Source organism: Oncorhynchus tshawytscha, linkage group LG11 (genome assembly GCF_018296145.1).
Source record: "Oncorhynchus tshawytscha isolate Ot180627B linkage group LG11, Otsh_v2.0, whole genome shotgun sequence".
Classification (NCBI taxonomy): domain Eukaryota; kingdom Metazoa; phylum Chordata; class Actinopteri; order Salmoniformes; family Salmonidae; genus Oncorhynchus; species Oncorhynchus tshawytscha.
In genome coordinates this window covers 29,927,457-30,191,276 of record NC_056439.1, presented here as the reverse complement: position 1 = coordinate 30,191,276, position 263,820 = coordinate 29,927,457, and the positions used below count along the sequence as shown (strand labels likewise).

At 43.2% G+C, this 263,820-nt stretch overlaps 6 protein-coding genes and 3 long non-coding RNA genes across 13 annotated transcripts; all 9 read left to right on the top strand.

Annotated features, from left to right (window-relative positions):
• Nucleotides 1-5,078: 5,078 nt before the first annotated feature.
• Nucleotides 5,079-29,275, top strand: LOC112261708 (hypoxia inducible factor 1 subunit alpha). The gene is made up of 14 exons (XM_024437278.1): nt 5,079-5,455; nt 18,198-18,391; nt 21,005-21,156; nt 21,290-21,374; nt 21,683-21,998; nt 22,270-22,376; nt 22,548-22,695; nt 22,855-23,141; nt 23,283-23,479; nt 23,611-23,733; nt 27,315-27,577; nt 27,686-27,782; nt 27,907-28,012; nt 28,129-29,275. The coding sequence occupies exons 1-14, from the start codon at nt 5,424-5,426 to the stop codon at nt 28,290-28,292; spliced, it is 2,271 nt and encodes a 756-aa protein (XP_024293046.1). The 5' UTR covers nt 5,079-5,423; the 3' UTR covers nt 28,293-29,275.
• Nucleotides 29,276-31,616: 2,341 nt separating this feature from the next.
• snapc1b (small nuclear RNA activating complex, polypeptide 1b) lies at nt 31,617-40,987 on the top strand. Its single transcript, XM_024437277.2, has 10 exons — nt 31,617-31,894; nt 32,074-32,233; nt 32,454-32,594; nt 32,845-32,952; nt 33,155-33,310; nt 33,416-33,472; nt 33,674-33,736; nt 34,153-34,270; nt 34,382-34,447; nt 40,214-40,987. Exons 1-10 carry the CDS (start codon nt 31,764-31,766, stop codon nt 40,252-40,254), a joined length of 1,041 nt encoding a protein of 346 aa, XP_024293045.1. The 5' UTR covers nt 31,617-31,763; the 3' UTR covers nt 40,255-40,987.
• Nucleotides 40,988-41,783: 796 nt separating this feature from the next.
• On the top strand, nt 41,784-66,436 carry syt16 (synaptotagmin XVI). Of its 3 annotated transcripts, none has more exons than XM_024437275.2 (7): nt 41,784-42,269; nt 50,212-50,448; nt 55,400-55,615; nt 57,124-57,386; nt 60,279-60,740; nt 60,854-61,043; nt 61,978-66,436. In XM_024437275.2, the coding sequence occupies exons 1-7, from the start codon at nt 42,257-42,259 to the stop codon at nt 62,289-62,291; spliced, it is 1,695 nt and encodes a 564-aa protein (XP_024293043.1). In that variant the 5' UTR covers nt 41,784-42,256; the 3' UTR covers nt 62,292-66,436. The 3 variants fall into 3 exon arrangements, with proteins under 3 accessions (XP_024293043.1, XP_024293044.1, XP_024293042.1); XM_024437276.2 differs by having other exon boundaries at nt 41,786-42,269; nt 50,269-50,448; XM_024437274.2 differs by lacking the exons at nt 41,784-42,269; nt 50,212-50,448 and adding an exon at nt 50,662-51,499.
• A 594-nt stretch (nt 66,437-67,030) lies between these two features.
• Nucleotides 67,031-70,783, top strand: LOC112261703. Its single transcript, XR_002955191.2, has 4 exons — nt 67,031-67,363; nt 68,149-68,243; nt 68,402-68,517; nt 68,625-70,783. It is a non-coding gene; the product is annotated as an uncharacterized LOC112261703 (long non-coding RNA).
• Nucleotides 70,784-71,171: 388 nt separating this feature from the next.
• On the top strand, nt 71,172-84,942 carry LOC112261702 (sphingosine-1-phosphate phosphatase 1). Of its 2 annotated transcripts, XM_024437272.2 has the most exons (3): nt 71,181-72,476; nt 75,204-75,293; nt 82,539-84,942. In XM_024437272.2, exons 1-3 carry the CDS (start codon nt 71,610-71,612, stop codon nt 83,088-83,090), a joined length of 1,509 nt encoding a protein of 502 aa, XP_024293040.1. In that variant the 5' UTR covers nt 71,181-71,609; the 3' UTR covers nt 83,091-84,942. The 2 variants fall into 2 exon arrangements, with proteins under 2 accessions (XP_024293041.1, XP_024293040.1); XM_024437273.2 differs by lacking the exon at nt 75,204-75,293 and having other exon boundaries at nt 71,172-72,476.
• Nucleotides 84,943-128,247: 43,305 nt separating this feature from the next.
• On the top strand, nt 128,248-167,741 carry LOC112261700 (serine/threonine-protein phosphatase 2A 56 kDa regulatory subunit epsilon isoform). 2 transcript variants are annotated; one of them, XM_024437269.2, is made up of 14 exons: nt 128,248-128,658; nt 134,406-134,569; nt 153,337-153,533; nt 153,786-153,887; nt 154,617-154,709; nt 154,841-154,971; nt 155,068-155,127; nt 155,453-155,561; nt 155,760-155,813; nt 155,932-155,982; nt 156,270-156,389; nt 164,106-164,233; nt 164,823-164,924; nt 165,251-167,741. In XM_024437269.2, exons 2-14 carry the CDS (start codon nt 134,413-134,415, stop codon nt 165,348-165,350), a joined length of 1,404 nt encoding a protein of 467 aa, XP_024293037.1. In that variant the 5' UTR covers nt 128,248-128,658; nt 134,406-134,412; the 3' UTR covers nt 165,351-167,741. The 2 variants fall into 2 exon arrangements, with proteins under 2 accessions (XP_024293037.1, XP_024293038.1); XM_024437270.2 differs by lacking the exons at nt 128,248-128,658; nt 134,406-134,569 and adding an exon at nt 140,621-140,766.
• LOC112261701 lies at nt 134,581-137,277 on the top strand. Its single transcript, XR_006084557.1, has 2 exons — nt 134,581-136,799; nt 136,901-137,277. It is a non-coding gene; the product is annotated as an uncharacterized LOC112261701 (long non-coding RNA).
• An 830-nt stretch (nt 167,742-168,571) lies between the features above and the next one.
• Nucleotides 168,572-171,307, top strand: LOC112262303. The gene is made up of 3 exons (XR_002955325.2): nt 168,572-169,324; nt 169,982-170,078; nt 170,869-171,307. It is a non-coding gene; the product is annotated as an uncharacterized LOC112262303 (long non-coding RNA).
• Nucleotides 171,308-174,344: 3,037 nt separating this feature from the next.
• On the top strand, nt 174,345-260,405 carry kcnh5b (potassium voltage-gated channel, subfamily H (eag-related), member 5b). Its single transcript, XM_024437268.2, has 11 exons — nt 174,345-174,779; nt 176,063-176,186; nt 193,672-193,778; nt 193,909-194,058; nt 196,150-196,286; nt 201,679-202,071; nt 220,622-221,051; nt 230,061-230,260; nt 230,629-230,881; nt 236,289-236,485; nt 258,281-260,405. The coding sequence occupies exons 1-11, from the start codon at nt 174,707-174,709 to the stop codon at nt 259,250-259,252; spliced, it is 3,036 nt and encodes a 1,011-aa protein (XP_024293036.1). The 5' UTR covers nt 174,345-174,706; the 3' UTR covers nt 259,253-260,405.
• Nucleotides 260,406-263,820: the final 3,415 nt, after the last annotated feature.

The window sequence follows — 263,820 nt, the reverse complement described above, 5'->3', positions numbered from 1 at the left end:
CGCAGGAGAGCAGAACTGGGTGATAACCGGAGCAGTTTAATATACAAAACCACCGGCATCCAGAATAACAACGTATGGGTACAAAACCCGTTGCGCACCAGACAACAATGTGCACAAGCACTTAAAACAAACAATTCCACACAAAGACATGGGGGGGAACAGAGGGTTAAATACACAACACGTAATGAGGGAATGAAAACCATGTGTGTGGGGAAAACAAGACCAAACAAATGAAAAATTGATTGGCGATGGCTAGAAGACCGGTGACGTCGAACACCGCCCGAACAAGGAGAGGAACCGACTTCAGCAGAAGTCGTGACACAGTGTCTGGGGGAAAGGAGAATGAACCAGGTTTTTCTCTAGGATTTTGCCTTTGCTTAGCTCCTTCCCATTTTATTTTTTATCCAAAAAAACTCTCCAGTCCTCAAGCATACCCATAACATGATGCAGCCACCACTATGCTTGAAAATATGGAGAGGTACTCAGTAATGTGTTTTATTGGATTTAAGTATGAATTGCTTTGCTGCATTTTTTTGCAGTATTACTTTAGTGTGTTGTTGCAAACAGGATGCATGTTTTGGAAAAGAAGTTTCCTTCTTTTCACTCTGTCAATTAGGTTAGTATTGTGGAGTAACTACAATATTGCTGACCCATCCTCAGTTTTCTCTTATCACAGCCATTAAACTCTGTAACTGTTTTAAAGTCCCCTTTGGCCTCATGGTGAAATTCCTGAGTGGTTTCCTTCCTCTTCGGCCACTGAGTTAGAAATGACGCCTGTATCTTTGTAGTGACAGGGTGTATTGGTACACCATCCAAAGTGTAATGAATAACTACACCATGCTGAAAGGGATATTCAATGTCTGCTTTTTTATTTTTACCCATCTACCAATAAAGTGCCCTTCTTTGCGAGGCATTGAGGGACCTTTTAAACCTTCTACACCATGCTCAACTGAGGGACCTTTTGAGGGACCTTTTAAACAATTATCTGTGTGTGGGGTACAGAGATGAGGTTGGCATTCAACATTCATGTTAAACACTATTATTGCATACAGAGTGAGTCCATGCAACTTATTATGTGACTTGTTAAGCAAACTTTTATTCCTGAACTTTTTTAGGCTACCATAACAAAGGGGTTGAATATTTATTGACTCAAGAAAGTCATGTGTAATTAAATTGTTGTTTTTTAATTGAAAAACATAAATCTACTTTGACATTATGGGGTGTTGTGTGTAGTCCAGTCACACAAAAATCAACATTTTATCCATTTTAAATTCAGGCTGTAACACAACAAAATGTGGAAAAAGTAAAAGGGTGTGAATACCACCTGCCTAGAGCTAACACTATACATGACCTATTCAAATATATCGACTTTATCCGATTATACTGTCTATGTTGCTTCATGGCTCTCCTGAGAGAGGGAGAACAAAAATGCAACCCTAACCATAACAGACATCCATCTGTTTGAGTCATCATGTAATGAATATCTTACATTCTTACTGTCGTCACAGACGATAAATGCATAAACGGGAAACCACAGAGTGTCACGAATGTCACATCTGATAGCTACAGGAAGGTGAGGTTTCTGTTCGTTGAAAGAGACTTCGATGTTGGCCAAGCATTGTGCTAATAAGCAGCTGGTCCAGGAGATGGAAGATGGGTTTGAAAACAGCACTTCTCTGGCCTTGAAGGAAATTACATTAGTCAGTAGAAACAATGTGCTGTGTTGAACCTGCTCAGATCTGGATGTTCTTGACCCTATGTTCAGATAGTATGGGAACTTCCTGACATTTTAGCACTGAGAAAGTCTTCAGACTCCTTACTGGAGTCACTGATCTTTCCTGTGGGTGTTGTGCTGGAAGAAATTATTACAGTAAGTATAAAAATACCATTGTCTGAAAACAATGCCAGAAAATGTCCCTCCCCTAAACAGCATAGCCCACTTGGCAAAAACTGTTAGAATCAAGGTTCTTTCCACATTTGCAAAAGTAATGAATTTAAGGGATTAAGGGAATGTCGTATTTTTTTAAACCTAATTCCAATGACGTGACCATTTTTGTTGATTTCAGGTTTTATTTGTTAGTTGACAACTAACCAAATGTAAATCAAAACTAGATGTTGAAATCACGTCTGTGCCCAGTGAGAAGTAATGGACAAGATGGTACAATGAACATTTTGTACATTGTTGTTCCACTAGCATGTGCTACAAAGACACATAGGCATTAGTTGGAAAAGAATGCCTTGCACGGCTCTAAATGTAAAGTTGCAGAAAGATTTGTATGAATGAAACTTTCTATCCCATAATATTTCAGTAAAACTCTGCCAGCACTAAACTCACATAATCCCACCTCTATCTTCTTTATTCAATGATTTACTGGAGCATCAATTTAGCTCAAGGTTTAAGTTCAAATACATTGACCTCTAGAGTCACCAGTGCAGCCTACTCATCTGCTTTATTCAGTCCTTGCCAAAGATTGAACCCCTGTGCAATGTGAGTACTGGTGTGGGCATTGAGCTAAACCACTTGCCTCTTTGCCTCCATTTGTTTACCTCCCTATGCCTCTGTCTGGCAGCTTTTCCTGAGGCCTGTTATGGGTGGATAGACATACTGTCCAAACTGCCATTATACACCAGCTCTGGTTGCTGCTCGCAGTGACTCTGCAGTGGCTGATTGGATCTCAGTTTACCTCCTCTGTCCTGGCTGATTGATGACCTGGAGGGGACTATTCAAACTGTCTAAAAGCATTATGTCACAGGCCTCGATTTGACATCTACCCCACACAGAAAATGACTTGGTTGAAACAGGACGATGTTTATGTTTGGAGCCACTGACAGTATTTGAGCATCAGTATTGCTGAATGTCTCTTGCTAGCAGACTTGTCTGTCATTCTGGTCTTGCGTCACCCAGTTGAGCCAACGTATTCCAGGAAACACATCTGCAGCTTTGCAGGCAGGTCCCACATCCTCCCCCCCAGCAGGTGAGCACTGACAGCCTACAGCAGGGGTGTCAAAACTCATTCCATGGGGGCCTAGCGTCGACAGGTTTTAGTTTTTTCCTTTCAATTAAGACCTAGACAACCAGGTGAATTCATCAATCAATTACAAGGGAGGAGCGAAAACCCGCAGACACTCTGCCCTCGTGGAATAAGTTTGGCACTTGCCTACAAGGAGGTGAGAGTTCTGGCGAAGTGGTGCCAGGAAAAAAAACTCTCCCTCACCGTCAACAAAACAAAGGAGCTGATCGTGGACTACAGGACACAGCAGAGAGAGCACTCCCCCATCCACATTGACAGGGCCACAGTGGAGAGGGTCAAAAGCTTAAACTTTCTCTGATGTTATTTGTCACGTGCTCTGAATACAACAGTAGACTTCACTGTGAAATAATTTCTTTTAAAGCCCTTTCCCAATGATGCAGAGTTAAAAAGTAAGAACATTTGCAAATAATTTGTAAATGATAACACAATAAATAATATTGAGGCTACATACAAGGAGTACCGATAACTAGTCAATGTGCATGGGTACAATGTATTGTAGTTGAGGTAATATGTACATGTAGGTAGGTGTAAAAGTGACTAGGGAATCAGGATAGTATGTAGAGTGTGAAAGTGGTGTGTGTGTGTGTGTGTGTGTTGGAGTGTCAGTGTAAGTACAGTGCATTCGGAATGTACCCCTCGACTTTTTCCACATTCCATAAAAAAAGGTCTCTGCAGAGATGCTCAATTGGGTTCAAGTCTGGGATCTGGCTGGGCCACTCAAGGACATTCAGAGACTTGTCCCAAAGCCGTTCCTGCATTGTCTTGGCTGTGTGCTTAGGGTCATTGTTCTGTTGGAAGGTGAACCTTCTCCCCAGTCTGAGGTCATGAGTGCACTGGAGCAGGTTTCCATCAAGGACCTGTCTGTACTTTGCTCCATTCATCTTTCCCTTGATCCTGACTAGTCGCCCAGTCCCTGCCGTTAAAAAACATCCCGCATGATGGCCAGAGTTCAATCTTGGTTTCATCAGATCACAGAATTTTGTTTCTCATGGTCTGAGAGTCCAAGTGGGCTGTCATGTGCCTTTTACTGAGTGGCTTCCGTCTGGCCACTCTACAATAAAGGCCTGATTGATGGAGTGCTGCAGAGATGGTTGTCCTTCTGGAAGGTTCTCCCATCTCCACAGAGGAACTCTGGAGCTCTGTCAGAATGACCATAGGGTTCTTGGTCACCTCCATGACCAAGGCACTTCTCCCCCGATTGCCTTTCCAAATCATGTCCAATCAATTGAATTTACCACAGGTGGACTTCAATCAAGTTGTAGAAACATCTCAAGGATGATCAATGGAAACAGGATGCACCTGAGCTCAATTTCGAGTCACATAGCAAAGGGTATGAATACTTAAATAAGTTATTTCTGTTTTTTATTTTTATAAATGTGCAGACATGTAATCCATTTCAGAGTAAGGCTGTATCTGATAACTTTCTGAATGCACTGTATGCGTGAGTGTGTGGGTAGAGTCCAGTGAGTGTGCAGAGTCGGTATAAGAGAGTCAGTGTAATAAAGCGTCAATGCAATAGTCCAGGTAGATATCCAATATACATACTGTTGCAGGCTACACACCTGTTCTATTAATATACACACCATTTATATATATTTATACCCCAGACTTCTGGCATTGCTTGTTCTGTCTTAATGTCTTGTTATTATTTTTTACACGTTTGAATCATGTGTTTATTGTTATTGTATTACTATAAATCACTGCACTGTTGGAGATAGAAACATAAGCATTTCGCTGCGATAACATCTGAAATCTGTGTATGCGATTCTATATGTATAGGCTAGTACTGAACGTATTTTTACATAACGTTTGCAGAGCTAGACTAATGGGACTTTGAATTGAATGATCATGGGCTTCAAAGATGTCATATTCATCGTCTCCTCAAGCACAGGTAGAGAGAGGTTCACTCTAAACCCTTACCCCTACCCATTTTTATATGTCAACTTCAATTTGATCGGGACGTCCCAAGGACCCCGGATAGCAGGGGCGGGTGGCGATAGCGCGCGCTCCCGAAAAGGCCAAGAAGAAGTGGGAGGGGATAAGCAGCTGATCAGCTAGCTGCTATGCTAACTAGCTACAACATTGTTCCAAGCAACCTCTCCAGCGTGGCACCTCATGCCATTTCGAAGGAATTAAAACACATTCTTCTGCACTCATGTTTTGACTTTCCGCGATGGAGGCTTGACCTCTCCGAACTGCATTGATCAACGACACTTAAGGAAAACATAATTTACGGGTTTAATTGTTTTAATAGCTACGTGGATTTTTTTCGCTCATTTCCGTACGGGCCCGACAAACACAGTTTGATAGCTAACGTTAGCTAACGTCACAGTACAGTAGCTACTGATTGTTCGAGTTTGTGCTCAGAAAGTCGGTTGTCCTCATCCTGAAATGGACACAGGAGTTGTCCCCGAAAAGAAAAGGTACGTTAACCTCTAGTTTACTAGCTCGCCAATGTTTAAAAAAAAAAATCTAAATAAATAGATAGCTAGCTTCTGTTATATTTTTTTAACGTTATATTTTGATGCGTTTGCGTAGCTAACGTTACTACAGTAGCTAACTATATAGATAACAAGCTAAAGCTAGCCTAGCCAACTAGCTAGATAGACAACTATACTTTAAAAAAAATATATATTATATATATATATATATATATATATATATATATATATATATATATATATATATATATATATATATACACACACACACAACGTTAGTTAGCTAGTAACTACCAGCTAGCTTGTTAGCTGTCTGATAGCTAACTAAGCTTCATGATGTTTTAATAAGCGATCGTTAATTTGCTAGGTTCTTCTCTCCCGTAAGGGACAGTGTACAGCCAAGAGGTCGCAAGATGTGGGTATGTGATTCAATATGTATCGCTGAAGTTCAGCGTTACAGCGCGATTAAAACGTCCAGGTCATTTTTGTTTGAGCTGACATACTGTCGTCCATGTAGTATATGTGGACACTCCTTCAAATTAATGGATTCGGCTATTTCAGCCACATCCGTTGCTGAAAGCTGTATAAAATCGAGCACACAGCCATGCAATCTCCATAGACAAACATTGTCAGTAGAATGGCCCGTACAGAAGTCTTTCAACGTGGCATACTATCATTGTAATCCACCTTTCCACAAGTCAGTTCGTCAAATGTCTGCCCTGCTAGAGCTTCCCTGTTAAACAGTATGTGCGGTTATTGTGAAGTGGAAATGTCTAAGAGCAACAACGGTTCAGCTGCAAGGTCATAGGCTACACAAGCTCACAAAATGGGACCGCAGAGCGCATAAAAATGGTCTGTCCTCGATTGCAGCACTCACTACCGATTTCCAAACTGCCTCTGGAGGCAACGTCAGCACAATAACTTTGTCGGGAGCTTCATGAAATGGGTTTCCATGGCCGAGCAGCCTCACACAAACCTAACATCACCATTCGCAATGCCAAGCGTCTGCTGGAGTGGTGTACTCTGGAGCTGTGGAAACGCGTAATATGGAGTGATGAATCACGCTTCATCATCTGGCAGCCCGACGGACCAATCAGGGTTTGGCGGATGCCAGGAGAATGCTACCTGACCCAATGCTTCGTGCCAACTGTAAAGTTTGATGGAGGAACAATGGTCTGGGGTTATTTTTTGTGGTTCGGGCTATGCCCCTTAGTTCCAGTGAAGGGAAAATGTAACACTACAGCATACAATAACATTCTAGACAATTCTGTTCTTCCAACTTCGTGTCAACAGTTTAGGGAAGGCCCTTTCCTGTTTCAGCATGACAATGCCCCTGTGCACAAAGTGAGGTCCATACAGAAATGTTTTGTTGATCGGTGTGGAAGAACTAGACTGGCCTGCACAGAGCCCTGACCTCAACGCCATCGAACACGTTTGGGATGAATTGTAACGCCGACTGCGAGTCAGGCCTTATCGCCCAACATCAGTGTCCGACCTCACTAATGCTCTTGTCGCTGAATGGAAGCAAGTCCCTGCAGCAGTGTAACAACATCTAGTGTAAAGCCTTCCGAGAAACGTGGAGGCTGTTATAGCAGCAAAGGGAGGGCCCAACTCCATGATTTTGGAATGGGATGCGAGTACTTTTTGCCATGTAGTGCATGCAGCGTTTACAGTGAATGCAGTCTCTGAACGCGGCAACATTGCCTTTAAATTTCTGTCGCACTATAGCGCTGAACTTCAGCGATACGGATTGAATCGAGCCCTTACCCTGTTGGCTACCTTGACCTTCTTGGTCCTGAGAAGACAAATGTGACATGTTCGACCAAGGTATACACAGGAATGTTGATATGCCACACCTATCAGGTGGATGAATTATATATGCAAAGGAGGAATGCTCACCAATAGGGGTGTAAACAAATTTGTGCACAACAGTTGAGAGGAATAAGCTTTTTGTGAGTATGGAACACTTCTGGGGTTTATTTCAGCTCATGAAACATGGGACCAACGCATTACATGTTGCGTTTTATGTTTGTTCAGTGTAATTTGGTGTAGTCCTACAATGACGAGATGGCGCCGGAGAACGTGTTTTGAACGATGTTTTGCGTATTCCTAACCAATTGTTTTTTTGTTTTTTTTTTGTCTTTGTAACGTTTTTTTATACTTACTTTGTACATAATGTTGCTGCTACCATCTCTTATGACCAAAAATATATTTTGGGCATCAGAACTGCTATTACTCACGGCTGACTGTCAGAATCCTTTTTTTCCTTTTAACAAGTCTGACGTGCCCGACGTGAATCGTATACTGCTCTCTCGGGAACAGGCCCAGATCCCCGTCATTTGCGTGAAGAGAAGGCAGAGCAAGGGGCCAGAGGGCGGTCGTAGGCGATCGAATAGACTAGAGGTCGGCCGATTAATCGTAATGGCCGAATAATTAGGGCCGATTTCAAGTTTTCATAACAATCGGAAATCGGTGTTTTTGGGACAACGATTTGGCCAAATAAAATAAAAATGTAAAACCTTATTTGAACCTTTTATTTAACTAGGCAAGTCAGTTACCTTCTTGATGCTACCCATCCCTGTCGTGGGATCATTTTCGTCAGTAACCGCTGAATAGCATAGCGCAACAGTCAAATAATATTACAAAAAAATATTAATGAAATCACAAGTGCAATATTTCAAAACACAGCTTAGCCTTTTGTTAATCCACCTGTCGTCTCAGATTTTGAAATTATGCTTTACAGCGGAAGCAATCCAAGCGTTTGTGTGAGTTTATCGATAGCCTAGCATAGCATTATGTATACTTAGCATCAGGAAGCTTGGTCACGAAAATCAGAAAAGCAATCAAATTAACCATTTACCTTTGATCTTCGGATGTTTTCACTCACGAGACTCCCAGTTACACAACAAATGTTCCTTTTGTTCCATAAAGATTATTTTTATACCCCAAAATACCTCCGTTTGTTTGTCGCATTATGTTCAGAAATCCACAGGTAAGAGTGGTCACGACAACGCAGACGGAAATTCCAAATAGTCTCCATAATGTCCACAAACATGTCAAAAGTTTTTTAAATCATTTCTCAGGTAGTTTTTAAAATATATATTTGATAATATATCAACCGAGTGTGTAGCTTTTTCCATAACAGCGGGAGGAACAATGGCGGCTTTACTCAGTTGCGCAAAAACTCACTCTGAGGGCCCCCACCTATCCACTTACGCAATGTGATCTTTCATGCTCATTTTTCAAAATAAAGGCCTGAATCTATGTCTAAAGACTGTTGACACCTTAGGGAAGGTGGTTGATATCCCTTTAAATGGAGGATAGGCGTGCATAGGAACAGAAGGGTTTCAAAATAAGAGACACTTCCTGATTGGATTATCCTCAGGCTTTCGCCTGCAATATCAGTTCTGTTATACTCACAGACAATATTTTGACAGTTTTGGAAACTTTAAGCACCAGCTTTCATATGTTCTCATGTTCTGAGCAAGGAATTTTAAACGTTAGCTTTTTTACACATATTTCACTTTTACTTCTCCAACACTTTGTTTTTGCATTATTTAAACCAAATTGAACATGTTTCATTATTTATTTGAGGCTAAATTATATTAAGTTAAAATAAGTGTTAATTCAGTATTGTTGTAATAGTCATTATTACAAATAAAAAACATTAAAAATTGGCTGATTTTTAATCGGGATAACATTTTTTGGTCCTCCAATCGGTATCGGCGTTAAAAAAATCGTAATCGGTCAACCTCTAGAGTAAACACCCACTTCCCTCCTTTCTGCTAGCAAATGTGCAATCCTTGGAGAATAAAATCTACAAGTTACGCGGATGATTAAACTACCAACTGGACATTAAAAACTGTAACATCTTATGCTTCACGGAGTCGTGGCTGAACGACAACAAGATCAACATACAACTGGCTGGTTATGCGATATACCGGCAGGATAGAACAGCGGCGTCTGGTAAGACATGGGGCGGCAGACCTATGTATTTTTGTAAATAACAGCTGATGCACGATATCTAAGGAAGTCTCAAGCTATTGCTAGCCTGAGGTAGAGTATCTCATGATAAGCTGTAGACCACACTACCTACAGAGAAAGTTTATCTGTATTCTTCGTAGCTGTTAACATACCACCACAGTCAGAGGCTGGCACTAAGACAGCATTGAATGAGCTGTATTTCTCCATAAGCAAACAAGAAAATGCTCAGCCAGAGGTGGAGCTCCTAGTAGCCGGGAACTTTAATGCAGGGAAACTTAAATTAGTTTTACCAAATTTCTCTCAGCCCTTAAATGTGCAACCAGAGGAAAAATAACTCTGGACCACCTATACTCCACACACAGAGATGCATACAAAGCACTCCCTCGCCCTCCATTTGGCAAATCTGACCATAATTTTATCCTCCTATTCCTGCTAACAATCAAAAATTAAAGCAGGAAGCACCAGTGACAAGATAAAAAATAAATGTAAAAAAAGTGGTGAGATGAAGCAGATGCTACGCTACAGGACTGTTTTGCTAGCCCAGACTGGAATATGTTTTGTGATTCCTCCGATGGCATTGAGGAGTACACCACATCGGTCACTGACTTTATCAATAAGTGCATCGAGGACGTCGTCCCCACAGTGACTGTACGTACATACCCCAGGACTCTAACCTGGAAGCTAAAAAGAAATCCCGCTATGTCCTCCAACGAACCATTAAACAGGCAAAGCATCAATACAAGGCTAAGATCGAATCGTACTACACCAGCTCTGATGCTCGTCGGATTTAGCCGGGCTTGCAAACAATTCCAGACTACAAAGGGAAGCACAGCCGAGAGCTGCCCATTGACACGAGCCTACCAGACGAGATAACTTCTATGCTCACTTGAGGCAAATAACACTGAAACATGCATAAGGGCACCAGCTGTTCCGGAAGACTGTGGTCACGCTCTCTGCAGCCGATGTAAGACCTTTTTAAACAGGTCAACATTCACTAGGTGGGCCAGACACATTACCAGGATGTGTACTGCGAGCATGCGCTGACTAACTGGACAGTGTCTTCACTGACGTTTTCAACCTCTCCCTTTCCGAGTCTGTAATACCAATATAGTGCCTTTGCCCAAGAACACTAAGGTAACCTGCCTAAATGACTACCGGCCCGTTGCACTCACGTCTGTAGCCATGAAGTGCTTTGAAAGGCTGGTCATGGCTCACATCAACACCATCATCCCAGAAACCCTAGACCCACTCCAATTTGCATACTGCCCTAACAGATCCACAGATGATGCAATCTCTATTGTACTCCACACTGCCCTTTCCCACATGGACAAAATGATCACCTATGTGAGAATGCTATTCATTGACTACAGCTCAGCGTTCAACACCATAGTACCCTCAAAGCTCATCACTCAGCTAAGGAACCTGGGACTGAACACCTCCTTCTGCAACTCCAACACCATCATTAAATTTGCCAATGACAACCGTGGTAGGCCAGATCAACGACGAGACAGCCTATAGGGAGGAGGTCAGAGACCTGGCCGTGTGGTGCCAGGACAACAACTCCCTCAATTTGATCAAGACAAAGATGATTGTGGACTACAGGAAAAGGACGGCGCACGCCCCCATTCTCATCGACGGGCTGTAGTGGAGGAGGTTGAGAGCTTCAAGTTTCTTGTTGTCCAATTCACCAACAAACTAACGTGGTCCAAGCACACCAAGACAGTCGTGAAGAGAGCACCACAAAACCTATTCCCCCTCAGGAGACTGAAAAGATTTGTCATGTGTCCTCAGATCCTCAAAAGGTTCTACAGCTGCTCGGCCTCCGACCACAAAACACTACAGAGGGTAGTGTGAACGGACCAGTACATCACTAGGGCCAAGCTTCCTGCCATCCAGGACCTCTATACCAGGCAGTGTTAGACCATTTTTAGGGTTTTCCTCTGACTCCAGCCACCATAGTCATAGACTGTTCTCTCTGCTACTGCATGGTATGCGGTACCAGAGCACCAAGTCTCTAGGTCCAAGAGGCATCTAAACAGCTTCTACCCCCAAGTCATAAGGCTCCTGAACATCCAATCAAATGGCTACCCAGACTATTTGCATTGCCCCCTCTTTTACCCTGCTGCTACTCTATCATCTATCCATAGTCACTTCAATAACTCTACCTGCATGTACATATTACCTCAACTAACCGGTGCCCCCCCCTCCGTTTAGTCTTGCTATTGTTATTTTACTGTTGCTCTTTAGTTACTTGTTACTTCTCTTTCTTATTCTTACTCATATTTTTTTTAAACTGCATTGTTGGTTAGGGGCTCGTAAGTAAGCACGTGACTACTAATATTTGGTATTTCAACTCTGTTATCTTGTCTGAAATAATATGAACAATGTCATTGTGAAGAGGTTAATCTATTGGAAGATACTGCTGTTAGTGATTTTTCTTTAAAATATTCCAAATTCAATTTGAAGTTGTTTTTTGGCCCATCTATAATTTCAGTGGTTTAGTTGCCATTGGCCCACTTCGAGTGAACCGAGGTAGGCTGGAAAATGGTTTTGTTTGTGTTGAGTATAACATTCTCTGGGTGTAGGTGGGCAGAATATATTTATGTATGTTGTGAGGTTTGACTCATACAGGGGGCTAAACGTGTTACCTTTTTATTGACCATGTAGTTCTTATTTTACTTAGAACTGCTAAAATGAATTCAGGAACATCCGCTCTACTTTCACAACACTGCTTTGCCCACAGGTTTTATATAAATGGAAAGCAAAACCATTGTAAAAAGTAGCAAGGTTATTTAAATGTTATGGTACACTGATTTTGTGTGTGGCAGTCTACACAGGTTGTTGTGATCTGATTTCTTAATCACTGAGAGCCTGACGTCAATGGGAGTTCCTGGCACGAAGTGTGTGTGACAATTCACTTGGTGAATTTAATTGGAACTTTCTGTGTACATTGGCCAAATGAAGGGAAAGGCCATTACGCTGAACATAACATCTGTTTTAATATTTTATATATATAAGTGTGTGTGTATATATATTACACACACACAAGTAGGCCTATCGGTATTTCAAGATCTGTGGTCTTAAATATATTTATCATAGGCATAGGGCTAGCCTACTTCCTGTTCTGTACTAAACCTGTAGCTACAGGATGGACCTATCATGAGCTTCATTTTATACAAGAGCATCAACCCATAGCCTGGAGCGATTGTGTCTGAGATTGATCAATTTGGTTTTGTGAGATACATGCAGGCTGTAATACAATTTGTAGAAATCAGAAATGAGTAATTTATCACTGGTCAATTGAAAAGAGGTTAGAACAGCTTGTGAACAGTGTTTTGCACAGTGCTCTACTGTCCTCTCGGGCACTTTACAGCCTGAAAGAGGTTATGTAACACAACAGACGAGGCTATGTTTTCCTTCACACTGGACGCTAGTAACAGATCACCCCAAACAGTTCCAAGTAAAAGCAGGTCAGTCCATTTTATTAATTCAGTCAGGGAATGGGGTTACAATAAAATTGATGATGCCTTTCTACAGCACTGAATGTGAGACTTGTCTTTTGACCCATGTCCACCTGTTTGCATGACTGAGCTTTATCCTCAAGTCTTACATAATATATTTGTTATTATAAAACAGGGCAATTAAGACTAACATTATACAACAGATGTGATGGTTAGGCCTATGCTATATCTGTGAGACAATGCATGTGCGTAGAGATGTTTTGTAATGGTGGCCTCTCTCTTTAGATTTTCATGTGGCTGATTTCCACAGGTGAAGACCTAGATACTCAGATTTGTTTTATTTTGATCTGCCTCTTAGCAGCAGTGGTTGGTTAGTTGAAAGATATTGCTCTGGGCTGTGGCCAGGCCTCTGTAACAGGGGCCCGGAGGGTGAGAAGTGTGTTTATGCTATGCAGAACTGGTTGCGTAACACACCGGATCATCTTTCAAACTCGGACCCCAGAGAGGCAGACAGTCAGGTCCTGATGTAGTCTGGCAGAGCTGACGTAGGCGAGTTCCCCAACTGGCGGCCTGCGGGAAGAATTGGGCCCATGGGTGGTTTTATTTGTCCCCCTCAAGCTTTCTGAGCAAAAAAATAATATATACATTTGTAATTGTTGGAAATGTAAAAACACCAGGAAATCAGCCCCAAATCATTTTAATTTAAGAAATATGTTCCCAAGTATTCTTACACAAGAGGGACACTTGATCGTATACAAATGTAGGCACAGGTTTGAAATTGTTTTAGTCAAACATAACTGTTTGTGCATCTTGTGATCAATGTGCAGTCCACTAATTATTTGTAATTATGTTCCGGCCCCCCGACCATCCGCTCAACAAACAAATCGTCCAGCGGCTGAATCTTGTTGATTTTATCCCTGGTATAAATATTTGGCCTCCGCTGACTGAGCTCCTGACTTGCACAGTCAGCTTGAGGCACAGACTGACTGACTGCCAGCCTGTCTGTTTGACTTCAGGCTGAGGGAATGCATGAGTTAGTCTCATCCAAGGTTTCCATTAGCCAGTAATAGCCAGCTTTTGTCCTATTTATTAATGAATTAATATTAAATTGGCGCCTACCAATTGTCTGGGAGAAGGAAAAAATGGCATTGTGAAATAATGCTTTTTAGCTTATTCATTGATGGAAATATCAGTCGAGGGGAAATACATTTGACTGGTCATGCTTATCGGTCTATAGGTTAATTAACTTAGTGGAATTAAATTGGTTTGTGTGTACAGTATATTCGTTGTGTATCTTATCACATTGTGCAGCATACCGATACAGAGCCTTTGAGTGGAGACTCTGTCAGGGAGTGTGAGAGCTGCTGCCATAGCATCTCAACAGCCAATGCATAGGCAATGGCAGGCAGGCTTCGTCAGCACATCACACCACTTTGCAATGAGCTGGAGGCAGTATGCATTTTGAAGGCATATACTTAATTGTTTGAAACTTGAATGTTTTCTTACATATTATGAGGCATGTCTTACCTTGCTTCAAACTAGCCGAGACAAAATTAGACCATATCCATGGAGGCAATTATTTGATCAACTAACTTTCATTTTCCGGTAAGTAGCCAAATGGCACAATCATAGTCATATTAGTAACCCATGCTAGTTTGTTGCATATTAGATCCCCCCCCCTCTTTCTAAATTTCAAACAGATATTTTCATCATGTCTGTTAAAATGCTGCTGGTCAAATTGTCCTTTGTCTCATCATGCACATTATGCAAAACCTGCAGACATTCAGTGAGAACAGGGCTCTACAGTGCAACCATTATATTCACATATGCGCCTAACTATTTTGCTGTGTGACCTAGACTTTCAATTTAAGAATCTAGCTTTAATTAGCTGACATTTTTTTCATTGCTCCTACATTTTTCAACTTGAAGAATTCCAAATATTTTGGTCACAAAGCAGATCTTCATCTAGGCTACTCATGTAGGACAACATGTAGACCTCTACACACAGGTGGATCAGCTTCTGTCAACTGTTTAGTAGGGACGTGTTTCTGCACTCTAAAAATGTTGGGAAATGTGCAGGCTAGTAGTGCATTTTTATATAAAAACAATGTCAATTCAATTATCTGATGCATTTTCTTCATTTACAGACAGCCTCTAAACATAATTATGTTACTGTAACTTTGTAACAGATCAATTACATTTCAAGTTTCGGAGGGCTTTTACATTGTCTTTATTTTTGTGGGGAATGCTGCACACTTTGTTTGATTTACGCTCCTTAATGTAGGGTTATGAGTCCAACTCAGCAGAATCCCCTGGTATGCATTGGTGTCTACAATCTCTACATGCCTCTATACATCCGGACCAGACCGACAATAAGCAAAGCATGTGATCACATTTGGGAGATAAAAATGCAAACTCTGAAGGGGATTGAAAGATGTTTTATTGTCTTTGTTTTCAGCAGGTCTTTTTTCAGCATCAATAAAACCTCCTTTCAATTCCTTTTGAGCTTTTCTAAAGTACAGTGTGTTCAGAAAGTATTCAGACCCTTGACTTTTTTCACATTTTGTTGCGTTACAGCCTTATTCTAAAATTATTTTGTTTTTTTCACCTCATCACTCTACACACTACCCCATAATGACAAAGCCAAAACAGTTTTTTATACTTTTTTGCAAATGTATTAATTAACTTGCATATATATACATATGCATTCAGACCCTTTACTCAGTTGAAGCACCTTTGGCAGTGATTACAGCCTCGTCTTCTTGGGAATGACGCTACGAGCTTGGCACACCTGTATTTGGGGAGTTTCTCCCATTCGTCTCTGCAGATGTCAAGTTGGATGGGGAGTGTCGCTGCACAGCTATTTTCAGGTTTCGCTGAGCGCTCTGGAGTAGGTTTTCATCAAGGATCTGTTCATCTCTCCCTCGATCCTGTCTATTTTCCCAGTCCCTGCCGCTGAATAACACCCCCACAGCATGATGCTGCCACCACCATGCTTCACTGTATGGATGGTGCCAGGTTTCCTCCAGGCGTGAAGCTTGGGTTTCTGGCTAAGAGTTCAATCTTGGCTTCATCAGACCAGAGAATCTTGTTTCTCGTGGTCTGAGCGTCCTTTAAGTGCCTTTTGGCACACACCAAGCGTGCCTTCATGCCTTTTACTGAGGATTGGCTTCAGTCTGGCCACTACCATTACTGCCTGATTGGTGGAGTGCTGCAGAGATGGTTGTCCTTCTGGAAGGTTCTTCCATCTCCACAGAGGAGCTCTGTCAGACTAACCATCAGGTTCTTGGTCACCTCCTTGACCATGGCCCTTCTCCCCCGGTTGCTCAGTTGAGCTGGGCGGCCAGCTTTAGAAAGTCATGGTGGTTCCAAACTTCTTCCATTTACGAATGATGGAGGCTAGAGGCTACTGTGATCTTGGGGCCCTTCAATGTTGTAGACATTTTTTGATACCCTTCCCCAGATCTCTGCCTCAACACAATCCTGTCTCGGAGCTCTGCGGACAATTCCTTCGACGTAATGGCTTGATTTTTGCTCTGACGTGCACTGTCAACTGTGGGACCTTGTATAGATAGGAGTGTGCTTTTTACAAAATCATGTCCAATCAATTGAATTTACCACAGGTGGACTTATATCAAAAGGTCTGAATACTTATGTGAAGGTATTTCTGTTTTAAGAAATTTGCTCAAATTTCCTAACCTGTTTTTGCTTTGTCGTTCAAATTAAATTGTATTGGTCACATACACATGGTTAGCAGATGTTTTTGTGAGTGTAGCGAAATGCTTGTGCTTCTAGTTACGACAGTGCAGTAATATCTAACAATTCCACAACAAGTACCAACTACACACATCTAAGTAACGAATGGAATAAGAATATAGACAAATATATGGATGAGCAATGTCAGAGCGGCATAGGCTAAGACGCAATAATATAGAATACAGTATATACATATGAGTTGAGTAATGCAACATATGTAAACATTTATTAGTGGCGTTATTAAAGTGACTAGTGTTCCATTTATTAAAATGGCCAATGATTTTAAGTCTGTTGGCAGCAGCTTGTATGTGCTAGTGGTGGCTGTTTAACAGTCTGATGGCCTTGAGATAGAAGCTGTTTTTCAGTCTCTCGGTCCCTGCTTTGATGCACCTGTACTGACCTCGCCTTCTGGATGATAGCGGGGTGAACAGGCAGTGGCTCGGGTGGTTGTTGTCCTTGATGATCTTTATGGCCTTCCTGAGACCGGGTGGTGTAGGTGTCCTGGAGGGCAGGTAGTTTGCCCCCGGTGATGCGTTGTGCAGACTGCTCCACCCTCTTGGGAGCCCTGCGGTTGTGGGCGGTGCGGCTAAAGTTCCATTATGGGGTATTGTGTGTAGATGTTTTTTTGTTTTGTAATAAAATGTGTTAGGGGTCTGAATATTTTTGAATGCACTGTATGAAGCCTGTAATTGAGCTCTATTACACCAGCCTATATGTTTTAACATCCCCTCCCTTAATGGAGAATCACTCTGGCCTATTTTTGTATTCGGACCTCTGAGGGACCGATCTTAGAGAATCCGAGGTCTAGCCTGCATTCTTAGGTTTTTTTCGCGTTTCAGAAGAGGCTCCTTTGTTCCTGCAATGGTCATTGTTGCAAGCGGTGTACACTTTTAGGAGGCAATCTGCCCAGTAGTATGTCGTTTATTTTATTTTTTTAAAATCCAAGTAGACTGGTGAATGGCGCTATAGGAGTAGGGCTCATTGTAATGGCTGGAATGGTATTAAAGGAATGGAGTCAAACACTTTTTTGTTTTCATGCGTTTGTTTGTTACCGTTCCATTGATTCCATTCCAGCCCTTACAATGAGCCTGTCCTCCTATAGCTCCTCCCACCTGCTTCCTCTAAGTGTATGTGTTCCAAAAGAGCTCTGTCTGTCCCTCTTTGCTGTCTCAGTAGTGGAAGATGGGACTGCTGGCAGCAAATGTTAGGATGATAGGCGGTGCACCAAGCAGGCAGAGTGGAGGGAGTACTGCACATCACACACAACCAAGCCCTGTCTCCTTGGCAATCACTCCATGGGTTATCGCTGCGCTTCCAATAAGACGTCAGACTGAGCCAGCGTATGTAAATGAGCCTGCTGTGGTGAGATTGTTGCTGACCCTGCATCCTTCCCCACTGTGTCTGGCCAGTGGCTGAGTGAGCAGCACAGAGTAGAGCAGACACAACAACAATGCAAGCCCTGGTGGTGTGTGTTTGGTCTGGACCCAGACTCTAACTTGCCTTGATTGTCCTGTCTCCAACAGCAGGGTGAGCTCGGACCGGAGGAAGGAGAAGTCCCGGGATGCGGCGCGATGCAGGAGGGGGAAGGAATCTGAGGTGTTCTACGAGCTGGCCCAGGAGCTTCCCCTGCCCCACAGCGTCACCTCCAACCTGGACAAGGCCTCCATCATGAGACTGGCCATCAGTTACTTGCACATGAGGAATCTGCTGAGCACAGGTCAGTACCCCAGGGGATGGAGGGGGAGGATATTTATGTTTGTAGTGTCCAAAGTACCTTGGAGGTTAAGTGGTGGGTGTAAGAGAGAGAGAGCTGGTGAAGAGATGAGCAGCCTTTGTTAGCCAGGGCAGCTCTGGGAGATCTATAAACTTGCAGACAGGAGGATATAGATCCTTTTGTCCTCCTGCCTCTGTGCACTATTTCTGTGTATGTCCTAGTGCCTTGCCCCACAAGCATGTGCGTTGGCTTGTAATCATATATCCCAGTCACCACGCGGTCCCTTCTGCTACCTCCTCCTATGTCGTTCCCATAGCAACGATTAAAACATTCCCTAACCAGAAACCGTGGATTGATGGCAGCATTCGTGTGAAACTGAAGGCGCGAACCACTGCTTTTAATCAGGGCAAGGTGTCTGGTAACATGACTGAATACAAACAGTGCAGCTATTCCCTCCGCAAGGCTATCAAACAAGCTAAGCGCCAGTACAGAGACAAAGTAGAATCTCAATTCAACGGCTCAGACACAAGAGGCATGTGGCAGGGTCTACAGTCAATCACGGACTACAGGAAGAAACCCAGCCCAGTCACGGACCAGGATGTCTTGCTCCCAGGCAGACTAAATAACTTTTTGCCCGCTTTGAGGACAATACAGTGCCACTGACACGGCCTGCAACGAAAACATGCGGTCTCTCCTTCACTGCAGCCGAAGTGAGTAAGACATTTAAACGTGTTAACCCTCGCAAGGCTGCAGGCCCAGACGGCATCCCCAGCCGCGCCCTCAGAGCATGCGCAGACCAGCTGGCCGGTGTGTTTACGGACATATTCAATCAATCCCTATACCAGTCTGCTGTTCCCCCATGCTTCAAGAGGGCCACCATTGTTCCTGTTCCCAAGAAAGCTAAGGTAACTGAGCTAAACGACTACCGCCCCGTAGCACTCACATCCGTCATCATGAAGTGCTTTGAGAGACTAGTCAAGGACCATATCACCTCCACCCTACCTGACACCCTAGACCCACTCCAATTTGCTTACCGCCCAAATAGGTCCACAGACGATGCAATCTCAACCACACTGCACACTGCCCTAACCCATCTGGACAAGAGGAATACCTATGTGAGAATGCTGTTCATCGACTACAGCTCGGCATTCAACACCATAGTACCCTCCAAGCTCGTCATCAAGCTCGAGACCCTGGGTCTCGACCCCGCCCTGTGCAACTGGGTACTGGACTTCCTGACAGGCCGCCCCCAGGTGGTGAGGGTAGGCAACATCTCCTCCCCGCTGATCCTCAACAGTGGGGCCCCACAAGGGTGCGTTCTGAGCCCTCTCCTGTACTCCCTGTTCACCCACGACTGCGTGGCCACGCACGCCTCCAACTCAATCATCAAGTTTGCGGACGACACAACAGTGGTAGGCTTGATTACCAACAACGACGAGACGGCCTACAGGGAGGAGGTGAGGGCCCTCGGAGTGTGGTGTCAGGAAAATAACCTCACACTCAACGTCAACAAAACTAAGGAGATGATTGTGGACTTCAGGAAACAGCAGAGGGAACACCCCCCCATCCACATCGATGGAACAGTAGTGGAGAGGGTAGCAAGTTTTAAGTTCCTCGGCATACACATCACAGACAAACTGAATTGGTCCACTCACACAGACAGCATCGTGAGGAAGGCGCAGCTGCGCCTCTTCAACCTCAGGAGGCTGAAGAAATTCGGCTTGTCACCAAAAGCACTCACAAACTTCTACAGATGCACAATCGAGAGCATCCTGGCGGGCTGTATCACCGCCTGGTATGGCAACTGCACCGCCCTCAACCGTAAGGCTCTCCAGAGGGTAGTGAGGTCTGCACAACGCATCACCGGGGGCAAACTACCTGCCCTCCAGGACACCTACACCACCCGATGCTACAGGAAGGCCATAAAGATCATCAAGGACATAACCACCCGAGCCACTGCCTGTTCACCCCGCTGTCATCCAGAAGGCGAGGTCAGTACAGGTGCATCAAAGCTGGGACCGAGAGACTGAAAAACAGCTTCTATCTCAAGGCCATCAGACTGTTAAACAGCCACCATTAACATTGAGTGGCTACTGCCAACACACTGTCAATGACACTGACTCTACTCCAGCCACTTTAATAATGGGAATTGATGGGAAATGATGTAAATATATCACTAGCCACTTTAAACAATGCTACCTTATATAATGTTACTTACCCTACATTATTCATCTCATATGCATACGTAGATACTGTACTCTATATCATCGACTGCATCCTTATGTAATACATGTATCACTAGCCACTTTAACTATGCCACTTGGTTTACATACTCATCTCATATGTATATACTGTACTCGATATCATCTACTGTATCTTGCCTATGCTGCTCTGTACCATCACTCATTCATATATCCTTATGTACATATTCTTTATCCCCTTACACTGTGTATAAGACAGTAGTTTTTTGGAATTGTTAGTTAGATTACTTGTTCGTTATTACTGCATTGTCGGAACTAGAAGCACAAGCATTTCGCTACACTCGCATTAACATCTGCTAACCATGTGTATGTGACAAATAAAATTTGATTTGATTTCCTTATTCTTTCTCTCTAGACGATGAGGAGGAGCAGGAGGAGAGTGAAATGGACTCCCAGCTGAATGGCTCCTACCTGAAGGCTATAGAGGGCTTCCTCATGGTGCTGTCTGAGGACGGGGACATGATCTATCTCTCTGAGAATGTCAACAAGTGCTTGGGTCTGGCACAGGTAGGTTTTCTGCTCCATTAGTCAGAGACCACTGACTAGGACAGACCGATAAAGAATGCAGATCTTTTTGCTATTCTTCCCTTGGCTTGAACATGTTTGTTTCTAAATGTCTTTCCTCTCTGTCCATGGGCAGATTGACCTGACAGGACTTAGTGTGTTTGAGTACACACACCCCTGTGACCATGAGGAGCTGAGGGAGATGCTGGTACACAGAACAGGTGAGATGCCCCTATGAAAACACAAACTAAGGTTTCTCCTGAAACAACTGTGTTACACACAGCACTCTGGGATATCAGAGTAACAAATAGTGCAGCGCTGACGTTTAGCAGCAAAACCGAATCGGAACCGGTTATCATTTCCCCCCACCATCCCTGAGGTCAGTGATTAGTGGGCTACAGTCTTCCCATGACATTCACTCTGCTTCACTGGTAAACTGCTACATTCCTTTTTGCACATCACACCAACACTAAATGTAATTTTTTATTTCTTCACCTCAGTCTCATCTCTCTCTCCTCTGTCTGTTCAGGGACCTCTAAAAAGTCCAAGGAACCAAACACAGAACGCAGCTTCTTCTTGCGGATGAAGTGTACCCTCACCAACAGGGGGCGCACTGTCAATGTCAAATCAGCCACCTGGAAGGTTCTCCACTGCTCAGGCCATGTGCGGGTCCATGAATCCCCAGCTGAGCAGAGCCCCGGTGGGCACAAGGAGCCGTCCGTCCCCTACCTGGTGCTGGTCTGTGACCCCATCCCCCACCCCTCCAACATCGAGGCGCCGCTGGACACCAAGACTTTCCTCAGCCGCCACACACTGGACATGAAGTTCACCTACTGTGATGAGAGGTGAGACTGAGACCTACCACTCCACTGACTGCAGCACCAACATAATGTAGTAGAATAATACTGAATCTTGCACAAATCTTTTCCATATCAGGGATATTGCTGTAAGAATATATGTTACATAAAAATGTTTTCCCTGAAAAGTAAAATGACTTGTATTCGCACACAAATATGTGAGGAAAAGAATAAGTAGCTCCTGAATATAGTGCCACAGAGCCACCTGGTGTCCAATAAACAGTAGGATTAACCTGTCCCCTATGTCTGTGTTGTCAAGGATCACTGAGCTGATGGGCTATGATCCAGAAGACCTGTTAAATCGCTCTGTGTATGAGTACTACCACGCCCTGGACTCAGACCACCTCATGAAGACCCATCACAACTGTAAGCACCCCTACCAAAACATGACCATGCAAAGATATTCCCCCGGAAAGCAGACAGGCTGGAAATGTCCAATGTTGGCAATAGGCTTCGGTACATAATACAATGTTCAAGCTACTTGCTGTCTCTTTTCTCATAGTTTTTTCTCACCCTCTTCTTTCTTCGTCTCTCCAGTGTTTGCGAAGGGCCAGGTGAGCACAGGCCAGTACCGCATGCTGGCTAAGAGAGGAGGCTTTGTGTGGGTGGAGACTCAGGCCACTGTTATCTACAACAACAAGAACTCCCAGCCCCAGTGTGTTGTGTGTGTCAACTATGTGCTCAGGTATAGTTATGGACCCCAGGGTGTGTTTTAAATAGGATAGTTTGAAGGGGGGTTTAAACTGTCTGGGGGACTGACTCCACTAGGTTTTGACTCAACCTATCAGATGTTCACTTTGTAAGGGGGAGTAATACATTGATATGTAACTGTTTTTGGCTACAGTGGCATTGAGGAGGAGAAGATGATGCTGTCTCTGGAGCAGACGGAGGATATGAGGCCTGTGAAGAAGGAGCTGGAGGAGGAGGAGAGCTCTGAGCCAGAGGTGTCCCCTGTGCTCCTGAAGGAGGAGAAGAGCCCAGAGCTGGATGTGATCAAGCTGTTCACCCGGGCGGTGGAGACCCAGCCCCTGTCCAGCCTGTATGACCGACTGAAGGAGGAACCAGAGGCCCTCACCCTTCTGGCCCCGGCCGCTGGAGACACCATCATCTCCCTGGACTTCAGCAGCCCCGGTCAGTACCCTGCCCTGCCTGAAGCTCTGTGTGATGGTTACTTTTGAATGGAAAAATGAACAAGATAATTAGTGATAGGACTCACACTTTACTGGTCCCAACACAGACTCTCTGACCCCCCCCCCTTTCCTGTCCCTGCAGACTCTGACATCCTGCAGAAGGAGGTGCCTCTCTACAAGGATGTGATGCTGCCCTCCACCAGTGACAAGCTGGCCCTGCCACTCTCTCTGCTGCCCCCCAGTGATCAGCACCTGGTCCCCAACACCTCAGTGGACACCACTGAGGTGTCCACTGGTCCAGACTCCTCCAGCACCCCAGGCAGCCACAGCTTCACTGAGGTGAGCAGGGATATCACATCCAGACAGAGACCCTTTGAAACTGCCTATCAGGAAATCAATGGAAAGTTTATATGTCAAAAATACTTCTGTTCTCAAATACTAGTCTTTAACCAATGTAATGTCATCTGCAGCCTGACAGCCCATTGGACTTCTGTTTCCCAATGGAGTCTGACATCAGTGCTGAGTTTAAACTGGACATGGTGGAAAGACTGTTTGCCATCGACCCAGAGCCAAAGACTCCTTTCACCTTACAGGTACAGTACCTATCTATGGTGAGACATTGTGGGTAGACTAGCTGTATTAATATAAATGTAAAAAATCCTCACTATTTGTAAGTTTGCTACAATATCCACGTGTGACGATCAGGAACATTTCACAAGTTTGAGTTACACACTCAGCATTGGAGTCAATATGGGCCAGCATCCCTGTGGAATGCTTTCGACACCTTGTGGAGTCCATGCCCTGATGAATTGAGCCTATAAAGGGAGGGGGGTTCAACTCAGTATAAGGAAGGTGTTCTTAATGTCTTGTACACTCATTGTATGACTTGAATGTGAGTTTGAATTCTTTGGTCAATCGTATGCATATGGTCACTTACGGACCATAATGGACTTCACCATCATCTCAGTACAATGGTAGACCCGAGTGAAACACAATCACACCACTCTCACTTGAGTATCTTACCTAGTTATTTTCAGACCTAATTTTGCTCTTTTGTAGCTTTGTCAACTATGTGTGTGTGTTTTCTATACCAGTTTACGCCACTCCCTGTAGGCTTTACAGACACTCCCCACCCCTTGGCTACAACCCTTTTAATTTAGTTTACTCTGTGGGCACAACCCATGTGGATTCCTGGTCTCTGGCAGCGTTTGGAACTGCCGATCTGCGGTCAAGAACGCAGAGTTCATCTCAGCCTCTGCTGACCTTCGGTCCCTTGACTTTTTGGCCCTGACAGAGACATGGATCACCCCTGAGAACACTGTTACTCCAGCTGCTCTCCATCTGACTACGTTTTCTCTCCTAGTCCGAGAGCATCTGGTTGTCGTGGTGGTGGAACAGGGCTACTCATTTCTCCTGAAGTGGAGATTTTCTAAATCTCTCTAGATTTTCTCTACTCACCTGTCCATCTCCTCATTTGAATTCCATGCTGTCACTCACTTGTCTGTTCAAGCTTAACATTGTCATCTATTGCCCACCAGGTGCTCTTAGAGTTCCTCAATGAGCTTGACACCTTAATAAACTAATTTCCTGACAATGGCTCAACTCTCTTCATACTTACCGACTTCAACCTCTCGACGTCTGCCTTAATTTATTTCCAACCTTGCCTCTTTTGACCTCACCCTTTCCCAGTCCCCCTCCCACTTTCCCAGTCCCCCTCCCACTCACAAGGCAGGTAATACGCTTGACCTCACCCTTTCCCAGTCCCCTCCCACTCACAAGGAGGTCAAGCGTATTACCTGCATCTTAACTAGAGGCTATTCACCTACTAATTACACTGCAACCCCCCTCCAGGTCTCTGATCACTACTTTGTTTCATTTTCTGTCTCCCTCTCCTCCAACCCTAACCACTCAGCCCCTACCCAGATGGTCATGCGCAGCCGAAATCTTCGCTACTTTCTCCTCTTCTATCCTATCATCTCCCTTCTGCTAAATAATTCTCTCTCCTGATTCTGCCTCTTCGACCCTACTATTCTCCCTTTCCGCAGCCCGTGACTCATACTGTCTCCTTTCCTCCTGTCCGGCTCAGCCCTCCCCACCTGCTCCCTGGCTGAGTGACTCTTTGTGAGCTTACAGAACAGGGCTGCGGGCAGGAAAACTAAACTTCTGGAGGACCTATCATCCTGTCACTCCCTACTCTACCTGCTCTTGCTCTGTATCTGCTGCTAAAGCCACTTTCTATGACTGTACATTTCAAGCTTCTGCCTCTAACCCTTCTCCTCCCTCCCTAATCCTCCACCCCCTTCCTCCTCCTCTGCAGAGGACTTTGTCAGCCACTTTGAAAAGAATGTTGATGACATCCGCTCCTCATTCACTCAGCCTAATGAGTCCACTGGTCCCACTCACTCAGAACCACCCTACGCCTTGACCCCTTTCTCCCCTCTCTCTCCAGATGAAGTCATGTGACTAATGAGGTCCAGCCGCCCAACAACCTGCCCGCTCAACCCAGCCCCTCCTGCCTTCCCCAGAGCATCTCTGGGAACTTCTGTTCCCTCATCAACTCATCCATGACCACTGGCTGCGTCCCCTCTGACTTCAAAATGGCCAGAGTCACTCCCCTCCTCAAGAAACCAACACTAAACCCTTCTGACGTCAAAAACTATGGACCGGTGTCCCTGTCTTTTATTTCCATAACACTAGAGTGTGGTGTCTCTGACCAACTCTCTCGCTATCTCAGAACAATCTTCTTGACCCTAACCAAGACTGCTCTTCTCTGTGTCAGTCTCTCCTCACTGCCAAAGCTGACTCTCTCCTCTGTTCTCATCCTCCTAAATCTATCCTCAGACTTCGACACCGTAAACCATCAGATCCTCCTCTCCACCCTCAGGGCTGGGCGTCTCAGGCTCTGCACATTCTTGGATTGCATCCTACCTGGCAGGCCGCTCCTACCACTGACATGGAGAGGATCTGTGTCTGCTCCACGTACTCTCACTACTGGTGTCCCCCAGGGCTTGGTTCTTGGCCCTCTTCTCTCTATACACCAAGCCACTCTGCTCTGTCATATCCTCACATGGTCTCTCCTATCGTTGCTATTCTAATGACTTTCAACTACTTTTTTCTTTCACCCCTTCTGACACCCAGGTGGCGACACGCATCTCTGCATGTCAGGCCGATATCTCCGCTTGGATGTGGTCCTACCACCTCAAGCTCAACCTCGACAAGACGGAGCTGCTTTTCCTCCCGGGTAAGGCCAAGACCTCGCCATCGCGTTTGAAAACTCCACGGTGTACCCCTTTGAGAGTGCAAGAATGTTCGTGTGACTCTGGACAACACCCTGTCGTTTTCAGCAAACATCAAAGCAGTGGCTCACTCCTGCAGGTTCATGCTCTATAATATCCGTGGAGTACGACCCTACCTCTCACCGGAAGCGGCGCGTGTCCAAATCCAGCTACTTGTTATCTCCAGTCTGGACAACTGCATCTTACTGTTGGCTGAGCTCCCCGCTTGTGCCGTCAAACCCCTGCAACTTATCCAGAATGCTGCAGCCCGACTGGTGTTCAACCTTCCCAGGTTCTCCCATACTCCTCCAGTCGAAGCTCGCATCCACTACAAGATCATGGTACTTGCCTACGGAGCAGCAAGAGGAACTGTCTCTCCATACCTTCAGGCTATGCTGAAACCCTACACCAGTGTTCCCTGACTGGCAGTCCGTGGGCCGAAGTTTTCTGAGCAAAAATACGTAATTTTTTCAAATTTTCATTGTCGGACATGAAATACTTTAAAAACACCTGGAAATCAGCTTCAATTGATTTTTCATTTTGGGAATCTATTCCCAAGTATTCCCACGCAGAGTAGAGACACGTGATCGTATACAAATGTATTGAAATGATTATGTTTTAGACAAATTGTATATCTGTTTGGGATTCTAGCATTCTGTTCTGCCACCTCTGGTCTCTTGGGCCTCCCGTCCCCCTACTAGTGCTGACTTTGCTGATAGCTACTTTATTGAGGAACATCTTACTTAGTATGACTGATATGTGGTCCCACCTAGTTATCTTAAGATGAATGCACTAACTGTAAGTCGCTCTGGATAAGAGCGTCCGCTAAGTGACTAAAATGTCAATATCAGCTGGTTTGAGGAAGAGATGATCTGATATGTGCTTGTTTCCACCTGTAGGCCATGGAGGACCTGGACCTGGAGATGTTGGCTCCGTACATCCCCATGGATGATGACTTCCAGCTGCGCACCCTGTCCCCAGAGGATCCTCTGTCTTGTGGCCCAGCCCAACCCCTAGAGTGCTCTTCTGTGCACCTCACCCAGGAGGTCCACCGCTACCCTGGCTCCCCCTTCAATGCCCCAGGCAGCCTGGCAGCTTCCCCAGCCCTGGCAGCCCCGGAGCCAGCAGATAGCCCTTGCCCTGCTTCCTTACTCACCAAGACGTAAGCCCCCCTACACACACACAAACAGACACACTCCCTCAAACTGAGCCTCTCCTCAAAACAAAACACTGTGCTGACATGGTGTGTGACTGACTTTTTGTGCTCCAGGGTGCCTCAGATGGACAGGGAGATCTCCCTTAGGTCACTGGCCTCCCAGAATGCACAGCGCAAGAGGAAGATGTCTCTGTCTCAGGCTGTCGGAATAGTAAGTGTGTAGGAAAGTTCTTATCAATTCATTATGTGTAAAATGTTTTTCATTTTAGTTGAGATATTGTGTTCAAAAACATTTTGGCTCATATTGAGTGCTTATCTGAATCTGTTTTTCCCAGGGGGGATTGCTCCAGGACCGTCCTGGTCCAGGTAAAAAGCTCAAAGTGTCTGAGCTGAGCCATGCTGATGCTCCCTCCAACAGGACCATACTGCTCCTGCCTACAGGTAGTTTGTCCTCGAACACCAAATAGCCAAGGCCTGGTATTATGCCTCTGCATGTTTTACACATTGTTTACATGAAACAATGACACCAATGACCCATATTCTCTTGTTTCTCTTAGACCTGGCAAGCCGTCTGCTTGGCATCTCATCGGAGGGCAGCGGCTCACCCTTCACCCTTCCTCAGCTGACCCGATATGATTGTGAGGTCAACGCCCCCGTGGGGGGTCGCCAGCTCCTGCTGCAGGGCGAGGAGCTCCTGAGTGCCCTGGACCAAGTCAACTGAGTCAACGCTTAGCCTGCCCCCTGCTGGACCAGACCAGACACTACAACTTCTCCTCATTCACTCTGTCCCCACCCCCTGCCCCTTTATTTGTCTCTCTCTGTATCAGTGATCTTATAGTTTGGCTGCTGTCTGCATCCACCAAGTGATATCTGCAGCGTTAGAGTTAGTGTTGGGGATGTTGTAGTGTTTGCAGGTAGAGGCACCTAATTGTTTCTTTCTCGGGAGTCTCTGACAGCAAACATATGGCACCTCCATGGATGGCTCTGTTGTATCAGGTCTCCATGAAAACCGGCGGTGCTACTGCCAGCAGTGTATTGTAAGCTTCAGTCGCACAATTTATATTTTCTTAAAAAGAAAAAAAGATTACCAGCAATCTATATTAAGCCTTTTAAAAGTTAGTTTTAATGGAATTTCAACCATTTTATTTTCCTTTTTCCTTCTCATTCTTATGTCGTGTATAACAATACTATTTGGTCCAGAAGGTATTTTTGAATGTTATATCCCCATAACTGGTTACCAGTATTTTAGGCAAATGCATTAAATGTGTAGTCATTCAGTACTTGTCACTTTATTACTTTACTACTGTATGTGTGTGTTTGTTACTGTGCATAGACCAGGGGAACATTCAGAGATTGCTTAAATGCCTTGTCATGAATAATAAATACATGTGCGCGGTATAATTCGATCTAAATCCGTTTGTTTTTAAGATTGGAGGATTGGCCCCTCAGTTTGATCATGTAATCAATACATTTTTAGTTGTCAGACCCAAATGGTTTATTTAGATTGAAGTAACATGTACTTCTTTAGCACCGTCATATGATCATATTTTACCAGTATAATTCTCATTTATTAGTAGCAAGTGTTACTCTTGCATACCTGTTTTCTCAGTTGTCTGTTTTATGGTATTGGTCCACATACTGCAGTTTTGGGTTTCTTCCATGCTTCCTGTTGCTGTCTAACATAAAATTACTCCCAAAAAATGATCATAGCCTTGGTTGTTTTTCTTCTTAAATATTTAAACTCTTTAATGTGAACATGGAATATTGTGATACACAAGCAATGAAAAATATATATTATACTGAGCCTAACAAACCTCTTAATAGTTTATTAGGTGCTTTACATTTGTCCTATTTCACACATGTAAGTGTGAATTGGAAATGACACCCTCAAAGTGGGGTCAGAACCAGGGATCAGCCATTATTGACAGCAGCTCTAGAGCAATTAGGGTTAAGTGTCTTCCTCAAAGGCACATCAACAGATTTTTCACATAATCTTGTCAGGGATTTGAACCGGCAACCTTCCTGCCCCAACACTCCTATCAGCTAGGCTACCTGCCACCCTGATAAACACTTGAAATATATACTGAACTGTGCCAAGTGGCACATCGGTCTAAGGCACTGCATCTCAGTGCAAGAGGCGTCACTACAGTCCCTGGTTCGATTCAAGGCTGTATCATCTCTGGACATGATTGAGAGTCCCATTGGGCAGCGTACAATTGGCCCAGCGTTGGTGTTATTTTATTTAATTTTTTTACCTTTATTTTACTAGGCAAGTCAGTTAAGAACAAATTCTTATTTTCAAAGACGGCCTAGGAACAGTGGGTTAACTGCCTGTTCAGGGGCAGAACGACAGATTTGTACCTTGTCAGCTCGGGGATTCGAACTTGCAACCTTTCGGTTATTAGTCCAACGCTCTAACCACTAGGCTACCCTGCCGCCCCTAAATAAGAATATGCCTAGTTAAATCAAATTTAAAAATGCAACATGTAAAGTGTTAGTGCCATGTTTCATGAGCTGAAATAAAAGATCCCAGATCTGACATGTGGCATATCAAGAAGCTGATTAAAAAGCATGCTTTAAAATGTGCAGATGTCTCAATGCCACAGATGTCTCAAGTTTTGAGGGAGTGTCTCTGAATGTCTTAACACTTTTTTGGTTACTACATGATTCCATGTGTTATTTCATAGTTTTGATGTCTTCACTATTATTCTACAATGTAGAAAATAGTAAAAATAAAGAAAAACCCTTGAATATGTAGGTGTGTCCAAACTTTTGACTGCTACCGTATACAAAGTATGTGGATACCCCTTCAAATTAGTGGATTCAGCTACACCCGCAACGGGTGTATAAAGTTGAGCAGACAACCATGCAATCTCCATAGACAAACATTGGCAGTAGAATGGCTTTACTGAAGAGCTCAGTGACTTTCAACGTAGCACTGTCACGATGCCACCTTTCCAACAAGTCAGTTTGACAAATTTCTGCCAAGCTTGAGCTCCCCCAGTCAACTGTAAGTGCTGTTATTGTGAAGTGGAAAAATCATCTGTCCTTGGTTGCAGCATTCACTACAGAGTTCCAAACTGCCTCTGGAAGCAACATCAGCACAATAACTGTCAGGTGCTTCATGAAATGGGTTTCCATGGCTGAGCAGCCACACACAAGCTTTAGATCCCTCATGCACAATGCCAACCCAGCTGGAGTGGTGTTAAGCTTGCCACCATTGGACTCTGGAGCAGTGGAAAGGCATTCTCTGTAGTGATGAATTACGCTTCACCATCTGGCAGTCCGATGGATGAATCTGGGTTTGGCAGATGCCAGGAGAACGCTACTGGCCCGGATGCATAGTGCCAACTGTAAAGTTGGAGGAATAATGGTTTGGGGCTGTTTTTCATGGTTCGGGCTAGAGGATTCTGTGCTTGCAACTTTGTGGCAACAGTTTGGGGAAGGCCCTTTATTGTTTCAGCATGACAATGCCACTGTGCACAAAGTGAGGTCCATACAGAAATGGTTTGTTGAGATTGGTGTGGAAGAACTGGACTGGCCAGCACAGAGCCCTGACCTCAACCCCATCAAACACCAGGCCAAATCGCCCAACATCAGTGCCCGACCTCACTAATACTCTTGTGGCTGAATGGAAGCAAGTCCCTGCAGCAATGTAACAACATCTCATGGAAAGCCTTCCCGAGAAGAGTGGGGGCTGTTATTTTTATTTTTTACCTTTATTTAACTAGGCAAGTCAGTTAAGAATAAATTCTTATTTTCAATGACGGCCTAGGAACAGTGGGTTAACTGTCTGTTCAGGGGCAGAACGACAGATTTGTACCTTGTCAGCTCGGGGATATGAACTTGCAACCTTCCAACGCTCTAACCACTAGGCTACCCTGCCGCAGCAAAGGGGGGACCAATTCCTTATTAATGCCCATGATTTTGGAATTAGATGTTCAACAAGCAGGTGTCCACATACTTTTGGTCATGTAGTATATCTTCCAATGCGTTGTGCTCATACGGCTTAGTGGTTGCGCTCAGACTATTTTGTCCTGACACCCGCACTGTAGCAAAACACATGACGTCATCAGCAATGCGCTTGTAGTCGTTGATGAGTCGAACTAGCTGGTTAATTGCGATGTGTTGGGACAATTTTCCTTGCTTTATTTAACCAAGCAGCCAACACATTGCGGAAAAGTTGTTGATAATGGATTACTGCAAAGACCGTCTTAAAGCAGACTGTGAGATGTTGCTGAGTAGATTTCAGCAGACAGAATCGGTGCGATACGAGCTATTCTTGACCATATGGAAAGAGATGAAGTTCCAAAGTATTTTCTAGTAAGATTCTCTTTTTTTGTTAGACTAAAATCTACTGCTCTGTCACCTGTAAAATATAGTATATCGTCTGTCTCAGTGAATTTCATTAGCATCACGTGTTCCAATCCAGAGTGTTGCGATGAGTGTAACGTTGTCATGTAAACGGTTTCATATTTGCGTCTGTCTTGTGTCTTTTACAGTGGAAAAATGGAAAACAATCTAAAGAGGCTGTTCAGTCGTGAAGTCCTGGCTACAGCGTACACATACTTTCTGCCACCATACACCTTTCAGATCAGAGTTGGGGCCTTGTACCTGCTCTATGGGCTATACCACTGCCAACTGTCCACACCAAAGGAAAAGGTTCGATACTCTGGTTTCACTGAAATACAGATTCCACCACCCACTATATAGCAGAACTACCATTGAACGTTTGAGATACAATTAAAGTCAGTCTTGGACAACATATTCATACACAAACGCATTCAATTATTATCTGTATACACTTGCATTTGTGTTCATTCATTATTCACATATAATACAGGCTTTTTAACATAAGCTGTTATTTTTCTCTTGTCTACAGACAAGGCTAGCCCTAAAGGACTGGGAGGAAGTGAATAAGTTCCAGCAGGATGCAGTTAGTGCCCAGCACTTTGATGTGGTCTACATCATCAGACAGCTCATCTCACAAAAAGCCTTCTACTTCACTGTCATGCCCACGCCAGTAAGATCTCCAGTCTTCTTTAGCTTGCTGTCCACATCAACAAATGGATAGACCCTGTAGAGTTAATACAGAATCATCCTTAGTTGAATGATTGCACATGAGTAAAGGGTTAGATGTGTTAAAAATACTAACAAATGTTTGTGCTATAGCCTCAACAACATTGTTTTATAAGAAGGCTGTGAGGAACATTAACATTTGTTTGCAACATTGATTTATTTGAATCCATCTACAATCCATCTACACGATTCAGCTGATTTTCAATGTGAAGAAGAGCAACAAGAACTCAAGATCCGTGTGTGAGGATTTCCTTGAGCGAGCGGCCCGGCCACAGGAGCTGGTCAGCATGGACATGCTTGAGGTGAGCTAGTAGAATGACCATGTATTCCTACACACGCACACAAGCAGCAGGTTGGAATGGTAGACAAATGCCTGAAGGATACTTTTGTCTTTACTTTCTCAGAGATTATAAACCGGGGTACGTGTAGTTTAAGAGGCATTACTAGTGTCGATGCTGTACTCGGGCCTACATGTTACTGTGTGTATTCTATGGATGAACACAGGAGCTGGCGAACGTCCATGAGCACTATGAGCAGGTGAAGGCATCAATTTCAGCCAAGCCAGGCCAGCCAGACCCATCCATCAATCTGATCCACAAGAACTTGGTGCCACGGCTACACAATACTGTCGTGGGATTCTACAACTGGCAGAAGGCTCAGGTTAGAGATCTGTTCATCGTGTGTGTGTGTGTGGGAGAGAGAGAAAGTGTGTGATACACCTACCGTTATGCTAAAATTGTGTGCTTTATGTTAAATTATGTTTAGGGTTCGGAAGATAGAGTAGATGGAGATAGCGGCGAGGGAACTTCAAATAAGCAAGAGGTGAGTTTTAATATACCAAAATAAACAACTATCAGAAGATTTCTTTGTTCTAAATTCACCCCTATGTTGAATTAAGACTGATTATTATTTGTGTCGTGTCCACAGATTTTCTCCACTGCCCTCAATACACATGTCTTGCAGTAATGACTTTGGCCAGAGGGTGGCACTGTCAACATGTTTTCTCTTTTATTCTCTTCCCAGAGTTCCCAGCGAGCTCAGCTTCTTGCGTCCATCAAGTCTAAATCATATGGTCAGATAGTGGAGGTTTGTAAAGTTTTTCTTATGTTCAAACTTACACATACCGCTTTTGGTCCCGCTTTATTTGAAGTGCATCTTATGAAAGCGTCATAAAGGCTTCATAAAGGCTTCATAAGCACTACATAAATGCTTCACAAATCATCTATAACCGTATATCATGCTCTATAAAGATTCATAATGTGGCATAACCATCCATTTATTTGTTCACATTTATTAATCCTTTATAGCACATATACGGTTATAGATGATTAGTGACCCATTTATGTAGTGCTTATGAAGCCTATATGAATGCTTTATGAAGCCTTCATAAGATGCACTTCAAATAAAGTGGGGCCCAGTTTTTGTCTCATCTCAAGTTAATTGGTTCCGGTTAATTATAATCTCTGTAATGACTGGAATGGTGGTGACGTTTCTCCCCAAAGGCCTCCAAGGCCCGGCGACACCGGCAGGTTGAGAGGGATGAGGTGGTGCTTGCTAAGGAGACGTCGCACCATAAGAGACTCAAGTCACTCAAACAAAGGACCAGTCATCTGACCCAAGGCAAGTCCCTATGTACCCGCCTGCCAGTAGGCCTGTTCCTCACATCACCTTAAAATGGTCTTGATCAACTGTCAGTCTGTGTGTCCAACTAACAATTTGTATGTCCAATAGGCGCTGCAAGGGAAGAAGCTCTGAAAACCACCAGCCTGTGGTGCATGAGTCAACTTGAAGCTCAAGGTATGTAAGGGCTGTGGCACACGGGGTGAATGGATGTGGCAAGGGCACCACACTCAAGTATCTGCTCAGACCATTTTGAATCAGATAGTGGTAGTTCTAGAGATGAATGTCATTGGATAATACAATTATGCTGTAATGTATTTGATATGAATGATTAGGACTGGGAATTGCCACGGACCTCACTATACAATATTATTATGATACTTACACTACCGGTCAAAAGTTTTAGAACACTTACTCATTCAAGGACTTTTCTTTATTTTTACCATTTTCTACATTGTAGAATAATATTGAAGACATCAAAACTATGAAATAACACATATGGAATAATGTAGTAACCAAAAAAGTGTTCAACAAATCAAAATATATTTGAGATTCTTCAAAGTAGCCATCCTTTGCATTGATGACAGCTTTGCACACTCTTGGCATTTTCTCAATCAGCTTCACTTAGAATGCTTTTCCAACAGTCTTCAAGAAGTTCCCACATATGATGAGCACTTGTTGGCTGCTTTTCCTTCACTCTGTGGTCAGACTCATCTCAATTGGGTAGAAGTCGGTGACTGTGGAGGCCAGGTCATCTGATGCAGCACTACTTCTTGGTCAAATAACGCTTCCACAGCCTGGAGGTGTGTGTTGGGTCATTGTCCTGTTGAAAAATAAATGATAGTCCCACTAAGCCCAAACCAGATGGGATGGTGTATCGCTGCAGAATGCTATCAAATCAAAATCAAATCAAATGTATTTATATAGCCCTTCGTACATCAGCTGATATCTCAAAGTGCTGTACAGAAACCCAGCCTAAAACCCCAAACAGCAAGCAATGCAGGTGTAGAAGCACGGTGGCTAGGAAAAACTCCCTAGAAAGGCCAAAACCTAGGAAGAAACCTATAGAGAGGAACCAGGCTATGTGGGGTGGCCAGTCCTCTTCTGGCTGTGCCGGGTGGAGATTATATCAGAACATGGCCAAGATGTTCAAATGTTCATAAATGACCAGCATGGTCGAATAATAATAAGGCAGAACAGTTGAAACTGGAGCAGCAGCTTGGCCAGGTGGACTGGGGACAGCAAGGAGTCATCATGTCAGGTAGTCCTGGGGCATGGTCCTAGGGCTCAGGTCCTCCGAGAGAGAGAAAGAAAGAGAGAAGGAGAGAATTAGAGAACGCACACTTAGATTCACACAGGACACCGAATAGGACAGGAAAAGTATTCCAGATATAACAAACTGACCCTAGCCCCCCGACACATAAACTACTGCAGCATAAATACTGGAGGCTGAGACAGGAGGGGTCAGGAGACACTGTGGCCCCATCCGAGAACACCCCCGGACAGGGCCAAACAGGAAGGATATAACCCCACCCACTTTGCCAAAGCACAGCCCCCACACCACTAGAGGGATATCCTCAAACCACCAACTTACCATCCTGAGACAAGGCTGAGTATAGCCCACAAAGATCTCCGCCATGGCACAACCCAAGGGGTGGCGCCAACCCAGACAGGATGACCACATCAGTGAATCAACCCACTCAGGTGACGCACCCCTTCCAGGGACGGCACGAGAGAGCCCCAGTAAGCCAGTGACTCAGTCCCTGTAATAGGGTTAGAGGCAGAGAATCCCAGTGGAAAGAGGGGAACCGGCCAGGCAGAGACAGCAAGGGCGGTTCGTTGCTCCAGAGCCTTTCCGTTCACCTTCCCACTCCTGGGCCAGACTACACTCAATCATATGACCCACTGAAGAGATAAGTCTTCAGTAAGGACTTAAAGGTTGAGACCGAGTTTGCGTCTCTGACATGGGTAGGCAGACCGTTCCTTAAAAATGGAGCTCTATAGGAGAAAGCCCTGCCTCCAGCTGTTTGCTTAGAAATTAGGAGGCCTGCGTCTTGTGACCGTAGCGTACGTGTAGGTATGTACGGCAGGACCAAATCAGAGAGATAGGTAGGAGCAAGCCCATGTAATGCTTTGTAGGTTAGCAGTAAAACCTTGAAATCAGCCCTTGCTTTGACAGGAAGCCAGTGTAGGGAGGCTAGCACTGGAGTAATATGATAAAAAATTTTGGTTCTAGTCAGGATTCTAGCAGCCGTATTTAGCACTAACTGAAGTTTATTTAGTGCTTTATCCGGGTAGCCGGAAAGTAGAGCATTGCAGTAGTCTAACCTAGAAGTGACAAAAGCATGGATTAATTTTTCTGCATCATTTTTGGACAGAAAGTTTCTGATTTTTGCAATGTTACGTAGATGGAAAAAAGCTGTCCTTGAAATGGTCTTGATATGTTCTTCAAAAGAGAGATCAGGGTCCAGAGTAACGCCGAGGTCCTTCACAGTTTTATTTGAGACGACTGTACAACCATTAAGATTAATTGTCAGATTCAACAGAAGATCTTTGTTTCTTGGGACCTAGAACAAGCATCTCTGTTTTGTATGGTAGCCATGCTGGTTAAGTGTGCCTTAAATTCTAAATAAATCACAGACAGGGTCACTGGCAAAGCACCATAACACCACCTCCATGCTTTACGGTGGGAAATACACATGTATAGATCCACGCCCCAACGAACTGAGGCTGTTCTGAGGGCAAAAGAGGGTGCAACTCCATATTAGGAAGTTGTTCATAATTTTTGTACGCTGTATGTTCACCGACACCGCGTCTCACAAAGACACCGCAGTTGGAACCAAAAATCTCCAATTTGGACTCCAGACCAAAGGACAAATTTCCACCAGTCTAATGTCCATTGGTCGTGTTTCTTGGCCCAAGCAAGTCTCTTCCTATTGGTGTCCATTAGCAGTGGTTTCTTTGCAGCAATTCGACCACGAAGGCCTGATTCACAGTCTCCTGTGAACAGTTGATGTTGAGATGTCTGCTACTTGAACTCTGTGAAGCATTTACAGTGGGGAGAACAAGTATTTGATACACTGCTGATTTTGCAGGTTTTCCTACTTACAAAGCATGTAGAGGTCTGTCATTTTTATCACAGGTACACTTCAACTGTGAGAGATGGAATCTAAAACAAAAATCCAGAAAATCATATTGTATGATTAAGTAATTATTTGCATTTTATTGCATGACATAAGTATTTGATACATCAGAAAAGCAGAACTTTATATTTGGTACAGAAACCTTTGTTTGCAATTACAGAGATCATACGTTTCCTGTAGTTCTTGACCAGGTTTGCACACACTGCAGCAGGGATTTTGGCCCACTCCTCCATACAGACCTTCTCCAGGCCCTTCAGGTTTCGGGGCTGTCGCTGGGCAATACGGACTTTCAGCTCCCTCCAAAGATGTTCTATTGGGTTCAGGTCTGGAGACTGGCTAGGCCACTCCAGGAACTTGAGATGCTTCTTCCGGAGCCACTCCTTAGTTGCCCTGGCTGTGTTTTTCGAGTCGTTGTCATGCTGGAAGACCCAGCCATGACCCATCTTCAATGCTCTTACTGAGGGAAGGAGGTTGTTGGCCAAGATCTCGCGATACATGGCCCCATCCATCCTCCCCTCAATATGGTGCAGTCGTCCTGTCACCTTTGCAGAAAAGCTTCCCCAGAGAATGATGTTTCCACCTCCATGCTTCACGGTTGGGATGGTGTTCTTGGGGTTGTACTCATCCTTCTTCTTCCTCCAAACACGGCGAGTGGCGTTTAGACCAAAAAGCTGTATTTGTGGTCTATTTAGACCACATGACCTTCTCCCATTCCTCCTCTGGATCATCCAGATGGTCATTGGCAAACTTCAGACGGGCCTGGACATGCGCTGGCTTAAGCAGGGGGACCTTGCGTGTGCTGCAGGATTTTAATCCATGACGGCATAGTGTGTTACTAATGGTTTTCTTTGAGACTGTGGTCCCAGCTCTCTTCAGGTCATTGACCAGGTCCTGCCGTGTAGTTCTGGGCTGATCCCTCACCTTCCTCATGATCATTGATGCCCCACAAGGTGAGATCTTGCATGGAGCCCCAGACCGAGGGTGATTGACCGTCATCTTGAACTTCTTCCATTTTCTAATAATTGCGCCAACAGTTATTGCCTTCTCACCAAGCTGCTTGCCTATTGTCCTGTAGCCCATCCCAGCCTTGTGCAGGTCTACAATTCTATCCCTGATGTCCTTACACAGCTCTCTGGTCTTGGCCATTTTGGAGAGGTTGGAGTCTGTTTGATTGAGTGTGTGGACAGGTGTCTTTTATACAGGTAACGAGTTCAAACAGGTGCAGTTAATACAGGTAATGAGTGGAGAACAGGAGGGCTTCTTAAAGAAACTAACAAGTCTGTGAGAGCCGAAATGCTTACTGGTTGGTAGGTGATCAAATACTTATGTCATGCAATAAAATGCAAATGAATTACTTAAAAATCATACAAATGTGATTTTCTGGATTTTTGTTTTAGATTCCGTCTCTCACAGTTGAAGTGTACCTATGATAAAAATTACAGACCTCTACATGCTTTGTAAGTAGGAAACACTGCAGATTTTGCAGGTTATCAAATACTTGTTATCCCCACTGTATTTGGGCTGCAATTTCTGAGGCTTGAAACTCTAATGAACGTATCCTCTGCAGCAGAGGTAACTCTAGGTCTTCCATTCCTGTGGTGGTCCTCATGAGAGCCAGTTTCATAGCACTTGATGGCTTTTGCGACTGCTGTTGAAGAAACTTTCAAAGTTCTTGAAATGTTCCGTATTGACTGACATTCATGTCTTAAAGTAATGATGGACTGTAATTTCTCTTTGCTTATTTGAGCTGTTCTTGCTATAATATGGACTTGGTGTTTTACCAAATAGGGTTATCTTCTGTATACCACCCCTACCTTGTTATTTAATAGCACAATTGTTTGAGCCAATCAGCACAACTGATTGGCTCAAACACATTAAGAAGGAAATAAATTCCACAAATTAACTTTTAAGAAGGCACACCTGTTAATTGAAATGCATTCCAGGTGACTACCTCATGAAGCTGGTTGAGAGAATTCCAAGAGTGCAAAGCTTTCATCAAGGCAAAGGGTGGCTATTTGAAGAATCTCAAATATAAAATCTATTTTGATTTGTTTAACCCTTTTTTTTCATGATTCCATATGTGTTATTTAATAGTCTTGATTTCTTTACTATTATTCTATAATGTAGAAAATAGTAAAAGTAAAGAAAAACCCTTGAATGATTAGGTGTTCTAAAACTTTTGACCGGTAGTGTAGGTTCCGATACGATATGTATTGAAATTCGATGTTCAAAACATATTGGTCACTTGTCTGCTGCAGAGGGACAAGAGACCCATGAGAAAACGAGTTTAATCAGTCATGGAATTAAGTGCTGAAAACAAATTGGCTCCCTATTTAAATATAACATGGAGAACAGGCTATGAAGGAAAAATACTGGAGTTTTGGTGCAGGTACAGCCAACTAGTGCAAAAATAATATTGTGATATTGTCCAAACGATATATTGTGAAAAATAATGAAGTTCGGAATATTTTATTTATTATTTAAATGTAACCTTTTATTTAACTAGGCAAGTCAGTTAAGAACAAATTCTTGTTTACAATGACTGCCTACCGGGGAACAGTGGGCTAACTGCCTTGTTCAGGGGCAGGATGACAGATTTTTACCTTGTCAGCTCAGGTACTCAATCCAGCAATTCCCGATTACTGGCCCAACGCCCGATTACTGGCCCAACGCCCGATTACTGGCCCAACGCCCGATTACTGGCCCAACGCCCGATTACTGGCCCAACGCCCGATTACTGCTGCCCCAGGAATAGAAGTGTAATTCCATGAATTTTGCTCTCTGCTTGTCCCATTTTTAGAAACAACGAAAAAGAAAAAGAAAAGGAAATTCAAATGGTGACATCACAGAAGAGGAAAAAGTTGCCGACGAGTTGGGTTGGTTTAGAGTCAGTCAGACATCAATCCCTGTGTACAACCACCATCATCATATTTGGTACAACTGATTTTATCCAGCATACATCTGGTTTCACCATAGGTGTTGTTTAATCACTCAAAATACAATGCTTTTAAAGCCTGGCACATAAGGAAGTTAGTCTCTAGGTGTTACCCTTCATTTATGAAGTCTTCGAAGACATGCAAAGATTTTGTTCATGTCGCAGTAAAACATTTTAATTGTATTGTGCTGGTATCAGTCAATGATATGGATAATTTGTTTCCATCACTGACAATTTTATTAACTACTTGATTCTTGGAAATATTGAGAAAAAAGTTAAATTACATCGAAAACCAAGTTCCCTTTCAAATGCCTATGATGTTTTTGATGCTGTTGTTGGAACATCAAATGTTATTACTGTTATGGAGTTATGAGTTCAGAGAACATAATGTTGTCACATATGTATGTCTCTTTATCAAAATGTATTGTTCACGTGCCGAATACAACAGGTGTGGACTTTACAGTGAAATGCTTACTTACAAGCCCATTCCCAACATTGCAGTTAAAAAGTAAGACAAATATTTGAAATAAGGAAATAGTAACACAATAAGAAACAGTAACAAGGCTAGGTACAAGCAGTATGAGTTCTGAGGTCTCTTATGATGTCACTTTAAAAAAATTAAAATTCATTTTTACAGAATGTTTGTGGTTTCTCCTTTTTATGCTGTCCTGGTTCCTGCATTCCAGTCTTTATTGTCTTGCCCACCATCTTACTTTGCGTTTTTGTATGTTTCTGTGTGCGTGGGTGTGTTTGTGTATCTTTGATTGAATGGGCATCCAGGCAATTTAGCTGGATGGCACTGGCTGTATATGACCTCTGAGGTCCGTATGGACTGCTCTCCTCTCTGTTAGTGTGTTTGCACATGATTAACTTCTACTCATGGGTGACTCTGTCAAGCGGCTGTGTGTGCGGGGTTTTTAGTACTATATTATGTCACAATGAGAATACGAACTACTAATCTAATCCCCAGATCAGATTTACATTCAGTCGTTTTATCAATCTCTGCATTACATGCTGATGCGTGTCACCACCACAATGCCTGACCTGGATAACCAATGTGCTACCAACCTCAGGGCAGCCTACCAAACACACTCACTACATGCTTATTTTTTTCAATCCCAATATTTATTTCAGATGAATTGGAAATAAAGTTTGACTAAAATGTGCAATTATGCAAATATTTCCATTAATTGGAGTTAACTGGGTTGTAGGATGCTGTAACATACTAGTCTTGCAGTAAATTGCTAACTGAAGATGGAGAACTAGTCTGGCATTGGAGGTGCAGAGGCGGGAGAAGAGGACAGGCAGCACACACCATGAGTATCAGCCAATAACTGTGGGTTTTGTACACTTAAATAAAGAATTCGATCATTACTATAGTCACTCCCAGTCGCGGTAAGTAGTAGCCTATCGTTTTTGAATTATGGTGAATTGTTTCGAGTCATTTATTTATCCTATAATCTATCTAGGTCACTCACTTGGCCAACGTGTCTTTAACAAGACCGACCTGGTCCAAGTACATCGGTGTCACGAAAGTGTTTATTTAATTTGAAAGAAAATCATTTGTGCTCTGTTGGTCAAAGCCAGGTAGGTGAACTTAAGGTCACTCGTGAGAAGATGAGAGAGAGAGACGGGAGGCAGAGGTATGGGGGCGAGCACGTCATTGTTTTGATGCTAGGAGGGACGGTGTGTTGGCGAAACGTCAGGGTGGTAGGAAGAGTCTAAACCGTGAATGCGGCTAGAGAGCTGGGCAACTGCGGAAGGAAGCGAGGAAACGGCCCACGGCAGCCAGTGTACCCCTACCCGCCGCTATCCGTGCGGCAATCTATGGACAATATGAGCCACCGGGGATGCCACTGCAACGTTAATACTATTCACATCTAAATCGGACCTTTAACAGACTCAACCATGGCCACAGATAGTAAGTATCCCAATAGAGAAAATGAACAAATGTATTTTTTTTTTTATAGTAGAGGAAAGGCGAGCGATAGGCTAGTACAATTATTTAATTCCACGATCTGCTGTTGCATATGCTATACGGTTGAGATTGAAGCTATATTTTTTCTTGGTGCGTCTGGCTACAATGTTTCCATTTTACACTGCTTGATACAGTGATACAATATATAATTGTGTTGGCTGCGTCGGCTGACATAATAGGCTATAATTCCGCTATTTCAGCTACGACTTTAACACGAATGTTGTGCTCTGCAATTGTATGTTGGCATATGTGAGAATTCCCCTTTGCCATATTTCCTGTGACGACCTGCCATTGCAGTCATTATTGTTGACTTTTCTGAGGGCTATGTGTTAAATTATGACGCAAATGATTAGAACTCGATTCAGTGTTGGAATTAAGGATAGGCCTGCGCCCAGATGAGTACTTGCATTTTATGTAGGCTATGGCACACATAAGTTATATTTTTGATATAGCCTGCCATCTCCAATGGAATGGTTCATCTAGGTCAACATTTGACAAGGTACAACATTAGTATATACAAATCAGGCCATAAATAGGCTACCACTTGTGAGGTTGAATAATAGCTGACAGGAGCCTGTATGGACATCAATGAATGGTAGAATCCCCTAACTGACTCCACACACACACACACACACACTATAAGCGCCTTATTAAATGTGTAAAGTTATCTAACAACTGACCTATCTTTATTATTCTGTCACATTATTTCAATAGCCTGTTGTACCAAAGCTGAATGGCCCTGCATTGTAGTGATAAAGTAACAGAGACTAACTCACCAGCAGTTGGACTCGCCCTCACTTGCCAAACATAGACATTGAGAAACACATAGTCATTTCTAGTTGCCAGCATGGACATTCATGAGGGGTGTGCCTGATTTTTCACTCATAGTATATTCATTAAGAATGCCTAATCGTGTTTATATAAACTCATGGAAAGGTGTGGGTGGAGTCGAGACACCCTTTAAGGTAAATATGCGGATTTACTGTGAGACTAGAAAGTCTGTACATGCATCCATACTTTCAGATCCCTTTTCTGGGTCATATCCCTAGAGGTGGCCACTCTCTCCAGTGGACATTCTATCCCTGAACAACTGGTCTGGAACCATATCTCACCAAACTGCAAAACAAAGCCTGGGGGAAACCTAGACATACTGTACTGTAGACTAACTCAACCGTAACCAACCTCCTCTCTCAGTTCCCACAATGGAGAGACTGAAGAGATGCTCTCTGATCTCTTATCTCTGTATGTTTCAGAGCTTTGTGTTGTGCAGAAGCTCCTCTGAGCTGGAGAATATGGTTGAATAAGTACAGAGCACTCTGTTGTGTCTGCTGCTGCTGCTAATGGTGGCCTAGTTACAGGGCCATGCGTAATTCATACATTTCTCTCCATGTTGGGCAGACAGGGCTGGCCTGGAACTGACCGTGTGTGTGTGTGCGCGCATGTGTTATTCATGTACAGTATTTCCTGTTTACTGTAGTCTGTAAACTCTGTTCAGAATATAGCATATTAATCTATATAGTTTCATGAAACGTCAGATGTTCAGACACGACTTGTTTAATTATTTTGGTAATCATCAAAAAACAATTTGGGCCAACACTTTATCTTAGCTGTGTTTGAACCTTACACCAGTGGAAAGGCAGTCTAGACTTTTTGATTGATGTCATCACCTCGCTCCATGTTATTGCATCTGAGAGCATTATTCAGGAAGGGTGTTTGGCCTAGCCCAGTTGGACAGGAAGAACATTAGGAGAGATTGAGGGAGCTAGTTCTTGTAGAGTCAGACAGAACACAGGGAGGGAGAAGGAAGTAGGTTGAGAACAGAACGAAGGTTACGTATGTAACCACAGTTATGTGAGCTACATAATTACTTCATTCCAATATCGTATCCTTCCTCGCAGCAGGATACATTCAGATTAGTCCAGTGTATCATGTAGTGCTGAGGCTGTGGCTGACCCCCTTAAACAGCTTCCGCCGCTCTACTTCCACCTTGTCCTTTTTCGAGGTGCCGTAGATCACAGACAAAGAGGATTGAAGTGATCCAATAGCTCACATAGCCATGGTTACATACATAACCTTTGTTATGTAGCACTATATTGGATCACTCCATTATGGTATCACAATACCAGATTAATCGGCGAACTAGGTAAGGGCCAGGCAGAGAGCAAAGTCCTGTAGGACTGAGCTCAGGGCAGTCATAGTTGCGGTGTTCCTCCATCCCGACTTCCTCCGCCAGACTCAGGGAACCTCCAGCACAGCCGCCCGGACCTCATTGGTGGGGGCAACATTGACTCGATAGTACCTCTTCGCCGTCATAATGGCATGCCTATATTGCGGCTAGATACACTCTCAATGTGGATGCCGCATCGAGCTGTGACTGTGAAAACCGTAAAACCGCTTGCACATATGAGTCTCTCACCAGGTACAGAATATGCCCCGCCACATTTGATATGATGCATTGGTGGAAGAAGCCATGGCGCTCCGCAAAGTGTTCACCACATTGTCCTGAAGGCCTAGACTGGTCCACTAATGCCTCTCAGAGGCCAAGCCCGAAGCTGGAAACGGTGCGGGTCGGGCCTCAGGGGCAGCTGTCATGGAGTCCATGAGAGGAGGGACAACAGGAGGCTGAATCATGGTGGTCTCGGGCCAGCATGAAGCTATCAAGAGCAGCTGGTGGCCCATCAAGATGACCCTGTCTAGTATATGGGAAATGCTGGGAACACGTAAAGTGTTGTTGCCGGCCAATCATGAGCTAGGGCATCCAGCTCTCACGAACCTGTACCAAAGCAGTAGCACCACCTGAGGGTGTAGACTCTAGTCCCCCTCCGACAGGCTGAGAGAGCATGTCCCCTGCATTTTTCAGGACCCAGGGGATACTGTATGTTCTGCTTGCAGCGATGCCAAGCGGGTTTGGGCCCATGGCAAGCGCTCCCGAGTCATTGGACCAGGAAATGCTGTCCTACCAGGTAGGGCTGGAACTGTTGGAGAGCTAGGCGAACCAACCTGAGCTCCAGCACATTGAGGCACCATGGGGGCTCCAGCGGCCGCTGGCTGCCATGCCACTGAACACGGCTCCCCAACACATCAGAGAGGCGTCAGCGCACACCAGCACTCTGCGGTGGACTCTGATCAGGCCCACCCTCTTTTACAGGAAGGAGCAGGATAGCCACTTCGATAGGGTCCTCAAACATGCACTCATCACCAGCAGTTGATGGTGTCTGTGTTGTTTTGGGTAACGGCCGTGGGAGTTGAACCATTGCTGGAGTGGCCTGATGGAACCAACAGGGTAGCCACCATCAGTAGGTCGAGTAACTGTTGGCACTCTAACACCGACAGGGCTCGTCCGAGACAGAAGCGGTTGAGGTTGTATAGGATTTTTTACTCTCACATTTGGGAGGTGTCCTCATGAGAGTCGAGTCTATGGACATCCCGAGGAAGATCGCCTTCTGTGGGACTTAAGGGAAAGTGTGTTTATTACTGTGCTTAGTCCTGCAATGGTCACCTCTTGTTAAGCTAGCTACTTTGCAAGCTTGTTCACCGTGGAACACAGAAAAGTCTAGGCAAGATGGCTGCACCCTGTGAGAGATGAAAACATGGTGCGCCTTGCGAAACCTAGCTTACTCTTAGGGGAGAACTGCAAGAAACATACATAGTCTCTTGATCTTGCGGGGTAGGCGCGGTCCCCGAACCCCAATACTAAAACCGTGAGGGTTCCGGTGTACGGACAAGTCACACAGACAACTAAGACAAACTCTCAGCGCCGCTATACTGGTTGACCAAACCGAGTATCGACTAGGTTGGTACGCTGTCACAAGTAATAAAAACAAAGACAAAACCAAACAATATGGCACAAGCCAAACCGAGTGGGGGGACAGCAGAGCACCCAGATGGAGAGGCTAGCTAGCTAGCTGCTCCAAGCTATTGAATAGCTGCGGGTATACTTCTGCGCTAATACATGCTAACGTAGAGCTCTTACCAAGCAAATCCTCTCTGGAATGAACCAAGAAAAGGAAGAGCTGGAAGTAGTGTGGCGGCAGCTATTTAAGGGGCTCAGCAGTAGCATCAACACTAACCGGTACACAACTCTAATCTGAAATCCTATCTTGCCACGCTGAAGGATACCATATTGGAGTGATGCAATATAGTGCTACATAACTCAACTGAGACTGGGGGCAGGAGTGCTCTAACTCTAACTCTAACTGGAAGCTCAGTGTGAGACATGAAGGGTGAGAGAGGACCTACAGACTCACAGTTCCCCTCTACAGGGACAGAACCTGCTCTACTCCACTCAGCCAGGACATTTGAGCTGCTTTCATTTCATCAGTATATCCTCAGTCTAGTTTGTGCCGGCTGATAGATAGATGTATGAACATGATATCGGCTGATTAGGGAAAAAAATCTTGATTGATTTTAAAATGTTTGAAGATGAGAGAACTTTACATTTACACTTTCTTTGGACCTCTATACAGTTTGTATCAGAGGAAACAGCAGATATTTTTCTTATGTTGGTAGTAATGTAATAAAATGAAAGGTTCCCGTTGTAGAAGGTTAATTTCCGCAGACCTCTGGGAGTCATTTGATAAATTGGTTGTTCTATTGAATGCCACGACTAAAATGTCCAGCAGATGGCGCTATGCTCTTTAGTCTCATGGGTTTAGGACGTTCTCTTTCTAAATCATCAAAGACAGAGAGGTTTGGGGAAGACAGATATTTCCTCTATTTGAATTCACGTAGATTGTGACCTCATTCCAGTGTGTGGGTCTGTGTAATTTTGTATTGTATTGTCTTTCATGATGTTGCATATGCTACATGAAATTGCTCAGTCTGCAGAATATTCATGCACAACCTCATGGAACCAGCAGAGGGCATCTGCACATCAACATTGTGACAGTGCTCCGATATTGGTTATTGAAACAGGACTGAAGGCCTTGATCATTCATGTGAATGTTCAGTCTTACTTATTTTCCCTGCGTCAAGCTTATTCTATGTTGACGTTAGTATTACCTTCTTCTCATATGCATGGTTAGACAGGTGAACACATGCCCCAGCACATACAATACATTAGCTATAGCCCACATGCTCATGATTGTTATCAATCACGACCCCCTGACTATTGTTGTGCTTCCTGGTCCCCACTCTCTCTGGGCCCTGCCCTTTGTCTCTGATCCCTACTAACACACTCACCTCATCACTGAAGAGCTCTTGTCCTCCTGACCAATCATGGCAAGACTGACTGGCAGTGCCATGGTAACATGGGTCCTTTCTCTACGTGTGGGCAAAGACACTCATTACATTATCCTCAACAGAGCCATTGGGCTGTTTCCAAGGAAACCAACTACTGCTGTGATGCTCAGGTGTTTCTGAGCTGTGAGATAGGCGTTGTGGTCATAGGGTTTGAACTAAGGAGAAAACAACATAGTGGATATGAAGAAAACATAATGTGGTATATAAGGGTTGGGTTCTTCAACCCCCTGCCCAGAAACGGATTCTCTCTCTCCCAGGCACAGTGTGTACCACAAACACATGTTGGTGTCCTCACCTCAACATCAATGCGCCAATCTACATAGTCAGCAGTACATTTTATAATAAAGATCATGCTTGGAGACTGGACACACACACACAGTCCTTGGCACAACTACAGCTGCTACCCCAAACAATAGGACCACTCACACAATCACACAGCCAATAGACAGCATACAGTACCAGTGTTTGTTCACTGCCCTGCCCCTCTCTCTATTACACACCTGTCTACTCCAAGTCACACTCTCCTGAAACAAGTTAATTAGCAGAGAATACATCCATATCTTCAAGACTTTTCCTTTGTAGCGAGACGATCTGATTCTACTATAGTCGTCTAGTTGAGTGATGTTGCTTTGGCTCATTCTGTTCATTCTGCTGGAGGGCTGTGAACTAGCTGGGTATGTGAGATTTATTTTGATGTGAGTGGAGAGATGCGTTTGAATGTTAATGCCTGTCTGTGCATGATCCTGTTTGATTATTCAGTAAGAGCATGCCTGCTGGAGTGTCAATGTGGTTCTGCGTGAATATTAAAACATTAGCTTGATTATTATGCTGCTGACTTTCCCACCCAGCGTTGAGATGAAACCAGGAAGAGGAGAGAACACTTTGAAGTCAGGGTTAGATTCAACGGATGACTGAAAGCATGGTAAAATTGCACCTCAACTACCTGATGATGAGATCAGTCCATAGAGCTTCTTATTAGTGTGAGAATTATCACAGTGGTGTTTAGATTACCTTATAGTGGAGCTGAACAAAGGGACTTCACACTTTCTTTCAGTCTGGTGTAAAGTCAAACAGGGATAATTAGGTTTCCTCTCTGCTTGGCTCGGCACTACTCTAGGTATCCTTCATCTCCCTGCTGTTTCAAATGCAGCTTTTGAATTGGTATTGGTTTGTTTTCCTAGTCAAGACTCAGATGATATTGTCAGTAGTGTTGGCTCTGATGTGTGTGTGTGTGTGTGTGTGTGTGTGTGTGTGTGTGTGTGTGTGTGTGTGTGTGTGTGTGTGTGTGTGTGTGTGTGGTAGAGGCAGATTGCCCTGCTGAGGGCTCTGTGGGAGGAGCAGGTGTCGCCCCAACCCCTGACCCTGGTCCATTTCCTGTCCATCTGTATGGGGACACAGGGGGCTCTCAGAGAGACATAGTGGACCCTTTGTGTGCAGCAGAGAAGGAAACCCCAGTTATCTTGTTTTGGGTCTCACCACAAATTTCCTCTGGTTGTTGTATGTGGATGTGTAACAGACCACAGTGAGAGACCTTGGGGAAATAGCAGATCCAGAGGCTTAGTGCGAGAAGAGTAGTACAACAGAACAGAGAATAACGAGAGGCATCATGGAATAATGGAGAAATGAAATGGATGAAGGAATTGTATTACATGCTTCAGCGTCTTGTAGACACACTCACCCACGCACACCTACAGTAATCCTCCCAGTAGTGTTGACTTCATACCATCTGTAAAGGGTGTTTCTCCAGGGCATAGAGTCATGGCAAAGCTCTACTTCTCCTTTTATTGATTCCGTTGCACTTTGGAGGTTGTCGTGGAAACCACAAAGAAAGACATGGCTCTCTCTTGTACTGTACTTGTATTAATTGGTTGGAGGAGTCATTGAGAGTGGAGTGGAGTACTCTATTTTTCTGTCTTTCTCTTAGGGGCCATTTACATCAGTAAAATATGTCTACTGAGATCTACCTATCTTCAACATCCGATTTGCAACTTTTCTGTTCACACTAGCCTTGGATGTCGTGTGGCCAAAGCCACATTCCTGCTTCATGTGTGACTCAGAAGGAGGTAGTGTGGGAAAAATCTCTTAACGAGAGATTTGAATCTAGATCTGTCTCTTTACACTTCACAGGTATCTCTCCTGGACCGGGTTTTGTGTTGTCAAAGTAGTGTAGTGTAAAGGGGCTGTTAGTACACAAGTCCTCCTCGTGGCCTTCACAAGACAGCTCACTAAACATGTCCATAGAAGGACAGGATTCTGAACTTGAGCTCAAGCAGAGGGGGATGTTTATCTACTCCTTCTGTTTTACTATTCATTAGAATGGTTTCAAAAGAGTTGTGTAATACATGGCAAGTTACGTAACACTTACAACCCTGAATCAGAATCAGAATGTTCAATATGCAATGCTAAATCCCAAGAAAGTTTCATAAGCTTATGTATTGCAAACAAATGTATTATTATTTGAAACATGTACAATTGTATGTATATTTGCTCTAAAATTCAATAGGCAGATACCACACCCAGAATATGTAACTTCTGCCCTGTTAGCTTAATTAAACTGAAACTCTTACTAAAGTGTTGCCCATTCTGTCTGTGTGTGTATCCTGTGTGTATGACTGTATGTGTGTGTTTGTGTGTGTGTGTTCAGGCTGTCTGTTTATGTGGTCTGATCAGTGTGTCTTTGTGTGTCCTCTCTCCTTCACAGTCACCCCAGAGGCCATCGGCTTCCTGTCTGCGGTGGGTGTCTTTGTGGTGTTTCTGGCCGTCCTCTTCCTCTTCATCAATAAGAAGCTGTGTTTCTCCCGCGTTGGGGGTCTGCCCTGTCTGGAGCAGCACGGCCGCGGGAAACGCTCCCGCAGCAGGCCCGGAGTCCGCCAGGGGCTGGGTGAGTGGACTGGCATGGTGCCTGACTGGGGCCTAGGGGTTATGAGCCTGGGGCTGGGGAATACGGGAGGCAGAGGGGTGGGGTCTGTCTGCTCTCTGGGTCCTGAGGTAGGGTTTCTGGTATTGGGTGACCAGTTAGAGGGGTGGGCCCTGGGATGGAGACTGGAGGTGAGAGACTGTCAGTGGGGAGGGAGCAGGCCTAATGCAGGGAGACAGGTAGGAGGCCAGAGAGTGGCTGGCTGGGGAAAATATGTTATATCCATGTAATTCACTCTCTTCCTTTCTTCTCACAAATTGTAGAAATGCTGTCACTTTATCTTGAAACATACGGTAGTAGAACAATGGCACCCTTTAATGCTAATCATTCAGTCAGGGAGGAGGCTGTGCTTTGTTCTTCATTAGTCAAACACTGCAAACATTTCCCATAATCCCCAAGTAAACGTTTGGCTCTCTGTGGTTGGAGAGGGCGGTGTTCTTGGCTCCGGTATTTCCTGGTCGTTCAGTCCCTTGAGCAAACATCTCCTGCTTGGATAGGCAGAGTTTCGGCTGATACTGTACTCAAGTCAACAGTTGCAGTCATGTCACTCTGAAGTAACAGTCGTTTACAGTGCGCTGCTACGAGATGAAGCGAGATGATCCTGTATCGGAGATCCTTTCTTTGAAAGGATGGTTCGTCCAGGTATCGGAGTCTTTGTCTGCGGCCCTCCTACCCTCGGGCCAGGGACCAGGCCAGGCTAGGGAGTCTCAGACAGTGTCTGCTGACCCAACACCCTCACCAGGAGACACCCAGGAGGTGTCTGATCCCTCAGAGCTCCAGGAGGACTTAGGGTCCCAGACCTCCAGGGCTGTTGTGTCCTCAATGGACCCCCAGCAGAGGCTACAGGCTCTCCAGGCTCAGCTGGCTCTACGGGGCATGAGTAGGCCTAGCAGCTCCTGTTCTGGGGCTGCCCCATCTGCAGAGTGTCTGTCTATCATACCCGAGGAGAGTGAGGTGGTGGGGAGCAGGGTGAGCTGGGCAGCCTCACGGTACTCCAGTAAGGCTGGCACAGCAGGTAAAGCGTTTATCTTTCATCACACTGGGTGGGTCAATATCAGAAGTAGATTCAGTCTGTTATACTGTGACATACTGAGATGTCAGACATCACCTTGAAGATTGTGAATAGAGAGACTCTTATGTGAATCCTCACTGTACTGTACTGATGTGTGTTTTACAGGAAGGGTGGTTAGAATACGTGTGTAAGTGCGTGGGTGACAGATAGACCTCTCAGGGATGCACACACACACACCCACACCATGTTGAGTGAGAGTTGTATGGATCTCTGCTATACTGTAGGCACTTGAGAGTGGCCTACTTTTAGATGTGGGCTCTGAGAGTGAGCTCTCCAACATGTGCTACGGCTGTCACATGGAGACTGAAAGGACTGACAAATACTCTCAAGGTCATTCACTTCAGGAGTGGCCCTCCGCCATATTAATTTGCATACCTTGATGGATGTGTTTGTGCAGCTCTCTGTGCCTGCACCTACAGTTCTCTGTGCCTGCACCTACAGTTCTCTGTGCCTGCACCTACAGCTCTCTGTGCCTGCACCTACAGCTCTCTGTGCCTGCACCTACAGCTCTCTGTGCCTGCACCTACAGCTCTCTGTGCCTGCACCTACAGCTCTCTGTGCCTGCACATACAGCTCTCTGTGCCTGCACCTACAGGTCTTCTCAGCATTGTGCAGATGAACCTTCTCACTTTATTTTCTCGATCATCTTTTAGTGCGGTCAAATGAGCATGAATCAAATTTTGTTGTTTTTAATGGAAACCTGCTTTGAGGATTCTTCTGTGCACTCACTAGGCTTTAGTGAAGTGATGGGGGCTCTGCAAGAATAACTATTAGGATGTGGTGAAGGTCCTGGGCGCAGGAATGATAAGCCTTGGCGTGATTGATGAAATGGTGGAGTACTGAGGTTGGAGTGGCAGGGAGCTGTGGTCAGTATGTTCCAGTAGTGATGACTGTGTGATAGGGTTGAATATTTTTCCGGTATTTTACAAACGTTCCACCCAGAGAATAAATCACTTTTCTCCCTGGTAACCCGGTATTTCCCGGCAAAACCGGAAGTGTCATTCAAAAGCATTATAAAGCATTTGATTTGATAAGAGCTTTGATCAGCATGAAAATTCAAACCTGATGCTACACGAGTCTGTTGAGGCATACATTAAATACATTTTATGAGCCCTACATTAAATACATTTTATGACCCAAGCCCAAATGATTGTGCCATTATCCCATACATATACGATATAGGCTACTGCACGTTACACACGACAGAAAAATATAAATGCCGATAGTATCATGACACTAGGCTAGCCCCAAATGCAGACACAGGGGGCAGATGGTTGGAGTTTAAGATTTTTCATAAATCCACAGGGAATAGGAAAGAGAATGGGCGTGGACAGGCAAAAGGTCATAATCAGGTCAGAGTCCAGGAGGTACAGAGTGGCAGGCAGGCTCGGGGTCAGGGCAGGCAGAATGGTCAGGCAGGCTCGGGGTCAGGGCAGGCAGAATGGTCAGGCAGACGGCTACAGAGTCCAGAAACAGGCAAGGGTCAAAACCGGGAGGACTAGAAAAAGGAGAAAAGGCAAAGCAGGAAAATGGGGGAAAAACGCTCGTAGGCTTGGACATACAAGACGAACTGGCACAGAGAGACAGTTCTGGGACACACTGGGAAAACAAGTGACACCTGGAGGTGGTGGAGACAATAACGAGGACAGGTGAAACAGATCAGGATGTGACAGATAGATGTAACTCGCTATATGCTCTCTTGGGTAAATAAATTAAACTAGCTCCATTAGGCTAATCTTTTTTAGTGTGAACTGTATTACTGTACTGTATTGTACATTATTATATGGACTGGAATTAGGCCTACTCACATCGTTCAAACCAGGATAAAGCAGAAGAGAACGTGATTCGGGTGCAGCACTTGCGGCCAGCAAAGTTACAAGTGTAGGCTAGCTAATTAGATTTTAAATGTTGAATATAATAGGTCCTATTTGTATAATTAGTGGTAGGCTGACTCACATGTACCTTTTATAATATTTCCCCTAATGTTGTTATATGTAGCCTACCCCCACTTTCTCTCTATTGTTTCTTCATTCCTTCCTCGCTTACAACAGTTAAATGAAATAAGTTTGTCCTCATCTTCATCATTTTAATGACATGCTTAACATAATATATAGTACTAGAATTAGATGCAGAAGGCTTTCACTTCTCTTCATGAAGATTGAATGGTTATGGGTCTGAATAAATAAATGCTACAGCCTACCGCCATCGTGCGTTCGCTCTTCTTTTAAACTACCCGTGAGTTCTATTGGCTGCTGTATTTAACATTCAGCAAACAAGAGCTTGCATCCCTCTTAGAATAGTCTATTGGCATAAGAAATGCAAAGAAATAATGTCCAGCAAGCTATTCTAGTCTAGCTTTTCCTGCATGGGACTCCAAGAGCTAAGGAGCAGTTTTTAAGGAGAGGCCAGAGGAGCACAGGTGTTTGTGTATTGCGCAAGAGACAGAGGCTATAAATTATAAGCTTGTTATGCATAATCCATCATTAGTTAGCTAAGAAATTAGGCTAAAACTGCATTGAATTTATTACTTGGAAGAGGTAGGCTAGGAAATCTATATATAGAGGGCTGTATATATCAATCTAGAACAGGATTATCTATTTTGGATGCAATTTGAATAGAGTTGATGGAGAGAGAGAAAGGCTGCGAGAGAGTGCTCGCGTGTACACTGATTTAAAGCAACGATATTCGAGTGATAGGCTATTTTAAAACTCTGCAGCTGCAATAAGAAAAAAATAAAAAAAATCTTTACAATTAAAAAAACAAGGTGACTCCCGAAAGCCAGATGGAGATGGGTAAATTAGATGCACATTCGGTCTACATATTATTGTAGCATAGGCTACGCTGCAGCAAGTGTAACAAAAAGTTACCATGATGAGATAGATGATAACGCAGTTCACAATGCATGTAGACCTGTCTGTGGTTTTGGCCAGTAAATCCCGGTAAATCACGGTAACCGGGTTTCCGCCATTCAACCCTACTGTGTGATGATATTAAGGCTAAGGGTTAGATGGCTCTCGGTACTGCAGCCCTGGAGACGCATTGAACACGAGGTGGGCAGGGCCACAGCAAATCAATCAGCAGCCTCTCGCCCACTCACTAGAGCCATCCAAGGGTTACCATGGTGATGTATGGTTCAGGTAAAGAGGGTGGTATTGTACTGGGTGACCTACACTGACGAGGGAGACAGGGCCAGAGACATGTGATACATCTCCATTACAGCCTCAATCAATATGTCAACAGACACTTACATAACCAAGTTACTCACTGTCTTTCTGTCCATCACTGGTGGAACTAATGGTGTTCAGATTAAATGTTTTGTTGAGAGAGAGCGAGAGAGAGAGAGAGAGAGTGAGAGAGAGAGAGAGTGAGAGAGAGAGAGTGTATGAAAGGATAACAGGTAACAGCTAATTTGTTTTGTAATGCTTTGGGGATGTACAGCTGGCACTTCTCTCCTGCTCTCCTTGTTCTGGTTTCATAGCATGTTAGATCACTAGTTGACACTAAAGTCCCAGTGATCCAACACTCATCTGCCAGGCACAATCCAATTTGGATATGCGGGTTGTGCTTGTGATCGTTTTATCAAATGGTCTTTGAATTCATTCCTGTGTTTGTCTTGCCTTCAGCAGTAGTTTTAACAAGCACACGTATTGATGTGATCATATTCACATTGTTTTTATTGATTTGTTTCTCTATCCTCCTCTCCTCTCTTATCCTCTCCTCTCCTACTATAATCCCACTATAATCATTTGGTTCTATAGTAGCTCTCCTGCCTGCACCTTCTCTCCTTCTCTTTGTGAATTCTGCATTCCGTGTGTGTGTTTGTGTGATCTCTGGTCCACCCAGTGAACAGTTACGGGGATGGTGAGGATCAGTCCAGCTCATCGGATAGTGAGGACGAGGTAGTGAAGCAGTTTGAGATCTCAGTGTCTCGCTCTCAGAGCTTCCGCTCTACAGGGACCACCGAGGTTGTAGCCCAGGCTGCACCGGGAAAACGCCACAAGTTCACCCGCCTACTCTCTGACCAGGAGGAGGGCAGCACAGAGCCCTCAGACTGCGAAGGTACACGTGCACACACACATAACGCACACAGAGACACGCATACATAACGCACACAGAGACACACATTCTGACACGGTACAGAGTACAGATTAATTGGAGGATCTTAATTGGATCACCCTGTTGCAGGAGAGCTTTCTTGCAATGTAGGACATTTGAAACTTGTAGTGTATTTGAGGTTTAGAAAGGCTTCTGAAGTTTGTAATTTCCACATTTCAGACTTGATTTTCTCTTACGGAAATGTAATTCACATTTCCTGTAGCTGCAGGATTATCTTCCTGCTGTAGCAAACTGGCTCAAAATTAGATTTTACATCTGTACACACACTCAAAACATGTCCTCTAATCTGATCCAATGGGATGTAAATGAATCAACCCACCGCTCCAGAGACCCAAAATAACATTTCATCACAGACTGCTGTCTGTAAAGATCTCAGGCTGAGCTTGGTTGGCCCACTCTGTGAGGGATCAACACAGAGATAGTGAGAGAGCGCTCTGGGTCTTTAGATTAATTAGTGACTTGTTTGGACTCAAATGGTGGCTGTTGTCTACGACAGGCTATCAGAATGATCAGTTTAAGTGGTGACAGCAGACCCAGGCATTATACAGATGTCATGGCCCTGGATGATAAGGGGGGATTTACCCACCCAACCCCCTCTTCCACCACTAGTTACTGGTACATAAAGAGTACAGTTCAAGTCTAAGTGTTCATCAAAGCCCCTGTTAGATGCATTGGAGGCCCCTGGCATTATGAATTCCCTGACTATGCCTAAATATTTTTTCATTGAATTCAATTATTTTATTGAACAAAGAATCCATTTGTTTGTATGACTGACATTCTGTCATGGGGGTTCAACATGCCTCAGTGACTCACAATAACTACCTGTGACTCACAAAAACTACCTGTGAATCATAATAACTACCTGTGACTCATAATAACTACCTATGATTCATAATAACTACCACATTTCCTTCCTCCAGCGAGCATGTGACTGGTGGTGTTATGATATAACTAGTGGTCTGATCGACCCTGGGAACACACAACACACACTGATGAGTCACACTGTGCCCTGTTGCCATGGTGATCACTCTCTGTAGTCGTTGATATAACTGTCGGTCTGCCCTTAATGATACGGAATTGGAGGTAATTGCCATTGATCAGCTCATGGTGCAGCCCCATACCAGCCACACTAATTGAAGGAACAGGTTTCTGAAAAGTTATGCAATTTCTGTTCAAATAGGAGGCTTTATATTGCTTATGTTTATAAAATGCACTCAATTACTACGTCATACACACAGGGCTGGCTTGTATTTCATATCCCAAGGATGTTTCATGACAATGTTTAATTACAGAAGTCTGTTCTGTCTGATATGTTTATTAAGGGAAGCCTGTTCCATTTCAGACTGCATACCATACAACATATCTCAGTTGTATGATACAGTTGTATGAGTGTGCTGTATGTTTCCATGTGATATTGTGTCTTTATGAAGCCCTGCTGTGATCGTCCCCAGACGTGGACGGAGACCTGAGCAGGCTGAGTTACCAGAACCCCCTGTCATACGGGGATGAGAAGCGGGGCTCCCTGGGGTCCCAGGAAATGGCTGAGGTGCTGGACGGCCCACCACGGGAGGGCTCGCTGGACACAGGGGGCAGCCCGGCCCCCAACATGAGTCGCCAGGCCCCCGAGGGGAGCCTTGAGATGGAGACAGCCGTGGACAACCAGGGTGACGACAACAACGACCCTACAGACAGCTCCTCCACATGGAGCCCAGAGGTACTGCAGCCAACGAGCCCTCGCTGTCACCTTGGGCCTGGTGAACCAAGGTTTCCTGATCAGGGTTCAGGAAACAGTCCTAGCCCTACTAATAACATACAGTAGCTTTGCAATACAGAGAAACAGTTTTTTTCTCAAGGGAAATGTTGGTTAGCAATAAGAGGCAACTATGTCCATCATGCCACACTGATGAGGAACCTGACAAGGAGAAGATGTTTTGTATTAGTCCCACAGTCTTTTCCTGTCAGATAAATTTTGGGCATACCAAGAAAAGGCTGACATGAGGCCCAGGGGCACATTGGAAACAGTACATAACTCCTTCCTTATGCCTCATAAATATTGATGAAATGTGGCACAACCTGTTGCTGTAAAGCGTTACTGAGTATTGCTAATGCTTACATAAGCGTTGTGTTTGTGTGCTACTGTGCTAAAGCACTAATGTGTCATGTTTGATTTAGGCGCCCAGTTGGAGTGAGGTGAGAGCGAGTGGGCAAGTGATGCTGGCTAGCACTGCAGGCCTCCATTTCACTGTCTGCCCAGACCCAGACGTGGTTTTGCAACAGCTTGTCGCTGTGTGTGTGTGTGAAATGGGGAGCAATCTGTGCATGAGTATCCCACTAACTTTTTTTCACCTTTTATCCAACTCACTTTGTCGAATAGAACATGGTATGTAGATGGTAGCTAATAGATACCTTCAACATGTATTGATATTTATATATATATATATATATATACACAGTGCCTTGCAAAAGTATTCGGCCCCCTTGAACTTTGCGACCTTTTGCCACATTTCAGGCTTCAAACATAAAGATATAAAACTGTATTTTTTTGTGAAGAATCAACAACAAGTGGGACACAATCATGAAGTGGAACGACATTTATTGGATATTTCAAACTTTTTTAACAAATCAAAAACTGAAAAATTGGGCGTGCAAAATTATTCAGCCCCCTTAAGTTAATACTTTTTAGCGCCACTTTTTGCTGCGATTACAGCTGTAAGTGGCTTGGGGTATGTCTCTATCAGTTTTGCACATCGAGAGACTGACATTTTTTCCCATTCCTCCTTGCAAAACAGCTCGAGCTCAGTGAGGTTGGATGGAGAGCATTTGTGAACAGCAGTTTTCAGTTCTTTCCACAGATTCTCGATTGGATTCAGGTCTGGACTTTGACTTGGCCATTCTAACACCTGGATATGTTTATTTTTGAACCATTCCATTGTAGATTTTGCTTTATGTTTTGGATCATTGTCTTGTTGGAAGACAAATCTCCGTCCCAGTCTCAGGTCTTTTGCAGACTCCATCAGGTTTTCTTCCAGAATGGTCCTGTATTTGGCTCCATCCATCTTCCCATCAATTTTAACCATCTTCCCTGTCCCTGCTGAAGAAAAGCAGGCCCAAACCATGATGCTGCCACCACCATGTTTGACAGTGGGGATGGTGTGTTCAGGGCGACGAGCTGTGTTGCTTTTACGCCAAACATAACGTTTTGCATTGTTGCCAAAAAGTTCCATTTTGGTTTCATCTGACCAGAGCACCTTCTTCCACATGTTTGGTGTGTCTCCCAGGTGGCTTGTGGCAAACTTTAAACGACACTTTTTATGGATATCTTTAAGAAATGGCTTTCTTCTTGCCACTCTTCCATAAAGGCCAGATTTGTGCAATATACGACTGATTGTTGTCCTATGGACAGAGTCTCCCACCTCAGCTGTAGATCTCTGCAGTTCATCCAGAGTGATCATGGGCCTCTTGGCTGCATCTCTGATCAGTCTTCTCCTTGTATGAGCTGAAAGTTTAGAGGGACGGCCAGGTCTTGGTAGATTTGCAGTGGTCTGATACTCCTTCCATTTCAATATTATCGCTTGCACAGTGCTCCTTGGGATGTTTAAAGCTTGGGAAATCTTTTTGTATCCAAATCCGGCTTTAAACTTCTTCACAACAGTATCTCGGACCTGCCTGGTGTGTTCCTTGTTCTTCATGATGCTCTCTGCGCTTTTAACGGACCTCTGAGACTATCACAGTGCAGGTGCATTTATACGGAGACTTGATTACACACAGGTGGATTGTATTTATCATCATTAGTCATTTAGGTCAACATTGGATCATTCAGAGATCCTCACTGAACTTCTGGAGAGAGTTTGCTGCACTGAAAGTAAAGGGGCTGAATAATTTTGCACGCCCAATTTTTCAGTTTTTGATTTGTTAAAAAAGTTTGAAATATCCAATAAATGTCGTTCCACTTCATGATTGTGTCCCACTTGTTGTTGATTCTTCACAAAAAAATACAGTTTTATATCTTTATGTTTGAAGCCTGAAATGTGGCAAAAGGTCGCAAAGTTCAAGGGGGCCGAATACTTTCGCAAGGCACTGTATATACATATATATATGTGGATATATAGTGGATATATATATATATATATGGATGTGAATGGAACAACACATACAGATACACTTGAATGAAAGCAAATTGTTAGCATCATTGTATATTGTTTGTTTTGAATCATTTGAGTCGTGGCTAACCTTGAGCGTCAGGTTGTTGTGTCAGGAAATTAAGGGTGGGTTGGGGAGGGATATAGCTTGAAGAAGCGCATGTCGCCTGATCTGTGCAGTATATTGTAGCTGCCACTATGATTATCTTAGCTGTGGTTGCCGTGCCAACACCAACACTCCGCCTGCTCTGTCAACATGATGACCCAATCGATGCTGTGTTTACTGACCGCATGAAGCGCTGCTTGGCTGGCGTCAATTTTCTCTTTAACACCATCCTCTATCTTTGCCTGATGCAAAATACAGTATGTGATTAGAATTGTGACATTGATGACTATTTCATATGTTGGCTTCTCGCAGGGAGCATATATCAGCAACTGTCTGTGTTTTCTGTTTCCCCTCCTCTCAGCAGGAGCATCTTCCTGTAGAGGAGGTCCTCCCTTGCCCCCCCAGCTCCACCTCACGCCCCCCTATCACCAAATGTGGTGACCTCGAGGTCACCCTGGACTACAAGGCCGCCTCTCAGAAGCTATTTGTTACCGTTGTGACCGCACGGGACATCCCAGACAAAGGGCGCAGTGGGATGGACTCGTGGCAGGTGCATGTGGTCCTGCTCCCGGCAAAGAAGCAGCGCCATAAGACCTCCGTCCAAAAGGGGTCCGTGCCCGAATTCAACGAGACCTTCCGCTTTTCACACCTGGAGCCTTCTGAGCTGGGTACCTCTGCCCTGCGCTTCCGGCTCTACGCCCTGGGGGGCCGGATGTCCCGCGAGCGCATGATGGGGGAGAAGGTGGTCCGCCTTGAGGGGCTGAGCCCAGAGGGGGGAGATATGGACACCACGCTGGTGCTGGAGCCCCGCAGCAACATGAAGGTGAGAGAATAAACCCTTAACATCACCCAAAGACACAGCAAAACACTGCTAACATGTTACTGTATACTATGCAAACTTATACTGTATGTGTGTAACTTTCTCCTGTGCTCCAGAGTGTTGACTCTCAGGTCAGTCTAGCTGGGGTGTCCCAGAGTGACAGTGCGTCCTCCACCCAGTCTCTAACCCATGGGGGCGTCCCTGAGCTGCTGGTGGGCCTGTCCTACAACGCCACCACCGGGCGCCTCTCTGTGGAGCTCATCAAGGGAAGCCACTTCCGCAACCTTGCCATTAACAGGCCGCCCGGTGAGCAAACACCCTCACACACACCCATGTTTACCATCATACGTACAGACTATCAGATTGTAAGGGCTATTGCAAAGTTCCAATTCGCCACTTGATGCATGAGTGATGTTTCTGATGCCCTAAACAGAAGAGACTGGTGGGAGGAGCTATAGGAGGACGGGCTCATTGTAATGGCTGGAATGGAGTTAATGGAATGGAGTCAAAAATGGTTTCCATATACCATTCTATTTACTCCATTCCAGCCATGACAAGGAGCCCGTCCTCCTATAGCTCCCCTCACCAGCCTCCTCTGGCGCTAATGATTTTATTTTATTTGGACTAAATGATGTAATGTCCAGACGTAGATATATTGTTGGGTGATGTAATGAATAAAAGAGTATGATGACACATTATACTTGATGATTCACCGTGATGGTTTGTGGTTCAGTAATCTGTGTTAAAGGCAATCTTGTGAATAGCGGTAAAAGAAACAGCTGAATCTCCTGTTCACCCATGCATGACCACTACCTGGTTACCGGTGACCTTATACACCTGACCCACCACATGACCCATAACCTCAGTGAGACTGCTCTCTAGTGGTGAGAAATGACAGTCCAAAACTGACAAAACTATACAAACATACACCAGAGGAGGCTGCTGAGGGGAGGACGGATCATAATAATGGCTGGAACATAGCCAATGGAATGGCCTCAAACCATTTGTTTGCTGTATTTGATACCAGTCCACTCATACTGCTCCAGCCATTACCACAAGCCTGTCCTCCCAAATGAAGGAGCCACCAACCTCCTGTGACATACACCCTATCAAAATGGCTCTTAAACAGAATGCACCCCCATGCAATCATGACTTAGTCAATCATACTTTTTTTGTTTATCCCTCTTGACTTCATTACCTCTATCTTAGCCTCTCCTTTCTTTCTGTCTCTCTCCCTCAGACACCTATGGGAAGCTGACTCTGCTCAACTCAGTGGGCCAGGAGATCTCCAGGTGTAAGACATCAGTGCGGCGGGGGCAGCCCAACCCCGTCTACAAGGAGACCTTTGTGTTCCAGGTTGCCCTGTTCCAGCTGTGTGACGTCACCCTCATGGTGTCCATCTACAACCGCCGCAGCATGAAGCGTAAGGAGATGGTGGGCTGGCTTGCCCTGGGCCAGAACAGCAGCGGGGAGGAGGAGCAGCTGCACTGGCTGGACATGAAGGAGTGTAAAGGCCAGCAGGTCTGTCGCTGGCACGTCCTCCTGGAAGCCTAGAAGCCAGGATGGAGAGGAGAGGATGGGAAGCAAATCCCCACCACTTACCCAGTCACTTAGGGCCCAATTCCGACTTCTTATGCCTTTCTTACTCACCGCTTTCCTACGCCCAGTAGTTGGTATTCAGCCTTACCTTATGAAGGTGGGATCAGGGATTTGCAGGTGTGGTTCCCTTGCACGTGCTGAATGAATGTAATTCAACCACTGAAACCTACGCACTTCCTGGCCAACAGATTTTCTTGTGGAGTTTTCATTCAATAGGGTTTTCTGTACATTTATGTTGAACCATCCTTTTAAATACGGTGTACCTTTAAGTTTGAATTTTGTCCACAGACTCACTAGAATATATAGTGAGAACAGTTTCAGAATATTAGGGATCAATGAAAGAAAGCCATCTAAATATGCACCATCTAAATATATGCATATTCGTCTCTGTTTCAGCACCAAATGGTAGATTTAAAAATACTCTGATCTTGTAGATTATTTAGTGCTAGGAAAGTATTTATGAATCATAAAAAACAGGTTTGGAGAGGCTTTATGCACGAAAGAAAGAAAACGGTGGTTTGATTCATTTTTAAAATTGTTAACCAGTGGTAATGTTGGAAGATTAGTGTACATAGAATTATAATAGGGAGAATAGTGTACAATAGTAGGCTATACCCATGTTTATTGCCTGCACTAACCATGGAACTGTGTGATGACACGGCCAGGTATTGCGCCATGCGATTTACGGCTTGGTCTGCGCCCTGCTCCGTAATGATTTAATTAGCCTACATATATATTTTTATATTATCAACTGTTACTAATGATCCTCAGCAACAACCACATGGCCGTGGCAGCGTTTACAGAGGAAGCAAATGAAAGTAAACGAAACAATGTATTTAAATGGAATGATAATGTAGGCTATAGCAATTGAGGGAACTAACAGTAAATTGGCAGGAGAATGTGTGTTATTAGGATTACTGACAGTCAATGCTGATAGTGTCTAATATTTAACATGATAGAAATAGGAGACAGAGAAAGTTGAGGTAGCCTATAATTAAGACATTCGAGAGTGCCCATCCCTGCAAGTTAAAAGGCAGTACAATTAAAAGTCTGCATAATGGCCCAGCATTTCATAAACTTTACAGTGGGAAAGTTGATATGTTGATATGCTTCAGTTTGCTACCATATGACTGGTTTCACATTTTTTCCCCAGTGACTATAAGATAGAATATATCTAAAACAAGTGTAGTTTAGTTTATATTTACAATTTCCTTATCCAAACAGTTTGCTCATATACCTAGCTCTTATCAATAGCTCTTATCAAGTTGTAAATTAAAGTGCATGGAAAATGGTGTTATTTATTTTGGAAAAAATGAAGTAGATGCTTTTTCCACTTGGAACCGGCAGGTTCGCTAGACCTTATACATAGTTTCCTTGCGCGCAAAGTTGATTAAATTATTATAGGGAATTAAGTCAAGGTCAGAATATCGCTTATCAGTAGACACACAGAATATTGCGTATCAGTAGACACACCTCAGCCACACCTTACTTTAGTCAATCTCCACCCTGAACGAATAGCAGGTGAATAGCATGCTATTCTCATGCTTAATTTCAAGGTCAGAATACGCTAAGAGAGAAAAGTGCATAAAAAGGGAATTCCGTTCCATTTACACTCTTCACTCGGGTTGGAATCGGGCCCCTAGTTACTAAGCTGGTTGTTCCTGGTAAGTGGAGGGAGTTATCCTGTCTCCAGTCCCCAGACAGACACCTGCTCTGTGTAGGCAGGAGAGCCTCAACACAACTACTGCGGCCCCATCATGACTACAATCTGCAACCTACAGCTCCACACACCTGTTTACACCATTGATGAGCAAAAAAGGATATCACATAGTAAAAAAAGAAAGAAAAGTGCTTCAATTATGCCGATATGGATGTACAGAAAAGATCAATTGTTGCATTTATTCTATGGGTTTTTATAAGTTTAAATTCAGAAAAGGTTATTGAGTATTGGTTTCAACTATAGTTACATTGTGTTGTCACAGACAGCTAGAAGTTTGGTTGGTCTTTTCTGTATATCCGCTATGAAGATGTCAAACATTGTATCATACAAAAATGAGTATACTGTTATGATTGTCCAAGGACAATGGTTTTTGATGAATTACTATCGTACTTTATTCAGCCACACTTCAAGGTGAAGAAAACAAATATTTTAGAATGATTTCTTCCTTTATGAGGGAAAGGGAGACTGAAATCTTTGTTCTTTTGTATCATTCCAAACATACATTTAATCATTTGAATTTCAAAACTGTTTTGATAGATTTCTTCCTGCTTTCTACTTTTCTAGGTTTTGAAACTGTATAGTTCAGGGTAATTTCACATTGAATGAGCATGCTTTCTGTCCTTTATCACACGTGTTTGTATCTTCATCTACAACTTTTACTCCTCCTCTCCTACTGTAAGACATGACCTGCTCTCAGACAAGCAACTGAAGGACTCTTTATTACTCTTTATATTACTCTATTTGATGAGAACATCTGTCCACTCTGTCTGACAGATTCAATCTCTTCATTTAGTGGCCCTTTCATAGTGACTTCCCAGGGTAAAGTTCATTTCAACTGCCATCCATGCTGAGCTGAAAAGAGGCTTTAAATATCCCAGTGCATCTGTTAATAATATCATGCCATGAATGACCCTCCCAAGCAGTGTATTATTTGTCTCTGCTCATTGGTAGTTTCAGTCCTTGGACCGTACAGTGTGATGATGAAGATGATGCTGATGCTCATGGCCAAGTCTGCCTCAGCTTCATTAGATCCTATGGCAGTAGCTGCTTTTGAGTGATTACACTTATTACACACCCTAGGTCAAGGACTTCTCACACCAAGGAGGATATTTTAGAGCAACTGTATTCCTACTAAGCATATTTTGCAAAGCACCTCTGGACAGCAGAACTGTACCTACAGTTCAGTCAGTATCTGGCTTGTGGACTCCTATGGGGCCTGTCTGATTAACTCTATCTAAGCAGTCATTGATTGTTCAATGAAGTACTGAGGTGGAATGTAAATCAGTATTATTCTCTGCCATTTGAGTTCATTATCCATGGTCCATGACCTGTGGGGTGTTATGGAGCATTGAACATGCAACCTTCACAACCACTCTGTTTTCCTGGATAGACAACAGATGTAATTAGGTCCCTTGGGTTGCATAGGGGAATCATACTCTTAGTCAAAACACCAGGGTTTGACTCAATTAGAGAGCTGTGCTACATATGAAAATGGCAATTTCCTCCAATCAAACTAATCACCCCTACATCACATATGGAATTATTCCAATGAGAAGAATGGATGGAGAAATATATTTGAGCTTCCTTGGAACTGAGTGGCTGTCTTAGAATTGCCCAGGTTGGTCAAACGTTTACATTTGAATCAAAGGTTAAAACCACTTTTTTTTAAACTTTTAGCGAGAACATTGACTTAGTAAGTAACTGATTCAGGGAAGAGTATAGCACTACGTTTGATGATGATCTTTTCATTACAAGATGACAAACTATGGATGCCACATTTGGAGAGACTTTCCTCTGCTCTGGATGAACTAACCTGATATGACTGGTAGGTGCAGTTCATGTCATGTTTATAACACGGGTTTGTATGGTTAATGATTTGACCAATGATTCCAGAATGACCATTACATTGATAAGATGTTATTTACTGTACCGGCTGAACCAATTATGATGTATTGTATGCATGTCAAGAGTTGCTGTACATGATCCCTCTATATTTTTGACATTTTAAATGTTCAAGATGCCCTCTGAAGTATATGTTACTACTACAGCATGTTAGCTTTCAGCTTCCACACAGTGAGATTCTAATGAAGTGCCTGTATCGTAAGAGGGTAAGAGTTGATGCCTGTATGGGGTGAAATTGATAGATGCATAAAATAGAAATACATGCATAAAAATGAGCATGAGTGTATAGTCAACCATGTTTAATGTTCCTGTGAGATGCAGCTGTATGCACGGACTGTTGATTTGTTCTCATGCCTATATACACAGTGCCTGCACCATGCATGCAAAGAATGACAATGACATAGATAGTACTTTTGCACATACTGGTCGTAGTAGTTTTGTTCTTGCTAATAAAATAAAGATCCATGTTGTAGTAAAACTGGCTGCCATCTGGTTTTTAAGTCTTCTGAGCGTGTTAAGATGCCTTAATTCTCAGAATGGCTGTGTCTTAATGATGGTCATCAGCAGGACATAGTTGGTCCCATAGTGTGAAAGGTTTTCAGTTGTAATACCTCCTTGCCCAAAACACTAAGGAAATCATCAGGCTCATAGGCAGGATTATGAAAGATTAGGAATAAAATCTTGTGGTTTCTACGTGTTTTTGGATGAGATAAATGAAATCCAGCAGATGCTTGATTTAGTTAATAATTCCAGTTTTAAGAGGGGGAAACAAGAACTCTATGTTTTGTACCTAAACCAAGTTGAATAGGGCACTATTGTTTATTTGTCATATCTGGGCTATCATAGCAGCTGTAAAATAAAAAGGTTTACATTTAAATCAGACATCAAATAATTACTCATCCAGTCAATAGGTTGCCCATACACCCAAGTAGAGCGAGAGACACCTAGGTATAGATAGAGAGAGAGGGAGGGAGGGGGGGGATTGGAAACCAAGGAGCACATTTAGAGGATGTGAGAATAATGGAGCCTGATGATGAAGCGTCATCATTGCCTAGTGACTCTCCTAGCAACAGGAAACATCTGCTTCGGCGAAGACCAATGAGGTTGTAGAGAGAATGGTGTTGTTGCTTGTTGCACAGAAAGGGATATTTTAAGACTCTAGGAGTGTTTCGTACACTGAAGGGATTATTAAAACGAAGATACGGTGACTGGGTGTGAAGCGCAAACTTAAGGCAGAGCTTGGAGCGGGATAATTGGCACAGACGGTAAATGTCGCAGCAACGGACGGTCACACATTGGACAGACACATCCAGAAGAACGCATTACCTTCAAAGGCTGCCTACATATAAAAGGACTGCTGATTTGCTGAAGTGCTTTATGAACTGTTGGAGATCGCCATCATAAGGTAATTTTCCTTCTTGATGTGATTATATTAGATCAAATGTGTGGGTGATTCTTACAAATAGGTGACATTCCAAACTGATAGAGATAGCTAAGTAATATTAAGATATCATCATTGCATGGTATCATCATCATCAACATAATCATGAAGATCAATCAGTTGCATGATATTTTTTGTCCAAGCAGGTGAATGCCTTATTTATGTTACAGGTATTTTGTTTGATCCCCTGAATAGGAATATTACAGTTCCACTGTGCCTAACTGCAGTGGGAGTGAAACGATGTGTTATAGCAGGTGTCATTCTGTTGAAAATTCACTAATAAGTGCAATATCAGAAAGTCTCTGTCTCTCTGTTCTCTCTGTTCGCTCTCTCTCTGTGTCACGCACGCACGCACGCGCGCGCGCACACACACACACACACACAGATACACACAGACTACCCACGCATGTACTCAACCCAATTTCTTTGTAAATAGCCTTGTGTGGGGAAATGGCAATGGCTGTAAAGATTTCAGCTTCGCCTACAAAGCACATGCTGCAGAAAGAAGACCAAAATCTGCTTTTATATTTAAAAAAGAATCTGTTTAATCTGGCCATGGTAAATAGCCTATGCAGTGAGATGACATCTGAGAAAACATAACCCACATTTTCAAATTGTGCAGAATAATTTTTTAATGGTTGTTTTGAGATACAGATGAAAACATATTGTGTGTGATTTACAACTTTAATAAAACAGGTGTCTTTCCAATCTGTTATTTTCTCTTTATATCTCATTCTCCTCCACTATAGGCCCCTGAAGGCAATGTGTGAGGCTCAGAGAACATCCCAAGCAATCAGGACCCCAGTCAGACAACTCATTTGTGGCTCTGGGCTGTCATCATCAGGTAATGTACCGTGGCGTGGATATGACTCCACTACTGCTGGGGCTGTTATATAAATCTGTGTCACTCCTCTAACCACATAATCTCTCCTCACTAATGTGTTCAAAGGGAGAGCTTTATCAAGGTTGTAATTGCATTTTTCCTGATTGTGCTTCAAGCAGTCGATTCCCTTGAATAGAGATCAAACCATTCAACAACGTCGAAAGTTGCCTACTTCAAGAGGAAATATGCGGAAGAGGAGGATTTACATGGCGACCTACATGGATATTTTCAAAAAGTACGAACTGCTTTGTTTGTGTTGACATGTTCAGACATCAATCTGTTGTCCTATGACATGACACTTTAGATGTGTCTGTCTCATAATCACAACCTCTTTTTCTTCAGCACCTGATACGTCAGGAGGACCGCAGCTGCATCCTCAAGCTCTCCTTGGAGAAGCTGAGATTCCTGGAGGACCCTGAAGCCTACCTGCGACGCTCTGTGCTCATCAACAACCTGCTGAGGAAGATCCACCATGAGGAGAAGGAGGTGGAGGGGGAGGTGGAGGAGGACGAGGAGAGGCAGGGGACCTGTGACAGGGGCTCAGGCGGGCAGCGGCTGCTCTACCCAGACAGGAAACGTGTGAAGGTGGTGGTGGCAGACTGCTGCTCTCAGTCCTTTGGGTTGGAGGAGATACCACACTACCACCTGGTTCCCTACCCCTCCCCCACATGCCTCTATGGCCTGGGCACATGTCCCAGCATCTCCCCTGGCCACGGGGCTCAAGTCCTGCTCTACAAACTGGATGATAACGGGTGACTGTGACTTGCTGCCAAAGTACGGGAAGAAATTTGATATGGACCATGCACATCGAAGTAATTGGCAGGGAGTGGTTCGGTGACAGAACACCCTATTCACTCAGAGCTGCATTCTGTATCCTGCAGTCTGACGTTATCTACATCCAAAAGGGAGGCTACGGCTTCTCCTGTGTGATTTTTGACTAGGTCAACAGAGCAAGAGTCCAAATCAGGGTCTGTCTTCTAAGGACATCTTTGTTACAGCGTCACTGCCTTTACAAGCTGATGTGAGAGACGGAGATTCCTTGCAGGAATTTGTTTTAATGGTCTTTGCACATGTGAACCTTAAGGGATACATATAGTACAAGTCATGCACCCTGCCACTACACTACTCTCTAAGAAAAAAAGTTGCTATCTAGAACCTTAAATGGTTCTTCAGCTGTCCCCATAGGAGAACCCTTTGAAATATTTTTGGGGATTCCAAGTAGAACACTTTTCGGTTCCAGGTAAAACCCGAGGGTTCTACCTGGAACCAGAAAGGGTTATCCTATGGGGACAGCCGAAGAACCCTTTTGGAATCCTTTTTTCTAAGAGTGTAGAGAAACAGACAAGGTTTGTGTTTGGAGGTTTGGATGTCTGCTAGTATGCTTGTGTGACCACAATCAAACTACTCTGTTGTGTATTTGAAAAATATTACATTTCACTAAACATATCCCTAATGTTAAATGATAGACTACTTATCAGAAGCTTGCAAAAGATGATTGAAATGCATATTGGAAAAACTCATTCAAATGAAACACATGATGGCATATTTGTTGAAAAATTAAGCATTATGCATTTGATATAGAGGTTTTGGTGTAAGTCAACTCTCTGGGCGAATCAATTGTTACACATTTCTGTCATAGTGATGCATGTAATTTCCCCCCCTCCTGTTTCTGTGTTCTTTCCTACAACATTTTGCTGCCCTCCAGTGGTCAAGTTGAGTGTGTGAATTTTGGGGCTGGCTATTCAGTACTGTGCATCATTCTGACATCAATATTTATATTTTCTTGTCTGTTTAAATTAGCTCTCTGTAGCTCAAGCATCCCGTTTTGAGGTGGAATCTATTCAGGCCAAGAAAAATAAAGCAGAACAGTAGGCCGTTTCACAGCCTCGTCTTGAATGTGCCAGTTTTAATGTATTAAATCATTTTCATTCTCAAAGAGACATAACCTTGTTTAGTGCTTGTTACTCATGCTCCAAGAATACACTAACTTGATTCAGCAAGAGCACATTGGCACATTGCTTTCTTTGATGTCAAACAATTCCCTGTATTTTCTAGCTAATTTTGATATTTTTCTGCAGATTTCTCAGTTTTATGTGTCAGGCAAACAATGTTAAGGTAAATAACATATTTATGAATAGATTGACTGTTCATTATCTTGTTTTTATTTTATTTTAAAATTTGTGCAACAATGTGAATATCGTTTGCTATTGTCCATTTTTTTCTGTAATTGAGTATCGGTAGTTGAGTGTGTTCAGTGTAAGGATTGTTTTTCCATTATTGTTAAACATCTTACAAACTACAGACTAAAATAGAATTTTAAATGCTACTTTTCAACACAATATTTTACTGTATGAAATGTATATTTGGAAGACAATTTACATAGGCCTATTCCTTATTAAAGATAAGCTATTTTGCCAAAAGACTTAAGTAGCACCATGAATCTTTCTTTTTTCAGGTGATTGCTAATGCTATAAAATAAAGTGTTTAAGATGACACTGCCATTACGTGTTGGAGTGATTATTTGTAACGTTACTCTGATGAGCTACAGAGCATCCACTGGTCAGACTATGATAGAAGAGAGACTCTGACAATTCAGGGATATTATGATGTTTCATTCATCCATAGGTATATCTTCTACTCTATGGAAGCAAATGTATTTAAAGGCACAAGCTAAAACGAATAGTTAAAAGCTTGGGTCAATACCCATGATTTGCCCTATTTAAAATGTGAAGCGCGTCCACATCACCGCGAAATCGCGACCACAAGAGTCCTTGGAATTGACAATCTTAGGGACGTCCCTTAGGGACGGTCCCTACCGCATTGAAGTTTACGTTTTAAATGGTTAAATGGCTGTATGGGTTATGGTTACGTACGCGTTATGGGTAGGGATTCGTGTTAGGGTTTAGAGTAGGGACGTCCAAAGGAATCGATAACCTGAATACAAGCACAGTCCCGTTGAAATCGTGAGTGCGTCACCCATGCGTGCGCGTTCGCGAGCACTTCATAGATCTATCATTAACCGGATACTACTTGAGATAGCGGAGGTTCCAGGACGACTAGCTACGAGAAAAAGGCTCTGTCATCTAAAACGTGTTTGCCGAACATTGTAAAGTATCACCTGATCTTTTAACCGGCCTTGTTGCTTCCTTCGACAGGAAAACGTGATACACGTGTTTATTTTATGGGAATAAGCTATATGGAATGAGCAATAACTCATGATGCACGAGCTGCTGCTTGAAAGCATAGGAAACTTGCTATATGGCTAACGTTAGCTAGCTAGGAACGGTTAATTTATAGTAAATACACAGTGCTCTATATTGAATCAACATGGCACACAATATTATAACGCAAATTGGACAACTCTGTAATTATCTCCAAGACCCGATTCATGTAGCACGGTTTCAGCAGATTTGCGGTGTGAGCGGGACGTTTTCAAGGAACCCAGCAGAGACCAAAGAAGTGGAACGAGCTCGCTTGCACAACAACAGCATTAGCGATCTCCAGGGTGAAAATGAGAAATGTACTGTCAACGGAGGAGAAGGGGAGAAAACCAAGAGTCTCCGGCAGAGAAAAGTCACCTCGCCGGGGAACAGTTTGAAACAGGAAGGAGTAGTCAATGATTCTCAGAACGGGTCAGTGGTAACTCCTGCGGGGAAAACGGCCGGGCACATCGGGAGCGGTTGCCGCCTCGCAAGATCCAGTGATGTCGGGGTACGGGACCTCAAAGAAAACGGCTCAAGTGGCGTCAACGGGTCCAGGGTAGAATGCACCTCTGAGACACCTGATGAACGGCTTAGTGAGGACCCCGGTCCTAAGACTACTGTCAAGCCGCTGCGCAAAAATTCCCTGACAGGCGATGTGGGCCAGGAGTTTTTAATCGAGAACAAGTTTTTGTACTACCTGTTCACCTTAGGAACTGAGCTGGGCAACGAGCTGTTTTACATCACCTTCTTCCCGTTCATCATATGGAACGTGGACGCTTATGTAAGCCGGCGTCTGATCGCCATCTGGGTTTGGGTCATGTACCTTGGCCAGAGCACTAAGGATGTCATTCGATCGTCCAGGCCAGCCTCACCGCCCGTGGTCAAGGTGGAGATGTTCTACAACTCTGAGTACAGTATGCCCTCTACACACGCCATGTCAGGCACGGCCATTCCCTTCTCACTGTTACTGCTGACCTATGGCCGTTGGGAGGTAAAGTTTTGCTGTGTTGTTTTCAGTTAGGAGGAAGTATCAATGCACAGTTTGATCAAATTGCTTCCCCACTTGGCAGTGTTTTCATGGAACTGGCAGCTATTGAGGAAAACATCAAGTTTCAACATCAAGTTCCTCTTAGTAACCCCACTGTAAGTGGCGTCATCAACTTGTTACAGTTGTAAGGGTCCAATGTCCTCAAGGCTGCTTCAGCTGACAGACATGCAAATATGAAGCCCTTGTTCTATGGATTTATTTATTGATGTTACTGTCACTTGTGAAGTGTAATTTTTTGGGGGGGACAAAACATTGAACTTCAATCTCCCCCAAGCAGCCTAGCTAGACTAAGGGTTAATTTTTTCAATTATATCAGAGTTCTACAGTGTCTCAGACATGATTCCTTTCAGTGTGCAGTTGCAGAAGATATTGCATTACTCCCACAGTCAGTGCTCATTTTTATAGTCTTTTGTTAGCCCCTGGCCTTATTACTCGTTGTCTCATACCAAATCATCACGAAGCATGAAAGAGCCAAAGAAAAGAAAGGAGTGCTTCATGGCTCCACTGTCATTACCTTGACTGCACTGCCTTCTTCCCCTACGCTGCCTGTAGGCTACATCCCTCCCATACATTCCCTGTTTCCTCATACAGTATGCAAATGTTGACATATAATAGTCTGTAAGGTCTACATATACACCTGGCCATATGGTCTCTACTCTTATTATTACTCATTAACTTTTAATATACCAGGTTAGCTGATAGAGAACTCTTACTTACAGCAACGTTGGGAAAAGAGTTGCCGAGTTTGACCTACTCCTTCTGGCAGCCGAGTTCTAAAGCGCTCTGCTGGAGAATCATTTCAGAGGCGACAATGATGCTGTTTGAATCATACCATGAGTGCAGGGGAGGGATTGATGTATGTGCACTGCTCACTATATGTTTGCCTGGAGATAAGAGAGGAACCAAGCCTCCTGCAGGTCATCAGATAAGCCATTCACATATTTTGCCTCAGTACTAGAGTTACGCCACGGGCCCAGCCATTGTGTTTCAGATTTGACTCAAAAAGACAGTCCTCTCAACATGATAGGCCTATCATGCTCTTTCATTAGGCTGTTTTTGTATCGTCCTTACAGTTCTCTCTCTGACTTGCTCTGGCATGCCGTAGTCTTCATGTGGAATGCCTGCCGCTGACTTGCCTGAGCAGTTGAAGTATTTGGGATGTGCTGCAGACCCCCTCCCATCACAGTCTTTCCGGCCCTGCACGAGCAATTAGAGCCAGATGTCTCTCTGTATGAAGATGCTGGCAGTAAGAGGACAGCCAGAGGGAGAGGCAAACAAGGTCCTCTGTGGGACAGATCTAATACATGGAGAAAAACATTTCCCTGGCAATAGGCTGCTACAGGCCTGGTCGGGAGGACAACCATTCAAACCATGTTTACAGATGTGACCTTTTATTTTGGCTCTGTTGATATAACACAGAAAGCTGCGTTAGACTTTGCACTGAAAATCCAGTCCCGTCTCTGTCAGCATCTCAACTGAGTAATGTAGGGATCCACCACCACCAAGTGATCACAGAGCTACAAGCCCAGCAGAGATCCTTCTCAATAACAAGCGGCCAGTGAACCACAAGCTGCACATAGCATAGTGCTGTACACACACCACCTCCATAAATGTTTGCCTGACTTAGCTACAGTATGACCACACACCAGAGCATAAGAGGTCTGTCAGTGGGCTTCCAAACCAAACGAGCATGTTAACATGGATGGGGCCCCTCAACAGATAGTTCATGTGTTGACAGGGCTGTTTGGACAGTCTTCCACCACAAGGCTTGTGATTTCATCAACCCCCTGCTCTCTGCTCCCACAGAAACACTGACCTCAGGACAGTTTAGGAGGGCAGGCAGTAGGGCAGCAGGCTATGTGTGTGGCCTGGCTTTGTGTCTACAACACACACACATGAGCTTTTTCTCTCCCTCTTTCGCTCTCTGTTCCCCTAGTGTTTCTCAGTCTCTTGTGTGTAAAGCCTTCAGAGAGGCATTGTTCACTGGATGGACTAATTACTTTTCATTTGACACTGAAATCTCCAACCATATGCGTGTTCAGTTCTGCAGAGGAACCAGTAGTGTGCTGTGAATCCAGTATGATGATGTGTGTGTTGCGGCAAGTTTAGGCTCCACTCTCGTTAATTAAATCATCTTGATTTCCCCTCAAGGTTTCAGTCCCAGATGAGTGGGAGTAAGGACAACCGGGGGAGGTTACAGGGATTCTGTGCAAACCTCAGCAGTCCTCACCCTTTATCTCTCTCTTTTTATGGACCAAGTGCACTCCATCTGATAAGAAAATAACTCAAGTGGCAGGCTGTGTAGAAAAATGCATAATCCTTGTGTGACTGAACGATGTGTGTTTAGCCCCCCTTCTTTTGAGTACTATCCCAAAGGTCTGTCAAATCAATTTCAATGAGCATTGCTGAGAAGTGTATATATGCCTATATATCACGTTTTAAACTCATTCCACAGAGGGCTGAGTGAATGGGTTTTTGCTTCTCCCTTGTACTTACTCACTAATTAGTAATGAACTCCCCTCACTTGGTTGTCTAGGTTTTAATTCAAAGGGAAAAACAAAAACCATGCGTTTGACACCCCTGCTATAGATCAGGGGTTGACGTATTCTATTGAAGTATAATTTCATCTACGCTTTCTCGATCCTCATCGCTCTCTTACTCTCTCTACAGTACCCCTTCATGTTTGGGTTCACTCTGGCAATGTGCTGGTGTGTGCTGGTCTGCATAAGCCGCATCTACATGGGTATGCACTCCATCCTGGTAAGTCTACCTTACTTCACATATTTGTGCTGGTACCTGCCATTCACACTAATATCAACCAGGCTGTCAACTAGAGGTCGACCGATTTTAATCGGCATGTCCGATTTTAATCGGCATGTCCGATTTCAAGTTTACAATCGGTAATCAGCCTTTTGGATGCCGATTACATGGCCGATTACATTGCAATCCACGAGGAAACTGCGCAGCAGGCTGACCACCTGTTACGTGAGTGCAGTGTCGAAAGGACCTTGTGGCTGTAAGTTGCTAGCTAGCGTTAAACTTATCTTATTAAAACACAATCAATCTTCACATAATCACTAGTTAACTACACATGGTTGATGATATTACTAGGTTAACTAGCTTAATCTGCGTTGCATATAATCAATGCGGTGCCTGTTAATTTATCATTGAATCACAGCCTACTTCAACTTCGCCAAACGGGTGATGATTTCACAAAAGGGCATTCGTGAAAAAAGCACAATCATTGCGCAAATGTACCTAACCACAAACATCAATGCCTTTTTTAAAATCGTTACACAGAAGTATATTTTTTTAAACCTACATATTTAGTTAAAAGAAATTCATCTTAGCAGGCGATATTAACTAGGGAAATTGTCACTTCTCTTGCGTTCAGTGCAAACAGTCAGGGTATATGCAACAGTTTGGGCCGCCTGGCTCGAACTGTGAACCCATTTGCCAGTATTTTACATAATTTTGACATAACATTGAAGGTTGTGCAATGCAACAGCAATAGTTAGACTTAGGGTTGTGCCCCGTTCGATAAAATAGGTAACGGTTCCGAATTTCACTGAAAGAATAAACGTTTTGTTTTCAAAATTATAGTTTCCGGATTTGACCATATTAATGACCAATTATATTTCTGTGTTTATTATATTATGATTAAGTCTATGGTTTGATATTTGATAGAGCAGTCTGACTGAGCGATGGTAGGCAGCAGCATGCTCGTATACATTCATTCAAACAGCACTTTACTGCGTTTGCCAGCAGCTCTTAGCAATGCTTGAAGCACAGCGCTGTTTATGACTTCAAGCCTATCAACTCCCGAAATTAGACTGGCAATACTAAAGTGCCTATAAGAACATCCAATAGTCAAAGGTATATGAAATACAAATGGTATAGAGATAAATAGACGACGCGTCTTAATTCCTATAATAACTAAAACCTAAAACTTCTTAACTGAGAATATTGAAGAACTGGGAATATTGAACCACCAGCTTTCATATCTTCTTAGCAAGGAACTTAAACGTCAGCTTTTTTACACTGTGGTTTTTACACTGTTTTTGCATTATTTAATTCAGACAAAATACATTTTATTTATGTATTATATTAAGTTACAATAAGTGTTCAGTATTGTTGTAATTGTCATTATTACAAATATCTATATAAAAAATTGTCCGATTTAATCGGTATCAGCTTTTTTTGGTCCTCCAATAATCAGTATCGGTGTTGAAAAATCAGAATCGGTCGACCTCTACTGTCAACCACTCAGCTAGTTGATTCAGGACTGTTCACTGCTGGCATGTCTTGAAAGCACTTGAATTTGATACCTAACCTATGTGAAACAGTATCTAAACCGTAATGTCACCTTGTCCTGAGCTTTGTGTCAGACGCTGGCTCTACTCTAGTGTCTTCTCCCGGACTGCCTGTAGGTTATAGACACCTCAGTAGAGGCCTGTATTGGACAGTTACAACACTGCAAAAAAATGATTTCTTTGGGAGGGGAGAGCATAGTTATTCTACAGTTGATAAAATGATTATAGGCATTTTAGGGAAGAGAGGGCTTATCAGATACAAAGCTGGTGGTCTGGTAAGCCGGAAGAGGGGTTCTGATCTCCACATGGCAGGCAACATGTTGGTCTATGGAGGTGGTCTCTCTATACCACATACCCACAAAGGCTGGTGCTGGTGGCCCTCAACTACTTCCAGCTAGAAGTTGGGACAACATGAGAGAGGTTGTTGTTGGTAATTTAACAAATTCTAGGTTACTCCTCTATGATCATAGGGACTATCACCAATCTCCCATAACAGGAACCAGTGGAGAAATAACTAGTCCCAGCACCAGAAAGATACTAAAATAAATGCATTGGATTGAAACAGTGGCTTACTATGGGATGCATTCAGGCACAGTTTATAAACACTACTCCACTGTGTGTCGTCTACCACACAACTCCATGGGCATGTTTAGTCTCAGTCTGCCACTGGGCTTTAGGGAAATGAGGGAAACATTACAGATTTATATTTGCCTTTGTGTAGTGCCTTAAGGTCTACAGTGCAGACCCATCTGTCCTATAAGCGGCAATGCTGTCGTCAGGGTATGAGTATTTATCCTGAAACTTTCTTTGAAGAAGAAAGTAAAGGCCATTTTTAGTATTTTTTTTTTATCCCAAAATGTTTTTTTCTCTTATGTAATAGAACACACAGCTCAGATGTGGCAGGCAGGCAGTAGGCCCATCTGGAGAGTGAGACTAGTAGCGATGAGGCATGCTGTCTGTCCTAATATGGACCTGCCTCTTGGCCTCCATTTCTACATCTAAGCACCAGAGAGACAGAACTGTGCATTTTTGACTCGCTGGCTGTTTGTGAGTGACAGTGTCTGTGTTTTTCAGAACGTGTGCGTTTGTTTCCACAGCTCCAATTAAGTCCCAAGGGGTGATGTTGTTGTCGCTTACTGGTATGATGTCATTGACCTGGTTGGCTGCAATGTTGCGTTTGACTGCCGGTCGCACGGGCAACTGTTGCTTTGGTGATGCCTGTATCATGTCTCAGGGAGTTGACTGATGCAGTGCAGTCAACTAGGCACAGGCAAGGGAGTTAGTAGTTACCCAGCCCCAGGCAGTAACCCTGTGTAGCCTCTCCTCCTTCTCTATAGCTTCACTGACCCCCTCATGTACACTGTTGATCTGTGTCTCTCTGTACAGGACATGGGGGGGCTTGTTTCCAGCTCATATAAGCCTTTAATGGCAGAGCTAATGCTGTTAATGGGGCTAAATGTTCTGTCTGGGGGACATTATATCAGAAACTGTTTTCTGGGGTCTGTTGGAGTGTAGAACATCCATTTGTGGTCTCTGACCGCTGCCAGGCTTCACTGCTTAATGGGTTCTGTATCAACTTAAAATATTATCTTGCTCAATGAATACGCTTCCCCCTCTTTTTCTACACAGGAATGGTTTGAAATGTAGCTAAAGGAATTACCGTAGATATGCCAGCACTATCTTCTCCACCATCTGAGAGGCTAACAAAGGTTGGTCCTCCAGGCCTGTCTCTCATTAAGCTGGGAATATACGGTCATTGGAACTAATGAGGCTTGATAGCTGATCCTATTAAGTCATTTAGGATCTAAGAGGTAATACAAGAGACCAAGAGTTGTCTATTCTCTATCCTCCTCCCAGGCTTTCTGTAATGGTAGGCAAGGTAGGACCTATGTCATAAATGATTCTGTGGGTTGTATGCCACAGTTCATGGTATTTCTCTCTATAGGCTTTATGAGTGCTGGTTTGGCTGGGGTTAGAGAGAGCACTGAGTAGCACTAGATTAATGCTAGTGTAGTATCAGCACAAGCTACATTTTCAGGGTTTCTGAGTTTAGCCTAGTTGGACCAATCGAGACAACGGTTGGGACAGACTAGTGATGGCATTCACAATGAGAGACTAATTCTTAATGATTAAAAGACAGAAGGTGATAAATCATTACAAGGGCATTGATAAGGATATAAACTCTAGTGACCCCATCTACGGAATATTTCCTGCTACTTTTCTTTTTGTTGACTTCACAGTTAACAGTCAAACTTTGGACCAGAGACCATTTTCTCCTGGTACTGAGGCATGCCTGGTAAAGCCTACATTGACATTGAAGGATATTGTGATTTATTTTTTAAGTCCCTGCATTTGAAATTAAATATTGAACTTATATGGACAAGTATTGATACTTATTATGGGTACATAGGTTACTGTGAGAGGCTGTAACAGGTTTTCAGTTTGCCGGGACAAAAAACGAACAAAAGAAAAGCCGAGAAATAAAACTGTTGCCGGCCAAAATGACCGGGAGGAAAAAAATCCCATTCCAAAATAATGCTTTTTATTCATTAATGGAAATCAATTTCACTGTCATGTTTATCGGACTATAGGTTAATTTGCAATTTGTGGAATTAAATTGGTCTGTGTGTATTTTCGTTAGTCATCATGTTTCTTATTTATCCAACACAACTATCACACATACAGAGCCTATTTTGAGCTGGAATTCTCCTGCATCTCCTCAGCTGGTTGCTGCTGGAGTAAAACATGTGCTTTTATAAGACCATTAATTGCACAACACTTCTAAATGTAATAGTGTGTTAAAAACGGTTGGTGCACAATTAAAAAGAGCTATTTTTTCCCCCTTCTCAACTTGTAATTGAAGTCATCTCCCATTCAAGTGTAGGCAACAGGCTATTAGCACATCACCCACTCCTTTACAATGTAGGCTGGAGGCAGTATACATTTTTAGGCTACTTAATGGTTTGAAACCTGAATGTTCTATTTCATGTTATGAGGCATGTCTTACCTCACTTCAAAGTAACCTATAGGCAAAATCCGACAATGGAAACATGGAGTCAATTATTTTATAAAGACTTCATAGGCGGCACTTGAGTTTAAAGTTTGGGGAAACAAACAATGTATCCTACCTATTAGTATGTTCTGCATGCCAGTTATGATTTTCATATGCACATTTTCGTGGAACAATTTAACTTCATTAATAACGCTTTTGTTTCTCAATCATTGTCAACTGGTTACTCTAAAAATCTGAATGAAAATGATAATAACCTAAAAGTAAACTAATGAGAGATCACCAGCATCTGCCATATGGACACATTGATACACGGTAATTAATGATTGGCGGCTAAAGAAATGAGCGCATGGAACTCATAGCCCACAGGCCAATGCAGCAGTAGGCCGATAACTTCCATTGCTCTTTCACACCGAGGATTGGTGAATTATGGAAGAGTAGATTGTTGGAAAGATTTTTTTTATATTAAGACGCATTAGATGTTAAGATGCATTACCATTATCTAAATGTGATTTATAATTCTGGGCACCGCTGGTGGACCCTACTGGGTTTTGCAGCCAATGCATATGGTCTGGTAAATTTCTCAAATGGCGGTAAATTAAAATCTTCCCAGTCATGTTGTCCGGCGCCACATTTGAAAGTGTTTGAAAGTGCTTCTTAGGCCAGAGGCACACAGTGAAATAGCTCTATCTCGCCTCTGGAGCTCTGAAAGTCCCTTTGATTGTAACATGTGGCCTTGCAGTGATTTTACCACTTGAGGTCACACAGAGAAGCTGCCAAGTGCGAACACGTGAATGTGGAATGACTTTGACATGACTGTGGTAGACACGTGTAGGCCAGGGTGGGTTAATGACTGACAGCATGAAGAGTGGGGTAGAGGTAGGATGATCTATGCCCACTGGGCACAGACGACATTTCGACATCTATTTTTGATTTCATTTTGGTTGAGTTGTCAGCAAATGTGAAATCAACAACAAAAATGTTGCCATGTCATTGGATTTAGGTTCGAAGTGGTGTGAAAAGATGAAAAATCTTGGAATTGAAAACTTTTATTTTTAGGTTGTAGGGAGGTTCTGAGAATGTTTTACTCTGGTTCCTGAAGTTTTCCTGGGAGGTTTTATTAATGCTCTGAAAACAGAAATGGTTATTTTGAGGTTTTTTAATAACTTCCTTTTTTGTTTGTTTGTTTATTTATTTGTATTTTTTTAATTTGACCCCTTTTTCTCCCCAATTTCGTGGTATCCAATTGTTTTAATAACTACTATCTTGTCTCATCGCTACAACTCCCGTACAGGCTCGGGAGAGACAAAGGTTGAAGGTCATGCGTCCTCCGATACACAACCCAACCAAGCCGCACTGCTTCTTAACACAGCGCGCATCCAACCCGGAAGCCAGCCGAACCAATGTGTCGGAGGAAACACTTGTGCACCTGGCCACCTTGATTAGCACGCACTGCTCCCGGCCCGCCACAGGAGTCGCTGGTGCGCGATGAGACAAGTATAACCGGCCAAACCCTCCCTAACCCGGACGATGCTAGGCCAATTGTGCGTCGCCCCACGGACCTCCCGGTCACAGCCGGTTACGACAGAGCCTGGTCGCGAACCCAGGGTCTCTGGTGGCACAGCTGGCGCTGCAGTACAGCGCCCTTAATCACTGCGCCACCCGGGAGGCCAACTTCCTTAACTTTCAATATTTTGTTATTGTGACACGGCATCAGTGATATTCAAACCTATTCTCTGTTAAACAGAATAGCCTGCTTCATGACCCCTGGCCTGATTCTTTTCAGATTGGTGGGTTATTCTCCCTAGCCAGTCCTTCTTCTGCACAACATGTCACACCACCACTTTATGGTCCCATCCACCCCCCTTCAATTAAAATAAAAGGTTTTTATAGATATTTTGTTACATATACATTATTCAAAGACTTCACATATATGGTACTTTTATACACACATGGTAGGAATACAGTTTGATATACACATTCAGTGAGAACATGGGATCTTTAGTGCCCACAGAGTTGGGACACCCGTTTTAAGGTCCCACCTTCCTCAATTTTATTGAGTATTGTCAATTAGTACTTCAACATTATTAAAATGAAATTAATGTTGTAAAAGTGTATCATATAAAGTGAAGGTCAAGAATATGATATTACTATTAGAATGAAACACTAGTAGGGAAACTAAGAAGGTTGCCCTGTCAAATAGAATTACTCTGTGCTTGGAATGGATCCCCTTATGCTAGCTAGCTAGCTCATTTTAGATAAGAATAGGGAAATTTACCCTTTTGCGAAAACGTTTGTGATTTCTTGATGTTATATGTTATACATTTTAATGATGTTTGCAATTCTTGTTCCTGTATGTATTTATATTGTTATTTTGTCCTCAAACTTGAACTCGAGATATGCCATTTAGAAAATGAGGCATTTCCCACAAACCGACATCATCACACTCCCTCAACTGATCTGGTCGGATAGGCAGACCTTCTGACTTTGTTGCTGTGACAACCCCATGTCTTCCTCTATTGTGTCATTTTCAAATAAAAAAACTCGGGTTAAGCAAGACTTGAAAATCTGTCATACATTACTCACATGATTTAAAGCATTGTTAAGATGATATGCATTTATTAAGGAGTGCTGTCTGTATAGTGTATACTTTGCTAAGTTGTTCATGTTGTTTTTTTCTAGGATGTCATTGCTGGCTTCCTGTACAGCCTCCTGATCCTGGTGGTATTCCGGCCAGCACTGGACCTGATTGACAACTTCAACCTGACATACCGCTACGCCCCCCTCATCATCATCTCCCTGCACCTGGGCATGGGCCTCTTCTCCTTCACCCTGGACACCTGGAGCACCTCACGGGGCGATACCGCTCAAATCCTGGGCACTGGTGCTGGCGTGGCCCTAGCCTCCCACCTTAACCACCACCTTGGCCTGATGCCCGACCCCCCGCTGGACCAGCTGCCCCTAACCCCCCCGGCTCTCAGTGCCGCCCTGCTGGCCGTAGCCATGCTGAGGATGTGTCTGGGCGTCCTGGTGCTGCTGGCCATCAGGGCCCTCATGAAGGCCATCACCATCCCTCTGGCCTGCCGTATCTTTGGCATCCCCAGTGGAGACGTAAGAAAGGCCCGGCAGCACATGGAGGTGGAGCTGCCCTACAGGTACATTGTGTACAGCATGGTGGGCTTCAGCACCCTCTTCCTGGTGCCCCAGCTCTTCACCTACCTGCAGCTGTCCTGATGAGAGAGCCCTGTGGATCCCCCAGTCCCCTGTCCTCACCCCTGCTCATCTAAAACCAAGCCCATAGGAACATGGGAAATTCACACCTTACATATCCTGTACATCCACCTCCTATACCACTAACCTTTGTCCCTGCCAGTTCTAATGACAGAAACCTCTTATCAGGGAACTCCTATAGACAGATTTGACAGGATGTCAGCACTGATTACTAAATCCTATTTGCTTTATCTTACTTCAATTGTTTTTTGTCAATCAGAATTTGACCTCTGTTTATCTTAATTTCCCATTTTATGGTCTCAATTTGAAAGGAAACGCACTAATGATTTTGGGCATCAGAGCAAGTTATGGATCAACTAGACTAATAATTCTCTCTATTATTAGTCACCCCTTCCCCAACCGTATATACATAGTCTATCCTGAGTATTTATTTAAAATACTTTCCCTGCTTTTTTGTACTTGGGAGAAAATGAGGATTCAATTCTAATCTGATCATTTCAGTCTGCGTCCTGGTTGTGTTCTCTTATCTATTTTTCTAAAGGGCTCTTTTTATCTATTATTATTGAAGATGATCTGTTGAGGTTTGAATAAATAGATTTTTACTCTGTACTGATGAGAGAAAAGCCATGACTGGGGCTAGGCACATGATGCAGTGGTGTCACTGTGGGATATATAGAGGACAGGACATTAGCCCTATAAGTCAGAGGGTTAAAAGTGGGATTGTTTTGAGCGTCAGGAGGACTTGGCTCAGACACACAGTGAGGAACTTCCTGTTTTATAGGAGGGGATGCACCTGACTGCACGGAATCACTTCCTGCGGGTCTCGTGTTTGGAGGGGCCAAGGGAGGATTAGAGGAGATAACACCAACCCCAAGGGTAAATAACTATAGGAGCTAAGTTCTGCTTAAATGCAGGTTCTGGAAGTCTTTCGTTCAGAAACATTACTTGCATTCACAGAGGGATTTCACATGGAAAGCCCCTCAACAGTAACTAAGCTAGTCAGTTTATCTTCCAGTTGTACTTTAATGAACACTGGCAACTCTTTTCTCTCACTGTATGTTTCATCCCCTTGTTTCTTTGACTAGCACAATGAAGATTCTCTCTTCGTCATGTCCCCCCAACCGTACTCCCTCTCTACCTTCCTTTGCATCCTTCCTTTGTTCCAAGTCCATAGTGACTGGACTAGATCCACAGGCACTGAAGAGTGTAAAGTTACTCTTAACTCAGTGTTCTTACTATATCTCTTTCCAGAAGTGACCAAGGCTTTCACTGCTTTAATGAGGTACATAATATAGTATAGGTATACTATCATAGCATTGTTATTTTGTCTGGCTAATTGATTTGTTTTTTATTGTTTTTAACAAAAGAATAGTGCTGACTGGAAGAATGCCAGCAGTTTCCCACTAGCAGAGAAAAGACTGAAAGGACTGGAGCCCGTTGCTGTGCTGATCACACTGATATAGGTATACTGTAGGTATATCTATTATTGGAAAAACAATATTGTTCCTGGACCAACTGTCATAACAACTATCTTGGCCCACAGGGGCAGAGGCTTGATAAGAAAGCTATACTGTACATCCTAGTGTGATTATGGAATACATATGATATATAGATGTCTATAGTACTGTCCTAATAGAAACCCAGCTAGCACATATTGTTCCTTGTAAGTGGTGGGAACGTATGTTTTTGGGAACGAAGCTATGTGTTTCCTGACTGTTAAAACGGACGCTTTTTTTAAAACATTCTGAGAACAGAAGTGAAAGTTTTGCCTGTTCTGGGAACTTTTATTTTTAGGTTGCATGGAGGTTCTGAAAACATTTTACTCTGGTTCCTTAAGTTTTCCTGGGAGGTTTTATTAATGCTCTGAGAACAGAAATGATATGCTATTTAGATTTTTTTTAATAACTTCCTTAACAATGCTAGCTTGTAGTGGGTAAACTTTTTTTTTAAACTTCAAGCATGGATAGGACACATGGAAAGGAATATCCTGAGGCATTAATCATGTAAAAAACGTTTTATTTTGACCACATTAGTGAGATTCAAACCCATAAAATTCTGATCTCTATCCATGGACTTAGTCCACTGTGCCACCAGGATGGAGCTAGTATGCCTTTTTCTTTTGTATATAAAGCTATTCATTTTAGTCTATTCAAACAGACCCCATTTCAAAGGAAACAAGCATTAAGATCAGGTGTGGCCAACACCTGAACAAACTTAACAAGGTGGAGGATAGAGGCAGTTTTGTTGATGCTGAAAATGGAATGTATGTTTTTTTTAATAACATTCTTAGAACCTTTTCTTGTGGTTTTTATGTAAAGTTTTCTTAATGTTCTCGGAACAATTTGAGAACGTGACTTTAAATAGAACCATGAGGAAACTTGTAGAAAAGGTTATGCTGAAGTACTGAAATTCCCACTGAAGAACGTTGTTTCTTAATGTTCTCTGAACTATTTCAGAACATTCCCCATGTCAAACCAGTTGGAGAACATTCCTAGAACATTAAATGAAATGCAACCATGTTTGATCTCTTAGGAAACGTTTAGTTAAAGTAAAGAAATACCAAGAGAATGACTTTTTTGTCAACTTATTTAAATGTGATGTGAATGTTCCTAAGCCAAGCAACTATGAAGCACCATTCTCAGAAAGTTGTGGGATGGTTGTATGCAAAATAACCATAGGACAACCACGCTCTCACCAAACTCTAAGAAACGTAGGGGTTCTCAGAATTTTATGAGCTAGCTGGGAATGCACTGTTTCCACAATGCACTGTTGTTGTTGCCCTGTCCATTTGCTGGTCTGTCTGTTTTTTACTGGCCACTGTTGACCGGAAGAGCTCAGGAGACAGCTGTGTTGTGGCCTTGTCTTACGTGTGAGAGTTTGTGTTTTATTTGTGCTTGTCTCCTTCCATTTCAGTGAGAAGGAAGGTCATTTTTGTGGTTATTGTGAACAGACAGTACAGGGCTCTGATATGATAATAAACTTGGACTAAAATAGAGCACATCATTCTGATCCTCTAATAAACAGTGTGGTTGGACCTAGACAGTCAGTTAATTTAGCACTAATGTTTTATCTTGGCCAGGAAGCCTCCCTGCAGATTGAGGAACGATAAGTTCATTAGATCGATGCAGATAACTCAAGTGTTATTAGTTGTATGTGCGGGATACGCATGGTATTCGTCGTCTAACAAAATGCTTACTTGCATGTGTGTTCCTTCTCGACAATGCAACAACAATAAGAAAAGATAAGATTACGAACATAAAGTTAACAGCAGTAGAGTATGTATATTTTTTTAGCATAAGTATCCTATAGGAAGGCATCATTTATAGTCCAATATTTACGTGTGTATTGGGGGGGCATCTTCCTGATGCTGATTACAGTAGTTATTTCTATACTGAAGGCCTCAGAATTCTGAAGTGAATCTTAATAATCAGAAACTATTTTAAATAAATGTAAGAAATATGGTTAATTGTTGGGTTGTGTTATCTATGTCTTATTTCAAAGCATTTAGTTTCAACATGAAGATGTGACGTTTTCCAAGATATTCTTAATGACTTTCCATTCAAATGGTGATGTGATCACCGTTTCTTTTAAACTTTTCTACCAAATGAAAAGGGTTCAGTAATGTAGCTGTACTGTGGCTTAAGTAGAACTCTGTTCTTACTACCCTAGTGCCTTTACTGTGTTTCAGGAAGGAGTTGTAACCTTTCATGTTTTTTGTAGCCATTGAATTGGAGAGTGGTGAGAGACATGTAAAAGTGTTGTTGGGTTCAACCTATTTCAATTCCATTTTAATTATATTAAAAACTGTGCGTTTGCCTTTGCACTTGTAACTGCAGATTAGGTTGATTGTCATTAATACTTTAGTACTTTGTTCAAACAGCAGATGTTTGAAACAGTTATCCATGTTTTTCACTGTTACTTGTTTCCCTTTCGCTTCTCATTTTAATTTGAAGCATTTGGTCCTTAGTTCTTAATTTGTCAAACTGCATTTTATAAGATATTTGCATGAACAAATCTTACAGATGCAGTATTTGTGATGATTTTTGACATGGCTACAACAAATGTCCATGTCAAATTGCTTGTTTTACAGAATCATCTTTTTATAGACCAAATAAATATTTATATTGAACTGTATTTAATATTAGAAATGTTTGTGAAACTGATTTCTTTGTGTCCACCTGAAAATCTCTTGATTCAGTTATTTGTTTGATCAAATGTTATTTGAAACAACCATTTTTATGCAGTTTTGACATGGTAGGTAATTTTTTTTACAACCTAAAAAAATGTATGTCCATTTTAATGGTTGGGTTCAATCTATGATGAGGATGTTCATTCTATGAGGCTCGGATCTGTATGAGTGAATTAATCAAAATAATCTAGTGAGCTAATTAAAACAATCAAATTGACTGTCCACTCCAGTCCATTTTTAACAATTTCAATAAAGAGATGTAATTTTTGGTCACTTAGTGTCTGTGTGGTTTCACTTTGAAATGGCTCTAGTTTTTACCATGTTGAAGGGACTCTCTTTTGTGTCCTTTCTCTGCATTACCTCAGCCCTGTTGGTTCTGTATATTATGCAGACGTGGTGAGGTGTGTGTTTCCAAGCACTGAAGACATTCAGCAAAGTTTCCAATCTGTGCTGCCAAGGTTGTCAGGAACAGTGAAAACATGCAACCACTGGCCCAAGATAAAATATATTTTCTTCTGCAGTGAGGCATGTTGATGCAAGCAAAGCATTGGTCAACCTTGCTGAATGTTTTGGAACACATGCTGTACCTTGCCTGCAGTGCTTACACACTCAAACTGCACTAGCAGCCAGCTAGGCCACCTGCTACTAGCCAGACTCACAGCAGTCCACAGTTCACCAGCAGTATGCGATCACGCAACCAAGGGAGGGAGGGCAGGGGTCACAAAACAGATTGACAGTAGGATAGCACCTAGGTTATATAATTTGTCCCCCACATTGGGAAACACTCATCTGATATCCAGAACTGCACATTACTTAGACTTGTAGTGAGGGGAGGATGGCTCATAATGAATGGAATGGTATCAAACACATGGACAATCAGGTGTTTAATGTGTTTGAGACCAATCCATTAATTCTCTTCCAACCATTACTATAAAGTGACACCAGCCACCACTGACACACACCACCTCTGTTTGTATTTCACCAGGCAGCTAGAGGAATGACACTTAAAAGTGCCTCACAATGGCCTTTCTTATTTGGCTGGTTCAACTACTGCATCCTCTCCTCTGCACTTCTCACCTATCGAAACTCTTCTGCAAAGGACTCTGGTAGGATACACCTGACTATCCTCAATGAAAGGTGGCTATCGAGAAGGGGATTCCACTCTTCTGTTTGCCTACTCACAAATGGACACTCTCCTCGACCACTTATCTGTTTCCGAGTCACAGAGGAGAGAGGACGAAGGATGTACATTTGCCTAAAAAAGGAAAAAGACAATAACAGCCATGTCACTATCCACAGCCTCCTCTTTCTACCATCTGGGCATCCAATACAATAATGTTGTCTCTGTCTCTGTGGGAGAGATGAGGGCTCTCAAAGAACAACCATGCAGATAAAAGGCTCTCTAATTTTCTCTCCCACACACAAACATTAACTTACTCACCAAATGACTTCTTACAATTGTGTTGTGTGCGTGTGTGTATGTGTGCCTGTATGACTCACTTTATGACTCTCACACTTGCTTGTCCCTTAAAGATTTGTAGGGCACTCCACCCATGTGGCAGCTCTTAATTCATTCAGCCTTCCATTTTTCCTGTCTAGATTTTTGTAACATTTTATTGGAACATTTGTTGGGGGGGGTCTGTGAACAGTTTAAAAGTATTGTTAAATGTATATAAACGTGTACAAAGAAGATGTATAGCAGAAATAGTATTCATTGTATTCGTTGGTTGAGTTTATTGCATCAAAACTGGTAAACAGCAGAGGCAACCAGATTGCAGGGGTCTACTCCCACCTGGTGGCCAAGTCCATGAAGATCACACCTAAGCCTGTCACTAGATCGCCACACCAGAAATGTCAGTGGGAGAAGATGGAGCGAATGGACTGCGTTTTGTAGACTTTACCTTTCGCCAAAATGGTAAAAAACGACATTGTTTAGATGGAGTGCAAGAGCGAATTTAGTTATTGCACACGCGCACTTCACACAGTAGGCGTTCCCTAACATATTTTTATAACTAACCCAAGATAGACCAGAGCCTGTCGTTTCCAATGGTAGCAAATTAATCATAATGTGCAGACCAAATAACGAGAAGGGCAGAGCCAAGCACGAGCTAGTGAGATCCTATTTGCGTGTTCTAGCATTTATTTGCATATTTTCGCTACTCAGTGAGGTGCGCGTGTGTAATAACAAAATGTGCCCTTGCGCTCCTAAACATCACCATATCATCACCATATTTTGAAACTTGGCAAAGGGTAAAGTTTACAAAACGCCGTCCACTCTGTTTGTTACAGATTCTAGTTTTATAAACAGAAAACTGTATGGAGATCAAATGTTCAATCGATGAGACAATTTGCAGAATGTCTGATAAAACACCATCGTCTCCCACTGCCAGCCGCTGGGTTTCCCCTCCTCTCGAAGGTTCTGTGTTAGTACTGATCGCACTACACGTTTTTGTGGGTGTAGATGTGATTGTCCTTGTTCGATAGAGCCATTTAAAATAATCATGGCCTCTAAACCTTCAAGCTGCATACTGGACCCTATTCCAACTAAACTACTGAAAGAGCTGCTTCCTGTGCTTGGCCCTCCTATGTTGAACATAATAAACGGCTCTCTATCCACTGGATGTGTACCAAACTCACTAAAAGTGGCAGTAATAAAGCCTCTCTTGAAAAAGCCAAACTATGGCCTATATTGAATCTTCCATTCCTCTCAAAAATTTTAGAGAAGGCTGTTGCTCAGCAACTCACTGCCTTCCTGAAGACAAACAATGTATACGAAATGCTTCAGTCTGGTTTTAGACCCCATCATAGCACTGAGACGGCACTTGTGAAGGTGGTAAATGACATTTTAATGGCATCGGACCGAGGCTCTGCATCTGTCCTCGTGCTCCTAGACCTTAGTGCTGCTTTTGATACCATCGATCACCACATTCTTTTGGAGAGATTGGAAACCCAAATTGGTCTACACGGACATGTTCTGGCCTGGTTTAGATCTTATCTGTCGGAAAGATATCAGTTTGTCTCTGTGAATGGTTTGTCCTCTGACAAATCAACTGTAAATTTCGGTGTTCCTCAAGGTTCCGTTTTAGGACCACTATTGTTTTCACTATATATTTTACCTCTTGGGGATGTTATTCGAAAACATAATGTAAACTTTCACTGCTATGCGGATGACACACAGCTGTACATTTCAATGAAACATGGTGAAGCCCCAAAATTGCCCTCGCTAGAAGCATGTGTTTCAGACATAAGGAAGTGGATGGCTGCAAACTTTCTACTATTAAACTCGGACAAAACAGAGATGCTTGTTCTAGGTCCCAAGAAACAAAGAGATCTTCTGTTGAATCTGACAATTAATCTTAATGGTTGTACAGTCGTCTCAAATAAAACTGTGAAGGACCTCGGCGTTACTCTGGACCCTGATCTCTCTTTTGAAGAACATATCAAGACCATTTCGAGGACAGCTTTTTTCCATCTACGTAACATTGCAAAAATCAGAAACTTTCTGTCCAAAAATGATGCAGAAAAATTAATCCATGCTTTTGTCACTTCTAGGTTAGACTACTGCAATGCTCTATTTTCCGGCTACCCGGATAAAGCACTAAATAAACTTCAGTTAGTGCTAAATACGGCTGCTAGAATCCTGACTAGAACCAAAAAATGTGATCATATTACTCCAGTGCTAGCCTCTCTACAACTGGCTTCCTGTCAAAGCAAGGGCTGATTTCAAGGTTTTACTGCTAACCTACAAAGCATTACATGGGCTTGCTCCTACCTATCTCTCTGATTTGGTCCTGCCGTACATACCTACACGTACGCTACGGTCACAAGACGCAGGCCTCCTAATTGTCCCTAGAATTTCTAAGCAAACAGCTGGAGGCAGGGCTTTCTCCTATAGAGCTCCATTTTTATGGAACGGTCTGCCTACCCATGTCAGAGACGCAAACTCGGTCTCAACCTTTAAGTCTTTACTGAAGACTCATCTCTTCAGTGGGTCATATGATTGAGTGTAGTCTGGCCCAGGAGTGGGAAGGTGAACGGAAAGGCTCTGGAGCAACGAACCGCCCTTGCTGTCTCTGCCTGGCCGGTTCCCCTCTTTCCACTGGGATTCTCTGCCTCTAACCCTATTACAGGGGCTGAGTCACTGGCTTACTGGGGCTCTCTCATGCCGTCCCTGGAGGGGTTGCGTCACCTGAGTGTGTTGATTCACTGTTGTGGTCATCCTGTCTGGGTTGGCGCCCCCCCCTTGGGTTGTGCCGTGGCGGAGATCTTTGTGGGCTATACTCAGCCTTGTCTCAGGATGGTAAGTTGGTGGTTGAAGATATCCCTCTAGTGGTGTGGGGGCTGTGCTTTGGCAAAGTGGGTGGGGTTATATCCTTCCTGTTTGGCCCTGTCCGGGGGTGTCCTCAGATGGGGCCACAGTGTCTCCTGACCCCTCCTGTCTCAGCCTCCAGTATTTATGCTGCAGTAGTTTATGTGTCGGGGGCTGGGGTCAGTTTGTTATATCTGGAGTACTTCTCCTGTCCTATTCGGTGTCCTGTGTGAATCTAAGTGTGCGTTCTCTAATTCTCTCCTTCTCTCTTTCTTTCTCTCTCTCGGAGGACCTGAGCCCTAGGACCATGCCCCAGGACTACCTGACATGATGACTCCTTGCTGTCCCCAGTCCACCTGGCCATGCTGCTGTTCCAGTTTCAACTGACCTGAGCCCTAGGACCATGCCCCAGGACTACCTGACATGATGACTCCTTGCTGTCCCCAGTCCACCTGGCCATGCTGCTGCTCCAGTTTCAACTTCCACCTGACTGTGCTGCTGCTCCAGTTTCAACTGTTCTGCCTTATTATTATTCGACCATGCTGGTCATTTATGAACATTTGAACATCTTGGCCATGTTCTGTTATAATCTCCACCCGGCACAGCCAGAAGAGGACTGGCCACCCCACATAGCCTGGTTCCTCTCTAGGTTTCTTCCTAGGTTTTGGCCTTTCTAGGGAGTTTTTCCTAGCCACCGTGCTTCTACACCTGCATTGCTTGCTGTTTGGGGTTTTAGGCTGGGTTTCTGTACAGCACTTTGAGATATCAGCTGATGTACGAAGGGCTATATAAATAAATTTGATTTGATTTGATTTGACGTCTTTCAGCGATGTTCCTATTGGCGGATTCATTGCTAAATGTACAAGGAAACACAGTTTTTCCAGTCTCTGAAAGACTACAACTTGTGTTGGGCTTTCCTTCCTGCTCTAGTATCTGTCCATCCCCTAAATCAGACTTTTTTGAAACGGAGGTGGACACTAACAACAATCCTTTGGGCAAAACTGAAATAACTGACCAGACGCGATGGCTTCAAGTGATTCCTCTTATCAACACAAATTCGATGATGGAGCATCTATTAGCTACATGGTGACATTCAACCATACATGTTTCAACCAGAATATAGTGAAGAGGATTTGAAACAAAGAGTTGGATTTAGTTAATGTTAGAAGCTCAGCTGTAGCTGATGCCAGCACCAAGAGAGCAGATGATAAATACTGTGCCTAGCTAAGTAAGTTATAGAACATGATGATGCCGGTGGGTAGGGCTGCCGTCTTATCGTCCCTCAACCAATAGTGCTATTTTGTTCGTTTTTTCGCGTTGTTCGTAACTTGTTTTGTACATAATGTTGCTGCTACTGTCTCCTATGACCGAAAAGAGCTTCTAAACCGCAGAATTGGGATTGCTCACCTCAAACTGGATGAAGAGTTTTTCTTCAATGAGTCGGACGCGAGGGATATACTGTTGACACCTGATCAGGCCCCGATCCCCATGATTCGCTGGAGAAGGAAACTGAGATTCCGAGGCAAAGGATCAGGGTGCCTTGTGAGGAACCAGGCAATGAGTGGCTAATCTACCTTTGCCCTCCATTCTGCTAGCTAACGTTAAATCACTAGAAAATAAATGGGACGAACTGAAAGCACGTAAATCCTACCAACGGGACATTAAAAACTGTAATATTTTATGCTTCATCGAGTCGTAGATGAACGACGATATTAAGAACATATAGCTGATGTGTTATATACTCTATCGGCAAGACAGAACAGCAGCCTCTGGTAAGACATGGGCATTTACTTAAACAAGTTGGTGCACGATATCTAAGGAAGTCTCAAAGTTTTGCTCGCCTAAGGTGGAGTATCTTATGATAAGCTGCAGACCTCACTATTTACCCAGAGAGTTTATCAGTTTTTTTCAAAGCTGTCTATCTACCACCACAGAGCAAGGTTGGAACTAAAACCGCACTAAATGAGCTGTATTCCGCCATAAGCAATCAGGAAGATGCTCTTCCAGTGGCGGTGTTCCTAGTGGACAGTGTCTTTAATGCAGGGAAACTCAAATCAGTTTTACCTAATTTCTATCAACATGTTAAATGTGCAACTAGAGGTAAAAAATATTCTAGACCGCCTCTACTCCACAGACAGAGATGTGTACAAAGCTCTCCCTCACCCTCCATTTGGGAAATCTGACCATTTTTGTTACTTTTTTTCCCACCTTTATTTAAATAGGCCATGGTGGCAAAGTAATTACAATATAGCAATTAAACACTGGAATGGTAGATGTGCAGAAGATGAATGTGCAAGTAGAGATAATGGGGTGCAAAGGAGCAAGATTAATAAATAAATACAGTATGAGGATGAGGTAGTTGGATGGGCAATTTACAGATGGGCTATGTATAGGTGCAGTCATCTGTGAGCTGCTCTGATAGCTGGTGCTTAAAGCTAGTGAGGTAGATATGAGTCTCCAGCTTCAGTGATTTTTGCAGTTCGTTCCAGTCATAGGCAGCAGAAAACTGGAAGGAAAGGCGGCCAAAGTAAGAATTGGCTTTGGGGGTGACCAGTGAGATATACCTGCTGGCGCGCATGCTACGGGTGGGTACTGCTATGGTGACCAGTGAGCTGAGATAAGGCAGGGCTTTACCTAGCAGAGACTTGTAGATTACCTGGAGCCAGTGGGTTTGGCGGTGAGTATGAAGCGAGGGCCAGCCAATGAGAGCATACAGGTTGCAGTGGTGGGTAGTATATGGGGCTTTGATGACAAAACGGATGGCACTGTGAAAGTGCATCCAATTTGTTGAGTAGAGTGTTGGAGGCTATTTTGTAAATGACATCGCCGAAGTCGAGGATCGGTAGGATGGTCAGTTTTACGAGGGTATGTTTGGCAGCATGAAAGAAGCATGGTTTTGTTGTGAAATAGGAAGCCGATTATAGATTTAATTTACATTTTTAACCATAACTCTATCCTCCTGATTCCTGCTTACAAGCGAAAATTAAAGCAGGAAGCACCAGTGACTCAGTCTATAAAAAGTGGTCAGAGGAAGCAGATGCTAAACTACAGGACTGTTTTGCTATCACAGACTGGAACATGTTCCGGGATTCTTCCGATCACATTAAAGAAGATATCCCTCTAGTGGTGTGGGGGCTGTGCTTTGGCAAAGTGGGTGGGGTTATATCCTTCCTGTTTGGCCCTGTCCGGGGGTGTCCTCGGATGGGGCCACAGTGTCTCCTGACCCCTCCTGTCTCAGCCTCCAGTATTTATGCTGCAGTAGTTTGTGTCGGGGGGCTAGGGTCAGTTTGTTATATCTGGAGTACTTCTCCTGTCCTATTCGGTGTCCTGTGTGAATCTAAGTGTGCGTTCTCTAATTCTCTCCTTCTCTCTTTCTTTCTCTCTCTCGGAGGACCTGAGCCCTAGGACCATGCCCCAGGACTACCTGACATGATGACTCCTTGCTGTCCCCAGTCCACCTGGTCGTGCTGCTGCTCCAGTTTCAACTGTTCTGCCTTATTATTATTCGACCATGCTGGTCATTTATGAACATTTGAACATCTTGGCCATGTTCTGATATAATCTCCACCCGGCACAGCCAGAAGAGGACTGGCCACCCCACATATGCTCTCTCTAATTCTCTCTTTCTTTCTCTCTCTCGGAGGACCTGAGCCCTAGGACCATGCCCCAGGACTACCTGACATGATGACTCCTTGCTGTCCCTAGTCCATCTGACCGTGCTGCTGCTTCAGTTTCAACTGTTCTGCCTTATTATTATACTACCATGCTGGTCATTTATGAACATTTGAACATCTTGGCCATGTTCTGTTATATTCTCCACCCGGCACAGCCAGAAGAGGACTGGCCACCCCACATAGCCTGGTTCCTCTCTAGGTTTCTTCCTAGGTTTTGGCCTTTCCTTTATGCAAATTGGAGTGGGTCTAGGGTTTCTGGGATGAGGGTGTTGATGTGAGCCATGACAAGCTTTTCAAAGCATTTCATGGCTACAGACGTGAGTGCTATGGGTCGTTGGTCATTTAGGCAGGTTACCTTGGTATTCTCAGGCACAGGGACTATGGTGGTCTGCTTTAAACATGTAGGTATTACAGACTCCATCAGGGACAGGTTGAAAATGTCAGTGAAGACACTTGCCAGTTGTCAGCATATGCTCGAAGTACACGTCCTGGTAATATGTCTGGCCCTGCAGCCTTGTGAATGTTGACCTGTTTAAAGGTCTTACTCACATTGGCTACGGAGAGTGTGATCACAGAGTCGTCCAGAACAGCTGGTGCTCTCATGGATGCTTCAGTGTTGCTTGCCTGGAAGTGCGTATAGAAGTCATTTAGCTCATCGTGTCACTGGGCAGTTCACGGCTGGGCTTCCCTTTGTAGTCTGTAATAGTTTGCAAGCCCTGCCACATCCAATGAGTGTCGGAGCCGGTGTAGTAGGATTCAATCTTAGTCCTGTATTGAGGCGTCGCCTGTTTGATGGTTCGTCCGAGGGCATAGCAGGATTTCTTGTAAGTGTCCGGGTTAGAGTCCCGCTCCTTGAAAGCGGCAGCTCTAACCTTTAGCTCGGCGCAGATGTTCCCTGTAATCCATGGCTTCTGGTTGGGGTATGTACGTATTGTCAATGTAGGGACGACACCATTGATGCACTTATTGATGAAGACGGTGACTGATGCATCTGCGTCATCTGACCACTTCCGTATTGAGCGAGTCACTGGTACTTTCTGCTTTAGTTTTTGCTTGTCAGCAGGAATCAGGAGGATATAATTATGGTCAGATTTGCCAAATAGAGGGTGAGCTTAGTACCCGTCTTTGTGTGTGGAGTAAAGGTAGTCTAGAGTTTTTTTTCCCCTCTGGCTGCACATAGAATGAGGTCAAACGGAAGTAAGTTTCCATGCATTAAAGTCCCCAGCCACTAGGAGCGCCACCTCTGGATGAGCATTTTCTTATTTGTTTATGGCCTTATACAGCTCGTTGAGTGCTATTTTAGTGCCAGCATCGATTTGTGGTGGTAAATAGGCAGCTACGAAAATATAGATGAAAACTCTCTTGGTAAATAGTGTGGTCTACAGCTTATCATGAGATATTCTACCTCAGGCGAGCAAAAACCTTGAGACTTCCTTAATATTAGAATATTGACAAATAGACACTGACCCCTTGTATTAGACACACAAATAGACACACACACCCCTTGTATTACCGGAGGTAGCAGTTCTGTCTTGCCGATGCACGAAAACCCAGCCAACAGTAACCAACCATAGACGATTTATACACATTCATCATTGCTACCAACACACAGAGTGAGTTTGCTATATCAACAATTCAATTTTTAGTAATGGAGTGTTTTGCAAACAAGGGTGGAATAGATGGCTACCAAATTGAGATACCAAATAAGAGTAACATTAGCTAGCTTACTTTAGCTAATGATGGCTTTCAGAGTTCAATATACAGGACTGTAATGTTAGCTAGTTAGCTAACTTACCCAGTTTGTCCAGCTAGGCTAGCAAGCTAGCTAACGTTAAGTTACCTATAATTGAGAATATTCTGTTCTGTTGTGAAGGAAAAAATAAATAAATAAATCGATGGTCACTTCTCAGCTGTTGTCGAAATGGATTCCCCTTCAGTTCAGTCTGAAAATAATCCCTCTGATAATCTTTGATCATTGCATAATTTTTGATAGCCATGAGGCACTGGCAGAATCGAGGGGATTCTCTGGTACGTATAACTTTTTTTTCATGCTTGTTTGTAATTAGCACAGCCAGGCACAGAACACCACACTGGCATGATGACGAACATTAGTGAAAAAGATTCCATGAGACTTTTTTTTAAAAACATGCAGGGGTTGATATTAACCTGTTTATCCACTTGTCCTCCAGGCAAGGAGGTGACTGAAAATGTTGTGTTAAATGCAAGAAACCACTTTACAAAATAGAATGTATTATTATTTCCATACCATTATTACAGAGAATCAGACAAATTATGCTACGCTCTGCCTATTGGCTACTTATATGCCTATTGATTGCTTATTCGAGACCATCTCAAAATACACTACCCCTTTAAGACATAAATTAGCTCTTTACCTGACTCGCTTCTCAAAGATGGCTAGAAAGGCAAACATTTTGGGCTCTTGTTGGAGGAAACCACTCCCCCAGTGTTGCTATAACTGGGCTAATAACTCACTAACTAGCAAAGAATATGAACAATTGTGCACACGTGGCTACATGCAGCTCTCACTTTGATCTCAAAACAAGCACATCTACTCATGACCACTCATACTGTAGCCTAAAACACAGTTCAGTTCAAAGTGAATGGCACAGATCCATATATGGCAATGGTTATTTGCATATGGGCCTGCTGCAGCTCTGATTGGTTATGGCACACCGGTTTGTGTAGAGTATGGGCCTGAGTGTGTCTGTCAATGCAATAGAATCCTATTCCAATGCACTCTGCCTTCGTTTTGCTTAATAAATGTTGCATAGTTTGTTTTGTTTTTAGTATATTACATTGAAAGTGGATAGTGTTGCATTGATTCGGTCACAATTCCCACAGTAGTGAGAAATGTTGATAGTGTTAACTGAAGGGGAAAACTGTAGAAAGTTCAGTGAAGTTCAATCTCATGGTTCTCTGCACGGGCTCATATTTCTGTGCATGTAGAGGGAACATTGTTAATGACTATATGCCGATGCAGAGCCATGGTGAAATTCCCCTTTAACTTAGTCCAGATGAGTCCCTGGGACGTCCTCTTATCCACCACAGGATTGTCGTGTCTTTGGCATCATTAAAAGTGAAGACTGTTATTTTATCAAATCAATTCTCTGTAATTATTATTACATAATTAAACTAATCATGTAAATGTATTTAACTAGGAAGTCGGGACACCAAGGAAAATCTTCAGATTACAAAGTTATAATTTTCCTAATATAACTCTTCAGATATTTTAATATTCAAATTAACTAATTATTATTTAGCTCACGTCAGTCTCATTCCAAACGTTGTGAATTATTGGTTATCTGCACGAACCCAACCTTTACTATGAATCAACCATACACCAATTGGCTTAATCATTTATTTACTAACTAACTAAATAATCACAGAAATACATAAACAAACAGTAGATATGGTTACAAGGAAATGGAAATGATAGGGAAGGTTCCCTAGTGGGCTAAGCCAATATGACGGCTTGGTGGACAAAGTTTAGTGGGTGTGGACTGAGAACATGCGGGAAAGACAAAAGGGATCACTACACAGTTGATAATTATATGAATTGAAATGGTATCCTTTGCACATGAACGCTCACCCATTCGGGAATAATTGAAATCAATATATATTCACGCCCAGTGTGTAGTCATGATCTCTGTTGGAATCGTCAGTCCGTCTGTTGGAGAGTTCATCCGAGTCTCTTTTTCTCTCTCTGCTTCTCTCTCTCTCTGCTTCCCCTTTTGTGGTTACAATAGACACTTCAGAGTACCATTCAGAAATGTTCACATAGAATAGATGTTTCGGCGGTTGTCGGTAATCGCATTCCCAGGTTTACATCATTTCTAGCTGCAGACTAGTAATTAATATCTAAGGTTTGCTCTTATTCTGTAGGGATCGATAGTCTCAGAGTTTAACCATTCCCAGCTGTGTAGCCAATGCTCCACGCTGTATGGTTAGGAAATCAATAACTATTCGCAATCACAGCTCATGCTGTGGGTTTGCTTAGTCTAAACTCAAACCTGTGCCCCCTCAGTGTCCACTGAGGTATGTGTGGTCTGAAGAGGATTTCCTCAGGAGTGAGTTTTATTCATAACAATAGAAAAGGCGGTTCTATGATGCCAGATCATGTCTGTGCTCACGGGGGCGGGCCAATGACTTAGTTAAACTTTAAAGGGAATACAATTCTCTCACATTAAAGGTTTAACATCACATTACATCATTTCACAAATAGTTTAATCTTCACTCATTCATTTTATACCTGAATTAGATGCAAACCTCATAATTGAGAAATGTACACATTCAGAGATATAAACTCAGCAAAAAATGAAACAGGACAATGTCTTTCAAAGATCATTTGTAAAAATCCAAATAACTTCACAGATCTTCATTGTGAATGGTTTAAACACTGTTTCCCATGCTTGTTCAATGAACCACAAACAATTAATGAACCTGTGGAATGGTTGTTAAGACACTAACAGCTTACAGGCGATAGGCAATTAAGGTCACAGTTATGAAAACTTAGGACACTAAAGAGGCCTTTCTACTGACTCTGAAAAACACCAAAAGAAAGACAGCTGAATGTCCTCGCAGTGGCAGACCACGTGTAACAACACCTGCACAGGATCGGTACATCCGAACATCACACCTGCGGGACAGTTACAGGATGGCAATAACTACTGCCCGAGTTACACCAGGAATGCACAATCCCTCCATCAGTGCTCAGACTGTCCGCAATAGGCTGAGAGAGGCTGGACTGAGGGCTTGTAGGCCTATTGTAAGGCAGGTCCTCACCAGACATCATCGGCAACAACGTCGCCTATGGGCACAAACCCACTGTCGCTGGACCAGACAGAACTGGCAAAAAGTGCTCTTCACTGACGAGTCGCTGTTTGGTCTCACCAGAGGTGATGGTCGGATTTGCGTTTATCATTGAAGGAATGAGCATTACACCGAGGCCTGTACTCTGGAGCGGGAACGATTTGGAGGTGGATGGTCCTTTCATGTTCTGGGGCGGTGTGTCACAGCATCATAGGACTGGGCTTGTTGTCATTGCAGGCAATCTCAATGCTGTGCATTACAGGGAAGACATCCTCCTCCCTCATGTGGTACCCTTCCTGCAGGCTCATCCTGACATGACTCTCCAGCATGACATTTCCACCAGCCATACTGCTCGTTCTGTGCGTGATTTCCTGCAAGACAGGAATGTCAGTGTTCTGCCATGGCCAGCGAAGAGCCCGGATCTCAATCCCATTGAGCATGTCTGGGACCTATTGGATCAGAGGGTGATGGCTAGGGCCATTCCCCCCAGAAATGTCCGGAGTACTTAGTGCAGCTGGTGGCCGCACCAGACACTGACTGTTACTTATGATTTTGACCCCCCCCCCTTTGTTCAGGGACACATTATTCAATTTCTGTTAGTCACATGTCTGTGGAACTTGTTCAGTTTATTTCTCAGTTGTTGAATCTTATGTTCAAACAAATATTTACACATGTTAAGTTTGCTGAAAATAAACGCAGTTGACTGTGAGAGGACGTTTCTTTTTTTGCTGAGTTTAGTTGTGTGTTTCCTGTCCTCTCTGAGCTCACTAAATGAAACACACTCATCATACCCGTCCCTTAAGTGTCCACGGACCATTCCCACCTTCTCACAGTGACCATTTCCCCTGCACATCCCGCAAAGATGGAGGTGTTGCTGACATTTACAATGTCAACCTCTTCAGTACCTGCAAACTGAGACGAGGATATCGGTCTGTGATATACTTTAACTTATAATAGCCACTGCCGCTGTTGCGGCTGAACAGTTTGTTTGTGTGCTTAACACGCTGGATGATTCAGAATCCATTGAAGAACTTGAACGATTCATTGGCGAGAGATACTTACGAACTCAAAGAAACATGTCGCTGGTTTCGGAGGATTCAAGCATTGTTAAGGACAACCTACCAAATCAACGAAACAAAACCAGGTTGGCCAATAGGTATCAACGATGGAACCAACCCCTAGTAAGAGGGCGTGTGTGTTGAGTGGGGAGAGGTTTACTGATATGGATGTTGACTTGTTAAAATCCTTCAATGAAAGGCTTGCCAAACTTGATATCTTGTATATATTACGAGAGGACATCAATGCATTATGTGCCAGTCTCGAATTCACCCAATGTCAGATTGATGATCTAAGGAAAGAGAACACAGAGCTGAAAGGTACTGTAGACTCTATTCATAGCAAGGTGGAGGTGGTGCAAAGGGAGAACAAACAACTTAAAGAAACATTGCTTGATGTAAAGTGTCGATCAATGCGGAACAATCTAATATTCTCAGGGATACCTGACAGTGACAACAGCAGAGGCTGTGAGGTCATAGTCCGAGACTTTATGTCAACTCAACTAAAACTGCCCACCGATGTTGTGCGTAATGCCACTTTCTCCAGAGCCCATAGAATAGGTAAGGCCTCTGGAAATAGGCCACGGGCTATTATTGCATGTTTTGATAAATTTAAGCAAAAGGAAATGACGAAGAACATGGGCAGAGAACTCAGAAACACTGATTTTGGAATGAATGATCACTTCCCCACCGAGATCAATGAAAGGAGAAAAAAACTCTATCCCATCATGAAGGAAAAGCGTTGCCTGAATCAACGAGTCTCCATGGTGATGGATAAACTTTATGTCAATGGGCAATTGTATCAGGACTCTAGAGTAACTCCCTGGTTATTTGAATATAATGTTTAAAACTGAGTTTGTGTGTTGTACTGTATCATGACAACTTCAACTATAACGAATACATGCTATATTGATCTCCACTTTATAAGGAAAGGGCTGCATATAGCTCAGGTTAACGTATGTAGCCTTCCTAACAAAATACATGAGGTTTTTAACTTGGTCAACATAAATAATATTCATATTTTGGCTTTGACCGAAACGCATTTAGATGCATCTGTAAATGATGGGCAAATGAACATTCAAGGATATAGTCTACTGAGAAGGGACAGGAATAGGAATGGTGGGGGTGTTGCACTGTATATTCAGAATCATATACCTTTTAAGAGGAGGGATGACCTTAATGTAGGTCAAATAGAGGCACTATGTGCTCAAGTACATCTGCCTCACCAGGCACCCATATGTGTGTATAGACCTCCTAGCTCTACGGTGTCCTATCTGGATGACTTATGTACTGGGTTTGACCAGGCCACAGATAGCAACAGAAATGTATTTATCTTGGGTGATTTTAATATAAATTGGAGGGTCACAATAATTTGAATAGAACAAAATTGATGAGATATGCTAAGAACTATGGTTTGAAACAAATGGTTAATGATACTACTAGATCTTCAATTAAGTTGGATCATCGTTCAGACACATGCATTGATCTGATTTTCTGTAATATACCATTGCAATGCTTAAAAGCCAGATCAATGCCAGTGGGCTGTAACAATAACATTGTGACCATAACCATGAACACCAAGGTTCCTAAGAACCCCCTAGGATTGTGGTCAAAAGACATTTTAAAACATTTAATCATGAGTTATTTCTAAATGATTTGGCTGCTGTACCCTGGGAGCTGATTTATCTAGAGGACGATTTAAATCACGCTACAGAATGTTTTATTGATTTGCTCATGGAGGTAATGGACCATCATGCCCCAATAAGAAAGAGTACAGTTGATGCCCGCCCATCTCCATGTATTGATGATGAACTGGGTGAGGCTTTTTTTTTTCAAAGAAATATGGCAAAAGTCTTAGCAGCCAAGTCAAATTTAGAAATTGATGAAGAGAATTATAGAACATTAAATTGAATCGAAAGAAAAAAATGTCATTTTACAACAATGCTTTTATTGATTGTAAAAATGATTCTAAAAAGGTAGGGAACACAGTTAAGGGCTTACTTGGTACGTCAGTGTGGAGGTTGACGGGAGAATAATAACAAAACCAGTTGATGTTGCCAATCATTTAGCAGATTTTTTTACACCGAAAATTAAATTACTGAGCAACAATGTAGACATACATTCTTCCAAACAAGCTATTGTCCAATGGATTGATGATCATATTATGAGCAATAAGATCTTTGCTTTTAGTCTACAAACGGTGTCAGTGGAGGAGGTGTTAAACCTATTGAAGTCATTACCTGATGGTAAATCTACAGGTTATGGTCTTATGGACAATTTTTTGCTTCGCTGTGCTGCTCCCCAGATTGCAGTTCTACTGAGATACATATGTAATTGGTCACTGGAAAAGGGGATGTTTGCAAATGTATGGAAGCATGCGAAACTATGTCCTATTCCGAAAGACAGCAAAGAACTCATTACTCCTGTCAATAGTCGACCAATTAGTCTACTCCCTTCACTCAGTAAGATATTGGAGGGTATTGTGAGTAGACAAATGTGGGAGTACATGGAAAATACTAGGAATACTAGGAATAGATTGTCCACCATCTATGCGTTATCCAGACAGAAAGGAGAAAAAGGCAAAAGAACATTTCGATTTAGAGCAATAAAGAAATGGAATAAATTAACTGAGCAAACTAGAAACCTGTCAAAATATACATTTAAACATTATTTTAAAACAATTTAAATATAGTATATAGAAAATGTTGTGGGACTATAGTAGATGAAGAATCAATATTTTTTAGATTGGGTATTTATTGGGTCGTTATGCTAGTATATTATGTATGTTTGTAATAGTGTGTTATATGTGAAAGTGTGTTTGTATTATAAATTGTATTTTAATGTTTAAGGACTCTTGGAAGATTAGTCCAAATGGGGACTAAAAGAGATCCAAATAAAAAAAATCAACTAAAACACACAAAAAAATCACAAGTGGACATTTTGTTCGCCATGTGAAATCCATTGTTCTCTCTGTGTCTCCCTTTCTGCATGGCCACGGGGAGAGATTCTCCGCCAGGAATGTATGGCCTGAGATAACAGAACCTGGGTGTAGGACAGAGTGAGAGAGAAGGGGAAGCCACTATCTATACCCAGAAAGGGCCACGTCATGACAGGATGCAACAGAATATATCTACCCAGCAGGGTGACACAGAGTTTCAACTGTGGTATACAACTGTATACACAAGCAAGCTGAATGCTAAAACTTATAACATGAGGCTTCAATTAGGTGCAACAGCACTAAGAGTGGAAGGCCTCTGTATAGAATATCCATCTCACTAATGGTTGATGTGTAAGTATTTACAAGGTTCACTGTATGCTCACTTATCTCGATTGAGACAGTGTGCCGTGTCCAGAACCACAAACCCCACTGATGGTGTAGACATAACATTGAGTCTGTAGTACCTCATGAAAATCATGGGTGATGCCCAACTTGCAGCAGCACAGATAGAGTCCAGGGGGGCCCCTCTGAACAGGGCCCATGAAGTGGCCATACCTTGGCGTCTGGAGTTGGTCCACCTGCTGCAGCATATGATTTTGACACTGCATTGGTATTCCAATGTGCCAGTCTCTGCTTTTTGGCAACGCGGCCTTTGGTGTTCTCCCCATAACACACAAAAGGCTGTTCTGTTTGATGAACAGTTCTTGTTGCAGCAAGATAAGCAAAATGTTTGCAACTCATGACTTCCTGTGAGGAGTGGGGTGGTGGGTGAAATGCCACTATGATTAAGGGCTGGTTAGCATGTGATTATGAAAGCAATGCCTTAGTTCCATCTTCTGCTAAAATGAGGCATGAAGGATGTGTAGAAAGCGCATGTAATTCTTCAAAACACTTGGCTGAAACAATAGCCAATAGAAAGGCAGTCTTGACTGAGAGTTCACATAGCTCAAGTGAAGACGGGATCAAACGGTGAACTCATAAGTGATCGTAGGATAACATTTACTTTTCATGAATTGCGATACTAGAGGGTGGGCCCCTGATGATGCACCCGCAATCTGGTCATGACCCATAGAGATGGCTACCATATACACTTTCAATGTAGATGGGGACTTCCCTGCAGCCATAAGCTCCTGGTGGAAAGTCAAAATGACAGAAATTGGGCAGGAAGATGGCGATTCTGCATGGTTGACACACCACTTCCTGAACACATTCCACTTGTAGGAACATAGGTTTTGCATATTGGATGCCCTTGCTGCCTGAATTGTATCAATTACCAAGGAGGGCAACCCTGCTGCTACAAGGCGGTCACGTTCAGGGACCACATCCACAACTTTTGTCAAGGTTCCTCCTGGCACCAGAGGGCGGCAGAGACTGCGCTAGAGACTTTTATTGGACTCAGGTGTGTCTTATTATTTCACGATTGTGTCCCTGTTAATTAAAAGAGGTGTGTTTTCTGTGGTCCTTTGCAGAAGCTTGAATTGTTTACTGTGTGCAGTCGTTTCCTGAGTGACTTAGTGTTTGTTTTATCAAGTGTACTGTGATCCTGTGGCTACCGTTTCTCAGTAAAGTATTATGTTTATTCTAAACCACTGATTCCTCGTCTGGTCTCTTCTCTGCACCTGGGTCCAAATTTAACACGTCACAACTTCAGCATGCTGGTGTCGTGATGTTGTATTATTTAATGTGACGACTGTTGCTCATCGAATGATTACAAGTTTCTAATTACGTGATTAACTGAATCAAGCAATTATTAACTCATTAACCCTGGGGCACCATGGGGAAACTAGTTTGTATTGAGTTTCTATTTCCCAAATTAACTCAAAGAATATCAGAATATCGATTTTACAACAGCCGCTAATTAACCAGTTGCCTCTAACAATCTCGTTCTGAACGTCGTATAGCCCGTGAATCTGCACAGACCCGGGTCTCACTAATGAATTCGTACCACACCAATCTTAGTTGAATATTTATTTACTAAAAGCTAAAATGATGATAAAAGATACACATAGACAAACACATTATAGGCTATTGATTAGAACTTAGTATAACGGGACAACACACTATGGTGCGTGTTACCCACAATGAGGATTTCAAAAGAGAGAGAAAAAGAAAGTACACGAGAAATATACAGTTGGGTGAATTTGTCAGCTATGCTATTCTAACCCTAGCCTTGCCCCAAACTGCCGCTCTTATGGGTCAGAATATAATGATGTAATTACATGGGGATGATCTCTGAGGATTCTCTGCGTGGACCGTTCCGCTGTTCGATGACGCACTTCTCCTGCGCACCTCCCTGCTCGTCCTCCCAATGTCCTTTTTGGCTTAGGAGTCAGTTCCCTCACCCTTTTCTCTGGAAGGGGTCTTCTGAGGACAGACAGCTCTGTAGCTCAGAGCTCACAGCATAGGAATGAAACCCTTTAGATACCACGATTCGATGGGAGATGGAGGCTAGGTGGTTCGACTTGAATTCACCCGCTTAGACACAACTACTCATCCGTAGCTTGGGTAGAAAAGGATTTCTTTGTCTTCAAACTTGAGTTGCGTTCTGGGTTCGTTTACTTTTTTAGACCTTGCTGCAGCTAGGGTCACATAGTCCTCCTGTAAATTGTATACTCACAGGTTTTATACCCTTGGGTCAGAAGTGGGCGTAGCCACCTCTAGGGCAATTCTCTGGGCGTACCAAGTTAATGAGGCAAGGTCCAGATTTGACTCAAATCCAATTTTAGACAACTAACTTAACATTTAATCTTCCCCAAAACATTCTCTTTGATTTGGATATTTTCCATACAACGTACAATATATAAACATCAAACATATACTCGAAAAAGCCTTCACATTACAATGTTTTCGTAATAACGTAATCTATTAACCTTTAATAACAGAACAAAAATGACATACATTTTCACATTCCATCTATCGTCATGATTCCACCATTGTGGCTGACGAAAACCATTGTTCCAAAGTCCCTTTAGTTCATGTTTAATGTTCTGAGGCTGGTTCTCCATAGTAACAGGACAAAGGAATTTGTCTGTGGCCTGAGATTTACCAGGGGCGTGAGGGGCCATAAAAAACCCCACATCTCCAGATCCCTAGATCTCTCCTCCTCTGTTGGGGTTGAGAGATAATCTGTAGGGTTGTGGTCTCCTGTAACCTGACCTGATCAGGACAGTCATAACACTGGGCTTAGGGTGCCAAAGCTTGTCGTTCGCCTGTGATCGCCAATACTCTCAAACAGAGAATTGACCATTGCTGGGAAGGTTGTTAGCTGTACAAGGTCTGAAAACCAGTCATGCTGTGGCAAATGTGGAGAAGCAAGTGAAACTGACACACTCATGGGAGTTATCTTCCTCAAGTCCTGAAGCAGCAAGGGAATTGGTGGCAATGCATACAGCAGCCCCCTTGGCCATCTGTGTGATAGGGCATTGACCCTGAGTGGGCCTGCGTGTCGCTTTATGGAGAACTTTGCTTTTAGTGGAGAGCTTTATGGCTTCGGGGTTGACACTCCCGCCTAAACATGTATCAAGGTCCAGGCTCAAAACTCTCCCCTATATGAAGCTACATGGAAACCATGTGTTTGATGTTGTTGATACCTTTCCACCTATTCCGCTCCAGCCATTACCACGTGCCTGCCTTCCCCAATTAAGGTGCCTCCAACTTCCAACTTCCAGGCCAGGTAGTCCTGAGGCATGGTCCTAGGGCTCAGGTCTTCCGAGAGAAAGAGAGAGAAAGAGAGCGAGAGAAAAAGAGAGAGAGGGAATTAGAGAGAGCATACTTAAATTCACACATGACACCGGATAAGACGGGAGAAATACTCCAGATATAACAGACAGACCCTAGCCCCCGACACATAAACTATTGCAGCATAAATACTGGAGGCTAAGGCAGGAGGGGTTGGGAGACTCTGTGGCCCCGTCCGATGATACCCCAAGACAGGGCCAAACAGGCAGGATATAACCCCACCCACTTTTCCAAAGCACAGCCCCCACACCACTAGAGGGATATCTTCAACCACCAACTTACTATCCTGAGACAAGGTCAAGTACAGCCCACAAAGATCTCCCCCACAGCACAAACCCGAGGGGGGGCACCAACCTGGACAGCAAGATCACATCAGTGACGCACCCCTCCTAGTGATGGCATGGAAGAGGACCAGTAAGCCAGTGACTCAGCCATAATAAGGTTTGAGGCAGAGAATCCCAGTGGAGAGAGGGGAACTGGCCAGGCAGAGACAGCAAGGGCGGTTCGTTGCTCCAGTGCCTTTCCGTTCACCTTCACACTCCTGGGCCAGATTACACTCATTCATAGGACCTACTGAAGAAATGAGTCTTCAATAAAGACTTAAAAGGTTGAGACCGAGTCTGCGTCTCTCTCATGGGTAGGCAGACCATTCCATAAAAATGGAGCTCTATAGGAGAAACCCCTGCCTCCAGCTGTTTGCTTAGAAATTATAGGGACAGTAAGGAGGCATGCGTCTTGGGGTACGTATACCGTAGGGTACGTGTAGGTATGTACGGCAGGAACAAATCAGAAAGATAGGTAGGAGCAAGCCCATGTAATACTTTATAGGTTAGCAGTAAAACCTTGAAATCAGCCCTAGCCTTAATAGGAAGCCAATGTAGAGAGGCTAGCACTGGAGTAATATGATCAAATTTTGGGGTTCTAGTCAAGATGATAGCAGCAGTGTTTAGCACTTCGGGTAGCCGGAAAGTAGAGCATTGGAGTAATCAAATCTGGAAGTGACAAAAGCATGGATCAGTTTTTCAGCATAATTTTTGGGCAGAATGTTTCTGATTTTTGCAATGTTACATAGATGGAAAAAAGCTGTCCTTGAAACAGTCTTGATATGTTCGTCAAAAAAGAGATCAGGGTCCAGAGTAACGCAGAGGTCCGTCAGTTTTTTTTGAGACGACTGTGCAACCATCAAGACTCAACAGAATATCTCTTTGTTTCTTGGACCTAGAACTAGCATCTCTGTTTTGTTCAAGTTTAAAAGTAGAACATTTTCCGCCATCCACTTCCTTATGTCTGAAACACAGGCTTCAAGGGAAGGCAATTTTGGGGCTTCACCATGTTTTGTCAAAATGTACAGCTGTGTGTCATCCATATAGCAGTGAAAGTTAAAATTATGTTTCCGAATTACATCACCAAGAGGAAAAATATATAGTGAAAACAAAAGTGGTCCTAAAACGAAGCCTTGAGGAACACCAACATTTACAGTTGATTTGTCAGAGGACAAACTGATATATTTTCCACAGATAAGATCTAAACCAGGCTAGAACTTGTCAATGCAGACCAATTTGGGTTTCCAATCTCCCAAAATGAATGTGGTGATCGATGGTATCAAAAGCAGCACTAAGGTCTATGAGCACGAGGACAGATGCAGAGCCTTGGTCTGACGCCATTAAAAGGTCATTTACCACCTTCACAAGTGCAGTCTCAGTGCTATGATGGGGTCTAAAACCAGACTGAAGCGTTTCGTATACATTGTTTGTCTTCATGAAGGCAGTGAGTTGCTGAGCAACAGCTTTTTCTAAAATGGGAGATTCGATATAGGCTGAATAGTTTTTTATATTTTCTGGGTCACGGTTCGGATTTTTCAAGAGAGACTTTACTACTGCCACTTTTAGTGAGTTTGGTACACATCTGGTGAATAGGGAGTTGTTTATTATGTTAAACTATACTCAAAACTATACTGTACAAAGATATAAATGCAATATGCAACCATTGCTAGGATTTTATTGAGTAATAGTTCATATAAGGAAATCAGTCAATTTAAATAAATTCATTAGGCCCTAATCTATTGAGTTGGCCTGCAGGGATGCCACCATTACCTTCGAACAAATGGTGAACCTGTCCATTCGGTTGTATAACTTGTTGGTCACCCACGGACGTCCAGAGGGGGCTCTGTCAGTTCCATCTTCCAGCCCCCCCCGCTCCGGTACCCAAGGAGCTGGGAGGGGCTGCGCGTAGGGAGGGAGGATGGGGGAGGGGACTTCACGTGCACCATCTGTGGCCGCAGAGGGCACACTGCAGGTCGGTGCCGGGTTGGTTCCTCTGGGAGTCGAGGCAGCAGGCAGGGCACTCTGGCGTCACCCCAGGTGAGTTTGCACCACTCTCATCCAGAGCCCTCTGTTGTTCACTTGCTTGTACATGTTTGTTTTCCCGAGTTTCCCCGCATTCCCAGCATAAGGCACTCGTCGATTCAGGCGCAGTGGGGAATTTTATAGACAGAGCGTTCGCCTTTAGTTTAGGGATACCCATTATTCCTGTGGTTAGACCTTTCCCGGTACACGCTCTGGATAGTCGACCATTAGGGTCCTAGCTAATCAGGGAAGCCACCATCTCCCTGGCTATGGTGACGCAGGGGGGTCACGAGGAGAGAATCAGTCTCTTTCTCATTGATTCTCCTGCGTTTCCCGTAGTACTAGGCATTCCCTGGTTGGCCCGTCATAACCCCACCATTTCATGGCAACAGAGGACTCTCAAGGGGTGGTTGCGAGAGTGCATACAACCTGGTGCGTACAACCTGGTGCGTATCCGGGAGGGAGATGAGTGGAAGACGGTGTTTAGTACCACCTCAGGGCATTATGAGTACCTCGTCATGCCGTACGGGTTGATGAATGCTCCATCAGTCTTCCAATCCTTTGTAGACGAGATTTTCAGGGACCTGCACGGGCAGGGTGTAGTGGTGTATATCGATGACATTCTGAAATACTCCGCTACACGCGCTGAGCGTGTGTCCCTGGTGCGCAGGGAACTTGGACGACTGTTGGAGCATGACCTGTACGTCAAGGCTGAATAATGCCTGTTCTTTCAGCAGGTCGTCTCCTTCCTAGGGTATCGCATTTCCATATCAGGGGTGGAGATGGAGAGTGACCGTGTTTCAGCCGTGAGTAATTGGCCGACTCCCACCACGGTAAAGGAGGTGCAGCGGTTTTTAGGGTTTGCCAATTACTACCGGAGATTTATTTGGGGTTTTGGCCAGGTGGCTGCTCCCATTACCTCACTGCTGAAGGGGGTCCTGTACGGTTGCAGTGGTCGGCTGAGGCGGACAGGGATTTTGGGCAGCTAAGAGCTCTGTTTACCTCGGCTCCCGTGCTGACCCATCTGGATCCCTCTTTGGCGTTCATAGTGGAGGTGGAAGCGTCCGAGGCTGGGATAGGAGCCGTGCTCTCTCAGCGCTCGGGCACGCCACCGAAGCTCCGCCTTTGAGCGGAGCGGAACTATGATGTGGTGGACCGGGAACTGTTGGCTGTGGTTAAGGCCTTGAAGGCGTGGAGACATTGGCTTGAGGGGGCTAAACACCCTTTCTTCATCTGGACTGACCACCGCAACCTGGAGTACATCCGGGCAGCGAGGAGACTGAACCCTCATCAGGCAAGGTGGGCCATGTTTTTACCCGTTTTGTGTTGACCCTGTCATACAAACCAGGTTCCCAAAATGTGAAGGCAGACGCACTGTTCCAGCTGTATGACAGAGGAGCGGTCCATGGATCAGACTCCCATACTCCCGGCCTCCTGCCTTGTAGCGCCGGTTGTGTGGGAGCTGGACGCGGACATTGAGTAGGGGGAGCCCGTGCCCAGTGTCCCGTCGGGCGTATGTAAGTTCCGTCTGCTGTCCGTGACCAGTTGATCTATTGGGCCCATACGTCACCCTCCTCTGGTCATCCAGGGATCGGTCGGACGGTGCGCTGTCTGATTGGGAAGTACTGGTGGCCTACCTTGGCCAAGGACGTGAGGGTTTACGTTTCCTCCTGCTCGGTGTGCGCCCAGTGTAAGGCTCCTAGACACCTGCCCAGAGGTAAACTACATCCCTTACCCGTTCCACAACGACCTTGGTCACACCTGTCGGTGGATTTTCCAACGGATCTTCCTCCCTCACAGGGAAACACCATGATCCTGGTCGTTGTGGATCGTTTCTCTAAGTCCTGTCGTCTCCTCCCTCTGCCCGGTCTCCCTACGGCCATACAAACTGCGGAGGCCCTGTTTACACACTTCTTCTGGCACTACGGGGTGCCTGAGGATATAGTCTCCAGCTCTGGAGTATAAAACAACAAGAGTATAAAACAGCAAATTAAAAACATTGACAGGTCAGGGAATCAGCCTCAAAATCCTTCATCAGTGATTTAAAAACACCAATCGGGCATTAACACAATGACTGGAAGTCTATGGTATCTACTTTTTCCCCCTTTTTTCTATGGTATCTACTAACATGCTAGCAGTTTACATAGTTTCCAGTCATTGTGCTAACACTAATTAGCAATTGCGCGAATGCTAGTTAGTGACTTCCTTCAAACTGCAAACAGACACCAAAATGGTATCCACAAGTTCATCTGATGCTGGGTAAGTAGATAAAGGACTTCATTGACAAAATCCTGAAATTTCCCGGCCTTTAAAGTAGTTAAAGTAGTCAACAGGGTGTGGATTCCTATGGGTTGTACTGGTGGAGGGAAAAGTACTCAATTGTCATACTTGAGTAAAAGTAAATATACCTTAATAGAAAATGACTGAAGTAAAAGGGAAAGTCACCCATTAAAATACTACTTGAGTAAAAGTCTAAAAGTATTTGGTTTTAAATATACTTAATTAAGTATCAAACGTAAATGTCATTGCAAAAATATACTGAAGTATCAAAAGTAAAAGTAGAAATCATTTCAAATGACTTATATTAAGTGAACCAGGGGCAGAGCCAGGGGCACATTCCAACACAGACATAATTTAAAAACAAAGCATTTGTGTTTAGTGAGTTGGCCAGATCAGAGGCAGTAGGGATGACCAGGGTTGTTCTCTTGATGAGTGTGTGAATTGGACCATTTTCCTGTCCTGCTCAGGATTCCAAATATAATGAGTACTTTTGGGTGTCAGGAAAAATGTATGCATTAACAAGTACATTACTTTCTTAAGGAATGTAGTGAAGTAAAATTGAAAGTAATCAAAAATATAAATAATAAAGTACAGATACCCCAAAAAACGACTTAAGTACTTTAAAGTAGTACTTTAAAGTATGTTTACTTAAAACTGTGAGTCTTTCTAGGTAAGTCTCTAAGAGCTTTGCACACCTGGATTGTACAATATTTGCCTATTATTATTATTTTTAATTATTCAGGCTGTGTCAAGTTGGTGGTTGATCATTGCTAGACACCCATTGCTAGACAGTTAATTTCTTTGCCACATTTTTTGCAGTTTTACTTTAGTACCTTATTGCAAACAGGATGCATGATTTTGAATATTTTTATTCAAATATTTTATTATTCTTTTCACTCTGTCAGGTTAGTATTGTGGAGTAACTACAATGTTGTTGATCCATACTGTTTTCTGCTATCACAGCTATTAAACTCTAACTTTTTTAGAGTCACCATTGGCCTCATGGTGAAATCCCTAAGCAGTTTCGTAACTCTCCGGCAACTAAGTTAGGAAGGACACTTGTATCTTTGTAGCAACTGAGTGTATTGATACACCATTCAATGTGTAATTAATAACTTGCACAAAGGAATATTCATGCTCAAAGGAATATTCAATGTCAATATTTTTACCCATAGGTGCCCTTCTTTGCGAGTCATTGGGAAAAACCTCCCCGTTTGAATCTGTGTTTGAACTTCACTGCTCAACTGAGGGACCTTACATATAATTGTATGTGTGGGATACAGAGATGAGGTAGTTATCCAAAAAATCCTGTTAAACACTGTTACTGCACACAGAGTGAGCCCATGCAACTTGCTATGTGACTTGTCAAGCACATTTTTACTCCTGAACTTATTTAGGCTTGCCATAACAAACATAATTAGTGGCACATGTACTAGTGGCACATGTGACAAAATGTTTACCATTCCTTTTTACTGTGCTAAAATCCAATTAGCTTTCCTAAACGTTCACTGTAATATACAGTAAACAAGTATTTTTACCATCTTGGAACTGATATATTATGGGCATCTTATGGTTTGTATAGAAATTCCAATATATAGAATTACAAATAATTTTCCCCCATCCTTTACGCTAGCATAATATGGGCATTAGTGCTTAGCAATTAGTTCTTTTTGAGGTCGGTTCGGCTTCATCTTCAAAAAAAATGTGGTTTTCCAATTTTTTTTACATAAAATGCACTATGCATTATGCATTATTATGGTTGACTGCTGTAACAACACATAATAAAATAATTAATAAAAGTCCCATGATGGTAGTGACTGCATATTTACTGCTTATCACTTATTAATTTTACTTTACCTTAATAAAATAGTTCAGTTAGGACTGTTACGGTTTTCACGTTTATTGTTTTGTAGTTTGTTCATGTTTGAGTTTTCTGATTAAAGAACCATGAACTATAACCACGCTGCATTTGGTCCGCCTCTCCTTCCCAGGAAGAATGCCGTGACAATATTACATATTACATTTGTTTTAGGCCTATTTGATGACTTTATTATTTCATTCCAAGTCACCACCTGTCACGGCCGTCGAATGAAGTAGACCAAAGCGCAGCGTTGTGAGCGTACATATTCTTTTTTTTTAGGATGACGCCGACAAAAACAATAAACAATACAAAACAACCGTGAAGCTTAAGGGCTATGTGCGACAAACAAAGTTTTAACTACCCACAAAGACAGGTGGGGAAAAAGGGCTGCCTAATTATGGTTCCCAATCAGAGACAACAACAGACAGCTGTCCCTGATTGAGAAACATACCTGGCCAAAACAAAGAAATACAAAACATAGAAAATAGAACATAGAATGCCCACCCCACATCACACCCTGACCTAACCAAATAGAGAAATAAAACTGCTCTCTAAGGTCAGGGTGTGACACCATCTCATCTCCATAGAGCTGCTGCCTATGTTGTCTGACAAAATCATTATTTCAGTACTTCTTCAAAGTAAAGAAGGCATACTTTTATGACTCCTGAATACCAGCTATCAATCCCTTAGAGAGAAGTTGCTTTGTGAAAATACACAATCTATCTCTCTTGATGTCACATATCAGTCATACAACTAAATATAGTGCATATAGTGCCTAACACATATCCCCAAAGTGCAGTGAGAGTCTCAAAGGTATGTTAACCATCATTATAACATAACGCACCACTAGTGTATGGTTTATTACTTTATCACACACCCAGTGCACTTGACTTGGGTAATAAAAGATATGACCAGTTCCAAACCCTGGTATAGATACAGTCACCTCCAAAATTATTGGCACCCTTGAAATAGATGAGCAAAAAATGCTACCAAATAAATAATACAAATACTGAGCTATATTGTATGCCCCCCTAAAAATTGGGAAATTCTATTTTACACCTAATACAACTTCTCATAGAAATAGGTTTTGTATAAAAAGTAAATACTATTTTCTCTATGAAAAAGAGGGTTCAAAATTATTGGCACCCGTTTTCAATATTCCGGCACTCTCCCCTTGAGATGATAACAGCACAGCCTTTTTCTGAAATATTTTATGAGGTTGGAGAACACATTGGGAGTGATCTTAGATTATTCTTCTGTACAGTATCTTTCCAGATTCTTGATATCCTTCATCTGCACTCATGGACTCCCCTATTCAATTCAAACCATAGGTTTTAAGTGGGGATAAAGTCAGGAGACTGAGATGGCAATTGCAAAATGTTGATTTGGTGGTCAATTAACCATTGCTTTATGAAGGGTGCCAATAATTTCAAGGTTGACTATATGAATGGACTAGAGAAGATCTACTTGAAGTGCCTAGAGGGTAGGTCCCACCCCTCCCTCCCTGCCCTAAAATATGCAAACGCTATTTTTTGTTGTACAAATATACACATAAGAACACCAGAAGCCTTTTGAAATCCCCTATATTAATTTCTGGTGGAAAAACAGATATTTCGTTTTTACCTCCACCACTCCTACTCTACACCACCACAGGGTTTCTTTATTTTTCAAGCTATAACATGAAATTACCTGAAATGAATTACAATTCTTAAACAATATTGTAATTAAGTCAGGCATAAAAATCTATAATATGATATAATATTCAAGCACAGTATATCTTATTTCTTATATGATACTGTATTTGGATAGAAAGCAAGCATTTAACGTCAAAGGAAGGGTATAGCTGGCTCAAATGTGTGTGTGTGTGTGTGTGTGTGTGTGTGTGTGTGTGTGTGTGTGTGTGTGTGTGTGTGTGTGTGTGCTCAGCCAGGATTGGGGGCTGGTTTTGTCTTTTGTCTTCCCTCCACCCCCATTCCCTGAGCAACACCTCTTCTGTTTGTCCTCCCCTCCATTCCTCTTTTATCTCCTGTCATCTGCCTCATTCCTCTCTCATGTGGTCGCGCCCCATAGTTCCCCTCTAAACCCTGTAAGGAAGAGGGAGACAGGAGAAGATACAGAGACAGGAGAAGTTAATGTTAGGGACAGTTTCAAGAGGCAAGTATTGAAATGAACACCATGCAAGAGGCTGCAGAGAATTGGTGTGTGTGTCATATTCATATAAATTCATTTTTATCAGCTTTTTGCTTTAGCGGACCTTTGTTTTTTACAGTGCATTTGTAAAGTATAAAGACCCTTTGACTTTTTCCACATTTTCTTACATTACAGCCTTATTCTAAATTGGATTAAATATAAATGCACAAACCTGTCTATATAAGGTCACACAGGCCAGCATCCCGGAGTCGCCTCTTCACTATTGATATTGAGACTGGTGTTTTGCAGGTACTATTTAATGAAGCTGCCAGTTGAGGACTTGTGAGGTGTCTGTTTCTCAAACTAGACACTCTAATGTACTTGTCCTCTTGCTCAGTTGTGCACCGGGGCCTCCCACTCCTCTTTCTATTCTGGTTAGAGACAGTTTGCACTGTTCTGTGAAGGGAGTACTACACAGTATTGTACAAGATTTTCAGTTTCTTGGCGATTTCTTGCATGGAATAGCCTTCATTTCTCAGAACAAAAATAGACTGACGAATTTCAGAAGAAAATTATTTGTTTCCGCTCATTTTGAGCCTGTAATCGAACCCACAATTGGTGATGCTCCATATACTCAACTAGTCTAAAGAAGGCCAGTTGTATTGCTTCTTTAATCTGCACAACAGTTTTCAGCTGTGCTAACATAATTGCAAAAGGGTTTTCTAATGATCAATTCGCCTTCTAAAATTATAAACTTGGATTAGCTAACACAACGTGCCATTGGAACACAGGAGTGATGGTTGCTGATAATGGGCCTCTGTACGCCTATGTAGATATTCCATAAAAAAATCAGCCATTTCCAGCTATAACAGTAATTTACAACATTAGCAATGTCTACACTGTATTTCTGATCAATTTGATGTTATTTGAATGGTCAAAAAATGTGCTTTTCTTTCAAAACAGGGACATTTCTAATTTGAACAGTAGTGTATATTACATTTGTTTTAGGCCTATTTGAGCTGCTGCCTATAGTGTCTTACAAAATCACAATTTTAGTAGTTCTTCAATTATCAATCACTTAGATCATGTATTTTCAGGTAGAGATGCTGCTCTCTAGATACTGCAACTGCTCTCTATCTCTCTCTCTCTCTCTCTCTCTCTCTCTCGAGAGAGAGAGAGAGCACGCATTCTTCTGTCTTCTCTCAATCTCTGTGTCTGCACCATAGAGATAGATGTAGGACTCATCTTTATATCTATGCAATTATAGCATCTGTGATTGCATGGGCAGCGCCATTGAGGCTACACACCATAGGAATCCCCACCCAGTTGATGACTTTGACTACTTTAAAATGGTGGAAACATGGTGGAAGCCCTCTATGGCGCCGCCCATGCTAAAACAGCCTTTAGGCCACGAGAGACCTCTATCATTGACCATGGTCTGCACCACACAGAACGGACAAGTATGCACGCAGTGGAGGATAGTCAAATCAAATCAAATCAAATCAAATTTTATTTGTCACATACACATGGTTAGCAGATGTTAATGCGAGTGTAGCGAAATGCTTGTGCTTCTAGTTCCGACAATGCAGTAATAACGAGCAAGTAATCTAACTAACAATTCCAAAAAAAACTACTGTCATACACGGTGTAAGGGGATAAAGAATATGTACATAAGGATATATGAATGAGTGATGGTACAGAGCAGCATAGGCAAGATACAGTAGATGATATCGAGTACAGTATATACATATGAGATAAGTATGTAAACCAAGTGGCATAGTTAAATAGTTACAGTATCAACGTATGCATATGAGATGAACAATGTAGGGTAAGTAACATTATATAAGGTAGCATTGTTTAAAGTGGCTAGTGATATATTTACATCATTTCCCATCAATTCCCATGATTAAAGTGGCTGGAGTAGAGTCAGTGTCATTGACAGTGTGTTGGCAGTAGCCACTCAATGTTAGTGGTGGCTGTTTAACAGTCTGATGAACTTGAGATAGAAGCTGTTTTTCAGTCTCTCGGTCCCAGCTTTGATGCACCTGTACTGACCTCGCCTTCTGGATGGCAGCGGGGTGAACAGGCAGTGGCTCGGGTGGTTGATGTCCTTGATGATCTTTATGGCCTTCCTGTAGCATCGGGTGGTGTAGGTGTCCTGGAGGGCAGGTAGTTTGCCCCCGGTGATGCGTTGTGCAGACCTCACTACCCTCTGGAGAGCCTTACGGTTGAGGGCGGAGCAGTTGCCGTACCAGGCGGTGATACAGCCCGCCAGGATGCTCTCGATTGTGCATCTGTAGAAGTTTGTGAGTGCTTTCGGTGACAAGCCAAATTTCTTCAGCCTCCTGAGGTTGAAGAGGCACTGCTGCGCCTTCCGCACGATGCTGTCTGTGTGAGTGGACCAATTCAGTTTGTCTGTGATGTGTATGCCGAGGAACTTAAAACTTGCTACCCTCTCCACTACTGTTCCATCGATGTGGATGGGGGGGGTGTTCCCTCTGCTGTTTCCTGAAGTCCACAATCATCTCCTTAGTTTTGTTGACGTTGAGTGTGAGGTTATTTTCCTGACACCACACTCCGAGGGCCCTCACCTCCTCCCTGTAGGCCGTCTCGTCGTTGTTGGTAATCAAGCCTACCACTGTTGTGTCGTCCGCAAACTTGATGATTGAGTTGGAGGCGTGCATGGCCACGCAGTCGTGGGTGAACAGGGAGTACAGGAGAGGGCTCAGAACGCACCCTTGTGGGGCCCCAGTGTTGAGGATCAGCGGGGAGGAGATGTTGTTGCCTACCCTCACCACCTGGGGTGGCCCGTCAGGAAGTCCAGTACCCAGTTGCACAGGGCGGGGTCGAGACCCAGGGTCTCGAGCTTGATGACGAGCTTGGAGGGTACTATGGTGTTGAATGCCGAGCTGTAGTCGATGAACAGCATTCTCACATAGGTATTCCTCTTGTCCAGATGGGTTAGGGCAGTGTGCAGTGTGGTTGAGATTGCATCGTCTGTGGACCTATTTGGGCGGTAAGCAAATTGGAGTGGGTCAAGGGTGTCAGGTAGGGTGGAGGTGATAAGGTCCTTGACTAGTCTCTCAAAGCACTTCATGATGACGGATGTGAGTGCTACGGGGCGGTAGTCGTTTAGCTCAGTTACCTTAGCTTTCTTGGGAACAGGAACAATGGTGGCCCTCTTGAAGCATGTGGGAACAGCAGACTGGTATAGGGATTGATTGAATATGTCCGTAAACACACCGGCCAGCTGGTCTGCGCATGCTCTGAGGGCGCGGCTGGGGATGCCGTCTGGGCCTGCAGCCTTGCGAGGGTTAACACGTTTAAATGTCTTACTCACTTCGGCTGCAGTGAAGGAGAGACCTGGTACTTTACTTTGGCTTTGTAGTTAATTACCACATTTTCTGTTCTAAACTATGTAGAATATTGGCTAATTGGAAACTACAACTCCGTACTACATCGTTCAGTTCGGGCCTGATCTGAGTTATCTGAGTGATGCCGAAACGTTGGTAAATACCCATTAAATTGCTGGAAGTTTTTACATGGAGTACGCGACTTTCTTTATTTTGATAGTTTATAGTTTATTCGCCATTAGTCAGCACACCACACAAACTCATTTTTCTGGGTTTGCCCCAGCTCATGTTAATTTGTATCTATTATGTGTCATAACGGTAACACATCTTGCTTTCACAACTTAACATTTGCTAAACAACACCCCCGGGTAGGCTACTGCCTCTCCTTCCTCACTCTATCCATGATATCAGACTCAGGAGTGAAAATGAAAGAAACAATTTGGTAGATTTTTTATTGTGAAAGATTGAATAAGTGTGCTTCAAACTGTTTGCTTGGAATGATTTGTAGCTATATCTCTCTGTGCATGAATGCATCCAACTCAGGGTGCTTTCGTAAATTCATCAGTTATTCTGCGCTGTGGCTCAATCAGTGCTCGGAAATCGGAGTAGTTAGCCAAAGTAAATTTACAAACGGTCACCCTCAGTTTCCCTACCAGAAAACACGTGATACCATCAAGTTTTGTGTATTTGCCCACTCAAATTCAGGAGACATAAGCGAGGATGGCTTGAGTGCGTTTTGCAAGTGTTGGCTCACTTAACCGCAGTCTAAAAGAACTCAGTCTTCTTTAAAGTGAATGCTAGGGTAGAAAAAAAGCTGAACAACCCAGTTCTCTTTGTATTCACACTGCTCTTGCCTTTGAATGAGGACTCAATTCTTTTGCCAGTTCACTTCACCTATTTTGTGGTCCAAGTCCTCTTTGTATTCACATTGCTATGTTTAGAAAGGAACCCAGATCTTTTTCCAACATTCATTCACTTTTATTTAACTAGGCAAGTCAGTTAAGAACAAATTCTTATTTACATTGACGCCCAACCAGGGAATAGTGGGTTAACTGCCTTGTTCAGGGGCAGAAGGACTGATTTTTACCTTGTTTGCTCGGGGATTCAATCCAGCATCCTTTTGGTAACTGACCCATGCTCTAACCACTAGGCTACCTGCCACCCAAATGCACTCTGGGTTTTTACAAAGTGCAGGACAAATCAAATCAATCTTTATTTATACAGCACATTTCAGACAATGTGTTTCACAGGGAATAACGAATAAAACGATGAAAATAAAAACATAAATATTTACTAAACAACAAACATAAGAGGATAAAAAAAGAATAACAATACAAAATTAATGACTAAAAAGCACCCTAAGGAAAAGCAAAGCTAAGAAGTTGTGTTTTAAGATCTCTTTTAAATATGTCCACAGTTTCGGCCCCCTCAGGTTCTCTGGCAGGCTATTCCAGAGGCTGGGGGCATAGTAACTAAAGGCTGCATCTCCATGCCTCTTGGTCCTAGGCTTTGGGATAGTTAAAAGGCCAGTGCCAGAGGACCTGAGAGACTTACAGGGTACAAAACTTAAAAGCATGTCTGACATGTATTGGGGTGCACAATCGTGGATTGATTTAAAACCAATAGAAGAATCTTTAAATTAATTGTAAAACTCACAGGCAGCCAATACAGAGACCTTAAAACCAGTGTAATATGTGTTCTCCGTCAGTTTAAGCCATTGCATCAAAACGTGTTATTGGACAGCTATACAGCTACATACTGTACAGTGTCAGTCAAAGTTTGGACACACCTACTCAGTCAAGGGTTTTCTTTATTTAAACTATTTTCTACATTGTAAAATAATAGTGAAGACATAAACTATGAAATAACACATATGGAATCATGTAGTAACAAAAAAGTTTCAAACAAATCAAAATATATTTTATATTTTCCATTCTTCAAAGTAGCCACCCTTTGCCTTGATGACAGCTTTGCATACTCCTGGCATACTCTTAATCAGCTTCATGAGGAATGCTTATCCAACTGAGAAATTGTTGGCTGCTTTTCCTTCACTCGGCGGTCCAACTCATCCCAAACCATCTCAAATGGGTTGAGGTAGGGTGATTGTGGAGGCCAGGTCATCTGATGCAGTACTCCATCCCTTTCCTTCTTGGTCAAATAGTCCTTACACAGCCTGGAGGTGTGTTGGGTCATTGTCCTGTTGAAAAACAAATGACAGTCCCACTATATGCAAACCAGATGGGATGGCATATCGCTGCAAAATGCTGTGGTAGCCATGCTGGTTAAGTGTGCCTTGAACTCTAAATAAATCACAGACAGTGTCACCAGCAAAGCACCCCCACAGCATCACACCTCCTCCTCCATGCTTCACAGTAGGAACCACACATGCGGAGATCACCTGTTCACCTACTCTGCATCTCACAAAGACGGTTGGAAGCAAACATTTCTAATTTGGACTCATCAGACCAAAGGACAGATTTCCACTGGTCTAATGTCCATTGCTCGTGTTTCTTGGCCCATTGGTTTCTTTTCAGCAATTCGACCATGAAGGCCTGATTCACGCAGTCTCCTCTGAACAGTTAATGTTGAGAGGTGTCTGTTACTTGAACTCTGTGAAGCATTTACTTGGGCTGCAGTCTGAAAGGGACCTAGTGTGAAAACACCCTTGTAGTACAAGAATCGTACATGTTCTGTTCAGAGGCAAATTGACAAATACTAAATCTAAATGTGAATTGATTTTCAATTGCAGCCCTCTACTTTCATATCTAAAGGTAGTTAGCATCTATGAATGGGTTACTCACATAGTGGATAGTATTGCCACAGTTAGTTAGCTAGTGTTTTAACCATAAGGTAACAGGTAACATTGGTGAGCAAGTGAGCTCAAACACTCACAAGCATAAAAACAGCTGTCAAAATATAATTAATCAACAGCTTCCTTCACAGGGTGGCAAGCTACTAACTTTAGAGATACTATAGCTATCATCGCTATGGGTGTAAGTTGTCTAATACTGTAGCTTAGGCTTTGTTATTTTCGGGGTCTTTTTTTTGTACACAGAGTATGTGCAACAAGCCTCACGAATCACAGTGAACTCTATGGAAACAGTAATGTCCCGTGGCTCCTTATTGTGTTAATTTCACCATCATCAGACCAGTGTTTCTCATATTAACTTGCCACCGCTGCAAAAAATATTATGTCCATTTTTAGGTGGGACATTTTTTAAAGTATATTTCTGCCGAGATGTGATTTTAAATGCATAGTCGGTGGCTCAACGACTGGAAATCTATGGGAACAGCTAGCATATCATTGAGCTAACATTATCCCTGGGTCAGAGGCAACACAGATGTTGAAAAGTGACGCCTCCAACCACTTCTGCATCTTTGATGTGAGCTGTAGCTCTGTGGTCCTGTTTGCAGGCATTGAGCAGCTGGACGAAGAGGACAGCTTCTTGGGTTTTCTGGGACACCTGCATGGCCAAGGAGAAGGAAAGAGGGGATCTTGGAATGTACTCTGAGTCCCACAGTGATGACATCACATAGGTGCACTTTCACCGACGGAGTGTGGACCACCTGGCTCCACTGATGGCCTGGTGAATGTGTTTGACCTGAGCCTGGTTGCAGAGGAGTACGCCCAGCTAGCCACCTGCAACTGGGGCTCCTCAGCCAGTCCAATATGCGGGGCAGGAAAGGACTTTGAAGAGGGCCTCCATCTGTGGGAAATGGGTCTGCTGGATGCAGACGAGCCCTTCACACCCTTCAGTGTGAGTCGGCCGCAATAAAGGGTCATCAAAGTCAGGACTGCAGTCTGAATTCCTTCAATCAATATTCGTCTTGCACTAAAGGAGAACTCGTTTGGATTCATGTAATCAAATAAACAGAGTTAAAAAAAAAACATTGTGTCAAACATAGGACTTTCTTGCTTGTTGGGCAGAAAGTAATATTATAATTATCCCAGGAACGGATTCATCATATTTTTAACCGCTTGGTCTAAAAATGAGATTGAATCGCCATATACATTTTTTTTACTGTGTTTCTCCCAACTTGTTTTGTAATTTGTTTAGCTAAAACCAACTGGTATTTCTTAGATATAGAATACTAATACTAGCTGATCTAAAGCATACCTTCCTGTCACCTAATTAACATACTCCGTGGTCACAAAGGCCAGGGTTCAGAACCAGAGCACTCGGCACTTCTTCATATTCAGAGGAGTAGTTTTCATTCCACTCATATGGCACAAAGTGGAATAACATGGCAGTTGCTGTGCAGTGACTCTGCTGTGTATGTACTGTATGTTCCCTCACATGCAGTCCTGAGACAAGTTGAGTGTTTAGTGCGTTTAATTTCAAAGTCTTCAGGGCAGAGATGAGCTTTCCATTCATTAGGTTTACTGTGCCTGTTGCTTCCTGTGGTGTGCAAATGTCTCTTTTTCATTAATTGTATATTGTACATGAGTTGGAAAATCAAGGTAATACATTTTTTTGTTATATGCTAATATATTTGTAGCATTGTATTTATCAGTCAGTCAGCTAATATCAGTTTCATCATAAGCATCCTATTTTAATTAGATTAGTAGTCAAGTATGATCGACCTGACACACCACCCACCCCCCCACACACACTTTATTTAACAACGATTAAATTATGCTGGATCTTGTCTATATTGATTATTTCACTACAAAAAAAAAATCATTTTGGGGCTGAACAGTTTCAAGATGACCAAAGCTGAAAGAAAAAATGGTGCAACTTCTGGTCTAACGATAAGCACTTTTTAAAAATATTCCCATTAGAATACCATGAGTCATAATACCCATAAAACATAGCAGTCAAACAGGGAGTTTGTTCCAATCGTTTTTCTACCATTAACTTTAGAAACTCTTAAAATAAAGGTTGAGTGTCGTGTACGCTTACTCTGGAGTGACGTTTTGATAACTGTGTAAATATCTCTAGGACAAGGTAACATATCAATATATTTGCCTGTATTTACCCGCAGAAAATGAAATGCTATATAGCTGCTAATGTGGCTATCATAAAGAACTACAAATACCATTGTGTTCTGGACGAAACTGCCGAATCGAGGCAAAGGTAAGGATCTCTGGATTTATTTATGTATTTGTTTTATTAGGATCCCCATAAGCCAACACCAGTGGCGAAAGCTAGTCTAACTGGGATCTCACACAACGAAAAAGACATTACAGACAAAAGACTTTACAATTTACATACTGTACATTGAAAAACATTAACATGTAGTGTGTGTGGGTGTGTGTCCATCTATCAGTTACACAGACATGTCAGTACATACACACAAGAAGTAGGTCATTTGGGGGAGAGACGTTATGCCATAAGGTGTTGCTTTATTTGTTTTTTTAAACCAGGTTTTTCTGTTCACTTACGCTATAAAAGATGAAAGGGAGTTCCACGCACTCATGGCTCTGTAAAATACTGTACGTTTCTTTGAATTTGTTCTGGACCTGGGGACTGTGAAAAGACCCTTGGAGGCCACTGTGTTCTTGGGGACTTTCAATGCTGCAGACATTTTTTGGTACCCATCCCCAGAGCTGTGCCTTGACACAATCCTGTTTCGGAGCTCTACGGGCAATTCCTTCAACCTCATGGCTTGGTTTTTGCTCTGACATGCACTGTCAACTATGGGACCTTATATAGACAGGTCTGTGCCTTTCCAAATCATGTCCAATCAATTGAATTTACCACAGGGGGACTCCAATCAAGTTGTAAAAACATCTCAAGGATGATCAATGGAAACAGGATGCATCTTATCTTAATTTCGAGTCTCATAACAAAAGGTCTGAATACTTATGTAAATAAGGTATTTCTGTTTTTCATTTTTAATACATTTGCACAAAAAGTTTTAAACCTGTTTTTGCTTTGTCATTATGGGGTATTATTATGTGTTGATGAGGATTTAAAAAAAACATGTAATCAATTTTAGAACAAGGCTGTAACGTAACAAAATGTGGAAAAAGGGAAGTGGCCTGAAGACCTTCTGAATGCACTGTATATAGTTTAATGAAATACTATAGCTACTGCACATTGTCACTGTTGAAAATCAACCCCGATAACAAATGCTTGTATATTTTACATTTCAGAGTTGTAATTCTTAAAAATATTTTCACTAATTGCCATTCTGTTTTTCAGGTATTATTCTTATCAGTACTATTTCTGTATTTATTATGTAACAGTTGATGTGGTGCATTTCCTGAAAAAAATATAATTTAATCTCAGTGGATAAATAGAGCAAACTGTTATTTTAAATCCTCACCTTCTATCCATAATGTGTGTGTGTGCTATTTAAATAATGTAATTAATGGGAAACCGAAAGGAGTGTTTACGGACATATTCAATCTCTCCCTATCCCAGTCTGCTGTCCCCACTCGCTTCAAGATGTCCACAATTGTTCCTGTACTCAAGAAAGCAAAGGTAACTGAACTAAATGAATGCCCCGTAACACTCACATCTGTCATCATGAAGTGCTTTGAGAGGCTAGTTAAGGATCATATCACCTCTACCTTAACTGACACTCTAGACCCACTTCAATTTGCATACCGCCCCAATAGATCCACAGATGATGCAATCGCCATCGCACTGCACACTGCATGCTCAGCCCACTCCTGTACTCCCTGTTCACCAATGACTGCGTGGCCACGCACGCCTCCAACCCAATCATCAAGTTTACAGATGACACAACAGTAGTACTGGACTGAGTGCTTGTAGGCCTATTGTAAGGCAGGTCCTCACCAGATATCACCGGCAACAACGTCGCCTATGGGCACAAACCAACTGTCGCTGGACCAGACAGAGCTGGCAGAAAGTGCTCTTCACTGACGAGCCACGGTTTTGTCTCACCAGGGGTGATGATCAGATTTGCGTTTATTGTCGAAGAAATGAGCGTTACACCGAGGCCTGTACTCTGGAGCGGGATTGATTTGGAGGTGGAGGGTCTGTCATGGTCTGGGGCAGTGTGTCATAGCATCATCGGACTGATCTTGTTGTCATTGCAGGTGTAACAGTATAACTTTCATCCATCCCCTCTCCCCGACCTGAGCTCGAACCAGGGACCCTCTGCACACATCAACAACTAACACCCACGAAGCATCGTTACCCATCGCTCCACAAAAGCCGTGGACCTTGCAAAGCAAGGGGAACCACTACTTCAAGGTCTCAGAGCGAGTGACGTCACTGAGTGAAACGCTATTAGCGCGCACCACCGCTAACTAGCTAGCCATTTCCCATCGGTGACACAGGCAATCTCAACGCTGTGCATTACAGGGAAGACATCTTCCTCCCTCATGTGGTACCCTTCCTTCAGGCTCATCCTGACATGACCCTCTAGCATGACAATGCCACCAGCCATACTGCTCGTTCTGTGTATGATTTCCTGCAAGACAGGAATGTCAGTGTTCTGCCATGGCCAGCGAAGAGCCCGGATCTCAATCCCATTGAGCATGTCTGGGACCTGTTGGATCGGAGGGTGAGGGCTAGGGCCATTCCCCCCAGAAATGTCTGGGAACGTGCAGGTGCCTTGGTGGAAGAGTGGGGTAACACCTCACAGCAAGAACTGTCAAATCTGGTGCAGTCCATGAGGAGGAGATGCACTGCAGTACTTAATGCAGCTGGTGGCCACACCAGATACTGACTGTTACATTTAGACCCCCTCTTTGTTCAGAGACACATTATTCAATTTCTGTTAGTCACATGTGTCTGGAACTTGTTCATTATATTTCTCAGTTGTTGAATCTTGTTATGTTCATACAAATATTTACACATGTTAAGTTTGCTGAAAATTAACACAGTTGACAGTTAGGGGACGTTTATTTTTTTTTGCTGAATTTACATAGACATGGAATCACTAATCACTTTAATAATGGAACGTTAAGTCACTTTAACATACTGCTTTACCCGTTTAATATACTGCTTTCTATTCTACTGTGTTTTAGTCAATGCCACTCCGACATTGCTCGTCCTAATATTTACGTATTTCTTAATTCCATTATTTTACGTTTATATTTGTGTGTATTGTTGTGAATTGTTAGATACCACTGCACTGTTGGATCTAGGAGCGCAAGCATTTCGCTACACTCGCAATAACATCTGCAAAATATGTGTATGTGGCCAATACAATTGTATTTGATTTGAGAGAAGTAGCTAGTGTTCGCCTGTTCAAAACCATCCTTCAGTGCGGATGATACGGTAAATCAGGGTTGGTTGGGCCTTGGACAGGTTTAACTTCATTCCATATGGGGAGGATTCGAGATTCCCATCTCGTTTTCTGCCCAATCTCTTTCCTAGTCCCATGCTCTTCAACCTACCTGTTTTTATTCATCTCTATGAGCGTCTCAACTCGCGCAATGATGGACGTTGTCGAACATCCAACCCCATCCATTACGTCTTTCAAACCGACCAATCACCATCGTCTTTAGAGCCAAACCGAGCATCACGGTTAGTTGTATCTCTGTTTTGTGTGCCATGGACTCAGCCCAGTAATATTGACAATAGGGTGAAAAGAGATTACCCCAAATAAAACACTGTTTAAAGAAAATTAACCTAAAGTACAGAGGTGTGGTGTAAACAAGTGATTTCCTTCATAACTAGGGAATGTGATTGACTCAGCTTAATATTTTTATACATCTGTATTTTGTTATTAATGGGACTCGGAGGATTATTTCGTTAGAAGGTAAAAGGTGCTCGTGGGTTTGGCTGTCTAATAAAGGCCAAGATAGCCTTTTCTGGTGATTTTTCCGCTACTTGCGAGAGGCTACTCGTACGGGATTGGAAGCATTTTAGTTTAATATCGTCTAATACAGGATAACTACTTGCCACCGTCTTCGTTTCGAACCACAGAGCCTCAGAGGATCAAGGTAATGTACGATACGACTCATTATCGTTCGTCTGCAGCTATCTTGTTTCGGGTACGTGTGGTTCTAGTTAGCATTAGAAGCTAGCTAGTTTCCATATCGAGAGATGTGTGGGATTAATGTTCAGCTCGTTTTCACAATTTGATGTCAGTAGGACACATATTAGAATACATCTTTTTGTTAAATTAAATCGTTTTAAAAAGGCTAGATAGCTATACAACGTTATGTAACACACACAGTACTCATTCCTACAACGTTCATGTAACTCGCTAACATTAGTTAGCTACCTAGCTATGACTGGCTGACGAATTTAGCTAGCTAGATAGGTAACGTTAGCAAGCGAACGACCCAACATCACAGCTGGCTAACCGTTAGCTAACTTTCTGTCGTTACTAGTCATTAAATAACGATAATCTTATATTTTGCTCATATTACTACCAATATTACCAGTATTAAATTATATTGTGTTAAGACCAAAACAGTATATTGTAAGTACACCTAGCTAACGACAAACACTGAAGAAGACGCTTGTTTTTGGTGGAAATGTCGGATGGCTAGGTTGCTAACTAGCTAACGTTAGCACCAATTACTGTGATCTTGACTTCGCTAACTACTATACGTGTTTGTTCAAGATAAGTAGAGAGTTGATGCTGAGCCTATGCTATCCACTAGTTATTATTATAGCAATACAACCGTCAACACTTGCATTGCGTTACGTTACATTGGTGTTGACGGAATGTCTCAACAAAGGTCGTTAGCTAGGTATATTTGAGATGGCTATGGATTAGCATATGTTTTCACGCTCTCACTAGAGATAGAGAATTTACACTCGGTTTCCAGCTGACAGGCGAATGCAGTCATTATGTTGTGGTCAGGGTGTGCTTCATCGAATTTGTTATCAAACCATTTTTATTTCATGTTCCACCAAAGAAAGCATGGGGCAATTGGCAGGTCCATGTGAACAAATAAATGTTCTTAACTAGATTGGTTTTTAATATGTATTTGTTTTATAGCTAGTTCGTGTAATTTTACCCCTGCGTATTTTAATATTTATCGGTGCATTTGAATAAAAAATCGTGGTTAACCCGGTTTTAATAGAAGTTTGTAGTAGGTTAACTAACCAAGGGTTTCCTAGATGTGCATAATGTTAACATTAATCCATTTGTTCTTGTGGAGGCTTGCCCAGAAGGTCAGGTTCAGAGGAAATGTAATCATCATACATACATTGTCCCTGTTTGGTTGAGGAATACTGTCACATTTCTGAGCCTTGCCGTTTGGAATGAAGATTTTGACAACCAGTCTGTCCTTGGACAGATGTTCTCCAGTGGCATATTTGGTGTGGTCTTTATTTTGTTTATGAAAGCATACAGATAAGGGTGGCTTGATTGAGATTTCATTTGAAGGGTGTTTTTTTTGTTATTTCTGCAAACCATGTTTTTCTTAGAAAATGCTTAAACCCAGTGAATCATGTTGAACAATTTACTCACACTGTAGGTGTACATGATTGTGATTTAAGCATCCACAGGTGTGTGCCAGTGTTTGTGTCTCGTGTGTGTGTGTACACACAATTTTCGTTTGTCCCACGGGGTCATTCTGAAGGGTTTTGAATGTCACATTGAGGAAGATAAACATCATGTCCCAGCCAAGATAACTTAGCATCCAAAGTCCCCTGTATTTATGATGGGAGTAAGTGCCTATGCCATGTGCCTGACTGTAATATAGCCCAAGTCTTAGTCACTGTTCCCCCACCTTATCAGCCTTCTCTGGGCGCCTGTCAGTTTGGGCTTGTTGCATTATGGGATTGCCTTGTTTTATGATGTGCCTGAGCTCTGTGCAATCATTATAGACTATCAGGAACTGACCGGGTCATCATTTTATGTCATCTGTCAGTTCTCATGATTCAGTATACATTCGTAACTAGGAAAAGTCCGGACTACTGTCTAACGCCTATCCTCAGTTTAAATGCAGAATTAGGATTAAACTATTGTGATTATGATACCACTTCCCTTTCCCAGAAAACTTTCTAGATTTTAGTTTTATTTAGCCATAGTAAGCAGGTCCTATTTTCAGGTCCTTTGCGCACCGGTTTACATGTACACTGAACAAAAATGTAAACGCATCATGCAACAATTTCAAAGCTTTTACTGAGTTACAGTTCATATAAGGAAATCAGTCTCATTAGGCCCTAATCTATGGATTGCACATGACTGGGCATAGGCCCACTGGGGAGCCAGGCCCAGCCAATCAGAATGAGTTTTTCCACACAAAAGGGCTTTATTACAGACAGAAATACTCCTCAGTTTCATCAGCTGTCCCGGTGGCTGGTCTCATACGATTCCGCAGGTGAAGCAGCCGGATGTGGAGTTCCTAGGCTTGGTATGGTTACACACGGTCTGCGGGTGTGAGGCCGGTTTGACATACTGCCAAATTCTCTAAAATGACATTGGAGGTGGCTTATGGTAGAGAAATTAACATTAAATTCTCTGGCAACAGCTCTGGTGAACATTCCTGCAGTCAGCATGCCAATTGCATGCTCCCTCAAAGCGTGAGACATTGTGGCATTGTTGTGACAAAACTGCACACTTTAGAGTGGCCTTTTATTGTGATCGTGCTGTTTAATCAGGTTCTTGATATGCCATGCTTGTCAGGTGGATCGATTTTCTTAGAAAAGGAGAAATGCTCACTAACGGATGTAATCAAATTTGTGCACCACATTTGAGAGAAATAAGCTTTTCTTTTTGTGCTTCTGGAAAATGTCTGGGATATTTTATTTCAGCTCATGAATCATGAGACCATGTTGTGTTTATATTTCTGTTCAATATATATCCACCTATCACACTGACACTTTTGCACACACACTTGAACACACACTCACATACATGCACCACCCACCACTTATGTTGCTGCCATACTGTTAATTTTTTATCCTGCAACCAATCACTTTCTCCCAATCCCTGCCTACATGTACATATCTACCTCAACTACTCCAGTATCAGATTCCCTGTACATTGTAAATGTGGTACTGCCACTGACCCTATATATTGCTTACATTCCCCATTTTTTTCTTCTGCTTATGTGTTATTTCTTGTGTTTTTGTTATACTATTTTGTTTTGGAATACTGCACTGTTGAGAAGGGCTGGCACTGTACTTGTGCATGTGACAAATAAAACCTGAAGCTATGCTGGGGAGGAGGTTGATAGGGATTTTGCAGTATGGCACATCTGCTTGATCCCCTCATCAATTCTGTCCATCCTTTCGCTCCTGTGTTAAGTGTTTCGCTCCTTCAGTTTCTTTTCTGTGTTTGTGATTTGTTCTTCTGCAGCTCCCTGGCTGGTAATAAGAGGAGCTTTCTTGGGCCTGCTGATATTTGTTAACTTCCTGTAGTGTTGCTCTCTTCTTCCCCATTCTCCCTGCTCCCTCTCTCTCTGTTGCTCTCTCTCCCTCTGTTGCTCTCTGTGTGTTCTCCCTCTGTCTTTAATCCCCCCCAGCCTGTGTGGATGTCATCTGGTCACTTATGTAAGAAGCATGGGGGGGGGCTTTGTGCTGTGAAGCAGCAGCGGCAACCATGCCTCAACCATTAGGGCTTGTTGTTTGGTCAGTGAATGAGCACTAAGGACTGATGGTGATATGTGTGGACTCTATTGCCACTGTGCACAGGTGATTGTAATGTGGAATAGCATGCACCGCTGTGTGCTTGGGTTTACATTTTCTGTAGCCCAAGTCTCCACTGCATGGTGGCAGGTGGTGTTTGCATGACTTTTTGTAGGCTTTTGTGGCATGTTCTCTGGCTCCAGGGACTCACTTTGTATAATATTTGAATAGGCCTGTCCAGTTTTCAATGGCAAACTATCACAATTATTTTTCTGCGGAAAAGGACTTTTGTGCTTTCTAGATTTTGTTTTTCTGTGGTAACAGACCTGCGTGGCTATGCAGGTAAGCAGTAGGAACGAGAGTTACGACCATCTGATTAACTATTTCACCCTTGGGTCAGTAAACAGGCTAAAAAAGCCATAGCTAACAATGCCACCCATATTCTCAGGGCAGGCTACATGACATGATTGTGTGTCTAGTTTCAGGGCTGAGTGTCTTTAGTTTGCTTGCTATTCTCTGCCTCCCTGCCTGTCCCTTGACCGGTAATGTGTTAGACGTTGGATGAATTTGACCCGATGGATGGATTCTTGTTAACCCTGCTGCACCCCGTCTCTGTCAATGCTGTCCCTTACTCCGCTACGCTGTGGGTTTCTTCTTATTACACACACAGAGTCTGAGACCCGTAGTAATCCAATTATGAATTGCCTAAATTGGTGGATTAAAGGTGGCGCATATGCACCATTTTGATTTAGGCTGTATCACAATCTGCCGTGATTGGGAGTCTCATAGGCGGGCGCACAGTTTGGCCCAGCGTCGTCCGGGGTTGGCTGGTGTAGTCCGTCATTGTAAATGAGAATTTGTTCTTAACTGACTTGCCTAGTTAAATAAAGGTTAAATAAAGGTTAAATAATAAAACAAATTGTTGTAGTGCAGTAAAGGCTGTTGGTTGTGGTTGTGTACAGTGTCTTTCTGGCTTCCCTTCCTGGTGCTCCTAATCAATGGCTATGAGGCATAATCAGCAACACACACAACACTGGACATTTCCTTAGCTTCCTCTCAGCACAAGAGTGTCTGCACTCAAATGACAGCTTTCAACCTCACTAGCAACATTGTTGCATTGGCAGTAGAATGGCCTTACTGAAGAGCTCAGTGACTTTCAACATGGCACCTTCATAGGATGCCACCTTTCCAACAAGTCAGTTCGTCAAATTTCTGCCCTGCTAGAGATGACCCGGTCAACTGGAAGTGATGTTATTGTGAAGTGGAAATGTCTAGGAGCAACAGCGGCTCAGCTGTGAAGGGTGCAACGTCAGCACAATAACTGTTTGTCGGGAGCTTCATAAAATGGGTTTCCGTGGCCAAGCAGCCGCACACAAGCCTAAGATCACCATGCGCAATACCAAGCATCAGTTGGAGTCGTGTAAAGTTTGCCTCCATTGGACTCTGGAGCAGTGGAAATGCATTCTCTGGAGTGATGAATCACGCTTCACCATCTGGCAGTCTTACATATTAATCTGGGTTTGGTGGATGCCAGGAGAACATGACCTGCTCCAATGCAAAGTGCCAACTGTAAAGTTAGGTGGAGGAGGAATAATGGTCTGGGCTGTTTTTCATGGTTCAGGCTAGGCCCCTTAGTTCCAGTGAAGGGAAATCTTTACGCTATAGCTTACAATGACATTCTAGACAATTCGGTGCTTTCCTGTTTCAGCATGACAATACTCCCGTGCACAAAGCGAGGTCCATACAGAAATGGTTTGTTGAAATCTGTGTGGAAGAACTTGACTGGCCTGCACGGAGCCCTGACCTCAACCCCAAACACCTTTGGGGTGAATTGGAAGGCCGACTGCGAGCCAGGCATAATCGCCCAACATCAGTGCCCGTCTTCACTAATGCTCTTGTGGCTGAATGGAAGCAAGTCCCCGCAGCAATGTTCCAACATCTAGTGGAAAGCCTTCCCAGAAGATTGGATGCTGTTACAGCAGTAAAGGGGGGGACCAACTCCATATTAATGCCCATGATTTTGGAATGAGATGTTCGACGAGCATGTGTCCACATACTTTTGGTCGTGTAGTGTATTTGCACATGAACACTGTCTTGTTTTTTATGTGTTGCTACATGTTAAGCAGAGACTTACAACTTGTTATCTCCCCTCCTACAGCAGGGCTATGTCCTCGGCAGCCACCACACCTCCATCTGTGGACAAAGTGGACGGATTTTCACGGAAGTCTGTCAGGAAGGCCAAGCAAAAGCGGTCGCAGAGTTCGTCCCAATTCCGGTCTCAGGGCAAACCCATCGAGCTCACGCCCCTGCCTCTGCTCAAGGGTAAGTGTTTAATTTCGAATACCTCAAATCTTCCCACATAGTCTCTTTCCATAACCCTCCAACTAACCTTCATGCTAACTTGTGAGTGATGTGGGAGTGTGTTTAGTAGTGAATGCTGATACCAGCATGGTCGGAAGAGAGCAGAGAGATGTCATTGATTCTTGTTCATCCCTTCTCTCTGCAACTCTTTTCATGAGCCAATGGGAGCGAGTGTATGTTTATCACAGTCCCTGTGTCAGGGATGCAAACTCGTCACTTTTGACGATATTTGCCGTTTTGAGCTCAAAATAGGTAATCCACGTGAATCGTGTAAATCCATAAAAATAACTTTTGTGGTGGCTGAACTACAAAAGAGAGGCACGAACTGATCTTCTCCCTGTGTGATCACCACCAGAGATACTGGATATAGTGATGGGATGCTTGTGTCTCCGCCCTTAACAATGGGATTCGTTGTCCACAGAGCGGAACGGCGGGCTGTCAAGCTCCCGCCTGTTCCGTTCTTTTTAGGGAGGGATAATTCACGGGCTGCTGCGTTGTCACAATGGGAACTCTTTCTAGAGCACCTGGTTAAATTGTGCATAACAGTAGGGTGTTAGGTGACACGACAAACAATGAACGCTATACTATAATAATACATTTAAAAAACACAGGCTAATCAAATCCATTTAAACTAAATGTCAATAATGTGATCATCAAAATGCATAGTAAATCATTTCAGAACACGAACATGTTTTCAGTCTAAATGGTTAATGGAGTGAGAAATATGTGATTATTGTAAAAGTTTGCGAGTGCATAATTTACAATCATCCTGAATTAAAATATGGAATCATTTTTGCTATATGCTATGCTATTGCTATTTTCCTTGATGTCTGTTACTACATTACACAAGCTCATGTTCTGAACACGTCAAATTGGGGGAATTACTCATCCCTTTTTACATCAGACTGGTGGTGATTAAAACAACTCAATCTATTTGTGGGCGGCAGGGTAGCCTAGTGGTTAGAGCGTTGGACTAGTAACCGAAAGGCTGCAAGTTCAAATCACCGAGCTGACAAGGTACAAATCTGTCATTCTGCCCCTGAACATCCACTGGAAAATAGCATATAGAAAATAATTTAATATGTCAAAAATTATTCCAGCCAGGCCGTCATTGAAAATAAGAATTTGTTCTTAACTGACTTGCCTAGTTAAATAAAGGTTTATAAAAAAATAAAATGTTGTGTGCTCTTGTATGATTGTGTGTGGGAGGGGGTACACTGTATGCTACTGATTTTATATTGACCTTAATCCCCCAAAACCCAAATAACTGCCAGGTGTGTGTTTGAAGAGGGTGGTGGGGTGTCTGTGTTTACTTCTGTATCTATGCCACTGATATGTCTGTATTTTATTTTGTGGTGCGCAATGTGCCCCACTAAACTAATGCACTGCCAGGGATAGCTGTCACTTTGGTGTGTGGGAAGAAGGAGATGACACACTGCAGCAGTGCTAGTATGGAGGTAGATAGTATGGTGTGTAGGGGAAGTCAGGATTTTGCTAGTGTGTTTTGATTTATCTATTGAAAGGCCATGTAAGGTTAGTGTTGACTAATGGCATAATGCTGGTGAGCCGGGCACTATCAGGTGATTGTCCCATGGTCCTGAGTTTACATATCAGCAAAGGTACTGTATCATGTTGTTTTTGAGAAACTTGGTGGATCACAGGTTGACAGGCTACCAGGTCCAACGCTCTGTAAGTGGGCTTACGTGGTTTTGTAGGCACATGTTTCATTGCAACGTGGTGAAGATCTGGTTGGAGAGCTGCACTGCTCTCTGCTTCCCATGTTGAAGGAGTACGTTATGGTTTCCCAGGTGCGTATCTTCACATTTTAAGTGAATTCTAAATTCTTATTGGATAAGAAAAATGATATACTATGCCTACTCTCTGGGTCTCATCAGTTGGATGGACATATAAACAGAGTATTTGCCCTTAACTGCAAACCATCTCTCTGTGTGGTCATAAAATAGTAAAATTTTCCTTTAACATGCCATAATTAATTCACAGGGCAGCCAAACCATTGTCCACAAGCAGCTTGAAGTGATCACCATCTTCATGGCATGCTTTCTCAAGGCTGAGCATCACCACACCCAAGAAGCTCATGGAGATGAACTTCATTGACAAGATGCTGCCTTCCAGAGAATTGTATGATGGATCAGTGTCTGAGAAACCTAAGGCAGAACATCCAGGACACCCTGTTAGTAAATGTATAATAATAATGAGAAATTAAACTTAAAACACTTTTTTTTGCTGGGTAAGATGTTTTCATTTACAATCTATTTTGTCAATGTTTTCCAGATTGTGCAAAAGTTTCTTAACGTGGTGAAGACTGTTATGACAACTGCAGCCTACATGCAGAAGAAAATGCCCCTGGACAGCATGACCCTGCAATTGCTCTCTGCACACGACCCAGTGGTGAGAGGCCATTCACAGACTGGCATCCTGTTGAAGCGGCTTGCTAGGATGATGGACCACCCAGTTCCACCCGATTTTCAGCTTCCACTGGAAGTCGTGAAGTTTAATGTGGATTCTACCCTTCCCCCTTACAAGGATGGTGAGGACAACATGGTCAAGTGGTGGGGCCTGAACCAGATTTTACTAGTGTCTCCCTCAATCTTCCATGGTCCTATTGTGGAGTCTTCGTTTAATGTGATGGGAGACATCACAGCTCAAAAGAGCATGAACATGGCTACCTTCAATGCAATTCAGACCACCAAATATATCCACAGGTCCAGGAGTCTGACTGCCTTACAGATGTTCCAGAGACATGTCAAGTTGAGCAAGGGACTCGAAGTATATCCGCACTGCAGGAAGGAAGGATAAAGCTCAGAGACAGGAGAACCTGATGAAGAGGGAGGGATATGGTTGCCAGCCAACATCCAGTGCCCAGCAGACCAGGAAGTCTGCAGTGGAGGAGGAGAAGCAGGCCAGACTGAGGACACAGCTAAACAAAGAAAAATAGCAAAATCATTTTTAGTCGAAGCTAAAAGGAAGGAAGCTAAAATGTGGACTGTAGGTGGGTGTAGGCTAGATGTCAGTGATAACCTGTTACTGTTTATTTTGAGCTTCAAAATAAAATAATTTTCTTAAAAATGAGTTGTGTGTGTGAGTTATACTGACAGGTCAAATTCTACTAAGAGGAGACTGAGTTGTGCTTAATGTTGGCTAAGAATTAATTTAGCAGATGGGTCTAGTCCTTGACCTTCACCTTGCAGTGCTTCATTAAACCCACTGGAAAATGTATGTCCCCAAGAAAATAATCCTGTCTGGGGAGACTGAGATTTATCATGACATGTTAACCCATAAACCAAGACCAAAGAACCCAACCCCCTTTTCTACCCCAGGACACTATTTTCTCTGTCTATTGTGGTTTGAAAGGTTAGGAGTATTGACAGTATTCCACTATGTATTATGCACTTGATACTCTCTGAGAATATGCAAATTGTATGCAAAAAAATTGCCTTTTTGGACCGTCACCAGTTTGCACCTCTGCTCCATGCTCGTGTGTCATATACGCCAGTGTGTGTGTGCATTCTGCTGGTGGTACGTGAACTGCATGCCCAGACAGGGAGGCAGCCAGCCTGCTGCTGATTCACAGGTGGGGTCAGTCCTCTCCTGCCTGCCTGGCTCTATACAGAGAGGTTGAGACTAGAGTGACGGACGGAATGCAGCCTGACAGGAACCAGAGCCTCAGCCAGGGTGTGTCCCTCCCTCCTGGAGGTCTGTCTGCCACGCCAGTGACCTTTTGGGCGTGGGTGGCATCACTTCACTGTCCTCTCTCTTCTCCACTCAGGGCCACTCTTTAGTTTGTTTGCCTGGCCGTGAGTGAGTCACACTTTCACCATTACCAGCCAGTGCCGCTGCAGAGCAGAACACAGCAGAGCTCTGGGCGAGTAGGGTGCAGTAGTTGCTCTGCATTCAGGCCCATGTGAGGATGATGTGGTCGGGCAGCACTACTGTGCACTGTATACCATCCGTGTTCTTATATAAACACCTGCATAATAAAAGGTGCAAATCTGATCTGACGTACTATGATTTTCTCATCATATTGGACACCATCATTTAAAATGGTTAAACCTAAGTATTGTTGTCTTTGTAAGTGCCTTTTTAAAATGTGATTCCATTTTCGTGATAGCTTGTTCCCTGTAATCTCCTCTTTAATTCAGGGGACGAGCACTTGAGCTCTGCTCCCCTCCCTGAGCCTGACAGACCCCGACATCATGCTAGGGCCAGGCAGGGCCTGTTTTCTTTCATCAATAACAACAGTACGGGCAGGGCACAGGTACACTAACATTTTGAAGCTCAGCCATTAGCGTGTGATGTGCTGCGCAGTACAGTCATATCTGTTTAAGATCATAACATGGTGTCAGAAGTGATTCAACCTCACGACCAGAGAGATTATTTCACAAAAAAATAAGAATGTTCCTTGAGTTTTTTCAGAGTCTAGCGTGACGAAAAGTAGCTAACAGCTAACTGCTCTCTCATGTCTCTTCATTGAGCAGAGCAGCCCAAGCGGAGCCGTTGCTATGGATACTCAGAACCGCCATGAGCAGAGCACAGGGAGCGAGTGACCGAGGAGCAACAGCAAATAGATTTACTAACAGAGGAAGTTATTTCTGGTTTCGAGCAGGGCGGGGCCTTAAATTTGGCAGGAGCAATCAGGCCTTAACATTGTGGACATGGGTAGGTGTTCGGGCTTAAATTCATGCCCGTTCATTGCTCTAACGAGCACATCACCACAGTGAAACGCAGAACCTTAATACATTGAAATGGTATCTACCATCCTGTGACGTGATCACAGATCTGACATGACTGGATTGATGAAAGCTTTGTGAAACCCTCTGATTTCACCTCTCAATTTGTGTTGGATCTTTGCACACTTGGGAATACTTACAAGGAGTAGAGGAAGGATGCATTTTCAAACGATTGTAGTCGGGTCTGGGACCATGTAGACGTGTGTAGTTGCCTGGTGTTAGGTGAGCTGCACTTATTCTATCCAACCATGTGGTGGCGACTGGCGATGCCTCAACCCTCCGTGCGGCACCAACACACGCCCTCATCTATCATCGACTGACTGACCTTTGACCTCTAAGGAGGAGCACTCTATGTACGCAGTCAGTGAGAGTGAAGAGACTGTGAGGGTGGCCTTTCAGACTTCACCTGCTAGTCACAGCCAGGGAAATATGGTTTTCCTGTAACTAGATCTGAGCCTCCTATGTTGATTCAGTTTGTTTAAATTCTTTTGCTATTTCTTGAAGGTGGAAAGGGGACAGATTTTTACCCCATGTCAACAAAGACAGTAGAAATAAGCATTCATAGTTTGCTAGGCTGCAGAGCCCATGGTCCCAACAAGGGATACTTTTTATTCCTAAATGTTGTTTCGGGTAGTTGTTCCAGGCCTGCGTGGATGTCTCCCCCAGTGTGCAAGTCAAGAGTTGTTGTGGTAGCTCTTTAAGAGCCTTCACAGGAAGTTAGAGGGATGGTGAGAGTGACCGAGAGAACGAGAGAGTGGTGATGAGTCTGGCATGGAGCCTGAAGAAAGAATTAGTGTCCTAATGCTTCATGGCAGAGGGAGGGAGGAAGAGGAGGATGAAGAGGATTTTCCAATGCTTGGCCAGGTCATGGCAAACCCTTTCCCCTCCTTCCACATCTACGAGGTGGAGTGGAGACTCCCTCTGTTTACAAGAATCTTCGAGGTGGAGCGATGCCTACGTTAAGGATGTGCGCTGGCGAGATGCCTGTTTTTTAGGACCACCTCTCTGTGTAGTACGGAAGACAGATCGCTCTCTGACCTCGTGAGCCGAATTTAAAAAAATAAGGGGAGTAGAAATAGAATGAAGACGGTGAAAGGGGAGTTAGGGGAACAGCACTGGCCGTAGAGCTTCCACCAGCCCATCTGTCTGGTGGTTCCTGGTCTCTGTTTGGTCAGTGCGGCCCCCCAACGCTCCCTTTCCCCCCTACGCCCTCCCCTCAGGGGTAACCAGATCCACCAGTTGTCTCGTTATAGATTTCCAGTCCCACTCGCTCCTAACAAGCAGCATAGGGGGGAGTGTGTGCCCACTACAACAAACTACTATTTTTCACACCATCAGTATTTGAATAATTTTGCCCCAACAGATAATATTTTGGGCTGGTGGACTCTACAGAGGAACGGAAACCTGAGAGTGAGTGTCCGTGATTCTGCTGGGGGTGGAGGAGTGTTCTAGTTAACCTACTAAGGGCCCTCTCGAAGGCTTGGCAGGCTGTGTTGGTATGTCTGTCTGTGGGGCTGAGTGGAGAGTATATAAATGGAGTGGTAATGGCAGGGGGACATGGAAAGAGGGTATGACTGAGCTTTTGAAGTCAGATGTAGGATAAGGGTGGAGCGGCCTGTGCAGCAATCATCTCTAAGGAGTGCTGCTGTGTAGTACTGTGGATGAGCATTGCAGTAGCTTCGCCATACAGCAGCCTTCGTTCTGTTGGCTTTCTGTCTGCCAGAGGATGTTGTGGTAGCCAGGCAGGTGTTACAGCAGGTAGCATATTGACTGTGTTGTCATGGTCAGTGCCACTGATTGCAGGGGTTTTCAGAGTTGTGCTTGTTAAGGGTGTGGCGGCTATGGCTGGTGGAATGCTTGCTATGTGATTCACCTGCGCACGCTGCTGCTGGCCCTCTCACCTGACCTTGTGTGTGAAGAAAGAGTGCCTTTGTGTTGACAGCCCCAGATTACCCACACTGCCTTTGAAAGGAGGCACACAGAGAGAGACTCTGTTCTCTGCTACCAAGAGGTGACCGTAGCTGTACAATGCCTAGGAGGCTTTCGATGTTCAAAGTTAAAATGACTTGTATATGAACTCCGTCGGCCTTGTTACTATAGTGGAGAGCAAAGTTAGCACAGTGTGATTACATCCGTCAATGATTGACAGTACATGGCAGTGTAGTTCATAATGAGGCTTCTTGAAGCTGCCGTATGAGAACACATAGAGAACAGAAAATAATGTCTCAACTTATTTCATGGTGTCATTCCATTGTATAGCATACTGGTTGACTAAATTAAGTAGTAGTAGTAGTAGGAACTTGTTTTTAAAGGAATTAAATATTTTCATTATAGAAACGTCTGAATGATGAGATGAGATGGATACAAAGATGGGCACACAAACAGGAAGGGCTCAGGTGGGAATTGAATCCCTATGGTCCAGAGTTGGTTGCGTTTCTGTCAGACCATACTCCGACCAACCATTACCTGGTTTGTTGTCTAATCTTCAGCTCAGAGACGATGCAAACGGTGTGTGTGGTTCTCCATCTCTGACACAGTGTTGATGTGATGGTCTGCCTCCCTGTGTATACATACAGTACATATCATACATATTGACCTTCAGTCTCTGACAGTGTTGGCCCGGTCACCTGCTGAGCCCATCTGTTGGAACCGCTCACTCTCTCCTGCAACCGTAACCCAAGCCCGCCAGAGTGTATAGTGTGGCCGGGGTTTTCCCCTTAGACAAGCAAGCAGGCAGGCTTTCTGTGTGTGTGTGTGTGTGTGTGTGTGTGTCGGCTGCTCTGAGGGACGTAATTGTTACTCTATACCTACACTCACTTCCTGGATTTGTGTTTCCATCTAAAAACGGTGACCACTAAGAATAGCCTTCTACGTTCTGAGTAAACTCCATGGATGATGGGTTTTTATTAAGTCCTGAAGCAAAGTACTAGTCTTAAGACCTGGCAAAGTGTCCATATGCGTTACTTCCATGTGAATTTCAACTCATAGTGTCCGTTAGCTTTAGCATCACACGACTAACACTGCTGGTCGTTCATTTACAGGGAAGGCCTCCCAGTTACAGTACTACGGAGTACTTTGGACAGTATTACCGTGTGCTCTGTACGGTTACAGTACTACCGTGTGCTCTGTACGGTTACAGTACTACCGTGTGCTCTGTACGGTTACAGTACTACCGTGTGCTCTGTACGGTTACAGTACTACCGTGTGCGCTGTACGGTTACAGTACTACCGTGTGCGCTGTACGGTTACAGTACTATCGCGTGCGCTGTACGGTTACAGTACTACCGTGTGCTCTGTACGGTTACAGTACTACCGTGTGCTCTGTACGGTTACAGTACTACTGTGTGCTCTGTACGGTTACAGTACTACCGTGTGCTCTGCACGGTTACAGTACTACCGTGTGCTCTGTACGGTTACAGTACTACCGTGTGCTCTGTACGGTTACAGTACTACCGTGTGCTCTGTACGGTTACAGTACTACCGTGTGCTCTGTACGGTTACAGTACTACCGTGTGCTCTGTACGGTTACAGTACTACCGTGTGCTCTGTACGGTTACAGTACTACCGTGTGCTCTGTACGGTTACAGTACTACCGTGTGCTCTGTACGGTTACAGTACTACCGTGTGCTCTGTACGGTTACAGTACTATCGCGTGCGCTGTACGGTTACAGTACTATCGCGTGCTCTGTACGGTTACAGTACTACCGCGTGCTCTGCACGGTTACAGTACTACCGCGTGCTCTGCACGGTTACAGTACTACCGCGTGCTCTGCACGGTTACAGTACTACCGCGTGCTCTGCACGGTTACAGTACTACCGCGTGCTCTGCACGGTTACAGTACTACCGCGTGCTCTGTACGGTTACAGTACTACCGCGTGCTCTGTACGGTTACAGTACTATCGCGTGCTCTGTACGGTTACAGTACTACCGTGTGCGCTGTACGGTTACAGTACTACCGCGTGTACTCTGTCTGTACGGTTACAGTACTACCGCGTGCTCTGTACGGTTACAGTACTACCGCGTGCTCTGTACGGTTACAGTACTACCGCGTGCTCTGTACGGTTACAGTACTACCGCGTGCGCTGCACGGTTACAGTACTTCCGCGTGCGCTGCACGGTTACAGTACTACCGCGTGCGCTGCACGGTTACAGTACTACCGCGTGCGCTGCACGGTTACAGTACTACCGCGTGCTCTGCACGTTACTTAGAAATGTTGCTACTGCCGTTGCTATTGGATTTTCTCTGCCTGCAGGTGTCGTTGTTTAACCCATCTTTTTCAGTCAGGTGAAAAAGGTGACTGTTGGGCAGGACAAGGGGACTGCGACACATTGGGCTGAGGTGGGTGTGTCAATCATGACGGATGTCATGTTACCATGTGGTAGAGCAGCATTGCACAGCAAGTCCAAGTCTCCACATAGGGCTCAGAGACACCAGCAGCGTTTGCTGGTCGAGAGTACTTGGCACATCTGGATGTCATTTGTGAACCGAGTGCGCACCGATTTTACATTTAGAATCATGGGAAAATGTCGGCAGTCAGACGTCTTCCTCGGGTGGTCCTTAAAATACAGCGTGCTGAACGATCTGCAGACGACCGCTGGATCCACATTGGGTGAAATGTGTGCGAGCTTTTAGAGTACGTGATGTTCCTGAGGCTCCAGTCTCTCATCAGTAGATGTCCTATGAGAGGACCCTGGTTATGTGGATATGACGAAAGGCTTGCTTGCACCCTGCTCAACAGCTTTAAGTGATTATGAAATTTACTTTGAACATTTCCTGTGGTGAGCCATTAAACTACTCTCTCTCTCTCTCTCTCTCTCTCTCTCTCTGAGAAGCTCAGCTTTCTCCACATTAATTAAGCAGCAGTCTTTATTTAGTCTGCCAGGGGAGCTATGATGATGCTCCCATCCCTGAGCTGAGGCTTGTCAGAGTGTGCTAGACTGAACTATTCTGTGCAGAGTGCTGACCTAGTCTGGGGCTGGGAAGGGTGATGTGGTTTGCTGTGCTCAGTTCTGCTGGTATGGGCTTAGCATCTGAATTTTAGATGTCATTATTTTAGATTTTAAGGTAACTGTTGGTGAATCAGGCTAGATTACATGGTGCTGAATGCTGATCTTTCCTATGTTGTTTATTTGGGACAATTGGGATTGAGACCTGCTGAATGCTTCTTCAATGGTGTGAGTCTGGACCCAGCAGCCCAGGGTTGTGCTAGGGTAGTCTGACAGGGATGGGTTGGACTCTCACCTATTTTCTAAACTATGCATACTTTATTGCACATTGGAATTGTGGACTTTACTGTGTTGGTGTGTGCCAGGGGCTGGGCAGAGAAATGTACTCGGTATTGTGATGAACTGGTATCTCAATTGTGTTGTCCAAGACTGGGTGTTCCATGCCGTTCTAGGACATGCTCCCTGTCATGGTCTGTTGTGGTCAACTGAGCCGTGTGCTCACTCCTGGTTGGTTACTGTATGCTGTATTGTTATGGATAGGGCTGTCGTGTTCACTACTGTTTTAAACAGAAAAAAATATTTATTAGGATTAATATTATTTTCACCCTACCACCCCTTCCCTGATTGGAGTAAACTGATGACAACACTTCTGCTACTTACAGCTATTTTCGCTCATATTTACGGTACATGTAGATAAATAATTATACATATATTCCTCATTTCCTCTTTCTGCAAGTCTTCGATTTTCACCGACTGACCAATCCACCATTTATTTTGATCTTAACCCCAACCCTCAGATGTCCACAGACAGGTTCATCTTTCCCAGTACACTACCATTTTGCTATTTCCTTTCACAATACATCCCTCCATTTTACTGTGATGTCTTACGAGGGTCCTGAACCTTCCTATTTGTAACATTTCTACTGATATTGCCCCAAAGATAAGTACTTTACCCTAGGAGCATATTGATATTTCCTATTGACTGATCATGGTTTTTCAGATCCCCTAACAATACAGTTTGCAGGTCCATCTAAACCGTAATATTATGACATAAAAACCATTCCTGGACCTGACTGCAAAAGCGAGCTATTAGATAAAAATGTTGCTACAAAAATAATGCTCAACATATGGGGAATTGAACAGTCAGCCTTGTGCAGACTCTGCCACGAAGAGCATCCTTTCCGCTACTGTCCATCGGTGGCTCGCTTTTGCAGTCAGATCCAGGAATGGTGGTTATATGTCATATCAGGGTTCAAACTGAGTACCAGAAAAGATGCTCTAGTGAGTCTGTTTCTTCATAGCAGAATCTGCACAAGGCTGACTGTTTAATTCCCCATATGTTGAGCATTGCTTTTTTGTGGCAAGTTTATCTAATAGCTTAAATTTAAATGAACGGATTGATGTCAATTGTTGTTTTACATGTCAGTTCATAGACCCGATGCCAAGGTATTGGTACATCAGAGGCCTGTTTCCCAACGGACTTGAACTTTATGCGGCACCTTTTGACTTCGATTTATACTAATAAGTATAAGCCATTTCTGTTTTTAATGAGTGGTAATGTGTAGTAGACAGACAACTGACTAATGACATTTACATATGTATTCAGACCCTTTACTCTGATGAAGCACCTTTGGCAGCGATTACAGCCTTGAATCTTCTTGGGTATAATGCCACAAACTTGGAACACCTGTATTTTGAGAGTTTTTCCCATTCTCTGCATATCCTCTCAAGCTCTGTCAGGTTGGATGGGGAGTCGCTGCACAGCTTTTTTCAGGTCTCTCCAGAGATGCTAGATCGGGTTCAAGTCCGTGCTCTGGCTGGGCCACTCAAGGACACTCAGAGACCCGAAGCCACTCCTGCGTTGTCTTGACTGTGTGCTTAGCTTTGTTGTCCTGTTGGAAGGTGAACCTTTGCCCCCAGTCTGAGGTCCTGAGTGCTCTGGAGCAGGTTTTCATCAAGGATGTCTCTGTACTTTGCTCCGTTCATCTTCTCTTCGATCCTGACTAGTCTCCCAGTCCCTGCTGCTGAAAAATATCCCCACAGCATGATGCTGCCAGCACCATGTTTCACCATAGGGATGGTGCAAGGTTTCCTCCAGATGTGATGCTTGGCATTCAGGCCAAAGAGTACAATCTTTGTTTCATAATACCAGAGAATCTTGTTTCTCATGGCCTGAGAGTCCTTTTTGATGCCGTTTGGCACACACCAAGCGTGTTGTCATATGCCTTTTACTGAGGAGTGGCTTCCATCTAGCCACTCTATCATAAAGGCCTGATTGGTTTAGTGCTGCAGAGAGGGTTGTCCTTCTGGAATGTTCTTCCATCTCCACAGAGGAACTCTGGAGCTCTGTCAGAGTGACAAAGGGTTCTTGGTCACCTTCCTGACCATGGCCCTTCTCCACCGATTGCTCCGTTTGGCAGGCGGCCAGCTCTATAAAGAGTCTTGGTGGTTCCAAACTTCTTCCATTTAAGAATGATGGAGGCCACAGTGTTCTTGGGGACCTTCAATGCTGCAGACATTATTTGGCACCCTTCCCAAGATCTGTGCCTCGACACAATCCCGTCTCCGAGCTCAACGGACAACTCCTTCGACCTCATAGCTTGGTTTTTGCTCTGACATGCACTTTCAATTGTGGGACCTTATATAGACAGGTCTGTGCCTTTCCAAATGATGTCCAATCAATTGAATTTACCACAGGTGGATATACCAAGGATGATCAATGGAAACAGAATGCACCGGGTATTTAGGTAAATAAGGTATTTCTGTTATTTTTAATGCATTTGCAAAAATTCTAAAAACGTATTTTCACTTTGTCGTTATGGGTTATTGTGTGTACATGGATGATGAAAAAAATATTTGATCCATTTTAGAATAAGGATGTAATGTTACAAAATGTGGATAAAGGGAAGGGTTCTGAGTACTCTCCAATTGCATCTAAATGTGCCCATAGCTTTATCTGGTTTGCCATTCCAAATATTATTTTCTCACATTTCAAAAAGGATTCTCCTGGATTTGGTAGAGCAATGAATAATTATCTAGAAATATCGCAGTTGACATATTTAATCAGGGTACATTTCTTGTAGCTGGACAGGTTTTACTCTCCATAGTTTCAAGATCCTATATATTTTGCTGAGTTTTATATCAAAGTTAATAGTTGCAAGATCGCTCTTCCAGGAGACTTTCTCACATCAACTGATGAACAACACCTGGAATAATGGCACCACGAGCGGTTGTGTGCTGGGCCCAGCCGGGCGCTCCTTCTCCCTGGAGGGATTTCTCTCTCCTGTGTGACTCTCTGCGCTATTAATAGCTTCCTTTTAAGGCCATTCACATGCTACTCCTCTCCTATATACCCAGGGGTTGGATGGAAGACCAACACTGACTGTACTGGTGCACTAATTATATGAACCAACCAGGAACGGGACAGGCACCAGCAGCAGCCACAGACCCTTACACAGACCCTGACACACACACACACACACACGGTGGGGCAGGCCTAACAGGAGAGGCATTGTACTAGACTAACCATGCACTCACCCTGATGGTCCTAGCTATCTGTGATTTAAACATGGATAGGTATAGGAACAAGAGCACTAGGCCAGGGGGTAATGTCGGATTCTCTTGGAAATTTTGAAAGAGGACAAAATATTGTTCCAGGGAGGGTCGCCATCTGACCAACTTTCCCAGCAAATCCAGATTTTGGGTAGGCAGGAATACAGGCAGACATTCTGCTCATGTTTATCTCGGGCAACAAGCCCGCAACAAGCCCGACTGCGTGTGTGTGGAACGGCGCCGACAGAGATGGCCGCCTCGCTTCGCGTTCCTAGGAAACTATGCAGTTTTTTGTTTTTTTACGTGTTATTTCTTACACTAGTACCCCAGGTCATTTTAGGTTTCATTACATACAGCCGAGAAGAACTACTGAATATAAGATCAGCGTCAACTCACCATCAGTACGACCAAGAATATGTTTTTCGCGATGTGGATCCTGTGTTCTGCCTTACAACCAGTGTAACGGAGTGGATCACATGCAGCGACCAAAAAAAAAAAAAACGACTCAGAAAAAGAGGGAAACGAAGCGGTCTTCTGGTCAGACTCCGGAGACGGGCACATCGTGCACCACTCCTAGCATTCTTCTTGCCAATGTCCAGTCTCTTGACAACAAGGTTGATGAAATCCGAGCAAGGGTAGCATTCCAGAGGGACATCAGAGACTGTAACGTTCTCTGCTTCACGGAAACATGGCTAACTGGAGAGACGCAATCCGAAGCGGTGCAGCCAGCGGGTTTCTCCACGCATCGCGCCGACAGAAACAAACATCTTTCTGGTAAGAAGACGGGCGGGGGCGTATGCCTTATGGCCAACGTGACATGGTGTGATGAAAGAAACATACAGGAACTCAAATCCTTCTGTTCACCTGATTTAGAATTCCTCACAATCAAATGTAGACCGCATTATCTACCAAGAGAATTCTCTTCGATTATAATCACAGCCGTATATATCCCCCCCAAGCAGACACATCGATGGCTCTGAACGAACTTTATTTAACTCTCTGCAAACTGGAAACGATTTATCCGGAGGCTGCATTCATTGTAGCTGGGGATTTTAACAAGGCTAATCTGAAAACAAGACTCCCTAAATTTTATCAGCATATTGATTGCGCAACCAGGGGTGGAAAGACCCTGGATCATTGTTACTCTAACTTCCGCGACGCATATAAGGCCCTGCCCCGCCCCCTTTCGGAAAAGCTGACCACGACTCCATTTTGTTGATCCCTGCCTACAGACAGAAACTAAAACAAGAAGCTCCCACGCTGAGGTCTGTCCAACGCTGGTCCGACCAAGCTGACTCCACACTCCAAGACTGCTTCCATCACGTGGACTGGGAGATGTTTCGTATTGCGTCAGACAACAACATTGACGAATACGCTGATACGGTGTGCGAGTTCATTAGAACGTGCGTTGAAGATGTCGTTCCCATAGCAACGATTAAAACATTCCCTAACCAGAAACCGTGGATTGATGGCAGCATTCGTGTGAAACTGAAGGCACAAACCACTGCTTTTAATCAGGGCAAGGTGTCTGGTAACATGGCTGAATACAAACAGTGCAGCTATTCCCTCCGCAAGGCTATCAAACAAGCTAAGCGCCAGTACAGAGACAAAGTAGAATCTCAATTCAACGGCTCAGACACAAGAGGCATGTGGCAGGGTCTACAGTCAATCACGGACTACAGGAAGAAACCCAGCCCAGTCACGGACCAGGATGTCTTGCTCCCAGGCAGACTAAATAACTTTTTTGCCCGCTTTGAGGACAATACAGTGCCACTGACACGGCCTGCAACGGAAACATGCGGTCTCTCCTTCACTGCAGCCGAAGTGAGTAAGACATTTAAACGTGTTAACCCTCGCAAGGCTGCAGGCCCAGACGGCATCCCCAGCCGCGCCCTCAGAGCATGCGCAGACCAGCTGGCCGGTGTGTTTACGGACATATTCAATCAATCCCTATACCAGTCTGCTGTTCCCACATGCTTCAAGAGGGCCACCATTGTTCCTGTTCCCAAGAAAGCTAAGGTAACTGAGCTAAACAACTACCGCCCGTAGCACTCACATCCGCCATCATGAAGTGCTTTGAGAGACTAGTCAAGGACCATATCACCTCCACCCTACCTGACACCCTTGACCCACTCCAATTTGCTTACCGCCCAAATAGGTCCACAGACGATGCAATCTCAACCACACTGCACACTGCCCTAACCCATCTGGACAAGAGGAATACCTATGTGAGAATGCTGTTCATCGACTACAGCTCGGCATTCAACACCATAGTACCCTCCAAGCTCGTCATCAAGCTCGAGACCCTGGGTCTCGACCCCGCCCTGTGCAACTGGGTACTGGACTTCCTGACGGGCCGCCCCCAGGTGGTGAGGGTAGGCAACAACATCTCCTCCCCGCTGATCCTCAACACTGGGGCCCCACAAGGGTGCGTTCTGAGCCCTCTCCTGTACTCCCTGTTCACCCACGACTGCGTGGCCACGCACGCCTCCAACTCAATCATCAAGTTTGCGGACGACACAACAGTGGTAGGCTTGATTACCAACAACGACGAGACGGCCTACAGGGAGGAGGTGAGGGCCCTCGGAGTGTGGTGTCAGGAAAATAACCTCACACTCAACGTCAACAAAACTAAGGAGATGATTGTGGACTTCAGGAAACAGCAGAGGGAACACCCCCATCCACATCGATGGAACAGTAGTGGAGAGGGTAGCAAGTTTTAAGTTCCTCGGCATACACATCACAGACACACTGAATTGGTCCACTCACACAGACAGCATCGTGAGGAAGGCGCAGCAGCGCCTCTTCAACCTCAGGAGGCTGAAGAAATTCGGCTTGTCACCAAAAGCACTCACAAACTTCTACAGATGCACAATCGAGAGCATCCTGGCGGGCTGTATCACCGCCTGGTATGGCAACTGCACCGCCCTCAACCGTAAGGCTCTCCAGAGGGTAGTGAGGTCTGCACAACACATCACCGGGGGCAAACTACCTGCCCTCCAGGACACCTACACCACCCGATGCTACAGGAAGGCCATAAAGATCATCAAGGACATCAACCACCCGAGCCACTGCCTGTTCACCCCGCTGTCATCCAGAAGGCGAGGTCAGTACAGGTGCATCAAAGCTGGGACCGAGAGACTGAAAAACAGCTTCTATCTCAAGGCCATCAGACTGTTAAACAGCCACCACTAACATTGAGTGGCTACTGCCAACACACTGACAATGACACTGACTCTACTCCAGCCACTTTAATCATGGGAATTGATGGGAAATGATGTAAATATATCACTAGCCACTTTAAACAATGCTACCTTATATAATGTTACTTACCCTACATTGTTCATCTCATATGCATACATTGATACTGTACTCTATATCATCGACTGCATCCTTATGCAATACATGTATCACTAGCCACTTTAACTATGCCACTTGGTTTACATACTTATCTCATATGTATATACTGTACTCGATATCATCTACTGTATCTTGCCTATGCTGCTCTGTACCATCACTCATTCATATATCCTTATGTACATATTCTTTATCCCCTTACACTGTGTATAAGACAGTAGTTTTTTTGGAATTGTTAGTTAGATTACTTGTTCGTTATTACTGCATTGTCGGAACTAGAAGCACAAGCATTTCGCTACACTCGCATTAACATCTGCTAACCATGTGTATGTGACAAATAAAATTTGATTTGATTTTATATGGCAGTAACGTCACCGGTGACACGCGTCCCATTTTCCACTTGTACTCTATCCCAACTGATGCCGGAACTTCTACAGACATGTAAGCTGGTGCATTGTCAGAGGCAACCTGTCTATCAAGAGAGACTAGAGTCCAAGTCAGACACCTGTTTGGATATGTAACGCTGGGCGATATGGACAAATATCCATTTCGAGATAAATTGCCTGAATTGATGCCCTAACGATAAGTTTATAACATTAATGTGCATAGTTTTTTTTGTCCTTTTTAAATGGGCTCCTTAGTAGAACAGCGGTCTAAGGCACTGCATCTCAGTGCAAGAGGCGTCACTATAGTACCTGGTTCGAATCCAGGCTGTATCACATCCTACCGAGATTGGGAGTCACAGAGCGGCACACGTTTCCCCAGCGTCGTCCAGGTTTGCCGGAGTAAGCCGTCATTGTAAATATAAGAATTGTTCTTAACTGACTTGCCTAGTTAAATAAAGGTTACAAATGCTCAATGCAGCCATTTTTATATCAATGTCAAATAATATCTGGGTAACAGTTAAGTACCTTAATGTAATAGATTTCCATTCAAATGGGCAAGACTAGCTTTTTACCACAATTATTTCTCAAGCAAGGATTTTGCTCGGGCTGTCAAGGGAGTGGTAAAGGAAAACTGAAAACTAGCTGTTATTGGCAGAGCAGTTTGGAACTATTTTGTTATTGGTCTATTAACCATTTTACCGTATGGTTAAGTCACCGTTGAAAGCCGACACTCCCACCCATGCAAAACTGCTGATTTTTTTAGAAGGTCCTGTGTAGATTTTATATTTTCAGCTATCAGGAAATAACATTTTTTTTTTTTAAATCACACTTTTACAGTGTTAGTTTCATCAGCTGTTGTACAATATGATACAAAACACAAACTGAATTTGGACTCCTCTGGGAATTTAGCAATTTTACTTTTACTGTTGGAAACGATATCCCAAATATAAATACAGTAAACACACTGAAGGATTACAAGGCTACTATTCTTTTACAGGCCTGGTAGACTTGTTCTGTAACCCTGGCCTCCTGTGCTCTGTCTAACCCATGCCTCTTTGTCTAGCTGAGATATTGCCCTGTGTAATGTCATGTTGACAGATGCTTGGCTGAGGAATACTGGGTAGATAGTTGGTGTCTTAGCGATGGTCCATGATAAGGTCACTTTTAACAGTACTGTCTGTGTGTTTTATACCGCCTGTTTGAACTACAGGAACAGACTAATGTACTATGTAGGAGACTCAGAAGACTAGACTACCTAGATATAAGTACTAGTACATATAGCCTCGGTTGAAGCTCTTGGGCAAACTGGTCCCTGATGGAAACCTCTTTACATTATTACATTTTTATTGATCAGTTTCCCAATCTCTGGGATAGATGCCCATTCCTCTGGTCTGTATGGTCTTTGTTCTTCTACCTGTGCTACACTGTCTTCTGTGGATGCTACTCGCATACTTGTTGACTAGAGCCACATTCTGCAGTGATGAGTGACCTGTATGGTCAAGTGGTGTGTGCATGCGTGTGGGCACAGAGATGATCAAATGTTATTTGTCACATGCTTCATTAAAGGTCTCCATCTCTCCTCCAGCTTTCTTTTATTATTGGTTTCAGGGCTCTGTTCAGATATCCTGTCATGTGATTGCTCTGTTTCTGCCATGTTGTCCTCTTCCTCTCTGCTAGAAGTCTCCCTATACTAGTAGGCCTCTCACTCCTGACATCTCTTTCTCTCCCTGCGTGTAGACGTGCCGGCACCGGAGCAGCCGGAGCTGTTCCTGAAGAAGCTGCAGCAGTGCTGTACTGTGTTTGATTTCATGGACACGCTGTCTGACCTGAAGATGAAGGAGTACAAGCGCTCCACGCTCAACGAGCTGGTGGACTATGTCACCGTCAGCAGGGGCTACCTGACAGAACAGGCTTACCCGGAGGTGGTCAAAATGGTGAGGCTACAACACACTAAACAGAACACGCATTCATGCCATAAATATACTTGCTTCCAGACAATTTAAGTTTGTTGATAAAAATGATAAATACAATGAACCTTAATCAACGTTTCTGTTTCACATCCATGTTGAAGTGCCTGAGTTGCCTATAAAACTGATTTTCATATTACTCATTCCACTCACATGTCCACTGCCTTAATCTCCAGGGAAGTCAGTTGATTGTGTATTGTTCTCTGTCCTGTCTCTCAGGTGTCTTACAACATATTCCGGACCCTTCCACCCAGTGACAGTAATGAGTTTGACCCAGAGGAGGATGAACCCACACTGGAGGCCTCATGGCCACACTTACAGGTAACACTGAGGCTACAATTGATTGGTGTGTGTGTACTGCCTTCTATTGGAGACTGAGTGTCGTTCCCCTCTGTAAAAACCTACCTGGAATCCTTGGTATCTTGATGTTTATCTTTAATGCATGATGATGTGGCCGGTGACACTTTGCTTCTTGAAAGTCCAATATCTTGATAACTTGACTGCTGACATGCCATAAAATTTTGGGACTGTATCAACAGTGGACTAATAAAAAATGTAAAAATATATAGTTTTTGAGTTGAGTTCCCATTTAAGTCCTGGCTCTGACAGTCCCTTATATGGCTACAGGTCTAGTGTCAGGTGCTCTGTCTCTCACCCCCTTTTCTGTGTACCTGCTGCTGTGCCTCCCAGGACTCCTTTAGAAATTAGATGAAGATCTCAAGGAGATTCTTCCTGGTAAAACTTTTGAATTGTATTAATCTTTTATAACATTTCCAAAAACAGCCAAATTCATTTGACCAATTAAAAAAAATATATATATATATTAACCCTCCCAAACATAAGCCCTCCTTCCCCTGGCCATCTTGTAACCCTGGTTACACTAAAGGTAATAAGGACCCTACCCAAGGTGAGCCTCTGACCTTTGACCTCCTGCGACCTATTGACCTCCCAGTCTGTCCTGCTCCAGTCTCTCCATAGCCTTACCTTTGCACTATGAAGACTCCGTCCCTTAACCTCTTCCACCGCTCTCTCGCTTTCTCTGTGTCATAGCTGGTGTATGAGTTCTTCATACGATTCTTGGAGAGTCAGGAATTCCAGCCCAGCATTGCCAAAAAGTACATAGACCAGAAATTTGTTCTACAGGTGAGTGATGTTTTTTGTTTTTTTTACATTGGAGATGCTGTAGAGATGCACTTCAAAAATGTAGACTAGTGTTGTACAAGTTTGAGTAGTTTGTAGTTGTTTAATCTCTCGTTCTCTCTCGCTCTCTGTAGCTCTTGGAACTCTTTGACAGTGAGGACCCTCGGGAGAGAGACTACCTGAAAACAGTCTTACACAGAATCTATGGGAAATTCCTGGGGCTGAGGGCTTTTATACGAAAACAGATCAATAATATTTTTCTACGGTAAGACGGCGCTCCTCATTCTCACTATATTCATATTGACATGATACTTTCACGGATGTTTCACTAAGGTTTATTCTCGCTTTCTCTCTCGTAAAGTTTTGTTTATGAGACTGAGCATTTCAACGGGGTTGCTGAGTTGCTGGAGATCTTGGGAAGGTATGTGACACTGGTTTGACCTGTGGTTAGTTCTGACGCCTTTGTTCTCTGGCGCTGTCTTAATGGAGTAAAACATGTTTTACTTCTTCATCCTTCCTGGGCACTGTAGTACTGTAGTCAAGCCTAAGGCTGGTTGGTTACCTTGCATAAAGTAGCTACAGTACCTGTGTAATTTGTTGGCCCATGTAAAGCGATTGATCGTTAATATATGATGTCCTCTGTCTTGTTAACATTTGATTCTCCAGTCGACTCAATAGTATATTCTGGCCTCTTTGTATGGACATGTATAGCACTTAGCTCTGCCTTTCTCCTCTCTCTCTTGCAGCATAATCAATGGTTTTGCCCTGCCGCTCAAAGCAGAGCATAAACAGTTCCTGGTCAAGGTGTTGATCCCCCTCCACACTGTCAGGAGTCTGTCCCTCTTCCACGCACAGGTAGTGTGTGTGTGTGTTTATGTGTGTGTGTATGTCCAGGTGTGAAATCATGATTGAAAATGATAATGTTCTACATGATTGAGTCTGTCTCCCAAATACTGTACTTCTCTGTCCAGTGAGTTGATCCCAATTAGTATTTTCCAACCATAACATTGACAATGTGTTCACATTCTTTTCTTTATTGTGACCTATTTCCAGTTGGCGTATTGCATTGTACAGTTTCTAGAGAAAGACCCAGCGTTAACAGAACCAGTAAGTGCCCCCCCCATGGTCACACCAACCCTCTAATCAGAAGGAACTTTGAATTATCAGGATTTCTCACTGTCTCCATTCATTCATCTACTTCCCCCATCTCTCGCTCTCATCACAGGTCATCAGGGGATTACTGAAGTTCTGGCCAAAAACCTGCAGTCAAAAAGAGGTAAGAGCCCTGGCTGTTGCCCTAACTGGGGCTGGAGCAGTGACCTGCTGCTGCTGGAAGTGTTAATGAGAGTTTAGATGTGGTACCTGGATAGTAAGGATATTAAGGATGTGTGTGTGTGTTGTCCTACTCATGTGTGTATGTAACTGGGTGTGTTCTCAGGTGATGTACCTGGGTTAGGGTGTGTTTGTAACTGGGTATGTTCTCAGGTGATGTACCTGGGTTAGGGTATGTTCTCAGGTGATGTACCTGGGTTAGGGTGTGTTTGTAACTGGGTATGTTCTCAGGTGATGTACCTGGGGGAGCTAGAGGAGATCCTAGACGTGATCGAGCCGACACAGTTCGTCAAGATCCAGGAGCCGCTCTTCAAACAGATATCCAGATGTGTGTCCAGCCCACACTTCCAGGTCAGTCAGTCTACACAGAAGAACACACCTTGTCAGTTTTTTAGGGTTAATCTCAGTATATCTATGACTGTTTGCTGTGTAGTCTACTCCTATGATCGTTATCTTGTCATGACAATAGGAGTTTGCTCTATAGCACAACACTGATGATGGTGAAGACATCAAAACGATTAAATAACACATATGGAATCTTGTAGTAACCAAAAAAGTGTTTAAAACATCTAAATATATTTAGATTCTTCAAAGTAGCCACCCTTTGCCTTGATGACAGCTTTTCACACTTGGCATTCTCTCAACAAGCTTCATGAGGAATGCTTTTCCAACCGCCTTGAAGGAGTTCCCACATATGCTGAGCACTTATTGGCTGCTTTTCCTTCACTCTGCGGTCCATCTCAATTGGGTTGAGGGTCGGGTGATTTTGGAGGCCAGGTCGTCTGATGCAGCACTCCATCACTCTCCTTCTTTGTCAAATAGCCCTTACACAGTCTGTAGGTGTGTTTTGGGTCATTGTCCTGTTGAAAAACAAATGATAGTCCCACTAAGCTCAAACCAGATGGGATGGCGTATAATTGCAGAATGCTGTGGTAGCCATGCTGGTTAAGTGTGCCTTGAATTCTAAATAAATCACTGACAGTGTCACCAGCAAAGCACCCCAACACCATCACACACCACCTCCATGCTATACGGTGGGAACCACACATGCAGAGATTATCTGTTCACCTACTCTGCATCTCACAAAAACACCAAAAACCTAAAATTTGGACTCATCAGACCAAAGGGCAGATTTCCACCGGTCTAATGTCCATTGCTCGTGTTTCTTGGTCCATTTTATTTGGGCTTTAATCTGAGGTGCAGTTAACTCTAATGAACTTATCCTCTGCAGCAGAGGTATCTCTGGGTCTTGCGGCCCTCATGAGAGCCAGTTTCATCATGGCGCTTGATGGCTTTTGCGACTGCACTTGAAGAAACTTTCAAAGTTCTTGAAATGTTCCCTATTGACTGACCTTCATGTCTTAAAGTAATGATGGACTGTTGTTTTTCTTTGCTTATTTGAGCTGTTCTTGCCATAATATGGACTTGGTCTTTTACCAAATAGGGCTATCTTCTGTATACCACTCCTACCTTGTTAATGCACAACTGATTGGCTCAAACGCATTAAGAAGGAAAGAAATTCCACAAATTAACTTTTGAGAAGGCACATCTGTTAATTGAAATGCATACGAGGGGACTACATCATGAAGCTGGTTGAGAGAATGCCAAGTGTGTGCAAAGCTGTCATCAAAGCAAAGGGTGGCTACTTTGAAGAATCTCTAATATAAAATATATATAATATATTTATAATACACTACTCAAAAAAATGAAGGGAACACTAAAATAACACATCCTAGATCTGAATGAATTAATGAATATTCTTATTAAATACTTTTTTCTTTACATAGTTGAATGTGCTGACAACAAAATCACACAAAAATGATCAATGGAAATCAAATTTATCAACCCATGGAGGTCTGGATTTGGAGTCACACTCAAAATTAAAGTGGAAAACCACACTACAGGCTGATCCAATGTTGATGTAATGTCCTTAAAACAAGTCAAAATGAGGCTCAGTAGTGTGTGTGGCCTCCACGTGCCTGTATGACCTCCCTACAACGCCTGGGCATGCTCCTGATGAGGTGGCGGATGGTCTCCTGGGGGATCTCCTTCCAGACCTGGACTAAAGCATCCGCCAACTCCTGGACAGTCTGTGGTGCAACGTGGCGTTGGTGGATGGAGCGAGACATGATGTCCCAGATGTGCACAATTGGATTCAGGTTTGGGGGGGGGGGCAAGTCCATAGCATCAATGCCTTCCTCTTGCAGGAACTGCTGACACACTCCAGCCACATGAGGTCTAGCATTGTCTTGCATTAGGAGGAACCCAGGGCCAACCGCACCAGCATATGGTCTCACAAGGGGTCTGAGGATCTCATCTCGGTACCCTAATGGCAGTCAGGCTACCTCTGGCGAGCACATGGAGGGCTGTGCGGCCCCCCAAAGAAATGCCACCCCACACCATGACTGACCCACCGCCAAACCATTTATGCTGGAGGATGTTGCAGGCAGCAGAACGTTCTCCACGGCGTCTCCAGACTCTGTCACGTCTGTCACGTGTTCAGTGTGAACCTGCTTTCATCTGTGACGAGCACAGGGCGCCAGTGGTTAATTTGCCAATCTTGGTGTTCTCTGGCAAATGCCAAACGTCCTGCACGGTGTTGGGCTGTAAAGCCCAACCCCCACCTGTGGACGGCGGGCCCTCATACCACCCTCATGGAGTCTGTTTCTGACCGCTTGAGTAGGCACATGCACATTTGTGGCCTGCTGGAGGTCATTTTGCAGGGCTCTGGAAGTGCTCCTCCTGCTCCTCATTGCACAAAGGCGGAGGTAACGGTCCTGCTGCTAGGTTGTTGCCCTCCTACGGCCTCCTCCATGTCTACTGATGTACTGGACTGTCTCCTGGTAGCGCCTCCATGCTCTGGACACTACGCTGACAGACACAGCAAACCTTCTTGCCACAGCTCGCATTGATGTGCCATCCTGGATGAACTGCAGTACCTGAGCCACTTGTGTGGGTTGTAGACTCCGTCTCATGCTACCACTAGAGTGAAAGCACCGCCAGCATTCAAAAGTGACCAAAACATCAGCCAGGAAGCATAGGAACTGAGAAGTGGTCTGTGGTCACCACCTGCAGAACCACTCCTTTATTGGGGGTGTCTTGCTAATTGCCTATAATTTCCACCTGTTGTCTATTCCATTTGCACAACAGCATGTGAAATTTATTGTCAATCAGTGTTGCTTCCTAAGTGGACAGTTTGATTTCACAGAAGTGTGATAGACTTGGAGTTACATTGTGTTGTTTAAGTGTTCCCTTTATTTTTTTGAGCAGTGTATAATTTATTTTTTTGTTTATTACATGATTCCATATGTCATTTCATAGTGTTGATGTCTTCACTATTATTCTACAATTCAGACAATACTAAAAATAAACCTGGAATGAGTAGGTGTGTCCAAACTAATGACGGGTACTGTACACACCACACACACACACACACACAAACACTACCGTTCAAAAGTTTGGGGTCACTTAGAAATGTCCTTGTTTGAAAGAAAATCACATTTTTTGGCCATTAACACAACATTTATCAGAAATACAGTGTAGACATTAATGTTGTGAATGACTTTTGTAGCTTGAAACAGCTGATTTCTTAAAAAAAAAATAATAATATCTGCATAGGCATACAGAGGCAAATTATCAGCAACCATCACACCTGTGTTCCAATGGCACGTTGTGTTAGCTAATCCAAGTTTATAATTTCAAAAGGCTAATTGATCATAAGAAAACCCTTTTGCAATTATGTTAGCACAGCTGTAAACTGTTGTCCTGATTTAAATAAGCAATACAACTGGCCTTTAGACTAGCTGTGTATCTGGAGCATCAACATTTGTGGATTCGATTACAGGCGCAAGGCGGAAACAAGGAACTTTCTTCTATAATTCATCAATCTATTTTTGTTCTGAGAAATGAAGGCTATTCCATGCGAGAAATCGCCAAGAGACTGAAGATCTCGTACAACACTGTGTACTACTCCCTTCACAGAACAGCGCAAACTGGATCTAACCAGAATAGAAAGAGGAATGGGAGGCCCCGGTGCACAATTGAGCAAGATGACGTGTACATCAGAATGTCTAGTTTGAGAAAGACGCCTCACAAGTCATCAACTGGCAGCTTCATTAAATAGTACCCGCAAAACACCCGTCTCAACGTCAACAGTGAAGAGGTGACTTCGGGAGGAGTTTTTCCCCTTCAATCTACACACAATACCCCATAAAACAGATTTTTTGACATTTTTGCAAATGCATAAATATTTTTTTACCTTATTTTACATAGTCAGGTCCATAAATATTTGGACATTGACCAAGTTATTATTATTTTAGCTGTCTACCACAGCATATTGGACTTGAAATGAAATAATGAATATGAGCTGGAAGTGCAGACTTACAGCTTTAATTTGAGGGTATTTACATCCAAATCGGGTGAACGGTGTAGGAATTACATTTTTTATTTGTGGTCCCCCTCTTTTTAAGGGACCAAAAGTAATTGGACAATTGGCTACTCAGCTGTTCCATGGCCAGGTGTGTTATTCCCTCATTAGCTCATTTATAAGTAAGCAGATACAAGGTCTAGAGTTGATTTCAAGTGCAGCATTTGCATTTGGAATCTGTTGCTGTTAACCCTCAATATGAAGTCCAAAGATCTGTCACTGCCAGTGAAGCAAGCGATCATTAGGCTGAAAAATCCAAACAAACCTATCAGAGATAGCAAAAACATTTGGTGTGGCCAAATCAACTATTTGGTACATTCTTAAAAAGAAAAAACACACTGGTGAGCTCAGGAACACCAAAAGGCCCAGAAGACCACGGAAAACATCTGTCGTGGACAGTATTCTTTCCCTGGTGAAGAAAAACCCCTTCAACAGTTGGCCAGATGTAAACCATTGGTATGCCTCAAAAACAGGAAGACCAGATTAGAGGTTCCAAATAACATCTAAAAAAGCCTGTGCAGTTCTGGAACAACATCCTATGATCATGATCCGAAGAATACCACCTCACCTGTGAAGAGTGGGAATGTATGGCTGCCAGTGGAACTGGTTCCCTTGTATTTATTGATGATGTGACTGCTGACAAAAGCAGCAGGATGAATTCTGAAGTGTTTTTATAGCTATATTTTCTGCTCCGACTCAGCCAAATGCTTCAAAACTCAATGGATGGCGCTTCACAATGCAGATGAACAATGACCCGGAGCGTACTGCGAAAGCAACCCAATACTTTTAAGGCAAAGGAGTGGAATGTTCTGTAATGGCCAAGTCAGTCACCTGACCTGAATCCAGTTAAGCATGCATTTCACTTGCTGAAGGCAAAATGCCCCATGAACAAGCAGGAATTGAAGACAGCTGCAGTAAAGGCCTGGCAGAGCATCACCAGGGAAGAAACGCAGCATCTGTTGATGTCTATGGGTTCCAGACTTCAGACAGTCATTGACTGCAAAGGATTTGCAGCCAAGTATTAAAACTCACCATTTTAATTTATGAATATGTTAGTTTGTCCAATTACTTTTGAACCCCTTAAATTGGGGGGCTATGTATAAAAATGGTTTTAATTTCTACACGGTTCATATAATAATTGACAAAACCCATAAATTAAAGATCAAAGTCGACGCTTAAAGCACATCTTGATTGTTTCCTTTCAAATCCATTGTGGTGGCGTACAGAACCAAAATGATGCAAATTGTGTCACTGTCCAAATACTTATGTACTTGACTAAGTATTCATACCCTTTGCTATGAGACTCTAAATGTATCTCAGGTGCATCGTGTTTCCATCGATCATCCTTGATATGTTTCTACAACTTGATTGGGGTCAACCTGTGGTAAATTCAATTGATTGGACATGATTTGGAAAGGCACACACCTGTCTATATAAGGTCCCACACTTGACAGTGCATGTCAGAGCAAATACCAAGTCATGAGGTCAAAGGAGTTGTTCGTAGAGTTCCGAGACAGAATTGTGTCGAGGCACAGATCTGGGGAAGGGTACCAAAAAATGTCTGCATTAGTAGCGCTATCTGCAGAGTTTGCTCGAGGTACATGTTGTAATTCTTCAGCCATTCCTGGAACTGTGACCAAAAATAAGCTACATATGGACAGTACCAAAACAAATGATATAATGATTCTGTCTCTTCGCAGCAAATTCTGCAGAGCTGGGATGGTTGTATCCCACATATACAATGCATTGGGAAATATTCAGACCACTTCCCTTTTCCACATTTTGTTACGTTAGACTTATTCTAAAATGTATTAAGTAGTTTTTTCCACCTAAATCTACACACAATACCCCACAATGACAAAGCAAAAACACATTTAGAAACATTTTTACCAAATTCTTTAAAAATTAAAAAACTATCACATTTACATAAGTATTCAGGCCCTTTACTCAGTACTTTTTTGAAGCACCTTTGGCAGCGATTACAGCCTCGAGTCTCTTTGGGTATGATGCTACAAGTTTGGCACACCTGTATTTGGAGTTTTTCCCCGTTCTTTTCTGCAGATCCTCTCAAGCTCTGTCAGGTTGGATTGGGAGCCATGCTGCACAGCTATTTTCAGGTCTCTCCAGAGATGTTAGATCAGGTTCAAGTCCGGGCTCTGGCACTCAAGGACATTCAGAGACGTGTCCCCAAGTCACTCCCGCGTTGTCTTGGCTGTGTGCTTAGGGTCGTTGTCCTATTGGAAGGCGAACCTTCAACCCAGTCTGGGGTCCTGAGCAGGTTTTCATCAAGGATCTCTATACTTTGACCGTTCATCTTTCCCTCGATCCTGTCTAGTCTCCCAGTCCCTGCCGCTGAAAAACATCCCTACAGCATGATCCTACCACCATTATCTTTCACCGTAGGGATGATGCCAGGTTTTCTCCAGATGTGACACTTGGCTTTCAGGCCAATCTTGGTGTCATCAGACCAGGGAGTCTTGTTTCTCATGGTCAGAGTCCTTTAGGTGACTTTTGGCAAACTCCAAGAGGGCGGTCCTGTGCCTTTTACTGGGGGGCTTCCGTCTGACCACTCTAACTTAAGGGCCTAATTGGTGGAGTGCTGCAGAGATGGTTGTCCTTCTGGAAGGTTTTCCCATCTCTAGAGCGCTGTCAGAGTGACCATTGGGTTCTTGGTCACCTCTAACCAAGGCCCTTCTCCCCCGATTGCTCAGTTTGGCTGGGCGGCCAGCTTTAGGAAGAGTCTTGTTGGTTTTAAACTTCTTCCATTTAAGAATGATGGAGGCCACAGTGTTCTTAGGGACCTTCAATGCTGCAGAAATGTTTTGTTACCCTTCCCAGATCTGTGCCTTGACACAACCATGTCTCGGAGCTCTACGGACAATTCCTTCGACCTCATGGCTTCTTTTTGGTCTGACATGCACTGTCAACTATGGGATCTTTATATAGACGTGTGTGCCTTTCCAAATCATGTCCAATAAATTTGAATTTACCACAGTTGGACTACAATCAACTTGTAGAAACATCTCAAGGATGATCGATGGAAACAGGATGCACCTGAGCTCAATTTTGAGTCTTATAGAAAAGGGTCTGAATACCTATATAAATAAATGATTTGTCTTTTTTAAATGATGAATGTACAAATATTTCTAAAAAACAGTTTTTGCATTGTCATTATGCGGTATTGTCTGGATTGATATCCAGACACACGGTATAATTTAAATGGAAAAATTCCATTGTTGAATCCAGTGTTGTTTTGCATATCAGTTCATAAACCATGTGCCATGGAAATGGTACATCGAAAATCTCTTCCCAACTATTTTTCAATCTATAATACACAGGTACGTTTTTTGGTAACTGGTATACTTTTTTATTTATCCCAATTTTCTTTAACCAATTTTGGTCTTTAGCTGCATATGTGACAACCCCACCAGTCCTATTCATTAGATCATTTACAAAGATTATACTTTAAAAATATGTATTTTATTTTATATAATGTTTATCATTTAGTATATTTGAGTTGAACCACAATATTTGTTTGTATTATTTGATCTGTCTTTTCTGATGGATTAAACTGAAATTGCAACCATCTTTCAATGGCTGTTTGTATTCAATCTCTGTGTGTGTGTTTCTGTCCCTGGCAGGTGGCGGAGAGGGCCCTGTACTACTGGAACAATGAGTACATAATGAGTCTGATCGAGGAGAACTCCAGCGTCATCCTGCCCATCATGTTCGCCAGCCTCTACCGGATCTCCAAAGAGCACTGGAACCCGTGAGTCCACCTCAGCACACCCCTCACACAGATTTATCCAATCAGAAAACTTGATTTATCTTCTTGTATTTGGTTGTATATTCTATTGTATTTGTTTAGACTCTTGGCTCAATATAGAAAAAAATAAAGTGTAAAAGAGTTAATGTTTGTCACGCCCTGGTCTTAGTATTTTGTGTTTTCTATATTTATTTGGTCAGGCCAGGGTGTGACATGGGTTTATTTTGTGTTGTGTTTATGTATGGGGGTTTTTCGTAGGTTTTGGGATTGTGGCTTAGTGGGGTGTTCTAGCAAAGTCTATGGTTGCCTGAGGCGGTTCTCAATCAGAGGCAGGTGATTCTCGTCTCTGATTGGGAACCATATTTAGGCAGCCATATTCTTTGAGTGTTTCGTGGGTGATTGTTCCTGTCTCAGTGTTTTGTATTTCACCAGATAGGCTGTATAGGTTTTCACGTTCCGTTTGTTGTTTTGTATTTTCGTGTGTCATCTTCATTAAAGATGTATCGTATTAACCACGCTGCACTTTGGTCCGACTCTCCTTCAACGGAAGAAAACCGTAACAATGTTGGCATGTTTTACATTTTTCTTGCAGGGCGATAGTGGCGTTGGTGTACAACGTACTAAAAGCCTTCATGGAGATGAACAGTACCTTGTTTGATGAACTCACAGCTACGTACAAGTCAGACCGCCAGCGGTAAGATATGCAGCATCACTAAAGGATCGTATGTGGTGTGGTCAGAGCACTGTTGTAGTTTTTTAAACACCCACTCACTCGTATAGGCCATGCTCACTACACAGGTTCATACCAAACATTTACAGTTATTTATATACAGAATCTCACTTTCGCTCATATACTGTGTGTGTGTAATATTGTGATTCTTAACTCTGGCAGCATAAGACATTTTGATTGGGTGGTACTTGGCCAAGAGTTGTTGTTGTTGTGGTGGTAAACCCAGTAGTAATCTCTCAGTAATCTGCAGCTAGTCCCCCCTCCCCCTGTGTGATCTGTACTGTCTGCAGTGAGAAGAAGAAAGAGAAGGAGAGGGAGGAGCTTTGGAAGAAGCTGGGGGACCTGGAGCTGAAGAGGGGCCTTAGGAGCGACGGGATCATTCCCACTTAACGAAGCGCCACACTCCCCTCCCATCCATGTCCACCAGAGCCGCGCCCTCTGGAATGACATGGAGCAACCGTGTTTTTTATTTTTTTTCTCCTTTTCTGTATTGTGCGACTTACTTTACGGTAGATTCACACGTCTGTTTCATTATTTCAACATCACTGTAAATAACTTTTTCTTTTTCCCTTAAACTGATATTACTGCGAAAAAAAATTATTAAAAAAAAGGAAGAAAAAACAAAAAGAACTTGTGGGGAAAAAAGACATTGGACAGTAGGACTTGAAATGAACTCTTCTTGGAAAAAAATCTACAGCGAAAGAAAAGATTGTTTTAACCTTGCCCTTTGAGAACCCCACATCCCTGAATACAAACCCATTTTCCATCTCTACAAACCCATGCTCTTTCTCTCTTTCACTCTGTCTCCTGTGGTGCTTCTGTACCTCTCCCTGTGTGGGACGTCCTGACTGAGTGAGATACTTGGGAGGCTCCGCCCTGACCAAGAGGACACCCCTTCCCTCCGTAAGGACCAGCCTCTGACCCCTCCTGACCTGCCTCTCTCCATGCTCAAGCTAAGCTAGTATTATGGACCCATTAGCCATGAGGAAATGAATTGAACCCCCCCGTCTTTCTCGACCCTTCCTCCAAGAGGCAAACATGTTAAGGGCCTGTATGTACAGGGAGTTTTAAAAAACGGTAAAGGGAAGGTCTTCATACACACACTTACATCCACCCTCTCGCACCATTTTCTCCCCACTTCCACATTTTGTTTCTGTTCACTTATCTGTGTGCATCTGGCTCCCCAATGATTGATTTGGTATCTGTCAGTTCAGTTGTCTCTCTTTGGGTTTGTGGACTTTGACGCTGCAGTACCAGGCAGCCTGGTATCAGTCTGGCACTGGTACCCTCCAGCCACACAGCAAATACGAAAAATGTAAAACGATTGCGAGCTGTAGAGAAGCGCCAAACTCTCCTATTGTGAAAAGGAGCATCCGTCCCGGGTGTACTCTTCACAGTATTACAAAATTGTATATTGTTATTATATGCAGTACACTGATATCTTGTATCTTGTAGTAATTTAGCATATATTTTTGCTTCGGAACAGTCGAGGAGTATCCAGTATATAAGAGGTATTATAAGAGGTAAGACTTACTGGTATTTATGATAGTGTTTTCCCCTCTTTCTTTTTTCTCTTTTTGTTTCCTTCTTGGTTTTTAGCTCTCATTTTGGATTTTTGGATTAAACTTCTTTGACCATCAGATCTTATTTTTTAGTTGTGGAGTGAGTGAGGGCAGGGCAGAGAGAGGGAAGGCATGGAGCAGTTGATATCCTGTTCAGATTTACAGTAAGTTCAGCATTGTTGACCCCATTGTTGACAGAATTAACGTGTGCTTTAGGATGGCCAAGATATATGATTAAAATGAAGAAGAAAAAAAGGGTTGGAGAAATACAAATGTTTAATTATTTTAAAAAATAAAGAGATATTAAATTAAACCTGTTTTGTGATAAAGCCCAGATGCTGGATTGCCTTATTTTCATACCATAGACTGCTGTTTGTTTTGTGCCTGTGTTTGATGGAGAGGTGAAAGGATGAATGAAGGGGTCTTGTGTTTTTGATTGTTGCTGAGCTACTCTGAAATGGTGCTGTGCATTTCATGACTAATTGATTCTGCTTGTTGTTGTCGCTTGGATCAAGTCAAGCGACAGCTGTGAAGCGGCCTGCAGTCCACAAAGAGCGTCTCGATATCCTTTGATATGACGAATGATCGATTAGAAGAGTTGGCTTATTGTTTGTGTTTAATTGACTTGTTCAACAACAATTAGCAGAACATATGAATTTTGTTTTTCCATTTTCAAGTAAAGATCATTTTACTTGACCACAAATGTAAATCTATCTTGGAGTGCCACAGGAGGGCAGCAAGACTTCACATCTGATGGACCCCATAGCAGCCATTGAGTCACTGTAGTTGATTGCATCTGATATGTAATTTGTGAGCTTTTATTCAGCCCTGTTACAATATCAGTGAATAATGTAGATTTCTGCACCAAACTTATCAAAACACTTAACTAGGTCTTAAATTGGTCATTTAAGGTGTAATGTGATCTGACCTGTGTGAGAGAGTGTGGAAGGTGGGTGTAATGTTGACCTGGCGCGCGCACACCATCACACTCAAGATAGTCACTAGTGTATTGTCCTTGGGTAACCATTGAATGTTTTGTTGTAGATAGCTGGTAGGCAAAGTTTTACGAGGACAATGGAGCTTTACTTTTTAGGTTTTCTGCCAAGATCATCCCAAAGGAAAATGCATGTGTGGTGTTTTCATCTACAGGTAAGAGATTATCTGTCCAGTGTTCTGTATGAAAATGAGAATAACTAATTATTAAATAAGAGCAACCTTTCTCTATTGTCAATGGCAATTTTTCTGGGGAGTTTCTTTTAGGCAGTCTGATTGGTTTAGCTTTATTTCAGTTAGATTCTACTTTTATTTAGGGTATTTCTACTGTGTGTCTGGCAGTGTTTATCTTTTCCACCGCTATCGAGGCAGAGCTCACCTTTTTTTTTAAAAGTCTTAGTCCCTAGTTCTGACTGCTCTGTTTGAAAGGGCCAAGCGGCGCTGCTGACGCTGTGATTGTGATCTGCTCTAAGTGTGGCTCTTGTTTTTCTACTCCCTGTCATTTTGACTGTTCCTAACAATGTTCAACATGGGAACTGGATTCTCTTGGCTTAATCTGCCTGGAATTAGATGGATTCTAGTAGGATTTGGCAGCTGTAGACGGAGAGGACTGTTTTGGCTTAATAACCAGGGACAGTGCATTGTCAAAGCCCTGCTCCCATGTTTGGGCACAAGGTAATGCCCTGGGAAACAGTAGCAGGCCAATTAGGAAAGGAAGGGTGACAACGCTTTATCTCATTACCATCACCCAACGGGCACACATCCAGTCCAATGCAGCCATTTTTATTTCAATATCAAATCATTTCTGGTAAATAAGTAAGTACCTTATTGTGATTGTTTTCAATTAAAATTGTCAAAAATGAACAAAAATGGATTCTTACAAAGACCAATTCCTCAAGCAAGAATTTAGCTTGGACTGTCTGGGAGTGGTCTGAGTGGGGAGGCTGTTATTGGCAGAGGTTTGGAACTCCTGGTGATGTCACCAGGCGGTCCAAAACTCCATCCCTCCAAAACAGGCAGAAATTTCAGACGGTCTTTTCAAAAAGCTCTTACACTTAAAGGGCATTATCATTTTCACAATTTCACAGAATTATTCCAACAGTGTGGAAACATAAAACTCATAAATAACACAGTAAAATCACGTTCTGACTGCAATGGGCCTTTATAGACTGCCACCTTTTTCTTATTTTGTCAAAGCAATTACTGGAAGTCGTTTCCACTTCTCAACCCTTGAGTGCACACTTGGCCTGAACTGGGGTGAGGCTGTGACACACTGAGGGCATTGTCATAATTAATTATAGTGCTGATAATTCAGATTTCTGATTTGCCCCTCTTTCTACACACCCAGCTCATTATTACTCTGTCTTGCTCATCAGATGCATGCATCAATGCCCTCTCCTGCAGGCTGTAGGGCAACACCCTCATAAATGAATAAAAACAGAGTAGACTAAAAGCATTATATTCTTTACTTCAAACATCCCTTCCTGCGGTTGTTTAACTGGTGATTGTATCTCATTGTTGACTTTTGGAACTCTGCCTTTGTTTCCTACAACTATAGATGAGTTTAAATCAGGCAACATCAGCACAGACCTTCGGTGGTGTGTCTTCACCAGGAGGGGGAGTCCCTACTTTACACAGACTCAGGTATGCCAGGTGTCACTCAGAGCCTGTTCAGCCCAAGTGGCAGAGAGAGGTAGACGGAGCTCAGACACAGATACGTTGAGGGTTTTCCCTGAGAGTTATATTTCCAAGGATTCACTCACCTTCCAAGACAAGGGGGAGGACATTTCTGCCTATAAACAACAAGGTGTAAGTAAGAGCTAACCTTTTTCTGATGTTCTGTTTGAGCTTTCTGTGTTTCTGTCAAGCCGTCACTCAGCCCTCCCTCTCTTTGCTTAAGCATTACTGGCCCAGTGTATCTATATCATACTATAGGATCTCCATGAGTAATGTATGTAGCCTATTATAATCCCATTCATCCCTTATTGTTCTCACTTCTCAGCTAATCTATGTCTTCTGCTGTAATGCATGTAGAAGGAAAATAAGTCAAAGATTTAAATCCACATTAATATTCAGTGTAGAGGTATTATGGGAATCTAATGCCATTGATTTCACACTGGGCAGTATATCAATCAAATGTATTTATAAAGCCATTTTAAAATCAGCAGATGCCACAAAGTGCTTATACGGAAACCCAGCCTAAAACCCCAAACAGCAAGCAATGCAGATGTAGAAGCATGGATATCATGTCTGGGAAATAAAATCTGTTTTTGTAAAGGTTTGAAAGTAACAAACCTGTTGGTTTATTTGTGTTTCAAACCATTGTGAAGGTGCTCGGATAATGCAATATAACAAACCCTTACCGTCTGTGTCCAGGCTTTGTTTCATAATATCTGGTGTTTTAAACTCATCTTCATACAGGAGGTTCAGATTATAGCTTTGCCTTTTTGTTTTCTCAATAATAAGAAAAACAATGCATGATGCGCAATCACCACCCACTTGGGTACCAGAAACAATACAGAGGACATCCGCGCGCCACACCTTCCTACTGTTTATCCATGAGGTAAGTAGTGTCGGGAAACACAATAAACTACTGCTTGTGCAGGAAGGGCTCGATGTGCTGTAAAACTACTCAGTGTTTACAGAAGTCGCCCTGTTACCGTGACAAAACCATGTTAAGAAAAACAAGAGCTGCTTTTGTCTACAGTCACTGTTGGGTTTGGCTGAGTCTAGAACGTGGCCTAACTCAACTGCAATACCCCCCAGTAAAGAGACTTCTATCTGCACTATTTTCAAAGATACATATTTTATGTTCCTGGCAGATTTATACACAAACGGAGTCAAACAAGGGATGAAAAGTGTCAAGGCCCGCAGTAGAGACATTACGTTTCTCTGTTCGATCCTTTGATGTTAACATCATCCCATTGCATTTGATGTCAGGTATCCCAGGGACTCTCAGGAGATGGAATCAATTTCCATTCATCACAAAATGTAGTTGATAACATGCGTTCCATCAGCGAGGTGGTCTGAATGGCTTGCTCTTTTAACTTCATCCCGTAAGCATATCATATTCACGTAGTTTCCCCTCTATGGGCGCAGATGGAATTTATATCTGATATGTTCTCATCAACAGAAAAATATCACCCTTCCTTTACTACCAATTAACCTTGTGCAGAATGCCAGTCACCTATTATGGCCAATGGGCACAGCTATATAATACACCTTTATCACGTTTGCTAAACAACCTATGGGCTCACCTAGGCAATAATTATCTTGCTCTCTTCTCGGTAATGGAAATGCATCTTGTGATGTACTGTATTTAAATGAAGGTTTACTCTCTCCCCCACTCACAGCAAAAGATACACCGCCGACCCTCCCCACCGCAAAGCAGCTGAAGGCCTGTCATCGGAACCTCATAGCATCTGGCTCGGAGGATCATCGTCCCTTCCCAAACTATTTTAATAAACGTTCATACTTTAATTTAGTCTTTGTTGTTCATTCAGTTAGCCTGTCATTGTTTGAACTGATGTTAACATGTAGAGGTGGTTATTGGATACTGTCTGCTTAGTAGAGGTGAGGGGAATTATGTGTTAAGTAGGTCATAATTTACATGTAGTAAATGTTATTCTAGTATTTGTAAGGTGGTAACTGTATAATTGATGCGTGTACATAGCTCTGAAAGGAATGCTGTGAAGTTGTAAGACCTAACCAGGCCAGTGGAAGTCAGTGCTACTGTGGCTTCTTTATTAAACATCTACTTTTGTATCTGATTGGTTCCTCAATAAATATTTCATGACAGTAAATGCACAGTGCGGAGGTACAGCCTGTCAGAATATGCTAAATGTTCTCTCCCCCCAATTGACCTTACTATCTAACCAAGGAGCCAGTTATTCAATTGTTTTTCCTAGGGAAAAGGAAGGTGCTGGTAATTTCTCACTTAACTCACCACCAGTGGTTGAAGGAACACGCACCACAAAACACCTCCCACCCTGCCCCATACAGCTCTGTTTTCATTTTATGCTGATGAGATCTTTCCTTTGAAGACTGTAGGCTGCACAGTATGTGACGAAAGGTGTGATTCATATTGCATCTTCTAGATCAAACTTGTGCTCATCGTGACTACTGGCATATGCTTATGCTGCTGTTACACTGACAGTCTTCAGAGTCTCGTTCCCTAGCAGCTGTAGACATGATCCCCAGAGTACGCCTCTATGTTGTGGGGTGGAGTTTGACTCAATTAAAGCTGCTACATCATGACTCCAATCAATTAATCAATTATGTATTGTATTCTGACTGGCACGGAAGCATGTAAGTCTTTAATACAGACCCACAGACTAGCAGTGTAATTAGCACTAATGAGAAGACATGATATTTGGCAGGTTGCGCTCAAGTAGCACATCCAGTGACAGTTTGCAGCTCAATCTGAACATTCTCGTTTGTAGTCCTATCGAAGTAGTGATGTTTGCAATTGCAGCTGAAGGAAACCCGTTGAAATGCCATGAACTGTGATGTTATACAAGGAGCGACGAGCTGCGGTATCTGCCATACACACACTTATACGAGCTGCGGTATCTGGCATACACACACTTATACGAGCTGCGGTATCTGGCATACACACACACACTTATACGAGCTGCGGTATCTGGCATACACACACTTATACGAGCTGCGGTATCTGGCATACACACACTTATACGAGCTGCGGTATCTGGCATACACACACACTTTACAGCGAGGAAGCAGAGACATGGGTCATCTGTACACATTGTGTTTGGAGCACATCTCTTACTGACTAATGCAGCAATTTAGTCCCATTCAGACTCCTTGAGGGCATAAATGGCAATACTACAGAGAGAGACAGTTACACTGTCTTTCTGATCAATTTACTACACCTACTTTCTGAACTGTTCAGGGAAACCGTTGCATCTTGGGACGTGGGCATTGACTTCTCAATTGAATTGTTTTTCATAGTCTATTTTAGCTTTGATGGAGCTGCTGGCATTCCAGTAGAATGAAGCAGAAGGGGCCTTGATATCCAATCCTAATTTTAGCCCAGAAAGGACCATCGAGGGGACCATGAAACATCTTAATTAATTCTCAGATCAATGAGGAAGAATGGAGACAGATTTCACCAGATGTGCTGCATTGATTAGGGGAGACGTTTGATATTTTTTCCCAGTCCCCAAACGAGGCATCAATGTCATCTGCTTTTTGTTTTAATTTGCCTGTGACATTTACAGCTTGAATAATACAATCGAGGGAATCTTGAATCTCTCACACCTGGAAGGGATTTCTAGAACAATGTTTCTTGCATAATTCACATCTTCCTGACTGTGGTCGGATAACTTTGTGCTTTGTGTGCAGCTTCCTCCTGAGGAGGGCAATGATAAGTCCAGAAATAAATTTGTTAGGCACATGCAGTACACTGATGTATGCCTTGTTGTTGTGTGAGTGGACTTTCAAAGATTGTTTTGACTCTTCCCACTGAACAATGAGAGTCCTGTTGAATGCTGATTGGGTGTAATTGGTGGTTAGTGAGGCATGGTAATTAGTGTGATTACAGTAATCACGTCTCTGCAGAGATGTCCAAGTGCCTGACACGTGCCTCTGCGCTCTCCCCAGCTTTTTCAATTCAGTTCACTGTAAGAAACATTTATCAAAAAAGTGTTACATCGGAGTCAAGAGGTAGAGTTGAATAAATAGTGCATATTCGGTAAGAGGTGGATTTTTAATCAGGAGTTTCTTCTGACAGGTTCTTACTGTCTTGCTTATATCCTACAGTGACGTTTGGGCTCCTCTCCACCTCAATCACATGTCAATGTCTCAGAGCCACTCAGAATTGACAGAGTTGAGAGCTGTCTATGCAGCATGTTCAGCTGCATGGTGGTGGCACACATTTCATTTCTGAGTAATAGGGTTGAGGAGATGATCCATTCCTGTACGACTGCCTGCCTGTGAACAGGATCCTAGGTCTATTAGTATTACAACTCAGGAAGGCAGCTGTCCAACCTGCACTGTCACATATGTCTGATACTCTGTGATGCAAGTGGGCCAATTAGAGACGTCCTGTGGGAACACTTGGCAGTGCACACACTCCCACCCCTACCCGCTTCCTCACACATATTTATTTGGATATCTCTTCTGAAGTGCTTCTGACATTCTGTTTGACAGATTGAAGATAGTCAGGCATCTGCTGTTGAACAGACAGGGAATTTCTATGAAGATGTATATAGCCTTTACAACCTATAATAGAATGAAAAAATTGGCATAAACCGTTGTTTAGTTTGCCCTGTATGTATTGTATATACAGCCTGAGCCATATTGAAAGACCAACCTGCGCCATGGCATGAAAAACAGAAACAAAACACTGTCACACTGACTGTCACAAGTGACAGTCCATACAGTGCAGGTCCCTTATGCAACACTTGTTGCAGTTATGTGTTTCTTGGTGGGGGACTCAGTTCCCCTGGGTCCTATTACCAAGAACCAATTGGGGACTCCGTAGATACAAGACTTCAGTGTTTTCTGCATTCACTGGAGATGACTCACCGTTTAAAAGCAGTCTGCTCAGTCAACACAATCCATCTTCATAAAATCTAAGTTGTTTACACTGTATTGTCTGGGCTTCCAAGTGGCACAGTGGTCTAAGGCACTGCATCTCAGTTCTAGAGGCATCAACCGGCCGTGATTGGGAGCCCCAAAGGGCGGCGCACAATTGACTCAGCGTTGTCCGGGTTTGGCCGGGGCAGGCTGTCATTGTAAATAAGAATTTCTTCCTAACTGACTTTCCTAGTGAAATACATTTTTGTCTAGTTTGCCTATTTAACGTTCTCGACATGGAGGCACATTGTTTTGTGGATATGTTGCAGTAATTGTTTGTAAAAGTGTCAGTGCTTCAGTGAAAATAGTTCGCCAAAAAGCAATTGGATGTACATCGCAGAGATCCCCCGACGCCTGTATTAAGGAGCGTGTTGTGTGTGGTGATACGCATGCGTTATCACACCCCGGGAGCCTGCAGAATGCAGCGCTTCGGAGGCGCGCGTCTTTGCCAGAGTGCGCTCTCAGCAGAGGAAAGCGCAGTGTTACAATGAGCTTCTCCATCCCACCGGCTAATACCCACCCACACTGCCGTCCTCCGATAAGCAGCATCAAAATCGCCCACCACTCTCACAACCACCGCCTGGCCCCAGGATGCCCGGGGGAAAGAGAGGGCTTGTGGCACCGCAGAATACTTTTCTGGAAAACATTGTCCGGCGCTCAAGTGGTAAGCAATGTACCTGTTCGTGGGTTTCCATAACAGACAGCTTTAAATAGTTTGGATGATTGTCTTCCTTTTTTTGTTCAAAAGATAATTCTAGTCTATTCATAGTCTAATCATTGTTTTTTATATGACTTGCCTTTATTGTTAAAATTATCTGGTAGTTTGTTTACAAAGTTTATTCGATGACGTCATGCCAAGGCGATTTGGTGTTCATCATGGTAGTGCATAGGCTGCTGAATTGGATATACTGCCAGTCATGTTGCACGGAAATTATATTTCATTAAGGTCAATATAAAATACATTTATTTTCAGATATTATGTATATTGTTTTAGTGATTATTTGTAAGTTCATTTGTAGGCTATATCAAAAAATAGATAACAATAGCTTCATTTGCAATCCATGTAGCAATCATTAGACTACTCTCTTATATTTATTTGTCTGTTTGTGGTGTGTGTATATCACTTCTTGGCAAAGTGTTATGCTATAGGCTTTATACATTTGCAGTAAAAAATAATCAGGATGCAGTAAAACATTTATGTCATTACTAAAAGGGGCAATCTGCAATTGCTACATACATTTTGGGATTTATAAATTAATGATATGTACTCATTGATTCTTGAAGAATATAACTTATAAATGCCGCATGAGCTTAGTTCAACTGTTGTACCCCATCACAACCAAAAATATAAGCTTGTTTTACTCCAATGTTTCTAAACAAAGTAAATGTAAACAAACATTTACAAAGTAAATGTAGACTCAAAACATGGTTAAAATTATAATTATGAAATCATGGATGATCAGTCCTCGCCTGCTTAGCTCCGTCTATAAATGGTTATTTCTCTCCCAGTTTCTGCGTATAGAAATGTGATGATCCATATTGTGCTATTAACAACCTGAGAAATTAATCACTCTTGTCTATCAGCGAAAAGCCAGTAAATCTGCAGCAGCTGAGGCATAGAATCCCTAATGCAGAGGCTGGTGTGGACTTGGCAGCAGAGTTAAGACATATGTGCTGTAAACTCTCCCTCTCTGATTAACTTATGGTTGTTGTTGTGGATGTAGAACAAGCTACTGAGTGTAGTGTCATAATTATATGGACCACAAAAGAGCGAGACATTTGATGGACACGTGATCACTGTGTTAGGCTTTGTTGTGTGGGGTCACTCTCATCACGCATCGCCAATGGGTTGTGACAGACCATCTGAGTGTTTGCAGACATTTTACACCCGAACCCTCCCCACTCCCCACTCACCACACACCTGTTTACGTCGACCTTTCCTCACAGAGACCAGCTTCCTCCTGGGGAACGCCCAGATCGTGGAGTGGCCTGTAGTCTACAGTAATGACGGATTCTGCAAGCTCTCTGGGTTCCACAGGGCTGAGGTTATGCAAAAAAGCAGCACTTGCAGGTAAGGATGGTTATTGTATGGTAACATAGTAATCATTTTATTATGCACCTTTGTATGTGTACTGTATCTGGCATTATAGATTACCTCTAAACCACTGTAGAATGTTTTGAAAAGTGCCTTCATTAAAGTGAAGTAAGTCAGTTTATTGCCTGAGCTGTCTGAACATCACATTGCAAGAGACTCACTGAATCTGGTGTTCCACTAGTACTGAATGAGTCCATGTACTGCCTGCTGCTTATAGAAAGAGTTTCAAATGGAACAAATGACTGTTGCAAAGGGGAACCAGTCGGTCCGCCCAAGGTGAGGCCATCTTTAAAATACAACTCCAAAAGCTTCACTTGACGTTTTCCTGGCCTTCGACAAGGGCTAAGGGCTTGTTAATTAAGCCTGGGGCAAAAGTTGTCCTTAACATGTGATTCTATGGGAGTGGAGGAGCATTGGCCTTAAAGGGTAGGTAGCATAAATGTAACCACATGTAACATGGCTTTTCATTAGAATACACATCAAAGGCCCTCGAGAGTGGCGCAGTGGTCTAAGGCACTGCTTCACAGTGCTACAGACCCGGTGTCATTCCCGTGCTGTGTCACAACCGGCTGTGATCGGGAGTCCCATAGGGCGGCGCACAATTGACCCAGCATCATACGGGTTAGGGGAGGGTTTGGTCATTTATTTGGCTCATCGCGCTCTAGCGACTCCTTGTGTCGGGCCAGGGGCCTGCAGGCTGACCATGGTTGTCTGTTGAAAAGTGTTTCCTCCGACACATTGGTGCGGCTGGCTTCCGGGTTAAGCTGCATGTGTTAAGAGGCGCTGTTTGGCGGATCATGTTTCAGAGGACGCATGACTTGACCTTCACCTTCGAGCCTGTTAGGGAGTTGTAGCAATGAGACAAGGTCGAAAAAGGGGGTAACATTTTTTATAATAATAAAAAAAAGAATTTGCATCAAAAGTCCCAGTGCAAAGTTACACCTCACTTTTTTCCCCTTCTTGTTATTACATAAAACTGATTCGAATGATGATGAATGTCGAAATCAGTCTGGAAAAAACATTTGTGGGGTGTGATGTAATATGGAGGTCCTGGCAAGCCAGCCTATTCCCTATAATCTAAACTCCAACATAAATAACTTTGTTTGCACTCTACAGCCAACTTACAAGCAAATACTGTATGAATACATTGTTACAAGTCAGCTTGTAAGATTGCTACCCAACTAGCCTGCTAACATTAGCCCTACTAGCCTTCTAACGTTATCCCTACCAGCCTGCTAACATTAGCCCTACTAGCTTTCTAACGTTATCCCTACCAGCCTGCTAACATTAGCCCTACTAGCTTTCTAATGTTATCCCTACCAGCCTGCTAACATTAGCCCTACTAGCTTTCTACGTTATCCCTACCAGCCTACTAATGTTACATTAGCACTTCATGAGTCAGTAAGTTGCCATCAACACCTAGCTCACAGCTACATTAAAGTAAAACCAATGTTTTTGAAATACATAACCACAGCTAACCAGTTATCAGAGAATTGTAAGGGAGTGTGTACGCTTATTACTATGAAATTATTAACAGGGCTATAAATCAGCATGAAACTATAAAATAGTTACAATTATAACTACGATCAACTTATGGGCAATTAAGTTCTCAAAATGACAGGCAATGTATCCTTGGAGACAGTAGATATCTTTACAAAACAAATATATCTTTGTTTGCAAGTGCATCGGTGATGTTGTACCCACGGTGACTATTAAAACCTTCCCCAACCAGAAACCGTGGATTGATTGAACTGACAGCATGAGTCACTGCTTTTAATCATGGCAAGGTGACCGGAAACATGACCGAATACAAACAGTGTAGCTATTCCTTCCGCAAGGCAATCAAACAAGCTAAGTGTCAATATAGAAAGAAAGTAGAGTTGCAATTCAACGGTTCAGACACAAGACATGTGGCAGGGTCTACAGTCAATCACGGATTACAAAAATAAAACCGTCCTCATCGTGGACACCGATGTCTTGCTCCCAGACAAACTTAACAACTTCTTTGCTCACTTTGAGGACAGTACAGTACAGTGCCACTGACACGGCCCACTACCAAAACCTGCGGGCTCTCCTTCACCGCAGCCAATGTGAGTAAAACATTTAAATGTGTTAACCCTCGCAAGGCTGCCAGCCCAGACGGCAACCCTAGCCGCGTCCTCAGAGCATGCGCAGACCAGCTGGCTGGTGTGTTTATGGACATATTCAATCAATCCCTATCCCAGTCTGCTGTTCCTACATGCTTCAATAGGGCCACCATTGTTCCTGTTCCCAAGAAAGCTATCGCCCCGTAGCGCTCCCTTCCGTCATCATGAAGTGCTTTGAGAGTCTAGTCAAGGATCATATCATCTCCACCCTACCTGACACCCTAGACCACTCCAATTTGCTTACCGCCCCAATAGGTCCACAGACAACGCTATCACAATCACACTGCACACTGCCCTAACCCGTCTGGACAAGAGGAATACCAATGTAAGAATGCTGTTAATCAATTACAGCTCAGCATTTAACACCATAGTACCCTCCAAACTCGTCATCAAGCTCGAGACCCTGGGTCTCGAACCCCGCCCTGTGAAATTGGGTCGTGGACTTTCTGACGGGCTGCCCCCGGGTGGTGAGGGCAGGAAACAACATCTCCACCCCGCTGATCCTCAGCACTGGAGCTCCACAAGGGTCCATTCTCAGCCCTCTCCTGTACTCCCTGTTCACCCATGACTGCGTGGCCATGCATGCCTCCAACTCAGTCATCAAGTTTGCAGACGACACTACAGTGGTAGGCTTGATTACCATCAACAACGAGACGGCCTACAGGGAGGAGGTGAGGGCCCTCGGAGTGTGGTGTTAGGAAAATAACCTCACAGTCAACGTCAACAAAACAAAGGAAATGATTGTGGACTTCAGGAAACAGCAGAGGGAGCACCCCCCCTATCCACATCGACAGGACAGTAGTGGAGAAGGTGGGAAGTTCCTCGGCGTACACATCTCAGACAAACTGAAATGGTCCACCCACACAGACAGCGTGGTGAAGAAGGCGCAACAGTGCCTCTTCAACCTCAGGAGACTGAAGAAATTTGGCTTGTCACCAAAAACACTCACAAACTTTTCTAGATGCACCATCGAGAGAATCCTGTCGGGCTGTATCACCACCTGGTACGGCAACTGCTCCGTCCAGAACCGTAAGGCTCTCCGTAAGGCAAACTACCTGCCCTCCAGGACATCCACACCACCCGATGTCACAAGAAAGCCATAAAGATCATCAAGGACAACAACCACCCAAACCACTGCCTGTTCACCCCGCTATCATCAAGAAGGCGAGGTCAGTACAGGTGCATCAAAGCAGGGACAGAGAGACTGAAAAACAGCTTCTATGTCAAGGCCATCAGAATGTTAAACAGCCATCCCTAACATTGAGTGGCTGCTGCCAACATACTGACTCAAATCTTTAGCCACTTTAATAATAAAGAAGTGGATGTAATAAATATATTAATATTTACAATGCCACTTTACATTTGGCTCATCGCGCCCCAGCAAGTCCTTGTGGCGGGCCGGAAGCCTGCAGGCTGACTTCGGTCCTTAGTGGAACTGTGTTTCCTTCCACACATTGGTGCAGCTGGCTTCCCGGTTAAGCCAGCGGGTGTTAAGAAGCGCGGCTTGGCGGGTCATGTTTTGGAGGACACATGACTTGACCTTCACCTCTCCCGAGCCAATTGGGGAGTTGCAGCGATGAGACCAGATCAGAAATCACAAAATTGATTACGTTGGATTATGTTGGAGAGGCTTCCAGTGTGGGTTATGCATGGATGTCCGAGCTGTTTGCTACTGGTTTAAACAGACAGCTCAGTGCATTCGGGGTGTCAATACTTCTTACAAAAACAAGTAGTGATGTTCTGTTGGACAGGTAACTCTTTATCCACAATATAGCATGGGGATGTGAAGCCATAACACATACTTTTTTTCCAGCAGCAGACTATGATTGATCATGTCAAAAGCCGCACTGAAGTCTAACAAAACAGCTCCCACAATCTTTTCATCATCAATTTCTCTAAAGCCAATCATCAGTCATAAACTCACAGTCAGGGTAGCCTAGTGGTTAGGGTGTTGGACTAGTAACCGTAAGGTTGCAAGTTCAAACCCCAGAGCTGACAAGGTACAAATCTGTCATTCTGCCCCTGAACCCACTGTTCCTAGGCCGTCATTGAAAATAAGAATTTGTTCTTAACTGACTTGCCTAGTTAAATAAAGTTTTAACATTTTTAAAAATTGTGTTAGTGCTGTGCATATTGAATGTCCTTCCCTATAAGCATGTTGAAAGTCTGTTGTCAATTTGTTAACTGTAAAATAGCATTGTATCTGGTCAAACAGTTTTTTCAAGAAGTTTACTAAGGTTTGGGACAGGCTGATTGGTTGGCTAAATGCTTACTTACAGGCTCTAACCAATAGTGTGAAAAAAAGGTGTGTGTGTGTACGTAGGTACAGTGGGGCAAAAAAGTATTTAGTCAGCCACCAATTGTGCAATTTTCATCATAGGTACACTTCAACTATGACAGAGAAAATGCGGGGGAAAAAAATCCAGAAAATCACATTGTAGGATTTTTAATGAATTGATTTGCAAATTATGGTGGAAAATAAGTATTTGGTCAATAACAAAAGTTTATCTCAATACTTTGTTATATACCCTTTGTTGGCAATGACAGAGGTCAAACGTTTTCTGTAAGTCTTCACAAGGTTTTCACACACTGTTGCTGGTATTTTGGCCCATTCCTCCATGCAGATCTCCTCTAGAGCAGTGATGTTTTGGGGCTGTTGCTGGGCAACACGGACTTTCAACTCCCTCCAAAGATTTTCTATGGGGTTGATATCTGGAGACTGGCTAGGCCACTCCAGGACCTTGAAATGCTTCTTACGAAGCCACTCCTTCGTTGCCCGGGCGGTGTGTTTGGGATCATTGTCATGCTGAAAGACCCAGCCAAGTTTCATCTTCAATGCCCTTGCTGATGGAAGGAGGTTTTCACTCAAAATCTCACGATGCATGGCCCCATTCATTCTTTCCTTTACACGGATCAGTCGTCCTGGTCCCTTTGCAGAAAAACAGCCCCAAAGTATGATGTTTCCACCCCCATGCTTCACAGTAGGTATGGTGTTCTTTGGATGCAACTCAGCATTCTTTGTCCTCCAAAGACGACGAGTTGAGTTTTTACCAAAAAGCTCTATTTTGGTTTCATCTGACCATATGACATTCTCCCAATCTTCTTCTGGATCGTCCAAATGCTCTCTAGCAAACTTCAGACGGGCCTGGACATGTACTGGCTTAAGCAGGGGGACACGTCTGGCACTGCAGGATTTGAGTCCCTGGCGGCGTAGTGTGTTTGTTACTTTGGTCCCAGCTCTCTGCAGGTCATTCACTAGGTCCCCCCGTGTGGTTCTGGGATTTTTGCTCACCGTTCTTGTGATCATTTTGATCCCACGGGGTGAGATCTTGCGTGGAGCCCTAGATCGAGGGAGATTATCAGTGGTCTTGTATGTCTTCCATTTCCTAATAATTGCTCCCACAGTTGATTTCTTCAAACCAAGCTGCTTACCTATTGCAGATTCAGTCTTCCCAGCCTGGTGCAGGTCTACAATTTTGTTTCTGGTGTCCTTTGACAGCTCTTTGGTCTTGGCCATAGTGGAGTTTGGAGTGTGACTGTTTGAGGTTGTGGACAGGTGTCTTATATACTGATAACAAGTTCAAACAGGTTCCATTAATACAGGTAACGAGTGGAGGACAGAGGAGCCTCTTAAAGAAGAAGTTACAGGTCTGTGAGAGCCAGAAATCTTGCTTGTTTGTAGGTGACCAAATACTTATTTTCTATCATAATTTGCAAATAAATTCATTAAAAATCCTACAATGTGATTTTCTGGATTGGCGGGTGGTGGGACACAATGCAGATAGCCCGGTTAGCCAATGTGCGGGAGCACTGGTTGGTCGGGCCAATTGAGGTAGTATGTACATGAATGCAGCGTTAAAGTGACTATGCATATATGATAAACAGAGAGTAGCAGCAGCGTAAAAGAGGGGTTGGGGGAGACACACACACAATGCAAATAGTCCGGGTAACCATTTGGTTACCTTTACAGGTGTCTTATGACTTGGGGGTAAAAACTGTTGAGAGGCCTTTTTGTCCTAGACTTGGCACTCCAGTACTGCTTGCCATTCGGTAGTAGAGAGAACAGTCTATGACTGGGGTGGCTGGGGTCTTTGACAATTGTTAGGGCCTTCCTCTGACAACGCCTGGTGTAGAGGTCCTGGATGGCAGGCAGCTTTGCCCCAGTGATGTACTTGGCTGTACGCTCTACCCTCTGAAGTGCCTCAGATGCCGAGCAATTGCCGTACCAGGCAGTGATGCAACCAGTCAGGATGCTCTCGATGTTGCAGTTGTAGAACCTTTTGAGGATCTCAGGACCATTGCCAAATCTTTTTAGTTTCCTGAGGGGGAATAGGCATTGTCGTGCCCTCTTCACGACTGTCTTGGTGTGTTTGGACCATTCTAGTTTGTTGCTAATGTGGACAGCAAGGAACTTGAAGCTCTCAACCTTCTCCACTACAGCCCCGTCGATGAGAATGGGGGCGTGCTCGGTGCTCCTTTTCCTGTAGTCCACAATCATCTCCTTAGTCTTGGTTACATTGAGGGATAGGTTGTTATGCTGGCACCACCCTATAGGCTGTCTCATCGTTGTCGGTGATCAGGCCTACCACTGTTGTGTCATCTGCAAACTTAATGATGGTGTTGGAGTCGTGCCTGGCCATGCAATACAGGAGGGGACTGAGCACGCACCCCTGGGGAGCTCCAGTGTTGAGGATCAGTGTGGCAGATGTGTTGCTACCTACCCTCACCACCTGGGGGCAGCCCGTCAGGAAGTCCAGGATCCAGTTGCAGAGGCAGGTGTTTAGTCCCAGGGTCCTTAGCTTAGTGATGAGCTTTGAGGGTACTATGGTGTTGAACACTGAGCTGTAGTCAATTAATAGCATTCTCACATAGGTGTTCCTTTTGTCCAGTTGCGAAAGAGCAGTGTGGAGTGCAATAGAGATTGCATCATCTGTGGATCTGTTTGGGCGTTATGTAAATTGGGGTGGGTCTAGGGTTTCTGGGATAATGAGCCATTACCAGCCTTTCAAAGCACTTCATAGCTACAGATGTGAGTGCTACGGGTCTGTAGTCATTTAGGCAGGTTGCCTTTGTGTTCTTGGCCACAGGGACTATGGTGGTCTGCTTGAAACATGTTGGTATTACAGACTCAATCAGGGACATGTTGAAAATGTCAGTGAAGACACCTGCCAGCTGGTCAGCACATGCCTGGAGCACACGTCCTGGTAATCCGTCTGGCCCCGCAGCCTTGTGTATGTTGACCTGTTTTAAGGTCTTACTCACGTTGGCTACGGAGAGCGTGATCACACAGTAGTCCGGAACAGCTGATGCTCTCATGCATGCCTCAGTGTTGCTTGCCTCGAAGCAAGCATAGAAGTGATTTAGCTCGTCTGGTAGGCTCATGTCACTGGGCAGCTCACGGCTGTGCTTCCCTTTTGTAGTCTGTAATAGTTTGCAAGCCCTGCCACATCTGACGAGCATTGAATCATACTACACCGGCTCCAATCTTAGCCCTGTATTGACGCTTTGCCTGTTTGATGGTTTGTCGCAGGGCATAACGAGATTTCTTGTAAACTTCCGGGTTAGAGTCCCGCACCTTGTAAGCGGCAGCTCTACTCTTTAGCTCAGTGCCAATGTTGCCTGTAATCTATGGCTTCTGGTTTGAGGTATGTACGTACAGTCACGGTGGGAACGACGTCCTCGATGCACTTATTGATAAAGCCAGTGACTGATGTGGTGTATTCCTCAATGTCATCGGAAGAATCCCGGAACATGTTCCAGTCTTTGATAAGCAAAACAGTCCTGTAGTTTAGCATCTGCTTCATCTGACCACTTTTTTATAGACCGAGTCACTGGTGCTTCCTGCTTAAATTTTTGCTTTTAAGCAGGAATCAGGAGGATAGAGTTGTGGTCGGATTTACCAAATGGAGAGCGAGGGAGAGCTTTGTACGTGTCTCTGTGTGTGGAGTACAGGTGATCTAGAATTTGTTGGTTGCACATTTAACATGTTGATAGAGATTTGGTAGAACTGATTTAAGTTTCCCTGCATTAAAGTCTCCAGCCACTAGGAGCGCCGCCTCTGGGTGAGTGATTTCCTGTTTGATTATTTCCTTATACAGCTGACTGAGTGTGGTCTTAATGCCAGCATCTGTTTGTGGTGGTAAATAAACAGCCTGCAATTTTTCACAATATACTCTACTTCAGGCAAGCAAAACCTAGAGACTTCCTTAGATTTCGTGGACCAGCTGTTGTTTACAAATATGCACAGACCACCCCCCCTCGTCTTACCGGAGTGTGCTGTTCTATCCTGCTGGGGGAGCATATATCCCGCTAGCTGAATATCCATGTCGTCATTCAGCCACAATTCCGTGAAACATAGGACATTACAGTTTTTGATGCCCCGTTGGTAGGATATTCGTGATCGTACCTCATCTAATTTATTGTCCAATGATTGCACGTTGGCAAGTAATATTGACGGTAACGGCAGCTTTCCTACTCGCCTTCTGCGTGTACGGATGAGGCATCCGGCTCTTCATCCTCTGTACCTGCGTCGCTTCCTCTTGCGAATAACTGGGATGTCGGCCCTGCCGGGTGTTTGAAGAATATCATGTGAGTCTTGCTTGTTGTTGAAAAAATCTTTGTCTAATCTGAGGTGAGTGATCGCTGTCCTGATATCCAGAAGCTCTTTTCTGCCATAGATACGGTTGCAGAAACATTATGTACAATATAAGTTACAAATAACGCAACCCTCCCCTCCTCTCAACACATTGAACCATGTTATTTTCAGTCCGTTTACGCTGTTTGCTTGAGGAAATAAGAGAGGTTGAGGCAATTTTGAAGCAGTGTATTGTGCAGAAGTCCCTTGGCTGAGTCATCATCATAAAAACTCTTCATCAGAATCCTGCTCTGTCCATGTCTCCAGCAAAAGTTGGAGTGCCCTTTGGTTCAAACCTGCCACCCCTGTTGCTAATAGTAGAAGCTTTGATGAAGACTAGAGGCACAGATAGAACAATGAGACAGATATTTCACCAGATGTATAAATGTGAAGCATCCGCTTGGCGTTTCCACTCACTACCAAATATGGTGGTGAGAAGAAGCCGAGTGGCTGGCAGTTGGAGAAGATGGAACGATATGGATTTTGGCTGACATTCTGCAAATGTTCTCATCGATGATCTCAATACAGTCTTCTGTTCCCAAAAGTAGAATATGTTATGAACAGAGTGGACTACGTTTTGTAGAATTTTTACTCTTTGCCAAAGTTTCCATAAATTGCTTGTTTAGAAGGAGTACAAGGGCAAATTTAGTTATTGCACACGTGCACTTCAGAGTAGGTGTTCCCTACGGAAATATGCAAATAAATGCTAGAACGTGCCAATAGGATCTCGCTAGCTCGTGCTTGGCTCTGCCCCCCTCCTTGCTTGTTCTGCCCACTATGACCAATTTGTTCCTATTGGAAACGACAGGCTGTGGTCTTTTTTGGGTTAGTTATAAACATCTTTGCTAGAGGTGTGAGATGAGCAAAAGAGAAGGCCGACTCCTGCTGTGAGCTTGCTGTGAGTGGCCCTCCATCTTCCTTTGGCCAGTGAAGAGAGTGAATCCTTGTGTATTGTTATTGTGGTTGACATCTGGCCTTGATGTGTTCATTTGACGCTTCTCTACAGAACTGTATATGCAGTTAACGTTATCTTAGCCAGCAAACTAGCCAGCCAGAAACCATTACAAAAATGAAGACCAGCGAGCACAGGTATTAACCCACAGAACATGAATAAAACAAAACCCGCCAACAGATTAAACAAAACAAAAAAAGCTAAGACAGAGTGGAGACTTACATGTTGACGGCTGTGGCCCATCATGGCAAGGACTGTAGGCTGAGTTAGCTACAAAACAAAGAGAGAGCCAGCGAGAGAGAGGCACTTCTGGTGTGATAAGTCTAGCTAGCTTTTTAGCCAGCTAACTAGTCTTGCCAGCTAGCATATCCCTGCAGAGGAAACTTTCACCAGATATGAAATATCAAGATGTCTTACAAAAGCAGTGACTCCGAGCATAGCAGAAACTGTGTTTCCCCTGGGCCTGACCATTTTGGAAAATCTGATGAAGATGAGGTGGTGGCAGAGCAGGCAGCTGAGGCAGGGATCACTTTCCCATTTCGATTTGACCCAGAAGCATGGCACAGAGAGCTTGTTGATGCTGAACTTGTCGTGCGCGATGCGGCTTCACGTGTAGGGAATGTTGATTGGTAATATGGCTTGCCAGTTTGCTACTGAGAATACACCCTATAATATCACTTATTTCGTTTCTACTAGTGGGTGTTATAATGCAACATTCTGACTTCCCCACAATCTACTTGGATGTCAATGTGCTGCTCACAGCCTACAATTCCTATCGGCAGGACCACACCCAGGATGCATGCTGACACCGAGTCCATACTCAACACGAGTTAGCTAATCTTTAAATAAAATCCTCAATTGAATGCAATCAAATAATGTTACACCACTCCCCCCTACCAATAGTAATAAACTTTTCCCCTTTGTTTTTAGAAAGTTCAGACACAGTCAGTTGATCAGCTGGATTTGGAGCTATCTGGGGCGGTACAACCGTGTGCAGTCAATGGGATAAGAAATAGGTTCACAAAATGAGGAGAACATGCCCTACACAAGCTTCAAATGCCCCCCACTTGGGGCTCCCGAGTGGCGCAGCAGAAATCAGCTTAGGGCTAGATGCAGGTGTGTTGATGGCAGCGTGACATTAGAAGGCTGATGTTGGACTGAGGTGGTAATCAGGTTCCTAGAGAAAGAGACAGGGAGAAAGACAGAAAAAAAAAATATTTCAAAAATAATTCCGAAGTTACTCAAACATTTAGACTTTGATGCAAGCAGTAAAATTAGATTTTAAAAAACACCTTATGGAACAGAGGGGACTGTGAAGCAACACAAACATAGACACACACATGATAGCATATGTACTATACACATGGATTTAGTAGTGTAGATATGTGGTAGTGGTGGAGTAGGGGCCCGAGGACACATAGTGTGTTGTGAAATCTGTGAATGTATTGTAAAGTTTTTAAAATGGTATAAACTGCCTTAATATACAAATATTACGACACCGTATTTTAGCAATGAGATAACAACAATACTTGCTGCATGAGTACTGTCTCAAGTCATTCCAGAGCAGGCTGGAGAAGCTGAGGCACGAGGAGAGCCACCCGCATGTAGAAAAAGCCCATTATAGAATCCCTCATTGCCTGGTCCTTCGTGGGATGCTGAAACTGGCTACAGAGTGGTGGAGGTGATTTCAGGATCCTGGTGTCTGACTCATCCTCCGGGAGTAGGGGGGGACAAACCACAGCTTTCACTATTTTGGCAGCATAGTCTGTAAAGACACAAATAATAACAGGCATTTCAACTTTTATATAATTTGACCTAGGTGGTTTTGGTCTTCATTGGCCTAATTGTATATCCAAAATTCTTGGCCCTTGGGAAGGAGAGGGAGTACCTCAGCAGGTTGTCTTTTCTCACTGCCTGCATCCGTCCTCTGTTCTCATTGTAATGCAAGGCTGGGGCGGCAGGTAGACTAGTGGTTAGAGCGTTGGACTAGTAACCGAAAAGTTGCAAGATCGAATCCCCAAGCTGACAAGGTAAAAATCTGTCATTCTGCCCCTGAACAAGGCACTGTTCCTAGGCCATCATACTAATAAGAATTTGTTCTTAACTGACTTGCCTAGTTAAATAAAGGTTAAAAAAAGAAAAAAAGACTGCAAGATCTAAAACAAAAAGGAAAAAAATTCCATGAGAGCACCAACCCAAAAGTTGGGTTCCAACTGAGAGACACAAACAATGGAAAGGGTTTTGATACACTTGACTGTAATAATGACAGATTCAGTAGTATTGCTTTACCAACACTGCATGCATTCCTTCGTGGGAGAAGGTAGGGCTTCGACAGGAAATGCAGCATCAGAGAGTGGTACTCCTAACCCTGATTTCTGGTAGTCAGTGGATCGTTGCGAGATGTCCTTCAGGATCAAGGCCCCATGTAGAATCTTCTCCAAACCCATTGAGGTCCCAGAGTCTGGAATTTGATTTAAAAACAGAATGAACTATTATATTGTAAGATTGGATGTATGTGGTACAGTGTAACATTTCCATTTTGGCACAATCATTTCCCTGCTTTCTTCAGGAGTCATATGACCAGTAGGGGTGGTTGATAGTGGAGTTCCTCCACTGCCCAACATCAGCACACCCTCTCGAGTGGTGTCAATTTTCTTGTGTAGAGCTAATCACAGTAGAAAATGGGTAATACAAATGTACACATGGATGAGTAGAATAGTCATACCCACTTATACAGTATAATGACACAAAGTTAAAGATTTCTTACATTTAGCCAAATATCAAAGTGATGCTTTGTATCTGGCATGTTCTCCCAGATCCATTTAACGATCTGTCTCTTTGGGTCAGTGATGAGGGTTCCAACCACCAGCTCAGCACTGCTTAGTCCTCTTCAACTCCTCCAGATCACACCACGTGGCACTCTTCACCTCATTGCTCTTAGATACAAACAAAAAATAAATGCACTTAAATGCACAATGCAATTAAGCAAATCAGATTTGACACATCAATGTAACAAATTGTTGCATGATTTTACAGTATAACAATAGACAACATACGGTGTATTCGGAAAGTATTTGACTTTTTCCACATTTTGTTACGTTACAGCCCTATTGTAAAATGGATTACATTGTTTTTCCCCCCTCATTAATCTACACACAATACCCTATAATGACAAAGCAAAAACAGGTTTAGAAATGTTTGCAAATGTATTACAAATAAAAAAAAACAGAAATATGACATTTACAGTGCTCAGTACTTTGATGAAGCACCATTGGCATTGATTACAGCCTTGGGTCTTCTTGGGTATTCAGAGACTTGTCCCGAAGCCTATTTTTTAACGTAAATAATTGATAAAATTTAAGACGGGATAATCTGTGTTCAATACAGGAGTAAAACAAACTGTAGCATGCTTTCTGGTCACGCGCCTCTATCTAACAGTACACTTCACGTGACCCTAGTTCAAGATGGCCGTACTTCTTCATTACACAAAGGAAAAACCTCAACCAATTTCTAAAGACTGTTGACATTCAGTGGAAGCCATAGGAACTGCAAGAAGGTCCCTTAGAAATCTGGATTCCCAATGAAAATCCATTGAAAAGTGACCTAAAAAAATATATTCCGAATGGTTTGCCCTTGGGGTTTTGCCTGTTAAATAAGTTCTGTTATACTCACAGACATGATTAAAACAGTTTTAGAAACTTCAGAGTGTTTCCTATCCAAATCTACCAATAACATGCATATCTTATCTTCTGGGGATGAGTAGCAGGCAGTTTAATTTGGGCATGCATTTCCCCCGGACGTGAAAATACTGCCCTCTGTCACCAAGAAGTTAAATACTTATGTAAATAAGGTATTTCTGTTTTTTAATAGATTTGTAAATGTGTCTAAAAACTTGTTTTCACTTTGCCATTATGGGGTATTGTGCGTAGATTGATGAAGGGGAAAAAATATGTAATACATTTTAGAATAAGGCTGTAACGTAGAAAAATGTGGAAAAAGTCAAGGGGTCTGAATACTTTCCGAATGCACTGTAAATGTATTAGATTAAAACCTCTTAGGGCTAGGGGGCAGTGTTCGGAAGTTCGGATGAACGACGTGCCCAAAGTAACCTGTCTGTTACTCAGGCCCAGAATCTAGGATATGCATATAATTGGTAGCATTGGATAGAAACCCATCTGAAGTTTCTAAAACTGTTAAAATAATGTCTGTGAGTATAACATAACTGATATGGCAGGCGAAAACCAGAGGAATCTTTTTTGAGGTCACATGCCATTTCAATGCTAGTCTATGGGATATACAAACAAATAGCTCCCAGATTGCAGTTCCTATGGCTTCCACTAGATGTCAACAGTCTTTAGAAAGGGTTTCAGGCTTGTTTTTTTTTAAACGAACGAGTAGTTGTAGTTTTTCCCAAGGTGTCTCTCATTAGAAAAGTAGTCTTGTTGCGTGTGTGAATGAGGTGCACGCTCTTCGTTATTCATCTTCCCTATTGAACATACTATTCTCCATCTTAAATTTGATCGTTTATTTAGATATTAGAGTACCTGAGGATTAATTAGAAACATCGTTTGACTTGTTTGGACGAACTTTACGGGTAACTTTTTGGATTCGTTTGTATGCATGTTGAACGAGTGGATTACTGAATCAAGCATGCCAACTAAACAGATATTTTTGGGATAGAAAGAAGGACTTTATCAAACCGAATGACCATTCATTGTGTAGCTGGGACACTTGGGATTGCAAACAGAGGAAGATCTTCAAAGGTAAGTGATTTATTTGATTGCTATTTGGGATTTTGTGACGCCTGTGCTGATTTGAAAAGTATTTTGATGTGGGGCGCTGTCCTCAGATAATTGCATGGTATGCTTTCGCCGTAAAGCCTTATTCAAATCTGATAACGCGGTTGAATTAACAAGAGGTTAAGCTTTTAAATGATGTAAGACAATTGTATGTTTATGAATGTTTAATATTACAATTTTGTCATTTGAATTTGGCACGCTCCAGCTTCACCGGATGTTGTCGATATTGATCCTGATAGTGGGATCTGTGCGCTAAGAGGTTTTAACAATTTATATATTCAGGATCTTGTTGATTCTCTTTTCAACAGCAGTGAATGTCCCAAACTTTGCAGAGTGGCCGGGCTATCACTCCGGGACTATCACTCCATATGCTGCCAAGAACAGATCTCCACCCATTTCTTTGAGGATTTCGATGGTGCCACTCTGCTCGACATCCCATGTCTTGAAGACTGCTGGCTCAAGGTGGCTATGCTGGTGACAGAAGAATGTGCTGCGATGAATGGTGGCCACTCCCATCATGCAAAGCATTCGGAGGACATTGGTCGGCATACAACTTGACACCAAAATGTCAGCAAAAATGAGAAGATTGCCTGCTGGCACCCTCCCAATCATAGGCTGGCTGGATCATTCTCTTACATTGTTGCGCGAACTGCAGATCTGCGTGATGTTGAGCGCTGTTCGTCTGGCTGTTGACTTAGTCCCTGGAAGCTCCACACCCAACACAGACTTGGAAAAGCTTCATCAGTTGGGACTGGAAGACATAACAAGTATTTCCTCATCCAGACTGGCTGAAGCTTCAGGCTCCCTGAGAGTGAATAAAATACATGTCAGACCTTATTAGAATGGCAGACATTTTTAAGGAGGCTGTAGGGCAAACCAAGTTGTGTTCACAATTTACAATATGCACGTCACTACTCACCCAATGATCACATCATCTTCCTCAGCTTTTATTCTAATCAATTGTATTGACAGCTGTTTCACAATAACTGCCTGGTCATGACGTGAGTTGAGAACTATAAATGTGACATATGAGAAGACAAAACAATATATCAAATCCAAAGTAACTAGGGCAGACATATAAGATGATGACTCACCAATGCATCTTGTATGTGGCATTACAAATGCCACCTGTGTGCCTTTATGACACATTCCAGTTACATGCTAGCATGGCCAGTAGCTAACGTTCGCCTGCTGGAACTAGCTAAGTAGCACCGGTTGTCCATATGACGTTGACAAATAGTACATTGTGGATAGTTCAGAAGTTTCCATATACTTAGGTTGGAGTCATTTAAAACTCGTTTTTCAACCACTCCACAAATTTCTTGTTAACAAACTATAGTTTTGGCAAGTCGGTTAGGACATCTACTTTGGCCATGACATAAGTAATTTTTCCAACAATTGTTTACAGACAGATTATTTCACTTATAATTCACTGTATCACAATTCCAGTGGGTCAGAAGTTTACATACACTAAGTTGACTGTGCCTTTAAACAGCGTGGAAAATTCAGAAAATAATGTCATGGCTTTAGAAGCTTCTGATAGACTCATTAGCATAATTTGAGTCAATTAGAGGTGAACCTGTGGATGTATTTCAAGGCCCACCTTCAATCTCAGTGCCTCCTTGCTTGACATCATGGGAAAATCTAAAGAAATCAGCCAAGAACTCAGAAACAAAATTGTAGACCTCCACAAGTCTGGTTCATCCTTGGGAGCAATTTCCAAACGTCTGACAGTACCACGTTCATCTGTACAAATAATAGTACGCAAGTATAAACACCATGGGACCACGCAGCCGTCATACCGCTCAGGAAGGAGACGCGTTCGGGTCTTCTAGAGATGAACGCACTTTAGTCATGAAGCACGGGGGTGGCAGCATCATGTTGCGGGGGTGCTTTGCTGCAGGAGGGACTGGTGCACTTCACAAAATAGATGGCATCATGGGGAGAGAAAATTATGTGGATATATTGACGCAACATCACAAGACAACAGTCAGGAAGTTAAAGCTTGGTCACAAATGGGTCTTCCAAATGGACAAGGATCCCAAACATGCTTCCGAATTTGTGGAGAAATGGCATAACGACAACAAAGTCAAGGTATTGGCGTGGCCATCACAAAGCCCTAACCTCAATCCCATAGAAAATTTGTGGGCAGAAATGAAAAAGCGTGTGCGAGCAAGGAGGCCTACAAACCTGACTCAGTTACACCAGCTCTGTCAGGAGGAATGGTCCAAAATTCACCCAACTTATTGTGGGAAGCTTGTGGAAGGCTACCCGAAATGTTTGACCCAAGTTAAACAATTTAAAGGCAATGCTACCAAATACTAATTGAGTGTATGTAAACTTCTGACCCACTGGGAATGTGATGAAAGAAATAAAAGCTGAAATAAATCATTCTCTCTACTATTATTCTGACATTTCACATTTTTTAAATAAAGTGGTGACCTAAAACAGGGTATTTTTACTAGGATTAAATGTCAGGAATTGTGAAAAACTGAGTTTAAATGTACTTGACTAAGGTGTATGTAAACTTCCGACTTCAACTGTATGTAAAAATGTTTATAGTTATAGGTAACCAGATCATGACTACAAATAAGTTACTAAGTGTTTGACCACACTTTGATGTTACTCTGGTGAGTAAAAACTAATGCCTCCTAGCCTTTAACCTCCGCCTTAATCAGGGAAGGGTAGACTAGTGGTTGGTGTTAAGCTCAGGAACCACAGGAGCAGGCACAGTCATTTTCTTAACTGATCCCACACCACTATTAGGAAGAACATTCAGAGCCTATGAAGAGGAGGAGAGCTTTTATGAGTTAGATCATTAATTGATTAATAACTGTCATAATTGATGTCTTATGACATCTGGCATATAGACCTGTGGTTAGGATCAAATGACTAATCGTTTTGATTTTATTCGTCACTTTTCTTCCAGTTTTATGTATGGAGAGCTGACGGACAAGAAGACAATAGACAAAGTCAGAGAGACATTTGATAATTATGAGTCCAACTGCTTTGAGGTCTTGCTATACAGGAAGAACAGTGAGTGTTCACATTGTATATGTACTGTATATTCTATTCTATTGTATAAAAAGGAAAATGTAAACAAAATGCACCTTATGAGAAAAGCAAGTGTTACTACTACATTGTAACGAATCCATTCTGTCTGCAGGGGCGCCAGTGTGGTTCTATATGCAGGTGGCCCCCATCAGGAATGAGAATGACAAAGTGGTTCTCTTCCTGTGCACCTTCAAAGACATCACTGTCTTCAAGCAGCCCATCGAGGACGAGTCCACTTCGGGTAAGGACGAGTCCACTTCGGGTAAGTCTCGATCATGCTGAACTGTGGCTGTTTGCTTGTTCTGAAGAGCCAGTCTATGAATTACTGGAAATAAAAAGGTCTTGTGATTGTTGTGGCCAGAACCTACAGAAGATGTGGGTGTTTTTACCCTCTCCTCCTAGATGAGTGATGCACGTTGTCAGGACTTTGCCCTGGGTTCTGTTCTTAGCAGTGTTAAGTGGGTGTGTTTGCCCTTTGACTCCCCCCCCGCGGTGCAGACTCCCCATCCCCATGCCTCGTCAGAGACTTACTGCTGGGAAAACCAAGCTCATGGGATTGGAAGATGACTAACACATGATGATCAACACATGATGATTAATATGGGCTTTACATGCTGTTAATGTAGGGAGCAGGTTGACCAGAAACAATACCATGACAGTTAGGGATATTGTCAAAAGGTGACGTTTTGTTGAACATTTTACAGGACATTTTACTTCTATTGTTGTTGTCGTTTTTAGTCAAGTTAGTAAAAAAAAAAAGAGTCCATTTACATGTATACATTCCATTCATACATTTTACAAATAAAATCATTCAGTCTCAATTTACAATTTAACATTAAAAGTTCAGCATGTAAACTACTCACAATGAAGCCATTGAAATCCTCCGGGGTGAAATGAGCACCGCATACAATGCCCACGGTTCCACTTAACGTTACTCTAATCCGTTTATATTTTCCACTATTTTGTATTTTATTAGGAGATTATTAGTATCTGTCCTCTAATTGCTTGTGATGACCTTACCATAGAATGACTGCTGTGTGTCCAGACCTTGTCAAGGGGTCACTGATTAGGAGTGGACCCAGAGCAGAGCTGTAGTGTGGACTGTCGCAGTGTTCAGTGTTATGGGATGGCAGTTATGGATGGGTCTGAAGGGTATGGAAGCTGAATGCTGACACTATAGAAACACAACCTCCTCATGCTATAGCTCAAGCTGCTCCCACAGCTCAACACCCATTCACATCAGTTGAGGAGGAGAGACTCCATCTAGACTGATTAGCCTTTCCACATGTATTCGTCCACGCTTTGAATTCAAAAGTGTTAAGTATTCACTGTCAGTGTTTCCCCTAGGATTGGGGGGGGGGCAACAATTCAGCAGCCACTGGAGCTAAAGGATACTCTGACTGTATTTGAGCAGAAATTATTTGATCATCATATGCAGTTTGTTCGGGGGTGATGCTTGGATTTGGTTCTTGCTATTTTTAACTTCGCCACATTGTATTAGGTTCTTCTGGTCGGGTTGTTTTCTTTTTGTTTTCTCGAGGGCTAGCAGAATGCACATTAGCCTGTTTTACAAGGCTCTTTTGGGCTATTACAGTATAGATTGGGGGCTCTTTACATGGTCGGTGTAGAGTGCTGCTTTGCCCTGGCGGTATACAATGAGTTACACAACTCCTAACACTCTCTTCATCCGAGGGGAGGTCAGTTGTATCTGTTGCAGTGCCATTGTGAGTAGGCTGCCGCTGTGGCCTGTGTGGGTCTCTGCCACTGGTCTCCTTTCACCTTGCTGCCCTTTGGGAAAAATAGCTGAATTAACCTACTTTTGAAAGGAACTGAAAGAGGATATGAGGTTAGAGACCCTGGAGCTGAGGACTATTTCAAATCCCTGTTTCTCTCTGTGGTAATGGCACCTGAAAGGGTTTGACTGATCTTATATTTCATCCTGTACAGTCTTCACATTATTATGGTTTATACAGCCAGCGTGAGAGTGGGGCTGTAGTTATAATATATGCCATTTAGCAGACACTTTTATCCAAAGCAACTTACAGTCATGCATGCATACTGGGTCCCCGGATTCAAACCCACTATCCTGGTGTTGCAAGTGCGTTGCTCTACCAATTGAGCTACAGAAGACCCAGAACTTTGCTGTGCATGCCTAGTGCCTACATCATCACTGTGACTTTGAATCCATAGCTGCTGGTTTTACAACAAGATAAAGTCATCTTTAGATGAAGTCATGTATTAATGTATGGTTAATAGCGTATGCTTTCAGTGTTTCTCAAAGTGTATATAATTTATGTGCCCTTTCCACATGACCAAGCTGTGCTAAATGTGTCATTGTTTTTTATGTCTGCAGGATGGAGCAAGTTTGCACGGCTGACACGGGCACTGACACATAATAACCGCAACACCAGCCACCATATCACACCACAGCAGCTCACTCCTATGAGCAGCCATGAGGTCAGCCAACCCAAGCAGTCCCGTCTGGCAGAGGTAAGTGCTGTGTCACATGTAGAGCTTGGAGTAAACCAGGTTAGGGTTGTGGTGTAGGGAGTTAGACAGACAATCATCATCCTGATCACCTCTTCCATCACATTCAGGTCCTGGGCCTAATGCAGAGAGAGAGGACAGACTATTAAGACTATTAACATACAGGGGCTAAACGGAGAGAAAAACAGAGATGACCAAAACTTTTTATTTTATTTTATAACAAACAGAAGAGCAGATACAATAGAGGACTTTTAGGTAGAAAATTGATTGACCTAATGTTTGACTGTACACACATACAAACACACACACCTCCCCATACATACTGTACGTTCAGGTTTTATTAGCCGTATGTACGGGATACTCTTGCTATACACCACAAGTATAACATAAGAAGGCACAATTTATAGTCCAATATTTACATGTGTTTTGAAGAAGGGAGGATTGCGGGTCAAGTGTTTAAATTGTGAAGTATTTAGCTATTATAATAAGTCTGTTGGCAGCAGTTGTGATGTGTGTGAAGCATAAATGTATATGAGTGGATGTGTGGGTGTGTGCGTGAGTGAGTGAGTGAGTGCGTGTGTGTGTGCTAAGGTGCGGAAAAGAGCAGCTGGTCAGTCCAGTGAAGGGTGTTCCGCAGTCTGATGGTTTGTAGATAGAAACGGTCTCTGAGCCGGTTGGCATCAGACCTCATGCTCCAATACTATCTGCCAGATGGTAAGGAAGTGAACAGCTCATGACTGGGGTGTGGGGGATCTTGATAATGCTGCAGGCCTTCCTCAGGCACTGTTTCGAGTAGATGTCCTGGATGGGTGAGAGCACGATCCAAGTGATGTGCTGGGCCTTGCGGTCATGGACGGAGTAATTTCCGTACCAGGCCGTGATGGAACTGGTCAGGACTCTCTCAATGGTGCAGCGGTAGTATTTGGAGAGGAACCGGGGTGGCATGACGAATTTCTTCAGCCTCCTCAGGAAGTAGAGATGCTGTTGCACCTTTTTGACAAGAATGGTGGTGTTGTTGGTCCATGTCAAGCAGTCGGTGATGTAGATGCTAAGGAACTTAAGTCTCTCTACTGCAGTCCCGTTGACAATCAACTCCTTTGTTTTGCTGACATTGAGAGAGAGTTTGTTGTCCTGGCACCACAATGCCAGTTCACTTACCTCCTCCCTATAGGCTGACTCGTTATTATTGGTTGTCAGGCCTACAACTAAGCTGTCGTCAGGAAACTTGATGATGGAGTTGGTGTCGTGCAAAGCCACAGTCGTGGTCAAAAAGGGAGTACAGCAGAAAGTTGAGGAAACACCCCTGGGGGACCCCTGTGTTAAGAGTCAGTGTAGAGAAGGTGTTGTTGCCAATCCTCACAGCCTGTGGTCAGGAAGTCCAGAATTCAGTTGCATAGGCTGGTGTCCAGACCCAGGGCTCTGAGCTTGGTTTTCGAGCTTGGAGCGAGCAATAGTCTTGAATGCTGGACTGTAGTCAATGAACAGCATTTTCAGATGTATTACGGCCGTTTGAGTAGCGATGGAAATGGCATCTTCCGTGGATCTGTTGGAGTGGTAGGCAAATTGGCATGGGTCCAGTGTGCCTGGCATGCTGGCCTTGATGTGGGCCATGACCAGCTTCTCGAAGCACTTCATGATGACCGGGGTGAGAGCGAAGGCATGATAGTCATTTCGGCATGTCACCTTATTTTTCTTGGGCACTGGGGTGATGGTCGTCTCCTTGAAGTTGGTGGAGACTACAGCCTGGGACAGGTACAGGTTAAAGATGTCAGAGAAGACAGCTGGTCAGCACACACTCCGAGGACGTGGACAGGGATGCCATCTGGGCCGGCAACTTCGTGAGTATTTACTCTTTTGAGAGTTTTGCTCGTCAGCCTTGGAAAGCGAAAGCACCTGGTTGTCCGGATCAGCAAGATTGTTCCTGGATGGCTCGGTATTGTCTGCCTCGAAGCGAGCATAGAATTTTTTAAATTTTATTTCACCTTTATTTAACCAGGTAGGCTAGTTGAGAACAAGTTCTCATTTACAACTGCGACCTGGCCAAGATAAAGCATAGCAGTGTGAGCAGACAACACAGAGTTACACATGGAATAAACAAATTAACAAGTCAATAACACAGTAGAAAACAAAGGGGGAGTCTATATACAATGTGTGCAAAAGGCATGAGGAGGTAGACAAATAGTTACAATTTTGCAGATTAACACTGGAGTGATAAATGATCAGATGGTCATGTACAGGTATAGATATTGGTGTGCAAAAGAGCAGAAAAGTAAATAAATAAAAACAGTATGGGGATGAGGTAGGTGAAAATGGGTGGGCTATTTACCAATAGACTATGTACAGCTGCAGCGATCGGTTAGCTGCTCAGATAGCTGATGTTTGAAGTTGGTGAGGGAGATAAAAGTCTCCAACTTCAGCGATTTTTGCAATTCGTTCCAGTCACAGGCAGCAGAGTACTGGAACGAAAGGCGGCCAAATGAGGTGTTGGCTTTAGGGATGATCAGTGAGATACACCTGCTGGAGCGCGTGCTACGGATGGGTGTTGCCATCGTGACCAGTGAACTGAGATAAGGCGGAGCTTTACCTAGCATGGACTTGTAGATGACCTGGAGCCAGTGGGTCTGGCGACGAATATGTAGCGAGGGCCAGCCGACTAGAGCATACAAGTCGCAGTGGTGGGTGGTATAAGGTGCTTTAGTGACAAAACGGATGGCACTGTGATATACTGCATCCAGTTTGCTGAGTAGAGTGTTGGAAGCCATTTTGTAGATGACATCGCCGAAGTCGAGGATTGGTAGGATAGTCAGTTTTACTAGGGTAAGCTTGGCGGCGTGAGTGAAGGTGTTAAGCTCGTCTGGGAGGGAGGCTTCGGTGGGCTGGATTTGCCTTTGTAGTCTGTGATAGTCTGTAGTCCTTGCCACATGCGTTGCGAGTCTGAGATGTTAAACATCAATTCAAGTTTAATCCTGCAGTATGGGCTCCCAGCAAGGTACGGATATCTATGTTCATCCAGGGTTTTTGGTTAGGGTATGTCCGGATTGTTATTGTGGGTACAACATCATCAACACATTTACTAATGAAGCCTGTGACTGACAATGTATATTCCTCAATGTTGATGGATGAGTCCTGGGTGGGTGAATCTTTGAACATATTCCAATCACTATTCTCAAAACGGTCCTGCAGCACTGAGTCTGCCTTCTCTGTCCTCTGTCGCCCGCGACAATAAAGACTGCTTCCGGATGAGAGGATTCTTGCTGGCTAATGATCTTGTACAGTTCGCTGTGGGCTGCGGCTGTACTGGGCATCATTAATATTGCATGCATAGCAGTGAGATGGAGGCAGTGTGCCGCGAGCACTTTCACTGTCTCCGTCTGCTGGAAACTCAGACGACTTGTTTTGGGACGAGCCATGTTCACTTTACCTTATCTTTTCCCTAGCTAAGTGACCTTACCTGGCTGTCTAACTGTCCTGAGTCATCTATTGATGTTTCAGGGCAGTGGATTATTTGACATAAACCTTAGTGTTGGATTTTCAATCCTGCCCCTTTGGTAAGTACCGATGAACAACATCTACAGTGCATTCGGAAAGTATTCAGACCCCTTGACTTTTTCCACATTTTCTTATGTTCCAGGCCTATTCTAAAATTGATTTAAAAAATAAATCTACACACTATACACCATAATGACAAAGTGAAAACAGGTTTTTAGAACTTTTAGCAAATGTATTAAAAAAACTAACTGAAATACCTTATTTATACAAGTATTCAGACCCTTTTCTATGAGACTTGAAATTGAGCTCATGTGCATCCTGTTTCCATTGATCATCCTTGAGATGTTTCTACAACTTGAATTGAGTCCATCTGTGGTCAAATCAGTTGATTGGACATGATTTGGAAAGGCACACACCTGTCTGTAAAAGGTCCCATAGTTGACAGTGCATGTCAGAGCAAAAACCAAGCCATGAGGTTTGAGGAATTGTCCGTAGAGCTCCGAAACAGGATTGTGTTGAGGCACAGATCTGGGGAAGGGTACCAACACATTTATGCAGCATTGACGGTCCCCAAGGACACAGCGGCCTCCATCATTCTTAAAATGGAAGAAATTTGGAACCACCAAGACTCTTCCTAGAGCTGGCCAAACTGAGCAATCCGGGGAGAAGGGCCTTGGCCAGGGAGGTAGCAGGGACTGAGAAACTAGTCAGGATCGAGGGAAAGATAAACAGAGCAAAGTACAGAAAGTTCCTTGAATGAAACCTGCTCCAGAGCGCTCAGTACCTCAGACTGGGTCGAAGGTTCACCTTCCAACAGGACAAAACCCTAAGCACACAGCCAAGACAATGGACGAGTGGGAAAGTCTCTGAATGTCCTTGAGTGGCCTAGCCAGAGCCCGGACTTGAACCCGATCTAACATCTCTGGAGAGACCTGAAAATAGCTATACAGCAACGCTCCCCATCCAACCTTGACAGAGCTTGAGAGGATCTGCAGAGATTAATGGGAGAAACACCCCAAATACAGGTGTGCCAAGCTTGTAGCGTCATACCCAAGAATACTCAACCCTGTAATTGCTGTCAAAGGTGCTTCAACAAAGTACTGAGTAAAGGGTCTGAATACTCATGTAAATGTGATATTTCAGTGGCAAACATTTCTAAAAACGTGTTTTTGTTTGTCATTATGGGGTATTGTGTGTAGATTGATGAGGGAAAAAACTATTTAATGAATTTCAGAATAAGGCTGTTACGTAAAGAAATGTGGAAAAAGTGAAGGGGCCTGAATACTTTCCGAATTAAATGTATCAACATGAAATTATACTTACTGTCAATTCATGCAAAGGGGATTGTGATTTGGATTTTGTGATTTGCTTACCCCTACCGGTCACTCTCAGACAGAGAGGTAAGACTAAATCAAACCTCAGTAAAGAAGGATGAGTTTTACTATCTCTTCTCATTTACATAACCAATAACAAGATGTCTGAGTGGGTTTGTAATATCTGGGGAACATTCAATAGATTAGGCAGGTGATTCATCTGAAGAGCATCTGACGTCTCATATTGAGTATGCGGAATGTCAGATGTGCTGCTATTTCTCTGAGAAGGTTTTTGTGTGCTTAATTGAAGTTCTCATTTTGCACAGCGCTTCTGGTCTTGACTGAGGCCTGTTTGATTGGCACATCTGATGATGAGGATTAGATGAGAATTGTAGCTTCTGTTTATCTTCTCTTAGCGAGCACCCAACCCGCTTTTATAACATGGAGTCAGGAAGCCCCATTCCTGATATAGTCTGTATGAGATATGAACAATCAACTTTAACATGGAAAGTGTCTCCTCCTCCTATAACTGTCAGTCCCTTTCTTTCTCTCTCTCTCTCTCTCTCTCTCTCCATCCCTCTGTGTGCGCTCAGGTTCTCCAGCTAGGCTCAGACATCCTCCCCCAGTACAAACAGGAGGCTCCTAAGACTCCCCCTCACATCATCCTCCACTACTGCACCTTCAAGACCACCTGGGACTGGGTCATCCTCGTCCTCACCTTCTACACGGCCATCATGGTGCCCTACAACGTGTCCTTCAAGACCAAGCAGAACAACATCGTGTGGCTGGTGCTGGACAGTGTGGTGGATGTCATCTTCCTGGTGGACATCGTACTCAACTTCCACACCACCTTCGTGGGGCCCGGTGGGGAGGTCATCTCAGACCCCAAGCTGATCAGGATGAACTACCTGAAGACCTGGTTCGTCATCGACCTGCTGTCCTGCCTGCCCTATGACATCATCAATGCCTTTGAGAATGTGGATGAGGTACGGTAGGCTGGCTCGGGGAAGGGGTGGTGATGGTTTAGGATCTTTGAAATTGTATTTCTTTTTTGTAATTATCTTTTTATTAGAATGTTATTTTCTTTTAATAGGGGTTACATAGACAACCAAACAAAGTGCAATGACTAAGTACAATGAAATGAATAAATAAGGATACAGCAAAACATTATACAAAAAGGCAGTCATAAAATGGAGAGAAAACAATATATACAAACATTACAATTATAACACGGGCATTTATGGGAGGTTTTCTACATAGGACAACAATGGACCCCATTTTTTCCAAAATGTATCAGACCTCTGGTGTAAATCAAATGTACATTTCTCTAGAGCTTGGATAGCAGAAGCTTGAAAGCCACATTCTCGCAGATGGTACTTCAGGTGTGGACCATAATAACAATATAAATTTTTTTGGCTAAGTAAACAAGGGTATTGAACAGATGTTCAGAGTCAGGGTCAAACATGACGTTACAATCAAAATAGAGCAAATATAACTTTGGTGAAAAAGCTAATTATCTACCCAAGATATTCTGTATGTGTAAGTGAATATCATTCCAATAAGACTGGATTATGCTACAGTACCAAAAAACGCACATGAAGGTGCCAGTATCCTGTTTACATTTGAAACAGAAATGTGTTGCATTGGAATACATTCTGTGAAGGCGGACAGGTGTCAAGTAGGTTCTATGAAAAAATGGGAAATTTAGCTCGTATGCATTTGGGGTAGACCCTTTTGCAGATAGAAGCCCATTCTTCCTCACCAAATGCATGTCCAATGTCTCTCTCCCAAACATGTCTCAACGCAGCATAGGATGAGGCACTTCTGTTCAATAAAATATAATATATATGGAGATTAAACCTCTCCGAACGGTAGGATTCTTTAAATAGTTTCTCAACTTCAGTCATTTGAAAACGTAGTTTATCGACTTTCTTCTGACCCTCTATGAAGTGTCTAAGTTGTAGGTATTTGTCAGTTGTACTTCTAACAGTTGCTTCTTATGTCGGCTCTGAAATCCAGAAATGTGGGCTTCTGTCAAAACCACTTTGCCTGATGAGCTCTAGACGATTTTCAGTCCTCCAGGAGAAGCAATTATCAATACTCCTTCAACCCAATCATACAGAACACAATTAATTGGATTTTAAACAGAAAAACTTATGGACTGTGTTACTGCTTTTCTAGAGTTCAATCATAGGTGCTCCATCACTGTCATTTCATTAGTATAGCTCATCAAATCAAATCAAATTTATTTATATAGCCCTTCGTACATCAGCTGATATCTCAAAGTGCTGTACAGAAACCCAGCCTAAAACCCCAAACAGCAAGCAATGCAGGTGTAGAAGCACAGTGGTTAGGAAAAACTCCCTAGAAAGGCCAAAACCTAGGAAGAAACCTAGAGAGGAACCAGGCTATGTGGGGTGGCCACTCCTCTTCTGGCTGTGCCGGGTGGAGATTATAACAGAACATGGCCAAGATGTTGAAATGTTCATAAATGACCAGCATGGTCCAATAATAATAAGGCAGAACAGTTGAAACTGGAGCAGCAGCACAGCCAGGTGGACTGGGGACAGCAAGGAGTCATCATGTCAGGTAGTCCTGAGACATGGTCCTAGGGCTCAGGTCCTCCGAGAGAGAGAAAGAAAGAGAGAAAGAGAGCACACTTAAATTCACACAGGACACCGAATAGGACAGGAGAAGTACTCCAGATATAACAAACTGACCCTAGAGGCTGAGACAGGAGGGGTCAGGAGACACTGTGGCCCCATCCGAGGACACCCCCGGACAGAGCCAAACAGGAAGGATATAACCCCACCCACTTTGCCAAAGAACAGCCCCCATACCACTAGAGGGATATCTTCAACCACCAACTTACCATCCTGAGACAAGGCCGAGTATAGCCCACAAAGATCTCCGCCACGGCCCAACCCAAGGAGGGGGGGCGCCAACCCCCAACACATGTTTGAGTGAGTGAGTGTGTATTTGTGTATCCAGGTCAATGATACTGTACTTTGCTGTGTAGGTTATAAAAAATACATGTTTAAATAGGTTATGTATACTGTAGGCAATGTTCCCTCAAATTTGTTCAGCACTGAGTAAATTTCAGGTCTGCTGAGCACCAACTTGAATATTCTGTGCAACTTCCAGCGCGTGTTTACTGTGAACACTGAGGCTGTACCCATTTTAAGTTACTGTTTTAACAGTGGCCAAGTAGGCTAATGTGGCTACTTTATCATAATGTAGGCATACCAGAGTGGCCTACAATAAAACATTTGAGAAAATGCATCCCATAACATTTTAACATGAAAACAGCTGTTCCATCATTCAGTTCCATCATTCCATCATCATACAGTAGGATCCAATGTGTGGTGTTCAATGTAGGCCTACATTCCATGAGACTTTAGAAAAAAACATGCAGGGCTTCAAATCAAATCACATTTTATTGGTCACTTACACATGGTTAGCAGATGTTAATGCGAGTGTAGCGAAATGCTTGTGCTTCTAGTTCCGACCATGCAGTAATATCTACAAGTAATCTAACAATTTCACAGCGACTACCTTTTACACACAAGTGTAAAGGAATGAATTAGAATATGTACATATAAATATATGGATGAGCGATGGCCGAACGGCATAGGCAAGATGCAGTAGATGGTATAGAGTACAGTATACACATATGAGATGAGTAATGTAGGGTATGTAAACATTATATAAAGTGGCATTGTTTAAAGTGACTAGTGATACATTTATTACATCCAATTTTTTATTATTAAAGTGGCTAGAGATTTGAGTCGGTATGTTGGCAGCAGGCACTAAATATTAGTAATGGCTGTTTAACAGTCTGATGGCCTTGAGATAGAAGCTGTTTTTCAGTCTCTCGGTCCCAGCTTTGATGCACCTGTACTGACCTCGCCTTCTGGATGATAGTGGGGTGAACAGGCAGTGGCTCAGGTGGTTGTTGTCCTTGATGATCTTTTTGTCCTTCCTGTGACATCGGGTGGTGTAGGTGTCCTGGAGGGCAGGTAGTTTGCCCCCGGTGATGTGTTGTGCTCTGAAGAGCCTTGGGGTTGTGGGTGGAGCAGTTGCCGTACCAGGTGGTGATACAGCCCGACAAGATGCTCTCGATTGTGCATCTATAAAAGTTTGCGAGTGTTTTTGGTGACAAGCCAAAAACAACCCAGGGTCTCGAGCTTAATGACGAGTTTGGAGGGTACTATGGCGTTAAATGCTGAGCTGTAGTTGATGAACAGCCTTCTTACATAGGAATTCCTCTTGTCCAGATGGGTTAGGGCAGTGTGATTGCGATTGCGTCGTCTGTGGACCTATTGGGGCTGTAAGCAAATTGGAGTGGGTCTAGGGTGTCAGGTAGGGTGGAGGTGATATGATCCTTGACTAGTCTCTCAAAGCACTTCATGATGACAGAAGTGAGTGCTATGGGGCGATAGTCGTTTAGCTCAGTTGCCTTAACTTTCTTGGGAACAGGAACAATGGTGTCCCTCTTGAAGCATGTAGGAACAGCAGACTGGGATAAAGATTGATTGAATATGTCCGTAAACACACCAGCCAGCTGATCAGTGCATGCTCTGAGGATGCAGCTAGGGATGCCGTCTGGGCCGGCAGCCTTGCGAGGTTTAACACGTTTAAATGTTTTACTCACGTTGGCTGCGGTGAAGGAGAGTCCGCAGGTTTTGGCTTGCCATACTCCACTTGTCCTTCAGAAAAGGATGTAACTGAAAATGTTGTGTTGTTTCATGCAAGAAACCACTTTACAAAATAGAATGTATTATTATTCCCATACCATTATTACAGAGAATCAGACAAATTATGCTACGCTCTGCCTATTGGCTACTTATATGCCCATTGGCTACTTAGCTTATTCAAGACCATCTCAAAACACAACACTTCCCCTTTAAGACTTAAATAAGCTCTTTACCTGACTTGCTTCTCAAAGATGGCTAGAAAGGCAAACATTTTGGGCTCTTGTTGGAGGAAACCACTCCCCCAGTGTTGCTATAACTGGGCTATTAACTCACTAACTAGCAAAGAATATGAACAATTGCGCACACGTGGCTACATGCAGCTCTCACTTTGATCTCAAAACAAGCACATCTACTCATGACCACTCATACTGTTGCCTAAACACAGTTCAGTTCCATATATGCCAATGGCTATTGGCCTACTGCAGCTCTGATTGATTATGTTGCACCAGTGTGTTTAGAGTACAGGCTGGAGTTGTGCCTGTCAATGCAATAGAATCCTACTCCAATGTGCTCTGCCTACAGTAAAATCTATTTCACACTTTGTTTTCCATACCAGGTCTTGGATAGTTTATTTTGTTTCGTTATGCTACATTGAAAGTGACTAATATTGCTCTGATTCGAGCACAATTCCCACAGCAGAGCAAAATGTTGACAGTGTTAACTAAAGGGGAAAACTCTAGAAGTTGAGTGAAGTTCAATCTCGTGATTTTCTGCCCGGGCTGATATTGAGTCTGTGCAGCAGCAGTCTGAGGGGAGCTGTGTGAGCAGCTTAGAGGGAACATTGACTGTAGGTTATATAAAATACATGTTTTCTGTATTGATGGCTGATGTGCCCAGGTTTCTAGAATAAGAGAACTGGTTCCCTAATGTTATTTGAAGCTAGTGTGAAGGCGTGAACTATGTCTTGTATTGGTGTCTGTTCAGGATGCAGTAGGTGAATGGTCTCCTGCTGAATGTTAGTTCAGGTTTCTGTGTCTCTGTGGGTTTTCTCAGGTGGGCCTGATAGTTTCTGAGAGCTCCTGCTGGGATGTGGCTGTGAGGTCCACTTGCTCACAGAGGGGGAGGGGCAAGAGCAGCCATGAGGGGCTGATAGGAAATCAATAGGATTCAAATGCACAACCACAAAACTCAAAGTGATGATTTGTCTCTGTGTCAAGATGTGAGCTCATATTGAGGGAAAAGGGTAATGTACAGCCCGGGTGTGGTGACCAATGTGCACAGTGTATTGTAGTGCGTTCCCAAGACCTACCGTCACTCTGAATCATGTAGTGTAGAGAGAGAGAACATATAAAATAGAATAGAGGAGCTAGAGAGTGAGAGGTGAGAGAGAGAACATATAAAATAGAATAGAGGAGCTAGAGAGTGAGAGGTGAGAGAGAGAACATATAAAATAGAATAGAGGAGCTAGAGAGTGAGAGGTGAGAGAGAGAACATATAAAATAGAATAGAGGAGCTAGAGAGTGAGAGGTGAGAGAGAGAACATATAAAATAGAATAGAGGAGCTAGAGAGTGAGAGGTGAGAGAGAGAACATATAAAATAGAATAGAGGAGCTAGAGAGTGAGAGGTGAGAGAGAGAACATATAAAATAGAATAGAGGAGCTAGAGAGTGAGAGGTGAGAGAGAGAACATATAAAATAGAATAGAGGAGCTAGAGAGTGAGAGGTGAGAGAGAGAACATATAAAATAGAATAGAGGAGCTAGAGAGTGAGAGGTGAGAGAGAGAACATATAAAATAGAATAGAGGAGCTAGAGAGTGAGAGGTGAGAGAGAGAACATATAAAATAGAATAGAGGAGCTAGAGAGTGAGAGGTGAGAGAGAGAACATATAAAATAGAATAGAGGAGCTAGAGAGTGAGAGGTGAGAGAGAGAATGACAGGGAAAGACAAAGAGATGTCAAACAGGAAGAGATAATAAGGATCATTTTATTTTATGTCTGGGTTGTTATTTTGCCCTTTTTTTCTCTGGAGGTTTACATTGTGATGACAGTTTTTGCCTTTCAACATTGTGGCTTTATAGTTGATTTTAAATCAGGTGCTATGCAGAATACCAAGTGCTTTGCTACACATTGAAATGTCTTTAGTTGCTGCAGGTGCTTTGATATATGTTGAGCTTTATTCGCTGTACGCTAGTGTTCCCCAAGTGTTCATTTATTTGTCCACCCAAGTTTTCAGAGCAACATTTTTTTGTTGCACCTAAAAGACTAAAATCACCAGGAAATCATGTATTCTACTGATGGTGGAAAAATCTATCCAGTTACATATCGCAATATTAGTTTTGACGATAGATTGCAATATTAGTTTTGACAATATCGCAATATTAGTTTTGCACTATTCGGCAGTACCTGCACCAAAACGCCAGTATTTTTCGTTCATAGCTTGTTCTCCATCTTCTATTTAAATAGTGAAGCATTTCGTTTTCATCACATTTATTTCCATGACTGATCAAAACACTTCTCAGGGATCTCTCTTGTTCCTCTGCAGCAGACATATGGTGAGCGATATGTTTGGAACATCGAACCGCAAAAAAATCACATTATCAAATCGCAAACATTTCGTATCGGCACCTAAGTATCATGTTAATATTGTGTTGTGAAGAACCTGGCAATTCCCAGCCCTAAAGTATTCCAACGCATAAATAGAGAGACATATGTGATCGTATCCAAATGTAATCAAGGTTTCCAATGATTATGTTTTTGTCAAATATTAAATATGTTTGGAAATATGTTTCTTGCGGTCAATGTGCAGTGTACAAATGATTTATAACTATGTTCCAGCCCCCTGACCATCTGCTCAAGAAAAGATCGGTCCACAGCTGAATGTAATTGGGGACCCATGATGTACACTATAGTGAGGGGGATGCTTTAAGATGTCATAGAACACAACAGAAGAATCGACATCCAGATATTTTACACACAGAATCCCGCTTGTGTACAAGGCATCACATTCACAAGGTTTCTTTGCAGTGTGCTGATGACTGCTGAGGTTCCCTGAGGTCATAGAGGGGAGGAGTGGGCTTGGAGAGGAGGAGGGGGCAGGCAGCCCCCTGTAGTCTGGGCTGCTACCTGCTGGCACAGAGCCCCAGTAAAGTGCACTCAGACGCATTTTTCCTGTCTGCAGGGGCCATGCCAGCACTGGCTAATCCAGCGTGACCTTTTTATGTGCCAAGCATGTTGCAATGAACAAAAACAATCTGACAGGCCCAGGGGAGCCTCGCCCTCAGCACTGTGGAGGCTTGGTTTAGCACCCACTCAAGCTGGCTGTGGAGGTTGTGGGTTAGCATTAGCCTAGCACTAAGGCTGGCTGTGGGGGTATGGGTAAGCATTAGCCTAGCGCTAAGGCTGGCTGTGGGGGTATGGGTAAGCATTAGCCGAGTACTTAGGGCTGTGGGGGTCTGGGTAAGGATTATCTAAGCACCGCAGTTCGCAAGCTAGGGATCGCATGTGTGGTCGCCTGATATGAAAATGGGGTCACGGGAGAATTTTAAAAATCCTGAAGAAAAAATATATGTGTATATATACACAGTGCCTTGCAAAAGTATTCATCCCCCTTGGCATTTTTCCTATTTTGTTCCATTACAACCTGTACTTTAAATGGATTTTTATTTGAATTTCATGTAATGGACATACACAAAATAGTCCAAATTGGTGAAGTGAAATTTAAAAAATAACTTATTAAAAAAAAAGGAAAGTGGTGCGTGCATATGTATTCACCCCTTTTGGAATGAAGCCCCTAAATAAGATCTGGTGCAACCTTCAGAAATCACATAATTAGTTAAATAAAGTCCACTTGTGTGCAATTGAAGTGTCACATGATATGTCATATGATCTCAGTATATGTACACCTATTCTGAAAGTTGTGGAGAAGTACAGATCAGGGTTAGGTTCTAAAAAAATATCTGAACCTTCGAACATCCCACGGAGCACAATTAAATCCATTATTAAAAAATGGAAAGAATATGGCACCACAACAAACCTGCCAAGAGGGGGCCGCCCACCATATCTCCTGGACCAGTCAAGGAAGGTATTAATCAGAGGCAACAAAGAGACCAAATATAACCCTGAAGGAGCTGCAAAGCTCCACAGCGGAGATTGGAGTATCTGTCCATAGGACCACTTTAAGCCGTACACTCCACAAAGCTGGGCTTTACGGAAGAGTGGCCAGAAAAAAAGCCATTGCTTAAAGAAAAGAATAAGAAAACAAGTGTGTTGTTCGCCAAAAGGCATGTGGGAGACTCCCCAAACATATGGAAGAAGGTACTCCAGTCAGATTAGACTAAAATGTAGCTTTTTGGCCATCAAGAAAAACACTATGTCTGGCGCAAACCCAACACCTCTCATCACCCCGAGAACACCACCCCGAGAACACCATGTTTTTCATCGGCAGGGACTGGGAAACTGGTCAGAATTGAAGGAATGATGGAAGGCACTAAATAAAGGGGAATTCTTGAGGGAAAACAGTTTGTCTTCCAGAGATTTGAGACTGGGACGGAGATTCACCTTCCAGCAGGACAATGACCCTAATTATACTGCTAAAGCATCACTTGAGTGGTTTAAGGGGAAACATTTAAATGTCTTGAAATGGCCTAGTCAAAGCCCAGACCTCAATCCAATTGAGAATCTGTGGTATGACATAAAGATTGCTGTACACCAGCGGAACCCATCCAACTTGAAGGAGCTGCAGCAGGTTTGCCTTGAAGAATGGGCAAAAATTCCAGTGGCTAGATGTGCCAAGCTTATAGAGACATACCCCAAGAGACTTGCAGCTGTAATTGCTGCAAAATGTGGCTCCCGAGTGGCGCATCAGTCTAAGGCACTGCATCTCAGTGCTACAGGAGTCACAACAGATACCCTGTTTCGAATCCAGGCTGTATCACATCCAGCTCTGATTGGGAGTCCATTGGGCGGAGCACAATTGGCCCAGCGTCGTCCGGGTTTGACTGGAGTAGGCCGTCATTGTAAATAAGAATTTGTTCTTAACTGACTTGCCTAGTTAAATAAAGGTTAACTAATATATTCTAATATTGTCTTTGTATCTGAAAATTATTGTAATGTGGTTAACCTTAAAAATGTAATTGAAAATTAATCAAATTTCAAAGACACCATTCAACCAGAGTGCCTTTAGATCATGGGAAAAGGCTGCACTTGACCGTTGCACTTGAGTCATTCCCACGGTGAATGGCTAGGCCCCTACGTTATGAAGCCACACACTATTGCAGAGACTTTGATATTACCGGACGCAATTGATATGGTGAAAACAATGTGTGGGGAGGCAGAGGCACAGAAACTCACATCAATACCTTTGTCAGATAAAACTGAAAAATGAAGAATTTGTGCTTTTGCTAGCAATCATGACTGAACGACTCAAAAACTCCACAGCTTATGCTCTGCAAATCGATGTTAGCTGTGAGGGCCGAGATGCCCATGCTTTGACTTATGTTCGCTGTATATGTCGGGGGATGTTATTCACAAGGACATATTGTTCTGTCTCACGATTCCGGAGCATGAAACGGCACAGGGGATGTTCAGTGTGCTGAGTGGCTAAATTGATGAAAAACAGATTCCATGGGATCGAATGGTGGGCTTTTGCACAGATGGGTCTCCATCTATGGCGGGACGGCAGACAGGCCTCTGCACTCTTGTTATTAATATGTCTCCTTCTGTGATATGGATGCATTGTATGATACACCAATAGCAATTGGTGGCAAAAGAGCTGAGCACAGAACTCTGAGAAATACTGCAGCAGGTAACTTTGATTGTAAACTACATCAAACCACATCTACTGTGCACACACCTGTTCGCAAAACTATTTGGAGATTTAAGATCCGAGCATGACAATGGTCTATTTCACACCGAGGCTTGGTGGTTATCGAGAGGAACTGTTGTCATTCACAATGGATGTAAAAAAAAAACAGACTTGGTTGACTTTGTACCTCCTTACCTATGTAACAGACATATTAGGGAAACTGAACAAAGTGAATGCAAGCATGCAGGGAAATACAAAAACATTCTACAGATGAGTGACAGAATCAGTGGACTCAGAGGAAAGAATTCTTATTGGAGAGAGAGTCTTTCAAAAACTAGCCATGCCCCCTTCCCTCGGCTGTGCATGTTTTAAATGGAAAACAGCAACAGTAATTGTCCCACACAGGTGACGACTGCTCACCTCCAATGCTTGGAAGAGCACTTTGGGACCTTCTTCCCAATCTGTTTGAATCCTTGCTCAGTTGACATGCCGGGAGGTGAAATTGAACAGCTCTGTCATGTGACCAATTGTATTCACGGGTCACTATGGAGGAGTTTTGGTTCCTGACTCAAAGGGAATACCCTGCCATCTCCCTCTGAGCATTAATGCCACGTTCACGACAACTGGGAACTCGGAAATCTCAGACTTCCGACTTTAGTGCGTTTAAAGCAACTGGGAACTCTGAAGAAGATTAGCAAAGACTGGGAAAAATAGTTTTGAATGGTCATCCAACGTGGAATTCCAACTTGGGAACTCAGGTCTCTTTCTAGGACTCTGACTTTCCGAACTGAAGCTCACTGATGTCATGATTTGACCTCCTACTTTTCCAAGGTCCCAGTTGTCTTGAAAGCAGAATAAAACCAATGATACCCTTCGTCGGCTCATACAATATATGTGTGAAGTTGGATTCAGTGCTCTCGTCTACCTTAAAACCAAATATAGATCCAGGTTGGGTGTGATAGCAGAGATGTTATTTGTATTCAACCTTTATTTAACTAGGCAAGTCAGTTAAGAACAAATTATTATTAACGATGACGGCCTACACCGGCCAAACCCGGACCACGCTGGGCCAATTGTTCGCCGACCTATGGGACTCCCAATCACGGCCGGTTGTGATATAGCCTCGATTCGAACAAGGGTGTCTGTAGTGACGCCTATAGCACTGAGATGCAGTGCCTTAAACAGCTGCACCACTCGGGAGACCAAAAGGGAAGGAAGGTAGAGACAACAATACATAATGCGAAGCAGCCACAACTGTCTGTAAGAGTGTTCATGATTGAGTCTTTGAATGAAGTGGAGATAAAACTGTCCAATTTGAGTGTCTTTTGCAGCTCGTTCCAATCGCTAGCTGCTGCAAACTGTAAAGAGGAGGAACCCAGGGACGTGTGTGCTTTGGGGACCTTTAACAGAATGAGACTGGCAGAACGGGTGTTGTATGTGGAGGATGAGGGCTGCAGTAGGTATCTCAGATAGAGGAGTGAGGCCTAAGAGGGTTTTATAAATAGGCATCAAACAGTGGGTCTTGTGACGAGTATACAAAGATGACCAGTTTACAGAGGAGTATAGAGTGCAGTGATGTGTCCTAGAAGGAGAATTGGTGGCAAATCTGATGGCCGAACGGTAAAGAACATCTAGCCGCTCGAGAGCACCCTTATCTGATGATCTATAAAAGACGTCTCCGTAATCTAGCATGGTAGGATGGGCATCTGAATCAGGGTTAATTTGGCAGCTGGGGTGAAAGAGGAGTGGTTACAATAGAGGAAACCAAGTCTAGATATGTGCTCAGAGAAGAACAGTGAACCGTCTAGCCATACTCCCAAGTTTTTGTGAGGTATTTGTATTTATTATGGATCCCCATTAGCCAGTGCAGCAGCTACTCTTCCTTGGGTCCAGCATAATTAAGGCAGTTTATACAATTTTAAAACATTACAGTACATTCACAGGTTTCACAACCCACTGTGTGCCCTCAGGCCCATACTCCACCACTACCACATATCTACAGTACTAAATCCGTGTGTGTGTGTGTGTATGCATGTGTCTGTGCCAACGTTTGTGTTGCTTCACAGTCTCCGCTGTTCCATAAGGTGTTTTTTAAATCTAATTTTACTGCTTGCGTCAGTTACTTGATGTGGAATAGAGTCCCATGTAGTAATGGCTCTATGTCGTACTGTGTGCCTCCCATAGTCTGTTCTGGACTTGGGGACTGTGAAGAGACCTCTTGTGGCATGTCTTGTGGGGTATGCATGGGTGTCCGAGCTGTGTGCCAGTAGTTTAGACAGACAGCTCGGTGCATTCAACATGTCAATACCTCTCATAAATAAAAGTAGTGATGAAGTCAATCTCTCCTCCACTTTGAGCTAGGAGAGATTGACATGCATGTTATTAATATTAGCTCTCTGTGTACATCCAAGAGTCAGCTGTGCTGCCCGGTTCTGAGTCAATTGCAAAGTCCTTTTTTGTGGCACCTGACCACACGACTGAACAGTAGTCAAGGTGCGACAAAACTAGGGCCCGTAGGACCTGCCTTGTTGATAGTGTTGTTAGGGCAGAGCATCGCTTTATTATAGACAGACTTCTCCCAATCTTAGCTGCTACTGCATCAATATGTTTTGACCATGGCAGTTTACAATCTAGTGTTACTCCAAGCAGTTTAGTCTCAATTTCCACATGATTTATTACAAGATTTAGTTGAGGTTTAGGGTTTACTTAGTGTTTTGTTCCAAATACAATGCTTTTAATTTTAGAAATATTTAGGGCTAACTTATTCCTTGCCACCCACTCTGAAACTAACTGCAGCTCTTTGTTGAGTGTTGCAGTCATTTCAGTCGCTGTAAGTAGCTGACGTGTATAGCGTTGAGTTATCCGCATACATGGAAACTCTGGCTTTACTCAAAGTCAGTGGCATGTAGTTAGTAAAAAAAAAAAGCCAGAAAACAGCTACCCTGGGGAATTCCTGATTATATTTGATAGGCTTCCATTAAAGAACACCCGCTGTGTTCTGTTAGACAAGTAACTCTTTATCCACATTATAGCAGGGGGTGTAAAGCCATAACACACAAGTTTTTCCAGCAGCAGACTATGATCAATAATGTCAAAAGCTGCACTGAAGTCTAACAAGGCAGCTCCCACAATCATTTTATCATACATTTCTCTCAGCCATTCATCAGTCATTGTTGTAAGTGCTGTGCTTGTTGAGTGTCCTTCCCTATAAGCATGGTGAAATGCTGTTGTAAATATGTTTACTGTAAAATAGCATTGTATCTGGTCAAACACAATTTTCCCCAGAAGTTTACTAAGGGTTGGTAACAGGCTGATTGGTTGGCTATTTGAGCCAGTAAAGGGGGCTTTACCATTCTTGGTAGCGGAATGACTTTAGCTTCCCTCCAGGCCTGAGGGCACACGCTCTCTATTAGGCTTAAATTAAAGATGTGGCAAATAGGAGTGGCAATATCGTCTGCTATTATCCTCAGTAATTTTCCATCTAGATTGTCAGACCCTGGAGGCTTGTCATTGTTGATAGACAACAATAATTTGTTCACCTCTTCCGCACTGACTTTACGGAATTCTAAAGTACAATTCTTGTCTTTCACAATTTGGTCCGATATACTTGGATGTGTCGGGTCAGCGTTTGTTGCTGGCATGTCGCCCTAACTTTGCTTATCTTGCCAATGAAAAAGTCATTAAAGTTTGCTTTGTGATGAATGAGCCATCTGATTCAATAACAGTAACGCAAAGTTGGCTTTATTTCCCAAAATTTCATTTAAGGTGCCCCAAAACTTTTTCCGATCATTCTTTATATAATTTGTCTTTGTTTCATAGTGTAGTTTATTTTTCTTTTTATTTAGTTTAGTCACATGTTTTCTTAATTTGCAGTATGTTTGCCAATCAGTTGGGCTGCCAGACTTAATTGCCATACCTTTTGCCTCATCCCTCTCAACCATACAATTTTTAAATTCCTCATAAATCCAAGGGGATTTAACAGGTTTTACAGTCATTTTCTTAATGGGTACATGCTTATTAGTAACTGGAATAAGTAGTTTCATAAATGCGTCAAATGCAGCATCTGGTTGCTCCTCATTACACACCACAGACCAGCAAATATTCTTCACATCATCAACATATGAATCACTACAAAACTTATTGTATGACCTCTTATACACTATATTAGGCCCAGCCTTTGCAACATTGGTTTCTCTAGATATGGCTATTATATTGTGATCACTACATCCTATGGATTTGGATACTGCTTTAAAGCAAATATCTGTAGCGTTAGAAAAACTGTGATCAATACATGTTGATTATTTAATTCCTGTGCTGTTTGTAACTACCCTGGTAGGTTGACTGACAACCTGATGCAACTTCCCACAAGAATGGGCTTTAGGTGAGGCAGATGAACCTGTAGCCATATTACTTCAACAGTATTTAACATTAGATCGTCTCTAAGCTTTACAGGAATGTGGTTCTGAATATAGACCACAACACCGCCTCTGTTGACATTTCTGTCTTTTCGGGAGATGTTATAACCATGTATTGCTACCACTGTATCATCAAAGGTATTATCTAAGTGAGTTTCAGAGATAGTCAAAATATGAATGTCATCTGTTACAAGCAAGTTATTAACTTCATGGACCTTGTTTCTTAGGCTGCATATGTTAATATGAGCTATTTTTAGCACTTTTCTGGGTTGCATGATTGTTTTTAATGCTTTACTGGGAAGCTTATCAGAGGTAGATTTACTCATGCTATTTACATTGGAGCTGATAGTGCAGGGTGAGCTGCATAAAGTGGTCTTCCTACTATTGCACACTGCCTCAGTGCTAACAGTATAACTCTGGTTTATAGGCTCATGATTACTGCTTACAATAGCTGTAGGATAAACAGATGTATTCAGTGCAATTAGGGGTACATAAATTAAATTACTTACATTGTGTTTGCCAATGCCCCTAAGATCATGTACATTTGATGCAGAATTATGACAACTCATTGTCACAATGGTGACTGATCTGGTCTTGGATCATTTACCAGTCATTGTTTCAACACAGCCTTGAAATGCGTGGACAGAGTCCAGGAGCCAAGATGATTTGGATGGACTCCGTCATTCCTGTAGAGCATCTTCTGTTCCCAGAAGGTGTCAAAGTTATCAATAAAAGTGACTCCAGCAGAGCTACAGTAGTCTTTTAGCCAGATGTGTAATGCCAGCAGTCTGCTGAATCTTTCACACCCGCGGCCCAACAATGGTACTGGACCTGACATTATTGGCCATTTTTAAAAGTCTTTTAATGCTAAAATCAGTTCATTAAAATCAATTTTCAAACGTTCCGAGCTAGCCCTCCTGATGTCGTTTGACCCCACATGGACAATGACAGTGTCAGCTCCCGGAATCTGTGGTAGAACAGTCAGAAGCAGCCTTGAGGTGACTACCTCAAGCGCTAAACACTCAGAGGTAGTTATCACACCGAAGGGGAGAGGGGCATTCTTCTTACCAAACCACATGACCTTTGTTTTGGAGGTGTTCAGAACAAGGTTAAGGGTAGAGAAAGCTTGTTGGACACTAAGAAAGCTTTGTTGTAGAGCGTTTAACACAAAATCCGGGGAGGGGCCAGCTGAGTTTAAGACTGTGTCATCTGCATATAAATGGATGAGAGAGCTTCCTACTGCCTGAGCTATGTTGTTGATGTAAATTGAGAAGAGCGTGGGGCCTAGGATCGAGTCTTGGGGTACTCCCTTGGTGACAGGCACTGGCTGAGACAGCAGATGTTCCGACTTTACACACTGCACTTTTTTAGAGAGGTTGTTAGCAAAACAGGCCAAAGACCCCTCAGAGACACCAATACTCCTTAGCCGGCCCACAAGAATGGAATGGTCTACCATAACAAAATCTTTGGCCAAGTCAATAAAAATAGCAACACAACATTGCTTAGAATCAAGGGAAATGGTGACATCATTTAGGACCTTTAAGGTTGCAGTGACACATCCATAACCTGAGTGGGAACCAGATTGCATACCAGAGAGAATACTGTACACATCATGAAAGCCAGTCGATTGATTATTGACAAGTTTTTAAAACACTTTTGATTAACAGGGCAACATAGAAATTGCCCTATAACAGTTGGGATCAGCTTGATCTCCTCCTTTAAATAAAGGATGCACCACCGTGGCTGCCTTCCAAGCAATGGAAACCTCTCTAGAAAGGAGAGACAGGTTAAAAAGGTCAGAGATAGACTTGGCAATAATAGGGGCAGCAACCTCAAAGAAGAAAGGGTCTAAACCATCTGACCCAGATGTTCTTTGGGGGGTAAAGTTTAAGGAGCTCCTTTAGCACCTTGGACTCAGTGACCACCTGCAGGGAGAAACATTGTAGCTGGGCAGGGGAAAAAGAGGGAGGATCATCGGGGCTTGTTACATTAAAAGGGGTGTGAGATGAGGAAATGTTGGAAGGGCAAGCTCACTATTAACTCAGTGTCGTCCGGGTTTGGCCGGGGTAGACTGTCATTATAACTAAGAATTTGTTCTTAACTGACCTGCCTAGTTTTATAAAGGTTAAATAAAAAATATATATAAAAAAAATCAACAAGGAGCTATTTCAAAGTTTAATGCTTAAAAAAACAGCAAATTAAATTGTTTGGAGATAGACTTGGTGGAGACAACCGAGCACCGAAGGTGTTCCTTGGTAAAGATTGCCACTCCACCACCTTTGGAAGGTCTGTCTTGCCAAAAAAGGTCATAACCAGAATGGTTAACATCAGTATTCAAAACACTTTCTTAACCATGTCTCAGTAATGACTAACACATCTGGATTGGAGCTGTGAACCCACACTTTTGATCAATTTTAGGTAATAAGCTTCTAGTGTTAAACGGCAGAAAACCCAGGCTTTTATGAGAGCATAAATCAGTGAAGCAGATAACAGGGCACAAGTCAGAATTGTGGCTATCAATAGTAGATGGGCCAGGGTGTACATGCACATTTCCAGATATCATCAGCAGTAATAAAATTAGGGCACGGCTGAAGACAGGGAGAGCTCTGCAATGTTGATTTATGACAATTGAATGTGCATTAGATGTCAACAAGATCATATTGTACAGCAATTTCATTAGGTAACATGACTACAAAGCCGGTGAGAGGTGGTTAGAATAGGATGGGAGACCAAAAGTCTGTGTAACCAGTAGAGTCAGAGTCCTGAGTGTGGGAACAAACAGTCTGTCCCACGGTTGGGTAAACAATCAAGTTCATAGTCAACAAAGCATGCAGGAGTCATGAGGCAAATAGCATAAAGCACAATAAAAAAATATAACGACTTGGGGCTAGCCATTGTAAGTTCAGAGTAACAAAGATGAGATGTGCACTGTTGACCAGGCCCCCGACGCGACATGCATCAAGCACACCCATCTCATTAGTGGTGATGAGATAAGATACATTATGTCAGACTAATTTGCAATTGACTGTCACAGCACAAAATAAAAAAGTAAACATTGGTTGTTAATTCCATAATTTTGGGGGTAAGCATTAGCCTAGCGCTTAGGGCTGTGGGGGTTTGGGTAAGCATTAGCCTAGCGCCAAGTCTAACTGTGGGGGTTTGGGTTAGCATAAGGATAATTTAGCCCTCATGTATAATATTATAATGCCTCAGGATGAAAACCTCTCTGGACTCTACAGGATCTTTGAATCTTAATCGAATGATCAAGATCATGGTGGCAATTTGCTATCAATTTGATTAACTGCACACTATGTCCCAGAATAATTATTGTATTCAATCTATTAACTCTTCTTCTCCTTAATCTAATGTTACTCCTATTTTGTATTTGTATTTGTATTTATTAGGGATCCCCATCTGTTGCCAAGGCAGCAGCTACTCTTCCTAGTGTCAAAACACATTAAGGCACTTACATTACATAAAACAAAAGATTAAACAGTAGGGGCATACACACCCTAGACCCAGGGGTACACTACCCTCCATTTATCACGTCCATGCATGACTGCTCTCTATACACGACTTAACAAGGCTGATCTGTAATAAACAGGTGCTTACCAGCAGTAATCATTCATCATCATGTGTTGCTGCTTTTTACGACCCATGCTGTTATCTTTTCATCTGATTGCCCTATAGGTGAGCCTTTAATGTGGATAGTTATATGCTCCTCATTTACATATGAGCTTAGCTGGGGTCTCCGGGGAGGCCTTTGATGCTGTGGGAGGAAGAGAGGAGAGGGGAGGGGCCGAGGGGAAGCGATGATGGGACAGTACAGCTCCTCCGCTGACTGTTTTCGCCTTTTATGTGCTTTTATGTTGCTGCTACACTTCACCTGATAAAAGCAGTGTATTGAGATTCATGTTTGTAAACATTACACTATCTATGGATGTTGTTCTGTTGTTGCCTTGTGGAGACTCCCAGCCCCCCTGCCTGCCTGCCTACCACCTGTTCCTTAATGTCTACACAAATAAAGTGGATACAGTAGCACAATAAACATGCTACGGTCTACTGAAGGTTTCTTCGTCTTTACCATATAAGCAAAATCCTTTTGTTTGTTGTCTGCTTGTTTTCTCAGCCAATTACTTCTGTGTCCTTTCTCTGGGAAAGTTGTGTTATTACAGAGACAGTACAAAGGCACTTTGGAGAACGTGTCACTTATGTCAGAAGAGATAAAATGCTGAACAAGCTGTTAGATTGGGATATAACAGAATGTTTGTGTGATGTGAGATAATGAACCTAAACTACAGCTGCATTCTGTTTTTATGAGGCATTGTATTGTGTTTTCTACGTTTTGGCTGGCTAGTGGGAAAGCTGCAATTCTGCCTACTTTTGTCCTATTTAGCTCCACTCATAGAACAACTTTGTTTAGCTTTATTCAGATGACATTCGCCGAGATGGAAATTAATCCGTATTTGTACCCCAGGTCCAGCTGGGTTGATTACATCATGCTAATTTGAGGGGCGAGGGGTTAGTGTTACATGTCACCACATACCATATAGTTTTGCACAATGACCCTGACCCTAACAAAACCTTTACCATGTCCACTTCTTCTCTGTGTCTCCTCCAGGGTATTAGCAGTCTGTTCAGCTCTCTGAAGGTGGTGCGCCTGCTGCGTCTGGGCCGGGTGGCCCGTAAACTGGACCACTATCTGGAGTATGGAGCAGCTGTATTGGTCCTACTGGTGTGTGTGTTTGGCCTGGTGGCCCACTGGCTGGCCTGCATCTGGTACAGCATTGGCGACTACGAGGTCATTGACGAGGTCACCAACACTATCAAGACGGACAGCTGGCTCTACCAGTTAGCCATCAACCTCGGCTCGCCGTATTGCTACAATGCCAGCGGCTCAGGCCAATGGGAGGGTGGCCCCGGTAAAGACTCTCTGTACATCACGTCTCTTTACTTCACCATGACCAGCCTGACCACCATCGGGTTCGGCAACATTGCCCCCACCACGGATGGAGAGAAGATCTTCTCTGTGGCCATGATGATGGTCGGCTGTAAGTAACTGGGCTTGGTTGTTTTCCCTTCTCCATGGTGTTGGATGGTTGGGTTGGTTGGTTGGCTAGCTGGTTGGATGATTGGTAGGATGGCTAGCTGGTTGGTTCATTGGTTGGTTGGATGGATGGATGGATGGTTGATTGGCTGGTTAGTTGATTAGTTGGCTGGATGGGCAGCAATTCCAGGGAGATTGCTGATAGTACAGAGTGATGATGGAGAGAATAGATCTCCACGATTACGATAGCGAGCAATGATGACACGTTGATGATTAATGACACACAATACTCCCCATCGTCTGTCAGCATAATCTTGGGTGGCAATCTGAGCAACAAAGAGAGAGATGAGGATAGGCTGCTCTCAGATAGAGCGAGAGAAACATACTGTAGAGAATGCTTTGCTCCACTGCTGTAAACAGATCTGATGGTATTTGGGTCTCCTCTATCTGCCAGCTCTGCAAGTCCTCTGGGCTGTCCTGTCCTGTCCTGTCCTGTGATAGTCAGGGGCACACACTGTGTCAGTCTGATTGTGTAGACTGTCAGAGCCAGGCTAGCCAATAAACAACAGAGCAAAATGATCTGTGTTTCCCTCTGAGTTGTCTGGGCATAGCTGATAGTGTTGGCATGGCGTGCCACTGTGCCACAGCCACCTAGCACACGAAACAGACAACACTGTGTCGTTTTTGTTTTGGACCCATGTGAGTGTAGTAGTAGTAGTGGAGCTGAACAGAGATAAGATTGGTTCAGCAGCCCCAGTCAGAGGAGCTCGCTCAGTGAAGTGATCACAGGCTTATTAATTGCCACCTTTTCCCATTACTCTGAATAAGGCCATTCTTACCTCCTCCCCCTCCCACCTCTTTCTCTGACTGTCAGAAATCACCTTTAGATTAATGATCCACTTAGCTATCAGGATCTGATAGGAGGGTGAGTTGTACACATTGTATTAACATGCATGTACACGCACACACTTACATTACATGCAATGCACATGTTAGCACCTACATACACTTTTGCAAACATTATGCTATTACTCATATACTGTATGCACATGAAAAGTTTATTTCCAAAATGCTATATCCAACCATTTTTTTTACTTTGTAATTTCTCATCAGAAATGAGCATTTTTTTTATTAATGGATTTTTAATGTGTTCTTTTACAAAACACTAAATATATCCACTGTTTAGCCGGAATTTAATGTGTGTATCCTGTATTTTTGACTGTGATATGTGGTTAGCTCACCTAGCATCTTAAGACGAATGCACTTACTGTAAGTAACTATGGATAAGAGAATCTGCTAAATTGCAAAAATGTCAAACGTAAATATTTTACATACAGATTTCATATTACTGTATTGACTTATATGACTGTATAAAACCTCTCAGTACTACTTATTTCTCTGAGAGTAAGGCGGATATACAGCATTTAGCAAAACAACATGATCATTTGTCTCTCTGAAGTGAAATCACCAAGTGATAGATTTTAAATAAATACATGTCTGTCATTGAACAACCCCATGCCATGATTAGATAGTGAACAACCCCATGCCATGATTCGATAGTGAAAAAGCACACCAATCTCTTTCATAATTATTCCTCACAAGTCCAAAAACGAACAGCTTAATTAAATAGTACCCGCAAAACACCAGTCTCAACATCAACGGTGAAGAGGCTGTTGATGCTGGCCTCCTAGGCAGAATTGCAAAGAAAAAGCCATATCTTAGACTGGACAATAAAGAGAAAAAGATTAAGATGGGCAAAATAACGCTGACACTGGACCGAGGAACTCTCCCTAGAAGGCCAGCATCCCAGAGTTGCCTCTTCACTGTTGACATTGAGACTGGTGATTTGCATGTACTATTTAATGAAGCTGCCAGTTGAGGACTTGTGAAGCGTCTGTTTCTCAAACTAGACACTCTAATGTACTTGTCCTCTTGCTCAGTTGTGCACCGTGGCCTCCGACTCCTCTTTCTATTCTGGTTAGAGCCAGTTTACACTGTTCTGTGACGGGAGTAGTACACAGCGTTGTACGAGATCTTCAGTTTCTTGGCAATTTCACGCGTGGAATAGCCTTCATTTCTCAGAACAAGAATAGACTGACGAGTATCAGAAGAAAGTTCTTTGTTTCTGGCCATTTTGAGACTGTAAAATTAACCCACAAATGCTGATGCTCCAGATACTCAACTAGTCTAAAGAAGGCCAGTTTTATTGCTTCTTTAATCAGCACATCCATAATTGCAAAAGGGTTTTCTAATGATAAATTAGCCTTTTCAAATTATAAACTTGGATTTGCTAACACAACGCGCCATTAGAACACAGGAGTGATGGTTGAGGATACTGGGCCTCTGTACGCCTATGTAGATATTCCATCAAAAATCAGCCGTTTTCAGCTACAATAGTCATTTACAACATTAACAATGTCTACACTGTATTTCTGATCAATTTGATGTTATTGTAAGGGACAAAAATATTAGCTTTTCTTTCAAAAACAAGGACATTTCTAAGTGACCCCAAACTTTTGAACAGTAGTGTACATAATTGCCTCTACATCATCTTGAATACATGCCAGTACAACTGTAAATGCACACACTTCTATGCATTTGTCAGTTCATGCACACAGGCACATGCATAAACACACATGCATGCACACGCACACAAATACAGTACAGTTGTGACTACATAAGTTGTAGAGAAATTAAAGCACATTCCAACCTCACTGCTGTCTGTGTTTCTGTGTTGTTGAGGTTTTATTATGAGAGGTAAATCAAAGACATGGATTATTAGTCGACCCTATCCCAGTCACTGGGAATTATGGGAATTACCTGAGCTCAGCTCGTCAGCAGGCGGATGGCAAAGGGCGCTGGGCGGAAGGATGGAGTAAAGGACGGCTTCTGCCTGAGGAGCCTGCGCTTGATGGCCGAGTCTGTAAAACAGTAGAGACTTCTTCTCCCCAGTGAGTGAGAGAATGAGAGAGGAGACAAGAGAGGCAGAGCAGTGAACTAGAGAGCGGTTTTATTTGAGCAGAATCGCTTCGGCGGATGTAAAAGTGTATTGAAAACCATAACACATGATTGGGGTTGTGTAAGGATCAGGATTAATTCCATCAGTTGCAAAGAGGAAGCTTCAATATCTACTGTTTCTGTGTCATGATGTCCATAGAGCTCAGCAAGCAGATTGACATTTGTTTTTTCCCCCAGTCCCCCTCCCCATTTGAGGACCCATTACCCAGTGATCAGCCCAGAGTCAGGCCTGAGAAACAGTGATGGGGCGTGGGTGGAGTAGGTCTGAGGGCGTTGACAGAGAAGCAGCTCGGAGTGTCTCTCCCCCTTGGGCTTTTTAGCTCCCATGCCCTGATTAATGGAAAGAGAGAGGGTTAGAGAGGGGGAAGAAGGATAGAGATTTCAAGGGACAGACACAGAAGCATAAAAATATACACAGTAGGTTGAAGAACAAGTGATGACAAAGAGAGAGAGGGAGGGAGCTGTATTGTCCTGCCCGCCCTGATCCATCCTGCAGTGGAATTGGAGAGCTTTGCTTTCTCTGGCTGCTCTGTCTGCAGGGCGATTAGTCTAATCCATAAAGGGGTGTCGTTCTCTGCACTCTCTGCTCTCTCTCTCTCTCCAGGAGTCCTCTAAACTGACTCATCCGGGTCACTGCTAATCCCACATCAAGTGGCCCAAATCAGGGGAGGCTCAGCCCAAAACCAGCTCCTTTACTTTGGAGGTGACTGCTGCCTCTGTGTCTGTATCCTGTATGTGGGTGCCTGGCTGCTTCCATATCACGCGCGTGCAAGTGTGTGTGCACATGCATGTTCAGGTGTGCGAGAGTGTGTGTAGAGGTTCTGTGTGTGGTTGGGTGAGTTTGTTTAGATTCACATTATACAACGGATTTGGAAAGTATTCAGAACCCTTGACTTGTTCCACATATTGTTACGTTACAGCCGTATTCTAAAATGGATTCAATTGTTTTTTTCTCTCATCAATCTACACACAATATCCCATAATGACAAAGCATAGAATTGTTTAGCAAATGTATAAAAAAACATGTATGACTCTCATGTGGACCGCTACAGGAAAGGAAGGCCCAGAGTCAACTCTGTTGCAGAGGATAATAAGTTCATTAGAGTTACCAGAAATTGCAACCCAAATAAATGCTTCATAGAGTTCAAGTACGAGACACATTTCAACATCAACTGTTCAGAAGAGACTGCGTGAATTAGGTCTTCGTGGTTGAATTGCCGCAAAGAAACCACTACTAAAGGACACCAATAAGAAGAAGAGATTGTCTTGGGCCAAGAAACATGAGCAATTGACATTAGACTGGTGGAGATCTGTCCTTTGGTCTGATGAGTCCAAATTTGAGATTTTTGGTTCCAACCACCATGTCTTTGTGAGACGCAGAGTAGGTGAACGGATGATCTCCGCATGTGTGGTTCCCACCGTGAAACATGGAAGAGGAGGTGTGGGTGTGCTTTGCTGGTGACACTGTCTGTGATTTATTTAGAATTCAAGGGACACTTAACCAGCATTGCTCCGACAGCATTCTGCAGCGATACGCCATCCCATGTGGTTTGGTGGGACTATCATTTGTTTTTCAACAGGACAATGACCCAACACATCTCCAGGCTGTGTAAGTGCTATTATTTCATAGTTTTGATGTCTTCACTATTATTCTATGATGTAGAAAAGAAAAACCCTTGAATGAGTAGGTGTGTCCAAACTTTTGACTGGTACTGTATATATGCACTAATTGTACAAAACATTAACATTAACACCTTCTCTTTCCATGAAAGACTGACCAGGTGAATCCAGGTGAAAGCTATGATTCATTATTGATGTCACCTATTAAATCAACTGCAATCAGTGTAGATGAAGGGACAGGTTAAAGAAGGATTTTTAATACTTGAGACAATTGCGACATGGATTGTGTATGTGTACCATTCAGAGCGTGAATGGGCAAGACAAAATATTGAATTGCCCTGGAATGAGGTATGGTAGTAGGTGCCAGGCGCACTGGTTTGTGTCAAGAACTACAACGCTGCTGTGTTTTTCATGCTCAACAGTTTCCCATGTGTATCAATAATGGTCCACTACCCAAAAGACCTCCAGCCAACTTTACACAACTGTGGGAAGCATTGGTGTCAACATGGGCAGGCATCCCTGTGGAATGCTTTCAACACCTTGTAGAGACTCTGGCCCAAAGAATTAAGGCTGTTCTGAGGGCAAAAGAGGGGTTGCAACTCAATATTAGAAAGGTGTCCTTAATGTTTTGTACACTCTGTGTATATATACATCGAAATCCCAATGTGGCCCTCGAGCCAAAAACTCTGTCTGGCCCTGAGTTAGAAGGTCTACTCCTCTGCTCTTGAGAGGAGCTGGCTACTGTACCTGTAGACTTTCAGCAATTGCGCTAAGCTAACGATATGCTAAATTACATTATCTCCAAACTGCACACAGAGACATAAATATGGTCATTTGACTCTGGGTAAGTAGGAAAATGACCTAAATTTAAAAATCTCACAGTTTCCCTTTAATCCCCCTGGCATGGTGACCTTGCACTTTCTCTCTAAATGTTTGGGAATATTTCTAGCTGAGGTTTTGCGTCAGAGTTTAGGCTCTCCCTCCTTTTGGAACACAGCATGTAGACCGTGGTTGTGGGGACTTCCTCTATGACTCGTACATCGCAGGGTTAAGTATGGTGTTCCACTGTCAATACGACCTGCCTCATTTGACATGTTGGCATGACAACGGGTCAGGGGGACTTAGCTCAAGTGTGTGAGTGTGCAAGGGTTATGCAAGTGCTTCGTAAAATAGTTGAACCTCTACTAAACAAAATCACCAGTCTTGCATTACAGTATTATGCAATCCTTAATCAGTAACTCATGAATACCAGTTTCATGTTTGCACTCTCCATGCAAATTACCCAAGGGTTGTATTTGTACTGATTCTGACACCATTTCCATAATTATCACCGTTCTAATTGTCCCTGTGGGCTATCTCCCTGACTCATTCATTTGTGATTCTCATTTTCCATCGACCCAATCTTCCCATGTGAAAAGTCCTGAAACACGGGAAATCAATTTTTTATTATAATTATTTCATTTCTCACAGCGATTTATGCAGGACTGAACGGGTAGAGTCTGCAGTCTGACTTGCAGTGGGGGATAACTGAATCAAGCAGGTGCCAGGCGTGATGGATTGGACCTCTTAAGTGTAATTGCAGACCGTGTGAGTTGGGGTCTGGCTGCACGTGTCATGAACCTTTATTCATAGCACTGATACAGGATGAACCCACTCACCTGCTCTTCTTTAAGGGTTCCTTTTAGAAGGAGCTGTGAATAATGCCTTTAGAAGTAGGATCCTTTAGAAGATGTCCTTCTCAGTTTACACAGCCTACAAAATCCCTCCCAGTACATCAGACACCTAACCTGACCCAGAGTTAAATGAAACCTGAATTAATGTCCATGTCTGTAGTTACAGTATCTGATGCTACCAGTATCTAGCCTTGTGCACAGTAAAGCCATCAAATAAATGGGGTGTTTCAGCTTACGTTGCTAGTTTCCACTTGTTACAGTATATACCTGCTGGTGTGATCCGTGTGTGAGTGATGAGGGTGAGTGGTCACAGTGTTTACCTAGCCAGGTGGTTCTCTGAGTGGTCCTCCATGACTTCATTATGGTTCGCTCCTAAGCCTCTGAGGGAGACCCCCTATGGCCTTGTTACCTTCAACAGCAGACCCACAGGACTGGTTATATTTGTTTCGCAGCTCAATTCAATCCCCCAGGTGTGCTGCCACTGTTAAATTCTTCTCACAACACCCAGTGTGATTAGCACTCCTGCAACATTCATGCAACAAATACAGCAAGGTGGTCGCTCGTGGTCATCAGTCTGGTTATTATTTTAATCGTGATCAATGAATGGAATTAAAGGATTGAATGAGGCGATTTATCTTTGTTCATAACATTTTATTTTTTGGCAGTGTCTGTGTGTTCTAATGGAAATTCATCTCAAATTCACAATTATTTCAGTGAGAGAAAAATTTACATAACCATTTATGATATCAGTCATTGTTCAGTATGACTGATATTAATGACTGTTATGAAAAAGCGCTCTACTTTTGATGTGTTGTGTTATGAATGTTCCCCTCTCTGTATGTTTACTGTGCCAGTGTAACTAGTAAAGAGCAGATGTTCTACTATAGATCAGAACTCCCCCTCCCCCCTCGGGCTCTACAAAAGCCATTATCTTCTCTAAATAGCATCAAATTGACTATTAAGTTGATCTAATGAAAAATAAACCCCACAATGTCAACGCTAAATAATATTTCTTTACTCAATGAGAATTCTGATGATAGAAATGATAGTTCCCAATTGGGGGTGAGAGTATGACTTATGCATGCTGCCTCTGCACATTGTTCAGTCAATTATTACTTAGAGACACTGCAAGAATGTTTACTTAGAAAGGGAAGGCCTGATACACAATTACACCTTGTCAAAATAGATTTACACGGTTGTCGTACTTTTGGAAAGAAAAGTAGTTTCAATTGGCTGTTAGTGCCAGTGATTGGCTGCTTGACCATTGCGTCATAGATATTTATTGGACATTAATGTGTTGAGTTGTGGTTTTGGACCAGGCTCTGCAATGTAGTCTCAAGGCAATTCGTATTATTCTGTTAATACATCTGTGACACGCCATTTAGTATGATATTTATGTTACGTTAGGTTACATTATGAAATGAATAGTGGTCGTACAATATCATACGAATTAGAGGACGTATAGTATCATACGTCTTACCAGGGCGTACAATAGCATACGAATTAGAGGACGTATAGTATCATACGTCTTACCAGGGCGTACAATAGCATACGAATTGGATGATCCTATCCTTTTTATTTTATTTATTTAACCTTTATTTAACTATGTTCGTAAGTTATCATACCTCTTGGAGGATGTATAATTTTGGAGTCTTTCTCTGAGTCCAGGTTGCTTGTAACAACAAAGGTGAATTTTGAGGATAATTTGTGTGAAAGGTTAGGGGAACTAAAACGACAATGTAGCATGTTGGTGATTCGGGGTAGAATAAGGGTTAGGGGGAAGACTTAGCTAAAATACTACAGTTGTCCCCGACGCAACTCAAAAACGTAACCTTTGGATTGTTAGACGGTCGCAGATTACACCCACCCATCCTTCCCCAACCTCCCTACTTTAATTTCTGTCTAAAGTAACTAGACTATTGTTAGGTATCATATGTCTTAGAGGTGCTCAGAAATATGTCAATTATGTTTTGTTTGGCTCTGAGGCCAGGCTGGCAAGCGCAGAGCTAAGGCTAAGGATAAGGTAGAATGTCAATGCTATCTTCAATTTGTGTTTTTGAGTTTCATTAACAAGTATCCAAATACCTGGATTTATTTCCAGAGGTATTTTAGATTTAGAAACTAGACTTTTAATCTGAAACGTACAAGTTGGTATTGTCATCCTGCGGTCTGTTGACGTTGACTAAACAACACTGTCAGCAGTCGTTCACAGGTGCGTTGATGTCAGGTGTGAGGGGCAGCTGTTTGAATCTGTCTGCATTGAGAGGAGACTAGTTATTAATAATTCCACAGGGAAGGAAGGAATATGTGCCTTTCCTGCCTGCTGAATCATTCTCAACAGCCAGCCTGCCACCCTCTTTTCTCTGGATCATGTGCCAGCGCGGATCCCTCCCCCATTGTAAAGTCTTTAAAGTTGTTATTTCTTGTCTTTTATTGTCTTTTTATTGGCTGGGAGAAGAAGACAGAACTATTTTTGGGTAAGGTCTCTATGGTAACAGTGAGCTAGGTTACAATCACAGCGTTGGAGGCTGTCAGTAAGTCTTGTGGAGCGCTAGTGGTTCTGGAACTCTCCCTATTCTTTCTCCTATGGAGTACATGAACACCATTATATACACAATCTGTCACCTGTCATTACCACTCACTTCAGCTCATTTCATTTTATGACAACTGTATTTGAAAGATAATTTCCCTTTCTTCTCCAGCTCTCCTGTACGCCACCATCTTTGGAAATGTGACCACCATCTTCCAGCAGATGTACGCCAATACCAACCGCTACCACGAGATGCTGAACAACGTGAGGGACTTCCTCAAGCTCTACCAGGTGCCCAATGGGCTGAGTGAGAGGGTGATGGACTACATTGTCTCTACATGGTCCATGTCCAAGGGCATCGACACTGAGAAGGTGAGCCATGCCCCTGAGCTTGGACCCAGGAGGGATAGGCCTAACAACACCAGGGCTGCCTGTGGTTACAGCACAGGAAGGATGGGATCTAACAACACCAGGGCTGGGGTTAGAGCATAGATGCAGTAGTAGTATGGTTATGAGATAACTGCAGAAGTCTTGTAGAACACATTGGATTCTAATGAATGGGACTACACAATACTGCAATGGCTCAGTACAATGGTGAAACCCATACTATACCACAAGAATTTCGCTACACTCTCAATAACATCTGCTAAACATGTGTATGAGACAATACCATTTTATTTGAAAGTAATTCAAACAGCCTGAAAGCCTGATGGACAGGTGTCTGTCTGTCCACTCTCCAGGTGCTGTCTATCTGTCCTAAAGACATGCGGGCAGACATCTGTGTTCACCTGAACCGGAAGGTGTTCAATGAGCACCCTGCGTTCCGCCTGGCAAGTGACGGCTGCCTGCGCTCTCTAGCCGGGGAGTTCCAGACCATCCACTGCGCCCCTGGAGACCTCATCTTCCATGCTGGGGAGAGCGTCGACACACTCTGCTTTGTGGTGTCAGGGTCACTGGAGGTCATCCAGGACGATGAGGTCATCGCTATCCTAGGTGAGCAGCAAAATGCATCATGGCAACTTTATCTAGTTTCCACACCAACTTACTGGTGAGTTCTTGTGTTTGTCTGTGGATTAGTGTTGTGTGGGTCAGCTGTTTGTTCACCCGCAACAGCCTGCAATTGCTAATAACTCATCCGCAACCACCAACTTCAATGTGAAAATCTGAGGCCCGCACCCAACCTTAACCCTTAAATATAGAAAATGCACTATATGCTACAGTCAAAGACTGCAGAACAATTTTTTGACAGGGTGTGCAGGATTTTGTTTTGCCTTATTTAGATAGGTTTCTGCTTATAAGGTCTATAGTTAGATACATGCAGTGGTGATTTTAGCATGTAAATCTTGGTGGGGCAAACTATAAAAAATGCATGCCAGCAAAGCCACAACACAACAGTAAACAATACATTAATTGCACTATAACGGTGACAAACGGGGTCCGCAAACTGTTAGGGCCTACATAAAGCTGTCCCAACAGCAGTCCCATCACCTTACCACTGCTACACTTGGCTTTCAGCGGAGCCTTGTCTGGCAGTGAAACAGTTCATTCAGTCTCATTTACTGCATTTAAAAAAAACATAGCTGATATGGCTGACTTGCTTAAAAAAATGTGGTTTTTACTGACAATTGAGATGTACAAACTATGGCATAAGGGGACGACGAGTGGATAAGAAGGAATCAGTCATTCCGATTAAGATATTAATGAGCAAGCTAGGATGGACCGAGTCAATATAACTATTTGTTCAGCATTTTTAAAATGTACACCGACAGAATTCAGAACATGGGCCATTCTTACAGTGTTCTCCCTGTACACCAAGTCAGAACCGTAGGATAAATAAAGGGGGCAAATAAGTAGACAACGAAAGCTCTCTACAATATTCGATGATTAAATTTCTCTAAAACAGGCTATTATCTATGTGCACCACCAAGTCAGAACAGTAGGTGAAATTAAGAGCTGAAAAGGGACCAAATTATTAGGGTGAGGAACATGGGCTACTAACAGCTTACTACACAGCATACACTTAGTATTACTTTCTTTGCTACAGTATACATATCTCCCTGGCATATTACATCATTTATGCAGCAGCATACAATACTTTTTTGGACTCACCTTGTTGTGCTGTGCTCACTTGAACAAAAACATGGCACGGCGGTTCCTCGTGGGCAAATTTTGTCTGCAAACTTTGTAATCAAAGTCTGACATTTTCTGGATTCATGGTGCTTTGAATAAAACCGGGAACTCTGAAAAAACAAGGTCGAATCATGATAGCGTCAGTGATCTTCAGGTCGGAGCTCTAGAAAGAGGCCTGAGTTCCGGACTTGCAATTCCGAGTTGGATGACCGTTCAAAACGTATTTTCCAAGTTTTTTCCCAAGTTTCCCGATGTCTTGAACTCACTGAAGTCAGATTTCCTAGTTTTGAGTTTCCAGTTGTTTTGAGCGTGGCAGAAGTCATGCTGGATTGACAGCATAGCCAATGTTAAATCGTGATCCATTTAAGCTTGGAAAAGATACCCTTAAAACTAGTCTTGGGACCACACACCCACTCCACTGAATAACAGGCTAGTGATTGCTTTGCAATGCTTGCAGTTATCCACTGATTCCTTTCAAACCTCTCATTGTTGAATTTGCGATTTCCAAATTGTGTGTAATGTTTATATCCAATGTCCGATGAGCATTGATACGTTTTATCTATAATTTCTCTTCAATATTTATCCTCATATGACAAGGATTAAACATAATTTGCCAGTAGATTGTCGACTTGATTCATGATGATGACTGCTAGCTTGCTAGTTAAGATTTTGAAAGTATGATGTTGACATGATAAGTGCAATCAAAGCTAATGTAGACGTGTAACGTGATTTGACATACTAGAGAACATTAACCAATCACGGCACAACTAGAGGACATTACCAACCTACTCTCCTGTATTTTCTGCTGGCTGCCTCACCACCACATAAATCACTGATCTAGGCTGAAACACCTGGATTTACTCAATTATTATATATTTTTAAAAAACATTTTTTGCTCACTGATATTTGACACGTATTAAGGTGTGAAAATAACATGCAAAACAGGCAACCCCAAGGTGTGGCTCAAAACAGGTGGGGCAGTGGTCGTCACTGGATACATGTAGCTTCTCTTTTGTCATTATATGTTGCACTATAAGAATAAATAAAACCTTGCTCAACAGAATATTGTAATAGATCGATAGAATGAATGCTTCAAACTAGGTGACATCGGTAAAGTTTTTTCTGTCATCTTCCGCAGAGCAAAGATGTTTAGGTACTGGGGAGAAAATACAATAAAGCAATAACAAACGGGAAAGATTTTCTGTACAAAGTGTCCAAATGACATCAGTTTGACCGGTTGTAAGGAAAAAGAAAGCTGTGAAAACGACCGGATGTGTTCCAATAAGATTTCAATTTGGCTTCGATACATATTTTATATGGTCAGCTTTTGCTTTTATGATGAATACAGCACCTCTACAGATCGTAGAGGAGGAATTTAGAGTTTGCCAAAAAAACAGTAGGTTATATTCTAGTTAATCAATGTCCAGATTTCAGTTTCTATTTAACCCATCTAAACAGTAGGCTACAGTTTCTTTGACATGCCATAGGCCTATTTGAAGTCTTGTGACTGTCGATTTGTATAGTTTCTCACATTCATCACACAATAACATAGCCGGCACTGCTATTATCTTTTTTTTACCACTTCACCAAATATTTTCCGAGCATGATTTTTTTTGGCCTTCTCTTCTCTTCATTTTTAACTCTCCGTTCGCGGCTTTTGTCTTATTGAATTTAAGTTCGACAATGTAGTTTTTGCCTCCGTGATTGATGTTAACTTTTTATGCCAGTTCCCAAAAGTATGCAATTTGGCGCGGGTACCTAGACCTTGATGAAAAGGTGTGTCAACTAGGCAAATGAGAAAGCAAACAAAATCATACAAAGCAAGACTACACGGAGGTCCAAGGGAGTGGCGTGTGTTGGTATGGGACACAGGCTCGGTTCCATTTCTCACCATAACCACTTCTCCTAGCACCTTTAGACCCTAAAGTTTAGGCTTATGCACTAATACCAGATAACCTAAAAGAATGAAAGAAAAAAGTCAATGTAAACTAAATAAATTACGCAATAATTATGCATTAATGGATTTTGTTTATGGTATTGATTCTCTTAATTCAAACCGTACGCCCGCCACCCTCCCTTCAGCCACACAATATTTAATGACACTAAACTCGTCCACCCCGCGATAACCGCAGAGACTATCACTATTGTGGATGATGTTGTTTCTGGGGTTTGGCTGATGCCTTGTCAACTCAAACAGCAACAAAAAATATACACATATGCAATAGAAAGGAAGAAAGAAGCGAAAGATAAAGACAGAGTTGGAGACCAGCAGAGCAGGCTGTAGTGCCAGCGGGTGTTTTCGGAGGCTATTTTATTGCTTTTCTACTTTAACTTCATTAGGAGCTAGAGTAGGGCTGTAGTTAGAGCTTCATAAAAAGTATATCAGCCACAGATGAATTGCCGCACAACATGGAGGACATTAATCAGCAGCTCAAATGGACACCGACGTGAGGCGTCTGTCTTGCCACCACAGGTGGTCCCGGGATCACATTACAGACTTCGTAGGGGGCATGGATGGTTGGGGCGGTGGGGGGGGGCATGCCTGGTGCTACTGTGATGATTTAGAGCAGATCGACAATGCAGGAGACCCACGGTGGAGGAGCCGTGGGGGGGGGCGCAGCACGAGAGGAAGGAGGCACATTAGTGTAACATCCTTCTGAGAGCATTAACTCTCTGCACAATGGTAGTCTGTACGTTTGTTCTATCATGTTTAATATTGTTGATGGTAAGTTATGAGCACTACTCATCTGTCACGCCTCATTTTGTGCCAGATATGTTGCTATTCACCCTGCTCAATTCCACTTTACTGTAGGTATGTGATTCTAGTCATAGATTGGTTGCAAAACTTGACAATACTATGGTGGCAGTGTTAGCTGACTGCTGTATGTCTCGTGGGCAAACAGTGAACACCTCCCTTTAGCCTAGGCCAACTCTGCCTGCCTCCCCCTGGAGGTAAGAGGTGCAAACAGGCAAGAGGAATAGATAGGGCTCATAGCTGACAGGGGGAGAGAGACCGAGACAGAAAGAGTGACCCCTCTGATTTCCCCTGGCAATCACTAAGCTAACTCTTAGCTGTGGATCCTTTCTCTCTTCTTCATTAGCAGCCCACTAGCAGAGGACAGGAGCTGCCTGCAACACTCCCACTGTAACAAGCCTATACTTGGACAACCTGCAGAGTCACACACCTTTAATAATCCATTCCACTGGCCACAGGGCTACAGCAACTTTCCATCAAACAATATTCCATCGGCCTTATCAGTGTATGATTTTCTCCTCTGTCTTGCATTAGTTGTGTTTCACGAAACGATGATTGGACTAATTTTGCAATCTATTATTCATGCTGCTTTATGAGAAAGGGAATTTTAGTGGGGAAAATTATTCACACAGCAATATGTTCTGGCCCAGTGAACTGATTGGATATGCAGTAAACTGAGGGAGATGAGACTGTATCAGTCCACATCAGCACTGTGCCTTAGTCTCAGAAATCTGCTAGCTTACATGGAGCTATAGTTGTCACCATGACCACCATTGATCACACAAACATGAAACTGAATTCACTCCCATCAACCTCCACAAAGGATGATTGTAGTGTGAGAGTAGTGTTGCATTGATCTCCAACCACAGACAGTAAGACACCTCTTCTCAGGTTGATGCTGACCTCTAACTCCTCTAGAGCCACCAGGCTGATCTCTCTGACATTCTCCATATCAGCTCCAATAATTGGTGGCGTGCTGTGCCTCTAAGGGGGAGCTTCCAGCACAGAGCATCCAGCACCGCAGGACTCTTTAGTTGGATGGTTCCTCAGACCCAATAGGGAAATGGTACAGGAGAGACAAGATTGACACATCCTGTCTGTGTTGTGGTTCTGATGTTTGGGTTCTCTCTGCTGTATGGTAGACTGGTTGGACTGAGTTTCATTGGTTGTCATTTGGTGATACTAGTGCAATCCCTTCAAGTGAACCATTGATTTGATATTCAACTGACAGTTTATGATAATTTTAGATGGGTTGAAATGAGAATAATATGTTTTTAGTGGTCTTTACTGGCTGTAGAGTAAATCAGCTTGTAACATTTTACTGTGCACTGAGTAATGAGTATCTTTGGTTGCTAAGGGCTCAGCCAGATAACCTCGTTGCTAAGGAAACCTTTAAACCTCAGATCTCAAAATATCCATAACATCTATGACTGGTGATTTCACTGAGAAAATACTAAATATTGTACTATTTTGTCTCCCACACAAATCTCTCAATTTATCTTTCTCCTCTCTCAGGTAAAGGAGATGTGTTTGGAGATGTGTTCTGGAAAGAGACCACTCTTGCACACGCGTGTGCTAACGTGCGGGCGCTGACGTACTGCGACCTGCACGTCATCAAGAGAGAGGCACTGCTCAAGGTTCTGGAGTTCTACACAGCCTTTGCGAACTCCTTCTCACGCAACCTTATCCTCACCTGCAACCTACGAAAGCGGGTATGAGTTACGCAGTGACAACACACCACACACACACACACACACACACACACACACACACACACACACACACACACACACACACACACACACACACACACACACACACACACACACTGACAACCACATGTCAGTCCTCCTCCTTTTTCCTCCCTCTTCTGTATCCTATTTTCTCATCTAAAACATTTGCAGAGCGTTTTTGTTGCCTTTCTCTTTGACTGCAGAAAGTTAGTTCTCGGATCACTAGTGCTGAGCATTAACCAAAATTTCAGTTTTATTTGAATTCCTTTTCTTTCTTTTTCTTTTTCGTCAAGCTCAATGTGCACATTGCACTGTTTGTCTAGAGATAAATCATATCAAGCCTGAACTGGGCGATGTAGTACGGAGTTGTAGTTTCCAACAGGCCAATATTCTACATAGTTTAGAGCAAAAAATGTGGTAATTAACTACAATCACCATAATCCATTGTATGCCTACTTGTCCGGTCTATGAGTTTTTAAAATTTACTTCTGCTACTAGGCAGGGTAGCCTAGTGGTTAGAGCATTGGACTAGTAACCGAAAGGTTGCAAGTTCAAATCCCCAAGCTGACAAGGTACAAAATCTGTTGTTCTGCCCCTGAACAGGCAGTTAACCCACTGTTCCTAGGCTGTCAATGAAAATAAGAATTTGTTCTTAACTGACTTGCCTAGTAAAATAAAGGTATAAAATAAAAATTAGATTAGTGTGGGACTGAGCGAGAGATTCGAGAGAAGAATTTATGATCAAAAGAGCGATAGAGAGCAGTGTCTTCTCTTGGTATCTCTACCTGAAAATACATAATCTAAGTGACTGGTAGTTGGTGTTCAGTAGCCATAAAAGTATGTCTAATTTACTTTGAAGAATTACTCAAATAATGGTTTTGTCAGACAGCATAGGCAGCAGCTCCATAGAGATGAGATGATGACTTGGTAATCAAATAAAACAAATGTAATATACACAACTGAAATATTTTATTAAATAAATGAATGTGAATGAATTATGTTTAGTAAGTGATAAGCCGTTATGGGCAGTCACTACCATCATGGGACTTTTATTAATTGTTTTATTCAGTGTTGTTTGGGACTGCTCGTTCAACTCAATTTGTCCCTTGTACTGTAAAATAAATTGAACACCCTCCCCCCTCATAGAATTAACTCAAAACAATGTTTACGGCCACAAATAGCATTAACTGTAGTGACGTGAGTATCTATCTACTTTGCTTTTGTGGCACAATTGATGCCACGCAGTGCTACGGGTCAGAAAGTTGAGGGTTCGCTGACCATCACAGGGGAGCTCTCTCTGCCTGTTTCATTACTTCACAATCAGAGCTGGCTGCAGACAATGATCAGCTAGGGGGAAGTTAGATTTTCAGCATTTTGATGCCATCTTTATACTTAAATAAAATACTGTATATGCAATTAATTTTTCACCATCAGGTTTCTGTGCCAATGTACCACATGACCAATAAAGAAAAAAACAGAAAACACATCCCTCCCTACCTTGTAGCCGTACCCAGTATCGAAGGCTTGGCTTGACAATCTCTGAATGTCGTTAAACTTTTTGGGTGTTTTTTAACAGATGTCTCTTTTGATTCATCAATGGCCTCTGCACAGTTTGGATTGATTGATTGATTTTATTATAAAAATACATACAGTATATACACAAATCATTTTAAAAGTTACCATGATTGCACAATAAAGTCGGGACGTATTTCCACTGTGGTCCCTACATTTGCTGCAGAATATGCTACAGTAATATAAGGACTGAATGCACATCTAATGTGCACATCTCTGGCTTTTGGGGTCACCTTATTTTGTAACATAGCTACAGTACATCTGTGGGCTTTTATGTTTTTCTGTCATGCGTAATGGTAGCCTTTCATAGGCTGTCTATTGGATAACGGCACAATCATTTTTTTGGGTGGGGCTTGGGCTCATAAAATGTCATTAATGTAGGGCTCATAAAATGTATTTAATGTATGGCTTATCAGGCTCAGGTAGCATCAGGCTTGAATTTTCATGCCGACCAAAGCTCTAATCAAATCAAGACATATTAGAATACTTCTGTTTTGGGAGGGAAATACCAGCTTACCAGAGAGAACTGTGATTATTCTTGGATGGAACATTTGTAAAATAATGAGAAAATATTCAACCCTAGTCTGGAGCTTATTCTTTAGATGTTTGGGGCTGCTGGGGAACCATGATGTATAGGCATAATCAAAGTGACACTGGACTAGCGTACTTGCCAGAGTCTTTAAGGTGTCTATAAGTTCCCATCCAATTGGCGACAGATTTTAATGCACATTTTCTGAAATCTGCATAAAAATAATATTCACATTTTGGGGTTTACTTCAGGAGAATTTGGCGCCACATAGCGTGACTGGGAAGATTTTAATTTACCAGACATTTGAGAAATTTACCAGACATCCATATGCATTCAGATGCGAATTGGCTCAGCCAGCACCATCAATAAACAAAGGATATTGGAGCCACACTTACGTGTCCTTAAAAACAGCCTATAACAAATCACAAAAACACTATTCATTATCTTTCGATGTATAGTATAGGCACAACTTTATAGCCATTTAAAAAATAAATCATTTTTAGGCTACTTTCCTAAAACAATAATTGTCCACCTCACAGTTCAGCTGTCAGAGATTTGAGCACTAAATGCATCAGGGCATTGCATTTATAGGCTTAGGGTCCACTGTGTGATATTAATATTTAACAAGAAGCTTAGGCCTAGCCCCAGAGCGATAGAGAGAGAGAGATGGTCGCTTTGGATAAAAGTGTCTGCTACAGTAAATGGCATATATTATAGAGATATGCTGGCGGCTTGCTACGGTACCGAAATGCATGTCTTTATGTCAGATGGCTTACGAGCTATTATGCTGCGGCAGACACAGCATTACAGTTGGAAAATTAGGCCAAAGAAAATGGCATAACAGAATGAAGAAAAACACTTGCGAACTGGTTTCAACCTTCACAGGATATATCGCAGCAATGACCAACAAAGGCAAGTGCCTACCATACCCAACAAATGACAGAAATAGGCTGTAGTTTATTTTACAACAGACCTACTTATAACCTACAGTATCTTCAAATAAATACGGAGTACACAATTAAAAAGACAGATCAAATTGAATTTGGCCAATGAAAATGTCTCAACAGAATTAAACAAAATAGGTTCAGCATATTTGCACAACTGGTTTCAATTAATAAATAGCCTTACAATGATATACAATAATAATAATAATAACAATGATAAAACAAATGATTATAAATACATGTATGTTCTAATATTGCATCCTAACTGAATAGGGAGTTGCACAGTAACCTACATTCTTCTCATCTTAGTCCACTACCATATTAAAACACTCTAAAGCGTTGTGTTTTTCATCAGATTGACTTATTACAGATACAAGTCTGTGCCTAAATACATAAAAAATACAAGTTCAATGGATTTCCATTGCTTCTTCAACTCTAGGCATGCTGATGGTTTTGTCACTTAGCATGTTGTGTACAGTAGTTGTAGGGAATGTGCCCACTCTGCTATTGGCACGTGCGCTCTAGCCAACAGCTTGCAGATACAGTGCCTTCGGAAAGTACTCAGACCCCTTGACTTTTTCCACATTGTGTTACGTTACAGCAATTTACACATAATACCCGATAATGACAAAGTGAAAACAGATTCTTTTTAAAACAAAAAAAAAACAGATACCTTATTTACATAGGTATTCAGACCTTTTGATATGAGACTCGAAATTGAGCTCAGGTGCAACCTGTTTCCATTGATCATCCTTGAGATGTTTCTACAACTTGATTGGAGTCCACCTGTGTTAAATTCAGTTGATTGGACATGATTTGGAAAGGCACACACCTGTCTATATAAAAGGTCCCACAGTTGACAGTGCATGTCAGAACAAAAACCAAAAGTCATGAGGTCGAAGGAATTGTACGTAGAGCTCAGAGACAGGATTGTGTCAAGGCACAGATCTGGGGAAGGGTACCAAAAAATGTCTGCTGCATTGAAGGTTCCCAAGAACACAGTGGCCTCCATCATTCTTAAATGGAAGAAGTTTGGAACCACCAAGACTCTTCCTAGAGCTGGTCGCCCGGCCAATCTCAGCAATCGGGGGAGGTGACCATAAACCTGATGGTCACTCTGACAGAGCTCTAGAGTACCTCTGTAGAGATGGGAGAACCTTCAGGAAGGAACAATCTCTGCAGCACTACACCAATCAGGCCTTTATGGTAGAGTGACCAGACGAATGCCACTCCTCAGTAAAAGGCACATGACAGCCCACTTGGAGTTTGCCAAAAGGCACCTAAAGACTCTCAGTCCATGAGAAACAAGATTCTCTGGTCTGATGAAACCGAGATTGAACTCTTTGCCCTGAATGCCATGCATTACTTCTGGAGGAAACCTGGCACCATCCCTACAGTGAAGCATGGTGGTGGCAGCATCATCCTAAGGGGATGTTTTTCAGAGGCAGGGACTCTGAGACTAGTCAGGATCAAGACAAAGATGACCAGAGCAAAATAGAGAGAGATAAAGATCCTTAATGAAAACCTGCTCAGGATCTCAGACTGGGGGTGAAGGTTCACCTTCCAACAGGACAATGCCCCTAAGCACACAGTCAAGACAACGCAAGAGTGGCTTCGGGACATGCCTCCGAATGTCCTTGAGTGGCCCAGCCAGAGCCCGGACTTTAACCCGATCTAACACCTTGGAGAGACCTGAAAATAGCTGTGAATCAACTCTCCCCATCCAACCTGACAGAGCCTGAGAGGATCTGTAGAGAAGAATGGGAGAAACTCCCCAAAAACAGGTGTGCCAAGTTTGTAGTGTCTCACCCAAGAAGACTTGAGGTTGTAATCTCTGCCAAAGAAGCTTCGACAAAGTACTGAGTGAAGGATCTGAATACTTATGTAAATGTGATATTTAAAAAAATACCAAAATAATTAAAGGAGTCGGAGTTATTTCCGAATGCACTGTATGATTGCTAGTTAGCCTATTACAGATATGAACAAAGGATCCACCTATCACTATTGTCACTATGAATGTGGGATAGAGGGCAGGACAGACCGTTAGACTGATAGACTATACTGACCTGTGGCATAGTAAAAGTTAGCACACGGAAAAGCTTAGGTCATAAGGGAAGTACCAAACCACCTTGATACAGGGGAGGAGCATGCAAGCAGATGAGGAAATGTGGCTATATGGAAGAAATAATAGAGTAAATCCTGCAAAAGAGCTAATTTACTCCATGGAAAAAAACACACTACCCTCCTCTTTGCCCAATAAAAAACCCCACAGCCCTCCCCAAAGCAACAAAAACTAGTTTGACAACCTTCCCTTATTTTCGACCACCCCTCCCCCAGTAAATTGTGATCTGTCCATTACAGCATTTTCCCACATAATGAATAGTGTATTTAATGTTGAAAAAATAACCGCAATTCATTTTTATAAATGGAACCGAAACCAAACCGACCTCAGAAAACACTAATTGTTCAGCACTACCTTTCACTCTTGAGGGAACTCTGGAATGTAATTCTCACATTATTAGGTTATTAATCCTAAAGGTATTTACCATGTTTATTCTCTCTACATCCAATAGGTATTTTGTCAGAGCCATTTTCGCATAATGAATTATATATTAAATACTAATAGACTCCTTACTTACTGTGGCCTTTTAGCAGTTAACACCCACAGACATGTTGGCGGTCTGCTATCTCCCAGTGAGAAATAGCAGAGGTAGCCTTTACCCTCAGAGCTGATACTCTGTTTGTGTGTGTGTGTGTGTGTGTGTGTGTGTGTGTGTGTGTGTGTGTGTGTGTGTGTGTGTGTGTGTGTGTGAACTGCCGCTATATTAAATAAATTAAAATGCACCAGCCGATGTCACAAAGTGATATACAGAAACCCAGCCTAAAACTCCAAACAGCAAACAATGCAGTTGTAGCAGCACGTGGCTAGGAAAAACTCCCTAGAAAGGCAGGAACCTAGGAAGAAACCTATAGAGGAACTAGTCTCTGAGGGGTAGCCAGTCCTCTTCTGGCTGTGCCAGGTGGCGATCATAACAGTACATGGCCAAGATGTTCAAACGTTCATAGATGACCAGCACGGTCAAATAATAATAATCACAGTGGTTGTAGAGGGTGCAACAAGTCAGCACCTCAGCAGTAAATGTCGGTTGGTTTTCATAGCCAAGAATTCAGAGTTCGAGACAGCAGGTGCGGTAGAGAGAGAGAGAGTCGAAAACCGCAGGTCCAGGACAAGGTAGCACGTCCGGTGAACAGGTCAGTGTTCCATAGCCGCAGGCAGAACAATTGAAACTGGAGCAGCAGCACGACCAGGTGGACTGGGGACAGCAAGGAGTCATGAGGCCAGGTAGTCCTGAAGCATGGTCCCATGGGAGGGAGAGAGAATTAGAGGGAGCATACTTACATTCACACAGGACACCAGATAAGACAGGAGAATTACACCAGATATAACAGACTGACCCTAGCCCCCCGACACACGCTATTGCAACATAGAGACACTGTGGCCCAGTCCGACGATACCCCCTGACAGGGCCAACCAGGCAGGATATGACCCCACCCATTTTGCCAAAGCACAGCCCCCACACCACTATAGGGATATCTGCAGACCACCAACTTACTACCCTGAGACAAGGCTGAGTATAGCCCATGAAGATCTCCCCCACAGCACGAACCCAAGGGGGCGCCAACCCGAGCAGGAAGATCACGTCAGTGACTCAACCTACTCAAGTGACACACCCCTCCTAGGGACGGCATGGAAGAGCACCAGTAAGCCAGTGACTCAGCCCCCGTAATAGGGTCAGAGGCAGAGAATCCCAGTGGAGGGATGGGAAGCGGCCAGGCAGAGATAGCAAGGCCTGGTCCCTGTTTTGAGTTTGTGAGCTGGTACCAAATCAAATTTTTGTCACATACACATGGTTAGCAGATGTTAATGCGAGTGTAGCGAAATGCTTGTGCTACATGGCTGGCGCTTGAGAGTGTGTCTAATGAATTGGTCTGATGGAGCACTGATTGAGTTCCATCTCCATGACTCATCATCTTATTAGTCACAATGCAGTGTGAGAGATGTCACACAGCCATCAGGCACATGACGACGGCTAGTATTTGGGTCAGCCCTGGACCTGTACTGAGGCAGGCCTGCTTGCTATTCTGCACCTGGAGTTCGTGACATACTGTATGTCTGTCATTCAGTCCCATTAGTGACTATGGCTGGTGGAAATAAGTGTGGAAGGTGTTTTTCTTGCTAGTATTTCAGCATACATAGTGTAATTTCATAACGAACAAAACTTTTCTCTTTCTCAAATAATCTCAGAAATGCATATTTTGTGGGTATGCAGAAACAAATACTCAAACTGTTGATCCTTTTGATTTATAAAAACATTGAAAACATTCATGAAAACATTAATCGTTTCATACAACACTTGACAAATAATTGAATGCTCATGTTAAAAATGGGGCCCTGTGAATTTTCAACACAAAGCACCTTTCTCTCTCTTAGTCTGAGCGATTGTTTCCATCTTGGTAAGATGAGCATTAACTTACCGAACCATTTTCTCCTTTAAGAAAACACTTTGGGGCTTTTAGACTCCTCTTTACCTGACTAAAGAGAGCTATATTGCTTTAAAAATCTGCTCTTTTTCTTTTGCCTAAAGGGGCCACTGCACATTGTTAAGCAAAATCTATGCTGTACTTCTGCAGCGCTTTACGGTTCTGGTATTAAAATGATCAGTTTTGAATATTTTCCCAGTGCTGTCGAATACTAGGCTACCAATACTTTTCAGAGAATTCTAGATCTCTGGAGTATTCCTCTTTTTACATTTAGGTTGAAAGCCTAAGAAGCAGACATCCACAGAGTGCACCAAATATTTACAGAATATCTGTCGTTAGGGGCTCTTTTCTATGGTTTATTTTTGTTAGCTGGGACAGCTTGTGTGCTTGGAGGACAATGGTAAGAGACGCCTGACCCTGCAGACAAGGATACTTTTACCAACCGACTGATGTATTAGTAATGAGAGTTTCCACAAAAAACCCAGACCAAAAAAATACCAGGATTTTGGGGATTGTCACAAAATGTAATCGATCCATAGAATAGTCTTCTGGAGGAAGGATTGTTGACACATTTAACATTTGTATCTAAAAGCATAATTGAGAAATAATGAATCAAAGCATAGTTATTACATTTACTTAAAGGAGGCCCTTAACCAGGCCTCCTTTAAGACTCCTTAATGTTTTATCTCTAGATGCTGTAAAGGAAAAATAGGTGTCATATGAGTAGTATTTTGATTTCAATAAAAACATTTTAAATGATGAATATTGAGAAATATAAACATGAATATTGAACATATTGTCTGAAAATATGTTTATTGGTTTATTTGTTCATTTTCAACACACTGATACAGCCTCACTGATAAGACTGCACAGTTTTGATTTGTGACGTTCAAATAGAGCAGTGGTCACCAACCTTTTTTAAAATCAAGATCACTTTCTGAGTCAAAATGCAAGCCGAAATCTACCGCTGTGATTTAAAAAAAAAACATGACTTAAAAATGTAAGCCTAGGCAACATTAACCTATTAAAAACAGTACTGTGAGGTTTGTGCAGTAGGCTATAGGCCCAATACATTATCACCGCATTTTCTTGAATTGCCCTGCTAATGCATTGGTGTTCGGACCATTTTTAGATAGGCTATATGATCACACCGGTAAAAGCAGACATTTAAATAATTTGCTTTTTATTTTAATTTTACTGGGCTGATGATCCCTGCATCTGATGGTCAGTCTCAGCGGATGAGAGAGCAGCAGACTGAGGTTTCGTCTCTCAACATCCCTCTGCTCTCCCTTTCCTCTGCTGACACTGACCAAAAAGGGACACACCATCTTCCAGCTGATTGCGAAACTCGAGTCGCACTGCACTTCTGCTAATAATAACAATGCAAGCCTATTGATACACTTTTCTACTCATTCATTACAGTTGCAGTGCTGGTTGTAGTGTGAGTTGAAGTAGGAAGAACGCATATTTCATGGCTTATAAAAGTTTTGAATAAAAAGTGTTGACAGTGCTGAATGAGAACTTAAACATGAATTCACTCATAAAAACAGCAGCTCTTTGCTGTATTCGTTGACAGTCTCTCTATAGTCATGGTTTTAAACGTTTTGAAATCTCACAATATCAACTTTGCTGTAGCTTTCTTTTACGCCTGCTACTCCAAACACGGTAATCTGAGCCATCCGATTGGCCACAGGTAGGACTATAGTGTACTTGATTTGCTGTCCGGGCCCCCGGGGAAGGTAGAGTTTGTATCTTCAGACACATGAAATGGTGCAGAATAAGAACACTTCGCCTAATTCAGCTGGACAGCTGAATCGGGTGCACCTACAGTCAAATGTGAGAGATAAAAAAATTGGAACACAAGGCTTTATTATTTTTTACAGAAACGGTTGGAGATCAACTAGAAATGCCTTGGAGATCAACTAGAAATGCCTTGGAGATCGACTAGTTGCTTGAGATCGACTGGTTGGTGACCACTGAAATAGAGTACAGTCTTGACATCACGATATATCGTCTTGCACGTCACGAAATATCGTCAATGTCAAATATAACCCTAGTAAGCAATGTAACCAATCACAGCCCTCCTTTTACACATCCTCCAAATTACCAGCAGATGGTGACCATTTAAAAAAAAAAAAAATCATATTCACTTAGTTGGTAATGCTTACAAATACCACTAAAAGTAGCAGAGATCCCACTCCCAAACCTTTCATAGCCCCTTCAAACATTCAGCTTCCAGCTGCGTACCCCCTCCTGCACCAGGGTCAGCGCACTCTCAAATGTTGTTTTTTGCCATCATTGTAAGCCTACCACACACACACACACACACACACAATACGATACATTTATTTAACATAAGAATGAATGTGAGATTTTGTCACAACCCGGCTCGTGGGAAATGACAAGGACCAGGGCACAAATAATAATATAATAATAATCAATCATTTGCTCTTTATTTAACCATCTTACATATTAAATCAAATCAAATCAAATCAAATTTTATTTGTCACATACACATGGTTAGCAGATGTTAATGCGAGTGTAGCGAAATGCTTGTGCTTCTAGTTCCGACAATGCAGTAATAACGAACAAGTAATCTAACTAACAATTCCAAAAAACTACTGTCTTATACACAGTGTAAGGGGATAAAGAATATGTACATAAGGATATATGAATGAGTGATGGTACAGAGCAGCATAGGCAAGATACAGTAGATGATATCGAGTACAGTATATACATATGAGATGAGTATGTAAACCAAGTGGCATAGTTAAAGTGGCTAGTGATACATGTATTACATAAGGATGCAGTCGATGATATAGAGTACAGTATCTACGTATGCATATGAGATGAATAATGTAGGGTAAGTAACATTATATAAGGTAGCATTGTTTAAAGTGGCTAGTGATATATTTACATAATTTCCCATCAATTCCCATTATTAAAGTGGCTGGAGTAGAGTCAGTGTCATTGACAGTGTGTTGGCAGTAGCCACTCAATGTTAGTGGTGGCTGTTTAACAGTCTGATGGCCTTGAGATAGAAGCTGTTTTTCAGTCTCTCGGTCCCAGCTTTGATGCACCTGTACTGACCTCGCCTTCTGGATGACAGCGGGGTGAACAGGCAGTGGCTCGGGTGGTTGATGTCCTTGATGATCTTTATGGCCTTCCTGTAGCATTGGGTGGTGTAGGTGTCCTGGAGGGCAGGTAGTTTGCCCCCGGTGATGCATTGTGCAGACCTCACTACCCTCTCCTTATTTGTTCATCAGAAATGGTGAATAACTCACCATAGGTTAATGAGAAGGGTGTGCTTGAAAGGATGCATATAACTCTACAATTCTGGGTTGTATTGTAGAGTGTCTCAGTCTTAAATCATTTTCCACTCACAGTCTGTGCCACTACTTAGTTTTCATGCTAGTGAGGGCCGAGAATCCACTCTCACATAGGTACGTGTTTGCAAAGGGCATCAGTGTCTTAACAACGCAATTTACCAAGACATGATACTCTGAGCGCAGCCCTATCCAGAAATCTGTCAGTGGCTTCTGATTAAATAAAATGTTCACAGAAGAGGATGTCAATATTGCAGAAGAGGATATCTTAACCTTAATTAACCCCCATAAACGTAACGGACATATACCAGGAGCTGTGCCAGGCCCGCCACGTCTGACCTGTGGTTTTCGACTCATCCAGCTGTAACGCCTAGGATTTACTGGCTTGTATGCGAAGCAGCAATTGTTTCAAAACATTTCCTGTCATGTCACTGATGCGTCGTGGCACAATGTTGTTTGATGAATGCATTGTCTGTGTAATTTTTTGGGCCTTTTCCCCCAGCATTGTCCCAGCCATATCCGCAGCAGCAGGAAGAATTAAGTCCTCCACAATAGTATGGGGCTTGCCTGTCCTAGCCACTCGGTAGCTCACAATATAAGATGCTTCTAGCCCCTTTTATTAATGGTATCTGTTGCTTCTATACATGTCTTACTACTCGAAAGACGTCTTAATTCTCACTCAAAAAACTCCTTATTTTTCAAATTGGCATGTTTCGTTTCTAAATGTCTGCGCAAGAGTGAAGGTTTCATTGAGTTGTGAGATAGTACTTTTGCACATATAACACACTGTGGCTGAGGAAAGGCACTACTCCCAATATAAGTGAACCCCAAATCAATGTAGTTATCATCATATTTGTGCCTCTTCGATAGTCCAACGTGCCTGTCTGTTGTTCGGTGCTTTCCAGGGTAAGGGGGCAGTAGCTCTTCACCTGGATCGGATTCACAAATCAAATCAAAGTTTATTTGTCACGTGTGCCGAATACAACAGGTGTAGAACTTACAGTGAAATGCTGAATACAACAGGTGTAGAACTTACAGTGAAATGCTGAATACAACAGGTGTAGAACTTACAGTGAAATGCTGAATACAACAGGTGTAGAACTTACAGTGAAATGCTTACTTACTGAAATGCTCTAACCTACAGTGCAAAAACGGTATTAGGTGAACAATAGGTAAGTAAAGAAATAAAAACAACAGTAAAAAAGACAGTGAAAAATAACAGTAGCGAGGCTATATACAGTAACGAGGCTATATACAGTAACGAGGCTATATACAGTAGTGAGGCTATATACAGTAGAAAGGCTAAAACAGTAGTGAGGCTATATACAGGCACTGGTTAGTTGGGCTGATTGAGGTAGTATGTACATGTAGATATGGTTAAAGTGACTATGCATATATGATAAACAGAGAGCAGCAGTAGCGTAAAAGAGGAGTTGGCGGGTGGTCGGTGGCGGGACACAATGCAGATAGCCCAGTTAGCCAATGTGCGGGGGCACTGGTTGGTCAGGCCAATTGAGGTAGCATGTACATGAATGTATAGTTAAAGTGACTATGTATATATAATAAACAGAGAGTAGCAGCAGCGTAAAAGGGGTTGGGGGGAGGGCACAATGTAAATAGTCCGGGTAGCCATTTGATTACCTGTACAGGAGTCTTATGGCTTGGGGGTAAAAACTGTTGAGAAGTCTTTTTGTCCTAGACTTGGCACTCCGGTACCGCTTGCCATGCGTTAGTAGAGAGAACAGTCTATGACTGAGGTGGCTGGGGTCTTTGACAATTTTTAGGGCCTTCCTCTGACACCGCCTGGTGTAGAGGTCCAGGATGGCAGGCAGCTTTGCCCCAATGATGTACTGGGCCGTACACACTATCTTCTGTCGTGCCATGCGGTCAGATGCCGAGCAATTTCCGTACCAGGCAGTGATGCAACCAGTGGCTCTCGATGTTTCAGCTGTAGAACCTTTTGAGGATCTGAGGACCCATGCCAAATCTTTTTAGTTTCCTGAGGGGGAATAGACTTTGTCGTGCCCTCTTCACAACTGTCTTGGTGTTGAGTGTTGAGGACCAGCGTGGCAGATGTGTTGCTACCTACCCTCACCACCTGGGGGCAGCCTGTCAGGAAATCTAGGATCCAGTTGCAGAGGGAGGTGTTTAGTCCCATGATCCTTAACTTAGTGATGAGCTTTGAGGGTACTATGATGCTGAACGCTGAGCTGTAGTCAATGAATAGCATTCTCACGTAGGTGTTCCTTTTGTCCAGATGGGAAAGGGCAGTGTGAATGCAAACTCTATTGCACTCATCTGTGGATCTGTTTGGGCATTATGCAAATTGGAGGGGGTCTAGGGTTTCTGGGATAATGGTGTTGATGTGAGCCATTACCAGCCTTTCAAAGCACTTCATGGCTACTGACGTGAGTGCTACAGGTCTGTAGTCATTTAGGCAGGTTACCTTTGTGTTCTTGGGCACAGGGACTATGGTGGTCTGCTTGAAACATGTTGGTATTACAGACTCAATCAGGGACATGTTGAAAATGTCAGTGAAGACACCTGCCAGTTGGTCAGAACATCCTGGTAATCCGTATGGCCCCGCAGCCTTGTGAATGTTGGCCTGTTTAAAGGTCCTATTCACATTGGCTATGGAGAGCGTGATCACACAGTCATCCGGAACAGCTGATGCTCTCATGCATGCCTCAGTGTTGCTTGCCTCGAAGCGAGCATAGAAGTGATTTAGATCATCTGGTAGGCTCATGTCACTGGGCAGCTCGCGGCTTTGCTTCCCTTTGTAGTCTGTAATAGTTTGCAAGCCCTGTCACATAAGACGAGCGTCGGAGCCGGTGTAGTATGATTCAATCTTAGCCCTGTATTGACGCTTTGCGTGTTTGATGGTTTGTCGCAGGGCATAGCAGGATTTCTTATAAGCTTCTGGGTTAGAGTCCAGCACCTTGAAAGCGGCAGCTCTACCCTTTAGCTCAGTGCGAACGTTGCCTGTAATCCATGGCTTTAGGTTGGGGTATGTACGCACAGTCACTGTGAGGACGACGTCCTCGATGCACTTATTGATAAAGCCAGTGACTTATGTGGTGTACTCCTCAATGCCATCGGAAGAATCACAGAACATGTTCCAGTCTGTGCTAGCAAAACAGTCCTGTAGTTTAGCATCTGCTTCACCTGGCCACTTTTTTATAGACTGAGTCACTGTTGCTTCCTGCTTTAGTTTTTGCTTGGGAGCAGGAATCAGGAGGATATAATTGTGGTCGGATTTACCAACTGGAGGGCAAGGGAGAGCTCTGTACGCGTCTCTGTGTATGGTGTACAGGTGATCTAGATTTTTGTCTCCTCTGGTTGCACATTTAACATGTTGATAGAAATTAGATTTAAGCTTCCCTGCATTAAAGTCTCCGGCCACGAGGAGTGCCGACTCTGGGTGAGCGGTTTCCTGTTTGCTTATTTCAGTGTCCATGCTAGCTGTGCTAGCAACAAATGTAGAATTACTGATGCTAGCATTGGATGTGGTCTTGGAAGCAGAACAACTTGTGTCGTCAACAGGTGCAGGTGTAGTACTGCTGGTAGTAGCACTACTACCAGTAGAGCTGGTATGTGTCTCTATGGACCTTACCTTTTTTTAACAATTTATCAATTTTCGAGCAAACGGAATGAGCAGCAGCTACGTTTGGCTACATACGGACCGTTTGTGGAATTCCCACGGGAGAGTAACGGTTAATGTGATTGGATGTTCATTATTTGACTAGGCTACCTGTATTTGACATTGTGTGGTTTTTCACTGAACACTAGATGGTTTATTTTTGGCAGTGCAACGAGGCTACTTAACCCTTAACCTTAGCCCTAACTCTAACATTAACAAAGGGTTGTGAGACATCACCCAAATGTATAGCCCCGTTGGAAAATCGAAATGGACTGTTTGAAAATGTGAATCACATTTTTATTTGGCGTACCTCCAACGGCATTACCCCAGTTAGGGAATAGCCGAAATAGAATATATTTTGTTCAACAATATATTGAAAAATTGGTCACACTTTATTTGGATTGTCCATCTGCAGATGCACTACAGATGGTTGGTCATGCTATCAACAATTATCTGTTGATAAGCAACTGACTATCTGTTGATAAGCAGCTGCTTGCTAGGTTTACGGTAAGGGCTAGGGTAACTTTTAGAATAAGTGTTAGGGTAAAGGTTAAGTTTAGGGGTTAGGATAAGGGTTAAGGTTAGGGGTTAGGATAAGGGTTAAGGTTAGGGGTTAGGATAAGGATTAAGGTTAGGGTTAGGATAAGGGTTAAGGTTAGGGTTAGGAGATCGCTTGTTGAAATGTTACAAATAGTACACCTGTAGATGCTTTACAGACTATCCAAATAAAGTGTGACCGAAAAATGTACCAAATCATAAATGGTATATTTTCAATATTCATGTTTATATTTGTCAATATTCATAAATGAATATAAAAAAATACTAAATACTACACGTATTACAGAGCAAGCGTTAAAGCTTCATATGACACCAAAGTTCTACCAAAGCTCTATAGCACCTACACAGATGAATCACTATGGAGTCTTAAAGGAGGCCTTGGTCATGCCAAAAGGTCATAAATATGCCAAATGATTTCTCAATTATGCTTTTAGATATAAATGTTAAATATACTGTATGTCAAAAATCCTTCCGCCAAAGAACTATTCTATGGATGACATTTTGTGAAAATCCCCAAAATCATGGTCTTTTTTTGTATCACTGTGACTATGGAGAAGTGTGACTGTGTGTGTGTGTGTGTGTGTGTGTGTGTGTGTGTGTGTGTGTGTGTGTGTGTGTGTGTGTGTGTGTGTGTGTGTGTGTGTGTGTGTGTGTGTGTGTGTTTGAGAGAGAGAGGATATGGTGGTGTAGGGAGTTTAATACAGAAGAGTGAAGTCCAGGCTGAAGTCCAGAATGGTGATTTGTTGTAAGTGTTTTCCTGATTTCAGCAAGAGAACAGCAGGTCTATGTGTGTGTGGAAGGCAGTGCAGTGATCAGGTGAGATGGAGAGAGCTGAGCAGCAGGAGGAGGAGGGGAGATGAGGAAGTCACCCATGCAGAGAGTTTCATTTTCTCTGTTCTGTCTGATAAATAATGAATTGCTGAACTTAAGAAGAAAATTGACCCACTTTTTTATGTGGAGAAGAAGAAGCCAGAGCTAGAGAGCCACACTAAGAGAGACAGGGTAGATTATCTCTGCAGTCTCTACATCAGAACAGAAAAACATAGACACTTTGAAATGTTCAAGCGGCCATGGACACTCCATGTACTGCTCTCTAATCCACTCTGTGCTTTTTAAGATGCTTCTTCACCACACAAGTCTAGATTGAGCTCCTATTGCAATATCTCCTAGCCTCCGTTATGAATCTCCTTAAGGCCTGTGTGTGTGTAGGTACTGTATGTGTGTGTGCACATGTGCGTGTGTCTCCGTGCATGTGCGTACATGTGCTTTCCAGTGTGTGTGTGTGCTTCCTCGTATACATGTGTGCTTGTGTGTGGCCCTTCCCCCTCCCCTGGCATGTATATTTGGGACCGGAGTGGGAGGAGGATGACAGGCTGGATCACCTAGGGAGCAGTGATGTGTCATCCATTCGCCTACAGAGACGCTTCCCAGAGGGGGAGTACAAGTCCCTTTCTCTCCTGCCCCCACTCCCAGGGCCTGTGTTGATGGGGCTGCCCAGAGACAGAGAGAAGGCGGTATGGAGAAATGGACAAGCATCTCTCCTCATATTCCAGGAAAACGTGACAGAATGACAGAGTTTGGTCTGGAGTTCTGACTGTGCCTCCACAGCTCTGCATCATCTATCCCTCTTCAATATCTGAATGTGGGATTTCAGCCTCACATCCAAGTCAGGCAATACATTTTGATTATGAGTTTGAACCGAAGGGTTGGCATGCGGTGCAGGAGTCAGGGGTACAGTTTGGATCCTGTATTCATTCTGATTCTGGGATTGTGCGAGTATTGTTAGAGAGCCAACAGAGTCTATCACATACCCCATGCTCCAGGAACCTCCACTCTCTAGCTTACTGGGATAAATATAACTCTGTAATATAACTCTAAATCTAATCAAGAGGAGAGATGAGACCACCTACACACTCCCAGACCATCCAGCTACCAGGATTAGCTTCCCTGACCAATATCTCCACCCAGGAATTACACAATTACAGTACCTCCCACTCCCTGGCCCTGCATTCTCCTGCAGGCTTGGGACGTTTTTGAAATAGGGGGGGTACTTGGAGAAGTGTTTCAATGCAGTTATATCATGTTTTATTACTCTGAGTGCTTTGCATAATTTATATTAGTAGAAGGTCTGCATGCTGGCAGCTGTATATTTAAGTGCTTGGACCTTTTTCAGTCAGTGTGCTGACTAGGCTTGGCTCTGCCACTGAAGCACTGCTGATTAGATACATTTTTACCTCAGCACCTGCAAGTGGAGAAATTAACTAGGCTTTTGATTATCATCTCTGTCATAATGAGTCGGGGGAGAGGAGTGACTTGTGACAATGTGACATAGCACAGCAGCACGCATCTCAGCCATCTCAGTAATTGGCAGCACAACCTACAGTGTTTTCCTACAATACTGCATGGAGGCAGGTTTTGACAGTGTTGTGGTGGCAACGTGTGACCTATGAAGTCAGTGGTACACTACCTTTCTAACAGGCTTGTTTGTCATTGGCACAGTTCTGCACACTGTAGCCTATCAGGTTAATCAGGCTTACCAAGACCACAACCGCAACAATGAATGAGCCTGACTGGACAATTCCCAGTGCACTATCATTAATAAATGAAGATATCATGTTGATAGGGATGTCAGTATAGGGGGAGAGATACAGAAAGAGAAAGAGCGAGAGAGAGAGAGAGAGAGAGGGGATAGGAGAAAAGAGACATCAAGTGTGAGAAAGTATAAAGGGGGTGGTGTGTTGGAATTGAGAGGGAGATAGATAGAAAGAGAGAGAGGCAGGGTTAATCATGGCCCTCAGTACAAGGCAACCAATTCCTCATGGGCCCTATTTGATATTGAGTTTTGGAGATAAGACCACAATCGTTGTTTCTCGATTTCTTTCTGTCTCTGTCCCCTCCCCTCTCCCTCTCCCTCTCCTTCTCCCCACTATGTTTCTAGCACTCTCTCCATCACTTCTTTCTCTTGAGCCAGAGGTCGATTGTTACAACGGAGCCTCAGAGAAGAAAAGAGTTCAAAGGCAGACCAAACACACCCTTGTAGTGAGCGGTTCATAAGGACCTTGAACCCTTTCTCCCCCTCTGGCCCAAATATTACTTCATCCACTGTGTAAACATAGGATTGTTGTACTATTTTTATTTCTACTTTGAACCAGGGTAGGATTTTATTGATTTGAGGTTCATTGTATTTCTGTTTTTTCAACGAGCTTTGAAGTCTGCTCCAAAATAGAGCCTACGCAATGCTGCTTTGAATAATTCTTCCCTCCGTCTGCCGAACTGTCTGCAAGAAAAGTGCTTGTTGATATACATATACTGTATAGTATAGTATATTCTAGAATAGGCCGCAAGGGGCTGTGTATTTCTAAGTTATTCTTTCTTTCTTTACATATTTTAGAGATTTCAGTGGCAGCCGTTCTTCTAGATGAAAAAATAAAACTTCTAATGGGGTTAAAAAGGTTGGATTTGTATTAACAACAAACTTATTACAGTTGGGAGAATCAGGTCATCAAGTCATTTGTATTTTCTCCATCTTGGTCAGGTTGTTATTGTAAAAGAGAATGTTTTAAATAAAGGCAAAATAAATCAAATATGTATGTGGAAGTTCGTTTTTTCTTCCTGTGGTAAGTCTCTGTAGGGTAGAACAGGTGTAGTCGGTCTGTTTTCAGGCTTCTATTATCAACTTACCCTTACTGCCCCTCTCGAAAAAAAACTTTAAAGTACTCCAGGCCCTCTTTCAATCTGAATAATTAATCTGTCTGTGTCCGTGTTTCTTGTTGTTTTATGTTTGATGGCTATTTTATGTTCTGTACCGTCTTGTGGGGTGAGCTCATAGCTGCTCCCCTTCCGGCAACACTGCTAATTCTCCTCTCCATTACCATACACATTAAGACATCTGCATACTGTCCTGTCTCACTAGGAGCGCAAAGCCCCTCTCTCAGACGAAGGCAGGATGAACTAGGAGGGGACGATGCCTAAATGTACATCCATTTTGTCTCCCATACATGTTTCGACAAATAATGCTGGTGTATTCCTGATATCATTAAGTTATCGTTCCCTTAATTGATATCCCCGATTTTATGTTTGAATGAATTGACTTGAGTTCCCACATAGGTGGAAAGCTGCCGTATCTGAGAATAACTCTGGCAGAACGACTGTAATGTGGTCAGATATTGTGTAGAGTACTCCTCGGTAAACCGTAATGAATAGGCCATTCATCCCTGTTGATAGCAATGGTTTGTAATTTGTCCTGCTCTACCGTATGGATGTAAAATAAAGTCAAAAGAGACAGATGGAGAGAATAATTGAGTCAGTGAAATTAGTTTGAATAATTAAAATAAGTCAAGCCACTTGTCTGAGAGCCGTGTGGTCAAAGTATGTGTCTTGAGTTTTAGCTTCCCAAGGATGCCAACCATACTACCATGGCAACCTTGTTTCTTTTCCAAGCCTAATTGCCTCTCACTCGAGGTCCATGCAAATCGGTATAGCACTTAACCTGTCAATCAAAGTTGAGACCTTTTTCCCCCCTTAACTTTATTCAAATCTACCCACCTACTCAAGCTGCCCAAGTCATGGTCTCTAGAGAATCTCTGTTTGACAGAGAGAAAAGCTAACCTGTTATGCTGTAATTAAAAGAAGTGGGAAACACTATTGTCTTGTGTAGAAAAATCAACACAATTTTGCTGTCCCTGCACTGGATGAACCAAGACAGTGACTCATCACATAAATGTAGACTACATTTCAGCAAAAGCTTTAGTTGTCTTGTAATGAATAGTCACTGCCTCCCAACTAAGCCTACAGTACATACTACCTGCAGGTGATGTGATTGACAAGTCCTTTCTTTCCCCTTCCTTGTCCCTACACTAGCCCACTGACCCAGCAGGGGGCTTGATACAATGACATTAAGTGACATTACATAGCCACTTCCAACAGAGGTGCCGGGTACAGCGAGGAGGGGACATGTCCTGACAAGGCTGAGAGAAAGAATGTGAGGGAATAATATAATAATATATTCCGGCCATGCTGAAGAGCCACATGCCTGGACTGTCAGCTGCAGAGGGACCATTATTATTTTAACCAAGAATAATACTCCAGTCTACTGGCTGGCTGAGGTCCCTGTCATTCCCAATTTAATTAGTATCTAGGCGCCAGGAGAGGAGAGCAGATTGGCAAAGCAGGTTGAATAATAGACTGAGGCACAGTCAGGAGTGCAGATGGATATTTTCATAGAGATCCCTTCTAAAGCCAGACTTGACTGCACTGCGCTGTCAATGGGACACGTGATGAATGGATAGCCAGATAGGCAGACAGACAGACAGGTGCTCTTTATCAGTTTGCATATAAATCTCTCTGGTTCCTCTGTTGTTTTCAGAGTCATATACAGTGCATTCGTAAAGTATTCAGACTCTGTCTTTTTCCATATTTTCTTATGTTACAGACATGTTCTAAAATGGATTAAATAGATTTTCCCCCTCATCAATCTACACACATTACCCAATAATAACAAAGCAAAAACAGGTTTAGACATTTTCACAAATGTATAAAAAACAACTGAAATATCAAATTTACATAAGTATTCAGACACTTTACTCAGTACTTTGTTGAAGCACCTTTGGCAGCGATTTAAGCCTGGAGTCTTCTTGGGTATTTTATTTTATTTTATTGAACCTTTATTTAACTAGGCAAGTCAGTTAAGAACAAATTCTTATTTACAATGACGGCCTACACCGGCCAAACCCTAACCCGGACGACGCTGGGCCAATTGTGCACTGCCCTATGGGACTCCCAATCACGTCCGGTTGTGATACAGACTGGAATTGAACCAGGGTCTGTAGTGATGCTTCTAGCACTGAGATACAGTGCCTTAGACCGCTGCGCCACTCGGGAGCCCACTCAGGTGTATGACGCTACAAGCTTGACACATCTGTATTTGGGGAGTGTTTCCATTCTTCTCTGCAGATCCTCTCAAGCTCTGTCAGGTTGGATGGGGAGCATCGCTGCACAGCTATTTTCAGGTCTCTCAAGAGATGTTCGATCAGGTTCAAGTCGAGGCTCTGGCTGGGCCATTCAAGGACATTCAGAGACTTGTCCCGAAGCCACTCCTGCGTTGTCTTGGCTGTGTGCTTAGGGTCATTTTCCTGTTGGAAGGTGAACCTTCGGCCCAGTCTGACGTCCTGAGTGCTCTGGAGCAGGTTTTCATCAAGAATCTCTCTGTACTTTGCTCCGTTCATCTTCCCCTGGATCCTGACTAGTTTGGCCGGGCGGCCAGCTCTAGGAATAGTCTTGGTGGTTCCAAACTTCTTCCATTTAAGAATGATGGAGACCAGAATTGTTTTCGTACCCTTCCCCAGATCTGTGCCTTGACACAATTCTGTCTCGACAGGTGTGTGCCTTTCCAAATCATGTCCAATCAATTGAATTTACCACAGGTGGACTCCAATCAAATTTCAAATAACCTGTTTTCGCTTTGTCATTATGGGGTATTGTGTGTAGATTGATGAGGAAAACAATTTATTTAATCAATTTTAGAATAAGGCTGTAACAAAATGTGGAAAAAATCAAGGGGTCTGAATACTTTCCGAATGCACTGTATACAGAATAATGTATTACTTTTCATTCATAAATGATGTATAAAAATGAGATTACTCTTCCATTTTTTGTACTCTGCAGGTAATTTTTCGTAAGATCAGTGACGTGAAGAAGGAGGAGGAGGAGCGCCAGCGTCAGAAGAACGAGGTTCAGCTGACCATCCCCCAGGACCATCCGGTCAGGAAGCTCTTCCAGAAGTTCAAGCAGCAGAAGGAGCTGCAGAGGAATCAGGGGGCGTCCTCCCAGCTGGACCTGGAGAAGAACCAGCTCCAAGTGGAGCACCACCTTCACCCCATCCCCCACAGCCTGCAGCTGTCCCACTCCAGCCTGCAGCACTCCCTGCCCCTCAACATCCAGCGGCCCGGACCCCACTCCTCCCTGCAAGGGCTCCAGAACGGGGCTCCCCCTACGGGCTGCAGTAGCAGTGTGCTCACCGTGTCCCAGGTCACGCCCATGCAGTCTAGTCCTGCCATGGGGGAGCCGCATCCAGTCCGACTCAAGGTGAGCAGCAGCCCTGCTCTGGTAAAGCCTCCTGCTGCCAGGGGCTGGGGGCGCCTCAAAAATGTGGCTGCCCCACCTCCCGTGGTCAGGAAGGAGGGACTGAACAATGTAGCTAAAGCCGTTTCTGTGGAGATGCTATCTCAGCAGGGCAGGGGTCAGGAGGCGGGGCTCAGAGGAGGAGAGGGAGAGGACAACCGCCTCCATAAGACAGACTCCTGCGATAGCGGCATCACTAAGAGTGAGCTGCGTATAGACAGGGCCGGGGAGGCCCCCCTGCCACACCCGTTCGGCCCCATCCCAGAGCAGGCCCTGCAGGCTGCGCTCCAGGAGACCCGACTGGAGCTCCGGGGGGACCTCCAGACTCTGGGGGGCCGGCTGGGGGCCCTGGAGAAACAGGTGGCTCAGATCTTCAAACTGCTGACCTCTACAGAGAAGAGGAGGCCGTCTCTACCTCTGGCCGCCACCCCCAAAACCAAAACCAAACGTCAGGACATCTTCACTGTCTCCAGACCCGTTTCTCCTGATTTAGTGGACGATGACGGGCACATCTGAAGAGGACAAAACACCACTGTTCGACGTACCTTAACATTTGCACACAAACTTTTAACTCATGTCCATCATGAGACCTTTCTCGATTGTAAATATTTCTCTATGCATGTCCAGCTGGATTCTGGCTTGCCAAAGAAACTAAAAGTCTATTCAGGGGCGCAACTTTGGTTTTAGAAGTGGGGGGCATCTAAAGCTAATTTCCTGCATTTCTACTAGGTCTGTTCCCGACAACAAACAAATATTGGTTGATCAAGAGTAGTCTTTTATTTCGACCAATCAATTGGTTGAAATTTTTAAACATATATTTTTACGCATAGACTCACCCTATGTGTTCTAATAAAATCAACTAGGCTATAAGTACTGAAATTGTCTGATACTTTGAGCACGCTGTTTGATTAAATAATTACGACACACAACTCAACAGGGAGCCAGAGATCAAGATAGCCTAACCAGAAGAAAACATAATTTTCCAGACCCTCTTCTCGCTGCTGCTGGCCTTCGCAGATTCTGCCTTTATGCTGCTTAAGTTGCTGGTAATAGGCTACACCAGTGGTCGGCAACCTTTTCCATTTGAAGTGCAAGCTGGTAATAGGCTACACCAGTGGTCGGCAACCTTTTCCATTTGAAGTGCAAGCTTATGATATAATTTCTACCATACTGCATGACTGTTATGATTTTTATATGCACATTTTCGTGGAACAGTTTCATTTAATTTATTATAGGCTTTGCAACTCAAAATCTTTGTCTGTGGTTAATCTACAGTCTATCTAAATATAAATGAAAATGATACAAATCTAAAAGTAACTTTTATTGCTATTGCCAACTATGTAAAAATAGCCTATTTAAAGCCAACACATAAAAACATTGAAGCCTGCAGGTAGAAAATATCCTGATAAAAATATATATCCTATAAATCACATTGGTACGCATGGCCTGTCTATCAACTGGGTCGCCCAAAACTCGTACTAGCAAACATGAAACATTGTGTAAAATATTCTGGGCCCTCAGATATTCCAGTGCCAGTGAGCTCGGGACAGACACAGCTGTAGGCTAATTGTGCAAGGGATGTTTCCACTGGACCAGAGCATTTCATTTTTACTTTTCATGCTGAGTGGTTATCGAAAGGAAAGGGAGAGAGCTGGAAATATTGTTCAAATACTTAGAGGAACTATTGTCATTATCAGTTGATTCTAAAAACAGACTTTGTTTACTTGCTGTTTGAGGTGAAGAAAAATGACTTTGAGAATCTCCACAGCTCATTAGTGGTGGAGAATTAAGACAATCAGAAATACTATCAGACATCCCCAAGTGGGTGCATTTATAGGCCTACATTTGCGCGCAGGCCAGGTGGGTCAGAAGTTTACATTCTCTCAATTAGTACTTGGTAGCATTGCCTTAAAATTGTTTAACTCGGGGCAAACGTTTTGGTTAGCCGTTCACAAGCTTCCCACAATAAATTGCCTGAATTTTGGTCCATTCCTCCTGACAGAGCTGGTGAAACTGAGTCAGGTTTGTAGGCCTCCTTGCTTGCACCTGCTTTTTCAGTTCTGCCCACAAATTGTCTATAGGATTGAGGTCAGAGCTTTGTGATGGCCACTCCAACACCTTGACTTTGTTGTCCTTAAGCCATTTTGCCACAACTTTGGAAGTATGCTTGGGGTCATTGTCCATTTGGAAGACCCATTTGCGACCAAGCTTTAACTTCCTGACTGATGTCCTGAGATGTTGCTTCAATATATCAACATAATTTTCCCTCCTCGTGATGCCATCTATTTTGTGAAGTGCACCAGTCCCTCCTGCAGCAAAGCGCCCCCACAACATGATGCTGCCACCCTCGTGCTTTACAGTTGGGATGGCGGTCTTTGGCTTGCAAGCCTCCCCCTTTTTCCTCCAAACATAACGATGGTCATTATTGCCAAACAGTTCATCAGACCAGAGGACACAGAAAGTACGATCTTTGTCCCCATGTGCAGTTGCAAACCGTAGTCTGGCTTTTTTATGGCGGTTTTGGAGCAGTAGCTTCTTCCTTGCTGAGCGGCCTTTCAGGTTATGTTGATATAGGACTTGTTTTACTGTGGATATAGATACTTTTGTACCTGTTTCCTCCAGCATCTTCACAGGGTCCTTTGCTGTTGTTCTGGGATTGCTTTGCACTTTCTCACCAACGTACGTTCATCTCTAGGAGACAGAATGCATCTCCTTCCTGAGCGGTATGACGGCTGTGTGGTTCCATGGTGTTTATACTTGCGTACTATTGTTTGTACAGATGAACGTGGTACCATCAGGCATTTGGAAATTGCTCCCAAGGATGAACCAGACTTGTGGTCTACCATTTTTTTTTCCTGAGGTCTTGGCTGATTTCTTTAGATTTTCCCATGATGTCAAGCAAAGAGGCACTGAGTTTGAAGGTAGGCCTTGAAATACATCCACAGGTACACCTGCAATTGATTCAAATGATGTCAATTAGCCTATCCAAAGCTTCTAAAGTCATGACATAATTTTCTGGAATTTTCCAAGCTGTTTAAAGGCACAGTCAACTTAGTGTATGTAAACTTCTGACCCACTGGAATTGTGATACAGTGAATTATAAGTGATATGATCTGTCTGTAAACAATTGTTGGAACAATTACTTGTGTCATGCACAAAGTAGATGTCCAAACCGACTAGCCAAAACTATAGTTTGTTAACAAGACATTTGTGGAGTGGTTGAAAAACTAGTTTTTAATGACTCCAACTTAAGTGTATGTAAACTTTTGACTTCAAATGTATAATGGGGAATTGAGAGACACAGCAAACAATGCACACAAAGTTATGAAACATTGAATACCCACGAAAGGACGGGAGAGAATGCCTTCTGGAGAAAGACGTGCCTTGTGCATCTGAGCCACAATCCCCATATTGTTGGACTGTGTAATCCCTGCCACCTCCTCAATGGATTAGTCCACTGAGACAGGCGCAAATCAGACACGTGTCTCGTGTGCCATAATCTATTTGCTACTGCTGGACTAAAAAAAATCTCATGTTTTCAATACAGACACCTTTTGTCATACAGAAATCAAATATAGTGATGCATAACTTGACATTTCTGACATCCATTGTGACATTGTGGGAGGATAACCAACCTTCCAATTAATGGCATAGCATTTCATAGCTGCTATAAATGCTGAGTTTCACAGTTTCTTCTGATAACATTCTCCAATATCAACATTTCCAAGCAAACAAAAACAGGGAGACGGGTGAATCTGTAGACATGCTGAGATAAAATAACATTCTCTGACAGAATTCAGCCAACCTTCACAAGATCATAACATAACACATATGTTCCCTTTGGTGTTTTACACATCCAGCAGAGAAATTATATTTCTGAGTGCTTGATATTCAGTTTCACTGGCATATAGTATGTTCTATGGATGGTCTTAAACTGCAGTTTATGTCTGAGATGATATGAACATGACAGGTTATTCAAACATATCTGTATCCATTCATCATCATCAGTAGTGTTTCCCAGGTCTCCCTCACATTTTTGTTTTGTGTCATCAGGAAAAGCCTCTATCAAACTTTGATACAGTTTGGAAACAAACTTGAAGTTTGTCAGACTGCCTTAAAATAGTTTAAATCTTTGAAGCTTCTGGATTGTCCAGTGTTTGCTGCACAGAGAGAATAAAGTGTTGTATCTGCTAAAGTTCACATGAGCGCCGTCACAGACTGGACTTCCCTGGTTGCCTGACCCTGCTGAGACCCCTGTCATCATCTGATCCTGCTAAGATGAGGCATGGCAAAGAATTACCTTGGTGTACATTTATACATTATATTATCCAAGAATAGAATCAATGGTTCAATCATTTAAATGACCATTATTCCCAGATCCCAGACTGTAGGTCTACCCATCAAATCAAGATGGAACTTTGTATCCATTCACTGATTGTTATAATATACTGCAAAATTCACCTGAGCTCCGTAGACCGGTCTTCCCTGGCTGTCTGATCCTGCTAAAATATGATGAGCATAGTATTGTATACTGACTGCACCATGACAGTGTAGCCTGTAGTGCTGTTTATACCATGTCAGTGTGAAAAGTAGGGAATTAGCTTGGAAAACTGACAGATCAATAATGTTACATTGCTATACTGTGTCTAATAAAAACTCACATTGCGCTGTCAAAAAAAATCTGAATATCAGTTTTCAGTCGCTTGGCCGCTGGTTTCATCATTTGATTTAGGTCTAGTGTGATTGAGGCATAAGTAATAGCTAAAGTTAGTGAGCTATCCAGCTAACGTTAGCCAACGTTAGAAGGAAACTAGCAAAGTTAATTTACTTGTGTTGAAACGGAACAAAAAGGCTACAAAACAATTCATACACATAACAGCTGTTAGATACAACAACCTGACACATAGCTAGAGACTAGAGCATAACTGGTTGTGGTAGCTACTAGCTAGCTGGTTCATTCTCTTCATACAGAACTTAAGTCGAGAAGGGATTAAATATTACTGTAGCTAACGTTACAGGTCAGTTACACTAATAGCTCAGCACTGGTAATATAAGTCAAACAACAGTTACAGGTACCTTGCCAG

Excerpts from the sequence above, each read along its gene's own strand:
- LOC112261708 (XM_024437278.1), top strand. The coding sequence starts at position 5,424 with ATGGACACAGGAGTTGTCCCCGAAAAGAAAAG. Across the intron at positions 21,999-22,269 it reads TTCACCTACTGTGATGAGAG|GATCACTGAGCTGATGGGCT; the intron begins GTGAGACTGAGA and ends TGTGTTGTCAAG. Across the intron at positions 27,783-27,906 it reads TGTCTCAGGCTGTCGGAATA|GGGGGATTGCTCCAGGACCG; the intron begins GTAAGTGTGTAG and ends TGTTTTTCCCAG.
- snapc1b (XM_024437277.2), top strand. The coding sequence starts at position 31,764 with ATGGATTACTGCAAAGACCGTCTTAAAGCAGACTGTGAGATGTTGCTG. Across the intron at positions 31,895-32,073 it reads AAGTTCCAAAGTATTTTCTA|TGGAAAAATGGAAAACAATC; the intron begins GTAAGATTCTCT and ends TGTCTTTTACAG. Across the intron at positions 33,737-34,152 it reads CATATGGTCAGATAGTGGAG|GCCTCCAAGGCCCGGCGACA; the intron begins GTTTGTAAAGTT and ends TTCTCCCCAAAG.
- syt16 (XM_024437274.2), top strand. The coding sequence starts at position 51,070 with ATGAAGCGAGATGATCCTGTATCGGAGATCCTTTCTTTGAAAGGATGG. Across the intron at positions 51,500-55,399 it reads CAGTAAGGCTGGCACAGCAG|TGAACAGTTACGGGGATGGT; the intron begins GTAAAGCGTTTA and ends TGGTCCACCCAG. Across the intron at positions 57,387-60,278 it reads CCTCCACATGGAGCCCAGAG|CAGGAGCATCTTCCTGTAGA; the intron begins GTACTGCAGCCA and ends CCCTCCTCTCAG.
- LOC112261702 (XM_024437272.2), top strand. The coding sequence starts at position 71,610 with ATGGCACACAATATTATAACGCAAATTGGACAACTCTGTAATTATCTC. Across the intron at positions 72,477-75,203 it reads TGACCTATGGCCGTTGGGAG|TACCCCTTCATGTTTGGGTT; the intron begins GTAAAGTTTTGC and ends CTCTCTCTACAG. Across the intron at positions 75,294-82,538 it reads TGGGTATGCACTCCATCCTG|GATGTCATTGCTGGCTTCCT; the intron begins GTAAGTCTACCT and ends GTTTTTTTCTAG.
- LOC112261700 (XM_024437269.2), top strand. The coding sequence starts at position 134,413 with ATGTCCTCGGCAGCCACCACACCTCCATCTGTGGACAAAGTGGACGGA. Across the intron at positions 155,814-155,931 it reads ACCCAGCGTTAACAGAACCA|GTCATCAGGGGATTACTGAA; the intron begins GTAAGTGCCCCC and ends CTCTCATCACAG. Across the intron at positions 156,390-164,105 it reads TGTCCAGCCCACACTTCCAG|GTGGCGGAGAGGGCCCTGTA; the intron begins GTCAGTCAGTCT and ends TGTCCCTGGCAG.
- kcnh5b (XM_024437268.2), top strand. The coding sequence starts at position 174,707 with ATGCCCGGGGGAAAGAGAGGGCTTGTGGCACCGCAGAATACTTTTCTG. Across the intron at positions 221,052-230,060 it reads GGCCATGATGATGGTCGGCT|CTCTCCTGTACGCCACCATC; the intron begins GTAAGTAACTGG and ends TTTCTTCTCCAG. Across the intron at positions 230,261-230,628 it reads AGGGCATCGACACTGAGAAG|GTGCTGTCTATCTGTCCTAA; the intron begins GTGAGCCATGCC and ends TCCACTCTCCAG.